Source organism: Ranitomeya variabilis, chromosome 3 (genome assembly GCF_051348905.1).
Source record: "Ranitomeya variabilis isolate aRanVar5 chromosome 3, aRanVar5.hap1, whole genome shotgun sequence".
Classification (NCBI taxonomy): domain Eukaryota; kingdom Metazoa; phylum Chordata; class Amphibia; order Anura; family Dendrobatidae; genus Ranitomeya; species Ranitomeya variabilis.
The window spans coordinates 6,460,011-6,748,368 of NC_135234.1; the positions used below are offsets into that span (position 1 = coordinate 6,460,011).

General features: G+C 45.4%; 1 protein-coding gene across 1 annotated transcript; it reads left to right on the plus strand.

Annotated features, from left to right (window-relative positions):
* The first annotated feature begins 59,927 nt into the window (after positions 1–59,927).
* On the plus strand, positions 59,928–206,266 carry LOC143817874 (uncharacterized). Its single transcript, XM_077299338.1, has 6 exons — positions 59,928–60,012; positions 114,660–114,746; positions 117,703–117,783; positions 157,196–157,345; positions 182,144–182,230; positions 205,441–206,266. The coding sequence occupies exons 2-6, from the start codon at positions 114,662–114,664 to the stop codon at positions 205,566–205,568; spliced, it is 531 nt and encodes a 176-aa protein (XP_077155453.1). The 5' UTR covers positions 59,928–60,012; positions 114,660–114,661; the 3' UTR covers positions 205,569–206,266.
* Positions 206,267–288,358: the final 82,092 nt, after the last annotated feature.

The window sequence follows — 288,358 nt, forward strand, 5'->3', positions numbered from 1 at the left end:
TTCCTAGATCTAGAGACCGTCCAAAAGGGTTCTGCCATCTATAGACTCGAGAAAGGTGTTTGTCTTGGGCATCTCGCTGGAATTTCTTAGCTTTGGTTGACTGAATGTCATTAGCCCATTTCTGGAGCTCGACGTCGACCTCATCATTCAATTTTTTGAGGGAATCTCCTGTCATGTCTTTATGTAAAATGGCCTGTAGACCATCAATCTCAGCCTCCATACATTCCAATGATTTCTGGTTCATTTGTTTAAGAAGGATCATAAAGCCCTTTGAACAATTATTGGTTAAATCCTCCCATTTCCCCTTAAACTCCTCATCCTCTATGGGGAATGAAGGGAAGACTTGTATGCGAAGTCCCCTTGGGATGAGGTCTTTTTGGATGTATTTATCCAGAAATTCATGGTTCCACCAAATGCGCGTTCTTTTGCGCAAGAGATCCTTAAAGCGTGCAATGGTCTCTTGTAACTCTCTGCTGGGCCCATCATTACCCCCTTCTATGTTATCATGGAACACCTCGTTAAGTTGTGCACGCCAGGTGCGGTCACGTGCACGGAAGTCCATAGTTGTAATGGGAGAAACTGTGAAACACACAGAAACAATTAATAATATTACAAATCCCAAAATCATATTAATAGTCTGGGAGAAAACACATGTGTGTTGTATGTAACCAGACACATCAAATCCGCTCCATAGAATGTGCATAAAAATAGGAGAACCCGGAGCATAATATAAACAACTTCTTTATTGATACAAAAATTGTAAAAACCATATATCAGTAATACATTAGGTGCATATATTCCAATGAATAACAAAGATAAGGGGGAAGCCCACCCCTCTATAGTCCCCATACTGAGCAATAACCATATAGAAAAGATGGAACAAGAGACCCTTCCATGTGATATATCCTAGTAATATGGCAAGCTGGTCAATGGTAAATAACAGTCATTGCATCCAAAGCAAAATATCACAGGCCAGCTTACCAGCACAGAGGGGAGACAGAGAAGGAGGGTCCCGCCGGAATTAAGACCCCGACGCGCGTTTCACGGCTTTGCCACGCCGCTTCTTCAAGGGAGTGTGAGAAAGGGGCGACCAGGACCTGCTGATAACCTTCCTGACCCCAGTCACATGTCCGTAGCCGGTCAATGATGGTGGCGCCAGCGGCGCATGCGCACGGCGATGGGAAGGTCCTCCATGGAGGCAGGGCGTCAGGCCCAGTGCGCACGCCCCGGGACATCTCCCGGAGTGATCGCACAGAGCGCACAGACACCCGCCCACATGAAGGAGCCGCTCATCAGCCGGGCGATGCGCATTTACGGAAGTAAATAACGAGGACACCAGGTTGCAGTCTCTTTACCTCTTTACTGAAGATCTCTGGGTCCTCAGTCCGGAATACGGTTAACCAGGCTGCGCAAGTCCTGCTGGTCCGATGGCACCTCCAGAGTTCTCTTTGCAGGTGGAAATCTGTGCCTACCTTCTAGCGCTTGTGTGTTGTGGTCCTTCCCTGCTGAGCACCACGGGATAGTCCTCACAATTGTTGTGTCTGTTTCTCGTGTTCCCTCACAACTGGATTCTGATGTTCTTCTTCGTCCCCCAGATGATATGGCTAGGACGCACCCGTATGACGGGTAGGCTCAGAGCTCTTCCAGGACCCTAGCGTCGCCCCTCTCCAAATGTTGCCCCCTATGTCTGCTTAGGTGATTTGGGTGAGACAGCCCGCCTATAACTGACTGTCCTGCCATAGGTTTTAAGTAAGGCCTGGAGCTCTATACTTCCTCGGCGTTCCAGCCACCGGCTACACGCCTCAGTAGGATGTTGCCTCGTCTTACAGCACGACTCCTACTGGTATTCTCCTTGTTGCGTTGATCTCGTTTCTCACTCAGCACAATAAACCTCGCTTCTTGTCCTTTCTTAGGGCACCGCCGCTATATCGTGCAGGCGCGGTCCCGTAACATTCTCTCTGGTTGCTAGGCCTCTGTCAGGATCTCACCCCTGACAGGGACCCCTCCGAATCTTCCCCTACAACACCCTCTGCCACAAGGTGTTGCCTGGTTCCAACCCAGTCAGCTTTCTGATCTCACTTCCTATCCAACCCCCAGTTTTACCAGACTGTGAGGAGTGGCCTAATACATAGCACCCTTAGCTCCCCCTGGAGGCCAGACCGTGAAATGTATTGGTGTCTGTGATACCTGGTCAGGTGAACTCCTTCAGTGCCATCAGACGTACCATAGCCCCCCCTTAGTGGCGGAGCAACGGTACTGCAACGACCAGGACTCTGGGGGGCTGCAAATAAACACCCCGGGCACGGCAAATAAGTAATAATCATAAGGGTCATAACAACCCAAATAAGGGAGAAGATGGCAGTATATAATTTCATACATTATGCAGAAAAGAAGGTATCTAAAATTCATATCATATTATCCATCAGTGCATATATGTATAAATACCATCTTACAAATATATACCGCGACACAGAACAGGTAAAAAATATATATACATTGGACAGGTCCGTTAATGATATGCAAATAGCAAGTAACCAGTTCCTGTTCACAAGGGCATCCGTGTCTCAAGAAGCGGCAGAGGTGGTGAGATGTTGAATCCAAATGACCAGGGGAAGAAGGAGACAGCCGCCAGTAGAAGGCCCACAGATAAGAACGATTACTGATGATAAAGGAGAAAAAAACAATGATTAAAAACAAAAATAAAATAAAAACAGAAAAATTAATCCGGAAGGCAAATGATGGGTACTGATATAAGCAGAGAACCGAGATAGTAGGTTGCTAGAGATAAGGAGCAAAGCTCAAGGATTCGGTGAGACATCTGGGGGTCATACAGTCCAACATGACAATCCATTTTGTTTCAATCTGTGCTAACCGTTTTTTGTTATCGCCACCCCTCACGCCCAGATGAAGTGCGTCGATCCCCCGAACAGAAAGTAGTTTTGAGTTACAATAGTGATGTAACCTAAAATGTCGGGGGAGCGTTTTTAAGTCAGTCACTGTGGGCACCGTCCTGGCCGCACCAATGTCCCGCACATGCTCCCGTACACGGACCCTAAGTTCACATGTAGTAAGACCCACGTAGATCCTCGGAGTAGTGCCGCACATTGTCATCAGTAGTAGTACCGCACATTGTCACCAGTAATAGTGCCGCGTATTGTCACCAATAGTAGTGCCGCACATTGTCACCAATAGTAGTGCCACACATTGTCACCAGTAGCAGTACCGCATATTGTCACCAGTAGTAGTGCCGCACATTGTCACCAGTAGTAGTACCGCACATTGTCACCAGTAGTAGTGCCGCACATTGTCACCAGTAGTAGTGCCGCACATTGTCACCAGTAGTAGTGCCGCACATTGTCACCAGTAGTAGTGCCGCACATTGTCACCAGTAGTACCGCACATTGTCACCAGTAGTAGTGCCGCACATTGTCACCAGTAGTAGCGCCGCACATTGTCACCAGTAGTAGTGCCGCACATTGTCACCAGTAGTAGTGCTGCACATTGTCATCACTAATAGTGCCGCACATTGTCACCAGTAGTAGTGCAGCACATTGTCACCAGTAGAAGTGCTGCACATTGTCACCAGTAGTAGTGCCGCACATTGTCCCCAGTAGTAGTGCCGCATATTGTCACAAGTAGTAGTACCGCACATTGTCACCAGTAGTAGTGCCGCACATTGTCACCAGTAGTAGTGCCGCACATTGTCACCAGTAGTAGTGCAGCACATTGTCACCAGTAGTAGTGCCGCACATTGTCACCAGTAGTAGTGCTGCACATTGTCACCAGTAGTAGTGCCGCACATTGTCACCAGTAGTAGTGCCGCACATTGTCACCAGTAGTAGTACCGCACATTGTCACCAGTAGTAGTACCGCACATTGTCACCAGTAGTAGTGCCGCACATTGTCACCAGTAGTAGTGCAGCACATTGTCACCAGTAGTAGTGCTGCACATTGTCACCAGTAGTAGTGCTGCACATTGTCCCCAGTAGTAGTGCCGCACATTGTCACCAGTAGTAGTATCGCACATTGTCACCAGTAGTAATGCTACACATGGTCACCAGTAGTAGTGCCGCACATTGTCCCCAGTAGTAGTGCCGCACATTGTCACCAGTAGTAGTATCGCACATTGTCACCAGTAGTAGTGCTACACATGGTCACCAGTAGTAGTGCCGCACATTGTCACCAGTAGTAGTACCGCACATTGTCACCAGTAGTAGTACCGCATATTGTCACCAGTAGCAGTGCCGCACATTGTCACCAGTAGTAGTATCGCATATTGTCACCAGTAGTAGTGCTACACATGGTCACCAGTAGTAGTGCCGCACATTGTCACCAGTAGTAGTACCGCACATTGTCACCAGTAGTAGTACCGCACATTGTCACCAGTAGTAGTACCGCACATTGTCACCAGTAGTAGTGCCGCATATTGTCACCAGTAGTAGTACCGCACATTGTCACCAGTAGTAGTGCCGCACATTGTCACCAGTAGTAGTGCCGCACATTGTCACCAGTAGTAGTGCAGCACATTGTCACCAGTAGTAGTGCCGCATATTGTCACCAGTAGTAGTGCTGCACATTGTCACCAGTAGTAGTGCCGCACATTGTCACCAGTAGTAGTGCCGCACATTGTCACCAGTAGTAGTACCGCACATTGTCACCAGTAGTAGTACCGCACATTGTCACCAGTAGTAGTGCCGCACATTGTCACCAGAAGTAGTGCTGCACATTGTCACCAGTAGTAGTGCTGCACATTGTCACCAGTAGTAGTGCCGCACATTGTCCCCAGTAGTAGTGCCGCACATTGTCACCAGTAGTAGTATCGCACATTGTCACCAGTAGTAGTGCTACACATGGTCACCAGTAGTAGTGCCGCACATTGTCCCCAGTAGTAGTGCCGCACATTGTCACCAGTAGTAGTATCGCACATTGTCACCAGTAGTAGTGCTACACATGGTCATCACCAGTAGTAGTGCCGCACATTGTCACCAGTAGTAGTACCGCACATTGTCACCAGTAGTAGTACCGCATATTGTCACCAGTAGCAGTGCCGCACATTGTCACCAGTAGTAGTATCGCATATTGTCACCAGTAGTAGTGCTACACATGGTCACCAGTAGTAGTGCCGCACATTGTCACCAGTAGTAGTACCGCACATTGTCACCAGTAGTAGTACCGCACATTGTCACCAGTAGTAGTACCGCACATTGTCACCAGTAGTAGTACCGCACATTGTCACCAGTAGTAGTACCGCACATTGTCACCAGTAGTAGTGCCGCACATTGTCACCAGTAGTAGTGCCGCAAATTGTCACCAGTAGTAGTGCCGCACATTGATACCAGTAGTAGTGCAGCACATTGTCACCAGTAGTAGTGCCGCACATTGTCACCAGTAGTAGTGCAGCACATTGTCACCAGTAGTAGTGCCGCACATTGTCACCAGTAGTAGCGCCGCACATTGTCACCAGTAGTAGTGCCGCATATTGTCACCAGTAGTAGTGCCACACATTGTCACCAGTAGTAGTACCGCACATTGTCACCAGTAGTAGTACCGCACATTGTCACCAGTAGTAGTACCGCACATTGTCACCAGTAGTAGTACCGCACATTGTCACCAGTAGTAGTACCGCACATTGTCACCAGTAGTAGTGCCGCACATTGTCACCAGTAGTAGTGCCGCAAATTGTCACCAGTAGTAGTGCCGCACATTGATACCAGTAGTAGTGCAGCACATTGTCACCAGTAGTAGTGCCGCACATTGTCACCAGTAGTAGTGCAGCACATTGTCACCAGTAGTAGTGCCGCACATTGTCACCAGTAGTAGCGCCGCACATTGTCACCAGTAGTAGTGCCGCATATTGTCACCAGTAGTAGTGCCACACATTGTCACCAGTAGTAGTGCCGCACATTGTCACCAGTAGTAGTACCGCACATTGTCACCAATAGTAGTATCGCACATTGTCACCAGTAGTAGTGCTGCACATTGTCACCAGTAGTGCAGCACATTGTCACCAGTAGTAGTAGTGCCGCACATTGTCACCAGTAGTAGTGCCGCACATTGTCACCAGTAGCAGTACTGCATATTGTCACCAGTAGTAGTACCGCATATTGTCACCAGTAGCAGTACTGCATATTGTCACCAGTAGTAGTGCTGCAAATTGTCACCAGTAGTAGTATCACATATTGTCACCAGTAGTAGTGCTACACATGGTCACCAGTAGTAGTGCCGCACATTGTCACCAGTAGTAGTGCTGCACATTGTCACCAGTAGTACCGCACATTGTCACCAGTAGTAGTACCGCACATTGTCACCAGTAATAGTGCCGCGTATTGTCAACAATAGTAGTGCCGCACATTGTCACCAATAGTAGTGCCGCACATTGTCACCAATAGTAGTGCCGCACATTGTCACCAGTAGTAGTACCGCACATTGTCACCAGTAGTAGTACCGCACATTGTCACCAGTAGTCGTGCCGCACATTGTCACCAGTAGTAGTGCCACACATTGTCACCAGTAGTAGTGCCGCAGATTGTCACCAGTAGTAGTGCAGCACATTGTCACCAGTAGTAGTACCGCACATTGTCACCAGTAGTAGTATCGCACACTGTCACCAGTAGTAGTGCTGCACATTGTCACCAGTAGTAGTGCCGCACATTGTCACCAGTAGTAGTGCCGCACATTGTCATCAGTAATAGTGCCGCATATTGTCACCAGTAGTAGTACCGCACATTGTCACCAGTAGTAGTATCGCACACTGTCACCAGTAGTAGTGCTGCACATTGTCACCAGTAGTAGTGCCGCACATTGTCACCAGTAGTAGTGCCGCACATTGTCATCAGTAATAGTGCCGCATATTGTCACCAGTAGTAGTGCCGCACATTGTCACCAGTAGTAGTACCGCACATTGTCACCAGTAGTAGTACCGCACATTGTCACCAGTAGTAGTATCGCACACTGTCACCAGTAGTAGTGCTGCACATTGTCACCAGTAGTAGTGCCGCACATTGTCACCAGTAGTAGTGCTGCACATTGTCATCAGTAATAGTGCCGCATATTGTCACCAGTAGTAGTGCCGCACATTGTCACCAGTAGTAGTACCGCACATTGTCACCAGTAGTAGTATCGCACATTGTCACCAGTAGTAGTGCTACACATGGTTACCAGTAGTAGTGCCGCACATTGTCACCAGTAGTAGTGCTGCACATTGTCACCAGTAGTACCGCACATTGTCACCAGTAGTAGTACCGCACATTGTCACAAGTAGTAGTACCGCACATTGTCACCAGTAGTAGTGCTGCACATTGTCATCAGTAATAATGCCGCGTATTGTCACCAATAGTAGTGCCGCACATTGTCACCAGTAGTAGCACCGCACATTGTCACCAGTAGTAGTGCCGCACATTGTCACCAGTAGCAGTACCGCATATTATCACCAGTAGTAGTGCCGCATTGTCACCAGTAGTAGTATCGCACATTGTCATCAGTAGTAGTGCCGCACATTGTCATCAGTAGTAGTTCCGCACATTGTCACCAGTAGTAGTGCCGCACATTGTCACCAGTAGTAGTACCGCACATTGTCACCAGTAGTAGTACCGCACATTGTCACCAGTAGTAGTATCGCACATTGTCACCAGTAGTAGTGCTACACATGGTCACCAGTAGTAGTGCCGCACATTGTCATCAGTAGTAGTGCCGCACATTGTCACCAGTAGTAGTACCGCACATTGTCACCAGTAGTAGTACCGCACATTGTCACCAGTAATAGTGCCGCGTATTGTCACCAATAGTAGTGCCGCACATTGTCACCAGTAGTAGTACCGCACATTGTCACCAGTAGTAGTACCGCACATTGTCACCAGTAGTAGTGCCGCACATTGTCACCAGTAGTAGTGCCACACATTGTCACCAGTAGTAGTGCCGCACATTGTCACCAGTAGTAGTGCAGCACATTGTTACCAGTAGTAGTACCGCACATTGTCACCAGTAGTAGTACCGCACATTGTCACCAGTAGTAGTGCCGCACATTGTCACCAGTAGTAGTGCTGCACATTGTCACCAGTAGTGCAGCACATTGTCACCAGTAGTAGTAGTGCCGCACATTGTCACCAGTAGTAGTGCCGCACATTGTCACCAGTAGCAGTACTGCATATTGTCACCAGTAGTAGTACCGCATATTGTCACCAGTAGCAGTACTGCATATTGTCACCAGTAGTAGTGCTGCAAATTGTCACCAGTAGTAGTATCACATATTGTCACCAGTAGTAGTGCTACACATGGTCACCAGTAGTAGTGCCGCACATTGTCACCAGTAGTAGTGCTGCACATTGTCACCAGTAGTACCGCACATTGTCACCAGTAGTAGTACCGCACATTGTCACCAGTAATAGTGCCGCGTATTGTCAACAATAGTAGTGCCGCACATTGTCACCAATAGTAGTGCCGCACATTGTCACCAATAGTAGTGCCGCACATTGTCACCAGTAGTAGTACCGCACATTGTCACCAGTAGTAGTACCGCACATTGTCACCAGTAGTCGTGCCGCACATTGTCACCAGTAGTAGTGCCACACATTGTCACCAGTAGTAGTGCCGCAGATTGTCACCAGTAGTAGTGCAGCACATTGTCACCAGTAGTAGTACCGCACATTGTCACCAGTAGTAGTATCGCACACTGTCACCAGTAGTAGTGCTGCACATTGTCACCAGTAGTAGTGCCGCACATTGTCACCAGTAGTAGTGCCGCACATTGTCATCAGTAATAGTGCCGCATATTGTCACCAGTAGTAGTACCGCACATTGTCACCAGTAGTAGTATCGCACACTGTCACCAGTAGTAGTGCTGCACATTGTCACCAGTAGTAGTGCCGCACATTGTCACCAGTAGTAGTGCCGCACATTGTCATCAGTAATAGTGCCGCATATTGTCACCAGTAGTAGTGCCGCACATTGTCACCAGTAGTAGTACCGCACATTGTCACCAGTAGTAGTACCGCACATTGTCACCAGTAGTAGTATCGCACACTGTCACCAGTAGTAGTGCTGCACATTGTCACCAGTAGTAGTGCCGCACATTGTCACCAGTAGTAGTGCTGCACATTGTCATCAGTAATAGTGCCGCATATTGTCACCAGTAGTAGTGCCGCACATTGTCACCAGTAGTAGTACCGCACATTGTCACCAGTAGTAGTATCGCACATTGTCACCAGTAGTAGTGCTACACATGGTTACCAGTAGTAGTGCCGCACATTGTCACCAGTAGTAGTGCTGCACATTGTCACCAGTAGTACCGCACATTGTCACCAGTAGTAGTACCGCACATTGTCACAAGTAGTAGTACCGCACATTGTCACCAGTAGTAGTGCTGCACATTGTCATCAGTAATAATGCCGCGTATTGTCACCAATAGTAGTGCCGCACATTGTCACCAGTAGTAGCACCGCACATTGTCACCAGTAGTAGTGCCGCACATTGTCACCAGTAGCAGTACCGCATATTATCACCAGTAGTAGTGCCGCATTGTCACCAGTAGTAGTATCGCACATTGTCATCAGTAGTAGTGCCGCACATTGTCATCAGTAGTAGTTCCGCACATTGTCACCAGTAGTAGTGCCGCACATTGTCACCAGTAGTAGTACCGCACATTGTCACCAGTAGTAGTACCGCACATTGTCACCAGTAGTAGTATCGCACATTGTCACCAGTAGTAGTGCTACACATGGTCACCAGTAGTAGTGCCGCACATTGTCATCAGTAGTAGTGCCGCACATTGTCACCAGTAGTAGTACCGCACATTGTCACCAGTAGTAGTACCGCACATTGTCACCAGTAATAGTGCCGCGTATTGTCACCAATAGTAGTGCCGCACATTGTCACCAGTAGTAGTACCGCACATTGTCACCAGTAGTAGTACCGCACATTGTCACCAGTAGTAGTGCCGCACATTGTCACCAGTAGTAGTGCCACACATTGTCACCAGTAGTAGTGCCGCACATTGTCACCAGTAGTAGTGCAGCACATTGTTACCAGTAGTAGTACCGCACATTGTCACCAGTAGTAGTACCGCACATTGTCACCAGTAGTAGTGCCGCACATTGTCACCAGTAGTAGTACCGCACATTGTCACTAGTAGTAGTGCCGCACATTGTCACCAGTAGTAGTGCCGCACATTGTCACCAGTAGTAGTGCTGCACATTGTCATCAGTAATAGTTCCGCATATTGTCACCAGTAGTAGTGCCGCACATTGTCACCAGTAGTAGTACCGCACATTGTCACCAGTAGTAGTATCGCACATTGTCACCAGTAGTAGTGCTGCACATTGTCACCAGTAGTAGTGCAGCACATTGTTACCAGTAGTAGTAGTGCCGCACATTGTCACCAGTAGTAGTGCCGCACATTGTCACCAGTAGCAGTACCGCATATTGTCACCAGTAGTAGTGCCACATTGTCACCAGTAGTAGTATCGCACATTGTCATCAGTAGTAGTACCGCACATTGTCACCAGTAGTAGTGCCGCACATTGTCACCAGTAGTAGTGCCGCACATTGTCACCAGTAGTAGTACCGCACATTGTCACCAGTAGTAGTACCGCACATTGTCACCAGTAGTAGTACCGCACATTGTCATCAGTAGTAGTGCCGCACATTGTCACCAGTAGTAGTGCTGCACATTGTCATCAGTAGTAGTGCCGCACATTGTCACCAGTAGTAGTACCATACATTGTCACCAGTAGTAGTATCGCACATTGTCACCAGTAGTAGTGCTGCACATTGTCACCAGTAGTAGTGCCGCACATTGTCACCAGTAGTAGTGCCGCACATTGTCACCAGTAGTATTATCGCACATTGTCACCAATAGTAGTGCTGCACATTGTCACCAATAGTAGTGCCGCACATTGTCACCAGTAGTAGTACCGCACATTGTCACCAGTAGTAGTACCGCACATTGTCACCAGTAGTAGTACCGCACATTGTCACCAGTAATAGTGCCGCGTATTGTCACCAATAGAGGTGCCACACATTGTCACCAATAGTAGTGCCGCACATTGTCACCAATAATAGTGCCGACCATTGTCACCAGTAGTAGTACCGCACATTGTCACCAGTAGTAGTGCTGCACATTGTCATCAGTAATAGTTCCGCATATTATCACCAGTAGTAGTGCAGCACATTGTCACCAGTAGTAGTACCGCACATTGTCACCAGTAGTAGTGCCGCACATTGTCACCAGTAGTAGTGCTGCACATTGTCATCAGTAATAGTGCCGCACATTGTCACCAGTAGTAGTGCCGCACATTGTCACCAGTAGTAGTATCTCACATTGTCACCAATAGTAGTGCTGCACATTGTCACCAATAGTAGTGCCGCACATTGTCACCAGTAGTAGTATCTCACATTGTCACCAATAGTAGTGCTGCACATTGTCACCAATAGTAGTGCTGCACATTGTCACCAATAGTAGTGCCGCACATTGTCACCAGTAGTAGTATCTCACATTGTCACCAGTAGTAGTGCTGCACATTGTCACCAATAGTAGTGCCGCACATTGTCACCAGTAGTAGTGCCGCACATTGTCACCAGTAGTTGTGCCGCACATTGTCACCAGTAGTAGTGCCGCACATTGTCACCAGCATTAGTGCCGCACATTGTCACCAGTAGTAGTATCGCAGATTGTCACCAGTAGTAGTGCCGCACATTGTCACCAGCATTAGTGCCGCACATTGTCACCAGTAGTAGTGCCGCACATTGTCACCAGTAGTAGTACCGCACACTGTCACCAGTAGTAGTGCCGCACATTGTCACCAGTAGTAGTATCGCACATTGTCACCAGTAGTAGTGCCGCACATTGTCACCAGTAGTAGTGCTGCACATTGTCACCAATAGTAGTGCCGCACATTGTCACCAGTAGTGGTGCCGCACATTGTCACCAGTAGTAGTGCCGCATATTGTCACCAGTAGTAGTACCACACATTGTCACCAGTAGTAGTGCCGCACATTGTCACCAGTAGTAGTGCCGCACATTGTCACCAGTAGTAGTGCCGCACATTGTCACCAGTAGTAGTGCCGCACATTGTCACCAGTAGTAGTATCGCACATTGTCACCAGTAGTAGTGCCGCACATTGTCACCAGTAGTAGTGCTGCACATTGTCACCAATAGTAGTGCCGCACATTGTCACCAGTAGTGGTGCCGCACATTGTCACCAGTAGTAGTGCCGCATATTGTCACCAGTAGTAGTACCACACATTGTCACCAGTAGTAGTGCCGCACATTGTCACCAGTAGTAGTGCCGCACATTGTCACCAGTAGTAGTGCCGCACATTGTCACCAGTAGTAGTGCCGCACATTGTCACCAATAGTAGTGCCGCACATTGTCACCAGTAGTAGTGCCGCATATTGTCACCAGTAGTAGTACCACACATTGTCACCAGTAGTAGTGCCGCACATTGTCACCAGTAGTAGTGCCGCACATTGTCACCAGTAGTAGTGCCGCACATTGTCACCAGTAGTAGTATCGCACATTGTCACCAGTAGTAGTGCCGCACATTGTCACCAGTAGTAGTGCTGCACATTGTCACCAATAGTAGTGCCGCACATTGTCACCAGTAGTGGTGCCGCACATTGTCACCAGTAGTAGTGCCGCATATTGTCACCAGTAGTAGTACCACACATTGTCACCAGTAGTAGTGCCGCACATTGTCACCAGTAGTAGTGCCGCACATTGTCACCAGTAGTAGTGCTGCACATTGTCACCAGGACAGAGGCAAATATGGTAGAATGGTTCCAATGTTATTACAGTAAAATAACACTAGATGGCAACATGGAGGTAAATACAATGCGAGAAGTGTAATAACAATATATGAGAATGTATCCAAGACGTATCGTTTCTCCTTGCGGACATTGACATGCTAAGCATGCCGAGATGAGCAGACTTAAAGCCGCAATGCTCCTCTGGGTAATATACTAATTATGCAAATTATCTCTTCAGAGAGGAAGAGGACTAGAACTATAGTGCCACCTATTGGAAGGTAGCAATCCTACAAGTCAATGTCGACCCTTAACCGAGCCTTATCACATGACTTAAGGTACCGTCACACTAAACGATATCGCTAGCGATCCGTGACGTTGCAGCGTCCTCGCTAGCGATATCGTTTAGTTTGACACGCAGCAGCGATCAGGATCCTGCTGTGATATCGCTGGTCGCTGAATAAAGTCCAGAACTTTATTTGGTCGTCCGATCGCCGTGTATCGTTGTGTTTGACACCAAAAGCAACGATACCAGCGATATATTACACTGGTAACCAGGGTAAACATCGGGTTACTAAGCGCAGGGCCGCGCTTAGTAACCCGATGTTTACCCTGGTTACCAGCGTAAAAGTAAAAAAAACAAACAGTACATGCTCACCTTCGCGTCCCCCGCCGTCTGCTTCCTGACACTTACTGAGCGCAGGCCCTAAAGTGAAAGTGAAAGCACAGCGGTGACGTCACTGCTCTGCTGTTAGGGCCGGAGCTCAGTCAGTGTCAGGAAGCAGACGCTGGGAGACGCGCAGGTGAGTATGTACTGTTTGGTTTTTTTACTTTTAAGCTGGTAACCAGGGTAAACATCGGGTTACTAAGTGCGGCCCTGCGCTTAGCAACCCGATGTTTACCCTGGTTACCCGGGACCTCGGCATCGTTGGTCGCTGGAGAGCGGTCTGTGTGACAGCTCTCCAGCGATCAAACAGCGACGCTGCAGCGATCGACATCGTTGTCGCTATCGCTGCAGCGTCGCTTCGTGTGAAGGTACCTTTAGGATAAGAGCCAAACCAGAATCTCAATTTGCAGACAGTGTGTGAATGTAGTAATGCTAGTTGGCCACAAGATGGCAGCAAAAATATAACTACATTGGGACAAATAACAGGAAAAAGAGGATAAATCTGGATCTATGTAGACCAGGTGGGATAGACATAAAACAGTGACAAAAGGGGGCAGTGAAACAAGTGGCCAATGTAAGACAATAATTGTAAACAAAACAATTGAACATTTTTAAATTAAAAATGAAAAATGAACGTAAAATTAAATAGTTCAAAATAATATACAATAATGAAAAATGCGGGAATAAAATATAACATTTCACAATGAAGGAAAAATGTGAGAGCGCATAATAATATAGAAATATATGAATCTACATCATTGCGTGTCAAGTAAGTGAATAAATGTGCAGTAATCAGATAAGGGGATGAACCAGAGGACGATATAACCCAGCATAATGTGAATGTACCGCTACAATGTATGGAGTGTAACGGAGAAGGTGCACAGAAAAGAAGAAAACACAAAATAGGGGAAAGACCAATGAAAAGGCAGAAATGAGGAGATGGTGAAGGATCTCCAACAAGTATTTGCTCCACTGCTGATTGTTTCACCCTGCAGAGAATGGAGGGTCTGTAATTGATATCGTAGGTACACGTCACCTGTGAGACACAGAATCTAACAATAAAATCCAGAAGATCACATTGTAGGATTGTTACGTAATTAATTTGCAGTTTGTTGTATACAATAGGAAAACAGAACTTAATATTTGGTCCAGAAACCTTTGTTTGTAATTACAGACGTTTCCTGTAGTTCTTGACCAAGTTTGTAGAGGGATTTTGGCCCCCTCCTTCATACAGATCTTCTCCAGATCTTTCACGTTTCGGGGCTGTCATTGGGCAACAATGAGTTTCAGCTCCTCCAAAGATTTTCTGTTGGGTTCAGTTCTGCAGACTGGCTAGGTCACTGCATGACCTTGAAATGCTTCTTATGAAGCCACTCCTTAGTTGCCCTGGCTGTGTGTTTCAGGTCATTATCATGCTAGAAGACCCAACCACGACCCATCTTCAATGCTCATACTGAGGGAAGGAGGTTGTTGGCCAAAATATAGCGATACAAGACCCCATTCATCCTCCCTTCAATACGGTGCAGTCATCCTGTCCCCTTCGCAGAAAAGCACCCCCAAAGTACGATGTTTCCCCCACCATGCTTCATGGTTGGGATGGTGTTCTTGGGGTTTTACTCATCCTTCTTCTTCCACTACGGCTAGTGGAGTTGATATCAAAAAGTTCTATTTTGGTCTCATCTGACCACATGACCTTCTCCCGTGCCTCCTCTGGATCATCCAAATGGTCATTGGTGAACTTCAAGCTGGCCTGGACATGTGCTGGTGTGAGCACAGGGACCTTGCATGCCCTGCAGGATTTTACTCCATGACGGCAGAGTGTGTTACTAACGGTAATGTCTGAGACTGTGGTCCCAGCTCTCTTCAGGTCATTGACCAGGTTCTCCCGTGTAGTTCTGGGCTGATTACTGACCTTTCTCCGAATCATCCTTACCCCATGAGGTGAGATCTTGCATGGAGCCCCAGACTGAGGAAGATTGACAGCATCTTGTGTTTCTTCCATCTTCTAATAATTGGGCCAAAAGTTGTCTTCTCACCAAGCTGCTTGCCTATCGCCCACCTCAGCCTTGTCCATGTCTAAAATTTTGTCCCTGGTATCCTTAGACACCTCTTTGGTCTTGGCCATGGAGGGAATGTTGTAGTGTGGTTGAGTGTGCAGACAGGTGTCTTTTATACAGGCAATGGATGGCCAGAGCAAGGTCCAAGGGCAGGCAGCAAGAAGATCCACAAGCAGAACACAAGGCAGAGACACAAACCACACAGAGCTGAATGTTTGTGTCATGGGTGTGAATCGAAGGTCCTCCATTTAGCGTGTGTGTTTTGTGTCCCATATTAAATGGATTTCAGTTCCTTTGGTGCTGAAGAAGTTAATGAACCTTTCTACGCTGGTTAGAAACATGCAGCTCTATCTCACAGCTGTTCCTGTCCTGGTCATTTCCTCTCTCTATCAAATCTGTCTTGACCTTCTCATCCTCGCTGGTGAAAGTTTACCTCCTGGTTTCCTGGAGTTGCTGTGCTGAGTTGGAGATCGTTTTTGCTGCTGTGGATTGTAATGTAAGCAGGTTGCGGGATGCAGTGACCCAAGAGAGGCAGAGCAATGGTCAACAAATTAACAATTTAATTGAAACAGTGAAGGAACTCCTCGCAGGGAGAAAACAGTTAAATTGAATAGAGAAAAAGATGACAATGTCACAAAAGTCCAATAACCCCTTTCTGACCTCGGACGGGATAGTACGTCTGAGGTCAGATACCCCGCTTTGATGCGGGCTCCGGCGGTGAGCCCGCATCAAAGCCAGGACATGTCAGCTGTTTTGAACAGCTGACATGTGCCCGCAATAGGCACTAGTTAAATGCCGCTGTCAAACGCAGACAGCGGCATTTAACTACTGCATCCGGCCGGGCGGCCGGAAATGACGTCATTGCCGACCCCCGTCACATGATCGGGGGTCAGCGATGCTTCAGAATAGTAACCATAGAGGTCCTTGAGACCTCTATGGTTACTGATCGCCGGTAGCTGTGAGCGCCACCCTGTGGTCGGCGCTCACAGCACACCTGATTTTCTGCTACATAGCAGTGAACAGCAGACCGCTGCTATGTAGCAGAGCCGATCATGCTGTGCCTGCTTCTAGCCTCCTATGGAGGCTATAGAAGCATGGCAAAAGTAAAAAAGAAAAGTAAAAAAAATGTGAAAAAAATAAAAAAAAATATAAAAGTTTAAATCACCCCCCTTTCACCCCAATCAAAATAAATCAATAAAAAAAAGTCAAACCTACACATATTTGGTATCGCCGCGCTCCGAATCGCCCGATCTATCAATAAAAAAAAGCATTAACCTGATCACTAAACGGTGTAACGAGAAAAAAATTTGAAACGCCAGAATTACGTTTTTTTGGTTGCCGCGACATTGCATTAAAATGCAATAACGGGTGATCAAAAGAATGTATCTGCACCAGAATGGTATCATTAAAAACACCAGCTTGGCATGCAAAAAATAAGCCCTCACCTGACCCCAGATCATGAAAAATGGAGACGCTAAGAGTATCGGAAAATGGCGCATTTTTATTTATTTTTTTTTTCAAAGTTTGGAATTTTTTTTCACCACTTAGGTGAAAAATAACCTAGACATGTTTGGTGTCTATGAACTTGTAATGACCTGGAGAATCATATCAGGTCAGTTTTAGCATTTAGTGAACCTAGCAAAAAAGCCAAACAAAAAACAAGTGTGGGACTGCCCTTTTGCAATTTCACCGCACATGGACTTTTTTTCCCGTTTTCTAGTGCAAGACATGGTAAAACCAATGATGTCGTTCAAAAGTCCAACTCGTCCCGCAAAAAATAAGCCCACACATGGCCATACTGACGGAAAAATAAAAAAGTTATGGCTCTGGGAAGGAGGGGAGCGAAAAACGAACACGGGAAAATGGAAAATCCCAAGGTCATGAAGGGGATAATCAAACTTATCGTGTTCTTAGGGTCCTCAGCCGCAGGTGATCTGTTGCAGGGTTGTAGTACCGGCAATGACCGGTGAAATGCCTGAGATGGGTTCCAGAGATTTCGGTCCAACTTCTGGCGGCAGCGGGCGGTCACACTGGTTTTACCTGCTGAGCCCCTAGTCCATAATCCTGTGCAGCTAAAGCATAGAGAGCTGCCGAAGTCCCGGTGTCAAGCATTGGCGGCTGCGCTCTGGCTGGCAGCGGGGATCGCAGCACAATGTCCTGCAGCCGTCTTTCGTTCCCTTGCACGAGCGCGGTCTTGCTTTCAGCCGGGCGCATGGTGCTCTCCAGTCTCACTGTCCTGCCTGAGTGTCCAGAGGGAGTCGGCCGCAGTACGTCACGGCGCGGATGTTCGGGGTGCGGAGCGTGCTGCTCACCCTCCTGCACTCTCTCAGCCGGCGGGAAACTAACTACTGCTTCACGCGCTTTCAGCTCTGCTTCCAGCTTAAACATGCCGCCTCTTCCCGGGTCATGGGACCTGTTCGGTACCCTATTTCTTCCCCCCGGCAACATGGGATGCAGCCTCGACAGTTCAGGTTCCGGCTCTGTACAGGTACCCGCAGCCCGATGCGCCTCCTTACACTTGCACCCTGCTTTTGGGTGTATGCGTTCCTGATTGTCCTATTCCCATTTGGTTCATACATTCCTGTCCTTCCCTATAAACCTCTTTTACTTTGGTGAGTGTTTTGTATGCCTTGTTGCTTTTTGTTTTCTATTTGCCTTATGTGTTTCTACACTAGTTTTTCTGTTCCAGGCCTCCTGAAGGATGGGGTGTGGACAGCTTAGGGTATAACAGGAAACCTCCTCACCATCAGCGATACCTTTGGCAGCAGGGATAGTTAGGTCCCCAGTCCTAGGGACAGTGCAGGGCCCCTTTCCCTAATTATGTACAGTCACAATGTGACAGTCTGGCACAGGTCTGGGACTAACAGCCCAGCTAAGAAGCTGGTCAATCACCTGGGACAATGAACACCTGGAGACAGCCCAGAACCTCCCAGTCTCCAATTGGACGACCGAGCTGTCAATCAAAACACTGACAACTCAGAATGCCCTTGCACTAGATTGAATGGCTGAGCTGTCAATAAAAGTACTGACAGCTTCACTAAGCCCCTGCAACAGTCTTGACAACTGAGCTGTCAGTAACAGCATCCCAGACAGATTGAGGGATGGAATTGTGACAGTACCCCCCTCTTCTAGGGGGCCACTGGATCTCCAGGTTTCCCAGGAAAACTCAGATGGAAGGCCTTGAGTAACCTCTCGACGTTCACATCTCGAACTGGATCTCTCCCCTGGTCCGTATCCCCTTCAGTGGATGAGGTATGGAGGGAATTTCAGACCCTATGAGAATCCACAGTTATCTGAGGAAGAATCGAGGATGGAGGTTCTGGAGAAGAAACCGAATCGAGATTGCGAGATAATGTGTCAGCTTTCACATTCTTAGACCTCGACCCGAATGTGATAGAGAAACTAAACCTAGGAAAAAAACAAGGACCATCTGGCCTGACTGGGGATGAATGGTTTAGTGGATTCTTGTGATCAGTTCTAAGGGTGTGGACTGTATTTCCCTGTCGACAGCAGTCGCATAATGTGTATAGTGTTGTGCGTTTTCATACATGTATTGTGAATTTCCATGTATTGTGTTATGGTAATGTCCAGTGTTTAAGTAATGTGATAGCTAACATACAATGTGTGCAGTGTATAGTGCAGAAGGTGCATAGGGTAAGCATAGGACTGGGACATAAGAATAGGCTAAGTACATTCTGTTATTGGATAATATCCGTAGTTAGCTCAAGTTACAGGTATAAGATACATTTCATGTTTGGGACGAGCCCACAGTGCGAGAGGGCAAGTGAAAAGCAGACACTTCCTGGTAGTGACTCAGTTAGGGAAGTACAGTGACAAGGTCAAGCTCAAGAACAGTGGGCTGCTAGGGCCAACATGTACCAATTGTTCCAGGTAGCGGGTGGGGACATTCTGGCAACGTCAGGAGCAGCTAATAGTGTTGAGCGATACCGTCCGATACTTGAAAGTATCGGAAAGTATCGGCCGATACCGGCAAAGTATCGGATCTAATCCGATACCGATACCCGATACCAATACAAGTCAATGGGACTCAAGTATCGGACGGTATCCCTGATGGTTCCCAGGGTCTGAAGGAGAGGAAACTCTCCTTCAGGCCCTGGGATCCATATTAATGTGTAAAATAAAGAATTAAAATAAAAAATATTGATATACTCACCTCTCCGACGCAGCCTGGACCTCACCGAGGGAACCGGCAGCCTTCTTTGCTTAAAATGCGCGCGTTTACTGCCTTCCGTGACGTCACGGCTTCTGATTGGTCGCGTGCCGCCCATGTGACCGTGACGCGACCAATCACAAGCCGTGACGTAATTTTCAGGTCCTGAATGCCTTGTCATGAATCCCCAATGGCTAGGGATAGCACAGGACAAGCAAAGTACAAATAAATAACGGACGAGCTCTAGGGTGATGGAACCTGGGCTGACCGCTGCCCTACGCCTGACAAACGCAACTAGAGATAGCCAGGGAGCGTGCCTACGTTGGTTCTAGACGCCACGCACCAGCCTAAGAGCTAACTAGTACTGCAGAGAAAATAAAGACCTCACTTGCCTCCAGAGGAATGAACCCCAAAAGATATAGTTGCCCCCTCACATGTATTGACGGTGAAATGAGAGGAAGGCACACACATAGAGATGATATATATAGTTTTAGCAAATTGAGGCCCGCTGTAAACTAGAAAGCAGAACGATACAAAAGGGGACTGAGCGGTCAGCAAAAAACCCTAATCAAAAAAACCATCCTGAGATTACAAGAACCCATGTGCCAACTCATGGCACATGGGGAGAACCTCAGTCCACTAGAGCTACCAGCTAGCATAGAGACATAATAAGCAAGCTGGACAAAAAACCAAACAACTGAAAATCAGCACTTCGCTTATCCTGAAAGATCTGGGAGCAGGTAGGCAGGAACCAAACAGAGCACATCTGAATACATTGCTAGCCGGCAAGGGAATGACAGAAAGGCCAGGTAAAATAGGAAACACCCAGCCTCTGATGGACAGGTGGAAACCAAAGGCCGCAACCCACCAAAGTCACCCAGTACCAGCAGTAACCACCAGAGGGAGCCCACAAACAGAATCCACAACATGCCTAGAATTAGCAGAACACAAGGCACAGAGAGACAAACCACGCAGAACTGAATGTTTGACAGAAATCTGGGACTGACAGCCCAGCTAAGTAGATGGGCTATCACCTTGGACAGGGAACATGTGAAGGAAGCCCAGAACCTCTCAGCCTCATATTGGTCAGCCGAGCTGTCAATCAAAGCATCGATAGCTCAACAATCCCCTCCCCTATATTGGATGGCTGAGCTGTCAATCAAAATGCTGACAGTTCAGCTTACCGCTGCACCAGATTAGACGGCTGAACTGTCAGTAACTACATCCCAGACACATTAAGGGGTAGAATCGTGACAATATCACACCTTTTATCTAGTACATTCTACATGCATCCTTTTTCTTGCTGTACATTGACCTCACCCTCTCATTCTTGATTGATGAATGTTACAATTTTAATAATTTTTCACGATTTGACTTTTGACTTTTTGCCTGTCTTTCCTGTTGGTTTGCCAATTCTAGAATCTGTGAATTGTTCTGACGGTGATGTACCTGCCACGATTCTGTTCTTAGATTAACCAGGGCCATGGGCTCCTTTCCTGTTCCTAATGCTATGGGTGCCCTAGCTATCCCTGCTCACCAGATTACTTCTGATGGTGAAGATGCCGGGTCCACCAACTTGCTGAACCCCTGAATCAGCAATATAGCTGTCCCCCTCCCACACCCAGATAAGTGGGGAGGAATAGTGTATGAATATGCACAAACTAGACAAACAAGGGAGGACATACAGGGATAAAGAAAAATCAATCATATAAATATGCACTCAGACAACAGAGAGGTAACCTTGGGAGAAAAGGGAGGGAAACTAAATAGGAGAGGTCGAGGGATTGTACACAGTCAAAACATCAAGCAACGGTCAAAGATAAACACTCCAAAGGACGCTACCAACAACCCTCACCAGGCAGCACAAGACATAACACTGACAATCCTGATTGCCAGAAGTATATATAGGAGAAGGGAGTGCTCAATACTGAAAAGCTGAGATCATCCAAGCATGAAGCTTCAGAGGCTGTAAGCTGAACAGTTTAACCCCTGCACTGCCAGCAGAACCCTGCACAGTTTATTATGAAGGTGAAGTGCTTCTAATCAGTGTAGCAGTACGAAGACTCAGATGCTGTGGTCTTCTGGCTCCTCTCTCGTGATATAACCGTGAGAGTACCAGTAATAGGAGCAGATCAAATGACTGGTATGGGGCCCATGAGTCAGGGGGCCCAGGCCAAAAAGAGTCACACACACCCCTGCCCAGCATCACAACGCCAACTGTATCTGCAGCCTGAGGAAGATTCACTTTGGGGGCATCAATATGGGTAAATGTCACTGAGGGGGGCATCATACTTTGTGTGGGGGATGTGCAGAAATTACCTGTGGGGCAGCATACTGTGTATATGGAGGGGCCATCATATTCTATGGGCAGCATGAAACGGGTGTTTTAGTGGGTGAGAACACTGAAGGGCTTCAGTGGGAGAAAACGACTGTAAGTGCCTTGATACAAGTCTAGCTCAATGTCTTTAAGAGTTGGGAGATTCGCTCTTTTGTGACCGCTCCTATGTGCCGTGACCATGCCCACTCTGCCACATATTTATGTTGTAGGGACTTCAGGTCCCCTTGATCTCGGTGTACGCCCCTGTTCTGATTGCTCAGGTATCTGTGTGTAAATGTCGGCTTACATTTCTTCCAATTAACTCCAAAATCAGAAGAAGAACCGAATCTGTGAGTGATATCAGATCTGGAGAAGCAGCCATGACCGAGAGAAGTAAGTAGAAGAAAGAATAATGCTGTAAAGACGCATAAAATACGACAAACATTCTGAACACTAAAGAATAAAACACTTTATTAAGTAATGACAGCGGAGGTTGGCACCCTGAAATCGCGATATGGCGCCCCCGCTCCGCTGTCTCTTCAATCCCTAGGCCTTCCTATAATCTAAATAAGACGACAGACAAAAACCACAATAGACTACAGACCAAGACTGAGCTATATCTCTTGTTGGCACCATAAGGGTATGTGTCCACGTTCAGGATTGCATCAGGATTTGGTCAGGATTTTTCATCAGTATTTGTAAGCCAAAACCAGGAGTGGAACAATTAGAGGAAAAGTATAACAGAAACATAAGCACCACTTCTGCATTTATCACCCACTCCTGGTTTTGGCTTACAAATACTGATGAAAAATCCTGACCAAATCCTGATGCAATTGTAGTGCCCCCACTGCCGCAGGGCCGAGGGGTACCCGGTACCGGGCCTCTGGGTCTCTGTTCTGGAGTTGTCACGGTGGCTAGACCCGGTCGGTGACCCTGCTGAGGGGCGTACAATGAAGGTGGAGGTATGGGATGTCGTTATGGTGCGGTGAAGCGCCGGTTGCGGTAAATAACGAGGACACCAGGTTGCAGTCTCTTTACCTCTTTACTGAAGGCTTCGGGATCCTCAATCTGGAATACGGTTAACCGGGCCGCGCAAGCCTGGCCGGTCCGATGGCACATCCAGAGCTCCCTTTGCAGGTGGAAATCTGTGCCTACCTTCTAGCGCTTGTGTGTTGTGGTCCTCCCCTGCTGTGCTTACGGCATAGTCCCCACAACTGTTGTGTCTGTTTCTCGTGTTCCCTCACAACTCGATTCTGATGTTCTTCCACGTCCCCCAGATCTTATGGTTAGGACGCACCCGTATGACGGGGAGGCTCTGAGCTCTTCCGGGACTCTAGCGTCGCCCCACTCCTGTTGTTACCCCCCTGTGTCTTCCTAGGTCAATTGAGTGAGACAGCCCGCCTATAACTGACTGTCCTGCCGTAGGTTTGAAGTTTGGCCTGGAGCTCTACACTTCCTCTGCGTTCCGGCCACCGGTTACGCGCCTCAGTAGGATGTTGCCTCGTCTTACAGCACGACTCCTACTGGTATTCTTGTTGCGTTGATCTCGTTTCTCACTCAGCACAATAAACCTCGCTTCTTGTCCTTTCTTGGGGTACCGCCGCTATATCGTGCAGGCGCAGTCCCGTAACGTTCTCTCTGGTTGCTAGGCCTCTGTCAGGATCCCACCCCTGACAGGGACCCCTCTGAATCTTCCCCTACAACACCCTCTGCCACAAGGTGTTGCCTGGTTCCAACCCAGTCAGCTTTCTGATCTAACTTCCTATCCAACCCCCAGTTTTACCAGACTGTGAGGAGTGGCCTAATGCATAGTGCCCTTAGCTCCCCCTGGAGGCCAGACTGTGAAATGTATTGGTGTCTGTGATACCTGGTCAGATGAACTCCTTCAGTGCCATCAGACATACCATAGCCCCCCTTAGTGGCGGAGCAACAGTACTGCAATGACCAGGACTCTGGGGCGCTGCACTCCCCCCCGGTTAAATCCAGTACTCCTGGACTGGGATGAAAACAACAATACATGTCAGCAAAAAGACATACAATTTTTGAAATGCAATAACAAGTAAACTTTAACAGAGCTTCCCTTTATGGGAGGTGAGGACACTTGAACGTTACAAACATGGTTAAATATTTAAGTAACATACTATAAATAACTTCTTTTACCCAACCGGGTATTCTACTAAGTGCAAATTTTTGAACAATAATTTAACTTTGCCTTTTAGGACGTACTCGCTGAATCCACTAAAGACCTTCTTATAAAACATTATAAGGCTAATCAACTTTTCTGCATTCTCCTTCTTTACATCTGCAGGACCGCCTGTCCTATCCTCTCCAGGCCTACTGCCTCTCCTTTCTGTTACAGGACCACCCCTTTCCGCCCGGGCCTACTCCCTTTCTACTTCTATACATGGTATAGAACTTATCATCCATCTTTCAGTTCAGGATTACTGAGCCATCTCTGTATGGCTCCTAGGAGGACTCACTGACTAACCCCGTACGGGTTCACTTTCTGTCCTCATTCTTCTATCAACATCATTAAACATTTCTCACAATCAACTAGTTAGCTACATTTAACTTCTTCTTTCAAGACATTATTGCCATTTAACCATCTTAAGGCAACACTGTTCATAAGTGCAATATGTGAACATGCCCTTTAAGAGGGGACCAAGTCTCTATGAGGTAGTGCAACTTCTCAAGCTGCAAGTCTGTTCGCAGTAAGGACTCCGGTGCTGGTTCCAAGACCAGTGTCTTCGCAAAGAGTCCTTTCCGTGTGTAAAACCAGTAGAGAGCACCTTTAAGAAGGTGCAAACTATGTACAAAAAGTTTGTAATCATGCATTGTTCATGATTCAGCAGTTCTTTCAATGATGAATAAACAGGAAACAAAAACAAAGAGCAGAAGAAGGGATCCCGGGTAAACAAAGGGATCCCTTTAAGAGTTAACCCTGATCGGGTTGTAGCAGCAAAAACATCAGAAGGACAAACAGTTAACTATATACATGTTCAGAAGATCAGGACATTTACTTGAACCAGTCAGGGGGCAGCACCGGCGGAGGCAACCCCTTTGGATATTGCCCGCCGCCTGGTACTGCGTAAGGGGGAGTACTGTCCCATCTGGGGGTCTGCGTACCCACTGTCTTCCGTTCTGGGGCAGCTGGAGCACCGACCACCTGGGAGGATGCCCCCTTGGCCACGACAGTGGTTGAGGTGACAATGTTGCAGGTCGTGGTTTTAATGACGGTGTACGTCGGAGTGACCTCGGTGGTCTTGGTGACGATCATGGGCTGACCACGAGGGGGCACCTTTGCCACGGGGGTCAGCTTCACTGGCACCTTAGTCGGGGGTGTCACGGGGCTCTGCTTCTTGTGGACATTCAGGGCGAACCACCCCTTTTCCCCAAAGTGCCTGGTGTAAATAACTTCGTCCCCCGGGTAGAGATCCCGGTCTGGGTGGCCCTCTCTGAGATGAGACTCCACATCCCGTCGGTTAACAAAGACTTCGGCGTACAGGTCCGGCTCTTTTATAAAGCCCCAGCCTCTGCGGAACTTGAAGGCGACAACGGTGCCCTGCCTGCGCGGGGCCTGGTGAGCGGTGGGGTCCTTGCGGGCCCGGTCCTTGACCCCCAAGTCCCTTTGGTGGTAGGCCTCCAGCCCGGCCTGGTACACCTTTTCCTCCTCCTCCCATTGCTGTTCCAGCCGGGCCTGGTATTCCTCCCAGCTCAGGGACTGCACCATCTCCCCTTCCTGTGTCTTCACCCCAGGGAATCCCATAAGGTCGGGCCCTGGATTCACCCAGCGGCACACTGTACGCTCCGCATGGACCTCACTCAGCGGGGTAATCGGTGGAATCGGGGCTTTCAAAACATGTTCCATACCCGTTGTCTCCTCCCACGGTAACAAGCGCTGGAGTCTATGGGTCCCAGGGAGAGGGGGTGCCGCGACGGGGCCTATCAACAGACCCTCAGCCAGTGGGACAGGGTCGGCGGACTCACCAGTCGGTGCGTGCTCCTCCTCCTCGATCGGCTCCGCTGGCGATATGGTCAGTGGGAGAGTCGGCTGGGGTTCCGGCAGCAACGTAAGGTCCGGCGTTAGAAGGTCCTCCGCTGGCGTCTCCATCCGTAGCTGGAGGAGTTGTTCGATCAGGCCCTCCATCTCCATTTGCAGGAGACCGGTCCCGATCACGGAGAGCTGGCCACTGTGCTTGTCCGGGTGGCTGGGGAAGTCTTCGGCTTCAACCCCGCATTCCTGGTCTGAGCGACTCGTCATGGCGTCCTCCGCATGGGTCGCTTCCTGGTCTTTTTCCCGCTCTCTCCTTCGTGGGCGGTTTCGTTTTCTCTGTCTCCGCCAACCATTGAGAATCAGGAGGCGGATCTCGGCTGCTGACGGACACGTCCTCACAGTGCAGAAATATTTAGACTGGGCGGCCATTGTCTTTCGCGCTCTTCAGCTGGTCCACGCCTACTCCACGCACTTCTTCTTCTCCTGCACTCTCCCTAGCGCTGTAATGGCGGCTGGTTTTGGCGGCAAATGGCAATCCACAGTCTTTGCAATAAGTCACAGTCCAAGTATAATAAATCACAGTTCCAAGGCACACATGACCTGATTCTTCAGGCTTAAGTAGATCCTGTTCGTGACGCCAGTTTGTAGCGCCCCCACTGCCGCAGGGCCGAGGGGTACCTGGTACCGGGCCTCTGAGTCTCTGCTCTGGGGTTGTCACAGTGGCTAGACCCGGTCCGTGACCCTGCTGAGGGGCGCCCAATGAAAGGTGTGGGTGGTGATGATGTTGTAGTGGTGCGGTGCAGGTCACAGTAAATAACAAGGACACCAGGTTGCAGTCTCTTTACCTCTTTACTGAAGGCTTCAGGATCCTCAGTCCAGAATACGGTTAACCGGGCTGCGCAAGTCCGGCCGGTCCGATGGCACCTCCAGAGTTCCCTTTGCAGGTGGAAATCTGTGCCTACCTTCTAGCGCTTGTGTGTTGTGGTCCTCCCCTGCTGTGCTTACGGGATAGTCCCCACAACTGTTGTGTCTGTTTCTGAAGTTCCCTCACAACTCGATTATGATGTTCTTCTTCGTCCCCCAGATGATATGGCTAGGACGCACCCGTATGATGGGTAGGCTCGGAGCTCTTCCGGGACCCTAGTGTCGCCCCTCTCCTGTTGTTGCCCCCTATGTCTTCTTAGGTGATTTGAGTGAGACAGCCCGCCTATAACTGACTGTCCTGCCGTAGGTTTGAAGTTAGGCCTGGAGCTCTATACTTCCTCGGCGTTCCGGCCACCGGCTGCGCGCCTCAGTAGGATGTTGCCTCGTCTTACAGCACGACTCCTACTGGTGTTTCTCCTTGTTGCGTTGATCTCGTTTCTCACTCAGCACAATAAACCTCGCTTCTTGTCCTTTCTTAGGGCACCGCCGCTATATCGTGCAGGCGCGGTCCCGTAACGTTCTCTCCGTTCGCTAGGTCTCTGTCAGGATCCCACCCCTGACAGGGACCCCCCTGAATCTTCCCCTGCAACACCCTCTGCCACAGGATGTTGCCTGGCTCCAACCCAGTCAGCTTCTCCCTAACTTCCTGTCTAACCCCCAGTTTTACCAGATTGTGAGGAGTGGCCTAATACATAGTACCCTTAGCTCCCCCTGGAGGCCAGACTGTGAAATGTATTGGTGTCTGTGATACCTGGTCAGGTGAACTCCTTCAGTGCCATCAGACGTACCATAGCCCCCCTTTCGCGGCGGAGCATCAGTACTGCAACGACCAGGACTCTGGGGCGCTGCAAAAGCACAAACTTTAATTACAGCAGGATTTTCCTCTACTTGTTCTTGGGGGATAAGAAGTTTAATGCTGGACGGGTGGTGGGGCCCCAGGAGCGCTAACTGCACAGGACAGAGGACTCAGAAAGACTTATCCCCAAGAGCTGCACGCTCCACCTCTAGGAGGGGCCCGCTCCCCCAAAACCATACACAAAAGGCCGCCCCACGGATGGCAATCTATCGATAATCCAGAGCCATTTACTAAATACTGCACCAGAAGTGAAATATATCAAAAGCTCAAGAAAATCCCCGACTCAACCAACGAGCAAACCCAACAATCAGATGCCAAGGGGAATCGATCCATAGAGGAGAAAACTGGAAAATGGTTCATGTAAATTACTTCTGCTACAATTACATATGAAAATGTTCGTGTCACAGAGGAAGAGACAAATAATCACATCCAGGAGCACAGGGATCCATGATGTTACTTGGTTCTGTCAGGTGCAGCTCTAAAACTGGCTCCACAGACAGGCCGAGTGCAAGCCATACTATTCACCAGATTCCAGGGGATTCTGTGATCTTCTCCCCTTAACTCCTGCACAGGGATCTGGACTTGTACAGGGGCCCTTAGGTTAGAGCCACAGAGTTAGCAGCTGACCGGTGAAGCAGGCTGGCAGGAGTGGTCAGGAGGACAGGGAGCCATGATGTTACTTGGCTGTGTCAGGGGCAGCTCTAAACATGGCTCCACAGGCCGAGTGCAAGTCACGCCAGTCACCAGATTCCAAGGGAATCTGTTACCTTCACCCCTTAACAGCTGGACTTATCCAGGCGCCCTTAGGTTGGGGCCACAGAGTTAGCTGCTGTCTGGTGAAGCAGGCTGGCAGGAGTGGTCAGGAGGACAGTACAACAGGGATGCAACAAAAACAAGAGGAGGTGCTGAGAGCACAAGACCGAACAGGAGAAGACAAAACCACATGGGCAGCTCCCCTCAAGAGTTTAGAAGGGTGCAGCAGGGAACGCCACCGCTCGCCAACTTTTGCCTATTTTGTTGGATCCGGGTGACAATGCGATGAAAATTACAAAAGTCGTCACACTCGTGCGCAAAATCAAATTGCACATAAATATGGGAAATTCAGAGATTTTCACTCCAGATAACTGGAATAAAAGCAGTGATGAGTCGCATCCTCAGTGTGTACAGGTATCTATCAGAGCGGCCGCGAGAACGATCTGATCTGAGCCCCTCATGTGTCACTAAGTCTGGAGAACACAATGAGCCGCAACAACAGGGGGACGATTCTTACAGACGGACAACACCAGGTGTGCACTGCTTCCTCTTTCTAAAAAATAAAACTGAAAATCACAAATCCCCGAAGAATTCACAAAACTGAGACGTTCTTACTGCCCTCATAACATCATCATCAACATGTAGAAATACAGTGAGCAGAATAGTGAGTGCAGCTCTGGAGCATAATAATACAGGATCAGTAATGTAATGTATATACACAGTGACTGCACCAGCAGAATAGTGAGTGCAGCTCTGGAGTATAATACAGGATGTAACATAGGATCAGTAATGTAATGTATATACACAGTGACTGCACCAGCAGAATAGTGAGTGCAGCTCTGGGGTATAATACAGGATGCAACTCAGAATCAGTAATGTAATGTATGTACACATTGACTGCACCAGCAGAATAGTGAGTGCAGCTCTGGAGTATAATACAGGATGTAACTCAGGATCAGTAATGTAATGTATGTAAACAGTGACTGCACCAGCAGAATAGTGAGTGCAGCTCTGGGGTATAATACAGGATGCAACTCAGAATCAGTAATGTAATGTATGTACACAGTGACTGCACCAGCAGAATAGTGAGTGCAGCTCTGGGGTATAATACAGGAGGTAACTCAGGATCAGTAATGTATGTACACAGTGACTGCACCAGCAGAATAGTGAGTGCAGCTCTGGGGTATAATACAGGATGTAACTCAGGATCAGTAATGTAATGTATGTACACAGTGACTGCACCAGCAGAATAGTGAGTGCAGCTCTGGGGTATAATACAGGATGTAACTCAGGATCAGTAATGTAATGTATGTACACAGTGACTGCACCAGCAGAATAGTAAGTGCAGCTCTGGAGTATAATACAGGATGTAACTCAGGATCAGAAATGTAATGTATGTACACAGTGACTGCACCAGCAGAATAGTAAGTGCAGCTCTGGAGTATAATACAGGATGTAACTCAGGATCAGTAATGTAATGTATGTACACAGTGACTGCACCAGCAGAATAGTGAGTGCAGCTCTGGAGGATAATACAGGATGTAACTCAGGATCAGTAATGTAATGTATGTACACAGTGACTGCACCAGCAGAATAGTGAGTGCAGCTCTGGGGTATAATACAGGATGTAATTCAGGATCAGTAATGTAATGTATGTACACAGTGAGTGTGTCAAGGTGAAAATATATTTTCTTATATACCTTTTGTACTTTTATATATCTTATACTGTGAAACAATAAGTTTTCCCTTGCTAATGCAAATGTAACTGTATTAAAGATGGCTGCCAGTGTTCATTCTTCACTTCAGTTTAGAATCTGAAAGGTTACGTTTAATTTCTTCTGAAATCGAAACTTGGAAATGTAAAGAAGAGGAGGAATCCACCAGAAGACGTCCGACGAATCAGAAAGGGATTGAACACTAGACGTATACTGCTTAAATCCCGCCTATTCCATTCCTTTTTAGTACCGTGTATTTGGAAAATAAAGTTCAGTTGCTATGACCGTGGCTGACACATATAGTCACATGAGCATGCACTGAGATTGAACCAGCTACCTGTCTGACTCATTCTTACTCGGTACCACATGCTTATAGTTTAATTTGGAATGACTGGTGAATGAGGGTATATTGTCGTTACGACCCCGACAAGTGCACCAGCAGAATAGTGAGTGCAGCTCTGGAGCATAATAATACAGGATCAGTAATGTAATGTATGTACACAGTGACTGCACCAGCAGAATAGTGAGTGCAGCTCTGGAGTATAATACAGAATGTAACTCAGGATCAGTAATGTAATGTACAGTATGTACACAGTGACTGCACCAGCAGAATAGTGAGTGCAGCTCTGGAGTATAATACAGGATGTAACTCGGGATCAGTAATGTAATGTATGTACACAGTGACTGCACCAGCAGACTAGTGAGTGCAGCTCTGGAGTATAATACAGGATGTAACTCAGGATCAGTAATGTAATGTATGTACACAGTGACTGCACCAGCAGAATAGTGAGTGCAGCTCTGGAGTATAATACAGGATATAACTCAGGATCAGTAATGTAATGTATGTACACAGTGACTGCACCAGCAGAATAGTGAGTGCAGCTCTGGAGTATAATACAGGATGTAACTCAGGATCAGTAATGTAATGTATGTACACAGTGACTGCACCAGCAGAATAGTGAGTGTAGCTCTGGAGTATAATACAGGATGTAACTCAGGATCAGTAATGTATGAACACAGTGACTGCACCAGCAGAATAGTGAGTGCAGCTCTGGGGTATAATACAGGATGTAACTCAGGATCAGTAATGTAATGTATGTACAGTGACTGCACCAGCAGAATAGTGAGTGCAGCTCTGGAGTATAATACAGGATGTAACTCAGGATCAGTAATGTAATGTATGTACACAGTGACTGCACCAGCAGAATAGTGAGTGCAGCTCTGGAGTATAATACAGGATGTAACTCAGGATCAGTAATGTAATGTATGTACACAGTGACTGCACCAGCAGAATAGTGAGTGCAGTTCTGGGGTATAATACAGGATGTAACTCAGGATCAGTAATGTATGAACACAGTGACTGCACCAGCAGAATAGTGAGTGCAGCTCTGGGGTATAATACAGGATGTAACTCAGGATCAGTAATGTAATGTATGTACAGTGACTGCACCAGCAGAATAGTGAGTGCAGCTCTGGAGTATAATACAGGATGTAACTCAGGATCAGTAATGTAATGTATGTACACAGTGACTGCACCAGCAGAATAGTGAGTGCAGCTCTGGGGTATAATACAGGAGGTAACTCAGGATCAGTAATGTAATGTATGTACACAGTGACTGCACCAGCAGAATAGTGAGTGCAGCTCTGGGGTATAATACAGGATGTAACTCAGGATCAGTAATGTAATGTATGTACAGTGACTGCACCAGCAGAATAGTGAGTGCAGCTCTGGAGTATAATACAGGATGTAACTCAGGATCAGTAATGTAAGGTATGTACACAGTGACTGCACCAGCAGAATAGTGAGTGCAGCTCTGGAGTATAATACAGGCTGTAACTCAGGATCAGTAATGTAATGTATGTACACAGTGACTGCACCAGCAGAATAGTGAGTGCAGCTCTGGAGTTTAATACAGGATGTAACTCAGGATCAGTAATGTATGAACACAGTGACTGCACCAGCAGAATAGTGAGTGCAGCTCAGGGTATAATACAGGATGTAACTCAGGATCAGTAATGTAATGTGTGTACACAGTGACTGCACCAGCAGAATAGTGAGTGTAGCTCTGGAATATAATACAGGATGTAACTCAGGATCAGTAATGTAATGTATGTACACAGTGACTGCACCAGCAGAATAGTGAGTGCAGCTCTGGAGTTTAATACAGGATGTAACTCAGGATCAGTAATGTATGTACACAGTGACTGCACCAGCAGAATAGTGAGTGCAGCTCTGGGGTATAATACAGGATGTAACTCAGGATCAGTAATGTAATGTATGTACACAGTGACTGCACCAGCAGAATAGTGAATGCAGCTCTGGAGTATAATACAGGATGTAACTCGGGATCAGTAATGTAATGTATGTACACAGTGACTGCACCAGCAGAATAGTGAGTGCAGCTCTGGAGTATAATACAGAATGTAACTCAGGATCAGTAATGTAATGTATGTACACAGTGACTGCACCAGCAGAATAGTGAGTGAAGCTCTGGAGTATAATACAGGATGTAACTCAGGATCAGTAATGTATGTACACAGTGACTGCACCAGCAGAATAGTGAGTGCAGCTCTGGAGTATAATACAGGATGTAACTCAGGATCTGTAATGTAATGTATGTACACAGTGACTGTACCAGCAGACGAGTGAGTGCAGCTCTGGAGCATAATGCAAGAGTTAATTGTGACACCCCAGGTTCCTGGTTGTTACAGTGGCATTGCTTTTCTCACAGGGAGCGTGATGTCACACTTGGAAGCGATGAAGGATTCCTTTTTATCAGGTAATCACAAGCATGCAACATTTTCACACTCCATGCCAGAAGGGGGAGCTCTGATCCAGCTTGTGGGTGTCTCCCCTATATATATATTCTGGTCTGGAGGGAAAGTCAGTTAGTTCCTGTCAGAGAGACAGAGGAGAAGGAAGCAGAGGGGCAGTGCAGCCACGAGAAAGTGCTGCAGCTCCTGGAAAGGGAAAGCAAAGCAGAACAGATTGTAGAGAACATGAAGAATAAACGAAGCACAGGCGAAGTGAAGACCTAGGGTTTAGCTGCGACTGAGCTTCTGCCCTACTGAGCGCATGAAACCGGTAGCTGGAAGACCGAGGTTGTGCAGTATTCTACATCTCACAGCAGAAACCTGTGGGACAGCTGATTGCAAGTTACCTGTCCGCCACACACCTGAAGACACAGTAACATATAGAGCCCGGGTCAGAATAGAGATCCTGTAAAAAGGCTTGAGTTACCTGTCATACAGGTATTGTCCTACCTAAATGGAGACAGAGACATAACGTGAGGACTTTGTGTGAGCCCTAAGGCAGCAAGGGACTACACCACAGCGCTAGAAGGAAGACATACGACTCCACCTGGTAAGGGGGATTCCAGATTCGCTTCCAAGCCGGCCGGACCGTCAACACCTGTGATTCGGTACCCTGGACTGTGGCTGCCTGAACTTTCAGTAAAAAAGTAAGGAGACTGCAACCCTGTGTCCTCCGTTTCTTTCTACACCACCCACTACCTGTCCCCACTACATCGGGAGCACGGGGGACCCAGCTTCACCTGTGGGAAGTCATACCATCATTGCTGCCAAAACATCACCCAAGAGGACCCCTTTAAGAAGCATCGGTCATCACTGACATCCCCTTTAAGTACTGGACCCGGTACGGAGCACCCCACGGCCCTGGCGGGCGTTCCATAAATCAGGATCAGCAATGTAATGTATGTACACAGTATACATGAAGACCCCTATGTATAATAGACCACTGCCCATCCTCATAACTTTTCTCGCCATCATCACTGAAGGAAAGCTTGCTTATCTTCTCTCCAAATCACACATCACTTGACTGCATCCCATCCCACCTCCTCCTCACCCTCACCACCTCACTTATCCCAGCACTAACCCATTTTTTCAACCTGTCGCTAACCTCTGGTATCTTCTCTTCTGCTTTCAAACATAGCACTATCACACCTATTCTAAAGAAGCCATCCCTTGATCCGACCTCTACATCCAGCTATCACCCCATATCGCTGCTCCCATTCACCTCCAAACTCTCTGAACAGCAAGTCCATGCTGAACTTTCTTCCCACCTCTCACTTACTGTAACTCACTCTTTGACGACCTACAGTCCGATTTCCATTCCCACCACTCCACCTAAACTGCCCCGACCAAAATTACTAAAGACTTACTTTCAGCCAAAGCTAACAGACAATTCTCTATACTCCTCCTTCTAGACCTGTCCTCTGCCTTCAACAGAGTTGACCACTGCCTCCTACTACAAATCCTCTCTTGCCTTAGGGTCAAAAACCCCGCCCTATCCTGGATCTCCTCATAACTTTCCAACAGCAAATTCAACATTTCCTACTCCCACACTAACTCCTCATCCCACCCTCTCTCTGTTGTCTCCCTCAAGGCTCTGTCCTGGGATTCCTACTCTTCTCGATCTATACTTTTGACCTGGAACAACTCATTTAGTGCCATGGCTTTTATCATCACCTTTGCGTTGATGGCACTCAGATTTATGTCTTGGCCCATACATCACCTCTCTGCTTTCCAGAATCCCAGAGTGTATATCAGCCTTAACCTTCTTCTCCTTTTGCTTCCTAAAACTTAGTGTGGTCAAAACTGAACTCATTATCTTTCCTCCATCTGACCTAACTCACCTACCCGATCACAATAAATGATATCACGCTTCCACCTCTTCCGGAAGCCCGCTGCCTCGGAGTAACTCTCAACTCTGCCCTGTCCTTAAAACTGCACATTCAAGCTCTCACCATTGCTGTGTTGCATAGTTTGGTAGCAGAAGAAATGTGTAAGAGTAGATTATATGAGGTAATTCATCTGTTATCTACATAGAACATGAGGTGCATGCATCAGCTTCTTAATACAGCATAACAGGACGTCTAAAAAGACCTTCAACCAGAGAGAAAGTGAAACCAAAGTACAACAAGTATATGCATTACATTCAACTAAGCATATAACAGTAACAACATCACCATCTACTGTCAGAAAAGTGTAAACTCCTCCTGCACACAAATAAGTCTGCATCTGTTGCATATCTGCCAACACCCTTTCTCAACAGTAAGGACTTATTCAGTGAAGCCTAATTTCTTCATTAGTCTCTGATGTCTTTCAGCATTCAATGCCTTTGTGAAAATATCTGCTGTCATATCTTCAGTTGGGCAGTACTCTAAATGTAGGATTCCTTGTTCCTGGTGATCTTCCAAGAAGTGAAACTTCACATCAATATGTTTAGTTCTTGGATTAACTCTTTCCATCTGAGCAAGAGCTAGACATCCTTGATTGTCCTCATACATCTTTGTTGGTCCCAATTATTGTCTTAAGTCTGTTAGCAGTTGTCTTAACCATAGAACTTCTTGACTGGCATGTGCTGTGGCGACATGTTCTGCTTCTGTCGACGACAGTGTTACTATGGATTGTTTATTACTAGTCCAACTAATTGGTCTGCCTGCGAGCAAGAAAAGAGCCACTGGTAGATCTCCTTCAAATTACTACAAAAATAAACTAATAAGGTCAATGAATCAAGAGGACTTGCAGAACAAATTAACCCTATATCACTTAAAAATATGTCAGATAAATTGTAACTTTTAATGAATTACTCTAAAAGAATTCAAGAACAGATTCAACCATCAATCACCGTACAAGCAACCGTGCTGGCAGTGTTCACCCTGCACCAATTAACCTGCATCCAAAGCCTACCTAACAGCGGAGGTTGGCACCCTAAGCAAATAAACGAGTGATGGCGCTCCTGCTCCTCGGCGGCTATCCCTTAATCTCCTAGATAACCATATGCTGGTGAATCATGCAACCATCTTTTGTACATGAAAGGAGCAGATAGGGAATGCGGTATAAGGATTAATAATGAAGGTAGACGGCAATAATAAAGATGTGCTAAAAAAAGGTGCACAACATCACACTGATAAAGTGACATGTGCATGAGAAATTGTGTGGTACCTCGCTATACTGTTCCCTACTGATTAAAGTCCTGCCTAACAGCGGAGGTAGGCACCCTACTTGTCAGCGGATATGGCGCCCCCGCTCAGCGGCCGCTGTCCCTAATGATAATTCAGCTAACCCAGAGGACAGCCTTATGATAAACAACATAGGCAGGTAACATGCAATTTTAGACGCAGAACAGATAGAAATTTAAAGGCACAAAATGTACATTTATCACCGTGATAACTATAAGTATAAGCATAAGAGGCACTTATGATTTTAGATGCTTCTCAGAGACCTCTACGCTTTTCACCGTAGTGGATTGTCAGGAGGTTGGATGTAAAGATGCTTGTTTACATTTGTCACTATATCTGAAAAATATTCCTTCAGTGGCTCTGTTTTGAAGTTTGGAGCATTTTTCTTCCGGAATAAACACAAAAATTTTGCAACCAAAAACTCTAATGCATTTATCAGAGCAGTGTATGACTCTGGTAAACTGCACAATAATATTGCTGCTATATGGCTTTCCTTAATGTCTTCACCGACTGATCTCAGCTGTGTTGCCACCTCCATCATGGAGTTTATATGCTCCTGCATGGCTTTCCTTGCACTTAATCTCATCTTGTAAAGTTTTCTTAGCAGGAATAGTTTGTGATTTAAGCTGGATCTTTCATGTAGCTTTCTCAATGCTTCCCACATTCCCTTTGATGTATTCTCATTCCTTATGTGGATTAACTGATCATCATCCACTAATAAGCTGATAGTAGCTCTTGCTTGTCTGTTTTTCTTAGCCCATGTCTGATTATTATCATTGGGTCTGTCTGTAGTGATTACCTCCCATAAATCCATAAATCATCTTTAGACAATAACATCTCCACTTTGAACTTCCATAACTGATAGTTCTCATTGTTCAGCTTAGCTACTGTGAGTCTCAGCTCTGAACTGCTGCTCATCTTTAACTTATTTGTCTGGTGTCACGGATTCACACCGTGACTGTCAACAGTACGTCACGATCGGGGTGACCTTAGGCCAGCCCACGGCTATCACATGTGCAGGGGGCTTATCTTAGTTATCCCTCCACTGCTCCAATGTGATGAAAACACAAACAAGACTATTGACCTCTTAATTTACTGCAGGGGCTTATTTTAGTTATCCCACTGCTCTGCAATATAACACGAACTGCAGGGATTTATGTATATCCCGCTTTACAGTTCCACTTGAAAACTTGCAGCTCTCTGGCACCCCATTACCCTCAGGTCAGATTAGGTACTGCACCTAGGGTAATTAGTCCCCAGAAAGGCTGCCTGCTATGTACTGGCTATTGGGCACGCTGCAGCGAGGCGATATAACTACTCCCACTCAGGCCGGAACAATAATTATCAACGCTGCTGTCGCTACAACGACTCCCAAAGGCACAGAACCAGGTATGCTGCCACCAGCTTCGATAAACGGGTCCGAAGCTAACCCAAAACAGTAGCGTTATTCCATTCAGAAGGCTTAGGGTACATTTTAGAGTGGGAGAACGAAAATAGTAGTTTAAATATTTTACTCCTTAAAAAAGAACAGGCAGTGTTTATAAAAAGGTATATAAAGATGTTACAATATGAGACAAAGTATAGTATGTACAAAGCAATTATAAAATAACATGGATTAATGAAGAAAGATAAAACTCACATGTGCTCAGATCATCTCAGGCAAAACCATGCTGGTAGGCGAAGACAAATATCCCTATTCATGAGATACTCTTTCTATAGTGAGATCCCAGGCAAAAACTGAAGGCTGGGTGAAGTGCAGGAACTTATAACAGCAGCCTGGTGACATCACTAAAGAGGCTGCTTTCCCTGGACCCTCCCCTCTCCTCAGACATACAGATTTCAACAGCAATTCTTATGACTCTCATATCTTCGCTCGAGAATCAGGCAGTCATAACTCACACCTCATCCATCTTGTATTAAAATTAGCTCTCCATTGATACTAAATTCGTCCTAGTTGTTCCACGTGGTTCCAGAGAAATCCGTACTTTTTACTTGTTGCGTTTAGCTGCTAGTGGTTACAGTGGCTGACAGATCTACCGATGGAAGTTAGCAATATATACTCATTATTTTTCTAGCCCAAATCGGTGGTCCAATATCTTACTATAACAGAACAAAGAACCACATGTCTTGAGAGGGATATCAGACCAGTTTCAGCTGGAGGGAGATTTGTGCCTCTACAAGCGCAATAAACATTCCTGGCATGGGGCAGGGCAGACCATTGAGAAGAATAGCTTCACATACACAGAAGCAGAGAGAAGGGGGAGTCAGAGCCCACATCATGCATGGTAACAGGGAAAATGAAAAATCCTACTCCATTTTATACATTATCGTGACATCTGGTTTGGAGAAAATTGCTCTGAAGTATTCTTTTGCATTCACCAAGTCCTTTGTGTCTTTTATGCTTGGCCCATAACCTGTTGCACAGTTTGGTCACAGAAAAAACCTGTGAGAGTAGATTATATGGGGTAATTAAACTTTTAGGAATCAAAAAGAGAAAAAATTGGAGCGCACTTACCCCGGTAAATTGATCACCACTTTATTAGGACATGCTATAAAAAACGAACAGCAGGGAGGGATGAGAACAGCTGCGGACCGCAGCTGTTCTCATCCCTCCCTGCTGTTCGTTTTTTATAGCATGTCCTAATAAAGTGGTGATCAATTTACCGGGGTAAGTGCGCTCCAATTTTTTCTCTTTTTGATTCCTTTGGATTATATGCACACTTATTGGATGCAGCACCCCTATGGTAATACTAGGACACACACAGCCACAGCAACCATAAAAGTGGAATGTGGAAAGTTTTGTGGGTCAGCACACACCAGCAGTGCGGAGGTGTTTTCTTTCTATTTTTTGGATAATTAAACTTTTATCTTCACAGAACATGAGGTACATGCATCATCTTCTTAATACAGCATAACAGGAAGGACCTCTTACCAGAGACAAAGTGAAGCCAAAGTACAACAAGTATATGAATTACATTCAACTAAGCATATAACAGTAACAACATCGCCATCTACTGTCAGATAAGATAGATAAGTCTGTATCTGTTGCATATCTGCCAACACACGGCCACCTCCAACTCAAAAATATTTCCAGTATTTGTCCTTTCCTAACCTTCAATTTACTAAAATTTTACTATTGCCCTCATAATCTCCCACCTCGACTACTGCAAAATCCTCCTCTGTGACCTCCCTGCTAACACTCTTGCACTTCTCCAGTCCATCTTTAACTCTGCTGACCAACTAATCATTCTCTCTCCTCGATACTCCTCCACGTCTCCCTGTGCAGATCTTCTCTTTGGTTCCCAATTACCCAATGTATCCAGTTCAAACTATTAAAGAGAACCTGTTATCCCCCCAGGGATGCACTATGGCTGCATTCTGTGAAGGTGGCTCTTATGTTTTTGCTCCTTAATAACGTTGAAATATTCAGTTTTATAAATTGTGCGCCATACTTGTATTGAGTCCAGGGGTTACGTTTTTTCCCCCTGACTCAACCGCCTCCCAGCCATCAATCATCCCCTCAGTGCACCGGGGGCCGCCTCCTCTGTTTTTCCTTTTGTCACCGGCGCCTGCGCTGTGCTCTCATTTTTCGGGCATGCGCCGTGCACGCTGCCCTGGAACTCACATCAGCTGATCTACTGATATCGCGCCTGCATGTAGTGGAATGCAGCCTTAGTGCTGCAGAAGGTGGCTCTTTTACTTAAAAACGCCCTAGGGGGAGACAGGTTCCCTTTAACATTGACCTACAAAGCCGTCCATAATCTGTCACCTCCCTACATCTCCAAACTAATCTCTCAATGTCTTCCCAGGTGTAATCTCCGGTCCTCATAAAACCTTCTATTCTCCTCCACACTTGTATGTTCCCCATCAAATCGCCTCCAAGATTTCTCCCAATCATCCCCCGCACACTGGAATTCTATGCTGCATTCAGGACTTTCAGGCTGAATTTGAAAATATATCTGTTCAAGAAAGCTATAGCCTGCATTGACCTTGCTGCCACCTTACCGCCACCGGAGCTGCCACCTCACCACCACATGTCCTGCCATCTCACAACCACAGGAACTGACACAATACCAAAACAGGAGCTGCCACCTCACCACCACAGGGGCTGCACTCTCACCAGCACCGGAGCTGCCATGTCACCACCACAGGGGCAGCCATCTCACTACCACAGCATCTGCCACCTCACCACCACTGGAGCTACCGCCTCACCAACATAAGAGTGCCTACCTCACAATTGCCAGAGCTGCCCCTCACCCCCACTGGAGCTGCCACCTTACCACCACCGGAGCTGCCACCTCACCACCAGCAGAGCGGCTACCTCACAATTACAATAGCTGCCCCTCACCACCACTGGAGCTGCCACCTAACCGCCATCAGAGCGGCTACCTCACAATTACCAGAGCTGCCGTTCAACATCACTAGAGTTGGCACCTCAACACCACCTTAGTTGCACTATCACCACCACTGGAGCTGCCACCTTACCACCACTGGAGCTGCCGCCTCACCACCATAAGAGCGGCTACCTCACAATTACCAGAGCTGCCACCTCACCACCACTGGAGCTGCCGCTCACCACCCCTGGACCTGCCACTTCACCACCATCAGAGCGGCTACCTCACAATTAGCAGAGCTGCGGCTCACCACCACTGGGGTTGGCACCTCAACACCACCTTATTTCCACTCTCATCACCACTGGAGCTGCCACCTCACCATCACAGGAGCTGCCGCCTCACCATCACCGGAGCTGCCGCCTCACAACTAGCAGAGCTGCCCCTCATCCCCACCAAAGCTGCCACCTCACCACCACCGGAGGTGCTCTCTCACCAGCACTGGAGCTGCCACCTGACAACCAATAGAATTGGCACCTCACTGCCACTGGAGCTGCCACCTCACAACTGCCAGAGCTGCGGCACAAAACCATTGGAGTTTGACCACACCACCACCTGAATTCCTCTCTCACAACCCCCTGGAACTCCCGATCACCACCACCGGAGCTCTCACCTTACCACCACCGGAGCTCCCGCCTTACCACCACTGGAGCTGCCCCTCACCACCACTGGAGATGCCCCTCACCACCACTGGAGATGCCCCTCACCACCACTGGAGCTGCCCCTCACCACCACTGGAGATGCCCCTCACCACCACTGGAGATGCCCCTCACCACCACTGGAGCTGCCCCTCACCACCACTGGAGCTGCCCCTCACCACCACTGGAGATGCCCCTCCCCACCACTGGAGATGCCCCTCCCCACCACTGGAGATGCCCCTCACCACCACTGGAGCTGCCCCTCACTACCACTGGAGCTGCCCCTCACCACCACTGGAGATGCCCCTCACCACCACTGGAGATGCCCCTCACCACCACTGGAGCTGCCCCTCACCACCACTGGAGATGCCCCTCACCACCACTGGAGATGCCCCTCACCACCACTGGAGATGCCCCTCACCACCACTGGAGCTGCCCCTCACCACCACTGGAGATGCCCCTCACCACCACTGGAGCTGCCCCTCGCCACCACTGGAGATGCCCCTCGCCACCACTGGAGATGCCCCTCACCACCACTGGAGATGCCCCTCACCACCACTGGAGCTGCCCCTCACCACCACTGGAGATGCCCCTCACCACCACTGGAGATGCCCCTCACCACCACTGGAGATGCCCCTCACCACCACTGGAGCTGCCCCTCACCACCACTGGAGCTGCCCCTCACCACCACTGGAGATGCCCCTCACCACCACTGGAGCTGCCCCTCACCACCACTGGAGCTGCCCCTCACCACCACTGGAGATGCCCCTCACCACCACTGGAGCTGCCCCTCACCACCACCGCAGCTGCCCCTCACTACCACTGGAATTGCCACCTTACTGCCACTGGAGATGATTTTACCACATGAGCAAATGCATACATAGAAAACACAAAATCGCTGTGTACATATTATTTGAATGCCAGTTTCTGCCGACTGTGGACACATAATGGCGTCACTCACCATTATCGGCGTTTCTAAGTTACTTAAAGTCTCAGATGTGACCCAGCTTTTGAATCCGTACAACTGGTATCTCATTTTCCACATGACAGATATATATCTTAAAGGGGATGTGTCCCTAGTGCTCTGCTCCCTAATCTGAGAGCAGCATGATATGAGGGCAGAAAGCCTGATTCCAGCAATGTGTCACTTACGGGGCTGCCTGCTGCAGTTTTGATAAAATCCCAGGCTAGCTGGCTGCAGATCTCCTAGTTCTCTGAATGCTGAGCCCTATATAATCCCGCACCCACCAGTGATTGGCAGCTTTCTCTGTATAACCCCGCCCACACCTCTGGCAGCTTTCCATGTGCACTGTGCATAGGCAAAAATCTGCCAATCAGTGGCGAGTGCGGGTTATACAGAGCACATGAATATGGAGGATATGTGGCAGCAGGGTTACTAGTCCTCAGTGATAAGCTGGTAAAACTACAGCAAGCAGCCTCATAAGTGACACATCTCTGGGAATGAAGATCTCTGCCCCCACATCATGCTGCTCTCAGATTAGGGGTGAAAAACTTGGTGACAGATTCCCTTGAATTGAGTTGTGCTCACACCAGCACTAGCTACATCCGATGTCATTTATATGAACGATTACTGTTTACTTACTACAGGGTAGTTGCTGATTTGGATTGTTTTCTTGGGTCTTGTCTGTGACATGGCCACAGTGTGAACGCGCTCTTACACATTGCACGGATGTCTACTTGCACTTCATCTGTTGTGGGATGCGCACACTACATGGAAATCCCCCCATGAGGAAGAGTGGGAATATCACAGAATAGGATGCGTGGAGCCAGGTGGCAAAATGATCCAGGAACCGAAGCGAGAAGCAACAGAGAGGTCTGACTATAAGTGAGGGTATCAGGGATAACCTAAAAATCACATTTTATTGAAAAGAGCAGACCAACATCTCCACTTTTCAGTTCTCTGGTCTGGGGGTATGTGAGAGTTGTAGCCCCCCATATGAGAGAGCAGCAGCCGCTGTGGTGTCCGACTGCGGTCCATGGTTCATTGATAGCCAGAAGGTCAAGAGAACTAGAATGGAAGAAGTCATGGATGTTGGGGAGTTTATTACACACTGACTGGGAGAACCAGAGGGCACAGTTACAGGAGACAGAAGAAGGCAGCACTGAATCTTAATGAGACTAGCAGGGATTCTATGTGCATCAGAGAATGAGATACATTTACTAGTGGAAGGAGGGCCGAGGTTAGGATAGATGTCACCAGTGACTAGGAGAATACAGCGAGTGAGCAGATGGTTCAATGATTTGTTGGAGCGTCTCTTGAGGTGTATGGTGGGAGAGGGTGGATTTGAGTGTTTTAAGATTGTGAGAAAAGTATGTGAGCCTCGTAAGTGACACATCGCTGGAATCAGGCTCTCTGTTCCTACATCATGGTGCTCTTAGACTACAGAGCAAAAACCTGGTTAAAAATTCCCTGTAAGACCGGAGGAGGCAATAAGATGCAAAGACAAACAATTTGCAGACCAAAATGGGGCATAAAGTCTTTGAGGTGAGTGATGTAGTATATCTAGACTTCAGCAAAGCATTTGACAAAGAATCTCACACCATCCTTACTGAAAAAATGACTAAGTATGGAATGGACAAGGCAACTGTTAGGTGGATTCCTAACTGGCTTAGTGATCGGACCCAAAGAGTGGTCGTAAATGGCTGCACATCCAGTTGGAAGAATGTCTCAAATGGGGTACCACAGGGTTCTGTCCTGGGCCCTGTAGTGTTCAACATCTTTATCAATGATTTAGATGAAGGAATTGAGGGTACACTGATTAAATTTGCTGATGACACAAAGCTAGGAGGGATAGCTAATACTAGAGAAGAGAGAGGATTCAGAAAGATATAAATAAACTGGAGCAGTGGGCAGCAACTAACAGAATGGTCTTTAACAAGGAAAAATGCAAAGTGCTATATCTGGGCAATAAAAATGAAAAAAGCATTTACAGAATGGGAGGAATAGGGCTTAGCAACAGCACGTGTGAAAAAGACTTGGTTATACTAATAGATCACAGAAGTCAACAGTGAGATGCTGCAGCAAAAAGGGCAAATGCAATTCTGGGATGTATTAATAGAAGCATACAGTCTAGATTACGTGAAGTCATTATTGCCCTCTACTCCTCTTTGGTCAGACCTCATCTGGAATACTGGGTCCAGTTTTGGGCACATTTTAAAAAAGACATCAACAAACTGGAGCAAGTTCAGAGAAGAGCGACCAGAATGGTGACCGGTCTGCAAACCATGTCCTATGAGGGACGGTTACAGGATCTTGGAATGTGTAGCTGCGAAAAAGAAGACTGAGAGGAGACTTAATAGCTGTCTACAAATATCTGAAGGGCTGTCACATTGTAGAAGGATCATCTTTATTCTCATTTGCACAAGGAAAGACTAGAAGCAATGGGAGGAAACTGGGAGGAGACAGACTAGATATTAGAAAAAACTTTTTGACAGTGAGGGTGATCAATGAGTGGAACAGGCGGCCACGAGAGGTGGTGAGTTCTCCTTCAATGGAAGTCTTCACACAGAGGCTGGACAGACATCTGTCTGGGATGATTTAGTAAATCCTTCTTTGAGCAGGGGGTTGGACCAGATGACCCAGGAGGTCCCTTCCACCTCTACCATTCTATGATTCTATCAATGTAATCATTGTATTTGTCCTTTGCACGTCATTGAATGCCCCATAACTTGCAGCCTTTTCTAGTGTGTGTGTGTATATATATATATATATATATATATATATATATATATATATATATATATATATATATATATATATATATACTAGATGGCAGCCCGATTCTAAAGAATCGGGAGTCTAGAATCCATATATACTTTATTTATTCAAATGTAAGAATAATACAATTAATAAATAATAGTAAGAAAGAACAAAAAATGGCTGCACTCACCAGCTCTTGACAATTCTTGTTATTTAAGGTACAGTTACACAGGATCCATGAACATGCTTATGAGGGGAGTGATGAAAGACATCAGACAACAACTTTGCGTGTTGTGGCAATTGCCACAACAACGGTTCTTTGCTTAAGAACAATAATGTAAATAATAAATAATATGTATCAATAACTATGTATATTGGTATGTTCTATGACATTTTAAAATATTTCATTATTATGTGGAAAAGCTCTTAGTACCCATACTGGCGCATACTTGTGTGCCCATCAGGTATTTTCACAGTAATTTTACATCTGATGGGTTGGTATGAAACGTTTTTAATCATCTCTTGGGCTTAGCTAAGCCTTCATTTTAAATAATTCTAATAAGTACAACAGAAATAAAAGCCTTTTTGTGTATCCAAATTTTTTGTGTTTATTTTTACAGAAGTGTAAAATTTAAGAAATCAACGTTCATAGTACACCGATGGGCTAATATAAGCATGCCCATCAACCACGTCACGGTAGCCTTTGAACTGATGGGTCCTAACTAACTGATTCCTATTTCTTAATACTCAAACCTCTTTCACATCTGCATGTTTCTGATATTTGCAGAAGTAATGTTAAAAACAATACAACTTCCACACTTGGCACCAAAGAACTGACCTACAACACACTTTCAGCAAGTGCCATGCAATGTAGATGAAGCTTGGAGTTAACTTGCAGTAAATGCGGCAAACGCGGCTTCGACAATTGCATTAAATGCAGCCACAACAAAAACACTGGTAAGTGGAGATTTTGTGGCGAAAACTGCAGAAACCACATGTGCCGCACCTGCCGCAAGTGAAGTATCATATCCTGAACAGTCAAGTTTTTTATGAACCGTTAAGGTTTTCTGGTTGAAGTAAAAAAAACTCTGAGTGTTTACAGTTTGAAACCATAAAATGTTGAAAAATTATGTCATTCTTGAGTATATCACTCAATGGTGCTCATAAACGTGTCAAATTTGATCTATAATATACTTTAATATACGTTACTTTAATCTTTAATATACTTAAGAACAGGGCCCCAGACATCACACAGGGGGTCTGAAACACCGCACAGTGGTCCAAAATATCGCTGTGCTCTGCCTGGGGCCCCATATGCTGCCTGGGGCCCCTGTGCTCTACCTGGGACCACTGTGCTCTGCCTGGGGTCCCATATGCTGCCTGGGGCCCCTGTGCTCTGCCTGGGGCCCCTGTGCTCTGCCTGGGACCACTGTGCTCTGTCTGGGGCCCCATATGCTGCCTGGGGCCCATGTGCTCTGCCTGGGGCCACTGTGCTCTGCCTGGGGCCCCATATGCTGCCTGGGGCCGCTGTGCTCTGCCTGGGGCCCCATATGCTGCCTGGGGCCCCTGTGCTCTGCCTGGGGCCACTGTGCTCTGCCTGGGGCCCCATATGCTGCCTGGGGCCCCTGTGCTCTGCCTGGAGCTCCATATGCTGCCTGGGGCCCCTGTGCTCTGCCTGGGGCCCCTGTGCTCTGCCTGGGGCCCCATGTTCTGCCTGGGGCCCCTGTGCTCTGCCTGGGGCCACTGTGCTCTGCCTGGGGCCCCATATGCTGCCTGGGGCCACTGTGCTCTGCCTGGGGCCCCATATGCTGCCTGGTGCCCCTGTGCTCTGCCTGGGGCCCCATATGCTGCCTGGGCCCCCTGTGCTCTGCCTGGGGCCCCATGTTCTGCCTGGGGACCCTGTGCTCTGCCTGGGGCCACTGTGCTCTGCCTGGGGCCCCATATGCTGCCTGGGGCCCCTGTGCTCTGCCTGGGGCCCCATATGCTGCCTGGGGCCCCTGTGCTCTGCCTGGGGCCCCTGTGCTCTGCCTGGGGCCCCATGTTCTGCCTGGGGCCACTGTGCTCTGCCTGGGGCCCCATAGGCTGCCTGGGGCCCCTGTGCTCTGCCTGGGACCACTGTGCTCTGCCTGGGGCCCCATATGCTGCCTGGGGCCCCTGTGCTCTGCCTGGGGCCACTGTGCTCTGCCTGGGGCCCCATATGCTGCCTGGGGCCCCTGTGCTCTGCCTGGGGCCCCATATGCTGCCTGGGGCCACTGTGCTCTGCCTGGGGCCCCATATGCTGCCTGGGGCCCCTGTGCTCTGCCTGGGGCCCCATATGCTGCCTGGGGCCCCTGTGCTCTGCCTGGGGCCCCATATGCTGCCTGGGGCCCCTGTGCTCTGCCTGGGGCCACTGTGCTCTGCCTGGGGCCCCATATGCTGCCTGGGGCCCCTGTGCTCTGCCTGGGGCCACTGTGCTTTGCCTGGGGCCCCATATGCTGCCTGGGGCCCCTGTGCTCTGCCTGGGGCCCCATATGCTGCCTGGGGCCCCTGTGCTCTGCCTGGGGCCCCTGTGCTCTGCCTGGGGCCCCATGTTCTGCCTGGGGCCACTGTGCTCTGCCTGGGGCCACTGTGCTCTGCCTGGGGCCCCATATGCTGCCTGGGGCCACTGTGCTCTGCCTGGGGCCCCATATGCTGCCTGGGGCCCCTGTGCTCTGCCTGGGGCCCCTGTGCTCTGCCTGGGGCCCCATGTTCTGCCTGGGGCCACTGTGCTCTGCCTGGGGCCCCATAGGCTGCCTGGGGCCCCTGTGCTCTGCCTGGGACCACTGTGCTCTGCCTGGGGCCCCATAGGCTGCCTGGGGCCCCTGTGCTCTGCCTGGGGCCACTGTGCTCTGCCTGGGGCCCCATATGCTGCCTGGGGCCCCTGTGCTCTGCCTGGGGCCCCTGTGCTCTGCCTGGGGCCCCATATGCTGCCTGGGGCCCCTGTGCTCTGCCTGGGGCCCCATATGCTGCCTGGGGCCCCTGTGCTCTGCCTGGGACCACTGTGCTCTGCCTGGGGCCCCATATGCTGCCTGGGGCCCCTGTGCTCTGCCTGGGGCCACTGTGCTCTGCCTGGGGCCCCATATGCTGCCTGGGGCCCCTGTGCTCTGCCTGGGGCCACTGTGCTCTGCCTGGGGCCCCATATGCTGCCTGGGGCCCCTGTGCTCTGCCTGGGGCCCCATATGCTGCCTGGGGCCCCTGTGCTCTGCCTGGGGCCCCTGTGCTCTGCCTGGGGCCCCATGTTCTGCCTGGGGCCCCTGTGCTCTGCCTGGGGCCACTGTGCTCTGCCTGGGGCCCCATATGCTGCCTGGGGCCCCTGTGCTCTGCCTGGGGCCCCATATGCTGCCTGGGGCCCTTGTGCTCTGCCTGGGGCCCCTGTGCTCTGCCTGGGGCCCCATGTTCTGCCTGGGGCCCCTGTGCTCTGCCTGGGACCACTGTGCTCTGCCTGGGGCCCCATATGCTGCCTGGGGCCCCTGTGCTCTGCCTGGGGCCCCATATGCTGCCTGGGGCCCCTGTGCTCTGCCTGTGCTCTGCCTGGGGCCCCATGTTCTGCCTGGGGCCCCTGTGCTCTGCCTGGGGCCACTGTGCTCTGCCTGGGGCCCCATATGCTGCCTGGGGCCCCTGTGCTCTGCCTGGGGCCCCATATGCTGCCTGGGGCCCCTGTGCTCTGCCTGGGGCCCCTGTGCTCTGCCTGGGGCCCCATGTTCTGCCTGGGGCCACTGTGCTCTGCCTGGGGCCCCATAGGCTGCCTGGGGCCCCTGTGCTCTGCCTGGGACCACTGTGCTCTGCCTGGGGCCCCATATGCTGCCTGGGGCCCCTGTGCTCTGCCTGGGGCCACTGTGCTCTGCCTGGGGCCCCATATGCTGCCTGGGGCCCCTGTGCTCTGCCTGGGGCCCCATATGCTGCCTGGGGCCCCTGTGCTCTGCCTGGGGCCCCATAGGCTGCCTGGGGCCCCTGTGCTCTACCTGGGACCACTGTGCTCTGCCTGGGGCCCCATATGCTGCCTGGGGCCCCTGTGCTCTGCCTGGGGCCACTGTGCTCTGCCTGGGGCCCCATATGCTGCCTGGGGCCCCTGTGCTCTGCCTGGGTGTAGGACACTGGTGACGTCACTTATCTCCGGACATTAGCTCCGGACATTATCTCCGGACATTAGCTCCGGACATAGCCACGGAAGTTGGCACAAATTGCAGGAAGTAGTATTCTAGGCAATTAATCTCCGGACATTAGCTCCGGACATTATCTCCGGACATTAGCTCCGGACATTATCTCCGAACATTAGCTCCGGACAAAGCCACGGAAGTTGGCACAAATTGCAGGAAGTAGTATTCTAGGCAATTATATATTAGATGTGGTGAAACGCTACCTGAGTGTGTTGGGGGACACTCACTTGGCATAGGATTTAACCACTCAGGCACGATTTTTCCACAAATTATGTCCGTACCGGTTTATTAAATGTCATAAACCATAACACAGACAGTTCATTATACCGCCATATCAGCATATCACATACGGTTTTACATTGCCTTCAGTGGTCACACTGGTATCTCTCTCCATTACAGTTCATTACATGCATCAACGGAACACATTAGCCATCGATAGTCTGTTCCAATGGCAGATACGTCTCTGCCGTATATCACAGGTTTTTCCCATACCAGGGATTACCTCACAGGAGCTCCGGCTCCATATACTGACTCCTGCCAGTGCTGGTTCACAGGGAAACTGCCTCACTGGGATCACCGTCCTTGTGACCAGGGCACCTCGGATAGTCCAGACCCACAGTAGGAACTGTAGCTTCCCCAACACAGAAACCGTCTCAGGCTCTGTAGATGCAGCCTTTCCATGCGCTTCCAGGAAGACCAATCACAGGCACTTCCAACACACAGGCCATCAGTCCATGATCTACCCAAGTGCTTACAGGACTCCAGTCCATCCGCGGACAATCCAACACTCTGACCATTCCAGGACTCACACTCTTACCAGGTGCTTGCAGGACTCCAGCCCATCCCAGGACAATCCAACACACGGGCTATTGCAGGACTCACACTCTTACCAGGTGCTTGCAGGACTCCAGCCCATACCAGGACAATCCAACACCTCAAGCATTCAGTCCACAGCCTCAGCAGTGCTTCCAGGACTCCAGTCCATCCCAGGACAATCCAACACTCTGACCATTCCAGGACTCACACTCTTACCAGGTGCTTGCAGGACTCCAGCCCATACCAGGACAATCCAACACTGACCGTACATCAGGTCCACGGTCTCAGGTGCTTGCAGGACTTCTCTAATACCAGGAGTCTCCAACACCGACCGTCCAGGACCTTGCACATGGACCAAACGGATCCATATGCAGGAACCACACAGGCACATGTGACCCACACCCTGGTCACATTACATACCTGTAACCACTCCCCTGGGTGGGAGTGTGGGTGTGTGTGGCTAGTCTGACCCTCCCATCTCTCATAACTAGCCCTGCCAATCTCCCATTAGCATTACACAACTACTTGTGGGACTACCGGTCCCAGCACACCAACCAAACTTCAGATTGACAGCACAGAGTGTCTTCCTCTGCAACACCATACCTCCCAACTTTTGAAGATGGGAAAGAGGGACAAAGTTTGCGGCGCGCTTTGCGCGCCGCGGCAAATTTTAGGCCACGCCTCTGACCACACCCATTCATAATTAGTCACACCCATATCCACATCCCAACCACACCCATTTAGCACTGCCGATCACACTGTTTCATATACAATAATTATAAACAAAAAAATATGGCCACACAGTGCCCCATACTGTATAATGGCCACACATGATGCTCCATACTGTATAATGACCGCACATGATGCTCCATACTGTATAATGACCCCACATGATGCTCCATACTGTATAATGAACACACATGATGCTCCATACTGTATAATGACCGCACATGATGCTCCATACTGTATGACCGCAAATGATGCTCCATACTGTATAATGACCGCACATGATGCTCCAGACTGTATAATGACCGCACATGATGCTCCATACTGTATAATGACCGCACATGATGCTCCATACTGTATAATGACCGCACATGATGCTCCATACTGTATGACCGCAAATGATGCTCCATACTGTATGACCGCAAATGATGCTCCATACTGTATAATGACCGCACATGATGCTCCAGACTGTATAATGACCGCACATGATGCTCCAGACTGTATAATGACCACACATGATGCTCCATACTGTATAATGACCGCACATGATGCTCCAGACTGTATAATGACCGCACATGATGCTCCAGACTGTATAATGACCGCACATGATGCTCCAGACTGTATAATGACCGCACATGATGCTCCAGACTGTATAATGACATACAGGCACGCAGCTCACACACAGGCACGCAGCTCACACGCACGCAGCTCACAAACACATGCAGCTTTGACACAAATGCATCACACACGCAGCCATCACACACACACGCAGCCATCACACACACACGCAGCCATCACACACACACGCAGCCATCACACACACACACGCAGCCATCACACACACACACGCAGCCATCACACACACACACACACACACACACGCAGCCATCACACACACACACACACACGCAGCCATCACACACACGCAGACATCACACACACACACACACACGCAGCCATCATTCACACACACACACACACACGCAGCCATCACACACACACAGCCATCACACACACACAGCCATCACACACACACAGCCATCACACACACGCAGCCATCACACACACGCAGCCATCACACACACGCAGCCATCACACACACGCAGCCATCACACACACGCAGCCATCACACACACGCAGCCATCACACACACACACACACAGCCATCACACACACACACGCAGCCATCACACACACGCAGCCATCACACACACGCAGCCATCACACACACGCAGCCATCACACACACACGCAGCCATCACACACACACACACGCAGCCATCACACACACACACGCAGCCATCACACACACACACACGCAGCCATCACACACATCACACACACACAATCTCCTCTGTGATGCAGGGGCGGCTGATGTCCATGTGCAGCTCTCTGCTGAAGTCTTCAGTCTCCTGCTCACAGCTCTGCACTATCCCGGCACCTCCCCCGTCTCTCCTTCTCTGCCGGGATAGCAGCTAAGAGCAGAAGCCGGAGCTCTGTGCACACACAGCCAGAGGTAGTGAATCGCTGACCTTTCTTCTTGATTGCTGCAGGCTCTCTCCTTCAGCGTGACAGCGCCGCACAGGGGGCGGGGGCGGGGGCGGGGGGTGTTGCGCGGGCGGTCAGGAGGCAGCTTTTATAAAAAAAAAAAAAAAAAACAGGCTGGCTCTCTCTACGTCCCGGAAGTGGGCGGGGCTTCACCGGCGGCCGCAAATTCGGGATTTTAAATGCCCGAAGCGGGACAGCGGGACCCCGGTGCCAAAGCGGGACTGTCCCGCTGAAATCGGGACGGTTGGGAGGTATGTGCAACACACACACCGGCCATTAACACTCCTGCCGGACTTAGTCTCATCACATTTATGCCTCCAAGCGCATCTTGAAGCACACACAGCGCCCCCTGGCTGTAACGTGGGTCACCGCACCACAATATATATATATATATATATATATATATATATATATATATATATATATATATACACACATACATTATATGCAAACACTGAAAACATTGAATCTAAACTGCATTATTATTCAGTAAGATCAACTTACAAAAATGAAGGATCTTAGCGCATAAATTGGCCAATCCATGTGCGCCCATCAACTCCCTCCCTCTGATGGTTCCGTATTCTGCTGTACATACCTCTCTTGAGCGATTAGCCTGTATATACTGTATATATATGTGTGTGTTTCTGTGTAACTCTAATCATTATTGTCCAGATGAAGGTCTTGGTGCGACACCAAAACGTGCTGACCTGATATTTATAAAGCATCACTTTATAGATAAAGGATCCCCTACTCATCAGTGCAGCATCTGTATTTTTTCTTGTCTCCTGTACACCATACAGGAAGTGCAGATTTTTAATTGTCTAATTGTTGCTTTCGAATTCTCTGATGAATCTATGAATGGGAAAACAACTATGGCTGTCAATCCTGTTGTCATGGGGAGCCATGGATTGTGGTTACGTACGATCACCTGCTGTCATACACAAGTCCTCTTCCCTGCAACTGTGCACAGGACTCCTCATACATGGCAGCTGCAGCCAATAGTACATAAAGGGTTAAAGGGAAGTGAGAGACTCTGCTGTGTGACATGTCCTCTAATTCCGCCTCGCTGCTTTCATTTCACTTCCCCTTCTATAAAACCAAAATTTCCTTTGAGTCAAGATATTTAAAAAAAATAAAAACTCAAAGATTAGGTACCGTCCCTGCACCTTCAGGTGTCCTGTCCCCTCTACTTATTCCATAACTTATCTCACAATGCTCCTATCCTCATCTCATACTGATTTTCTGCTCCATCACCTGTTCTCTTCTCATACCGATCCTGTGCTCAATCAACTGTCGTCATCTCATACCTATCCTCTCCTCCATCACCTGTCCTAATCTCATATCGATCCTCTGCTCCATCATCTATCCTCATCTCATACCTATCCTCTCCTCCATCACCTATCCTTATCTCATACCTATCCTCTGCTCCATCACCTGTCCTCATCTCATATCGATCCTCTGCTCCATCATCTATCCTCATCTCATACCTATCCTCTGCTCCTTCATCTGTCCTCATCTCATACCTATCCTCTCCTGCATCACCTGTCCTAATCTCATATCGATCCTCTGCTCCATCATCTATCCTCATCTCATACCTATCCTCTGCTCCTTCATCTGTCCTCATCTCATACCTATCCTCTCCTGCATCACCTGTCCTCATCTCATACCTATCCTCTGCTCCTTCATCTATCCTCATCTCATACCTATCCTCTGCTCCTTCATCTATCCTCATCTCATACCTATCCTCTGCTCCTTCATCTGTCCTCATCTCATACCTATCCTCTGCTCCTTCATCTATCCTCATCTCATACCTATCCTCTCCTGCATCACCTGTCCTAATCTCATATCGATCCTCTGCTCCATACGGGCAGCACGGTGGCGCAGTGGTTAGCACAGCAGCCTTGCAGCGCTGGAGTCCTGGGTTCTATTCCACCTTGGACAACATCTGCAAAGAGTTTGTATGTTCTCTCTGTGTTTGCGTGGGTTTCCTCCGGGCACTCCGGTTTCCTCCCACATTCCAAAGACATACTGATAGGGAATTTAGATTGTGAGCCCCATCGGGGACAGCGATGATAATGTGTACAAACTGTAAAGCGCTGCGTAATATGTTAGCGCTATATAAAAATAAAGATTATTATTTATTATCATCTATCCTCATCTCATACCTATCCTCTGCTCCTTCATCTATCCTCATCTCATACCTATCCTCTCCTGCATCACCTGTCCTAATCTCATATCGATCCTCTGCTACATCATATTTCCTCATCTCATACCAATCTTCTACTCCATCATCTATCCTCATCTCATGCCGATCTTCTGCTCTATCATCTGTTCTCTTCTCATATTGATCCTCTGTTCCATCACCTGTAGTAATCTAATACTGGTCCTCTGCTCCATCACTGGTCCTCCTCATACCGATCTTCTGCTTCACCGCCTCTCCTCATCTCATAGCGGTCCTCTGCTCCATTACCTGTCCTCATCTCATACCGATCCTCTGTTGCATCACTTCTCATCATCTTCAAGTTTGGGTTTCAGAAAGGCAGATTTTAATGGACTCAGAAAGAGGGTAGGAAAGGTCCAATGGCTGGATGTTCTAAAGAACAGAAATGTCCAAAAAGGATGGGAGATTTTTCTAAATGAAATTCTCACTGCACAATCAGTAACAATCCCGAAAAAAAAGGAAGAAGTAGAAGCATATAAGGAGCCCAGGATGGATGACTGCAGAACTTAAATGCAGCGCCCAAGAGTCCTGGTCGTTGCAGTACTGATGCTCCGCCGCTAAGGGGGGCTATGGTACGTCTGATGGCACTGAAGGGGTTCACCTGACCAGGTATCACAGACACCAATACACTTCACAGTCTGGCCTCCAGAGGGAGCTAAGGGTACTATGTATTAGGCCACTCCTCACAATCTGGTAAAACTGGGGGTTAGATAGGAAGTTAGAGAGAAGCTGACTGGGAATCGAACAGGTAACACCCTGTGGCAGAGGGTGTTGCGGGGAGAGACTCAGGGGGGTCCCTGTCAGGGGTGGGATCCTGACAGAGGCCTAGCGAACAGAGAGAACGTTACGGGACCGTGCCTGCACGAGATAGCGGCGGTGCCCTAAGAAAGGACAAGAAGCGAGGTCTATTGTGCTGAGTGAGAAACGAGATCAACGCAACAAGGAGAAATACCAGTAGGAGTCGTGCTGTAAGACGAGGCAACATCCTACTGAGGCGCGTAGCCGGTGGCCGGAACGCCGAGGAAGTACTGGGCTCCAAGCAATACTTCAAACCTATGGCAGGACAGTCAGCTATAGGCGGGCTGTCTCACACAAATGACCTACGAAGACACAGGGGGCAACAACAGGAGAAGGGCGACACTAGGGTCCAGGAAGAGCTCCGAGCCTACCCGTCATACGGGTGCATCCTAGCCATATCATCTGGGGGACGAAGAAGAACATCAGAATCGAGTTGTGAGGGAACACGAGAAACAGACACAACAGTTGTGGGGACTATCCCGTAAGCACAGCAGGGGAGGACCACAACACACAAGCGCTAGAAGGTAGGCGCAGATTTCCACCTGCAAAGGGAACTCTGGAGGTGCCATCGGACCGGCCGGACTTGCGCAGCCTGGTTAACCGTATTCCGGACTGAGGATCCTGAAGCCTTCAGTAAAGAGGTAAAGAGACTGCAACCTGGTGTCCTCGTTATTTACTGTGCCCAGCACTGCACCGCACTACCACCACCATCCACACCTTTCATTGGGCGCCCCTCAGCAGGGTCACGGACTGGGTCTAGCCACCGTGACAACCCCAGAGCAGAGAGCCAGAGGCCCGGTACCGGGTACCCCTCGGCCCTGCGGCAGTGGGGGCGCTATAACTTGGCATCACGAACAGGATCTACTTAAGCCTGAAGAATCAGGTCATGTGTGCCTTGGAACTGTGATTTGTTGTGCTTGGACTGTGACTTATTGCAAAGACTGTGCAGTGCCACTTGCCGTCAAAAACCGCCGCCATTACAGCACTGAGGAGAGCGCAGGAGAAGAAGAGGGGCGTGGAGTAGGCGTGGACAAGCTGAAGAGCGCGAAAGACAATGGCCGCCCAGTCTAAATATTTCTGCACCGTGAGGACGTGTCCGTCAGCAGCCGAGATCCGCCTCCTGATTCTCAATGGTGGGCGGAGACAGAGAAAACGAAACCGCCCACGAAGGAGAGAGCGGGAGATAGACCAGGAAGCGACCCATGCGGAGGACGCCATGACGAGTCGCTCAGACCAGGAATGCGGGGTTGAAGCCGAAGACTCCCCCAGCCACCCAAGTGAGCCAAGCGGCCAGCTCTCCGCGATTGGGGGCGGCCTCCTGCAAATGGAGATGGAGGGCCTGATCGAACAACTCCTCCAGCTGCAAACGGAGGCGCCAGCGGAGGACCTTCTAACGTCGGACCCTGCGTTGCTGCCAGAACCCCGGCCGACGCTCCCATTAACCATACCGCCAGAGGAGCCGACCGAGGAGGAGGGGCACGCACCGACTGGTGAGTCCGCTGACCCTGTACCGCTGGCTGAGGGTCTGTTGATAGGCCCCGTCGCAGCACCTCCTCTCCCTGGGACCCATAGACTCCAGCGCTTGTTACCGTGGGAGGAGACAACGGGTATGGAACACTTCTTGAAAGCCCCGATTTCACCAATTACCCCGCTGGGTGAGGTCCATGCGGAGTGTACAGTGTGCTGCTGGGTGAACCCAGGACCCGACCTCATGGGGTTCCCCGGGGTGAAGACACGGGAAGGGGAGATGGTGCAGGCCCTGAGCTGGGAGGAATACCAGGTCCAGCTGGAACAGCAGTGGGGGGAGAAGGAAAGGGCGTATCAGGCCGGGCTAGAGGCCTACCACCAAAAGGACTTGGCGGTCAAGGACCGGGCCCGCAAGGACCCCATCGCTCACCAGGCCCCGCGCAGGCAGGGCACCGTTGTCGCCTTCAAGCTCCGCAGAGGCTGGGGCTTTATAAAAGAGCCGGGCCTGTACACCGAAGTCTTTGTCAACCGGTGGGATGTGGAGTCTCATCTCAGAGAGGGCCACCCAGACCGGGATCTCTACCCGGGGGACGAAGTTACTTATACCAGGCACTTTGGGGAAAAGGGGTGGTTCGCCCTGAATGTCCATAAGAAGCAAAACCTCATGACACCCCCGATTAAGGTGCCAGTGAAGCTGACCCCCGTAGCAAAGGTGCCCCCTTGTGGTCAGCCCATGATCATCACCAAGACCACCGAGGTCACTCCGACGTACACCATCATCAAAACCACGACCTGCAACATTGTCACCTCAACCACTGTTGTTGCCAAGGGGGCGTCTTCTCAGGTGGTCAGTGCACCAGCTGCCCCAGAACGGAAGACGGTGGGTACGCAGACCCCCAGATGGGACAGCACTCCCCCTTACGCAGTACCAGGCGGCGGGCAATACCCAAAGGGGTTGCCTCCGCCGGTGCTGCCTCCTGAGTGGTTCAAGTAAATGTTCTCATCTTCCGAACATGTAAATAGTTAACTGTTTGTCCTCTTGCTGCTATGACCCGATCAGGTTAACTCTTAAAGGGATCCCTTTGTTTACCCGGGATCCCTTCTTCTGCTTTTTGTTTTTGTTTCCTGTTTTATCATTGTTGAAAGAACTGCTGGATCATGAACACTGCATGATTACAAACTCCTTGTAAATAGTTTGCACCTTCTTAAAGGTGCCCTCTACTGGTTTTATAAAAGAAAGGACTCTTTGCAAAGAAACTGTTCCCGGAAGCAGTACTGGAGTCCTTGCTGCACACGGACTTGCAGCTTGAGAAGTTGCACTACCTCATAGAGACTTAGTCCCCTTTTAAAGGGAACGTTCACCCATAGCACTTAAGGTATAATGATGCCTTAAGAGAAATAGTGATAATGCTTACATGTAAAGTTATATGTAGTCAGACAGTTGATAGTAAGAAATGTTTAATGATGTTGCTAGAAGAATGAAGACAGGAAGTGAACCCAGATGGGGTTAATCGGTGAGTCCTCCTAGGAGCCATACAGAGATGGCTCGGTGATCCTGAACTGAGAGGTGGAAGATAAGTTCTATACTGTGTATAGTAGCAGAAAGGCAGTAGGCCTGGGCGGAAAGGGGCGGTCCTGCAACAGAACGAGAGGCAGTAGGCCTGGGGCAGATAGACAGGCGGTCCTGCAGATGTAAGGATGGAAAATGAAGGAAAAGTTGATTAGCCTTAGTGTTTTATAAGAAGGTCTTTAGTGGATTTAGCGTGTACATCCTTAAAGGCAATGTTAAATTATTGTTAAAAAATTTGCACTTAGTAGAATACCCGGTTGGGTAAGAGAAATTATTTATAGTATGTTATTTAAAATATTTAACCATGTTTGTAACGTTCAAGTGTCCTCACCTCCCATAAAGGGAAGCTCTGTTCAAACTTACTTATTGTTATTGCATTTCAAAATTGTATGTCTTTTTGCTGACATGTATTGTTGTTTTCTTCCCAGTCCAGGAGTACTGGATTTAACCGGGGGGGAGTGCAGCGCCCCAGAGTCCTGGTCGTTGCAGTACTGATGCTCCGCCGCTAAGGGGGGCTATGGTACGTCTGATGGCACTGAAGGGGTTCACCTGACCAGGTATCACAGACACCAAAACACTTCACAGTCTGGCCTCCAGGGGGCGCTAAGGGTACTATGTATTAGGCCACTCCTCACAGTCTGGTAAAACTGGGGGTTAGATAGGAAGTTAGAGAGAAGCTGACTGGGAATCGAACAGGCAACACCCTGTGGCAGAGGGTGTTGTGGGGAGAGACTCAGGGGGGTCCCTGTCAGGGGTGGGATCCTGACAGAGGCCTAGCGAACAGAGAGAACGTTACGGGACCGCGCCTGCATGAGATAGCGGCGGTACCCCAAGAAAGGACAAGAAGCGAGGTCTATTGTGCTGAGTGAGAAACGAGATCAACGCAACAAGGAGAAATACCAGTAGGAGTCGTGCTGTAAGACGAGGCAACATCCTACTGAGGCGTGTAGCCGGTGGCCGGAACGCCGAGGAAGTACTAGGCTCCAAGCAATACTTCAAACCTACGGCAGGACAGTCAGCTATAGGCGGGCTGTCTCACACAAATCACCTACGAAGACACAGGGGGCAACAACAGGAGAAGGGCGACACTAGGGTCCAGGAAGAGCTCCGAGCCTACCCGTCATACGGGTGCGTCCTAGCCATATCATCTGGGGGACGAGGAAGAACATCAGAATCGAGTTGTGAGGGAACACGAGAAACAGACACAACAGTTGTGGGGACTATCCCATAAGCACAGCAGGGGAGGACCACAACACACAGCGCTAGAAGGAAGGCACAGATTTCCACCTGCAAAGGGAACTCTGGAGGTGCCATTGGACCGGCCGGACTTGCGCAGCCTGGTTAACCGTATTCCGGACTGAGGATCCTGAAGCCTTCAGTAAAGAGGTAAAGAGACTGCAACCTGGTGTCCTCGTTATTTACTGTGCCCAGCACTGGACCGCACTACCACCACCATCCACACCTTTCATTGGGCGCCCCTCAGCAGGGTCACGGACTGGGTCTAGCCACCGTGACAACCCCAGAGCAGAGACCCAGAGGCCCGGTACCGGGTACCCCTCGGCCCTGCGGCAGTGGGGGCGCTACATAAACACTTGCTAAAAAGAAAAAAAGAAACATATAGTAAATGGAAGAGGGAGGGGGTATGTCTAAAGAAGTATATAATGCTGACTGCAGGGAATGCAAGGCAAGAGTTTGAAGACCTAAAGCCAGTAATAGAGGAAGACTTGCAAGGGACACCAAAAGCAGCAAAAAAGGATTTTGCGGGTATGTCGAAAGCAAAAGAAAAGTACTTCTATACCAGGAAAGATCTTTGAACAAATAATTAAACTGCATGTACGTACAGTGGTGTTCAAAAGTCCTGCATAGGTATAGGATAAATTGATTTTTCAAGTTTTAAACGTTTTCTGTCGAATATCTTCGATGCTAATATGACATATTATATATGGTTTTGTTCAGAATACAATTTTGCATTCTCTCCCTGTAATATTTTTAGCTTTTGAAGCAGTTTTGCCTGATATTATTGCAACAATATGGGAATTGAAAGCACAACTAAATATTGTACAGCTTCAGATCCAAAATTAGCCAATCACAGATGAGGTTCTTGTGACCAATCATAACCTGGATATGGCAGCCAATCACATTACATCCCATCTGCTGCTTTGTTTGTTTGTTTTATCTGTTGGTCTATCTAGCTGAATCATACTGTAGAGTTTTATGATAGGAGCCTTCAGATTTTTGTCAGCGGAGGATCGTGTGCGAGTTGTGGTGCTACATGAAGAGGGTTATACTGGCCCCCAGATCGCAAGGAAGGTCGGCTGTAATCAGAGTATAGTCGTAAGAATTTTGCAGAAACATAAGCAGCTTGGAATTACCCAGGACAGGCCCAGATCTGGTCGGCCCAGAAAGTCAACTAAAAGGGAGGATAGAGTACTGATAAGAACATCCCTTGCCAATCGAAAACTCACCTCTCCTCAGCTTCTGCGAGAATGGCAAGAAAAGTGCAATATTGAGGTAGCAACATCAACTGTTAGGAAGAGATGTTTGGAAGCAGGATTGAGAGGGTGCAAGGCCCGAAAGAAGCCATTGATGACATCCATACAAAGACAAAGGCGAAAACTGTGGGCATTGAAATATTTAAAATGGAGGAAGGAGGAGTGGGAAAAAGTGCTATTTAGTGATGAAAGCACTTTTTGCATTTTAGGAAATGATGGCAAGTCTTATGTGAGAAGGTTCCCACATGAAGAGTACAAGCCAGAGTGTTTGAGCTTCTCTGTGAAACATCCGATGAAAGTAATGGTCTGGGGCTGTATGGCAGCCAATGGTGTTGGAAGGCTTCATATTGTGGAGGGTATGGTTAATGCAAAAAAATACATAGACATCCTTAATAAGAAAATGCTTCCTTCTGCTCAACACCTCTTTTCAGGGGATTACATCTTCCAGGATGATAATGCTCCTTGTCACAGAGCTAAGACATTAACGGAAAGGAAAAAAAAGAACAAGGTGGCTACTATTGACTGGCCAGCTCAGTCCCCAGACCTCAATCCAATTGAAAATTTGTGGCACAAGGTATCATTAGAGATATCTAGAAAACAGCCAAGGACCAAGAGTGAGTTGATTGAGGCTCTGATACAGGCCTGGAACCACATCATCACTCGTGAACATCTGCAGAAGCTTGTTCACTCAATGCCACAGAGATGCAAGCTGGTGCTCAAGAGCAAAGGCTGGCCAATAAAGTATTAGAAGCTAAAGATGCACTCAAAAGGCCCTTTTCAGGACTCTGAATTAAATAAAGAATAATAAATCTTAAAAAGTTAAATTTAAGTCTGAGTGAACTTGCATTGGAAGTTAATGAACTTAGAAACCTGTTCACCATTCTACACACTGTACTGATGTAGGTATGGTTATGCTGTAAAAAAAATTATCAAAAATGCGCTTACCATAACAATTTATACACTTGGGACATTCAAAAATGAGTATGGCATACGATGAGGGATTACAAAAACATATATGTCCCACCAGTTTCACTGTAGAGATGCAGAATGGCAGACGCGGTACTGAATAAGGTGCGCGTCTCTGACTGGGGAGCACACTGATAGAGCAGCATTGAAGGTTGTCAGTGCCAGTTCCCCCCTAGCATCACTCCCCTTTAGTGATGCACTAATTGGAAGACCCCCAGCCGGCCAGTGGTCACTGGAGGGGAGGGGTCCTACGGCCACTCCTAACGGCGCAGGAAGGTGAGCACTGGCTTCAGGCCCTCTTTACCGATATCAGGGCTCAGCTTCCTGCGCCCTCTCCCGACCCCCTGCTCTTAATCCCCTTATCTGGTCCTGCTGAGTCGTCCTCCCTTACTCCCGCTCCCCCGGGGCCCCTCGTGGCTGGCTCGCCTCCGACGCGGGCCAGCTCGCCGGCCGGGGGGCATTCCATGCTGCGTCCTTGTGGTCCGGAGGTTGGAGCAGTGCAGCCCCCCGGGCGGGAGCGGCGGTTCGTGGGTCTTCCAGCCGCAGGCGGTACGGTCGGTGAGGCAGCTTCCCGGGGGCGGCGAGGGGGGGACGGGCGCCGCACCCGCCGAAAAAACATCGGAGTCCCCCTAGGCGACGAAGCGTCGGGCCGCAGCAGGCAGCGGCCAGCGTCGCCTCTTCCCCCCGCTGCTACGGTTAACTGCGGTGAGCAGGCTCGCCGCCCCAGGCGCCGCGAGGCATCGCCCCCTCCCCTGACGGCTCCGGCGAATCTCCCATCGGCGCAGGGTGGGAGGAGGTCTGCCCGCCTACCCCGCGCCGCGGAGCGACTTCAAGTCGGGGAGGGGGCAGCCTCGCCGCCCCGCAGCTGCATGCATGCGCATTCGAGCTCGGTCCGGCGCTCTGAGAAGGCTCCGCCCTCCAACTTCCGGTCACCGCCCACCCACTTCCGGTCACCGCAGCTCTGCGCTGGAAACAGCGCTGGCCAGCCCTCCATTACCTTCCCTGCGGGCACATATATGCCGCCCGCAGGGGGTAACCTGGAGGCTGGCATCAACCCCTCACAGCCCCCAGTGCGCGCTGATCGGTCAAACCCGACCGAGCAGCGTGCTGATTTTCCACCACGCCTGATCTCCAGTCTACCCCCGGCAGACACAGCACTGATGCCTGCACGGGGGTATCAGGGGTCAGTCGGGACAGGTCACAGGGCAGCTGAAGAGCGCATTGTTCGGTCCAATAGGACCGATCAAGGCGCTCAACAGCTGTACAGCGGGAATCACTGCGAAAGATCAGTAAACGCACCAAACATAGACACTTTTACACCTCCCCCCACAGCCAAAATTCCTAATAAAAATTACCCGTTAAGTGTTGCCCCGCCACATCCCAGCAATGGAAAAGAATACAGTTACCTCCTTCCGCCCCCCCTTCTAAGTAGCACTACAGGACCGAATACTGCCAATAATCCCCCTCGTAATAATGTTTGCACCCCCCCCATTACACCGCTAAGTAACGGCGGACGAAGGCGTAGACGCCAAGCGTCCTCCCAATCCTCCTCTGATAACTCCCGTCGCCATTCGCGCTACCCCTCTAAACGCCCCTCCCGTCACCGTCGCAGACTCGGCTCCCATAGGAGCCGACGCAGATCCCGGGCCTCAGGATGGCTGTCTTCGGCATCATCTGAGGGGCCCGATGCATCGCTCAGCCCGGATAGGAGCCATCGTGCACGGGACAAATCCTCTAAATCTCGGGCACCATCTAGGGCTTTCAGCCGGGGAGAACAATCCCCCGCGGCTTCCAGCCACAACTACTGCCAGGCAGTCGCTGAAGACAGAGCCGTTAATCCGCCACTACGTGGTTGTAATCGGGCTCCAACGCACGATACTCAGTGCAACGGCCAGCACATCGGCCAGTCCCTCGCTGTAGCGGGAGCCAGAGTTTCCCCATCCTGCGACATCACCCCGTCAACATCTGCGGGGGTTCCTCCAGGATCGGAGTACACTCGTCCAGAGCCACACAGCGGTGAGTGTTCCAAGGGTAGCGAGGAAAGGTTACGCTACGGGGGTAATTTAAAGGAAATGGGGCTAACCTCAGCGGTAAAGGAGTTAATCCTACAACTATCACATTCGAGCAGAAAAATGGTGAACAATACAACTCCACAATCCGCTAATCTACACAAAGACGCCTTCTTCTGCGGGATCAGCCCGCTAGGCGCCCATATAGATCAGGAAACTAGACTGAAAATCTGGAGCAACGAGTATATTGACATATGGTCGCTGTTATCAGCGGATCAACAAACGGTGGATGAAGCTAACGATGGGGGTTTCGATAGGGGGGGACCAAAAATTGCACTAACAATGAATAATTGGCTCCAGGCCTTCGCAGTATTGGGCTGTATTATGGGCCAGAAACATCCGGAACGCTGCTCCGAACTGTTTATATATCAGGACATGATATATAGTTTGTACAAGTTGCACGGCGGGTCTGCCTGGTGTCAGTACGACGAGGAGTTCCGCAGACGTCTGGCCCTACAGCCCGATCTAGGCTGGGGGGTTAAAGCTACAGACGTGTGGTTGCGACTGATGCTGTCCCAAAAACAGCCCCCCCTCTTCAGCCACGACCACTAATTACTCCGCGGCCGCAGGTCAAAACTCAGTGGTCGTTATTCAACGAGGGCGCCTACACGGCAGAACCCCAGTGAGCATAGCCGCGATGGCCCTGGCTAAATCTCTACCCCAATAAGAAAGCGACTCCCTGGCTAAATCGCTACCCCAATAAGAAAGCGGCTCAGCAGCTGCAAGCGGGATTCTCCGACGGGTTTTTCATCCCTTTCAGGTTTACAAGAACGCCAACCCTGTCCGATAACCTAAAATCTGCTCGCGAATTCCCTAAAATTTTTAGACAAAAAATAGCTAAGGAGGTACAATTGGGGAGAATAGGAGGCCCCTTCCAGTCGCTCCCCTTTAGAATCACCGGTAGGCATCATACCAAAAAAAAAAAAAAAAAAAAAAAGGAACCCGGTAACCGTGCTCTCGGCACAATGTAAATTGTCGGGGCTAGCATTTTCTTTCAATTATTGGGTTGGGCGGACGTAACTAAGTCCTTCTGCATAAGACAAGCCATTAAAGGTTGGAAAAGGCTTCAGCCAAGCCAAGAATGTCGCCGCCCCATTCCTCTGAGACGATTGCAGGACCTGATTTCGATATCCCCGACAGTCTGCTCATCTCAATATCAGGTGGCCCTCATATCGGCAGCTTTTGCGACTGTCTTTTTCAGAGCACTGCGTACCAGTGAATTGCTTCCGCGGTCAAAAATGCGTCGGAAGGAGGCTTAATCAATGAGGACATAGTAATATGCTGCGACGCCCTGCGCATCAGGGTTAGAAAATCCAAATGCGATCCCACCAGTAGGGGCACATGGTGGTCAACTCTACAGATGGCCCAGCTTGCCTGCTAAAAATGGTTAAAAGATACGCCGTAATAAGACACGCTGGTATAATTTTCTTCAATCATACAGACCAATCAGGTGTTCAAGGAGATGGTTAGCAATCAGGTGTTCAAGGAGATGGTTGGCAAACAGGTGCTCAAGGAGATGGTGGGTGGCATAGCAAGGAAGACGGAACGTCCTGTGATAATGGTGTTACACGCGGGTGGCAATGACCTTGGCAAACAAAAGGTGGCCGAATTGTACAAATGGGTGACAACGGATATGGAACGGTTCAGCTGTCTGTTCAGGAACATAATACTGGTGTGGTCGGATATAACACCACGGGCCGTTTGGCGAGGAGCAAGAGATAAAAAAGCCATAGAGCGGACAAGGAGCAAATTCAACGCGCGGATAGGAAAATATGTGAGAAGAAGAGGCGGTATCGTGATTTGTCACCAATACCTACAAGGAGATAACACGCTACAATTAAGATCGGTCGAAGTTCACCTAAAGGACATTGGCCTCGATATTTTTCTGTCTGGTTTACAGGATGGGGTTGAACAGGCCTTAACATTGATGGGTGGGGTCGGAGTCCCGCGTAGGTAATACACGGGATCCTCCGTGGCGGAAGAAGCGGAGGAGGGCAAAGGTCGTAACCGCTCGTTGGTCCAATTCCCCTGTCGATCACGGACAGGAGCTCGGCGCGAGCCGCTCGTTACGATATGTAATTGCCTTTCTCTGCTTATTTAATGAATAAACTGTGACCGACCTGTTCAACCCACCTAGGACTGTGTGTGTTTCATTACGGGATTGATGGGAGGGGGGAAGGCACTGGTTACGACACCCAGGTCTCCACAGTCTGGCAGACGCGGTACTGAATAAGGTGCGCGTCTCTGACTGGGGAGCACACTGATAGAGCAGCATTGAAGGTTGCCAGTGCCAGATCCCCCCTAGCATCACTCCCCTTTAGTGATGCACTAATTGGAAGACCCCCAGCCGGCCAGTGGTCACTGGAGGGGAGGGGTCCTACGGCCACTCCTACAGGGGTTAAATCCAGGTGTCCGGCCGGGAACTTTCTCTTTTCCTCCCGGCGGACACCTGGAAGCTTTTGTCCCACCCTCCCTCCCTTTTAAAGGCTAATGAGGAGACTAACCTGCGTGACAATGTAAATTTTGTGAATGCTATTGTAATAAAATAAAAAAAAAAAATAAAAAAAAGTATTTACGTATGTGATATAACTAACCCTAGTAACCTTTATTAAGTCACAGCGGAAGAAGCGGAGGAGGGCAAAGGTCGTAACCGCTCGTTGGTCCAATTCCCCTGTCGATCACGGACAGGAGCTCGGCGCGAGCCGCTCGTTACGATATGTAATTGCCCTTCTCTGCTTATTTAATGAATAAACTGTGACCGACCTGTTCAACCCACCTAGGACTGTGTCTGTTTCATTACGGGATTGATGGGAGGGGGGAAGGCACTGGTTACGACACCCAGGTCTCCACAGTCGTATGAAACATATAGTTTTCTTCACGCCTATGCAGGACTTTTGAACACCATTGTAAGTACTTGGAAAAGAATACAGTAACTAACCAGAGCCAGCATGGGTTTGTAGAAAACAAGTCATGCCAGACTAATCTAATGTTCCTTCTATGATGGATCGAAGCTGCAACTCCAATTGGAAGAATGTTTCAAGTGGGGACCACAAGGCTCAGTCCTGGCCCCAGTGTTGTTCAAAATTTTTATAAATGATCTAGATAAGGGAACTGAGGGTAAACTGATCAAATTTGCAGACGATGCAAAGCTAGGATGGATAGCTAACACAAAAGAAGACAGAGAAAGGATTCAGAAGGATCTAGATAAGCTTGAAAAAAGGTCAGCAACTAATAGAATGTTATAGCCACTGCACCCCTGAATCCCATGTACTTCTCTCCCTCTGTTCTAACTGCTGGTACGTCTCCTACTCTGGATTAGCCACTGCACCCCTGAATCCCATGTACTTCTCTCCCTCTGTTCTAAGTGGTACGTTGCTTCTTTTTCCCTGACTTTAATTCCTGTATCATTCTGAAAACTTTTCTGACTGCATATTGACATCTCTGTGCTCCTCACACCTAGCCCCATCTTTTGATCTTATCCTGCCTCTGTCTTCATCTTTGGTAGTCAAATGTTGTCTTAACTGCAATCTGCTAATTGTCCTCTGCTGTGGACTTTCCTCCACCTCCTTCCTCCACCTCCTTCCTCCCCTCCCTGTGTCACCTGGCTTCATTTCTTGGTCATTAGAATGTTATAAGTTGCATGCAGCGGGTCAGATCTGACTGTAGTCAGATGTGATATAATTTCAAGTGACATATTTTAAGTGTATCTTCTGAAATATACCAGAAATAGTCCAGAAATCGGCCAGACAGTAAGACTAATCACTGTATTCTAACTTTACTTGCCTTCTTTTTCTCCCCTGCTCTTTAACCATGCTCACATTTCCCCCACTGTTTTTTGCTCCACTAATCCTCACTCTCCTCCACTAACCCCATACCCCTGCACCCTCAAACCACATAACTATCTCCTCTCTCTCTTACCCCCCCCCACCTCATTCATCACTAATCCTCCCCCTATCCTTCTCACACTATGAGAAACTATCGCAACCCCTCACACTTAAAACCTGTGCCACTGACCCCCACCACCCTGCTTCCCCTCTCTGGGGCACTTTGGAATGCCCGCTCTATATGCAACAAGCTCCACGTGATCCATGATCTCTTTACTTCCCGCAACCTTTCCTTCCTGGCCCTAACTGAGACCTGGCTGACTCCCGATGACACGGCCTCGCCTGCTGCACTGAGTTACGGTGGCCTCCAATTTACCCACGCTCCTCGCTCTGGCAACAGACATGGTGGAGGAGTGGGTATCCTTCTTTCTAAAAACTGTTTTTTTCAACCCTATCCAAACCCCACCCTCCCTTATCCTCCCTTCTTTTGAGGTTCACTCTGTCCGTATCTATGCTCCCTCCAATCTCCAAATAGCTGAATATACCGACCTGTTGTGAATTCTGCTCTTGGGTTCCCTCCAGTGGTTGTTGGTAGTAATGCAGTTGTCCCTGGGTTGCAATCCTGGGCAGGTGTCCCTGCTGATTGCAGCTCTGACTGGGATATTTAGGTTTGCAGGATTCATTAGCCCTTGCCAGTTGTCCATTGTTCTTGGAGGTTTTGCATCTCTGTCTGGTTCCTCCTGCCCTGCTGCCAAATCAGCAAAGATAACTGTCTGGTTTTGTTTCTACAGCACACATGCTGTGTGCTTTACAATTCAGTACTATTCAATGTTTTTTCTTGTCCAGCTTAGACTGTGTTTGGATATTTCCGTCAAGTTGGATTCTCAGGAGATGCAGATATACATTCATGTCTTTAGTTAGATGGTGGAATTTTTGCATTATCTGCTGTGGATATTTTTAGGGTTTTAATACTGACTGCTTAGTATTCTGTCCTATCCTTTCCTATTTAGCTAGTGTGGCCTCTTTTGCTAAATCCTGATTTCTGCCTGCGTGTGTCTTTCCTCTAATACTCACAGTCAATATTTGTGGGGGGCTGCCTATCCTTTGGGGTTCTGCTCTGAGGCAAGATAGAATTCCCATATCCATCTATAGGGGTATTTAGTCCTCCGGCTGTGTCAAGGTGTCTAGGATGTGTTAGGTACACCCCACGGCTACTTCTAGTTGCGGTGACAGTTTAGGGTTTGCGGTCAGTACAGGTACCACCTACTCCTGAGAAAGTCTCATGCGGCTCCGAGGTCACCGGATCATAACACCGACCACCGGGCTCAGCCACTGCCTTCATCGACCAATTCTCCACCTGGCTCCTTCACTTTCTCCGCTGACATCCCCACCATCATCATGGGTGACTTCAATATCCCTACTGACACCCGCCAGCCAGCAGCCTCCAAGCTACTGGCCCTTACTTCATCCTTTGGACTCACCCAGTGGTCCTCCACAGCCACCCACACAGACGGACATACACTAGACCTCATCTTCACCCGCCTCTGTTCCTTATCTAATCTTGCAACCTCTCCCTTCCCCCTATCTGACCACCATCTACTCACCTTATCATCCTTGTCCTCCTCACCCACCCCCCATGTCCAGCCATTACCACATCCACGCAGAAACCTCGCACATCTAGACATTCACAGTCTCTCAGACTCTCTCCTACCCCTGTCCTCCATATCTTCACTCCACGACACGGACAGCGCCTCCGCGTTCTATAACTACACTCTCACATCAGCCATAGACTCAGTCGCCCCTCTCATGTATGGCAAAGTGCGACGAACCAATAGGCAACCTTGGCATAACAATCTCACAAAAAACTTAGACAAGCACCCAGGGTTGCAGAGCGACGTTGGAAGAAAACACGCCTGCCAGACGACTTCACTGCTTTCAAACAAGCTACATTTGACTTCAAATTAGCCCTCACCTCCGCTAAACAGACCTATTTCACTAACCTTGTATCTTCACTATCCTACAACCCAAAACAACTGTTCAGCACATTTAACTCCCTCCTCCGCCCACCACTGCCACCCCCAACTCCCCTCATCTCTTCCGAGGACTTTGCCACCTACTTCAAAAACAAGATCGACCAAGCAAGGCAAACCCTAACTGCTCCACGTCCCCAACCACTCCATATACCAGACCTCTGCCCTTCCCTAATAACCTCCCTCTCCAACATCACTGAAGGAGAGCTTACTCGCCTCCTTTCCAAATCACACCTCACCACCTGTGCACTTGACCCCATCCCCTCCCACTTGCTCCCCAACCTCACTAACATGCTCATTCCAGCCCTAACCCATCTCTTCAACCTATCGCTATCTTCTGGTACCTTCCCCTCTGCCTTCAAACATGCCACCATCACACCCATCCTCAAAAAAACTAACCTTGACCCAACTGCTATGCCCAGCTACCGCCCCATATCACTGCTCCCGTTTGCTTCAAAACTCCTTGAGCAGCATGTCCACGCTCAAATTTCCTCCCACCTCTCATCTAACTCTCTCCTTGACAACCTCCAATCTGGCTTCCGCCCCAGCCACTCCACCGAAACTGCTCTGACAAAAATTACTAATGACTTACTCACAGCCAAAGCTAACAGACAGTTCTCCATCCTCCTCCTTCTTGACCTGTCCTCTGCTTTTGACACAGTCAATCACTGCCTACTGCTACAGATTCTTTCTTCCCTTGGCATCAAAGGCCTTGCCCTGTCCTGGATTGCCTCATACCTTTCCAACCGCACATTTAGCGTCTCCCACTCCCACACTACCTCCTCATCTCGCCCTCTCTCTGTTGGAGTCCCTCAAGGCTCTGTCCTAGGGCCCCTACTTTTTTCCATCTATACCCTTGGCCTAGGGTAACTCATAAAGTCCCATGGATTCCAGTACCATCTGTATGCGGACGACACTCAGATCTACCTCTCTGGCTCAGATGTTGCCTCTCTTCTGTCCAGAATCCCAGAGTTTCTGTCAGCCATATCCTCCTTCTTCACCTCTCGCTTCCTAAAACTCAATGTAGACAAAACCGAACTCATCATCTTTCCCCCATCTCACGCATCCCCCCTACCTGATCTATCTATTATGGTAAACGGCATCACGCTCTCTCCCGCACCTGAAATCCGCTGCCTCGGGGTAACTCTTGACTCTGCCTTGTCCTTCAAACCGCACGTTCAAACTCTTGCCACCTCTTGTCTCCTCCAACTCAAAAATATTGCCAGAATCCGTCCCTTCCTCACCCCACAATCTACTAAGACTCTTGTGCATGCCCTTATCATCTCCCACCTCGACTACTGCAACACCCTCCTCTGTGGCCTCCCCGCTAACTCTCTTGCACCACTCCAGTCTGTCCTCAACTCTGCTGCCCGGCTAATCCACCTTTCTCCTCGCTACTCCCCTGCTTCTCTCCTCTGCAAATCCCTCCACTGGCTCCCAATTCCCCAACGAATCCAGTTCAAACTACTAACACTGATCTACAAAGCTATCCACAACCTGTCCCCTCCCTATATCTCTGAACTAATCTCCCAATACCTTCCCTCACGTAATCTCCGATCCTCCCAAGACCTCCTACTCTCCACCACACTTATTCGGTACTCACACAACCGCCTCCAAGATTTCTCCCGAATATCCCCCATCCTCTGGAATTCCATGCCTCAACATGTCCAACTATCCATCACCCTCGGATCCTTCAGACGGAACCTGAAAACCCATCTCTTCAAGAAAGCCTACAGCCTGCAATAACCATTCTGCCGCCTCGCCAGAGCAGCCACCTCACCACCGCCAGAGCTGCTGCACCTCCGACCTTCTGTCTCTTCCCCACTATCCCATAAAATGTAAGTCCGCAAGGACAGGGTCTTCTCTCCCCTCTGTACCAGTCTGTCACTGTAAACGTGTTTACTGTAAACGATATTTATAACCCTGTATGTAACCCCTTTCTCATGTACAGTACCATGGAATTAATGGTGCTATATAAATAAATAATAATAATAATAATAATAAAATTTAACAGGGAGAAATGCAAGATTCTACATTTCAAGGAAAATGAAAATGACATCTACAGAATGGGAGGAATAGAACTAAGCAACAGCAAGAGTGAAAAAGGCTTGTGCATAATAATAGATCACAGACTGAACATGAGTCAACAGTGTGATGCAGCAGCAAAAAAGGCAAACACAGTTCTAGAACGTATTTTTCGGTGCCATAGGATGTAATTCATCTGGACCAGGAGATGTAAATTCATTCAAATTAGCTAACTGTTCCCTCACCATCTCTCTCTTTATAGATAGTGTGGATTATTTTATTCCATTGATGGCACAGTGAAGTAGACTTGATGTTTTCCTAACCTCCTTTCTTCTTGTTAATTCTATTTCTAAGAAATAAGTTGTAACCTTTCCTCATCTTATACTGATCACCTGCTTCCAAAGAAAGGAATGCTGAGCCAAGATTCTTTACATGGAGGATTCTCCCCACCCAGAAGAACCTGTGAAGATGAATATAAACCAGTGTGTGCATTAGGCCCCTTCACATGTCCTTTTTTGTGTCCGTATGTGATCCGTTTTAAGGGCCGCAAATACAGACACATGCACACCCATTGTTTTCAATAGTGGTGTGCCCAAGTGAGGTTTTTAACATGGACCGTGTGTCAGTGTGAAAAACCCGCAGACATATCAGTTTTTATCAGCAGCATGGACAAAACACACGTGCACAGTGATGACACATAGATGACATCCATGTGTTATCAGCTTGACACATACTGATGCCTGGGAACTAGCGGTACAGTTCGCACTGATCCAGGGCCGGCGTTAGGGGCAGGCAGACCATACAGCTGCCTAGAACCCCCACTACTCAAGGGGCCCCCAGCCAGTGACTGCTATGGGGCCCCTGAGTAAGAGGGGCCCAGCGCTGCCCCCTCCCCACATCGCACATTCATTTTATCGGCATCATAGATGCTGATAAAAGTTGAAAGCAGTGATGGAGGATAAAGCATCATGTGATGCTCCCTCTCCCCTCATTTCCCCTCTGCTAGGGTTGGCAGATTGCACTAAATAAAATATATAATAAAGTGCAATCGCAACCCGGGGTCCACCGTGCAGAGATGGAAAACTGCTGCTAGTGAATAATGACGGAATACACGGCGAGCGATTATCTGTACATAATGGGTTGAATGCCACTCTGTGAACAGCACGTGAACTGAACTCGCACACAGAAATGAAACAGATGCAACTGCAACTGAACCATGTCACTCGCACACAGAAACAAAAGAGCAGCTCTGCAACTGAGCTGTGTCACTCGCACACAGAAACAAAAGAGCAGCTCTGCAACTGAGCTGTGTCACTCGCACACAGAAACAAAAGAGCAGCTCTGCAACTGAGCTGTGTCACTCGCACACAGAAACAAAAGAGCAGCTCTGCAACTGAGCCATGTCACTCGCACACAGAAACAAAAGAGCAGCTCTGCAACTGAGCTGTGTCACTCGCACACAGAAACAAAAGAGCTGCTCGGAGCTTAATACCCTGACTAGGGTTGCGCTTGCTCTGGAACTCTACTGCTCACATGTAGGAACCAGATGCTAAGCCAACAGCTAATTGCCCCCACTGACGCTAGCTGCCTGCCTATGTGTACAGTCCCAAGCTAGAGAGACGCACAACACTTGCAGACAGAGTGGTAGAGACTCCTGTCATGATCTCCATGGCCAGAGAACTAGCATAAGCCTCAATAGGAACAAGCTCTTGGAAGATGTAACTGTACTGACCATGAACTAAACCTACCGCATCATCTAGAAGTAGCCAGGTAGCATGTCCTACTTTTTATCCCTATATGCCCAGCGCCGGCCGGAGAACTAAATAATGCTAGCAGAGGGAAATATAAGACCTGACTCACCTCTAGAGAAATGCCCAAAAAGGAGACAGAAGCCCCCCACATATATTGGCGGTGATATGAGATGAAACAACAAACGCAGCAGGAAAATAGTTTTAGCAAATTTGAGGTCCGCTTTCTAGATAGCAGAAGACAGAAAGCATACTTTCATGGTCAGTAGAAAACCCTAACAAAACACATCCAGAAATTACTTTAGGACTCTGGCATTAACTCATAATACCAGAGTGGCAATTCCTGATCAACAAGAGCTTTCCAGACACAGTAACGAAACTGCAGCTGTGAACTGGAACCAAAATACAAAAACAAAACATGGACGAATGTCCAACTTATCTAGTAGATGTCTGGGAGCAGGAACAAGCACAGAGAGGCTTCTGATAACATTGTTGACCGGCAAGCAACTAACAGAGAAGCCAGGTTATATAGCGACACCCAGATCTAATCAGAACAGGTGAACAGGGAAGATGATGTCACAAGTTCAATTCCACCAGTAGCCACCGGGGGAGCCCAGAATCCAAATTCACAACAGTACCCCCCCCTCAAGGAGGGGGCACCGAACCCTCACCAGAACCACCAGGGCGATCAGGATGGGCCCTATGAAAGGCACGAACCAGATCAGAGGCATGAACATCAGATGCAGTGACCGAAGAATTATCCTCCTGGCCGTATCCCTTCCACTTGACCAGATACTGGAGTCTCCGTCTGGAAACACGGGAGTCTAGGATTTTTTCCACAACGTACTCCAACTCACCCTCAACCAACACCGGAGCAGGAGGCTCAACGGAAGGCACAACCGGTGCCTCATACCTGCGCAATAACGACCGATGAAAAACGTTATGAATAGAAAAGGATGCAGGGAGGTCCAAACGGAAGGAAACAGGGTTAAGAATCTCCAATATTTTATACGGACCGATGAACCGAGGCTTAAACTTAGGAGATGAGACCCTCATAGGGACAAAACGAGAAGACAACCACACCAAATCTCCAACACAAAGCCGAGGACCAACACGACGGTGACGGTTGGCAAAAAGCTGAGTCTTCTCCTGGGACAACTTTAAATTGTCCATCACCTGCCCCCAGATATGATGCAATCTCTCCACCACCGCATCCACTCCAGGACAATCCGAGGATTCCATCTGACCGGAGGAAAATCGAGGGTGGAACCCCGAATTACAGAAAAACGGGGACACCAAAGTGGCAGAGCTGGCCCGATTATTGAGGGCGAACTCCGCCAATGGCAAAAAAGCAACCCAATCATCCTGGTCAGCAGACACAAAACACCTCAGATATGTCTCCAGGGTCTGATTAGTCCGCTCGGTCTGGCCATTAGTCTGAGGGTGAAAAGCAGACGAAAAAGACAAATCTATGCCCATCCTAGCACAGAATGCCCGCCAAAATCTAGACACAAATTGGGTTCCTCTGTCAGAAACGATATTCTCAGGAATACCATGCAAACGAACAACATTTTGAAAAAACAGGGGCACCAACTCGGAAGAAGAAGGCAATTTGGGCAGGGGAACCAAATGGACCATCTTAGAAAAACGGTCACACACCACCCAGATGACAGACATCTTCTGAGAAACAGGCAGATCTGAAATAAAATCCATCGAGATGTGTGTCCAAGGCCTCTTAGGAATAGGCAAGGGCAACAATAATCCACTAGCCCGAGAACAACAAGGCTTGGCCCGAGCACAAACGTCACAAGACTGCACAAAGCCTCGCACATCTCGTGACAGGGAAGGCCACCAGAAGGATCTTGCCACCAAATCCCTGGTACCAAAAATTCCAGGATGACCTGCCAATGCAGAAGAATGTACCTCAGAGATGACTCTACTGGTCCAATCATCAGGAACAAACAACCTATCAGGCGGACAACGATCCGGTCTATCCGCCTGAAACTCCTGCAAGGCCCGCCGCAGGTCTGGAGAAACGGCTGACAAGATAACTCCCTCCTTAAGAATACCTGTGGGGTCAGAGTTGCCGGGTGAATCAGGCTCAAAACTCCTAGAAAGGGCATCCGCCTTAACATTCTTAGAACCCGGTAGGTACGATACCACAAAATTAAACCGAGAGAAAAATAATGACCAGCGCGCCTGTCTAGGATTCAGGCGCCTGGCGGTCTCAAGATAGATCAAATTTTTGTGGTCAGTCAATACCACCACCTGATGTCTGGCCCCCTCGAGCCAATGGCGCCACTCCTCAAACGCCCACTTCATGGCCAAAAGCTCCCGATTCCCAACATCATAATTCCGCTCAGCGGGCGAAAATTTACGGGAAAAGAAGGCACAAGGCCTCATCACGGCGCAGTCAGAACTTTTCTGCGACAACACTGCCCCAGCCCCGATCTCAGAAGCGTCGACCTCAACCTGAAAAGGAAGAGTCACATCAGGCTGACGCAACACAGGGGCAGAAGAAAAACGGCGCTTAAGCTCCTGAAAGGCCTCCACAGCATCAGGGGACCAATTAGCAACATCAGCACCCTGTCTAGTCAAATCGGTCAATGGCTTAACGACATCCGAAAAACCAGAAATAAATCGACGATAAAAGTTGGCAAAGCCCAAAAATTTCTGAAGACTTTTAAGAGAAGAGGGCTGCGTCCAATCACAAATAGCTTGAACCTTGACAGGATCCATCTCAATGGAAGAGGGAGAAAAAATATATCCCAAAAAGGAAATTCTCTGAACCCCAAAAACGCACTTAGAACCCTTGACACACAGAGAATTAGACCGCAAAACCTGAAAAACCCTCTTAACTTGCCGGACATGAGAGTCCCAATCATCCGAAAAAATCAGAATATCATCCAGATACACTATCATAAATTTATCCAAAAAATCGCGGAAAATATCATGCATAAAGGACTGGAAGACTGAAGGGGCATTAGAAAGACCAAAAGGCATCACCAAATACTCAAAGTGGCCCTCGGGCGTATTAAATGCGGTTTTCCACTCATCCCCCTGCCTGATCCGCACCAAATTATACGCCCCACGGAGATCAATCTTAGAGAACCACTTGGCCCCCTTTATGCGAGCAAACAAATCAGTCAGCAACGGCAATGGGTATTGATATTTAACCGTGATTTTATTCAAAAGCCGATAATCAATACATGGTCTCAAAGAGCCGTCTTTTTTTGACACAAAGAAAAAACCGGCTCCTAAGGGAGATGACGATGGACGAATATGTCCCTTTTCCAAGGACTCCTTTATATATTCTCGCATAGCAGTATGTTCAGGCACAGACAGATTAAATAAACGACCCTTTGGGTATTTACTACCCGGGATTAAATCTATGGCACAATCGCACTCTCGGTGCGGAGGTAACGAACCAAGCTTGGATTCTTCAAAGACGTCACGATAATCAGACAGGAACTCAGGGATTTCAGAGGGAATAGATGATGAAATGGACACCAAAGGTACGTCCCCATGAGTCCCCTTACATCCCCAGCTCAACACAGACATAGCTCTCCAGTCAAGGACTGGGTTGTGAGACTGCAGCCATGGCAATCCCAGCACCAAATCCTCATGTAGATTATACAGCACTAGAAAACGAATAGTCTCCTGGTGATCCGGATTAATACACATAGTCACTTGTGTCCAGTATTGTGGTTTATTATTAGCCAATGGGGTGGAGTCAATCCCCTTCAGAGGAATAAGAGTCTCCAAAGGCTCTAAATCATACCCACAACGATTGGCAAAGGACCAATCCATAAGACTCAAAGCGGCGCCAGAGTCGATATAGGCGTCCGTAGTAATAGATGACAAAGAGCAAATCAGGGTCACAGACAAAATAAATTTAGACTGTAAAGTGCCAATGGGAACGGATTTATCAAGCTTTTTAGTACGCTTAGAGCATGCTGATATAACATGAGTAGAATCCCCACAATAGAAACACAACCCATTTTTCCGTCTAAAATTCTGCCGCTCGCTTCTGGACAGAATTCTATCACACTGCATGCTTTCTGGCGTCTTCTCAGTGGACACCGCCAGATGGTGCACAGGTTTGCGCTCCCGCAGACGCCTATCGATCTGAATGGCCATTGTCATGGACTCATTCAGACTTGCAGGCACAGGGAACCCCACCATAACATCCTTAATGGCATCAGAAAGACCCTCTCTGAAAGTAGCCGCCAAGGCACACTCATTCCACTGAGTAAGCACAGACCATTTACGGAATCTTTGGCAGTAAATTTCAGCTTCATCTTGCCCCTGCGATAGGGACATCAAAGTTTTTTCTGCCTGAAGTTCCAAATGAGGTTCCTCATAAAGCAAGCCCAAGGCCAGAAAAAACGCATCCACATTGCGCAACGCAGGATCCCCTGGTGCCAATGCAAAAGCCCAATCTTGAGGGTCGCCGCGGAGCAAGGAAATCACAATCCCAACCTGCTGTGCAGGGTCTCCAGCAGAACGAGATTTCAGGGACAAAAATAACTTACAATTATTTCTAAAATTCTGAAAGCTAGATCTATTCCCTGAGAAGAATTCCGGCAAAGGAATTCTCGGCTCTGATACCGGAGCATGAACAACAAAATCTTGCAAACTTTGTACTTTCGTGGCGAGATTATTCAAACCTGCAGTTACACTCTGTAGATCCATTATAGACAGGTGAACATAGAGCCATTCAAAGATTAGAAGGAGAGAGAAAAAAAAGAAAGACTGCAGCATAGACAGACTGGCAAGTGATCCAATTAAGAGCACACTAACTACTAGAGAAAAAAAAAAAAAAAAAAAAAAAAAAATTTTCAGCAGACTTCTTATTTCTCTCCTTTCTCAGCCAAGGATTTTAACCCTTTAGTGGTCCGGTCAAACTGTCATGATCTCCATGGCCAGAGAACTAGCATAAGCCTCAATAGGAACAAGCTCTTGGAAGATGTAACTGTACTGACCATGAACTAAACCTACCGCATCATCTAGAAGTAGCCAGGTAGCATGTCCTACTTTTTATCCCTATATGCCCAGCGCCGGCCGGAGAACTAAATAATGCTAGCAGAGGGAAATATAAGACCTGACTCACCTCTAGAGAAATGCCCAAAAAGGAGACAGAAGCCCCCCACATATATTGGCGGTGATATGAGATGAAACAACAAACGCAGCAGGAAAATAGTTTTAGCAAATTTGAGGTCCGCTTTCTAGATAGCAGAAGACAGAAAGCATACTTTCATGGTCAGTAGAAAACCCTAACAAAACACATCCAGAAATTACTTTAGGACTCTGGCATTAACTCATAATACCAGAGTGGCAATTCCTGATCAACAAGAGCTTTCCAGACACAGTAACGAAACTGCAGCTGTGAACTGGAACCAAAATACAAAAACAAAACATGGACGAATGTCCAACTTATCTAGTAGATGTCTGGGAGCAGGAACAAGCACAGAGAGGCTTCTGATAACATTGTTGACCGGCAAGCATCTAACAGAGAAGCCAGGTTATATAGCGACACCCAGATCTAATCAGAACAGGTGAACAGGGAAGATGATGTCACAAGTTCAATTCCACCAGTAGCCACCGGGGGAGCCCAGAATCCAAATTCACAACAGACTCCACACACATACACTCCACAGTACATAAAATGATACTAGCGCTCTGGCGCTACACTAGGTTCATGTCCAGCTAAACAGGACCTTGCCTGTGGACCAATCCAGCAATGCCACATCACCAGAGCAGCTGACATCCGACCACCAATGAGAAGACACCACGTCACAGACATGCTCAGTACGGTGATCTCCGGACTTAGACTCCAGAGTGCCGGAAAGTCCCAGAATAATACTGGTTACTAAGGGCTTGGCTGGAGAGCCAACAGTAACCAAGCGTACACCACAAGCCTGAGCAAGACGCTGGGCCCGACGTCTATGCTCAGCTGCTCCTGCAGCGACTGAACCTGAATGGGAGACCGCAGAGGCAAATGAGGCTTGGAATCCATCCCATGCAGCGGCAGAATCCCGATGCCTAACACCCTCTTCTTGTGACCCTGAGGGGGCTGCAGTATACTCTATGAGGGGGCTCAGTATACTCTAGGAAGGACCACGGGGAGTGCATTTTACTATATGGAACCTGCATTATACTGTATCGAGGACTATCTGTCCCAATCATTCTTCCTCAGCCGGAGTAATGGTATGTGCACACGGTCAGTAAACGAGGTGGGGTTGGATGCTGCGTACTTGTGCAGCGGCCAGATGTTACAGCTTAGTGGATGAGATTTCAAGAAATCCCATGCCCACTATGTGTGCACAGATTCCCGCAGCATACCTGCAGAGACGGACATACAGCGCGTCTTTCCAGACCGCGGCATGTCAATTTATCTTTGTCTCCGCAAGATAAATGTCACCCGTACAATGTATTGGACGCAGTGAATCTGCACGATTCAATGAACACATGTAGATTCACCTGCTTTCAATAGCCGGTAGAGCGGACATGTGCTGCGTCCAAAGTGCTGCCAATTACTGAACATGTGCACCTACCCTAAAGAGGCCGTGAAACAAACCTCGAGCGGGCTGAACTTAGCCCTTGCAAATACAACAGAAATGTTTCTGTGTGATGGCGCGATATGTTAGCATTTGGGGCCCCACTTTAAACTTTTGCCCAGGGCTCCATTTTGTCTAAAACCGGACCTACACTGATCCCAGGCCCCGGCAGCTCTCATTATTGTCGCCTGGTGTCCCTGAGTTCAGCGCGACCAGGCAAAAATGATGGGAGTTGTATTCAGCACCTGCTGTGTTCTGTGCAAATTTAAGACTTAAATAAAAAAAAACCCGTGGGCTCCCATGAAGTTCTCATACCCAGCAGAGGGAAAGCCCAAAGTTGGGGGCTGATGGTAATAATCTGGAACAAGGGAAAATACCCCATAAGGTTTACAGGATATTAATACCAGCTCACTGCTGTTTGCTTAGCCTTTTTTGGTGAATTTATAAGGGACCCCAGAAAAAAATGACTTAGGGTCCCCCTATAAATTCAAACTAGCAAAGGCTAAATGGACAGCTTTTAATAGCCTGGGAAGGTGCCAGAGATATTGCCCCCTAGGCTACCAACATTAGCCCTCAGCCACCCCAGAAATGGCGCATGCATAAGATGCTCCAAATGTGGTTCTTAGCCTCACTCTTCCCACTTGCCCTGTGGAGGTATCAAGTGAGGTAATAGAGTTGGGGTTGATGTCATCTTTGTATTGTCAGGTGACATCAAGCCCAGGGGATAGTAATAGAGAGGCGTCTATAGGACACCCCCATTACTAATCTCATAGCAAGTATCGAAATAAACACACAGCCAGAATAAAGTCCTTTATTTGAAATAAAACAAAACATCCTGTTTTACACATTTATTTAAAAATAAAAAACAAAGTCATACTCACTTTTACGCCTGTGAGGATCTGAGGTTGTGGGTTGTAATAATCACCTAAGCAGGTCAACAATGCAAGTATTTTTATTCCATACATCCATTGTCGTAAAACAAATCCAGGTAGATGGCCAACCTACAATGTCCTACTGCCCAGGTATCAGGCGATACTCACTGTCTCCCAATTTTTGGTTGTCCCACAAATTTTGTATCTCCCACCATTATAGTCTGTAGTCACAGTACAGGCTCCTCCAAACAAATATCACAACTAACATCCATGTATCAACAATCCTTAAGAAAATTTGTTAAATCCAGATGACAGATCCCTCAATAGAGCAGGAGGATCCAATCCAGCCGGCAACCGTTCTCCAAAACTCCATAGATCATCCATCCATCCCAGCTTGGAAACTCTCCCTTCGAAGTCACTCCACAACTGCCTGATTCAACCCTTGAGTCTTTTTCTTTCTCCCCCTTAAACATGTTCCTTTAGCTCACAGAATGAAGCATATTTCATCAACTGGGACTGTATGTGAGACCCCTTGTGGTGACGGCTCCCCTGGTTCTGCAATCCCTATCCACACAATGGGCCTAGTCTGGAAGAAAAATGGGTTGAGACCTTGAGATACAGAGGGGATTGATAGGATGATTGCTTTACATTCAGCTTAGGCCTCTTTCACACTTCCGTCGTTTGGCCTCCTTCCCAATGCGTCGTTTTGGGAAAAAAACGCATCCTGCAAATGTGCCCGCAGGATGCATTTTTTTCCCATAGACTCGTATTGCCGATGGATCGCGACGTATGGCCATATGTCGCGTCCATCATGCACTGGATGCGTCGCATTTTGGTGGACCGTCGTCACGAAAAAACTTTCAAGGGAACGTTTTTTCGTACGTCGGGTCCTGTATTTCCTACCGCGCATGCGCCGCCGGAACTCTGCCCCCTCCTCCCCTGGATTTTAGAATGGGCAGCGGATGCGTTGAAAAACTGCATCTGCTGCCCACGTTGTGCCGAATTTTCACAACGTCCGTCGGTACGTCGAGCCGACACTTAGCGACGGCCGCATACTGACGGAAATGTGAATGAAGCCTTACTGTCCCTGAATGGGAAACATTGATTCCTGAGGATGAACTGACGAGCAAGCAAATCACTAATATAACACAGCAAGAAAATATCTAATAATACTCAACAATACCAGTGCTCCATGTTGGAAAAAGTGTCTACCTAGTAGAGGTGTGGACTTCAATTACTAATCCATTGAAGCCCTGGTTCCCTGTAAAAAAAAACAAAAATAATAAACAACCATATCCCTCACCTGTCTGACGGGAAGATAATCCATACTGTCCCATGCCATAATCCATCTCTGCGACATCTGATTTTCAAAATGAACAGTGCCAGGCTGTGACCAATCACGCTGAAAACCGGGACAAAATGAGCTTCAGTGAGGAGCGGTGATGGCATAGAGATTATTGTGCCATCATTCATTTTGAAAACCAGATATCACAGAGATGGATTACAGGAGAAAATGGCTTCAATGGAATAGGTGTAAGGTGAGCATAACTTTATAACTTTAACACATTTATTTAAAAATAAAAGCAAACAAGGGGATTTTATTTTATTTCAAATAAAGGACTTTATTCTGACTTTTATTTCAATACTTACTATGGGGTTAGTAATGGAGGTGTCTTATAGAGGCCTCTCCATTACTAACCCTTCGGCTTGATGTCATCTGATAATATAAAGCTGACATCAACCTCAACCCTATTACACCACTTGCCACCTCCACAGGGCAAATGAGATGAGCGAGGCTAAGCGTCAAATTTTGTACATCTTATGGATGCGCCATTTCTGGAGCACCTGAGGGCTGATGTTGGTAGCCTGGTGAGGGAGGCAATAACCCTGACGCGTGTTTAGGATCATTCTCCATTTGTAGCAGCCATCCTTTTCACCTTCAGCTTTTTTACAGATGGTTTTAGGTTTGCATCAAGAATTTGTTGAAATTTCACTGAATCCATTCTTCCCTCATCCTGTGAAATTTTCCCATGCCATTGGCTGAAAGAGAACCCCAAAGCATGATTGCTCCACCCCCATACTTAATGGTCGTCGAGATGTTCTTTTCCTGAAATTCTGTGCCCTTTTTTTTCCACACATATGTTTGATCATTGTAGCCAGAGTTCTATTTTAACCTTATCTGTTCACTGGACTTTTTCCAAAATGCACCAGGCTTGTTTAGATGTTCTTTTGCACACTTTTGACACTGAATTTTATGGTGAGGACATAGGAGAGGTTTTCTTCTGATGTCTCTTCCATGAAGGCCATATTTGGGGAAATGTCTCTGAAGAGTAGAACAATGTACCACAATTGCAGAGTCTGCTAAATCTTTCTGAAGATCTTTTGCAGCCAAGAAGGGGTTCTGATTTACCTCTCTAGCAATCCTATGAGCAGCTCTCACTGAAATTTTGCATGCTCTTCTAGACCTTATCTTGACCTCCACTGTTCCTGGTAACTGCTATTTCTTAATTACATTTCAAACTGAGGAAAGGGCAATTTGAGAACGCTTTTCTGTCTCCTTCTGGCCTTCTTCTGCTTTGTGAACCTCCACCATAACATATCGCTGTATATAATAGGGCATGGGGGTGATTAATTTTCCAAGGGGCCAGATGACAGACCATGAATGTTGTGGAGACTCAACCAAAAGTCTGAAAATAATTCTCCTCAACAATAATATTGACATAATAATTATAATTATTTTTTATATTAATTGCATGACTTAATATTGAGCAGAACTAAATATCCTGACATATCTCTATATACAGTATGAGCCCCCGCATAGCCCCGGACATACAATATGAGCCCCCCACATAGCCCCCTACATATGAGCCCCCCACATAGCCCCCTACATATAATGAGCCCCCACAAAGCCCCCTACATATAATGAGCCCCCACATAGCTCCTACATACAATATGAGCCGCCACATAGCCTCCCTATATACAGTATGAGCCCTCACAAAACCCCCTACATACAATATAAGCCCCCACACAGACAGCCCCCTATATACAGTATGAGCCCAACATAGCATCCTTCATACAATAAAAGCCCCCACATAGCCAACTATATATAGTATGAGCCACCACATTTCTGTCTATATACAGCATGAAGCCCCCACATAGACTACTATATACAGTACGAGCCCTCACATAGACCATACATTCCATACACATATTAATAAAAAAGACCACATACTCACCCAGCTCCTTTTCCCCAGTGCTCTGCTCCGTTCCCCGAAGCTCCACTTGTACTTGCGGTGCGTACATGCTGGCGCGCACCGACTTATGTCGTCATCGCACTGCACGCTACAGCAGAGCTCCCTGGAGCTCCGCTGCTATTCTGAATTGTCTGTAGCAGAGCTCCAGGAAAGCCGCCTGCTGCGATATGTGCGCCACATTGGCGGAGCACAAAGCATAATATTGAAGGCAAGCTTGAGATGGACTCCTGGAGCCTTGGGCCCTGGTGGTAGCCCAGATTGCCCTCATTACAATCAGCCTATGATAGTGAACAAGCCATAACCCTAACAGGCTAATTAAGGTCTGAAACCTCTATCAAAGTTATCTGAGCACACAAATCTCCAAGGGTGCACTTTTGAATTGGCCCATTTTCCTTTTTTAATTTTTAAAATGAAAAAATTACTATATACACTGCCGTTCCAAATTTTAGGGTCACGTAGAAATGTCCTTATTTTTTAAAGAAAAGCACATTTTTTCCAATGAAGCTAACATTAGATGATTCAGAAATACACTCTATACATTGTTAATCTGGTAAATGACTATTCTAGCTGCAAACGTCTGGTTTGTAATGCAATATCTTCATAGGTGTTGTGATGCAGTGACCCCTGTAACAGGTAGGGGGCGCTGCATGGTCTCCCCGGTATGTGCACGGAGTCGTATTGAGGCCGTGAGAATCGACCTGCAGTGATGTCAGGATCACGTGACCAGCCCAGGTGATCCATTACTGTGGGTGTGCTTACGGGTACATAATGTGGCCAGGGTGTGGGTCACATGTTCCTGTGTGGTTCCAGTGTTTGGATCTGAATGGTCCAAGTGCAAGGTCCTGGAAGCCTGTGTTGGAAGACCTGGGAGGAGGCTTCCTGGAAAGCACATGGTTTGGACCTGATGGCCTGTGGTGTTGGACTAAGTCCTGAATAGCACCCAGACAGGCCACATGCCTCTGTGGTTGCACAGGTCCCAGGTGGGATGGACGTTCTGAAGACCACAGTGTGATCATGGTCCTGGACAGTCTGTGTTAGAAGCTCCTGTGAGTGGAGTCTTCTTGGAGCACCTGAGAGACTGTGGACCTGGATGATCGGTGTTGGGGAAGCTACCGGCCTTCGGTGGCTCTGTACTGACTGATGTGTGCCGGCCAGGCAAGTTGGTGAACCCCGTAAGGCAGTTTCCCCAGGAGAGAGGACTGACAAGGAGTCAGCAGATGGAGCAGGAGCTCCCATAAGGTACCTCCATAAACTGTTGGTGCTTGTAACATGAACTGTGTGGTAACCCATGGCAACTGGTCAGTGAGGACCAGCGTGTTTAGTTGCCACAGAAAAAGGGTCTGAACCAAAGAAGTGATGTCCTGGTTCAGTATGTAAATGGACTGCTCACGGTATGGTTTATGAGGCATAATAAACCGTATGGATTGTTTTATTTTTAAAAAACCCGTGCCCATGTGCTGAATATCGCGGCCAAGCAAGTCTCCCCCAATACACTCAGTAAGAGTAGTCTTACAGTGTATAGAGGCCCTTTTCCAACAACCATCACTCCAGTGTTCTTATGGTACTTTGTGCATGCTCACTGTGTAAGAAGGCTAATGGATGGTTAGAATACCCTTGAAAACCCGTGTGCAAGTATGATATCACAGCTGAAAACAGTCTGGCTGATTAGAGAACCTATAAACCTGACCTTCCGTTGAGCTAGTTGAGAATCTGGAGCATTACATTTGTTGGTTCCATTAAACTCTCAAAATGGCCAGAAAAAAAGAACTTTCATGAGAAACTTGACAGTCTATTCTTGTTCTTAGAAATGAAGGCTATTCCATACTAGAAATTACCAATAAACTGAAGATTTCCTACAACTGTCATGGTTCCCAATGGCAAGGGAACGTAAGAAACATATAAATAACGAACGAGCTCTCGGGTGATGGAAACTCGAGTTGACCGTGAGCTAAATCTACCACACAACTAACAGTAGCCAGGGAGCATACCTACGGCTTCCTAAATGCCACGCGCCAGCCGGAGGACTAACTAAGCCTGGTAGAGGAAGAAACAGACCTGGCTTACCTCTAGGGAAATACCCCCAAAAGATGATAGCAGCCCCCCACATGTAATAACGGTGAAATAAGAGGAAAAGACATACACAGTATGAAAGTAGATTTAGCAAAGAGAGGTCCACTTACTAGATAGCAGAAGGATACAAAAGAGGACTTCACGGACAACTGAAAACCCTTTCAAAAAACCATCCTGAAATTACTTTAAGACTCCTGTGTCAACTCATGACACAGGAGTGGCAATTTCAGCCCACAAGAGCTTCCAGCTACAGAGAATTACAAAAACTGCAAACTGGACTAAAGATACAAAACAAAAGGACAAAGTCCACTTAGCTGATCAGCAGACTAGTAGCAAGAACATGCAACCGAAGGCTCTGGTTACAATGATGACCGGCAAGGAAATGACTGGAGAGCAAGGCTAAATAGGAAACTCCCAAACGCTGATGGAAGCAGGTGAACAGAAGCAGCAAAGTGCAAACAAGTCACCAGTACCACCAGCAACCACCAGGGGAGCCCAAAAAGTGGATACACAACATACAACGGTGTGTACTACTCCCTTCAGAGCCGAGCACAAACAGGCTCTAACCAGAGTAGAAAGAGAAGTGGGAGGCCCCGCTGTACAACTGAGCAACAAGACAAGTACATTAGAGTCTGTAGTGTGAGAAATCGATGCTTCACAGGTCCTCAACTGACGCTTCATTAAATAGTACACGCAAAACACCAGTGTCAACGTCTACAGTGAAGAGGTGACTCTGGGATGCTGGCCTTCAGGGCAGAGTGGCAAAGAAAAAGCCGTATCTGAGACTGGCTAATAAAGGGAAAAGATCAATATGGGCAAAAGAACACAGACATTGGACAGAGGAAGATTGGAAAAAAGTGTTATGGACAGACGAATCCAAGTTTAAGGTGTTTGGATCACACAGAAGAACATTTGTGAGACGTAGAACAACCGAAAAGATGCTGGAAGAGTGTGACACCATCTGTCAAGCATGGTGGAGGTAATGTGATGGTCTGGGGTTGCTTTGGTGCTGGTAAAGTGGGAGATTTGTACAAGGTAAAAGGGATTTTGAATAAGGAAGGCTATCACTCCATTTTTCAGCGCCATGTCATACCCTGTGGACAGCGCTAGATTGGAGCCAATTTCATCCTACAACAGGACAATGAGCCAAAGCACACCTCCAAATTATACAGGAACTATTTAGGGAAGAAGCCGGCAGCTGGTATCTATCTGTAATGGAGCTGCCAGTGCAGTCACCAGATCTCAGCCCCATTGAGCTGTTGTGGGAGCAGCTGGACCGTATGGTGCAAAAAGTGCCCATCAAGCCAAACCAACTTGTGGAGGGGCTTCTGGAAACATGGGGTGAAATCTCTCCAGATGACCTCAGCAAATTAACTGCTAGAATGCCAAAGGTCTGCAATGCTGGAATTGCTGCAAGGGAGCAAAGATTGAAGGAGAAAATTATTATTTCAAATAAAAATCTTTTTTTCAAATCTTGTCAATGTCTGGATGAGATTTTACATTCATTTTGCAACTCATTGGATTAATAAAAGTATGAGTTTTCATGGAAAACACAAAATTGTCCGGGTGACCCTAAACTTTGGAACGGTAGTGTATACATATTGTTTTTTGCCTAAAATACAAAGGAAATGTGTCCTCTGTAACTTTAGGCCTTTTAGATAATTTCATCTTGCTGAACTGTTCACAATAACAGTAATTTTGACCAGGGGTGCACAAACTTTTACCTGCCACTGTATCCATTCCCTGAACGTTCCCTCTACACCTCCTATATCTTAACCCCAATCTTTATAGGATTGATATTATAATCTTTTAGTTCAGTGCAAATATCCATAAGCCGCCATAGAATGATGTTGCTCTTCACACCATGGTCTCCTTATTGTCGCTGTGGGTGGGTTCTCCAACATGCGGCCATGTCGGACATCTTTTGTTTCCTGAGTTCTGACCATGCAGATGTTGATCTGGTGTCTCCAGCTCAGGATATTTCTGTTGTGTTGTACAGCAGAGGATTCACATCTCCATCCATTATTAGTCAGATATGAATTGCAGAAGCACGGTGCGTATATTTAGGTGCACATATTGAACTTCTCAGCCACCGCAATGGTTTTGCATCTCTATATGAGCAATATTTTCTGTCGCTTATGGTAATTTTTGTGTCTTTATGCTTCACATGTCACAGCCCAGATCTGTGTTATTTTTATCCATGCGTAGAACAGCTGCACGCAGGGTGAGGTTTGAGGTGGTGACGGCTCATTGTGTGACCAGAAGCCTCCGGACCTGCACATAGTTCACTATCATCATGTCTCAATGCCTGGTGCTATGCCTCATCCTGATCCTCCAGCTGGTGGGAGGTAAGATGGATGGAATGATGGATGGATGGATGGCTGGATAAATGGATGAACAGATGGGACGATGGGAGATATTATGTGTTTTCCATTTATGTTTTTTGGGTTATGTTACTAGTGAAAGTGAAAGGGATTCTGGAGAACTTCACAGATGTTCTTTGTCACAAATTTCTTCTACATGGATAACCAGTATTCACAATTACTTCTTGGTCTAATATAGCCTCAGTTGTCCACATTGCTTACCATTAAACTCTTCTATAAGGCTGGAGGACTAGTTGTAAGTTGAAATCAACCTGGTCTACACTTGCAGAAGGTTTATTGAGGTCGGTATCTTACTTTTGGTTTGTGATGTGTTGTGTGAATCTTTGTACTTGAGAAGAAAAACGTACAATTAGAAAGAAGTGATGTAAGCAATAAGGTCTGACCTGAGTAGTTGAGCTGTATTATCAAGTGGTGGTGGACATGTAGTGGGAAGAGAGATGGTGGATGGAGATGTATTGGTGGAGATGTAGTGTAAAAGATGGTGGGACATGTATGAATAAGAGGTTGCGGACAATTAGTGGGAAGACCTGGTGTACTTTTAGTTGGAGGAGATACTGGACCTTTTTTAGGAAAAGTTAATTAATAAGTAGTGCGAAGTGATGATGAAAATGTAGAGCAAAAGATGGTGGATATGTAGAGAGAAGGTGTTGTGGACAGGTACTGAGAAGACGTGATGGACATGTAGCAAGAAGACAAGGTGGACATGTAGCAGGAAGACATAGTGGACATGTAGCAGGAAGATGTGGTGGACATGTAGCAGGAAGATGTGGTGGAGATGTAGTGAGATGAAATGATGAACATGTAGAGGAAAAGATGGTGGACATGCAGTGGGATGACATGGTAAACATTTAGAAGGTAGAGGTGGTGGACATGTCATTGACTAAGATAGTGGATGTGGTGGTAAAACTGAAGTAAGTTTTCTCTGTACCGAATGTCCAGATGAGAAGAGTATACATGTACTGTATGTTATAAAATTAAGTTGTGAAAGTCTCAGGGAATCATAGAATGTTAGAGTTGGAAGGGACCTCCAAGATCATCGTGTCCAACCCCCTGCTCAATGCAGGATTCACAAAACCATCTCAGACATATATCTGTCTAGGTTCTGTTTGAAGACTTCCATTGAAGGAGAACTCACCATAAGACATTGTTTGCAGACTGGAAACCATTCTGGTCACTGTTCTCTGAACTTTTTACATTTCTTTATGTCTTTTTTAACATGTGGTGCCCATAACTGTACACAGTATTCCATATGAGGTCTGACCAAGGAGGAGTAGAGGGCAATAATGGCTTCACGTGATCTAGATGGCGAATTCAGTCAAGGGGATCAAGAGAGGCCTGGATGTCTTCCTGGAGTGTAACAATATTGTATCTTACAGTTATTAGGATCTTTAGAAGGACTTAGATCTGGGGATTTATTCTGACAGAATATAGGCTGAACTGGATGGACACATTGCTTTTTTCGGCCTTGCTAACTAAGTTACTATGTATGTTACTATGTTAGACTCTATGCTTCTCTTAATACATCCCAGAATTGCATTTGCCCTTTTTGCTGCTGCATCACACTGTTGACTCATGTTCAGTCTGTAATCTATTATTATACCCAAGTCTTTTTCACACGCGCTGTTGCTTAGCCCTATTCCTCCCACGCTGTATAAGCTTTTTTCATTTTTATTGCCCAGATGTAGGACTTTGCATTCTCCCTGTTAAAAACCATTCTGTTAGTTGCTGCCCACTGCTCCAGTTTATTTATATCTTTTTGAATCCTCTCTCTCTCTTCTCTAGTATTAGCTATCCCTCCTAGCTTTGTGTCATCAGCAAATTTAATCAGTTTACCCTCAATTCCTTCATCTAAATCATTGACAAAGATGTTGAACAATACAGGGCCCAGGACAGAACCCTGTGGTACCCCACTTGAGTCATTCTTCCAACTGGATGTGCAGTCATTTACGACCACTCTTTGTGTCCGATCACTAAGCCAGTTATGAATCCACCTAACGGTTGCCTTGTCCATTCCATACTTAGTCATTTATATGAGGGGATTATGGAGAAGATGAGGAGGCTTTTGAGAACATTTTTGCATTGTAGAAGGGGAAGAGTGACAGTCTATGTGCAGTGATCATCTTATAAACCTTTATTATGGATCATGCTGGTAGTGCTGCGGCTATGAATCCAAGTGTGTATCACAAAGTAGTATGAGCACATGCACATATAGAGAGAACTGACATAAGCGTTAGGAATACAATGAAGAAACATCTCCAGGATTGAGGAGATCATCGGTGATGATGTCATGAGGATTACTGAGAATGGAAAATATCGTCCATTCTGTGCCGATTAATCCCACTTTCTTGACTGAAATAAGGGGACATTTTCAATGCAACTTTCTAACTATACATAAAACGGTATAAAAAGCAGAAACCCTGAGCCGTAGTAATCTGAGTTATGGATGTAATGTAGTGAAACAAATGGTTCATCATGAGCTTTCTACTCTCTGGATTATCAGCATCACTGGGGTGTAAGAGGAGTAATTCAGCATTGTTCACCTCAATAAGGGCGGTATAGGGCTCATATGATGGAAATTGGACCTCATGTGGAGTAGTTAACCAGAAAAATGGTGGAGGTACAAGGAAGATATTGCAAAGATTTGATGGAGAGATGTAGAGACATGACGGTCATCTGGGGAAGACATGACAGCGATGTGGAGAAGACATAACAACGATCAGGGGAACACATGATGGTGATATGGAGAAGACATGACAGCAATCTAGGGAAGACATGAGGGAGATGTGGAGAAGACATGACAGGGATCTGGGGAGCACATGATGGGAACCTGGGGAAAACATGCCGGCAATCTGGGGAAAACATGACAACGATCTGAGGAACACATGATGGTGATCTGGAGAAGACATGACGGGGATATGGGGAACACACGACGGCATTCTGGGGGACATAATGGAGATACAATGGAAATATATTGGACATTGACGCAGAGACTGGATTTATGGTTTAATAATGATTTACTGTTAGGTGAGATGAGGAATAATTGCATTAAACATACACAATAGAAGAAATACTGTAGCTGGTGTAAGTTTGAAGTCTCTAACGGTGCGGGTTCTCAACAGGGGCAATGGGCCACAGAGGCAATATCTCAGTCACTCTCTGACTATTTGCAGTCACATACAGTGGCCCCTGAGGCTCTAAGTCTTGCGGCTATGACCTCTGAGGGTGCTATGCTGTCATCCGGCACTGCAGCTGCCACATGTGCTCTTTATGGGGAAACCCCATTGGGCCTGCTGCTCCCCAGTTTTTAACATATTACAGCTTCAACAACAACTTTGTCAGACTTCCAAGTCTGCTGTACCTTGTAGTACGGAATGACAGTAAAACCTTTGTAACCATGCAAATGTCTTGGCTGGACCAAAATACCCATTCTTTCTGTGCACCCATTCAGCTGCTCTTCTTACTTCTCTCTTTGGGATTATGATCTTCCAGGTGAGTCCAAGCTGTAGCTTCCCTTTCCTATACAGCACTCTTCCATGAAGGGACAGACAGACTCTCTGTTGAAGCAGCTTTTTCTCAATTGAGCTCAGTTACTCTCTTTCTCTTTGGCCAGAGTAATATCTCCTCAGCATCCATCTTCACATCTGCTCTACTTCAACATCTGGACTTTGGTGCCATTCCTTAGTGGTGCACTGCACCCCACAGTCAGTTGCTGGCTCTTCTTATTGAAGAGGGTTGATCCCAAGTCATGTAAGCTAAGCCAGAATCTCTCTGAGAGGAGACTGCACAGTCACTGGTTGCTATGGACCAGCGTTCTGTTTTTTTTTACCAAACTGGGACTAGCTTAGCCATGTCTGAAGTGGACAGGGTCTTCATTGTTTAGTTAGCGCTTGTACAAGGCCAGGATTTTATGTTTATGATTTTGTTTTGGGTACTGTGTAACTAGTGGAAATAAACATTACTCCATCTTTTTTCTTCACTAGTACTATGGGTGACACCATAGACTCTTGCTCTGTTGAGTAATTATATGCTCATCTAGCATGAACTTTAAGAAGACATTAGCTTCCTAATACAAGGCTGGGAAGATGGCGGGGTGTTATCATTGTTGAATGTGTCTAGCATCTTCAGTGAAAATCTTGTGGCGCCCCTAGGGGTATTTGCCACAAAAATAGTTATTGACACCAAATACAAATACTAAAATAGCAAGACTGCACTACCATCTCCGGCCAGAAGGGGGAGCTCAAGAGACTCCCCTTGATCTATTCTGGTCTGAGAAAAGGACTGGCAGTTGGGCTAAGGAGCTAGGAGTGAAAGGTCATACAACTGATTTTCTAACAACCCTATGACGATTGATAAGTCAGGACCATCGACCTTAAGAGAAGGAGAATAGAGAGAAAGGACATTGTGAGAACCGGGTAGCATTAATTATTACCCAGAATAGGCGCAGAGACGGATACCGGATCCGTGGCTATATTCATTATATATAATACAGCAACCGGAAAGACGTGAGGTGATATCAGCCTCACTAGGGTCAGGCGCAGCAACAGACACAGAGTTCAGCGGTATTCCCAGAGGGGATAAACTGACAAAAAGGACTCGGGTTGCCTGTCGAACCAGGACCCAGGAGGGACAGATTGATTCGGCAGCCAGTTCACATACAGCAGCAGGGCCACATGGAAACTGCGCATAATAAGAGATAGAAATCTTGACAAGGTCAGAGTAATTCAGAGTGCTCATACAGACTCCGGTGACAGTACTGATTGCAAATCCCTTCATGTTGAAGTAAACTGGTTAAACGTTTCAACACCTCAGTCTTTCATTTGGACAATAATCATCTACTCAAGATCGGGATCATCACTACTGGGAGGATCTGCTGCTGATCAAGCAAGTGCCTGTTCCTTCACGATATCCCTTACACTGTGCACTGTCTGAGACCACAGCACTGGGTCAAGCCATTCGTGACATCCCCCTCAAGAGACAGATTTCATTGGTCTAGTGCTGGGTACCTCGGTCTCCCGGGCATTACAATCTCATGCCCCAATGTTTCAGTCAGTTCAAAGTCGGTTTCATTTCTGGGAAAGGCATTTGGATGTCTCCCCAGCATCTGAGCCAACTCCTGCACTAGCTTGTAAACAATGCAGCCCCTTCCATCTGTACTTCCCTCAGGATCTGTTGTCTAGAATTGTCTGTGGCTCCCAGAATACCAGTGTGGTAACTGTTCCCCCCTCCAGCTCTATATGCCTGTCAGACTTCTGAGTAACTTCACTTCCACAATAGGAAACACTTCCGCCATCAACTATCTTGGTGCGATAGTCACCTCATGCTTGCTAAGGTTAGCCAATCTCAACAACATCTGTCCAGCTTAAACTGTGTGCAGGTTTCAGGTCACAGCTAACCCTTCTTTTTATAATATTGCCTCTACTGGTACATTATTGCCTCTCAGTTCTTGGTTAGTGGCCATTGACAATGGGAACAACACTTAATGTTCAACAGGGATGGCTAAAGGTTTGAAAGTGGGCTCTCGAACACAGCCCACCTTCCCAGGTAAGTTCTGTAAACCGTTCGGGATCCAGGATTGTTTCAGATGTCTCTGAAAAGTAGTTTGTGGAGGTTAGCTTACTTGAAATATTTTCCAGTACATGGACCCCAACCTTGACCTTGCCATGGTGGTTACTTGAGGCCCGATGACCAGACAGGTTAACTATACCTCATTGAATTTCACCACCACCCCTGGACACTCTCCGACCAAGTCTCTGGTGTGGCAAGTCGGCTTACACAGCTGCTCCCTGAGGCAGACACAGGAACACATGGTATTTAAGCCTCTGGGTGGTTTATTGCTTCATAAACCACAAAGCAAAGTAATAACACAAAACAGCCTTTCTGGCACAAATGAAAATAAAAAGTTCATACAAAAAGTCCTTCCCAGCGTGGCTTCAGCCCTCTGGGACACAACACACTTCAGCTCCCACCGGAGCTTGAGTCTAAAGACTTTCTTCCTCCAAACATACAGAAGAGAAAAAAACCATAACAGCTGGACATTTAACCCTGCCAATTAGACCCTTGAGGTGGAGATATAGTGAGTAGGCGTCCCACCCATCTCTTACTTGCTCACAAAAACCTAGACCTTTTTTATGGCTGGTTAACCCCTTCTGTACATAGCATGCTGGAGAGAAACCATTAGTGATGAGCAGCTACATTCAGCACTATTTGTCACTCGCAGGAATAGTACGGTATTCGGGCTATTCGTTACTTAATTAGGTATTCACCTCAGTATATTAGAGGGACTCGCCCAGCATGTTTGGCACTTTATTTGCAGTCAATGAACATGCTGGGCTGGCGTGCCATCACAGTAATGCCAGCACCATCTTTGGTGTGCCAGTACTGAGATTGGCTGTCATTCCAACATCATAGGGACTATTTAAAGGCTGCCGGCGCCATCTTGCGCACATTGCATCCAGAAACAGCGTAGGGAGAGCATAGTTTCACCGTATAGAAAGTGAAAGTAGTGTAGGGAGAGTGATTGCAGTTTATACTACAGTTTAATAGCTGAAGATTTTGAAGAGATTACTTGTTTATTAGGTGTGGAATTAAGTAGGGAGAGATTTAATAGGAGGGAGAGTAAAAGGCAGGCACCTGGGTGTTCTCATCATTGCAAGTACATGCTGCAGATCTCTGCTATTTTCCACTGTGTTGTATAGTTGTTACTATTGTGAACAGACTGTGGGATTAGGAGGAAATAGGGAGGGTTTCATCCACCACCATAATATACAAATCAGCTAGTTTTAGAGGGAAATAATATTAAGTAGTATCAGCATATACAAAACAATTTTTTGTGAGCTACATAATATTCCTGTGTAGCAGCCTATAATTTTTTTTACCACAAAATAATATTCCTCAGTGCCAGTATATAGTAACATCCATTTTAAAATCTAATTGTGAAATAATATTCCTTGTCTATTGCTTAGAATACCTAATATTTATCTAGCAGTTGTGCGACTGGCGCAATCAAGGTAGAGATAATCTTACGTGACAATTTAGCAGGGGCAATAATCGTCATTACTCCAGATTTGAAGTGTGTCAGCAAGGCGATTGAAAGAAAACATAATGTAATATTGGTTTAAAAAATAGTGTATCTTTATCTAGCAGTTGTGCGACTGACGCAAAGCCTGCAGAGATACGCAAACGTGACTATTTACCTGTAATCTATGTCAGTCTGCTGTTGCCATGTATAATCAAGCTGTGATCTCCAAAAAAATAGCCACATATTGGTAGATAAAGTGAATTTTACATACGACCTTTGTGAGGGTACTTGTGAAAAATAAATCCAGTATTTTTTGGTTTCATAAGCATAATGCATTCAATATGAGAAAGGGTGACATTAAGGGATGTGGATGTGGTGGTGCCTGCCATGACCGTGTTATAGATCAGAAGGTGACTGTGTTAGGGGTCGAGATCCCGCCTTTACTCAGGGGGAATCTCGGGCCATCTCTGCTGCGGTCTCCCATTCTTCCCCTGCCGCAGTGGAGCCTGCCCAGTGGAGACGTCGGTCCCAGCGTCTCGCTCAGTCTGACTCTGTACAGAGAGTTACTGCTGCTTTTTCTGCTTCTGCCATTGAAGTCAGTGCTGGCCAGCGGCGATCAGACGCTTCTGGGACTAAGTCCTGCTTTTCTCGTTCTGAGCATGCCCAGAGTAAGATCTCTCAGTGGAGATCGAGGGTCACATGATCAAACACTGCAGCTAAGGTCCTGTACGTGCTCACGCTCTGTGGCAGCCTCTCATTGGTCCTTCTAGTGCTGCAACTATTTAAGGCTCGCATGGCCGCACGGCCATGCGCTAATATTGAATCAGTTTTGTGCATGCACCAGTGTGGTCACATTTATGTGTGTGTTCAGGGACTCGGCTGAAATAAGCCCCTAGAATGCCGGCACCTCCGGCGAGGAGATTGTGTGTGTGTGTGGATCTAGGGTCCCAGCTGAAATAAGCCCCTAGAATACCGGCTTCTCGGTGAGGAGATTGTATGTGTGTGTGACCACAGACTGCCTTCAGCTCGGCAGTTAGCTGTGTACTCCTGTGGCGTTAACAGGGCACAGCGTCTTGTTTCCGTGCGACTCTGTGAAGTAACAGAGTTCGCTTAAACCGCCATATAGTGCAGTCATTTGCTAGCAGCAGGTTCCTCCTGCACGGTGGACCCCGGGCTGCGAACGCACCAATAATAACATCTATATTTACTCAGTGAGTTCCGCTAGCCTTAACATAATACTAGCGCCAGGGTCTGGCTAGCAATAGCGGACAAACAGCAATCTTTGCAGTACATCCAGCAGCTGGAGGGTAGGTTGGCAGCTCTCGAGCGCACAACCTCAGCTGTGGATGTTACCGCAGTAGCTGTTCAGGCTGCTAGCGTGGCTGCAGCAACTTTGTCCACTGCCACTCCTGTTCCGACCCTATCTTGCCTCCCGCTGCCAGAAAAATTCTCTGGTGATGGCAAATCTTGTAGGGGTTTCGTGAGTCTGTGCTCAATACACCTCGAGCTTCTGGCTGCACGTTTCCCTACATAGCGGGCAAAGGTGGGATTCATTATGTCCCTCCTGACGGACAGGGCGTTGGAGTGGGCAACGCCGCTGTGAGAGCGTGGCGATCATGTGGTGCAGAGTAACATAGTTAGTAAGGCCGAAAAAAGACATTTGTCCATCCAGTTCAGCCTATATTCCTATATTCCATCATAATAAATCCCCAGATCTATATCCTTCTACAGAACCTAATAATTGTATGATACAATATTGTTCTGCTCCAGGAAGACATCCAGGCCTCTCTTGAACCCCTCGACTGAGTTCGCCATCACCACCTCCTCAGGCTCCGCTGTTTCTGAGCACTCTGAAACAGGTCTTTTTAGGACCTCGAGTCACCCATGATACGGCGTTCCAACTGTTGGCATTGACTCAGGGCTCGTCCTTGGTCAGCCATTTTGCTGTCCACTTCCGCACCTTGGCATCTGAGCTGGAGTGGTCGGATAAAGCCCTCATCCCTATATTTTGGAGGGGGCTGGCTGACCATGTTAAGGACGCTCTGGCCACTAGGGAGACTCCCGCCACACTGGAGGAGTTAATAACTGTATCTACTGGTATTGACCTCCATTTTCACGAGCGGAGGTTAGAGCGAGCCCAGTGTAGGCAGAGGTTTCGGCTGGCTCCCACCTTCGCCAAACCTTTGGAATCTCCGGTTCAGGCAATCGAGTCACATGAGGCCATGGAGTTGCCACGAGCGGGACCTAAGTCCCGGACCGCTCGTGCACTTAGGTCTGTCATGTTTGCCGGCAGTCAGGACATTTTCCCACCAGATGTCCTCAGCAACGGTCGGGGAAACGTCAGCGTCTAGTGGTAGTGGGTGGAGGTTCACTAGACACGGCGACGTTTGCCTCCAAATTGTCCTTTACGGGGACAATTACCATTGGCCCATCCACTCATTTGGTAGAGCTTTGCGTGGACTCCGGGGCGGAGGGCAATTTTATGTCTTCTGCCTTCGCCCAACGACACGCAATACCTCTGGTGATGCTCGCCCAACCAGTGACCGTACGAGTGGTGAATGGGTCGACACTGCCCTCAGAGATTACACACCAGACCATCCCATTTACGCTATCCATGTCGCCATCTCATCAGATAATATGTCTGCTCGTCATTCCAGAGGGAATTGATGAGGTCCTGTTAGGGATACCTTGGCTACGGTACCACTCTCCTCATATTGAGTGGTCCACTGGCAGGATTTTGGGATGGAGTAAATCTTGTGGGGGTAGATGTCAGAGGGAATGCGTTCAGGTTGCTACAACTGAGGTACCCGCAGATCTCTCCTCTCTCCCCAAGCAATATTGGCCCTATGCGGACGTGTTAACCAAAAGGGCTGCGGAGACTCTTCCGCCTCACCGCCCCTATGACTGTCCTATTGACCTCTTGCCTGGTGCTGAGCCTCCCCGGGGTCGAGTCTACCCATTGTCTCTCCCAGAGACGGAGGCCATGTCTCAGTACATCCAGGAGAATTTGGCAAGGGGATTCATTAGGAAGTCTGTGTCACCTGCAGGGGCTGGGTTCTCATTTGTGCAGAAGAAGAACGGAGAATTACGTCCATGCATTGATTACAGGGAACAAGTACCCTCTGCCCCTGGTATCTGAGCTTTTTTACAAGCTTCGGGGAGCAAGAGTGTTTACTAAACTAGATCTGCGGGGTGCTTACAACCTGATTCGCATCCATGAGGGGGACGAATGGACGACGGCTTTTAACACCAGCGATGGGCACTATGAATATCTGGTGATGCCCTTTGGGCTCTGTAATGCCCCAGCCATTTTCCAAGACTTTGTAAACGATATCTTCCGGGATATGCTCTCCACCTCGGTGGTAGTCTACCTGGATGATATTCTCATCTACTCTCCAGACATAGACTCCCACCGGAGAGATGTTTGCAAAGTCTTCAATCTCCTACGGGCAAATTCCCTCTATGCCAAGTTGGAGAAGTGTGCGTTTGAGCAGGAGTCTTTGCCTTTCCTGGGCTATATCATTTCGGCCCAAGGATTGGCTATGGATCCTGCCAAGCTACAGGCTGTGATGGACTGGCAGGAACCCCATTCTCTCAAAGCGGTGCAGCGCTTTATGGGGTTCATTAATTACTATTGCCAGTTCATTCCCCACTTCTAAACTTTGGTAGCTCCTTTGGTTGCCCTCACCAAAAATGGAGCAAATCCCAAATTGTGGTCAGAAGAGGTCTCCAAGGCCTTCCTCTCTATTATGTCCCACTTTGCTAGCGCTCCCATTCTACATCGCCCCGATGTAGATAAACCTTTCATAATGGAGGTGGATGCCTCATCTGTCGGTGCAGGTGCAGTCCTATTCCAAAAGGATGCTCAAGGTCAGAAGCATCCCTGCTTCTTTTTCTCCAAGACCTTCACACCAGCAGAGAGGAATTATTCCATCGGGGACAGGGAGTTGCTAGCTATGAAGTTGGCCTTCTCGGAGTGGAGACATCTCTTGGAGGGGGCTCGTTTTCCCTTCTAAGTTTTCACCGACCACAAGAATTTGGTCTACATTCAGACTGCCCAGCGGCTAAATTCTCGCCAGGCCAGATGGTCCCTGTTCTTCTCCCGGTTCCATTTCACTCTCCATTTTCTTTCTGGGGAGAAGAACATTCGTGCCGATGCTCTCTCCCGCTCCGTAGTGTCATCAGCGGAGGAGGAGGAACCTCGGCGTATTGCCCCTTCTGAGAGTCTGAGGACCGTGGCTCCGGTTTCGCTTGAGTCTGTGCCCCCGGGTAGGACTTTTGTGCCAGCAAATTTGCGACCGGAGGTTCTCTCTTGGCCTCATTCGTCCAGAGTGGGTGGGCACTTTGGGACTAAAAGGACATCTGAGCTGCTGGCGAGAACGTACTGGTGGCCACATATGGTCCGTGATGTCGGAGACTATATTCGGCCATGTGTCTCCTACGCCAAAAATAAGTCTTCTTGACAACGGCCAGCTGGGTTATTATATCCCCTGCCGGTGGCAGACAGGCCCTGGGAGATGGTCGGGATGGACTTTGTGGTAGGTTTGCCCAAATCTCGTGGCTGTACCATCATTTGGGTTATCACTGATCATTTTTCTAAGATGGTGCACTTGGTGCCGCTTCCCCGGCTACCTTCTGCACGGGCCTTGGCAGCGTTGTTTATTAAACACATCTTCCATCTACACGGTATGCCAGACAAAATTGTCAGTGACCGGGGTCCCCAGTTTGTGTCTCGGTTCTGGAGAGAGCTTTGTCATCTTCTCAGCATTGAGTTGAATCTCTCTTCTGCGTATCATCCCGTGACGAATGGGTTGGTAGAGAGGGCCAATCAGACCTTGGTCACATATCTGCAGCATTTTGTCTCAGCCAGGCAGGATGACTGGGCATCTTTGCTATCGTGGGCAGAGTTTGCACTGAACAACGCTGTAGCTGACTCCACTGGACAGACTCCATTCCTCCTTAACTATGGTCAGCATCCACGGGTACCTGTGCCCATGCCCGTGTCTTCCGCCGACTCCAGGGTGGCAGACTGGGCTGTGGAGGCACGGGACATTTGGGACCGCACTCAGGATGCCATTCGGGCCTCCAAGGAGAGAATGAGGTCCTCCGCCGATACACATCGGCGCCCCGCTCCGACCTTTGCTCCTGACGATTTAGTGTGGCTCTCCGCCCGTAACATCAGGCTGCGAGTTGAGTCCACTAAGTTTGCACCTCGCTACTTGGGTCCTTTCAAGATCCTCGAACAGGTTAACCCTGTGGTCTACTGTTTAGCCCTTCCGCCACGCCTGGGTATCACCGACACCTTTCATGTGTCCTTCTTGAAGCCCGTATTCATGTCCCGGTTTTCCGAGTCATCTGCCGGGACATCGGGTTCATCTTCGGATGCTTACGAGGTGAACGCTATCTTGGGGTGCAAGGTGGTACTTGGCAAAAAATTTTATTTGGTGGATTGGAGGGGTTATGGCCCAGAGGACAGGTCCTGGGAGCCTGTTGAGCATATTCGAGCTCCGCAGCTCATTGCTGCCTTCGAACGTAGCAAGGGGGGGCCCTAGGAGGGGGGTAATGTTAGGGGTCAAGATCCCGCCTTTGCACAGGGGGAATCTCGGGCCATCTCCGCTGCGGTCTCCCATTCTTCTCCTGCCGCAGTGGAGCCTGCTCAGCGGAGACGTCGGTCCCAGCGTCTCGCTCAGTCTGACTCTGTACAGAGAGTTACTGCTGCTTTTCCTGCTTCTGCCATTGAAGTCAGTGCTGGCCAGCGGCGACCAGACGCTTCTGGGACTAAGTCCTGCTTTTCTCATTCTGAGCATGCCCAGAGTAAGATCTCTCAGGAGAGATCGAGGGTCACATGATCAGACACTGCAGCTAAGGTCCTGTAGGTGCTCACGCTCTGTGGTAACCTCTCATTGGTCCTTCTAGGAAGGTCCTGTACGTGCTGCAACTATTTAAGGCTTGCATGGCCGCACGGCCATGCACTGTTATTGAATCAGTTTTGTGCATGCGCCTGTGTGGTCACATTTATGTGTGTGTTCAGGGACTCGGCTGAAATAAGCCCCTAGAATGCCGGCACCTCCGGCGAGGAGATTGTGTGTGTGTGTGTGTGTGTGTGGATCTAGGGCCCCGGCTGAAATAAGCCCCTAGAATACCGGCTTCTCCGGTGAGGAGATTGTATGTGTGTGTGACCACAGACTGCCTTCAGCTCGGCAGTTAGCTGTGTACTCCTGTGGCGTTAACAGGGCACAGCGTCTTGTTTCCGTGCGACTCTGTGAAGTAACAGAGTTTGCTTAAACCGCCATATAGTGCCGTCATTTGCTAGCGGCAGGTTCCTCCTGCACGGTGGACCCCGGGCTGCGAACGCACCAATAATAACATCTATATTTACTCGGTGAGTTCCGCTAGCCCTAACAGACTGAGTCTCATTCTAGGTTTCTGTCAAAATATGGTTAGCGCGCTACACCAGTAACAAACCAAGACAAGTGCGAGGATGTTGTGGGTTGGATGGCAGACAAAGGCTCCAGTGTGTTGACAATCAGCACCACAAAGTCTTCCATGCAGTCTAGTCTCAGTAGCTAAGAGGCTGGGCCTCTGAATCCTCAACCTGGTCCTCCATCCTCCTACCAACAAGAGTCCCAGGAGACATATGACCCCAACGCTGGCCACTCTGAGAAACTGTTTACGTTCCCTTGTAATTTGTCAGAAAATAGATGCTGTGAAGGAACACAAGTGACCGGCACAGCTGCACTTCTCCAGGATAATCAATTACCTCTGACTCCTGGGAATCACGGGTGTCATGCCAATGAAACTGACAAAAGAATCCAAATCCAATGTGCAAAGAGAGAAGGCAAGGCACTCACCGTCCCATTAAACATCCTTTATTATGGAATACATGAAAATAGCAGCAGAAGAACCCCGGGTGGAGCTACACTAGACGACGGCCGTTTCGCACAACACTGCGCTTCTACGAGTCCTATGGGTAATTTGTCAGACCTCTCAACATGCACCAGTAAAGAGGGTCATGAGGAGATTGAGTGCAGTGATACCCAAACATTTGAGCACCCATGGCCAGGAGAAAGCCACATTGGGGAAGGTCAATTCATGTCTGAAGAGGTGGAGGATTATCATGAGGCACAGTTGCCATAAGTTCAGCCTCAAATCGCAACTCACAAGGAGGATCAGATTGAGGAATTCTAAGACAACGTGGTCGATGATGAGGCCACCAATCCAACCTGCCACAGTGGCACGCCTAGTGAGCACAGCAGTATAGAGAGATAGATCCATACCAAGAAAACAGGCAAGAAGGGGTAGTGGTTTGCCCACAGGTAGAACTCGGTCAACTGTTCCTCAGAGCCCCCCCACTTGGCTAGATAACAGGCCAAAGGTGCATTGTTCCCCTGTGTTGTTTTCTGAAAGTCCTTCAGTTAAAACAACTGTAATTTGCAGCATCTGCCAAACCAAGCTAAGAAGAGGCAAAAGCACTGCCAACCTGGGCACCACCAGCATGCAGAAGCACATGGCAGCCAAGCACCCTAGTAGGTGGGCAGAATGCCTGGGTACAAAATATGTGTGTGACGGTGAAAGAACTAGCCCTTCCCCTGTGTTACGTCATTCCCACTCTGCTGTCCTGGAAGGAGGCGCTGATGCCTCCTGTCCACAACCTGTAGTTGTACAGACACGACAGTCAGCAGCCACGTCCAGTTCTTTGTCCCAGCGCAGTGTTCAGTTGTCGCTTGTCAGCATACATGTCTGTTCACAAATTGTTAGATAGGGCATACATATTCATTAGCACTTTATATTGTCCGGTGCTGGACAAACACCATTGCTGACTTTTCCAGGCTCCTAAATGAGACTTGTGTCTCTTTATTAAACTGTTGCTTCCTTACATTTTCTAAATTTGGGTCCTTGCAAAAAAATGGTGTGGGGTATTGGCCAGTTTCTCTAAGCAGGTCTAAGAAACTGGGTTAATACGCTCCACAAACTATTCAGACCACAGCTTTACACATATTGGAGCATGGTCATTGCCATGCTAAGGCCTTTAGCTGAGCTCTCTAGCACTGCCTGTCACCTGAGTAATACAGTCCACAGACCTCCGCACTCTCTGGGACAGATCCTGGAATTACTTCATTGCTGATTGGGGAGTTTCTAGAAGATCAAGAACGGCTACAGTGTTTTCATTTCAAAATTCTCTATTGATATACTCAGACGTACCCTAGTAAGAGTATAGCTTGGAGAATCTCCCTTAAATAATATATCTTTAAATTGAATAATATTAAAATAGATTACTCTGGACATAACAAAAAAGTGACCCAAAACTGCAAAAGACACATAAAGTGCTAGTGCTCAACCAATGCTCAATAAAAAAAAATGGTTTGCTCTCACCAGTATGTTGGAAAGTTCTGTGTAGCAGGTTCTGTTTAAAGTGAACCTTCTACACAGAACCTTCCAACATACTGGTGAGACCAAACCGTTTTCTTTTTTAATCGAGCACAGGTTGAGCACTAGCACTTTATCTATGTGTCTTTTGTAGTTTTGTGTCACTTTTTTATGTCCAGAGTAATCTATTTTAATATTATTCAATTAAGAGTTATATTTTATTTAAGGGAGACTCTTCAAGCTAGTTTCCAGAAGAAGTGCTCAGTCTTGTGCAGATTGGTCAATATGTATTCTACGATCTGGGTAACCAAATGTAGGAGTGAGAGCCCTCACAAATGTTAAAGGAAAAACCAAAGCCAAAATGCTCTGTGTGAACATATGCTAAAGGGGAGGTATAATTTTTTTTATTATTTTTATTTAGCATTATATACATTGTAAGATTGCACTTACTTACGGGTTGGGGAATACTCGCTTGGCAGCGATATAACACACAGCAAGACGTTTTCTTCAAAAGTTCAACTGGGTTTATTACTCCATAAACCCCAGTGGCAGAAAACACAAAACAACAATCTTCATAGCACGGCAAAACAAAGTAACAATATTCACAGCTTGACTCTGCTCCATCAGGACTGTGACCATACACTCTTGGTCGAGTCCGATATTCAGGCTCGCTCTGGAGCCAAACGCACAGTCTGGTATTACCTGCTGACTCCTTGTCAGTCCACTGGGAAAGCTGCCCACGGGGATCACCAACTTGCCTGGGTGGCACACATTAGTTAGTCCAGACCCACCGGAGGACGGTAGCTTCCCCAAGTTTCACTGTGCGCTGCTCAGGGATCCGGTCCTACTCCCGGGACCTCCCAACACCAGCATGTGCTTTCCAGGAACATACACCGGGACCCGTGACCCACACCCTGGTCACATTATGTACCTTGTAACCACACCCATAGGTGAGGTATATCACATGGGCTGATCATGTGATCATGACATCACTACAGGTCCTCATACTCCTGCAGGGAAAAAGGTACAGTGAGTGCCCTCACCCAGTGGTGAGGTATGTGGGTAGCCAGGACCTCCCATCTCTCATAGCTACCCGCAACCCGGACCCAGGTGCACTAAATGACATCTTCAGTGCTTACGTGCTCTAATGACAAGATACACCGGGTTGCATTGCAGGGAGCATCCATCCCTGTGACACATACCTCCCATTAACCACAATGCCGGACACTGTCTCACTACCACATCCATGCATACCCATGGCCTCAATATGCCTCCGTGCGTATGCTGGAGAGACCATGCAGCGTCCCCTACCTGTTACAGGGGTCACTGCATCACAACATGTAATTATGAAGGAAAGAATGTTTCTTAGCATTTTCCCTTTAAAAAAAATGTAGGTTTGGTTTGGTAGGTCTTCTTATAAATCCGTAAAACCGGCACAATAGTGTGACAACATTATTCCCACATATCATATGTGAGTCAGAAAGGCATGCCGGCATCCTCTCCATGCTGTTCCCATTTAGTTTTAGCTCTTTCCCATTTCTTTCCATTTCAGCTTCTTTCTCAGACTCTCAGACCTGTTTGTTGGGTCCAGCATAAAATATTAGACATTATTCGTGCCCATTTTCCCGAATCCGAATATTTCACTATTCGATCATCACTAGTCACCATCTGTCTCCAGCTCTGATACTGCTGGGGTGGTCTCCTTTCCTGTGTAGCCTCTTTTAGTATGCATGTCTCATTAAGGGAGAGGTTGAAGGCACAGGTGGAGGCCCTAGCGGAGGAGCCAGAAGAAGTGGAGGAACTTCTGGATACAGAGGTTTTTCTCACAAGCCTTGGTAGATACAAAGACTTGTGGAGCAGCCCCTTGACCACCTGTCCCCACAGCCACCAGAGTCACCCAGTGCCCAGTCAGTGAGATGTAACGCCCCTGCCCATGTTTGCTCATCCAGGTGTCAATGGCGAACTGCACCCTAGCAGACATAGATTGTTTCGGAACGGGTGATCTTGTCTGTGACATGCTGGCGTAGCGAAGCCAGAGCTTTCTTAGAGAAGTAATAGTGACTGGGCAACTGGTACTGGTGCACTGCAACGGCCATGAACTTTCTGAAACTTTCCACCAGGGGGAAAGGCAGCATTTCTGTGGCCAACAGATTGGAGATGGTGGAGTTTAACTTTAGCTTTGTCAAGTGTACGAGAAAACATTCTTTTATGTGACCACAACTGTGGGATCGAAGGCTTGCTGCTGTGCTGAGAGAGCGGACTACAGAGAACATGACAAACTGCTGGACTGTGAGTGATGTGCAGTCGGAGATGTTATGGTGGATTAAGAAAGATGTGTCGTGCTACGTGACACAAAAACAGCAGGCATGAACACAATCTTCAGAGCAGAAACCATATTCTTAATCCATCAAACCTTAAACCAAGTGGTGAGGGGGACTATAATAGCTCAGGACACTCTCACAATACATAGCCACACAAGGAGAAGAAAAAGAGCACAAAAAGTCTCAAATAAAATAGTATCATAATTTATTCAGAAAGCATGTCAAACAGAACAATATAAAATAATAGCAATCAAATTAAAGACAAAGGTGAATAGCTGATATAACAGGTGTAGCTCACAGGGTCCACCTTTATTTTAGTGGAAGGGAGGAGCAGAATATAGCAGCAGGTTAGAGAAAGTGCAAGTGCAGCAAATCAGTAAATATTCCCATGCAGAATAAAATCTGAATGAAGACAATAGCACTACATGTCTAACGCTCAATAATATGAAGTAAATATAAAAAATAACAAAACATGTAAGGGATGTTGAGCAATTAAGACAGTATGCGATACCGTCCACCCCAGAAAGTCAAATACAAGAAGTTTGAAACAAAGGGTGTATGTCTCTTTAAGGGAGTGAAAATATCTCTAAATGCGCCAAAGGTTGCCCTTACCCATGATCTCCACTTTAGGACCCAGTGTATTATGCACCAACGCGTGTTTCGCATGGGCTTCCTTGGGGGCTGTAACAAACTATGTGATGTCTTGTCATTAAATAAGGATCCCAATCATCTGCAGTTGTGTTGGCGCATGCGCAGTGTGCCGCGGACCCACGCATCCGGCCTCAGACTGGAGCAGTCAGGCGGGGAAAGTCCCCGTGAGGTCATTACCCAGACTGCACCAGAGTAAAAGACCTTCAGCAATGCGGCAAAAGACTGCTACACCGCGCATGCACACTAGCACAGATGGCGCCATTTTAGGCAAGGGCAGCTGCAATCGTGGACATATCAAGGGCACAAACCCAATTCATGCGAGGATGACATATAAAAGGGGTCATTCAAAAGTGTGGTAATTAACCCCTTTCTGTCATTGGACGTACTATTCCATCCATGTGGGGTGGGCCCTACTTCCCAAGGACGGAATAGTACGTCCAGCGCGATCGGCCGCGCTCATGGGGGGAGCGCGGCCAATCGCAGCCGGGTGTCAGCTGACTATCGCAGCTGACATCCGGCACTATGTGCCAGGAGTGGTCACGGACCGCCCCCAGCACATTAACCCCCGGCACACTGCGATCAAACATGATCGCAGTGTTCCGGCGGTACAGGGAAGCATCGCGCAGGGAGGGGGCTCCCTGCGGGCTTCCCTGAGACGATCGGTACAAGGCGATGTGCTCACCTTGTACCGAGCGTCTCCTCCCTGCAAGCCCCGGATCCAAAATGGCCGCGGGGCTGCATCCGGGTCCTGCAGGGAGGTGGCTTCACTGCGCCTGCTCAGAGCAGGCGCCGGGAAGCCTCCCTTCTGTGCATGTTAGATCGCCGATCTGACACAGTGCACAGCAAAGTGTCAGATCAGCGATCTGTCACTTTAATGTGATGCCCCCCTGGGGCAAAGTAAAAATGTTAAAAAAAAAAATTACATGTGTAAAAAAAAAAAAAAAAAATTCCTAAATATATAATAATAAAAAAAATATATATTGTTCCAATAAATATTTTCCTTTAGCTAAATAAAAAAAAACAACCAATAAAAGTACACATATTTAGTATCGCCGCATCCGCAACGACCCGACCTATAAAACTGGCCGACTAGTTAACCCCTTCAGTGAACACCGTAACAAAAAACGAGGCAAAAAACGCTTTATTATCATACCGCCGAACAAAAAGTGGAATAGCACGCGATCAAACAGACGGAAATTAATAACCATGGTACTGCTGAAAACGTCATCTTGTCCCGCAAAAAACGAGCTGCCATACAGCATCATCAGCAAAAAAATAAAAAAGTTATAGTCCTCAGAATAAAGCGATGCAAAAATAATTATTTCTTCTATAAATTAGTTTTTATCGTATAAAAGCGCCAAAACATAAAAAAATGATATAAATGAGGTATCACTGTAATCATACTGACCCGACGAATAAAACTGCTTTATCAAGTTTACCAAACGCGGAACGGTATAAACGCCTCCCCCAAAAGAAATTCATGAATAGCTGGTTTTTGGTCATTCTGCCTCACAAAAATCGGAATAAAAAGCGATCAAAAAATGTCACGTGCCCGAAAATGTTACTAATAAAAACGTCAACTCGTCCCGCAAAAAACAAGACCTTACATGACTCTGTGGACCAAAATATGGAAAAATTATAGCACTCAAAATGTGGTAACGCAAAAAACATTTTTTGCAATAAAAAGCGTCTTTTAGTATGTGACGGCTGCCAATCAAAATTCCGCTAGAAAACGCGCTATAAATAGTGAATCAAACCCCCCTTCATCACCCCCTTAGTTACGAAAAATAAAAAAATTTAAAAAATGTATTTATTTCCATTTTCCCATTAGGGTTAGGGCTAGGGTTAGGGCTAGGGTTAGGGCTAGGGCTAGGGTTAGGGCTAGGGTTAGGGTTGGGGCTAGGGTTAGGGCTACAGTTAGAGTTAGGGCTAGTGTTGAGCGATACCTTCCGATACTTGAAAGTATCGGTATCGGATAGTATCGGCCGATATCCGAAAAATATCGGATATCGCCGATACCGATACCCGATACCAATACAAGTCAATGGGACACAAGTAGCGGAAGCTATCCTGGATGGTTCCCAGGGTCTGAAGGAGAGGAAACTCTCCTTCAGGCCCTGGGATCCATATTCATGTAAAAAATAAAGAATTAAAATAAAAAATATGGATATACTCACCCCTCCGGCGGCCCCTGGCTGTCACCGCTGCAAGCATCTGCCTCCGTTCCTAAGAATGAGGAGTTTAGGACCTTCGATGACGTCGCGGCTTGTGATTGGTCGCGTGACCGCTCATGTGACCGCTCACGCGACCAATCACAAGTCGCGACGTCATCACAGGTCCTAAACTCCTCATTCTTAGGAACGGAGGCTCCCGGTTACATCGGTAAGGTCCAGGGGCCGCCGGAGGGGTGAGTATATCCATATTTTTTATTTTAATTCTTTATTTTTTACATGAATATGGATCCCAGGGCCTGAAGGAGAGTCTCCTCTCCTCCAGACCCTGGGAACCATACACTGGAAACTTCCGATTCCGATTTCCGATATCACAAAAATATCGGAACTCGGTATCGGAATTCCGATACTGCAAATATCGGCCGATACCCGATACTTGCGGTATCGGAATGCTCAACACTAGTTAGGGCTACAGTTAGGGTTAGGGTTGGGGCTAAAGTTAGGGTTGGGGCTAACGTTAGGGTTAGGGTTTGGATCACATTTACGGTTGGGAATAGGGTTGGGATTAGGGTTAGGGGTGTGTCAGGGTTAGGGGTGTGGTTAGGGTTACAGTTGAGATTAGGGTTAGGTGTGTGTTTGGATTAGGGTTTCAGTTATAATTGGGGGTTTCCACTGTTTAGGCACATCAGGGGCTCTCCAAATGCGACATTGCGTCCGATCTCAATTCCAGCCAATTCTGCGTTGAAAAGTCAAATGGCGCTCCTTCGCTTCCGAGCTCTGTCATGCGCCCAAACAGTGGTTTACCCCCACATATGGGGTATCAGCGTACTCAGGACAAATTGTACAACAACTTTTGGGGTCCATTTTCTCCTGTTACCCTTGGTAAAATAAAACAAATTGGAGCTGAAGTAAATTTTTTGTATAAAAAAGTTAAATGTTCCTTTTTTTTTTAAACATTCCAAAAATTCCTGTGAAACACCTGAAGGGTTAATAAACTTCTTGAATGTGGTTTTGAGCACCTTGAGGGGTGCAGTTTTTAGAATGGTGTCACACTTGGGTATTTTCTATCATATAGACCCCTCAAAATGACTTCAAAGGTGATGTGGTCCCTAAAAAAAACATGGTGTTGTAAAAATGAGAAATTGCTGGTCAACTTTTAACCCTTATAACTCCCTAACAAAAAAAAATTTTGGTTCCAAAATTGTGCTGATGTAAAGTAGACATGTGGGAAATGTTACTTATTAAGTATTTTGTGTGACATATCTCTGTGATTTAATTGTATAAAAATTCAAATTTGGAAAATTGCTAAATTTGCGCCAAATTTCCATTTTTTTCACAAATAAGGCAGGTAATATCAAAGAAATTTTACCACTATCATGAAGTACAATATGTCACGAGAAAACATTGTCAGAATTGCCAAGATCCATTGAAATTGGCCAGGTCATTAACGTGCAAACCACCCTTGGGGGTAAAGGGGTTAATGTCAATCTCTCAGCATGAGCACTAGCTTAAATGGCAGATACTTAAAGGGAACCTGTCACCCCAAAAATCGAAGATGAGCTGCGCCCAAAAGCATCAGGGGAAACAAGGGGATAGCGGGCACCGCACGTATATACACCACAGGGATCAACCACGTGCATATAACATAGTCAAAAAACAAAAAAAGAAAAGCATCAGGGGCTTATTCTGTAATGCATTCTGGAATGCTGTAGATAAGCCCCCGATGTATCCTGAAAGATGAGAAAAACAGGTTATATTATACTCACCCAGGGGCGGTCCCGCTGCGGTCCGGGGCCGCCCATCTTCTTACGATGACGTCCTCTTCTTGTCTTCATGCTGCGGCTCCGGCGCAGGCGTACTGCAGTGCACGGGTGCTGGGCCTCTCTGACCTTTCCCTGCGCCTGCACACTGCCCTCAACAGGACAGACAAAGTACGCCTGTGCCGGAGCTGTGGCATGAAGACAAGAAGAGGACATCATCGTAAGAAGATGGGAGGCCCCGGACCGCGACACTTAACGGACCTGGACCTGAGATGAACCTGCAAACCCCAATACAACATGTGAGCATACCTATAGACAGATCCTATATTAAAAACAATATTACAGAAAAATGAAATGGATTACAGTAAGACTCATATACACAAGACAACGATTTCATAACATGTAAGAGCAAATAGATAAACGAAAACCAAAGTCTCCTAATATAAAAAGAAAAAATATTCCTATATTGAATTAATATAATAGAATAGAATAGAGGTTTAGAAAAACTACAAAATGCAACAAACCATTACTTTTAGAAAATGAGAAACAAAATAAATAATAGCAAGAAAAAGTAAATAATAATGCATAAAAAGACCTAATCAATTCTCTGAACAGATTCAAGCAAATATATATAGGAAGATACATGCAGTGAAATGTGATGGATGAAGGTTATTACAGTGCCATAAAAGAACAGTAAAGAAATACAACCAGATTCTCTAACCAGAAATGTCAGATTGTATGTCAAAACGATGTTCCAAGGATTATTGTTTAACTCTCCAATGAAGGCATGACATTCATCAATGGTTCCAGTCCAAAGCAGCATAATATCGATGAACCTGTACTAACGAAAAGCATGTTTGCTAAAGGCCTGTAAATGACAGACCATTGTCACCTTCCACCAGTCTAAAAATAGGATGGCATATGAGGGGGCACAACATGCCCCCATCGCAGTGCCAGATACTTGCCTGTATAATTTTCTGTCAAAAACAAAAAAATTCTTGGCAAAAATGAAAAAGAGGAGGTCAAGAAGAAATGTGTCATGCGCCCTCTCACCAGTCGGGCTCACGTTAAAAAATATGCAACTGCCTGGATTTCAAGTTTGTGACTGATAGGAATACAGAGACTTAAAGTCAAGTGTAATCAGAAATGTGTTTGGTGGCACCTCAAGTTCATACAATAGTTGTATAAGATGTGCTGAATCACGGATGTAGGAACCTAATGGCGAGACCAGGGGTTGAAGAAAAAAAATCCACATAGATACAAGGTTGTTCAAAGAGACCCTCAATGCCAGAGCCGATCGGCCTACCTGGAGGGTCCACTAGTGTTCTGGGCACTTGGGGTAGCATGTAGAATGTAGGGACCCTGGGATGATGAAAAAAAGTGGGAAAAAAAGCGCGCTGCACCTGTAACCTCTGCACACCCCCTTCCCTAGTCATACAGCACCACTATCCTAGCCAAAGTAATGACAAAAGCATTATGACTTACCGAACTGTGACCGACTTTTCCCGACTGAGTGAAAGCGAACACAAATCCGAATGTGCTAAGTTTGTGCCAAATTTGAGATTGGTGAACGTTTTACAAACAAGGTCGCTCATCTCTAGTAATGTGCAGTCTCTTTCTCTGCCTTGCAGCCGCCTCCTAGGAGCAGTCACTGTCTGTCTCTGGCTCTGATACTGTTGAGATGGTTGTTGTCCTGTGCAGTCTCTTTCTCTGTCTGGTATCCACCTCCTAGGAGCAATCACTGTCTCCGGCTCTGATACTGCTGGGGTGGCTGTTGTCCTGTGCAGACTCTTTCTCTGCCTTGCAGCCGCCTCCTAGGAGCAGTCACTGTCTGTCTCTGGCTCTGATACTGTTGAGATGGCTGTTGTCCTGTGCAGTCTCTTTCTCTGTCTGGTATCCACCTCCTAGGAGCAATCACTGTCTCCGGCTCTGATACTGCTGGGGTGGCTGTTGTCCTGTGCAGACTCTTTCTCTGTCTGGTATCCACCTCCTAGGAGCAGTCACTGTCTGTCTCTGATACTGTTGAGATGGTTGTTGTCCTGTGCAGACTCTTTCTCTGTTTGGTAGCCGCTTCCTAGGAGCAGTCACTGTCTCTGGCGCTGATACTGCTGGGGTGGCTGTTGTCCTGTGCAGACTCTTTCTCTGTCTGGTATCCACCTCCTAGGAGCAGTCACTGTCTGTCTCTGATACTGTTGAGATGGTTGTTGTCCTGTGCAGACTCTTTCTCTGTTTGGTAGCCGCTTCCTAGGAGCAGTCACTGTCTCTGGCGCTGATACTGCTGGGGTGGCTGTTGTCCTGTGCAGACTCTTTCTCTGTCTGGTATCCACCTCCTAGGAGCAGTCACTGTCTGTCTCTGATACTGTTGAGATGGTTGTTGTCCTGTGCAGACTCTTTCTCTGTCTGGTAGCCGCCTCCTAGGAGTAGTCACTGTCTGTCTCTGATACTGCTGGGGTGGCTGTTGTCCTGTGCAGACTCTTTGTCTGGTAGCCGCCTCCTAGGAGCAGTCACTGTCTGTCTCTGATACTGCTGGGGTGGCTGTTGTCCTGTGCAGACTCTTTCTCTTTATTCTGCCTCCTAGGAGCAATAACTGTCTGGTTCTGATACTGTTCGGACGGTTGCTGTCCTTTGCAGCCTCTTTGTCTGGTAGCCACCTACTAGGAGGGATCACTGTCTCTGGTTCTGATACTGTTGAGACAGTTGTCTCTTTCTCTGTCTGGTAGCTGCCTCCTAGGAGTAGTCACTGTCTGTCTCTGACTCTGATACTGTTGGGATGGTTGTTGTCCTGTGCAGCCTCTTTGTCTGGTAGCCGCCTCCTAGGAGCAGTCACTGTCCATCTCTGGCTCTGATACTGCTGGGGTGGCTGTTGTCCTGTGCAGCTGCTTTCTCTTTATTCTGCCTCATAGGAGCAATAACTGTCTGTCTCTGATACTGTTGAGATGGTTGTTGTCCTTTGCAGTCTCTTTCTCTGTCTGGTATCCACCTCCTAGGAGCAGTCACTGTCTGTCTCTGGCTCTGATACTGCTGGGGTGGCTGTTGTCCTGTACAGTCTATTTCTCTTTATTCTGCCTTCTAGGAGGAATCACTGTCTGGTTCTGATACTGTTGGGACGGTTGTTGTCCTGTGCAGCCTCTTTCTCTGTCTGGTATCCACCTCCTAGGAGCAGTCGCTTGTCTCTGACTCTGATACTGTTGGGACGGTTGCTGTCCTGTGCAGCCTCTTTGTCTGGTAGCCGCCTCCTAGGAGCAGTCACTGTCCATCTCTGGCTCTGATGCTGTTGGGACGGTTGCTGTCCCCACCAGTTGCTGTGATTCCTCCTCCTCTTCTCTTTCCTCTGTCTGCTCTCCAGGACACACTCTTTGACTTGTGCGCCTTACAAAGTCTTCCCTTACTGTATGCAGATGGAAAGTTCCTGGGTTCTTTACTGGGCAGTACAGAGAGGATTTGGCTCCATCTACTGGTGGATGCAGGAACATCTTTCTTGCATATTCTGTTATCTCTGGATATTGCAGCACCTTCACCAGGTGTTACAGAGATGAGTTGTAATGGCGGTATGATAGAGAATGATAGATATGATAGAGAAATGGTGGAGTTATCATGGAGATATGACAGAGACATGATAAAGATGTGATGTTGGTGACTTAAGCTTAACTCCAAAATGCCCTGATCCTCAGTGAACAGATGATTTTTCTAATGAGGATGTCCCCTGTGATGGTGGTGCAGGTGGTGGCGCAATCAGGAGGTCTGGTCTGATAGGATCATGGCGGAGATACGAGGAACCGTCCTGCTCTGCTGCTGACAAATAACCTGATATTCATTACTCTCCGAACAGGCATGGCCTCATCTGTAGGAAGCGTCTCCAGCACCATCAGCACCGAAGACCCATCCACTGCCAGCACTGAGCTACCAGGAAAGTCAGGTGAGAGCTTCACACAAGACCACAGATGATGGGGACATGGAATCGAAAGCAATGAGGGAACAAATGGGGCGAGAACACTGGTGTGACACTAACACCACTACATGTACTTCTGATATAAACAAGAGGAGGACACTGGGAATTAGAATAGTATATATTGTGATGCAGTGTCCCCCGTTACAGCTAGGGGGCGCTGCATGTGCTCCTCAGGATATGCATGGAGGCTTATCTGTGGTTACAATGGTTGAACTAGCCACCTCCCACCTATGGGAGTGGCTACAAGTATATAATGTGACCATGTGGGTCACATGTGATAAGATGGATGGACCTGAGTGGTCTGTGTCCCAGGTCCTGGAGGGCCTCTGTGATGGGAGGTCCTGGGAGTAGGACTAGATCCCTGAAGAGCACATGGGGGAGGCCTTGGACCTGGGGGCCTGTGTGTTGGACGGTCCCAGATGGGGATGGACGTCCTGAATAGCGCAGAGAGGACGCGTGTGCAGAGTCCGTGATGGCACTGCGTTTGGGGAAGCTACAGCCCATCTGAGGATCTGGACTGTCAGGTGGCCTGGTAAGCAAGGCATTGCCCGGGACGGTGATGCCAGGTCGGCAGCTTCCCTGAGAGAGAGGACTGACAGGAGTCAGCGTGTGGAGCAGGAGCTCCTGGAAGGTAACCCAGTGTATGGGGTGCTGTGCAGTCACCCATGGCAACTGGTCAGATAAGGATCAGCATGTTTAGAGACCGCGACCCAATGTCATGTGTGCTATATGACTAGGAACATTGATGAACTGTTCGGTGTACGGACACCCATGGGAACTGGACGAAGTGAGAGGTCCAGCATATTTAGTGTCTGTGAGATAAAGCCGAATATGAAGTGTCTAAGATAAAGCTGCAAGTTAATGTCACCGGTTGGTGCCTATTGTGTTCTATGAAGTGTATATGATGAACTGTGCATAACCCGGTTTATGATGCCATAATAAACCGTGTGGACTGTTTAAGAAGAAAAACCGTGCCTGAGTGCTTGAATCCCGTGCCAAGCGAGTGTCCCCCAATACACTCAGTAAGTGCAATCTTACAATATCAAAGAACGCAATACACATCTACTATATAATTGTCTAAGGGGTACTTCCGTCTGTCTGTCTGTCCTTCTGTCTTTCTGTCACGGATATTCATTGGTTGCGGCCTCTTTCTGTCATGGAATCCAAGTCGCTGATTGGTCTCGCCAGCTGCCTGTCATGGCTGCCGCGACCAATCAGCGACGGCCACAGTCCGATTAGTCCCTCCCTACTCCCCTGCAGACAGTGCCCGGCGCCCTAGTGGTGGCTGTAAAAATCTGTATGTTGTATGCTCCCTCTAGTGGTGACTGTATAAATCTGTATGTAGTGAGCTCCCCCTAGTGGTGACTGTATAAATCTGTATGTACTGAGCTCCCCCTAGTGGTGACGGAATAAATCTGTATGTAGTGAGCTCCCCCTAGTGGTGACTGTATAAATCTATATGTAGTGAGCTTCCCTTAGAGGTGGTTGTATAATATGTATGTACTGGGCTCCTCCTAGTGATGACTGTATAAATCTGTATGTAGTGAGCTCCCCCTAGTGGTGGCTGTATAAATCTGTATGTAGTGAGCTCCCTCTAGTGGTGACTGTATAAATCTGTATGTAGTGAGCTTCCCCTAGTGGTGGCTGTATAAATCTGTATGTAGTGAGCTCCCCCTAGTGGTGACTGTATAAATCTGTATGTAGTGAGCTCCTCCTAGTGGTGGCTGTATAAATCTGTATGTAGTGAGCTCCTCCTAGTGGTGGCTGTATAAATCTGTATGTAGTGAGCTTCCCCTAGTGGTGGCTGTATAAATCTGTATGTAGTGAGCTCCCCCTAGTGGTGACTGTATAAATCTGTATGTAGTGAGCTCCTCCTAGTGGTGGCTGTATAAATCTGTATGTAGTGGGCTCCTCCTAGTGGTGACTGTATAAAACTGTAAGTACTGAGCTCCCCCTAGTGGTGACTGTATAAATCTGTATGTAGTGAGCTCCCCCTAGTGGTGGTTGTATAAATCTGTATGTAGTGAGCTCCCCCTAGTGGTGACTGTATAAATCTGTATGTAGTGAGCTCCTCCTAGTGGTGACTGTATAAATCTGTATGTAGTGAGCTCCCCCTAGTGGTGGCTGTAGAAATCTGTATGTAGTGAGCTCCTCCTAGTGGTGGCTGTATAAATCTGTATGTAGTGAGCTCCCTCTAGTGGTGGCTGTATAAATCTGTATGTAGTGAGCTCCCCCTAGTGGTGACTGTATAAATCTGTATGTAGTGAGCTCCCTCTAGTGGTGGCTGTATAAATCTGTATGTAGTGAGCTCCCCTAGTGGTGACTGTATAAATCTGTATGTAGTGAGCTCCTCCTAGTGGTGACTGTATAAATCTGTATGTAGTGAGCTCCCCCTAGTGGTGACTGTATAAATCTGTATGTAGTGAGCTCCTCCTAGTGGTGGCTGTATAAATCTGTATGTAGTGAGCTCCTCCTAGTGGTGGCTGTATAAATCTGTATGTAGTGAGCTCCCCCTTGTGGTGACTGTATAAATCTGTATGTACTGGGCTCCTCCTAGTGGTGACTGTATAAACCTGTATGTAGTGAGCTCCCCCTAGTGGTGACTGTATAAATCTGTATGTAGTGAGCTCCTCCTAGTGGTGACTGTATAAATCTGTATGTAGTGAGCTCCCCCTAGTGGTGACTGTATAAATCTGTATGTAGTGAGCTCCCTCTAGTGGTGACTGTATAAATCTGTATGTAGTGAGCTCCCCCTAGTGGTGGCTGTAGAAATCTGTATGTAGTGAGCTCCCCCTAGTGGTGACAGTATAAATCTGTATGTACTGGGCTCCTCCTAGTGGTGACTGTACAAAGCTTCCCTTAGTGGTGGCTGTATACATCTGTATGTAGTGAGCTTCAACAACACAGTCTCACTCTGTTTCAGGTGAAACACCCTGGACGAAATCAGCAAAAATTTCCATCACAGAAAGAAGCGAAGAAACACAAGACCAACAAGGTCAATGCGGTGAGTGCCATTGAACAATATGTGGCAGTTGTCTTCTATGTGAACCACATCTGTAGGAGTTGGCCTAAGAATTGTGTATAGCATACAGATAGTACAGGGCCTGGGGCCACTCATTAAGATTCATGTGGCCTCCATTACTACTGGAGTCCGATTCTATGCTTCCTTGTGGTCGCATCTGTCACGAGGTTACTGCAAAGGAGTGGATCCAGGTGACCACAGCATCTGCTTACTCCTACTCCGCCGTTGAGAAGAAGCACCTCTCCGGTTTATTAAATGTGTTTATTTCGTACAGCAGAACAGGGGTTAATCGGCCATTTTGGAATTCCGTGTGTGAATATTTTGTGTGTGCACAGGTTTCAGTCTTTGATGCCCTGTTTGTCGCGTTGATGTACTGCTTTGCACAGTAGCGCCCCCTCTTCCCTGGGTGGGGGAAGGGACAGGTGAAAGGCTAACTTAGGAGATAAGGCAAGGGTGGCGGCTCTGGCGTCTTCACCATCTGAAGTATCCTGGGGAACAGGGAGAGCTTATCAAGCCTAAGCCTGCTGTACGGATTGTGTGACTGTGCTGGACATCGCTGATAGACTGTCTCAGGGGAGAAGAAGGCAGACCATGCAGATTCCACCACTGCTACCAATTTGTCAAGGAACAACACTCCACTGCTCCAGTCTTCAGGAAAATTACACAATAGGCTAACTAGTGATGGATGAGGCCACGGCTCTTTTCACTGCTAAGCCGCTTATTCGGGGACTCACAGTAAGCATATGGTACAAACACCTCAGGAATATATGTTTATATGGTGGTACAGTCACTGGCTGCTCCATAATAACAATAGGATTTAACTGCCGCCACCAATCATTTATACAAGCCGATTGGACACCATTACACACAGCAAATTACTTAAAGGGTGCGGTTCATAGAGCAAGAGGAACAGAGCTAATATATTTTATATACAGTGCTTAAACCATGAAGTAGGCAGTGTTTATAAAAATATACAAAGCTGTTACAATATACAATACAAAACAATACAGTATATACTGCAAAATTACATAAAATAAAAGGATAAATAGAAGAAATGTACTAAACCTGATGTCGCACTATTGGCTCTGACTTTTATGAAGGGGAACTCTTCATTTTTGGAAACGGACAGCACTGCAGTGCACTGTGTCTCCCAGGACTGACAATAATTATTGTTTGTATATACTTTTATTTACACATACCCGCGGTGACCTATAACAGGGCTGGTCATGGGATGTGGCTTCTTCGCCCTTTGAGGTCCCAGGTGGGAGATATTAACCCCAGAATTCCTATCACGATTCTATCTTTCTGTAGAGAGGAAACGTGGCATGGATATTGTCATCCATCTGCTCGATGTGAATTTTTAGGTGTTGCCGCAACTGCTCAGTGACTCAAGACAATGCGTCACATTTGCAACTTCACGGCATTAAAAATATGTCTCTCATATCTGTCTTATCTATGTCGTTCATAAAACCCCAATATTCATAATTTGGAAAGGAGGACAAAGAAGCCCAGAGTGGCCTGCTTGCCATTCTGGTCACCGTGAGGCCAAGGGTCTTCTCCGCCGGCCATAAATCTGTCGTCTAGTAAATCCCTCTGTCAGCCTTGCCGTCTGCAGTCCATCAGATAACTAACTTTAATACCTTCGCAGCAGTGGAGAACACAGGCCACGTGGTGCTCATAGAGCTTATGAGAACTAGGAGATGGCTTTATAGGTTTTGCAATTACATCTACAACAAAGTGAATACAAGAGGTTCGGGGGTACAGGTGTCCCCGTGTGTTGCTCCACAGGAGTGAAGCAGGAGTGGATTTCTACAGCAATGATGGATCTCTCAGGTTTATATCAATGACAGGCAGCAGCGATCTGAGGTCTATACAACTACAGAAAATGCTAAACTTTACACACCTCTGCTGCCAACTAGTGGTAATCTTACTCAATCACAACTACAAATGACCGAACCTTTCAAGGTTTGGTTTGGCGAATGTCCTGATGTTCGCTAAACATGTTTGCTGAATGGTTCGCCGAACATACCCGAACCCCATTGATTTCAATGGGAGGCAAAACCAAACGTATATACAATACCTTAAGTGGGAACAAATTAGGGGCAGACACCATGAAAAGTGGCATCAATTGATCCAGAGTACAAATAGTATAACTGCGCAGCATGGATGCACGGGACAATACATGGGACGGGGCTTGGACCAGCATTTCTAGCTGAAACATTGATCAGTAACAGATGGATGAGTGACCGGTTAGGCTTGGTGCTCTGAGAGGTCTGCCAAATTCAGGCAATACACATGAAGGAGACCCAACTTGGAGTCCAAACATTTCTAAAATTTAGGAGCAGACACCAGGAAAAGTGGCATCAATTGACCCACAGTAGAACATTTTATAATTTCACAGCAGCAGTCAGCCATGGGCCATGCATGAGGTATCAGGGTCTGGCCAGCATTTACAGGTTTTACTTGAAGCCGAGGGTGAGTATATACCTAATAGGAATATACTCACCCTCGGACGCGCCCTGCTTCTTTCCGGGAGGCTTTCTTCCTAAGAATCAGCGCGTGAAGGACCTTAAGATGACGTCACGGCTTTGTGATTGGTCGCGACGGCCCATGTGACAGCCACGCTACCAATCACAAGCCGCGGACGTCATTCTCAGGTCCTAAATTCCTAGAATTTAGAATTCTAGGAATTTAGGACCTGAGAATGACGTCCGCGGCTTGTGATTGGTCGCGTGGCGGTCACATGGGCCGTCGCGACCAATCACAAAGCCGTGACGTCACGGAAGGCCCTGGACGCGCTCATTTTAACCAAAGCAGGCCGCCGGTTCCCTCGGTAAGTTGCAGGGGGCGCCGGACAGGTGAGTATATCAATATTTTTTATTTTAATTCTTTATTTTACACTTAAATATGGATCCCAGGGCCTGAAGGAGAGCTTCCTCTCCTTCAGACCCTGGGAACCATAGTATCCCATTGCAGTGCATTGGGTTTCGTGTTTCGGCCGACCCCGACCCCGACTTTTTTATACTATCGGCCGATTTCACTCGACCCGACTTTTGAGAAAGTCGGGTTTCGTGAAACCCGACCCGATCCTATAAAAGTTAAGGTCGCTCAACCCTAATGCCCACGTGTCTCTAAATCCTGACACTTTGTATCCATAAATTAAGACATCCTGCAGGTGGCAATGCTGTTGCTGTGTATTTCTGATGGACAAAGGCCAGAGTCCGTACACTCCAGGAGGGGTATCTATGGTGCCGTGGTGGGTGGTCCACTCTGGTGGGGGTGGTGGTAGCTCTTCCTCAGGCAGGATGGAGTGCACAAGATGCACTGGACGAGGTGGGGCTACGTGGGGCTCCCTCCGAATCCTTGAGGGACAGCCAGACTGCAAATGTCCAGGTTGCCCACACCCATAACATCTCCTCTCTGTGATACCCCCAGGTCGTGGTCAGAACTCTTGGGGCCCAGGATTGTGAGCTGTGATTGTCATCGGCCTGCAGCTGGGTGGAGGGGCTGATATAATCGGAGGGGGACGGGGCACGGACAAAGGCTGTGGTTCATTGTCCAGAAGCCTCCTCCATTGAGGTCGGATAGTAAGGGCTTCATCGGCCAGAGCTGCAGCTCTATCCACGGTGCACAGCGTGCATTCCCGTACCTCTGCTGGGCACTTGGCAAGAAATTGTTCTATAAGGAACGCCTGTATAACATCTTCCACAGTAAAGGCGTTTTCTGCTTCCAGCCATCTCTGACATGCCTGGGACATCTTATGTGCATACATCCTGTTATGATCCTTAGTGGCTGAGGATCACGAATAGACCAGCAAGTGAATAAACTAAGGACAAGCTCTAGGGAGATGGTAACTGGACTGATCGCAAATCTGAACCTATCCAACACAACTAGAGGTAGCCGGTGAACGTGCCTAAAAAATTCCTGGACATCTCGAGCCAGCCTGAGGAACTAGCTACCCCTAAAGAGAAAGAAAGACCTCGCTTGCCTCCAGAGAAATAATCCCCAAAGATATAGAAGCCCCCAACAGATATTAACGGTGAAGTAAGAAGAAGGCACATACGTAGGGATGAAATCAGATTCAGCAAAAGAGGCCCACTAGTACTAGAAAGCAGAAAATAGAGCAGGGGTCTAAGCGATCAATAAAAAACCCTTACAAAATATCCATCCTGAGATTACAAGAACCCACACACCAACTAATGGTGTGTGGGGAGAAACTCAGTCCACTAGAGCATCCAGCAGGCGAGGGAATCACATTTTAGCAAGCTGGACAAGAAAACATGATAAACACTGCTGATCAAAAAATGAGCAAACAAAACTTAGCTTGTCCTGGATGGACTGGGAGCGAGGTAGTCAGAAGGAATCTGAGTAGCACTGATTACATCGACAGCCGGCAACAAGTGGCAGTGAAACAGAGCTATATAGGAACCTCCCAGAGGATAACAAACCAGCTGATAGCCAGAGACCAGCAGGATAACAAACAAAGCCACCAGGGGGAGCCCAAAGCAAAAGTCACACCATACCACCAGTGACCACAAGAGGGAGCCTGAAAACAGAGTTCACAACAGTACCCCCCCTTAAGGAGGGGTCACCGAACCCTCATGAAAACCCCCAGGGCGATCAGGATGAGCCACATGGAAGGCACGAACCAAATCGGCCGCATGAACATCAGAGGCGACAACCCAAGAATTATCCTCCTGACCATAGCCCTTCCACTTGACCAAATACTGGAGCCTCCGTCTAGAAATACGAGAATCCAAGATCTTCTCCACCACGTATTCCAATTCTCCCTCAACCAGCACTGGGGCAGGAGGCTCAACCGGAGGAACCACAGGTACCACATACCTCCGCAACAACGAGCGATGGAACACATTATGAATAGCAAATGATGCCGGGAGGTCCAGACGGAATGACACAGGGCCAAGGACTTCCAGAATCTTATAAGGACCGATAAACCGAGGCTTGAACTTAGGAGAGGAGACCTTCATAGGAACGAAGCGAGAAGACAACCACACCAAGTCCCCAACGCGAAGTCGGGGACCCACACTGCGATGGCGGTTGGCAAAGAGCTGAGCCTTCTCTTGTGACAGCTTCAAATTGTCCACCACATGATTCCAAATCTGATGCAACCTATCCACCACAACATCCACTCCAGGACAGTCAGAAGGCTCCACCTGACCCGAGGAAAAACGAGGATGAAACCCCGAATTACAAAAAAAAGGAGAAACCAAAGTAGCAGAACTAGCCCGATTATTAAGGGCAAACTCGGCCAATGGCAAAAAAGTAACCCAGTAGTCCTGGTCAGCAGAAACAAAACATCTTAAATAAGTCTCCAAGGTTTGATTAGTTCGTTCGGTTTGGCCATTCGTCTGAGGATGGAAGGCCGACGAAAAAGACAATTCAATGCCCAACTTAGCACAAAAGGTCCGCCAAAATCTAGACACAAACTGGGATCCTCTGTCAGAAACAATGTTCTCAGGAATCCCGTGCAAACGAACCACATTTTGAAAAAACAGTGGAACCAACTCGGAGGAGGAAGGCAACTTAGGCAAGGGCACCAAATGGACCATCTTAGAAAAACGATCACACACCACCCAGATGACAGACATTCTCTGAGAGACAGGGAGATCTGAAATAAAATCCATGGAAATGTGCGTCCAAGGCCTCTTCGGGACAGGCAAAGGTAACAGCAAACCACTGGCATGAGAACAGCAAGGCTTAGCCCGAGCACAAATTCCACAAGACTGCACAAAGGAACGCACATCCCGCGACAAGGAAGGCCACCAAAAAGACCTGGCCACCAAGTCTCTGGTACCAAATATTCCAGGATGGCCCGCCAACACCGAAGAATGAACCTCGGAGATGACTCTGTTGGTCCATCTATCCGGGACAAACAGTCTCTCCGGTGGACAGTTGTCAGGTCTATCCGCCTGAAACTCTTGCAGCACACGTCGCAAATCTGGGGAGATGGCAGACAAAATCACCCCTTCTCTAAGGATACCAGCCGGCTCTGAATCTCCAGGAGAGTCAGGCACAAAACTCCTAGAAAGAGCATCAGCCTTCACATTCTTCGAACCCGGCAGGTACGAGACCATGAAATCAAAACGAGAGAAAAACAACGACCAACGAGCCTGTCTGGGATTCAGCCGTTTGGCCGACTCAAGATAAATCAAATTCTTGTGATCAGTCAAGACCACCACACGATGTTTAGCTCCCTTGAGCCAATGTCGCCACTCCTCAAATGCCCACTTCATAGCCAACAGCTCCCGATTACCGACATCATAATTCCGCTCGGCAGGCGAAAACTTTCTTGAAAAGAAAGCACATGGCTTCATCACAGAGCCATCGGGGCTTCTCTGCGACAAAACAGCCCCCGCTCCAATCTTGGAAGCATCAACCTCCACCTGGAAGGGAAGTGAGACATCTGGCTGACATAAGACCGGAGCCGAAGAAAACCGACGCTTCAGCTCCCGAAAGGCCTCCACAGCCGCAGAAGACCAATTAGTAACATCAGAACCCTTCTTGGTCAAATCTGTCAAAGGCTTAACAACGCCAGAAAAATTAGCTATGAAGCGACGGTAAAAATTAGCAAAACCCAAGAACTTCTGAAGACTCTTAGCAGATGTAGGCTGCGTCCAGTCATGAATAGCCTGAACCTTGACTGGGTCCATCTCAATAGTAGAAGGAGAAAAAATGAAACCCAAAAAAGAAATCTTCTGGACTCCAAAAAGACATTTTGAGCCCTTCACAAATAAAGCATTGTCACGCAGGACCTGAAAGACCATCCTGACCTGCTTAACATGAGACTCCCAATCATCCGAAAAAAACAGAATATCATCCAGATACACAATCATAAACTTATCCAGATATTCACGGAAGATGTCATGCATAAAGGACTGAAAGACTGAAGGAGCATTAGAAAGTCCAAAAGGCATCACCAAGTACTCAAAATGGCCTTCAGGCGTATTAAATGCAGTTTTCCATTCATCACCCTGTTTTATACGCACAAGGTTATACACACCACGAAGATCTATCTTGGTGAACCAACTAGACCCCCTAATGCGAGCAAACAAATCAGTTAACAATGGCAAAGGATACTGAAATTTGACCGTGATTTTATTCAAAAGGCGATAATCAATACAGGGTCTCAGGGAACCATCCTTTTTAGCCACAAAAAAGAATCCTGCACCAAGAGGGGATGAGGACGGGCGAATATGTCCCTTCTCTAAAGACTCCTTTATATAACTCCGCATGGCAGCATGCTCCGGCACAGATAAATTGAAAAGTCGTCCCTTAGGAAACTTACTACCAGGAATCAAATTTATAGCACAATCACAGTCCCTATGAAGAGGTAGAGAATTGAGTTTGGGCTCCTCAAATACATCCTGGTAGTCTGACAAAAACGTAGGGACTTCAGAAGGAGTGGACGAAGCAATTGGCACCACAGGAGCGTCACCATGAATTCCCTGACAACCCCAACTTGACACCGACATAGCTTTCCAATCCAGGACTGGATTATGAGTCTGCAACCATGGTAGACCCAACACGACGACATCATGCAAATTATGCAGTACAAGAAAGCGAATCACCTCCTGATGAACAGGAGTCATGCACATGGTCACTTGTGTCCAGTACTGAGGTCTATTCGTAGCCAATGGTGTAGAATCAATTCCCCTTAGTGGAATAGGGAATTTTAACGGCTCCAAATCAAAACCACAGCGCCTGGCAAATGACCAATCCATAAGACTCAGGGCGGCACCTGAATCTACAAAAGCATTAACCGGGTAAGATGACAGGGAACAAATCAGGGTAACAGACAAAATGAACTTAGGCTGTAAAGTACCAATGGTGACAGATTTATCAACCTTTTTTTTGCGCTTAGAGCATGCTGAGATAACATGAGCTGAGTCACCACAGTAAAAGCACAACCCATTTTGCCGTCTATAATTTTGCCGTTCACTTCTGGTCAGAATTCTGTCACATTGCATAGATTCAGGTGTCTGTTCAGAAGACACCGCCAAATGGTGCACAGGTTTGCGCTCCCGCAAACGCCGATCAATCTGAATGGCCACAGTCATTGACTCATTCAGACCTGCAGGCGTAGGGAACCCCACCATGACATTCTTAATGGCTTCAGAAAGACCTTCTCTGAAATTTGCAGCCAGGGCACACTCATTCCACTGAGTAAGCAGCGACCATTTCCGAAATTTCTGGCAGTACACCTCTGCTTCATCTTGCCCCTGCGAGAGGGCCAATAACGTTTTTTCAGCCTGGTTCTCAAGATTAGGTTCCTCATAGAGCAATCCAAGGGCTAGAAAAAACGCATCTACACTAAGCAATGCAGGATCCCCTGGCGCCAATGCGAAGGCCCAATCTTGAGGGTCACCACGCAAAAAGGAAATGATAATCTTAACTTGCTGAACGGCATCACCAGAGGAACGAGGTTTCAAAGAAAGAAACAACTTACAATTGTTCCTAAAATTCAGGAACCTAGATCTATCTCCAGAAAACAACTCCGGAATAGGTATTCTAGGCTCTGACATAGGACTTTGAACAACACAATCCAGAATACTTTGAACCCTAGCAGCAAGATGATCCAGACTGGAAGCCAAGCTCTGGAAATCCATGTCAGCAGCTGAACTCAGAGCCACACCAAGATTAAGAGGAGGAGAGAAGCTAGCCACAGCAGCTAGACACACGGCAACAACAACAAAAAAAAAAAATTTCTCAAGGCTTCTTTTCTCCTGCTTCTGCCATGCAATTAACACTTTACAGGCCGGCTGTACTGTTATGATCCTTAGTGGCTGAGGATCACGAATAGACCAGCAAGTGAATAAACTAAGGACAAGCTCTAGGGAGATGGTAACTGGACTGATCGCAAATCTGAACCTATCCAACACAACTAGAGGTAGCCGGTGAACGTGCCTAAAAAATTCCTGGACGTCTCGAGCCAGCCTGAGGAACTAGCTACCCCTAAAGAGAAAGAAAGACCTCGCTTGCCTCCAGAGAAATAATCCCCAAAGATATAGAAGCCCCCAACAAATATTAACGGTGAAGTAAGAAGAAGGCACATACGTAGGGATGAAATCAGATTCAGCAAAAGAGGCCCACTAGTACTAGAAAGCAGAAAATAGAGCAGGGGTCTAAGCGATCAATAAAAAACCCTTACAAAATATCCATCCTGAGATTACAAGAACCCACACACCAACTAATGGTGTGTGGGGAGAAACTCAGTCCACTAGAGCATCCAACAGGCGAGGGAATCACATTTTAGCAAGCTGGACAAGAAAACATGATAAACACTGCTGATCAAAAAATGAGCAAACAAAACTTAGCTTGTCCTGGATGGACTGGGAGCGAGGTAGTCAGAAGGAATCTGAGTAGCACTGAGTGATTACATCGACAGCCGGCAACAAGTGGCAGTGAAACAGAGCTATATAGGAACCTCCCAGAGGATATCGAACCAGCTGATAGCCAGAGACCAGCAGGATAACAAACAAAGCCACCAGGGGGAGCCCAAAGCAAAAGTCACACCATACCACCAGTGACCACAAGAGGGAGCCTGAAAACAGAGTTCACAACAACATCCTAAACGATCCCCCCGAAGTGCATGGGAGGTCTCGGAACTTGGCCCTATATGAGTCTGGGATGATAGCATGGTAATCCAGGATAGTCTGCTTTACAATGTTATAATCCCGATTCCGCTGTGAGTCAATGGTTCGGTAAGCCTCCGCCAGGCTACCGTTCAGGAGTCCCACTAACAAACGCATCCAGCCAGAGTGGGGCACCTCCATCACAGCACACTGCTGCTCAAAGTCCTTGAAGAACCCCTCCACATCTCCGGAAGCCTCATCAAATGGCTTAAACTCTGTCCGGGTGATCCGGACAGGCTCCCGGATCGTTGGGTTTACATTCCACATTGCGTTACTCCCTCTTCCAAGCTCCATTGCTTCTTGTCTCCACTGTGCCCGGCGGGCAGCCTCCTCCTTGTACTCCTGAGAGACGCCTGGGCCCAGAACCGCCATCTCTTCTTCGTACCACACCACCCACTGGCTTTTTGGGGTGGGGGTCCTCATCTCCAGTGCTCGTCCTTCAGACATATGGAACTAGGTGGTCTGGCTAGCACCCACCAGTAGATCAATTAAGGCCTCTTTAGTCAGTCCCTGGTAGTTCAGGCCCAGGTCTCTGGCTCTCTCCTGTAAACTGGATACAGTCCAGTTTCTGTACTCACTCTGTGGGTGGTTCTCCATTAGGTTACGCTCTGTTGATCCCGCTGCTTGTCACCAATTGTCACAGGTTCCTTCTCCGGTATCACACAATCAACAGAGCCAGCGAAGAGTGAACAATCCCAAGACCTTTATTTAGGCAAAAGTACGAAAGGTCCATATATACGATCCATCACACAAAGGATTAAATATTCCAGAACACGAATGCATTTCAGTAACGGGATTAAAGTCCAACAATCCAGCACAGAGGATAACAGTCCATATTTCCTTATTTCTCTCTCTGAAGTGCTGTCTTCACCTCATGGGTCCACACAGGATCTGGATTCCCCCAGCTCCTGTCCTCCCCTTATGTCCAGGAGTAGTGTTGAGCGATACCGTCCGATACTTGAAAGTATCGGTATCGGAAAGTATCGGCCGATACCGGCAAAGTATCGGATCTAATCCGATACCGATACCCGATACCAATACAAGTCAATGGGACTCAAGTATCGGACGGTATCCCTGATGGTTCCCAGGGTCTGAAGGAGAGGAAACTCTCCTTCAGGCCCTGGGATCCATATTAATGTGTAAAATAAAGAATTAAAATAAAAAATATTGCTATACTCACCTCTCCGACGCAGCCTGGACCTTACCGAGGGAACCAGCAGCGTTGTTTGCTTAAAATGCGCGCTTTTACTTCCTTCCGTGACGTCACGGCTTGTGATTGGTCGCGTGCCGCCCATGTGGCCGCGACGCGACCAATCACAGCAAGCCGTGATGTAATTTTCAGGTCCTCAATGCCTAATTCTAGGCATTCATGATTTTAAAATTACGTTCCGGCTTGTGATTGGTCGCGTCGCGGTCACATGGGCGACGCGACCAATCACAAGCCGTGACGTCACGGGAGGCAGGAGACGCGCACATTTTTAAAATTACGTCACGGCTTGTGATTGGTTGCGTGCCGCCCATGTGACCGCGACGCGACCAATCACAGCAAGCCGTGACGTAATTTCAGGTCCTGAATGCAGAAATAGGCATCAGGACCTGAAATTACGTCACGGCTTGCTGTGATTGGTCGCGTCGCCCATGTGACCGCGACGCGACCAATCACAAGCCGGAACGTAATTTTAAAATCATGAATGCCTAGAATTAGGCATTGAGGACCTGAAAATTACGTCACGGCTTGCTGTGATTGGTCGCGTCGCGGCCACATGGGCGGCACGCGACCAATCACAAGCCGTGACGTCACGGAAGGAAGTAAAAGCGCGCATTTTAAGCAAACAACGCTGCCGGTTCCCTCGGTGAGGTCCAGGCTGCGTCGGAGAGGTGAGTATAGCAATATTTTTTATTTTAATTCTTTATTTTACACATTAATGTTGTTTCGATACCGATACCCGATACCACAAAAGTATCGGATCGGGGTATCGGAATTCCGATACCCGCAAATACTTCCGTAACAGCTGACCGCCTTTCACTCACCCCAACTGTAGAGGGTAAGCAAGGGCAGTTTCTGCGGATGGAGACCAGTGTCAGAACAGTTGGCACAGTGATGCCAGAGGAAGATGCAGCAGATGCGGTTGATGGCATGGTCGGTGGTTGGTAATGCTCGCTAGTCCACATTTTAGCACAGTGTGATTCCCAGACTAAGGCATGTTGATCGCGCATGTGCGGGTTCATGCACATGGCTGTCAAACGATTGCAATTTTTGCCTCTTCTGAGTCTTTTTTGCAGAGTTGGCAGATAACATGAGTTGGGCTGGTCTCAAAAAAGACCCAGGCTAGGCAACCCTTGCCGCCCCTATGAACTGCAGACTCGTGACCGGTGCTGGCCATAGCCACAGCTTTGGCTGAGGATGCAGTGCTTTTCGTGGTTGTATCACTTCCTGTCTGTGCGGCAAGCTGCAATGCAACCTACTTGTCTTCCTCCTCCTCCACCTCCTCTGCTGAGCTACTCAGCTGCATGCCTCTGGGTCCTCACCAAGTGGGATCTACAACCTCATCATCATCCTCTCTGTTCTCACACTCCTCACCCTTAGAGTCACCCTTCTCTTCCTGCTGACAGCGCAGTACAGTCCGCACTCGGCTGTGGTATTTGAGTCTAATCGGGATCAACTCCACCCCCGAGGGTTGACGTCTGCTGACGAGGATCTGGATTCTACTAGAATCCTATTTCTCACAACCCAAGAACCAACAGGAAAACATTTGGGGCATCGGTGCAGATGCTTTCCTCCTCTAGATTCTGTGAATCTTTGGAGCAGACATCTGATGCCCATGGAATAGGATGTGTGAACAGCTCTGCAGAATAGCCCATCTGTGGTTCCCCACAGAGAGTTGGGTAGTTGGAAAGTTGTGACACAGGGGTGCCACCTCTGAGGACTGTACTGTGTGTGATGTTAAGGTGGAGGAAGAGGAGCAGAGGCCACTTGATTCAGTGCTTGTAATCCACCGGAGCACATGCTCTTTCTGAGCCTCATCTACAAGGCTTACCGCTGTGCGTCAGCCAAAGAAAGGGAGTGGAGTAGCCCGGTCAGTAACGGATGTTGTCAGTGGTCTTTGGACAGGACGAGACGATGTTTGTTCAGTGGAGCTTTCACTAACATTAACACCTAACCCACGTACACGTCAAACACCAAGCCTATTCCCTTTCCACCACAAACTTGATTTTTCCCACTCATGTTGTATGTAGCCTTCCCCTCTTGTAACCTGCTGATTCACAACCTTAGGCCCACAGCTGTCAGTCATCTGTCACTAAACGAACAATCACTATTTATTTTCTTAGATAGTGTGCCTGAACATCACTGTTATACCGAACGAATTTTAAGTGGAATCTAGCCTTCTAATTTATCTCTGAAACACAGTTTTATCACAAATAATTTGGAGTAGCTAATGGAGCTTCTGTAGACGGCCGCACAGTTTTTGCACAATCTACTTTTGGCCTGGAAGATCAATTTCACACAGGACAGAATCCTATCTAGCTAACTGACAAGTTCACTTTCAGCACCAGCACCAGCGCATGAGCGACCTCTGCACTGTGACACTGAGGAAACGGCGCCAGCAAAACAAGATGTCCGCTTTATATATGGACAAGGACATGTGAATTCTGCAGCCAATCACAGAAGATCTTGTGTCACAACCTTGTGGATGGTTTCTGAGCCCTGATTGGCTGCCAGAATCAACACACATAGTTATTAAAAAAAAAAAATTACACTCCACGGCTCCTCTAACCGCTCCACACCCCTCTCTTCATCAAATACGTCCTCCCATCCCCCGCTCATCATACAGCACCACTATCCAGCCAAAGTCATAACAAAGCAAAGGCATTAGTGGAAACAATGATTTACCAAAGTGTGACAGAATTTTACCGAATTTGAGTAAAAATGCTCGAGAAAGCGAACCAGTAATGTAATGTATGTACACAGTGAGTGCACCAGCAGAAGAGTGAGTGCAGCTCTGGAGTATAATACAGGATGTAACTCAGGATCAGTAATGTAATGTATGTACACAGTGACTGCACCAGCAGAATAGTGAGCGCAGCTCTGGAGTATAATGCAGGATGTAACTCAGGATCAGTAATGTAATGTATGTACACAGTGACTGCACCAGCAGAATAGTGAGTGCAGCTCTGGAGTATAATACAGGATGTAACTCAGGATCAGTAATGTAATGTATGTACACAGTGACTGCACCAGCAGAATAGTGAGCGCAGCTCTGGAGTATAATGCAGGATGTAACTCAGGATCAGTAATGTAATGTATGTACACAGTGACTGCACCAGCAGAATAGTGAGTGCAGCTCTGGAGTATAATACAGGATGTAACTCAGGAGCAGTAATGTAATGTATGTACACAGTGACTGCACCAGCAGAATAGTGAGTGCAGCTCTGGAGTATAATACAGGATGTAACTCAGGATCAGTAATGTAATGTATGTACACAGTGACTGCACCAGCAGAATAGTGAGCGCAGCTCTGGAGTATAATGCAGGATGTAACTCAGGATCAGTAATGTAATGTATGTACACAGTGACTGCACCAGCAGAATAGTGAGTGCAGCTCTGGAGTATAATACAGGATGTAACTCAGGAGCAGTAATGTAATGTATGTACACAGTGACTGCACCAGCAGAATAGTGAGTGCAGCTCTGGAGTATAATACAGGATGTAACTCAGGATCAGTAATGTAATGTATGTACACAGTGACTGCACCAGCAGAATAGTGAGTGCAGCTCTGGGGTATAATACAGGATGTAACTCAGGATCAGTAATGTAATGTATGTACACAGTGACTGCACCAGCAGAATAGTGAGTGCAGCTCTGGGGTATAATACAGGATGTAACTCAGGATCAGTAATGTAATGTATGTACACAATGACTGCACCAGCAGAATAGTGAGTGCAGCTCTGGAGTATAATACAGAATGTAACTCAGGATCAGTAATGTAATGTATGTACACAGTGAGTGCACCAGCAGAAGAGTGAGTGCAGCTCTGGAGTATAATACAGGATGTAACTCAGGATCAGTAATGTAATGTATGTACACAGTGACTGCACCAGCAGAATAGTGAGCGCAGCTCTGGAGTATAATGCAGGATGTAACTCAGGATCAGTAATGTAATGTATGTACACAGTGACTGCACCAGCAGAATAGTGAGTGCAGCTCTGGAGTATAATACAGGATGTAACTCAGGAGCAGTAATGTAATGTATGTACACAGTGACTGCACCAGCAGAATAGTGAGTGCAGCTCTGGAGTATAATACAGGATGTAACTCAGGATCAGTAATGTAATGTATGTACACAGTGACTGCACCAGCAGAATAGTGAGTGCAGCTCTGGGGTATAATACAGGATGTAACTCAGGATCAGTAATGTAATGTATGTACACAGTGACTGCACCAGCAGAATAGTGAGTGCAGCTCTGGGGTATAATACAGGATGTAACTCAGGATCAGTAATGTAATGTATGTACACAGTGACTGCACCAGCAGAATAGTGAGTGCAGCTCTGGGGTATAATACAGGATGTAACTCAGGATCAGTAATGTAATGTATGTACACAGTGACTGCACCAGCAGAATAGTGAGTGCAGCTCTGGAGTATAATACAGGAGGTAACTCAGGATCAGTAATGTAATGTATGTACACAGTGACTGCCCCAGCAGAATAGTGAGTGCAGCTCTGGAGTATAATACAGGAGGTAACTCAGGATCAGTAATGTAATGTATATACACAGTGACTGCACCAGCAGAATAGTGAGTGCAGCTCTGGGGTATAATACAGGATGTAACTCAGGATCAGTAATGTAATGTATGTACACAGTGACTGCACCAGCAGAATAGTGAGTGCAGCTCTGGAGTATAATACAGGACGTAACTCAGGATCAGTAATGTAATGTATGTGCACAGTGACTGCACCAGCAGAATAGTGAGTGCAGCTCTGGAGTATAATACAGGAGGTAACTCAGGATCAGTAATGTAATGTATGTACACAGTGACTGCACCAGCAGAATAGTGAGTGCAGCTCTGGAGTATAATACAGGATGTAACTCAGGAGCAGTAATGTAATGTATGTACACAGTGACTGCACCAGCAGAATAGTGAGTGCAGCTCTGGAGTATAATACCGGAGGTAACTCAGGAGCAGTAATGTAATGTATGTACACAGTGACTGCACCAGCAGAATAGTGAGTGCAGCTCTGGGGTATAGTACAGGATGTAACTCAGGATCAGTAATGTATGTACACGGTGACTGCACCAGCAGAATAGTGAGTGCAGCTCTGGGGTATAGTACAGGATGTAACTCAGGATCAGTAATGTATGTACACGGTGACTGCACCAGCAGAATAGTGAGTGCAGCTCTGGGGTATAGTACAGGATGTAAATCAGGATCAGTAATGTATGTACACAGTGACTGCACCTTCAGAGTAGTGAGTGCAGCTCTGGGGTATAGTACAGGATGTAACTCAGGATCAGTAATGTATGTACACAGTGACTGCACCTTCAGAGTAGTGAGTGCAGCTCTGGGGTATAGTACAGGATGTAACTCAGGATCAGTAATGTATGTACACGGTGACTGCACCAGCAGAATAGTGAGTGCAGCTCTGGGGTATAGTACAGGATGTAACTCAGGATCAGTAATTTATCTACACAGTGACTGCACCAGCAGAATAGTGAGTGCAGCTCTGGGGTATAGTACAGGATGTAACTCAGGATCAGTAATGTATGTACACGGTGACTGCACCAGCAGAATAGTGAGTGCAGCTCTGGGGTATAGTACAGGATGTAACTCAGGATCAGTAATGTATGTACACAGTGACTGCACCTTCAGAGTAGTGAGTGCAGCTCAGCTGCTACTCACTGTGCTGATTGTGGGTGCAGTCGCTGCTGAACCTGCTGTGTGCTCCTGAGCTCCTGGGAACCACCACCTCTCCACCCGGGGACCTGCTCTCTCTCTTACCCAGGGAGGGAGTGGGTTTCCTGGGATGAGTGAAGGAGCCAAGTCCCAGGCTTCTGCTTCCCAGACCAGGCTGGCGGGGGGCAGAAGGAACCAGCAACCAGCCTGCACATCAGAGGATTTGGGGGTGAGATGCTCCACCAGGAGTCGCAGCAATGTGGCTCCTACTCCCCCCAGGTCTGCAGAGACCCAGAGAAGCCGCAAGGCTTCCATGGAGGAAAAGCCTGCTAGTGTGCAAGATGGCGGTCCTTCTGGAGGAAAGCTGAGTGCTCACGGAGGTGAGGCCGACCTCACTGAGGAAGGTTGGGCGCTGCAGAGTCCCCGGGAGTCTGTGTCCACCTATGCCTCCCGGGTCATGAGCCACCTCCGTGAGGATGAAGAGGCAAGCAAGACCAACAGGAGGCTCCGAGAGGAGCTGCGCTGCACAAGCAACAAAGCTGCAGGTTCCTCCAAACCGAGGAAGAATCAGCTCCAGGCGGAGGTAAGGAGACTGAAAGTTGACATCAATGAGCTTGAAGTCAGAAAAGCTTTCATCAGAGAAAAAAGTGGACCGTTTAAGGAAAAGCTTATTAATGAAGATCGATTCAGAGAAATGGCTGATAACAGAGAGCAAAGACAGATGGGGCTGCAGCCTGAGAGCCAGGTGGATGATGATGATGATGAGGAGGATGATGACCAGCAGAAAGCCCCACCTGGCAGCCCGCTTAGTCACTCACAGGCCACGTGCAGCGAGGTCCCTGCAGGACAGGCGACAATGACATCTCGTCGCAGTTCTGCTGGCTCTGGGGAGGACAGTGACATCGGCCAGGGAGGGGCGCTAATGGCAGAAGAAAAAGGCAAAGAAAACGACCAGGCCAAAGCTGCATGAAGCGCTAAGCTATGTATATGCCCCCCTCCCTGTACCCTCTGAGTCGGCTGCAGGGTCAGCTCGCTGTATAAGCCCCGTTGCCCAGCCCAGCCCGGGTTCTGCTGTGGATCCAGTGCAAAGGCGCGGGGAGATTACAAAGCACGGTAGTGAGGCGCAGAGCTCCGTCTCTGCTTGCAGTAGCGGGGACGTAGCAGCAGGTGCATCAGCCGACAGGCTGGACAGTGAGGGCGGCCCGGCGGCGGGCGAAAAGTCAGGCCACGATACTGTGGTGCGCTCCCCAGTGGGAGGGGGGAGCAGCCCGGTGTCAGGGGCAGCTCCGGTAGCCTCGGTGCCCCTGAATGCTGTTGCCGCTGATCACTTAGTTGAGAAGCGCCGGCAGTGTGAGGGGGTTACCGGGGCTGGGCGTTCCGGTCCTCCCACCAAAGTCCTGTTCTGTGTTGGCGCCGCTGGTCAACAAGATGCTGATATAAAGGATCAGCGGCGCCCCACAGTGGCGAAAGATCAGCGGCGCCTGGTATCAGCAGTAAAGCAGTGGAAAATATCATCTGATGATGCGGAGGGCACACGTAAGACCAGGGGTGAGGTCGCCTCCAGTTCTGTGGAGGAGACTCAGCCCCTTGTGCCTGATGATGCGGAGGTCAAAATGTCACCCCCTGTTGTCACTGGTCCAGCAGGAGTGAATGAGGTGGTGGGTATGGATGAGGAAAAGTTTTTGTCTAGTGGTGTGGTTGCTGGTTTGGTAGAGGGTGAGGGGGTTATGGAGGTGGGTAATGGTGATGCTGTTGGTGTGGATGTGGTCACTGGTCCGGTTGCCCCCCCGGTGGTGGCTGCACCTGTCAGAAGTTTTGCCACTGTCACCTCCGGGGGAAATAGGGAATCCTCCTCGTCTCCGGGCTCTGGGGACGGCATGTTGCAACGGCGTCTCCTGGAGGCTCTAAAGAAGGGAGGGAGATCACTAATGGTAGAGGGTCGAGAGATTGATCTATCCTTCTGGATAGAGAGGCATGGCCTCGGGGCCTTCCGAGAGCAAAGAGGGGGGGATACAGTGTGGTCCCTCCCAACAGCTGGGCCAGGTAGTGTGCGTAGGAATGTGGTCCATCTTCGGTGGAGGGGCAGTGATGCGTGTCCTCCAAGGTCTAAAGTTGTGGAGCTCCTGCTGAGGATGGGCTTCAAGGCGATTGACATCTATGCCTTGATACATCCCTATTCCACACCTGAGTTTGATGTCAGCTTTGTTCGGCCGGAGGGGCTTGAGCTCTTCTGGTCGAACTATGAGTTGGCAAAAAATGAGCCTGGCTGGCGAGACTTTATCGTTCAGGTGGTGTCTCGCCAAAACCAAGTCAAGAAAGTGACCGTGATGACTTGTAACGAGTCGCTTTCTTGTTATGACATCATGACGTGGCTTGGCCGGTATGGAGAGGTGGTAGAAATGCCAAAGAAAAACCGTGACGAGTTTGGTATCTGGTCAGGGGCCTGGACGTTTATGGTAAAACTTAAGCGTTCAGGTGGTACGGTTGCCCACATACCATCATCTGCCTTCCTGGGTAGGGATCGTATCCTGGTCTTCTACCAGGGGCAACCGAAGCTCTGTCACACGTGCGGCGACCCCGCACGGGATATTGGCCATCTTGCTGCATCTTGTGTGGAGATTAGGTGCCACCTGTGTGGTGAGTTAGGTCACCCATTCAGCCGTTGTCCTCGCTTCTTCGCTAACGCAGTCGTGACCCCAGTGAGCCGTGAGGCTGATTCTGCTGGGGAAGGGACTAGCAGGGGTGAGGGAGCTGAGGGGCCAAGGAAGAAAAGCAATAAAAAGACGCCTGCCCAGCTAAGGCGTCTAGACAAGCGCAGACAGGATAGGGAGCTGGGCGAGCCTCGGGCTACTGGGGCGGCTCCTGTCCTGGATGCCAGTCTTGCTGCTGAGGCCTCGAGGGATGATGAGTTGGATGAGGAGGTCAGGAGGATACATAGGGAGGAAAGTGCCACTGCCTCAGAGTCCTCCCATTATGAAAGTATGGATGAGGATAATAGGCAGTGGCTAGAGGACAAGCGTAAGCTCGGCACCAAAAAGAAGAGAAAGAAGGGAGATAAAAAATCTCCCGCTCTGACCAAGGTACCTAAGGAAGGAAAAACCGACTCCCCTCTGGTTGGTCTTTCTATCCGGTTCCAAGCCCTTGAAAACATCTCTTCCTCTGAGGAGGAAGCTGAGGGTGAGGTTCTGGCTTTGGCGGGGCTCACAGGGGACGCCGAGTCTCCTTCTTCTGGGAATGTAAGATCCTTGGAGGGAGGGACTGGCCCAGAGTTCGGAGACGAGGACGATAAAAATAAAAAACACGTGGGAATGGATACCTCATTGTCATTAAAGAGGGGGAAGGATTCCTCCTCTGAGGCAGAGGATAAGGGGAGTGGGAAAAAGAAAGCCATCTAACTCAATCACCAATGATGGCGGAACCCACTCCGTTGACGCTGGCGTCCATTAATGTCGCCAGCATAAAGTCAAATACAGCTAGATTTGCGGCCTTTGATTTTCTCAGCTGGGTTGAAGCTGACATTTTCTTTTTGCAAGAGACCAGGCTGCCAAACATGGCAGATATGTTTAAAGCTAAGAAGGAGTGGAGGCCCTCCTATTGGTCTCTTGCGGCCGAGCCGTATAGCGGAGTGGCGGTCCTTTTTACCGCACCGGTGGAATGCCGACGGGTTTTTGAGTTAGAAATGGGGAGGTGCCTGATCTTAGATGTTCTCATGAAGGGACAAGAGCTACGGCTCATCAACATCTATGGTCCCCAATCTAAGTGGGACCGGAAGTGTCTCTTAATGAGGATCAAGCCCTACCTTTTTACAAGTCGGCAGGTTGTCTTTGGAGGGGATTTCAATGCTGTCACGAGGCCCCGAGATAGAGGAGGTTCCAGAGACAAGCTGACTTATGATAGCGTCGCCCTTAATAGTATAGCTAGTGAGGCTCGCCTGGTGGATGTCCACATTCGGCACACCCCAGGCCACGAGGGGTTCACCTATCATAGAGGTAACTGTAGGTCCAGAATAGATAGGTTTTATTTAAAGGAGGAAGCTGTCTCTTCAGCAGTATCTGTTGTTGAGGTGGAGTTCTCCGACCACTGTTTAATTTTGTTTTCTCTGAATGTTACAGAGACCCTCCGGATGGGAAGAGGCTTTTGGAGGCTCAATTCGTCTCTCTTGGAAGAAGTGGAGATAAGACAGTCCTTTGAGGATTTTCTTCAGAGCCAGGTACCCTTACTGGATCTTTGTAGTAGTAAGTCAGAGTGGTGGGAGATGTTCAAGGAAAGGGTGGCGAGATTCTTCCGCCAGCTCTCGAGCCTCAGGAGTCTGAGCAGGTACCGCCTGTATCAAGGTCTGAGGAGGAAACTCGAACATCTTGTCTCAACTGGAGGTAGCCGCGAGGAGATCTCCAGAGTGAAATCTTTACTTATGAGGTGTCAGTACGATAGACACGCATCTTTGGTTTTTGAGAGGGATTACGGGAAGTACCGCTCGCCCGACCCTTACAGAAACTGCAAGATGTCAGTGAATAGTAAAGTAGTTACAGGACTGGTCGACACTACGGGGTCCCTGAGGCGATCCAGATCAGGGATCCTGGAGGTTGTCAGATCCTTCTACTCGCACCTCTTGGGGAAGAGGGATCTTGATTGGGATGAGATGTCGGTTTTCCTGGCTGAAGCCATCCCCGAACCAGGGGTAGACCCCTCTCTTGACGTTTTGACAGGAATGATCAGGGAAGAGGAAGTTCAGTTGGCGATTGAAGGGCTTGCCACAAAAAAATCGCCTGGTCCAGATGGCTTAACATCTGAATTCTATAAGACCTTTAAGGACGTTTTGGTTCCCCTCTTGACTGAGGTATTCAATGAGTGTCTTTCCTCGGGCACTCTGCCGAAGTCAATGAGGAGGTCTGCTCTGATCATCCTGTCAAAGGGTAAGGACCTATCTTGCATTGAGAATTGGCGTCCCATAGCGCTTCTCAATGCAGACAGGAAGGTTCTGGCAAAAGTGCTGTTTAATCGGCTGGTGAAATTTGCACCCCGACTCCTTTCGGAGGCCCAGCATTGCTCTGTTCCAGGCCACAGCGCATTTAGTGCTGTGCTCAGTGTTCGGGAGGCAGTGGAGCAGGGTAGGGCTGGTCACTGGAAGGGGTACATGCTGTCACTGGACCAGGCAAAAGCATTTGATCGGGTTAATCACGAGTACCTCTGGTCCATCCTTCTGAGATATGGCCTGCCGGGGGGTTTTGTTGATTGGCTTAAGACCTTGTACAGTGGGGCAGAGAGATTCCCGCTTGTGAATGGTTGGATTGGCAGCTCTTTTGAGGTTGGGTCCGGTGTTCGCCAGGGTTGTCCCTTGAGCCCGCTGCTGTACGTGTTTGCGATTGACCCTCTTGTTAGGAGGGTGGAGCGTGGACCGTTGGCCGGGATCGGGATGGACCAGGCAGCACCGGAAGCCACTCTGAGGGTGGTGGCGTATGCCGATGATGTCACTGTGTTTGTTTCCTCTCACGAGGAGGCAGGGTGGCTGATGTCAGAGGTAGATCGCTACTCGGAGGCATCCGGGTCCAAGATCAACCGGGATAAGTGTGGGAGTCTCTGGCTGGGAGGAGGAGATCCTGGTTTTGATCTCCCGGACACCCTTCCAGGACCCAAAGTCTCTGCAAAAGTGCTTGGCATCGAATTTGGCCAGGGGGATTACCCCAAACAAAATTGGGACAGCAGGCTAGAGATCTCCACTCAGAAGGTGAACCAATGGAAGGGTTGGTCTTTGACCCTAAGGGAAAGGGTAAACCTGATCAAAACTTACCTGCTCCCTTTACTGATTTATCTGGGCAGTGTGTGCATCTTGCCGGAATCTCTCTGGACTCGGGTCTACAGTTTGTTCTTCCAACTGTTATGGGGGAATAGATTGAACCTGGTCAAGAGGGAGGTTACTTACCGTACGAGGAGACTAGGAGGGTTGGGTATGGTCAACCCTGTGGTATTCCTTGTGGATACCTTCATTAAGATCAATATTGCAAACCTCTGGAAAGAGAGGGCTCCTCCGTGGGTATTCTCCTGTAGGGGATGGTTTCAGCCTTTCTTCCAGGAATGGGAGACAGGAGGGCAAGTGAAGGATCTTCGCACACCGCATGGACATCTTCCGGCTTACGCTACCTTGGTTCTGAAGGTAATTCGTCGGTGGAGTCTGGGAATGTGGGAGATCAGGACTCTGCCGAGGAAACTCCTTGACAATAGGGTTCTGTTGACACATTTCCAGAGGCCTCTGCCACTCAGGGACTGCCCAAGTCGGGATCTTGGGGTGGGTTTGCATCTTTTGAATTCTATCAGGATCCCCTCGAAGTTCTGGGACTTGGCTTGGCGCTGCTTCCATGGGAAACTGTGTGTGAGGGACAATCTGAAGTGTAGGAGCTCTGAGGACAGGAATTGTCCTCGGGAGCATTGTGGTACCTTGCTGGAAAGCATGGACCACTTCCTGCTTCATTGTCCCTTCAACACAGAGGTGTACAACAGGGTGGGCGCCTTCATTGGCTGGTCTCGGCTGGCCGGTCTCTCCTATGCGGAATGGGCCTATGGAGCATTCGGAGACCTTGGTGGTCGGGACCGCTGCACCTTATTTCTAGTTAGCGCAGTGGTTAGGTATCACACGTGGAACGCACGGTGCTTAGTATCGACGCAACGAAAAATCCTCCCAGTGGACGATGTGTTTAGGACCATACTCGGTGACCTGGTGAAGGTGCGCTCTCTGGAGTATGGGAGACTGGGCGCACGGAGGGCCGCTCTCCTCTGGAGGGGCTTTTCTTTTAGTGTGCCCTAGTCTGGTCATCTCCTTTCCTGGTGGTGGGCTGCTGCTGACACTGTAGATTTTTGTTTTGTTTGATCATTATACAGTGATGTAGGGCTGCAGGCGCCGAACTTGGGCTTCGTGAGTTGTGATTATTGTGGTGTGTGCTGCTGTATATATTGTATATATTGTATATGGGGATATAGATTTGGGTGTAGGTGTTAGGTTGGGTGGTGGGAAAAGGGGGGTGGTGGGTTTATCTTGTGGGACTATGGGACACTGGGTTGTTTGGGGGAAAAACTGGCACTGCCTGATCTGGCCTATGGACGTTGGACATGGACTGAGGCATGAGACGCAGGACCAGCTCTCAGGTCAGTGCGGGGGGTTGGGAATGGTGTGCTTGAGTGTGGGGTGGTGGTTAGCTTAGTATTGTATATATTTGCATAGTTTGTGGTTATTTTATTTATAAAAAAAAATAAAATAAAAAAAAAATAAAAAAAAAATTTAAATTAAAAAAATAATAAAAATAATAATAATAATGATTAAAAAAAAAAAAAAATATATATATATATATATATATATATATATATATATATATATATATATATATATATATATATATATATACTAGATTGTGGCCCGATTCTAACGCATCGGGTATTCTAGAATATGCATGTCCCCGTAGTATATGGACAATGATGATTCCAGAATTCGCGGCAGACTGTGCCCGGCACTGATTGGTCGAGGCAACCTTTATGACATCAACGTCGCCATGGCAACCATTATGACATCTATGTCGATACTGTGCCCGTCGCTGATTGGTCGAGGCCGCCAGGCGTCAGAGACGCGGGATTTCCATTATGACATCATCGTCGCCATGCTGTGCCCGTCGCTGATTGGTCGAGGACTGGCGGCCTCGATCAATCAGAGACGCAGGATTTCCAGGACAGACAGACAGACAGAAAGACAGACAGACAGACAGACGGAAAAACCCTTAGACAATTATATATATAGATATATATATATATACACACATATACACTCACCGGCCACTTTATTAGGTACACCTGTCCAACTTCTTGTTAACACTTAATTTCTAATCAGCCAATCACATGGCGGCAACTCAGTGCATTTAGGCATGTAGACATGGTCAAGACAATCTCCTGCAGTTCAAACCGAGCATCAGTATGGGGAAGAAAGGTGATTTGAGTGCCTTTGAACGTGGCATGGTTGTTGGTGCCAGAAGGGCTGGTCTGAGTATTTCAGAAACTGCTGATCTACTGGGATTTTCACGCACAACCATCTCTAGGGTTTACAGAGAATGGTCCGAAAAAGAAAAAAAATCCAGTGAGCGGCAGTTCTGTGGGCGGAAATGCCTTGTTGATGCCAGAGGTCAGAGGAGAATGGGCAGACTGGTTCGAGCTGATAGAAAGGCAACAGTGACTCAAATTGCCACCCGTTACAACCAAGGTAGGCCTAAGAGCATCTCTGAACGCACAGTGCGTCGAACTTTGAGGCAGATGGGCTACAGCAGCAGAAGACCACACCGGGTACCACTCCTTTCAGCTAAGAACAGGAAACTGAGGCTACAATTTGTACAAGCTCATCGAAATTGGACAGTAGAAGATTGGAAAAACGTTGCTTGGTCTGATGAGTCTCGATTTCTGCTGCGACATTCGGATGGTAGGGTCAGAATTTGGCGTAAACAACATGAAAGCATGGATCCATCCTGCCTTGTATGGAGCATCTTTGGGATGTGCAGCCGACAAATCTGCGGCAACTGTGTGATGCCATCATGTCAATATGGACCAAAATCTCTGAGGAATGCTTCCAGCACCTTGTTGAATCTATGCCACGAAGAATTGAGGCAGTTCTGAAGGCAAAAGGGGTCCAACCCGTTACTAGCATGGTGTACCTAATAAAGTGGCCGGTGAGTGTATATATGTATGTATGTGTATATAGCCTTTGTTTGCTATTGTTTATTTTATTTGTTTTTGTGTGCTATTGTTTATATTGTTTGCTATTATTTAGTTTGGTGACCGGACCAGAAGGTGTAAGTAATGTTAGTTATTATTAGTTATTATTCTGTATATACTGTATAATATGTGTGAGAGGAGAGGAAGAGCGGCTGGACCAGTGTTCATTATACTGATTATTTTCTGGCTAATATTTTTGTTATGTTTTCTGCTATTATTATTATGTTTTTCATTTTTATAATAAAAGATCTACAGGAGGTAACTCAGGATCAGTAATGTAATGTATGTACACAGTGACTGCACCAGCAGAATAGTGAGTGCAGCTCTGGGGTATAATACAGGATGTAACTCAGGATCAGTAATGTAATGTATGTACACAGTGACTGCACCAGCAGAATAGTGAGTGCAGCTCTGGGGTATAATACAGGATGTAACTCAGGATCAGTAATGTAATGTATGTACACAGCGACTGCACCAGCAGAATAGTGAGTGCAGCTCTGGGGTATAATACAGGGTGTAACTCAGGATCAGTAATGTAATGTATGTACACAGTGACTGCACCAGCAGAATAGTGAGTGCAGCTCTGGGGTATAATTCAGGAGGTAACTCAGGATCAGTAATGTAATGTATGTACACAGTGACTGCACCAGCAGAATAGTGAGTGCAGCTCTGGGGTATAATACAGGAGGTAACTCAGGATCAGTAATGTAATGTATGTACACAGTGACTGCACCAGCAGAATAGTGAGTGCAGCTCTGGGGTATAATACAGGAGGTAACTCAGGATCAGTAATGTAATGTATGTACACAGTGACTGCACCAGCAGAATTGTGAGTGCAGCTCTGGAGTGTCATACAGGAAGAGGTGGAGCCTGCTTGCCGTGTGCTCTGTGTGCTGCCTAGAGAGAGCTCCTGGGAAGGGAGGTAAAGTTTTTCATCCAGGACTTTTTGTCTGCCCCCTTCCCAGGAAAGAAGGCTCATTTTGGGTCTGGCCTCTGGGGCTGGGCCCCCGGCTCCCACCTCCCGGTCCATGCCGGCGGGGCGTGGGAGGACTCCAACTCTGGCTAGGGTCACAAGATCTGGCCAAGAATCAGGCAAGGGATCCAGCATGAAGACCCGTAGGACCCCTGAGGCCGCGGCGGCTCCTTCCCCCGGAGGTAGGCCTAGTGCGAGCAGGGGTGCTGCAGCGGTGCCCCTTGGTTGGGGTACTAAGGCGGCTAGAGAATCCACCGTGGGCTATGGTTCACGCATCCATGCGCACCTCTGCGAGTATGAGGACGCCTCAAGGAAGCTAAAATCCCTCTGGGGGGAGTTGAGGGTAGCTAAGGAGAGGTCTGACAGGGCCTCCGGCAATAAGAAGGCCGAGCTATCCGCCGCGGTCAAGAAGATAAAACAATCCATACAAGACCTGGAAAGCCGGAGGTGTGAGATCCTGGATGGCAGCGGGTCCTTCTGTGAAAAGCTGGAGAACGACGACCGGTTCAGAGCCATGACCGGTGGGGCTCCGGAGGGGTCACGGAGCTCCGGCCAGGTGGTGGAGGAGGATGATGAGGAATGCGAGGAGGAGGTCGCGCCCTACCCACCGCCTGGTGGCCTAGTAAGAGATCTCCAGGCGTCGCATAGCGGGATAGCCCCCGAGCAGGTGGCTCTCCCGTCAGTTTCTGGCCCTTCAGGGGACAGCGGGAGCGAGGGGGAGGATGAGGATGGTGGTAGTAGTAGCAGCGAGGGGGGCTGCCTCGTCATGCAGCAGATCCGGCAGATCGAGTCCCCGGTCCATTTTAACCAGCTGAGGTTCGGGGATGAGATCTGTGAGGACGAGGCAACCAGGAGGGGGATGAAGAGAAAGGCAAAGAAAAGTAAGAAGAAGAAAACATCTACTGTGGAGAAATTTGTGTATGTCCCCCTCTCTGGGGCCCCCCGATCCCGCTGTGCGGCACCCGCTACCCACCCCGGCTCGGCCTCTGTTGTGGGTCCGCAGCGAGGGAGCGGGGAGATTACAGGCCATGACACGCAGGGCGCTGCCTCTGTTTGTGGTAACGGAGGGGGTAGTGATGTGTCTGATATGGAGCATGGTGTGGAAGGTGGCCCAGCGGTGGGCAAGAGAGTGGCAGCCGGGACCGCATCTCCGGCGGTGAGCGCTGGGGTGTCCGGGTCCCCCACTTACGGATCTGCTAAAACTGGATCACTTCTGGGGACCCAGGCACCTAGTAAAGTAAAGGGGGAGGGGCCTGCGGCTCCGGCAGAACCGGCTCATAAAAAGAAAATGGTGGGGGCTCCCCTGGCGGGGTCTGCGGTGAAGTTGGGGTCTCCTGCATTGGGGGCACCGCCGCTGGTGGATTCTGAGGGGGAGTGGCCTAGCCTGGGGCCGGCTGCTGGAGTTGCTGTGGCCAGGCTGTTTGTGGCCCAGGGTGTGGTGGTGGGGGGCGCTGTGTCCCAGGGGACTGGTACCGCCGGGGGGATTCCTGGGGGTGGATCCAGCTCTGGGTCGGCTCTGGGGGTCCCGCTGCGACCGGTCTCAGGGGGCGTGGCCTCCTCGGCACCCGCTGCCCATGTAGGAGCAGCTTTGGATAGCTCTGCTGTGCGGCTGGAGGCTGGGGGCGTGGCTTCCCAAGGAAAGGAAAAAAAAATGGTCTTAGCCAGCAATGGAGCAGGGACTGCAGCTACAGCAGACAGCAGCAAGGGCGCCTGCCTGGCGGGGTCCCCTGAGTCTGGGGGCTTACCTGCGGTGGGGGCTCCGGTGACAAGGCAGGATGGAGCTGGAGGCGGGTCTGCACCTGGCTTCCTACCTGCCAGTGAGGGAGGAGACTCTGTGCCTGCTGTGGTGGAAAGTCAGGCTGTGCTGCTTAAGTCCCATGGCAGCAGGACTCTTAAAGGGACAGCAGCGCTGTGTGTGCCAAACCCCCCAGCAGGGAAGATGCCACCAGTAGGTGGCGGTAGCAGAGGGGAAACAAAACCTGTAAATACCCAAAAGGTGAGGCAAAATAATACTGACCCCAGTGTGCATGTGAGTGAGAGTGGGGTGACTGATGGAGTGGATGAGGAGGGTGCAGGTATGGAAGAGTCTATGGTTGAGGATGCGAGTGGCAGTGCGTCTAAGGTGGCAAGTGTGAGTACGGTGTCTGATGGTAGTGGGAGAAGGGGGGAGGGGGCCGGTCCATCTGCCCCCCCAGCCACAGGTTCTCTGACTTATTCAGGGGTGGTGGCTGGAGCCTCGGGGTCAAGTCAGGGGGTTTCCTCGCCTCTGGACCTCAGGGATAGCGTCTTGCGGCGCCGTTTCCTGGAGGCCCTCAAAAAGGGAGAACGGACGATCGAAGTAGAGGGAAGAGTGGTGGACTTGGCCTTTTGGCTGGATAGACATGGCCAGGCTGCCTTCCAAGATAAAAGGGAAGGGGAAATGGTTTGGTCCCTCCCGACAGCCGGGCAGGGGGTGGCCAGGCGGAATGTGGTCCGTCTTCGGTGGAGGGGCAGTGAAGCATGCCCGGCGAGGGTTGTGGAGCTCCTTCTGAAGATGGACTTCAGGGCGACGGACATCTTTGCCCTGATTCATCCGTTTGGCACCTCCTTCTTCGATGTCAGTTTTATTCGGCCAGAGGGCTTGGAGCTTTTCTGGTCGAATTTCGAACTGGCAAAGGGGGAGCCCAGCTGGCGAGACTTTGCCGTGCAGGCGGTGTCTCGCCAAAATAGTGTAAAGAGGGTGACCGTTCTGACAAGTAACGAGTCACTCTCTGGGGTCGACATAATGACGTGGCTTTCCCGTTATGGGGAAGTCACCGAGGTCCCTAAAAAAAAATAGGGACGAGTTTGGCATTGGGTCAGGGGGCTGGACCTTCATGGTAAAGTTGAAGGTTTCAGGAGGTATGGTCACCCACATCCCCTCCTCAGCATTTCTGGGGAGGGACAGAATCCAGATCTTCTACCAGGGGCAACCAAAGGTCTGCCACAGGTGCTGTGATCCCCGCCACTTCAGCGCAGGCTGCAAGGTGCAGAAATGTGCCTTGTGTGGCGGGGTAGGCCATCTTGCCACGGCCTGTGGTGACATTAGGTGTCACCTGTGTGGTGACCTAGGTCACCCGTATAGCCGCTGCCCCTGTTCCTTTTCCAGCACTATCTCTGGCCCGGCAGGGGGGAGCCAAGGGGGGTCCCCGGTGGTGCAACTTCTGCTGGGGCTGAGGGTGGAGGCATGAGGGGAGCTGAGGGGTCAGTGAGGAAAGGCGAGGCTGGTACATCTGCCCACCAGTGGCAACAGGTGAGGAGCCGTAAGGGCAGGGGGCAGGATAAGCCTCAGGCAACTGGGGTGATGACTGCCCCCACCCTGGAGGCGGCAGCCAAAGCCTCTGAGGCCCTGGGGGAAAAGGCGGTGAGCGAGGAGATCCGGAGGATGGAGAGGGAGGAGTTGGCTGCTTCTGATAACTCTTCCCAGTATGAAAGTCTGGATGAAGAGGTGGTGGAGCAGCCTAAAAAAACAGGTGACAATCGTACCGGTAAGAGTCGGAAGAAGAGGAAAAACAAGGCTAAAAAATCTAAGCCCCCCCTGGCCACTAGGGTGCCTACGGAAGGGCTCACCGACTCCCCTCTAATCCCCCTCTCCAATAGGTTCCAAGCCCTCGATGACTCTGCTGTGTCGGAGGTCGGGGGTGAGGGGCCGGACACAACATCTGGGGTGCCTTCGGGGAGTGGTGAGGTCTGTCCTCCGGGGGATTCACACTCCTCTGGAGGGGGGACTACCTCGGGGTCCAGGGGCGAGGAATCTATTTCTGGGAAGTCCAGTGCTTTAAAGGAGGATATGGACACCTCGGTGTCTTTTAAAGAGGAGGGGTGAGTCGGGCTCCTCCTCAGAGGGGGAGAGGAAATCAGGGGGTATGGTTAAAAAACAGGCCATCTAACTCAATCACCCATGATGGCGGAACCTAACCCGCTGACTCTGGAGTCGATTACTGTTGCCAGCATAAAGTCAGATACGGCTAGATTCACGGCCTTTGATTTTTTCACCCGGGTTGAGGCTGATATTTTATTTTTGCAGGAGACCAGACTAACGGACCTGGGGTCCATCTACAAAGCAAAGAGGGAATGGAGGAGTGGGCCCTCATACTGGTCTCTTGCAGCCGAGCCGTATAGCGGGGTAGCGGTCCTTTTTAAGACCGCGGAGGGGGAATGCAGACGGGTGATCGAGGTAGAAATGGGGAGATGTTTGGTCCTTGACGTCTTCATGAAGGGACAGGAGCTTCGGCTCATCAATATCTATGGCCCGCAATCTAAGTGGGACCGTAAATGTCTCTTCCTGAGGATCAAGCCCTATCTTTTTACGAGCCGGCAGGTGGTCTTCGGTGGGGATTTTAATACTGTAACCAGACTCCGTGATAGGCGAGGCCCCGGAGACCGGCTGGCTTATGATAGCGTAGCCTTGAATAGCATAGTAAGCGAAGCGTGCCTGGTGGATGTCAACATCCGGCACACCCCAGGTCACGGGGGTTTCACCTTTTTTAGGGGAAGCAGTAGGTCTAGGATAGATAGGTTTTTTTTAAAGGAGGAAGCCGTCTCTTCTGCAGTGTCCTCTGTTAAGGTGGAGTTCTCCGATCACTATTTCATTTTCTTTACTTTGAATGTTACAGAGACCCCCCGGATGGGGAGAGGCCTATGGAAGCTGAATTCGTCCCTTCTGGAAGAGGCGGAAGACAGTCCTTTGAGGAATTTCTTCAGAGCCAGGTACCTCTCTTGGGTCTTTGTAGCAGTAAGTCTGAGTGGTGGGAGATCTTCAAAAGAAGGGTCGCAAGGTCCTTCCGTCAGCTCTCGAGCCTCAGGGGCTTGAACAGGTACCGCCTGTATCGGGAGCTGGGGAGGAAACTCGAGCAGCTCGTCTCGACTGGAGGGGACCGAGAGGAAATCTCCAGGGTGAAGACCTTGCTCAAGGGGTGCCAGTATGATAGGCACACATCCTTGGTTTTTGAGAGGGATTTCGGGAGGTACCGCTCGCCCAACCCTTACAGAAACTGCAGGTTTTCAGTGAATTGTAAGATGGTGAGAGGACTGATTGACAGTACGGGGTCCCTGAACAGATCCAAATCAGGGATCCTGGAGGTGGTCAGATCCTTCTACTTGCACCTCTTGGGGAGGAGGGATCCTGATCGGGATGAGATGTCGGCTTTCCTGACTGAAACCATCCCTGAGCCAGGGGATGACCCCTCTCTTCATGTTTTGGCAGAAGCAATCAGGGAAGAGGAAGTGAGACGGGCGATTGATGGGCTCCGGCCCAAAAAGTCACCTTAACATCCGAGTTCTACAAGACTTTTAGGGACTCTTTGGTCCCCCTCTTGACTGAGGTGTTTAATGAGTGCCTCTCCTCGGACATTCTGCCCAGTTCAATGAGGAAGTCAGCCCTGATTATCCTGTCAAAGGGTAAAGACTCGTCCCGTATTGAGAATTGGCGTCCCATAGCGCTTCTCAATACGGACCGAAAGGTTCTGGCAAAGGTACTTTTTAATCGGTTGGTGCAGTTTGCGCCCCGGCTCCTTTCGGGGGCCCAGCACTGCTCTGTTCCAGGCCGCAGTACATTTAGTGCTGTGCTCGGTGTCCGGGAGGCAGTGGAGCAGGGCAGGGCAGGTCACTGGAAGGGGTACTTGCTGTCCTTAGACCAGGCGAAAGCCTTTGACCAGGTTAACCATGAGTACCTCTGGTCCGTCCTTCTGAGGTATGGTCTGCCTGGGAGGTTTGTTGATTGGTTGAGAGTTTTATACAATGGGGCAGAGACTTTTCCGCTCGTGAACGGTTGGGTCGGACACCCTTTTGAGGTGAGGTCTGGTGTCCGCCAGGGCTGTCCTCTGAGCCCACTGTTATACGTGTTTGCGATCGACCCCTTTTTAAGGAAGGTGGAGCGTGGACCGTTGGTGGGAGTCAGGATGGACCAGGTGGAGCCAGAGGCTGCCTTGAGGGTATTGGCGTACGCTGACGATGTTTCCCTTTTTGTATCCTCGAGAGAGGAGGCAGATTGGGTGATGTCTGAGGTTGAACGCTACTCGGTGGCATCCGGGTCCATGATCAACCGGGACAAGTGTGAGAGTCTCTGGCTGGGAGGGGGAGATCCAAGTTTTGATCTCCCGGACACCCTTCCAGGGCCTCAGGCCACAGCAAAAATATTAGGCATCAGTTTTGGCCCGGGGGACTATCCCCAGCAAAACTGGGAGGGCAGACTTAAGATTGTCGCCCAGAAGGTGGATCAGTGGAAGGGTTGGTCTTTGACCCTAAGGGAAAGGGTTAGTCTTGCCAAGGGCTATTTGCTTCCTTTGCTAATATATTTGGGCAGCGTTTGCATCTTGCCAGAGCCTCTTTGGACACAGGTCTACAGCCTGTTTTTCCAATTATTATAGGGAAATAGGCTGAACCTAATCAAGAGGGAGGTCACGTACCGCACGAGGAGACTAGGAGGGTTGGGTATGGTCAACCCAGTGGTGTTTCTAGTAAACACCTTTCTTAAGGCAAACATCGCCAACCTCTGGTTAGAGAGGGCTCCTCTGTGGGTATTCTCCTGTAGGGGGTGGTTTCCGCCTTTCTTCCAGGAATGGGAGACAGGAGGGCAGGTAAAGGACCTTCGTACACCTCAAGGGCATCTTCCGGCTTATGCTACCCCGGTTCTGAAGGTGATCCGTCGGTGGGGTCTGGGAGTGTGGGAGATCAGGACCATGTCGAGAAGGTTTCTTGACAATAGGGTCCTGTTGACCCACTTTCAGAAGCCCCTGGCGCTCAGGGATTGCCCAAGCCGGGATCTGGAGGTGGGGCTTGGGTTATTGAACTCTAAGCGGATCCCCTTGAAGTTTTGGGACTTGGCGCTGCTTCCATGGGAAGCTGTATGTGAGGGACAACCTGAAGTGCAGATGCTCTGATGACCGGGATTGTCCCCGCGAGGAGTGTGGCGGTATGCTTGAAAGCATGGAGCATTTCCTGCTTTGGTGTCCCTTTAATACAGAGGTCTACAGCAGGGTAGGTGCTTCCATCGGCTGGCCCAGGCTGGCAGGCCTTTCCTATGCGGAGTGGGCCTATGGGGCATTCAGGTCCCTTGGTGGCCGAGATCGGGGCACTGTTTTCTTAGTTAGTTTAGTAACTAGGTTCCACACGTGGAATGCACGGTGTCTAGTGTCTACTCAGCGGAAAGTCCTCCCCAGGGAAGAGGTGATTAGGAACATCCTGGGTGACCTGGCAAAAGTGTGCTTGCTGGAGTTTGAGAGGCTGGGTGCAGGGAGGGCCTCTCTTCTTTGGAGGGGTTTCTCCTTTAATGTGCCCTAGGGAGAGTTAGGTTCTGTGTGCCTGTAATAGGGTTGAGTTAGTCTTATTTATCTTTTCATCTTTATTTTGTAGGGTCAGATAGATGTGTAGGGACAGGGAGGGACAGATAGGGACAGTCTTTAGGGACAGGTAGTTAGTATTAGGTTGGTAGTGAGGGTCAGTGAGGGACAGGTAGGGGCAGGTAGGGAGAGATTGGTAGGGCTATAGGGACAGGATTTTCTCTTTTGTGTTGTTAGGGAGGGTCAGGGTGATGTGCGGTAGATTAGGGTGAGAGCCTCTATGGTCTCCAGTTCCTGGTGGTGGGCTGTAACCCTCACTTATAGATTTTTGTTTTGTAATTGGTAACCCGGGTATAGGGCTTGCAAGCATTGAACTTGGGCCTGTTCTTTGGTCATGGTTAAGGTGTGTACTGGTTATTATGTTATTATTGATTATATGTTATTATAAGGTTGTATACATGTTACATGTGTACTATGATGCGTGTAGGGGGGATTTAGTTTAGGTGGGGTGGGGGGTTTCTTGGGGGGTGGGGGGATGGGTTTTGGAGAATGGACGTCCGGCGGGATGCCAAGAGAAAAAAAAAAAAAGGCCATAAACTTTTATGGACCTTGCTGTGTAGGAAAGGCCACAAACTTTCGTGGGACCTGGTGTGATAGGCCACAAACTTTCGTGGGACCTTTGGGGGAATGGTGGTGGTTTAGTTTGGGAGGAAAAATAAATAAAAAAAAATAATACAAAAAATTAAAACTATAAAATAAAAAATATATATAAAAATATATGATTAAGTTTCGGCCAGGTGGCCTATTTACTTTGTTTAGGGCAGTTGGCCGACTTTTGTTTATTTTTCTCGGGGTGAATGCATGGGTATGTGTGTATGAGGGGAAAAAGGAACAAAGGAAGGGGAAAAAAAGGATATAGGTTGAGGTCTCTTCCTTTGCTGGGGGGTATTAATGAAATGGAGGAACATTTTGGTTGTATAAATCTGCTGGACATTGGACTTTTGGGGACTGTAAATAATTTGTTTTGTTATTGAGTTTGTCTGTAAGGCTATGTTCACACGTTCAGGATTTCCATCCTTTTTTTTTCCTGACTGAAACTGCAGGTCTCTGCAGAAAACGCAGGTGCGTTTTTTGGTGCGTTTTGGTGCGTTTTTGGTGCGTTTTTTGGTGCGTTTTTTAGTGCGTTTTTTAGTGCGTTTTTTGATGCAGTTTTGTCTGCAGATTGTCTGTGTTTGACAGAAATAAAGTTTACTGCAGTGGGGGGGAAAAAAAAAAAAAAAGAAATGATGTCATTTCCTTGTCCAACCCTTTTCTTCTTCCATCCTCCATTTTGGGACTAAACACCAAAATGAGTGGACGTGTTTTGAATGACAGCGCTCCGCGTTTTGCGCCGCATGCGTCACTGCAGCGCACGCATCCGGGCGCAGAGGACGCAGCAAGTTGCATTTTTGCTGCGTCCAAAATCAATCAAAAAAAGGACGCATGCGGTGCAAAACGCAGCGTTGTGCATGCGTTTTGCTGCGTTTTACTTTGCGTTGTGTGTTGCGGCGCCGACGCTGCGGCGCACAACGCAAATGTGAACATAGCCTAAGTGCCACGTGCCACGTATTTCAGTGCCACGTGCCACGTATTTCAGTGCCACGTATTTAAGTGCCACGTGCCACGTATTTAAGTGCCACGTGCCACGTATTTAAGTGCCACGTGCCACGTATTTCAGTGCCACGTGCCACGTATTTCAGTGCCACGTGCCACGTATTTCAGTGCCACGTGCCACGTATTTCAGTGCCACGTGCCACGTATTTCAGTGCCACGTGCCACGTATTTAAGTGCCACGTGCCACGTATTTAAGTGCCACGTGCCACGTATTTAAGTGCCACGTATTTAAGTGCCACGTGCCACGTATTTAAGTGCCACGTGCCACGTATTTAAGTGCCACGTATTTCAGTGCCACGTGCCACGTATTTCAGTGCCACGTGCCACGTATTTCAGTGCCACGTGCCACGTATTTCAGTGCCACGTGCCACGTATTTCAGTGCCACGTGCCACGTATTTCAGTGCCACGTGCCACGTATTTCAGTGCCACGTGCCACGTATTTCAGTGCCACGTGCCACGTATTTCAGTGCCACGTGCCACGTATTTAAGTGCCACGTGCCACGTATTTAAGTGCCACGTATTTAAGTGCCACGTGCCACGTATTTAAGTGCCACGTGCCACGTATTTAAGTGCCACGTATTTCAGTGCCACGTGCCACGTATTTCAGTGCCACGTGCCACGTATTTCAGTGCCACGTGCCACGTATTTCAGTGCCACGTGCCACGTATTTCAGTGCCACGTGCCACAATTTAAGTGCCACGTGCCACGTATTTCAGTGCCACGTATTTCAGTGCCACGTATCACGTATAAGTGACACGTGCCACGTATTTAAGTGACACGTATCACGTATAAGTGACACGTGTCACGTATTTAAGTGCCACGTATTTAAGTGCCACGTATCCCACGAAGATTTTCCATGGAGAACAGACACATCCAGAGATATGTCTGCTCTCCACGGATGCAGCAACACACTGACAGGAGCCATAGTTCCTGTCGGTGTGTCACTGCGCATGCGCGAGCGAGTTTACCGGCGGTCATTGACCCCGGCACTCTCGCTTAACGGCAGTGCTGCGTGGGAAAGTTCAACGCAGCTGTACTGCCGTTAACCGAGACGCCGGAGTCATTGAACTCCGGAACAGTACGCGATACACTGCTAGGAGCTTCGCTCCTGGCAGTGTATCGCCAGAGAGCAGCCGATCGGCGTGGGACACTCGTTTTATGGATTCTGCGGACAGGGAGTATGAATTTGGTTTATTATTTTGCGATTTTTTCCTGGAGGATCGAGGGCTTCGCCTACAAGTGTGCTGTTGGTGAGTATATACTCTGTGTTATATGTTGTATGTACTGTACTGTGTGTCATGTATGTGTATTGTGTGTAGGTGTTTGGTGTAACTTTACCATTGTGCTAAGTCGCCGGACACAGGGACAACTCTCCCATCCTAATACCGGATGGGAGTAGTAGTCCCATACGGCGACTTAGCACAATGGAGGCACTATCGTCGCATGGGGACACGCACACACACACGCATACACACACACATACACATACACACACACAGACACACACACACGCATACAGACACACACACACACACAGACACACATACCAAATCAATCAAACGGCCGACACGATCCCCATGCGCCGGTATGCCTCCATGTCTCTCCGCCCACGCACTTCCGGCCCCGCACTTCCGCCGGCTTCCCCGCACTTCCGGCTGCAGCGGTTCTGCACAACAAACCGCAGTAAAACCCGCAGATATATTTTTGATCTGCGGGTTTTACTGCGATTTTGACCTCACAATGGAGGTCTATGGGTGCAGAACCGCTGCGGTTCAGGAAGAAGAATTGACATGCTCCTTCTTTTTTCCGGGAGCTATTCAGCACGGCTTTTTTTTTAAATTTCCGGACCATGTGCACAGTGTGTCCTGTTTTCCATAGGGTACAGTGTACTGTACCCTGCATGGAAAACAGCTGCGGAACCGCAGCGGCAAAACCGCCGCGGTTCCGCGGTAAAAAACGCACTGTGTGAACATGGCCTAAGCCGTGCCTGTAAGTTTTGTTTTGTACTTTTATAATAAAAAAGAGATACAGGATGTAACTCAGGATCAGTAATGTAATGTATGTACACAGTGACTGCACCAGCAGAATAGTGAGTGCAGCTCTGGAGTATAATACATGATGTAACTCAGGATCAGTAATGTAATGTATGTACACAGTGACTGCACCAGCAGAATAGTGAGTGCAGCTCTGGGGTATAATACAGGATGTAACTCAGGATCAGTAATGTAATGTATGTACACAGTGACTGCACCAGCAGAATAGTGAGGGCAGCTCTGGAGTATAATACAGGAGGTAACTCAGGATCAGTAATGTAATGTATGTACACAGTGACTGCACCAGCAGAATAGTGAGTGCAGCTCTGGGGTATAATACAGGATGTAACTCAGGATCAGTAATGTAATGTATGTACACAGTGACTGCACCAGCAGAATAGTGAGGGCAGCTCTGGGGTATAATATAGGATATAACTCAGGATCAGTAATGTAATGTATGTTCCCAGTGACTGCACCAGCAGAATAGTGAGCGCAGCTCTGGAGTATAATACAGGATGTAACTCCGGGTCAGTAATGTAATGTATGTACACAGTGACTGCACCAGCAGAATAGTGAGTGCAGCTCTGGAGTATAATACAGGATGTAACTCAGGATCAGTAATGTAATGTATGTACACAGTGACTGCACCAGCAGAATAGTGAGTGCAGCTCTGGGGTATAATACAGGATGTAACTCAGGATCAGTAATGTAATGTATGTACACAGTGACTGCACCAGCAGAATAGTGAGTGCAGCTCTGGAGTATAATACAGGATGTAACTCAGGATCAGTAATGTAATGTATGTACACGGTGACTGCACCAGCAGAATAGTGAGGGCAGCTCTGGGGTATAATACAGGAGGTAACTCAGGATCAGTAATGTAATGTATGTACACAGTGACTGCACCAGCAGAATAGTGAGTGCAGCTCTGGAGTACAATAGAGGATATAACTCAGGATCAGTAATGTAATGTATGTACACAGTGACTGCACCAGCAGAATAGTGAGTGCATCTCTGGAGTATAATACAGGATGTAACTCAGGATCAGTAATGTAATGTATGTACACAGTGACTGCACCAGCAGAATAGTGAGTGCAGCTCTGGGGTATAATACAGGATGTAACTCAGGATCAGTAATGTAATATATGTACACAGCATCTGCACCAGCAGAATAGTGAGTGCAGCTCTGGGGTATAATACAGGATGTAACTCAGGATCAGTAATGTAATGTATGTACACAGTGACTGCACCAGCAGAATAGTGAGTGCAGCTCTGGGGTATAATACAGGATGTAACTCAGGATCAGTGATGTAATTTATGTACACAGTGACTGCACCAGCAGAATAGTGAGTGCAGCTCTGGAGTATAATACAGGATGTAACTCAGGATCAGTGATGTAATGTATGTACACAGTGACTGCACCAGCAGAATAGTGAGTGCAGCTCTGGAGTATAATACAGGATGTAACTCAGGATCAGTGATGTAATGTATGTACACAGTGTCTGCACCAGCAGAATAGTGAGTGCAGCTCTGGGGTATAATACAGGATGTAACTCAGGATCAGTAATGTAATGTATGTACACAGTGACTGCACCAGCAGAATAGTGAGTGGTGCTCTGGAGTATAATACAGGATATAACTCAGGATCAGTAATGTAATGTATGTACACTGTGACTGCACCAGCAGAATAGTGAGTGCAGCTCTGGAGTATAATACAGGATGTAACTCAGGATCAGTAATGTAATGTATGTACACAGTGACTGCACCAGCAGAATAGTGAGTGCAGCTCTGGGGTATAATACAGGATGTAACTCAGGATCAGTAATGTAATGTATGTACACAGTGACTGCACCAGCAGAATAGTGAGTGGTGCTCTGGAGTATAATACAGGAGGTAACTCAGGATCAGTAATGTAATATATGTACACAGTGACTGCACCAGCAGAATAGTGAGTGCAGCTCTGGGGTATAATACAGGAGGTAACTCAGGATCAGTAATGTAATGTGTGTATACAGGACATAAGTTAAGACCATTACATGATAATATGTAGGATTCCTAGTGTCAGGATTATTACATTCTGGAATAGTGGTGTGTACCGCCTGTACTTTGTTTATGGTCATTGATCACACATGGTCTTATGTATTTCAGCTTGGTGGTGTAATGAACTTTTTGGGATTATCTCGCTTGCAGCAGCAGGAACCATTCTCTTCTTCACCATAATTCTGTGCATTTTCAGCTACTGTCTGTGGAAGAAGATCACTTGTGCAAAAAAAGAAAGTTTGATAAGTAATAATACAGGTAAGAGGTATAATAACACAGGGGAGAGGTGTAATAATAATCATCATTTTATTTCTATAGCAGCGACATATTCCGCATCACTTTACATTAAAGAGGGGACTTGTACAGACAATAGACATTACAGCATAACAGAAATCACAGTTCAAAACAGATACCAGGAGGAGTGAGGGCCCTGCTGCTCGCAGCTACAGTCTATGAGGAAAAGCGGAGACACGAGAGGTGGATGGTAACAATTGCTTTCGTTGTTCGGACCAGCCATAGTGTAAGGATCGGGTGTTCATGTAAAGCTGCATGAACCAGTTATCAGCCTAAGTATGTAACAGTACAGAGACAAAGGGCTATTAACTGCATAAAGTGTATGAGAACATGATGAGAGGAACCAGGGTATGGTGAAAATTTTGAATGGGCCACACAGGGATAGTCAAGTCAATGCGTTGAGGCGATAGGTCAGTCTGAAGAAATGTGTTTTTAGGGCATGCTTAGAACTGTGGGGATTAATCGAATTAACCTGGGTAGTGCATTCCAAAGAATCGGCGCAGCACGTGAGAAGTCTCGGAGACGGGAGTGGGAGGTTCTGGTTATTGAGGATGCTAACCTCAGGTTATTAGCAGAATGGAGGGCATGGGTAGCGTGGTATACTGAGACCAGGGAGGAGATGTAGGGTAGTGCTGAGCTGTGGAGGGCACAGTTAGGGTGGTAGGCTGAGACCAGGGAGTAGTTGTAGAGCGGTGCTGAGCCATTGAGAGCATGGGTAGGGTGGTAGACTGAGACCAGGGAGGAGATGTAGGGTGGTGTTGAGCCATGGAGAGCTCGGGTAGGGTGGTAGACTGAGACCAGGGAGGAGATGTAGGGCGGTGCTGAGCCATGGAGGGCACGGGTAGGGTGGTAGGCTGAGACCAGAGAGGAGATGTTGGGTGGTGCTGAGCCATGGAGCGCTTTGTGGATGAGGGTAATAAGTTTGTACTGGATTCTGGAGTGGATGGGTAGCCAGTGTAATGACTGGCACAAGGTAGAGGCATCGGTGTAACGGTTGGTAAGGAATATGATCCTGGCTGCAGCATTCAGGACAGATTGGAGCGGGGAGATTTTGGTAAGAGGGAGGTCGATTAGTAGAGAGTTACAATAGTCCAGACGAGAAAGAATAAGAGAGACAGTTAGAGTTTTTGCAGAGTCTAAACTTAGTAAGAAAGGGTCAAATTCTAGACATGTTTTTGAGATGCAGATTAGAAGAGCGAGCCAGTGACCGGATGTGGGGGGTGAATGAAACCTCGGAATCAAGTGTGACCCCAAGACAGCGGGCATGTTGCTTTGGAGTAATGGTGGAACCACACATGGAGATGGCAATGTCAGGGAAAGATAGGTTAGTAGAGGGAGAGAACATGAGGAGTTCACTTTTTGACAGGTTCCGTTTCAGATAGAGGGAGGACATGATGTTAGAGACAGCGGTAAGACAATCACTGGGGTTTTCTAAAATGGCAGGCAAGATATCAGGAGAAGTAGTGTATAATTGGGTGTCGTCAGCATAGAGATGGTACTGGAACCCAAATCTACTGATTGTTTGTCCAATAGGGGCAGTATACAAAGAGAAGAGGAGGGGGCCTAGGACTGATCTGAGAGATAGCGGATAAGACGGGACTGGACCAGGGGTTCGAGGAGTGTAGAGATGAAGGGAAGATTAGAGACAGGTCTACAGTTAACGGCACAGTTTTGGTTGAGGGATGGTTTTTTAAGTAATGGATGTATGATGGCATGCATAAATGAGGAGGGAAAGATACTGGAAGAGAGAGAGGTTGAATATTTTTGTTAGGTGAGCGGTGACAGCAGGGGAAAGGAACTGGAGGAGATGTGAAGGAATAGGGTCACTGGTGCAAGTGGTCGGGTGAGAAGATGCAAGGAGCCTTATCATTTCTTATTTTGTGACTGGTTCAAAGTCAGAGAGTGTGCTAGATACAGTGGGGGGAGGGAGGACAGTGCATGGTATGAAGGGATTGGGAGATAATATCCTGTCGGATATGATCAATTTTTTCTTTTAAATAATTGGCCAGATTCTCATCGCGGAGATCCGTGGTTGGGTGTTATGGACTGGTAATTTAGGAGCGACATGCGACTAGCTCTGAGCAGGTGGTAACTATACTGACCGCAGTTCCTGATCTTAACACAACACTAGCAGTAGCCGTGGGATGTTCCTGTCACTCCCTGGACACCTCGTCACAGCCAGAGAACTAGCTACCCCTAAAGGTAGAAACAGGAAAGCTATCTTGCCTCAGAGAAAATCCCCAAAGGACAGATAGCCCCCCACAAATAATGACTGTGAGTGGAGAAGGAAATGACACACGTAGAATGAAACAGGATTTAGCAAAGGAGGCCACTTCTAGCTAGATAGACAGTACAGGAAAGAACACTGTGCGGTCAGTAATAAAAACTAGAAAAAGTCCACCGCAGAGAAATGCAAAAATCTCCACACCTGACTAAAGGTGTGGAGGGCAAAATCTGCTGCCCAGAGCTTCCAGCTTAGCTGAATAGATCCATACTGATAAGCTGGACAAATGAGCAAAACATAGAATGTGCTGAACAATAAAGTCCACAACAAGAGTACTGCAAAAGGACAAGCAAGGACTTATCTTTGCTGAACAGGTCAGAGTGTCCGGGAAATCCAAAAGAGCAGTGACTCCAAGCAGGAACAATTGACAACTGGCATTGATTGAGGGATAAGGCCAGACTAAAATAGCTGAGCCAGAAAGACGATCAGTGGAAGCAGCTGCTGATGCTAAATCCAAGAAGCAGCCATACCACTCAAAACCACCGGAGGGAGCCCAAGAGCGGAATTCACAACAGTTGGGGCCTGCACTGTTGGGCTGAGAAGGGAATGAAAAGTGTCAAAGAGATATTTCGGGTTATTGGATAATGAGGTGATGAAGGTGTTGAAATAGGTTTGTTTGGAGAGGTGAAGGTCAGAGTTGTATGTTTTTAGCATGAACTTATAATGGATGAAATCTTCGGGCAGATTGGATTTTCTCCACAGACGTTCGGCACACCTGGAGCACCGCTGCAGGAAACGTGTTTGCAGCGTATGACAGGGTTGTCGCCTTCTGTGCCGAGTTGTTCTATGTATAGGAGGTGCAGCTTCATCCAGGGCACTTTGCAGGGTTTCATTGTAATGCTTCAGAGCAGAATCAGGACATGAGATTGGGGCCAATGATGACTGCAAATTATATTAACACGCAGGAGAGGTGTAATAACACATGAGAGCAGTAATAACTCAAGGGAGAGGTGTAATAACACTAGCAAGAAGTATAACAACACAAGCAAGAAGTATAATAACACACGAGAGGTGTAATAACACATGCAAGATGTATAATAACACAAGAAAGAAATATAATAACACACAGGAGAGGTGTAATAACACATACAAAAGGTGTAATAACAAGGTAAAAATGTACTGACACAAGCGAGAGATGTACTGAAACAAGCATGAGGTGTAATAACACAGTCGAGAGGTGTAATTAATCAGTTGAGAGGTGTAATAACACAGGCCAGAAGTGTAATAACACACATGAGAGGCGTAAAATAACACAGATGAGAGATGTGATAACACACGGGAGAGGTATAATAATACAGATGACATTTGTAATAATACACATGAGAGGCGTAATAACACAGGCGAGAGGTGTAATATCACACGAGTGACAACACCAAATTTATTCTGAAATATCCAGATGTATTATTTCACTAGGCCCAAGGACATGAGCTATTATTCGTATCAGACTAAATGTTGACCGTTATTGTTATTGAATCATTGTTCACTGGCTGCCATTTGTTGACTGCCTGCTGATTACAAAGACACAATGTCTGAATGTTTGTTAATATGTTGATGACCCACTGGTGCTCTGCAATATGAAGGACAATCTATGCATGTTGTTTGCACACTCCAGCAGTGAGGGATGGCCTCCTTCCACTTTCCCCCAAGCATGTGGTGGAATGGCTGAATGAGAAGTTGTGACCTATAAAAAGGAGGATCTGCCTGTGTTCAGAGAGAGATTACCTTACAGAAGTCATGACATTATCGCTCCAACTAAAGAAATACAGAGCTGCCTCATTGACCATCAGTGAACACTCAAGGATGTTTAGAGAATCCAGGTTGAGACAATCAAGTCACCTGGTCTCGTACATCAATGGACTGTCAGCTTCCTAAGCTTGTCGTTACCTCCTCTCTGTGGGGTCCCATCAAAAGTTGAGTGCCACTGGTGGGGGTAGTTGGCCCTGGAAGCCCCAAAGTTGTAGCTACTCTTATCCTGGTGAGTCGGTGAGAAGGTGCAATACCACACTGTTTTACTCTTACCCTGTGATGTCTGAGTAGCATTATACCCACAGTAAAAGGAGAGCGGGCGTTCAAGGGGGATGATCCCTGGGGTCTTGGCTAGTGGACTTGGGCACTTGCTGACCCCGTGTCTCCACAACAAGGGAGATGTATAATAACACAGGCAAGATGTGTAAAAACACACGGAAGATAGAATCATAGAATGAGTGTTGGAAAGAACCTTCTGGGTCCTCCTGTACAACCCCCTGCTCAATGCAGGATTCACTAAACCACCTCAGACAGGTGTCTGTTCAGCGTCTGAAGACTTCCATTGAATGAGAACTCACCACCTCTTGTGGCCGCCTGTTCCACTCATTGATCACCCTCACTGTCAAAAAGTTTTTTCTAATATCTAATCTGTACCTTCTCCCTTTCAGTTTCATTCCATTGCACCTTGTGTTTCCATGTACAAATAAAAATAATGATGATCCCTCTACAATGTGACAGCCCTTCAGATATTTGTAGACAGCTATTAAGTCACCTCTTAGCCTTCTTTTTTGCAAGATAAACATTCCCAGATCCTTTAAACGTTTCTCATAGGACATACTTTGTAGTCCGCTCACCATCCTGGTAGCTCTTCTCTGAACTTGCTTGTTTTTCAATATCTTTTATATAATGTGGCCCCCAGAACTGGACACAGTATTCCAGATGAGGCCTGACCAAGAAGGAGTAGAGCGGGATAATTACTTCACGTGATCTAGACTCTATGCTTCTCTTAATACATCTTAGAACTGTGTTTGCCTTTTTTGCTGCTGCACCACACTGTTGACTCATGTGCAGTGTGATCTATTAGTATACCCAAGTCTTTTTCACATGTGCTATTTCTTGGTTCTATTACTCCCATTCTGTAGATGTAATTTTCGTTTTTCTTGCCCAGATGTAGAATCTTTCATTTCTCCCTGTTAGGCTGGTTTCACACTTGCGTTTTTGTCTGCAGCGTTTTTTGCACAAAAAACGCATGCGGTTTTTTTTCCTATATTTAACATTGAAAACGCATGCGTTTTTTTGCACATGCGTTTGGTCGCGTTTTCAAACGCATGCGTTTTTTGACTGCATGCGTTCATTTTCAAAAATGCTACCTGCAGTATTTTCTTGCGCGTTTTTTTGCCGCGAAAAAACGCATGCGTTTTTTCGCGGCAAAAAAATGCATTGCTGTCTATGTAAACGCATGCGTTTTTAAGCACATGCGTTTGTTTGCGCTACAAACGCATGCGTTTTTATAGAAAAAAAACAGAAAACACACTGAAAAGTCACCCACCACCATCAAGGTGATAAAGGGATCCAAACCCTAACCCTAACTCTACCCCTAAGGCTACGTTCACATTTGCGTTGTGCGCCGCAGCGTCGGCGCCGCAGCGCACAACGCAAACAAAAACGCGGCAAAACGCACGCTAAAACGCTGCGTTTTGCGCCGCATGCGTCCTTTTTGGCCGAAAGTTGGACGCAAAAAAAATGCAACTTGAAGCGTTTCTTGCGTCCAACGCTTGCGGCCATGCGGCGCAAAACGCAGCACAACGCATGTCCATGCGCCCCCATGTTAAATATAGGGGCGCATGACGCATGCGGCGCCGCTGCGGCGCCCGACGCTGCGGCGCTGACCGCAAATGTGAACGTAGCCTAACCTCACCCCTAACCGTTTAATGAACATTTTCTGACAGTCATATTGCCACGTATTTAAGTGCCACGTATCACGTATTTCAGTGCCACGTATGCCACGTGCCACGTATTTAAGTGCCACGTGCCACATATATAAGTGCCACGTGCCACATATATAAGTGCCACGTGCCACGTATTTAAGTGCCACGTGCCACGTATTAAAGTGCCACGTGCCACGTATTTAAGTGCCACGTGCCACGTATTAAAGTGCCACGTGCCACGTATTTAAGTGCCACGTGCCACGTATTAAAGTGCCACGTGCCACGTATTAAAGTGCCACGTATTTAAGTACCACGTATTTCAGTTGCACGTATTTCAGTGCCACGTATTTCAGTCACGTTTAGGGTTAGGGTTAGGGGTAGGGTTAGGGTTTTCTTGTTTTTTCTTGTGTTTTCTTGTGTTTTCTTGTGTTTTTCTATAAAAACGCATGCGTCTAAAAAACGCATGCGTTTTACCGCGTTTACATGCGTTTTTCACACATGCGTTTTTTTTAAAAACGCATGCAGACAAAAACGCAAGTGTGAAACTAGCCTTAAACATCATTCTACTAGTCGCTACCCATTGTTCAAGCTTATCTAGATCCTTCTGAATCCTTTCTCTGTCTGGTCTAGTGTTAAGGTACCGTTACATTAAGCGACGCTGCAGCGATATAGACAAAGATGCCGATCGCTGCAGCGTCGCTGTTTCGTTGTTGTGTGGTCGCTGGAGAGCTGTCACACAGACCGCTCTCCAGCGACCAACGATGCCGAAGGCCCCGGGTAACCAGGGTAAACATCGGGTTACTAAGCGCAGGGCCGCACTTAGTAACCCAATGTTTACCCTGGTTACCAGTGTAAATGTAAAAAAAACCAAACACTACATACTTACATTCCGGTGTCTGTCGCGTCCCCCGGCGTCCGCTTCCCTGCACTGTGTAAGCGCCGGCCGTAAAGCACAGCGGTGACGTCACCGCTGTGCTCTGCTTTACGGTCGGCCGGCGCTGACACAGTGCAGGGAAGCGGACGCCGGGGGACGCGACAGACACCGGAATGTAAGTATGTAGTGTTTTTTTTTTTTACATTTACAATGGTAACCAGGGTAAATATCGGGTTACTAAGCGCGGCCCTGCGCTTAGTAACCCGATGTTTACCCTGGTTACCAGTGAAGACATCGCTGAATCCGTGTCACACACACCGATCCAGCGATGTCAGCGGGTGAGCCAGCGATGAAATAAGGTGCTGGCCTTCTAGCTCCGACCAACGATGGCACAGCAGGATCCTGATCGCTGCTGCGTGTCAAACACAACGATATCGCTATCCAGGACGCTGCAACATCACGGATCGCTATCGTTATCGTTGTTCAGTGTGAAGGTACCTTTAGCGATCCCTCCTAGCTTTGCATTGTTTGCAAATTTGATTAGTTCACCTTCAGTTCCCTCAGCTAGATCATTTATAAAAATGTTGAACAACACTGAGGCCAGGACAAAGCCTTGTGATACCCCACTTGAAATACTTCCTATTGGACGTGCAAACATTTATCACCACTCTTTGGGTATGATCACTGAGGCTGGTTTCACATTTGTGTTTTTTGCGGCTGCGTTTTACCGCAAAAAAACGCATGCGTTTTTTTCCTATATTTAAAATTAAAAACGCATGCGTTTTTTGGTATGCGTTTTGCCGTGTTTGACGACGCATGCGTCTTTTCTATGCTTGCGTTTTGTTGCAGAAATGCAACATGTAGTAATTTCTAGAGGCTTTTTTTGCTGCAAAAAAACGTATTGCTGTCTATGTAAATGCATGCGTTTTTAAGCACATGCGTTTGGTTGCGTTTTAAACGCATGCGTTTCAATAGAAAAAAAACAAGAATACACACTGATAAGCCACCCCCCACCATCAAGGTGATAAAGGGATCCAAACCCTAACCCTAAAGCCGGAAATTCAATTGGCAATCCAGATGTGTCTTTTCTGGGGTGGCTGGGGGCAGATGTTTGTAGCCAGGGGGGCCAATAACCATGGACCCTCTCCTGGCTATTAATATCTGCCCTCAGTCACTGGATTTACCACTCTGGCGGAGAAAATTGCGCGGGAGCCCACGCCAATTTTTTCCGCGATTTAACCCTTAAATTTAGTAGCTACAGCGCCGAAATTTTGCACATACACACTACTAACATTAGTAGTGTGGAATATGCAAAAAAAAGGGGATATGAGATGGTTTACTGTATGTAATCATGTCTCATATCCTGTCGGGTTTAGGCAGGAGAAATGAAAAGCCGGCAATTGGCTTTTCTGCTATATCGCGCTGAAGTAAATATAAATATATATATATATGTGTGTGTCTCAATGACACCGCATGAGAAAACGCATGCGTCTAATAAACGCAGCGTTTGCATGCGTTTACATTTTTCACCACCTGCGTTTGCGTTTTAAACGCTGCGTTTTTAAACGCAAATGTGAAACTAGCCTGAGACCGTTATGAGTCCACCTAACCAAAGAACACAAGAGAAAAGTGAAGGTCATACAAATGGGGATCACCACATCAAGGATTCAGCTAGGATATAAACAATATTTATTAGTACACTACAATACACATGAAAACAGGTAATAAAGTGAACACACACTTAAAAACAATTAAAAAAGGCAACATTCTTGTCCCTTGAAAATTCAGCCCAAAATAGGGCTAAAGGCCCCGTCTCACTAAGCGATTTACCAACGATCACGACCAGCGATATGACCTGGCCGTGATCGTTGGTAAGTCGCTGTGTGGTCGCTGGGGAGCTGTCACACAGACAGCTCTCCCCAGCGACCAACGATCAGGGGAACGACTTCGGCATCGTTGAAACTGTCTTCAACGATGCCGAAGTCCCCCTGCAGCACCCGGGTAACCAGGGTAAACATCGGGTTACTAAGCGCAGGGCCGCGCTTAGTAACCCGATGTTTACCCTGGTTACCAAAAAAAACAAACACTACATACTCGCCTTTCGGTGTCCAGGTCCCTTGCCGTCTGCTTCCTGCTCTGACTGAGCCGCCGTACAGTGAGAGCACAGCACAGCAGTGACGTCACTGCTGTGCTCTCACTTCTCACTGTACGGCCGGCAGTCAGTGAGAGCAGGAAGCAGACGGCAAGGGACACCGAAAGGCGAGTATGTAGTGTTTGTTTTTTTTGGTAACCAGGGTAAACATCGGGTTACTAAGCGCGGCCCTGCGCTTAGTAACCCGATGTTTACCCTGGTTACCAGTGAAGACATCGCTGGATCGGTGTCACACACACCGATTCAGCGATGTCAGCGGGGCCTCAACGACCAAAAAAAGGTCCAGGCCATTCTGACACGACCAGCGATCTCGCAGCAGGGGCCTGATCGCTGGTACGTGTCACACATAGCGAGATCGCTATGGAGGTCGCTGTTGCGTCACAAAACTTGTGACTCAGCAGCGATCTCGCTAGCGATCTCGCTATGTGAGACGGGGCCTTAACACCTGCGCCATAGACCATAGGTCAATACCTAATGGGGCAATACCTATATGGACATCACCAAAAAAATATACACACAGTTCAATAAAACAAGCTTATTATATGTATGACAGAAGACAGAGTAAAGGGCAATTTAACCAAATTATGACATAATACAATAAATACAGTCACTAATGCAGCCGTAAAAGACTGCCCCTTAATAAAGACAAATCCCTGTCCGGCATAGCACAAAAGCAATAATGCTAACTTGCATCACCACAAGGGGTTAAATGCAAGTAAAATACCACGGAGCCCCATACACAGCCCTGCAAATACAATACCATGAGCTAGAAGTGTGTGACATGGTCAAAAAAGTGGCGCAGGTGAAGCGGAGACCCAACGCGTGTCGCCCCACTCAGGAGGCTTCGTCAGGGGTGCCTACCGCAGTGTGAGCTTTACCTTTACAAGTTTCATGATGTCTATCCTGGTCGCAGCTGTGTGCAGACTGCCGCATTACCTAACCGCAGCCTTGTCAATTCCATACTTGGTCATTTTTTCAATAAGGATAGTATGAGATACTTTATGAAATGCTTTGCTAAAGTCGAAATATACTATATTTACTGCATTTCCTTCATCCACCCAGTCAGTGATTCCATCATAGAAGGAAATTAGATGAATCTGGCATGACTTGTTTGCTACAAACCGATGCTGGCATTTGTTAATTACTGTATTCTTATCCAAGTACTTACATTCCTGCTGTTTAATAATTTGTTCACAGATCTTTCCTGGTACAGATGTAAGGCTCACTGGCCTGTAATTTCCTGGCTCCATCTTTCCTTTTTTGAAGATAGGGACAACATTTGCCCTTCTCCAATCTTCTGGGACTTCTCCTGTTCTCCAGTATTTTTCATAGATTTTGGCTAGTGGTTCTGCAGTTTCTTCGGCTAACTCTTGCAATACCCTAGGATATCCAAGAAGTATCATTTCTCCTTGTGGAGATTGACATGCTAAGCATGCCGAGATGAGGAGACTTAAAGGGAATCTGTCACCCCATTCTTTGTCTATAAGCTGCGGCCACTGCCATCAGGGGCTTATCTACAGCATCCTGTAATGCTGTAGATAAGCCCCCGATGTAACCTGAAAGATAGAAAGAAATATCTTTCAGGTTACATCGGGGGCTTATCTACAACATTACAGAAGAGAACTAGAACTATAGTGCCACCTATTGAAAGTAGCAATCCTACAAGTTGATGCCGACCCTTTAACGAGCCTTCTCACATGACTCAGGATAATAGCCAAACCAGAATTTCAATTTGGAGACACTGTACTGATGAGGGGCAGTACTCCGAAACACAAAGTGGAGATCTGGTTTGGCTGTGTGAGAGGCATCCGACCGATATCCAAGAAGTATAATTTCTCCTTGCAGAGATTGACATGCTAAGCATGCCGAGATGATGAGACTTTATGTAATTCATCTGGACCAGGAGATGTAAATTAGCTAAGTGTTCCCTCCCCATCTCTCTGTTTATATATAGTGTGGATTCTTTTATTCATTCAAGATCAGTTGATGTTACATTTGCTTTCTTGGAGAACACAGAAACAAAATAGGAATGTAAAAGTTCGGCTTCTCAACATCATTTCTGACCCCTTCACCCGTTTCATCATGTAAAAATCCTATGGAATCTTTGACTTTTCTTTTGCTTATGACAAGCCCCCAACATTCTTTTTTGTTGCTTTTGGTCTCCCTTACAAGCCTCACTTCATTACTGGCTTTTACTCTTCTATCTCTTGCCTTGCATTCCCTGCAGATAGCATTATATTATTCTTTAGATATGCCCCCTCTTTCCATTTAATATACATTTCATTTTTCCTTTTAACAAGTGATTAAGTTCTGTGTTCATCCGTCCTGGTCTCTTTAAATGCTTCTAATTCTCCATTCTTTTAGGGACTGTTACCGATTGTGCAGTGAGAATTTAATTTAGCAAAATCTCCCATCCTTCTTGGACATTTCTGTCCTTTAGAACATCCGGCCATTGGACCTTTCTTATCCTCTTTCTGAGTCCATTAAAATTTTATCTTTCTGAAGTCCAAACTTAAAGTCTGAGTCCTCACTGGTCTTCCTCCTCTTGTAATCCAAAATTCGAGGACAGCATGATCTCTGCCTCCTAAATTCCCAGCCACCTTTACTTCCTCAACTATTTCCTCCCTGTTGGTAAGAATTAGGTCCAAGATTTCAGTGATGCCTATGACATCATATCTCTCTTCTTGTGTTAGCAGCTCCAATTCTCCTTGTTTCTCGTGCTCTGTGCATTTGTATAGACACATTTTAGTTGTAGTCGGTTTCTCTTGCTCCTCTGTTTTTATTCAGAGTTTGTTATTTTTGTTCTTTATTTTCACTGCTAATAGCAGGGTTCTCGAAAGAATTCATTAGCTGCATATTTGTTCCTGGCCGTATATTTCCCATTCCATATTGCGCTAGTATAAAGCTCTCCTGCTTAGTGTAGCAAGGCATCTACCAAGTACGTGTTTTCCTGTTTTTGTAAGGTGCAGCCCATCTCTAGCAAGGAGTCCATCATACAGGTAATTCACTCCATGGACAAGAAACCCAAGACATTGCTCATGGCACCATCGATGTAGCCAGTTGTTCACCTGTAGAATCCTTTTCAATCTCCTTGATCCATGTCCAACCACTGGGAGGATGAATGAAAAGACTACTTGTGCTCCCAGTTCCTTCACTTTTTGGTCTAGGTTTTCAAGTTTCTTCATATAGTTTCCAGGTCCTTTCTTGCTATGTCATTTGTTCCTACGTGTATTAATAGACATGTGTGATTGTCTTTAGCACTGAAAAGCCCTGATACCCTATCAGACATCTTTGATTTGGGCACCTGGACGACAGCACACTTCTCATGAGGTAATGTTCATTTGGCAGATTGAGACTTCTGTTCCTCTCAGTAGCGAATACCCACGACCACCACTCTCCCTTCTAGAGGCTTCTGATTTCTTACTGGGATTTTCTTTATGGGTAAAGCACTTTTTTTATGTACATCTTCATAGTTCTCCTGTGTGAGATCCTGGTAGTGGTTCTTCAGCAGTATGGATGCTGACTGCCTCCTCATCCGCTTGCTTTTTGGGTCACACGCTTCCATTTTTCTTCTTCTGCAGGTAGATAGATGCTTCTCTTCCAACATTCTGAAGTTATTTCGACTCTGTCATTATCTTCTGCAGAAAGATGAAAAGTTCTTCTCTTGGAACATTCTGAAGAGATTCTTCTGCTCTGTGAGGAAATCCTCATCTTCTGTGATGAGCCTCAGTGTAGATCTTCTCTTCTGAAGACTTTACACCTTTTCCTCTAGCAGAGTCACAATCTACGTTCCTGGCAGTAGAGTTCCTTTCCCTCTGACAGGTCTGTAGACATACAGCGCACACTGCAGCACCATGTGGGTGATCGCCTTCTCCATGCTGACCAAAACCAATTTATGTGGAATCACCATAAAGATTTGTGCCCCTGACAGCACAGGGTTTGATGATTTCCTAATGATCCTCAGACTCGCGGTGAGTCTTCACTCTTCCCAGAATGCACCAGCAATATGCAAATTATCTCCCTGGAGCTTCAATTTCTAGTTTAGATGTTTAAAGGGAATCTGTCACCTAATTTTTCGTATATAAGCTTTGGCCACCGCCATTAGGGGCTTATTTTCAGCATTCTGTAATGCATTCTGTAATGCTGTAGATAAGCCCCCGATGTAACCTGAAAGATAAGAAAAACAAGTTAGATTATACTCACCTGGGGGGCGGTCCGGTCCGATGGGCATCGTGGTCCGGCGCCTCCCATCTTCATGCGATGATGTCTTCCTTGCTTCCTGTCGCGGCTCCTGCGCAGGCGTACTTTATCTGCACTGTTGAGGGCAGAGCAAAGTGCTGCAGTGCGCAGGCGCCGGGAAAGGTCCGAGAAGCCCAGCGCCTGCGCACTGCAGTACTTTACACTGCCCTCAACAGGGAAGATAAAGTACGCCTGCGCAGGAGCCGCAACAGAAGCAAGGAAGAGGACGTCATCACATGAAGATGGGAGGCGCCGGACCTGGACCTGCGACACCCATCGGACCGGACCGCATTGGACCGCCCCCCCAGATGATTATAATCTAGCTTGTTTTTCTTATCTTTCAGGTTACATCGGGGGCTTATCTACAGCATTACAGAATGTGGAGCGCCCCCAGACCCAGTGCCGCGGGGTACTCGGTACCGGGCCTCTCTGTCTTGGTCCTGGGGTTGTCACGGTGGCTAGACCCGGTCCGTGACCCTGCTAAGGGGCGTCCAATGAAAGGTGTTATGATGGTGTGCGGTGCAAGGTGCGATGAATAACGAGGACACAGGGTTGCAGTCTCTTTACCTGTTTACTGAAGGCTTCAGGATCCGCAATCCAGAGCACTGCTAACAGGGCTGGCTGAGACCGGCCGGTCCGAAGGCACATCCAGAGTTTCCTTTGCAGGTGGAAATCAGTGCCTACCTTCTAGCGCCTGTGTGTTGTAGTACCTCCCTGCTGAGCACCACGGGATAGTCCTCACAACTGTTGTGTCTGTTTCTGATGTTCCTTCTCTCTCTGTCCCCCAGATGATATGGCTAGGACGCACCCGTATGATGGGGTAGGCCTGGAGTTATTCTGGGACCCTAGAGACGCCCCTCTCCCACAATTGCCTCCTTTGTCTTCGTTAGGTGATTTTGGTGAGACAGACAACCTATAATTAACTGTCCTGCCGCTGTTTAAAGTAATACTTAGAGTCTCTTACTTCCTCGGTGCTCCGGCCACCGGCTACACGCCTCAGAAGGATGTTGCCACGGTCTTAAGGGCACGACTCCTTCTGGTTCTCTCGCCTCTGTGCTAAGATCTCACTTCTCTGCAATATACTCCGCTTCGTGTCCTTCTTAGGAGCCTGCCGCTATACCTTACAGGCACAGCTCCGTAACGATCTGTCCTTTTCGCTAGGCCTCTGTCAGGATCCCACCCCTGACAGGTCCTCTCCCGAACTCTCTCGGGCTGCTTTTCTTCCTAACTTCCTGTCCAACCCCCAGTTTTACCAGAGTGTGAGGAGTGGCCTAATAGATAGAACCACCCCCCCCTGGTGGCCAGAGTGTGGAGTGTAGTGTGTGTCTGTGATACCTGGTCAGGTGAACTCCTTTAGTGCAGTCAGACGTAACATCACTCCCCTTAGTAGCAGAGCCACATTACTGCAACGACCAGGACTCTGGGGCGCTGCACTCCCCCACGGTTAAATCCAGTACTCCCGGACTGGGAAAAAAAAAAAAGAACAACATTACATGTTATTAGAAAACACACAACATTTTGAAATACTATAAACAAGTAAATGCTATGAACAAGTAAATATATAACAGTGCTTCCCTTTATGGGAGGTGAGGACGCTTGAACGTTGCAAAAGTTTGGTCATGCACAGTTCATGACCCCCAGTTCAGTAGGTGCAACCTTGAACAGCAGGGACCCCGGGTAAACAAAGGGGTCCCCGTGAAAGTTTTCGAGCAATTCACAGTCCATCACTCCATTGTCCATTTTTTTAAACCTGTAACAAAGAGATTTACACAAACATTTTCAACCAAATAACAGCTTAGTATCTCCAAGTTTTATAGCGAAGTGGAGTTTGATTCCTGGTACTGCGTGTAGACCTCCGCAGTGCAGGGGTTGCTATTGGCCTAACAGGACCCGCCATACTTGCTACCGCTGGTGTAGTGCACTGTCTTCTAGCTACACTTCTAGTGAGTCTGGGTAGCACTGGTAGACTGGAGCTCTCAGGGCTGCTGATACTACCGATGGGTATGGCAGATTCACCGATAGCAGAGGGAGGGCTTGCCGGTTCAACGGTTGGCATGGCATCCTCCGGTGGGATTCCAGGTGGTTGCTGGTCCGGATGACCTGGCTCCACATCTAGTTCTGGCGGTGTCAGTTGGCGAAACGTTAGGTCAGGTACCACAATGGCCTGGTTTATTTGAGTCCAAGACTGGGGAAAATCGCCAAGAACAGTGTGTATCATCTTCTCCTCTTCCATGGGCGGGGACGTCCCGGGGTCTGTCTCCCCATCTCTCAACTTGTCAGGGCATATCTTAAGGTGGTCTCTGGATATTGCCGTTGAGGTTTCCCCTCCATCTTTACTGATGAGGCAGACCTTTGTATTGTCGAAATCAGATGGCAGGATGGTATATGGTTCCGCTTCCCATTGATCATCAAGCTTGTGTAGTCTTCGCTTCCGTTTGAGTACCTGCTTCCCGGGTGACAAGGGAGTTACAGGAGCATGCTGGTTGTAATCCCTTTCTTGTTTTTGTCAGGCTTGGGCGAGACTTCTTTCCACACATTCTTGTACTTTGCGGTACCTTTGCTGCCTCTCTGTATCCCAGTCCACTTCTGGCGAGATATCTTCGGGGGTCAGGACCCCCATGTCCAGATCAACAGGTAACTTGCTAGACCTCCCTCGCATCAGGTACGCTGGAGTGCAGTTGGTGGAGTTTACTGGGATGTGGTTGTACATATCCACCAAGTCTGGTAACTTTGTGGGCCACAAGTTCCGTTCCTCCACAGGTAAGGTCTTCAGCAAGTCAATCACCACCTGGTTCATCTTGTCGCACATTCCGTTGGTTTGCGGATGGTATGGCGTGGTTCTGATCTTCTTACATCCATACAGATTGCAGAACTCCTGAAACACTTCTGCTTCAAATGCTGGCCCCTGATCAGTCAGTACCTTCTCCGGGTACACATGGGGTCGACAGAAGTACTGCTGGAAGGTCTTGGTCCGTTCTAGCCGTTAGATCTTTGACCGGCACGACTACCAGGAATCTGGAGTAGTGGTCCACGATGGTGAGAGCGTAGATATAGCCTGACCGGCTGGGTGTTAGCTTCACGTGATCCAGCGCGACCAACTCGAGCGGCCGTTTGGTGATGATGGGCTGCAAGGGAGCCCGCTGGCTGTCACGATCCTTCCGGCGTAGGCTACATGGGCCACACTCTCGGCACCACTTCTCGATGGCTTTCTTCATACCAATCCAGTAGAACCTTCCTCGGAGCAGGCTCTCCAGCTTCCTCCATCCGAAGTGTCCTGCCCCATCGTGGTACGCTCCCAGGACCATTGGCACATCTTGTCTTGGGACCACGATCTGCCATACCAATTCATGAGTGCGTGGGTCAATGCTCCTCCGGCACAGCTTACCATCGTGAACAAACAGTCTGCCCCTCTCCTTCCACAATTGTAGGGCCTCTGGTGGATCATCCGGGTCGGGATGCAAACCTGCCTGCGTCAGGAGCTCTTTCACCCGACGGACCGCAGGTTCACCATCCTGGTTCTCTGCCCACCCATGATGGGGCAGGGGATTCAATGGGGCACCCTGTTTATTCTTGCGCCTGTTCTCCACCTGATGGGAACACTGGGTGGCTTTGGGGCGATGGAAAGCGGGCAGCTCGACCTCTTCAAATGCTTCTGGATCTTCCTCCGTTTCGGGCAAATGAGGCATTCGGGACAATGCATCGGCATTCGCATTCTTGTGCCCTGCCCGATACTTGATGGTGAAGTCGTAGTTGGACAGCCGGGCCATCCACCGCTGCTCCAAGGCGCCGAGTTTTGCTGTGTCCAAGTGCGTTAGTGGATTATTATCCGTGAAGACGGTGAATTTTGCTGAGGCCAGGTAGTGCTTGAACCTCTCCGTCACGGCCCAAACGACGGCGAGGAACTCCAGCTTAAAGGAACTGTAGTTGTCAGGGTTCCTTTCAGTGGGGCGAAGTTTCCTGCTGGCATAAGCGATTACTCTTTCCTTGCCTTTCTGGACCTGGGACAGCACGGCTCCCAGCCCCACGTTGCTGGCATCCATATACAATTCAAACGGTTGGTCGTATTCAGGGTAGGTCAGTACCTCTTCTCCCGTCAGCGCCGACTTTAAGCATGTGAACGATCCTTCCAGTCCGTCGTTCCAATCAAATGGGGTATTCTTACCCCTGGGTTTCTTGGATTGGCCCACCAACAGGTCCTGCAACGGCGCCGCCTTCTTGGTAAAGTCCTTGATAAACCTCCGGTAGTAGCCCACCAACCCGAGGAACTGTCGGACTTCATGGAGGTTACCGGGCTTCGGCCAGTCCTTGATCACCGTGACCTTGTCGGGGTCCGGGGCCACTCCTTCGGCACTTACCACATGGCCCAGGTACTGCACTTTGGGTTTTAGTAGATGGCATTTGGATGGTTTCACCTTTAAGCCAAAGTTGGACAGAGCTTCAAACAACTCGGCCAGGTGCTTCAAATGGTCTTCAGAGGTCTTAGAGAAGACAATGACATCGTCCAGATATAGCAGCACGGTTTCAAAGTTCTTGTGTCCCAGACAGCACTCCATCATCCTCTGAAACGTCCCCGGGGCATTACACAATCCGAAGGGCATGTAGTTGAATTCGCAGAGTCCCATCGGTGTCGTGAAGGCCGTCTTCTCCTTGTCCGCCTCTGCCACGGGAACCTGCCAGTACCCACTGGTGAGATCCAAGGTAGAGAAGTAGTTAGCAGACTTTAAAGCAGCCAAGGACTCTTCTATCCTGGGCAGGGGGTATACATCCTTATGTGTAATGCGGTTTAGTTGCCTGTAATCCACACACATCCTCATGGTGCCATCTTTCTTCCTAACGAGGACCAATTGAGCTGCCCAGGGGCTACAACTGTCTCTCACTACCCCAGCCTCCTTCATCTCTCGCATCATGTCCTTGGCACACTGATAATGAGCTGGGGGTACAGGACGGTATCTCCCTTTTTTATGGGTGGGTGATCTCCCGTGGGGATATGATGCTGAATCCCTTTTACCTGCCCGAAATCTAGGGGGTGCTTACTGAATACCCGCTCATACTCATGAACCACCCTGTAGGCCCCCTGTGTCTGGTGAGATGGGGTAGAATCAGTGCCCACATGTAATTCCCTACACCAATCTTTCGATTGCCCTGCAGAGCCGTTGTTCTCCGCTGGATTGGACGGGACCAAGGGCCCGGGTGCCTGTATCACACTATTATTAACAGTAAATAGCTTGGCAAGGGTGACATATTTGGTTAGGTGGACTTCTTCCTCCCCACAGTTAAGAACTCGTACTGGCACCCTCCCTTTGCGGACGTCGACCACCCCTCTGGCTGTCAGGAGGGTAGGCCTATTATCTGAGTACACAGGTTCTACCAGGGCCTGATAGTCTTTACCCCTGAGGCCTATGACTGCCCGACACCATATTAACATTTCACTCCTGGGGGGTATCGCAATGGGGTTCGCATAACTCACTGTGACCCGGCCAATCTCACCACCAGTCAGCTCTACCTGCTGTCTCTGCATCATAGCTCTGATTTCTTTTTGCAAGGCACGTTGTTCACTGTAACCAGCTGTTTCGGCTACCTGCTGCAACAAGACAATAACTTCTGCAAGACAATTTTCTATGACATTAGTGCCGATGGTCATCATGGGGTTACATTCACGTCGGTCAATATCAACAATGACAATTCCCTGGGCCTCCAATTCTACCCGCCCCACCTTAATGGTGACCTCTTTATACCCCATTACTAGCTATTATGGTGAAATCATCATCGGGGCCACGGGTAATGTCGTTGTCCTCCCAATAACGTTTATAAAGGATGTAAGGCATAGTCGTCACCCGAGAACCGGTGTCCAACAGCGCGTTCATGGGGATACCGTCGATCACAATGGGGAGGACCGGTCGCCCTCCGATGTACTTGGCTCTCCAATTTTGCGGGCCTGACCGTCCTACTCCTGGGGGTTGGCCCTCTGCCCTAGGGGTTGCTTCTTTTAAATGACAGTACCTTGCAAGATGGCCCACCTGGTGGCAGCGGCGGCAGATAGGTCGTCCATCCCGATGAAAGCGATCGTCGTCTCTGCCTCTGGTCGATGGAACCCTCCTCTGTCGCTGCCAGGGGACATCCTCCGGTCTGGAAGCCAGCTGGATCTTCTCCTTGGGGGCCTCTTGTAGGGACTGGACGGTCCGGGCTAGGGCGGCAACGCTCTTGGTCAGCTCCTGCATCTGGAGGCGCAGTCCTGCAGGGGAATAATCTTCCAGGGTCTGGGCATCGGCCTCAGCGGAGACGGTTGCTTCCGGTGTCACCTCCTGGTGGTACGTGAGGGCTTGACGCCTGGGAAGTACGGCACGGCTGGGCTGTCGCTCTGGCAGCGCCTGGATGGCTTTATCTTTGAATTGCGCAAAAGTCAGGTCTGGATTCTGCATGGCCAGGAAGTGTAGCTGGGCCCTTTGGTTACTGCACAGGAGCCCCTCGATGAACTGCTCTTTCAGGAGTTTATCTTCATCTTGCATGCTGCTTGGGTCACTCTGCTTGATGGCCCGCAGTGCCTCCTGAAGATTAAGGGCATAGTCCCGTAAGCTATCCTGCGGCCTCTGCTTGCACCCATAGAACGTCAATTTAATTTCTGTAGCGGTGTGGGTGTCAAAGGTGGTTTTAAGCTTTGCAAAGACCTGTTGTGCAGTTCTCTTATCTGCGGCGGGCCATGATTTCACTTCTCTCAAAGCCGCTCCAAAGAGTTGGCCTATTATCATATGAACTTTCTGAGGCTCTGTCAAGGGATAAAACTCGAGCAGGCTACAAATTCCCTCTTTAAAGTCAGTTAACGTATGGGATTCTCCAGAGTATCGCGGGAGCCAGGCGGCTCCGGGTAGATATGGCATAGAGAAGGGCATTATGGCTGTCGTAGCTGCGGCAGTGTCCGGCTGGCTAATGGGAGCGGCAAGCCCTGCGGCATCCGGCGGTGATACAAGGCCCGCGGCTGCGTCGACTGCGGGGTCTGGAAGTGCCCCCGTGTCTGCGGCTGCGACCGCCGCCTCCGCTCCTCTGGTGTCCGACATGGCCGTCCCTCTTCCGGGATCGGCACCTCACCGTGTCTTCTCGCTCCTCGCTCTTTGTGGCCGGCTCCGCCCACGAAGCTCTGGCTGCTCTCCTCTAGCTCCACACGGCGTGGCGATGGCGGATTTTGGCGGCAAGTGGCAATACACAGTCTTTGCAATAAGTTACAGTTCAAGCACAATTCAGACACAGTTCCAAGGCACACATGACCTGATTCTTCAGGCTTAAGTAAATCCTGTTCGTGACGCCAAGTTTGGAGCGCCCCCAGACGCAGGGCTGCGGGGTACTCGGTACCGGGCCTCTCTGTCTTGGTCCTGGGGTTGTCACGGTGGCTAGACCCGGTCCGTGACCCTGCTAAGGGGCGTCCAATGAAAGGTGTGGTAATGGTGTGCGGTGCAAGGTGCGATGAATAACGAGGACACAGGGTTGCAGTCTCTTTACCTCTTTACTGAAGGCTTCAGGATCCTCAATCCAGAGTACTGCTAACAGGGCTGGCTGAGTCCGGCCGGTCCGAAGGCACATCCAGAGTTCCCTTTGCAGGTGGAAATCAGTGCCTTCCTTCTAGCGCCTGTGTGTTGTAGTACCTCCCTGCTGAGCACCACGGGATAGTCCTCACAACTGTTGTATCTGTTTCTGATGTTCCTTCTCTCTCTGTCCCCCAGATGATATGGATAGGACGCACCCGTATGACAGGGTAGGCCTGGAGTTATTCTGGGACCCTAGAGATGCCCCTCTCCCACAATTGCCTCCTTTGTCTTCGTTAGGTGATTTTGGTGAGACAGACAACCTATAATTAACTGTCCTGCCGCTGTTTAAAGTAATACTTAGAGTCTCTTACTTCCTCGGTGCTCCGGCCACCGGCTACACGCCTCAGAAGGATATTGCCACGGTCTTAAGGGCACGACTCCTTCTGGTTCTCTCGCCTCTGTGCTAAGATCTCGCTTCTCACATCTCCGCAATATACTCCGCTTCATGTCCTTCTTAGGAGCCTGCCGCTATACCTTACAGGCACAGCTCCGTAACGATCTGTCCTTTTCGCTAGGCCTCTGTCAGGATCCCACCCCTGACAGGTCCTCTCCCGAACTCTCTCGGGCTGCTTTTCTTCCTAACTTCCTGTCCAACCCCCAGTTTTACCAGAGTGTGAGGAGTGGCCTAATAGATAGAACCACCCCCCTGGTGGCCGGGGTGTGGAGTGTAGTGTGTGACTGTGATACCTGGTCAGGTGAACTCCTTTAGTGCAGTCAGACGTAACATCACTCCCCTTAGTGGCAGAGCGACATTACTGCAACAACCAGGACTCTGGGGCGCTGCAAATGCATTACAGAATGCTGTAGATAAGCCCCTGATGGCGGTGGCCGCAGCTTATATACGAAATAGTAAGTGACAGATTCCCTTTAATAACACAGACAGGATGTGTAATAACACAGGGGAGAGGCATAATAACACAAGCAAGAGGTGTTGTAACACATGGGAGAGGTGCAATAACACATGCGTGAGGTGTAATAACACATGAATGAAGTGTAATAACACAGGGGAGCTGTGTAATAATACAAGTTATTGTAATTTAATAGAACATTCCTTACACAATGCGGACGCCACTTTATATAACACCACAATAGCTGCAGCTCTGGAATCGGTTGCCCCTCTCACACATACCAAAGCTCGCAAAATCAACAGACAGCCCTGGCACACCAGCCTGATCAAAGAACTGAGACGGACAAACAGGGCTGCTGAGCGGAGATGGAAAAGATCACACTCCAACGAGCACTTCATCGCATTCAAACAGTCCATCACTACTTTCAAGACCACACTTGCTGCAGCAAAACCTACTTCTCATCTCTCATATCCTCCCTGTCTCACAACCCTAAACAGCTACTCAATGTCTTCAATTCTCTCCTCCGTCCCCAGTACCTCCTCCCTCCCCACTTATCTCAGCTGAAGACTTTGCCTCATTTTTCAAGCAGAAGATTGATAACATCAGATACAGTTTTTGTCGACAACCCCCAGAGCCCTTCCTCCTAACTGCTCAGCCCTCCTCCTCCAAAACCAAATTTTCCACCATTACAGATCGACTCTCCACTCTACTCTCAAGATCGCATCTCACCACCTGTGCACTTGACCCGATCCCTTCCCACTTCATCCCAAACCTCGCCACAGTCTTCATCCCAACCCTAACCCATCTCTTCAACCTATCACTAACCACTGGTGTTCTCCCCTCAAGCTTTAAACATGCCTCCATCACACCTATCCTCATAAAGCCCTCTCTTGACCCATCCTCTGTATTTAACTATCGCCCTATATCACTTCTCCTCTATGCCTCAAAATTACTGGAATAACACGTTCATCTTGAACTGCCTGCCCACCTCTCTTCTTGCTCCTTCTTCGACCGCTTACAATCTGGCTTCTGCCCACATCACTCCAATGAAACTGCCCTAACTAAAGTCACCAATAACCTACTGACTGCCAAATCCAAGGAACACTACTCTGTCTCCTCCTCCTGGACCTGTCCTCTGCCTTTGACACAGTGGACCATTCCCTATTATTACAGATCCTCTCATCCCTTGGCATCACAGACTTGGCCCTACCCTGGATCTCATCATACCTAACAGACCGGACATTCAGCGTCTCCCACTCACACACCACCTCCTCACCTCACCCCCTATCTGTCGGAGTCCCACAAGGTTCAGTCCTTGGGCCCCTGCTCTTCTCCATTTACACTTTTGGCCTGGGACAGCTCATAGATTCTCATGGCTTTCAGTATCACCTCTATGCTGATGACACACAGATCTACATCTCTGGACCAGATATCACCTCCCTACTAACCAGAATCCCACAATGTCTGTCCACTATTTCATCCTTCTTCTCCGCTAGATTTCTGAAACTTAACATGGACAAAACAGAATTCATCATCTTTCCCCCATCTCACTCAACCCCAATAGAAATATCCATTAAAGAAAATGGTTTCTTACTCTCCCCAGTCCCACTAGCTCGTTGCCTCAGGATAATCTTTGACACTGATCTCTCTTTCAAACCACATATCCAAGCCCTTTCTACTTCCTGCCAACTTCAACTCAAAAATATTTCCCGGATCCGTACATTCTTAAATCTAGAATCTGCAAAAACTCTAGTCCATGCCCTCAACATCACCCGCCTGGCTATTTTAGCCAAGAAAAGTTGCGACTCTCACTACTTTTATCTCTCTGGGTTCTGATTCAGTTGAGTATTCATGTCATTATGTTTTAGTCGCTGACTCCTCAGGAGCCCTGTTTTTTTATCTCATGAGTGGTTCTTTCAGCTAATCCTGCATGCTTTTTTATATTTTATGACATGTTTCTGCATTACCATCTTGCATGCACCTCTGCATAGGTGGCTTAGGGATTAACTCTATCCCACCAGTGAGGTCTTTATCTCACCAGGACTCCATTGTTCTACCATTTAGGATCTACTGAGCCACGTTACTTATAACATTTATGCATGGGAGCCTGTTTTCATATTGCTCTGGCAGACATATTATGTTTATATAGGGGTGTTCTACACATGATTGTGGTATTTTAAGTGTTTTTATGTTTTTTGTGGTGTTTAATAAAGTTTGTTACTTTTCTATATTTGGTGGTGTGCAAGCCGTTATTAGTCCATTCTTTCTCTTCCTTTTTGGCTAATACAATATTGGACTAGGCATTGCACCCCCATATTTATTTAACCTACAGCCAGGGTGCACCTCTTTTTGTTTTCATTGTGTCAGTAGTCAGCTCAACATCACCCGCCTTGACTACTGCAACCTCCTGCTTTGTGGCCTCCCCTCTAACACTCTCGCACCCCTCCAATCTATTCTAAACTCTGCTGCTTGACTGATCCACCTGTCCCCCCGCTATTCCCCTCTGTCAATCCCTTCACTGGCTCCCCATTGCCCAGAGACTCCAGTACAAAACCCTAACCATGACGTACAAAGCCATCCACAACCTGTCTCCTCCGTACATCTGTGACCTCATCTCCCGGTACTTTCCTACACGCAACCTCCGATCCTCACAAGATCTCCTTCTCTACTCCCCACTTATCTCCTCTTCCCACAATCGTATACAAGATTTCTCTCGCACATCCCCCATACTCTGGAACCCTCTACCACAACACATCAGACTCTCGCCTACCGTGGAAACCTTCAAAAGGAATCTGAACACTCACCTCTTCCGACAAGCCTATAACCTGCAGTAACCACCAATTGACCAAACCACTGAACTACCAGCTCTACCCTCACCCATCCCTTGTAGATTGTGAGCCCTCGAGGGCACGGTCCTCTCTCCTCCTGTACCAGTTATGACTTGTATTAAGATTACTGTACTTGGTTTTATTATTTATACCCCTCCTCACATGTAAAGTGCCATGGAATAAATGGCACTATAATAATAAATAATAATAATAACATTCTCTGCTTCTTCTCTGGTCGATATATTACATTTGTCATTCTCTAACCTAGTTATCCTCTTACTTACAGACATGAAGGAAAGGGAGATGGACATGTTGGGCCCCCAAGCTCCTCTGGATGGAACAATCCTCCCATTTCCAGATGTTGGGCCCTCTGGTAAGTCCTCCTCATAAGTCTATTATATGAGACTTCCTTCAATGACACTGAGCTACCAACCTGCAATGAAAACACTGTAGCCAAACTGGTGTGTAGGTTTGTAGATGTTCCTCAGGAAGAGTACAACAGTGTGAGATATGGCACATGATTTTTATGCTGGGGATCCTGTAACAGACTTTTCATTTGAGCCCAGGATTCTAAAGAATCCTTTCTGGGGTGAACATGCACCAGATATACCAATATTCTAGATATCAGACAACCGTACGTAAAACCCATAAATCCAATGTGAGGCCAAATATCTGTGAACTCTTTTCTCTGCTTTAGAGGAATTGCTAGCTTCGACAAATTTTCCCAAAAATTTGATTCCCAGTGAATCAATTCATATGTTAATTGCCCTTAAAAGATGTGGATAACATTCTAACCCCCATTCAATAACAGCACACTGATCGTCTTTTCATATTTTATAAAAATATGAAATTGTCCAAAAACTCTCCAAGTAATTTGTGATCAGTGAGACTCTTCTGTGCAGAACACTGACTTAAACAGATGGTGTCACTGTCAGAGGTAACATCACTTCACTCTTCTTGAGACCAGTGATGTTTTTTTATTCCAAAATGCCATCCACTTCCTCCCCACTAATATGCATTACTGTAATGCTAGTCACTACTCACAGATAAGCCGTGAGGATGGGAAGTCAAAAGTTTGTGGGTTTGTTGACTACAACATCATCAGTGTAGCCCAGTTCCCATTTTGAGCACAATGGCATTTTTTGATACTTCCCTTCATGTAAGGCTGTCTGGCATTCCTTTTTTTAAATTTATTATGTATAATCTTTATGTGGGAAAATATAGGGCATATATTACTGCTCGTTCATGATACTAATACTGCCCCCTTCTGAAACTGGCTATAGCAGCTTCTACTATGGTGGAGTCCCCCTCCAACATTCAGATGCATATTTTGATGCTCCAAGACATTCTTTCCATTTGAGGAATGCAAAATAGCTGACAAATAACATTTCCCACATGTCTACTTTACATTAGCACAATTTTGGAAACATCGGGGGTTTTTAGGAAGTTATAAGGTTAAAAAGCTGACCAGCGATTTCTTATTTTTCCAACAAAATTTACAAAACCATTTTTTTAGGGACCACCTCACATTGCATGAAGTTTATTAACCCTTCAGGTGCTTCACAGGAATTAATGGAACGTGGAACGAAAAAATGAACATTTCACTTTTTTCACAAAAATGTTATTTTAGACCCAATTTTTTTACTTTTGCAAGGGTGACATGAAAAAATGGACCACAAAAGTTGTTGTGCAATTTCTCCCGAGTACGCAGATACCCCATATGTGGAGGAATCTACTGTTTGGGTGCACGGCAGAGCTCGGAAGGGAAGGAGAGACATTTGACTTCTTGAATGTAAAATTTGCTGGAATAATTAGCAGACGCCATGTCGCGTTTGGAGACCCCCTGATGTGCCTAAACTGTGGAAACTCTCCACAAGTCACCCCATCTTGGAAACTAGACCCCTCAGGGAACTTATCTAGATGTGTATTGAGCACCTTGAACCCCCAGGTACTTCACAGAAGTTTATAACGTTGAGCCGTGAAAATAAAAATAAAAAAAATCACATTTTTGCACCTCAATTTTTTTATTTTCACAAGGGTAACAGGAGAAATTGGACCCCAAAATTTGTTGTGCAATTTCTCCTGAGTGCGCAGATACCCCATAGGTGGGAAAAACGACTGTTTCCAAAAAGCATTTTTGCCATTTTGTATTTTTTTCACAGACGGTGTTACCTGTGCTCGCTGGATAATGTTCTTTACTACAGTGGACTTTTACAGATGTGGCAATATCACATTTTGTATTTCATTTTTTTATCTGCTGGAAGTTTCTGTTTGAAATCCGCAGTAGAAGAAAAATTCAGCTGTGAATCAGGTCAATGTTATACTGCGGAATGAAGGGGGAGATTTCCGCACCAAAACCCCAAATAAATCTGCACCGAATGTGGCGAATTTTGCTCCTGGATTTTCAACATACCTTGAATGGGTAGGGCCTGGGTCAATAGTCTAAGTGAAGGGGTTAATAAAAAATGGTGGTCTGTAGCAGAAAAAGGGTTAATGTGCCCAGCCACAGTTGTGTAGGATGATGAGGGGTTAATGGGGTCTATATTGTTGTGGTTCTAGGGCAGGAAAATCTTATCTTCGATTCTACGGAACGTAGCCGAACCCCATTAGATTCAATGGGAGGCCAAACCAATCGTGTACACAACACCTTAAGGCGTGGCAAAAAGCTTCCAAAACAGCTAAAATTAGGGGTGGACACAAGGAAAAGTGGCATAAATTGACCCACAGTAGAACTTTGCCAAGGGCACAGCAGCAGTCAGCCATGGGTCATGCGTAAGATGCCCAAGCGAGGTAGTCGGGGCGAGATTCTGTCCACACTCACTTTGGCATCCTACAGACAATTGTGGGTCCTGGCTGGGTGTTAGTGCTGTGAGGGCCTTGTGCCCATGCAGGCTGCCAGTAGCCGATGGTATTGGCTGACCAGGACCACGACTTCCACCGATTAGTAAATTAGACTTCTGTTCAAACATGGGAACTTTACTGAACTTGAGAAGGGGGTTATACCCAAGGGATAGTGAGTACATGGTCTTAAGAACTTTTCATTCACAGCAAGAAGCCTTTTTACTGACATCATCCTCCCACTACAGTCTGCTCCAGGGCTGGTGTTGGAGCCAACATGGACAGTTTATGTATCATAAGAGCAAGGAACATTCCCTTAACTCTACATAACAGCTAAAACCTACATCAAAGGAATTGACCATTAGCTGTGACAGGTGGTCACACAAGTTCCTGGGGTGTGAAGTCCTCTGTTCTTTTAATAGAATAAAGAGAATCTACATTGTAGATGGACATTGTGTCTCCAACCTCTTGGAGGATACATAACCCCTGTGGTGTTAGGAGTATAAGCTATTGTTCCTGAACTGAACATCTTATCTTTGACACACATTCCATGTGGATGTGAATTACAAGACATTGTTCTTCAGTTGGACATCCAGTCTCCAGCCTAAACGGAATGCCCTCAAGCCTTTTGACACCAGGACTTTATCTTAAATCCAAGGACGCCATCCAAAGGAAGGTGATGATTACTGCAGCCAATGACAGTGTTCACATTGCCAGAAGACGATTGGACATTTGCCACAGAAGATACCGGAAGCAAGGGTGGAGTCATGGCTTGTATGTGGGTGTGGATGTGTATTGGTTTAATATATATGTAAGGATCAGTTATGCATCTTCTCCTTCCCCACATCCCAGTTTCCTCTACCCTCTCCTACTACCCCTTCCCTTTAATTTACCCTTGTCCCTTAGTTAGACTTCCCTTATGTATGTCATTGTAAATACTGTACCTTGTTTGTAATAAACCCCCTTTTAAAGATCCAGTAGTTCTTGTTAATTAGTATTAACTGGCACCCCCAAAACTTAGCAAATTCTACAGCCGGTATAGCACACTGCTTTGCCCTACTTCATCACAGCCTAGCTTGTCACCACGGTACAGTTTAGCGAGCTTTTCGATACCTGCTCAGCGGCTTTGCATCCTATCACTATGGACACCCTGGATCTACCGCTCGGGACCCTCACTAGTTCCAGTCTCAGTCCTCTGTGTTTATCGAGCTCTGGGTTTCTAATGACAGTTCGTCCTATCGAAGGACCCCTTTAAGGTAGAAGGCCACTCTGCCTCTTCTGTCAGTTCCTAGTCACGCTACCTCATTGTCTCATCGTCTCCTTTGCTGTAGTTCACCCAAATGGCAGCACTCCACATTTGTCATTTCTTCAGACTCTAACTCTTCTCTGACTAAGGGCTCATTTCCACTTGCGAGAAACACGTCCGTGTCTCGCATGTGGAAACCAAGCTGTGGCACCGGCACTTTGGAGCGGAGCGTGCAGCTCCACGTGTTCCGCTCTGGGGTGCCGGCACCAGAGCTTGGTTTCCACATGTGAGACACGGACGTGTTTCTCGCAAGTGGAAATGAGCCCTAACTTCAGGAAGCAGGTCTCTTGTCCTAGCACTAAGCCCTCCCCTGTGTCTGTTGCTGGGGCAATGTACCTTTTCAACTGCATTCTATACAAACACTACCTTGTTTCCTAAAACCTAACCTATGTCTTTCATAATTCACATCATTATACATTATAATACTTTACATTATCACATTACATTAGCAAACATCTTACACTTCACATTGTACACAACAGTGATGTCTTCAAGGGGGAGCAGTGCAATATGTCCATCTTCTTCTTACATTGCCCCCAACTTTAATTATGGTCATGCTCGACCATCCAAAACACCTGGAAAACACCAATGCACTAACCACACATATCATAACATTTTAACCAACATGACGTCTTCATCCTTCTTTCTTCCCGAGTGACGTGGAACTGGTCCTACTCAGTAAGGATCCTGGAACTACAACTGCAACTGCTCAAGTCTCTTTAATCAGGCAACAATCCCTCGGGTTAACATTGGTCCTGGTTTTGCAAGGGACCACAAGCCAATAAATCATCCCCAACAATTCATAGGTACAGTCCATTCACCTTCAACCCGGTTAGATCATCGGATAGTCCACTTGTCTCCATGGGTCCGCATGACCCTGGTCTCACCAATTTGGAGACCCGGACACCGCCTGTGTAAGTTCCTTTTAATCATAACACAGCAACAGCTCCAGTAGTTCTGGAGCACAGTCCATACAGTCCCTCATCTGTCTTTTAAGATAAGTGTGCAATTAACACAGTCCTGACCCGACTCGATCCTCAGGCTGTCCATTTTCATTCTTCCCCTCTCCTTTTGTGAACAGCAGTCCCTTTAATTTGCACAGTCTATAGGGACAGAAAAGGGTTTCCGTTCCTTTTAGAGTTCGCAGTCCCGCCATCCAGCAGGGCGGTATGCAACGTGCGTAAAACAAACTAGATCACAGATATATGGAGGACACAGGTTGTGGATGGCTTTGAATGCCATGTTTATGGTTTTGAACTTGAGTCTCTGAGTAATTGGGAGCCAGTGAAGGGATTGACAAAGAGGAGAGGCCGGGGAATAGCAGGAGGATAGGTGGATTAGTCGGGCAGCAGAATTTAGAATAGAATGGAAGGGTGCGAGACTGTTAGAAGGGAGGCTACAAAGCAGGAGGTTGGAGTACACGAGGCAGGAGATGAGTGCATGGCTAGGGTTTTTTCAGATTCTTGATTAAGGAATCTATGTATCTGGGAAATATTTTTGAGTTGTAGTCGTCAGGAAGTGGAAATGACATGGATATGTGTTCTGAAGGTGAGATTAGAGTCCAGTGTTACCCCCGAGGCAGAGAGCTTGCAGGACACCCTCATCTACGCCTTGTAGTTGCAGGCCAGAAAGAACATGTGCTCCAGTGGATGGCAAGTGCTGCAGCAAGTGGCCTCTCCTTCCTCCACCGTAACATCACACACAGTACAGTCATCATAGGTGGCACCCCAATTACCACAGATGTGCAAGCCTGCAGAGCTGTTCACACATTCTGTTCCATGGGCAACAGAGGTCTGCTCCAAAGAGTCACAGATTCAAGAGGAAAAAAGCATCTGTACCGGAGGCCATCATTTTTACCAGTTGGATTCGGGGTCGGACAAAGTAGGATCCAAGCAGAATCCAGACCCTCATTACCGGACATTAACCCCCAGGGATGGAGGTCATCCTGATGAGTCAGATACCTGAGGCGCACGCGGACTGTACTTTTGTGTCAGGGCAGGAAGAGAAGGAGGGAGACCCTCAGTGTGAGGAGTCTGAGAACAGAGAGGATAGTAAGGTTGTAGATCCCACTTGGTGTGAACCCAGAAGCACACAGCTGAGTAGCTCAGCAGAGGAGGTCGACGACGAGGAAGAAGAGGAGGTTATGTCCCTCAGTTGTGATCACATAAAATGTTTCCTCCCACACATGGCAAAGCTAAGAGCTTGAACTTCACCATCTCCAATCTGTAGGCCACAGAAATGCTGCATTTCCGCCTGGTGTATACAGACTCTGATGAATGTCGCAGTCCCCCAGTATCAGTTGCTCAGTCGCCTTTACTTATTTAAAAACCTGTGGCTGCGCTCCACCGGCATGTCGCAGACAACATCACCTATTCCTTGAAATGATCAATGTCTGCCAGGCTACTTTTCACCACTGACACATGGACGAGCAAACATGGGCAGGGGTGTTACATCTCACTGATTGGGTGAATGTGGGGGCAGGCGGTCACGGGGCTGCTCAACAAGTCTTGCAGGGCAGTTGGGGATGGAGAACTAAACCACTAAACACCATAAGAAGGAGAATTAAACTACTAAACACCTAGGGCTGGAGAACTAAACTATTATACACCAGGGGATGGAGAACTAAACCACTAGACACCAAGGTGTCACTATACACCAAGTCTTAAAATCTCCAAAGCTTGTGGGACAAAACTCTGTATCTAACACTTCCTCCACTGCTTCTGCCTCCTCCACCTCCTCTAGGGCCTCCACCAAAGCCCTCAACCTCTCCCTTAATGAGACACGCGTTCCAACAGTGCAGCAGCCAGGGCTCACCGTAATCAGGCAGTGTTTAAATTAATTTGCCTTAGAGATCGCAGTCACACAGCTGAAGAGTTGTGGACGGCTATCCAGATTGAGTTTGAGCAATGACTGTCCCCACAGAACCTGGATGCAGGGTGTTATGATCTGGTGGCCTAAGAGCAGCATGAGACGTACTCTGGAGAAGGTGGTACCTGTACTGACCGCAGACCCTGAACTTAACACCGCAACTAGAAGTAGCCGTGGAATGTACCTAGCACTCCCTGGACATCTCGACAAGCCGGAGGACTAATTACCCCTAGAGATAGAAAAGGGAAAACTATCTTGCCTCAGAGAAAATTCCCAAAGGACAGACAGCCCCCCACAAATATTGACTGTGAGAGGAGAGGGAAAAAACATACACAGACTGAAATCAGAATTTAGCAAAGGAGGCCACTTCTAGCTAAATAGAAAGGATAGGACAGAGTACTATGCGGTCAGTATTAAAAACTAGAAAATATCCACCACAGAAAATACAAAAACTCCACAGCTAACTAAAGATATGGAGGGTATATCTGCATCTCTAGAGATACCAGCTTGGCTAAACAAATCCTTATACAGACCAAGCTGGACAAGACAAAAAAAAACATGGAAAAAAACTGAACAATAAGGCCACAGAATGTGGACAGCAAAAAAATCAAGGCCAGAACTTATCTTTGTTGAAAAGAACTGCAAAGCAGGAGAGACCAGGCTCATGGTGCAAGACAAACTGTTAGTGAAGGTGCAGGAACCGAGGAACAAATGGAGGAGGGTGATGAGGAAGAGGTGATGGGCATGCAACAATTTGGAGATGAAGAGGATAATGATCCCGTCTCTGTTGTCCATTGTTGGCAGGAGGGGACGTACGAAGCAAGCTTAATTGTTACCCTGCCACCAGGACACCATAGACTTGGACCTCATGGAAGCGCCACACACGAGCGCCTTTTTGCGGCACTATCTGCAACATGATGCCTGTATTGTTAGGATTAGAAATAATGCTGACTAACGGGTTGCCACTGTGTTAGATCCATTGCACAAGAGCACATTTTGACAGTTGCTTCCCCCCTGTAAAGGGACGCACACATACTGGAGTATTGAAACACGCTTGTACACAATCTTAAGAGTGATTTTCCCCCAAGACAGCAGTAAGGCACACAGCATGCATCGCAGTTTTAGGCTTCGAACCCTGGAAACGTTCAGTCGTCAATGCAAGAACATTAGCAGCAGCAGTGTAGGTGGCATAACCAATTTGAGTCGTTTTACACATTTTTTAGACCAGCCCGTGCACCAGCAGAACAGAGTACAAGTCTGACACATTGTGAATGACTGGAGAGGATGGTGCAGAAGTATCTTGAGCTCAATATCAATGCCATCAGGGGGAATTTGGACAGTTTTGCATTTTGGTCTTCAAAAATGGATGAGTGGCCTGAGCTCACCTCACATGCCTTAGAGGTTTTATTGTGCCCACAGCCAGCGTTCTCTCAGAACGTGTCTTCGGCACTGTTGCTGTTATCCTGATGGATAAGTGCATCTGCCTATCCTCTGAAAATGTAGACCACCTAACTTTCATGAAGATGAACAATTCATGAATCTCCAATGGGAAGACTAGGCAATGATGTAGTTTTTAGTATGCTGCACTGATCTCGCATTATTGCAGTATGTGACACCTTTGTCATGGCTTCTGCATCTGATTTTGCTACTGCTGCTGATGTTACTAACAATTTTTGGAAATGTGGAGACTCCAAGCTATGTCTCCTTCTGGTGGCTTGCCTGTAGTGGAAGTCGTGTCAGTGCCACATTATACTATTTCTACTCTGGGGAAATTGATGACATTTTTGTGGTGTCTGCCCCTAATTTTTTGAAATGTTTGGACTCCAAGTTCGGTCTCCTTCATGTGTGTTGTCTGAATTTGGCAGACCTCTCAGAAAATCAGGCCTACACCTGTCACTCATCCACCTGTTACTGATCAATGTTTAAGCTAGAAATGCTGGTCCAAGCCCCGTCCCAGGCCCTGCCCCATGCATCCATGCTGCGCATTTATACAATTTGTATTCTGGATGAGTTGGGCGATTGTAGAGTTGTGACGCGGAGAGAAACAAGGTTAATTGGGGTGCCACCTCTTTGGACTCTACTGTGTGTGATATTAAGGTGGAGGAAGAGTAGGAGAGGCCACATGATGTAGCGCTTGCCATTGATTGGAGCACATTATCTTTCTGGCCCTCACCTACAAGGCATACCGATGTGTGGCTGCCAAAGAAAGGGAGTCGAGTAGCCCATCCAGTAACACAAATTTTCAGAAGTCTTTGGATAGGACTAGCCAGTGTTTGTTCAGTAGAGCTTTCAGTAACATTACCACTTACCCCACACACCTCGAACTCCAAGCCTATTACCCCTTCCACCACAACCTTGCTTTTCCCCACTCATGTTAGATGTGCTCTTCCTGTCTTTTAACCAGCTGTTTCACAACCCTAGGCCTGCAACACATTATTAGCACAAAGGATTTATATTATGAAATGAGGCCTGGTGCCTTCACCAGAGTATTATCCCAAACTATTTTAATTAGGAAATGTGGACTCCTGCATGCACACCAATATTAGCCCAAACAATTTTAATTAGTAAATGTAACCTCTTGAGTCCTGACTGCGACACAGTGTTAGTCCAAACGATTTGGATTAGGAAATGGGGCCTGGTGCATGCACTGTTATGACCCCAATGGCAGAGGGTCTCAGAAATAATTACTAAGTCTGCAAACACAAAAAACCAGCTCATAGGGCAGTGGTAACTGAGCTGACCATATATAGGTTCAGACATAGGACTACTGGTAACAAAATCTTGTATGCCCTGCACACGAGCAGCAAGCTGGTCTACACTTGTAATCAAGGTCAGGACATTCATGTCTGCAGCAAGCACAAGCCACTCAGAGGTAAAGGGGAGGAAGAGAGGAAAAAAAAAAAAAAAACTCAGAATTTCCTTTCTTATAATCCCACTTCTGCAATACATTAAACATTCAATGTTGGCCTGGTATACTGTTATGACCCCAATGGCAGAGGGTCTCAGAAATAATTACTAAGTCTGCAAACACAAAAAACCAGCTCATAGGGCAGTGGTAACTGAGCTGACCATATATCTAATCCTAGCACCACAAATAGCAGCAGCCGGGGAACGTGCCTACGTTGGTTCTAGACGTCTCGCGCCAGCCGGAGAACTAACTAACCCTAGAAGGGAAAAGAAATACCTTTCTTGCCTCCAGAGAAAAGACCCCAAAAGTTGGATACAAGCCCCCAACAAATAATAACGGTGAGGTAAGAGGAAAAGACAAACGCAAGAATGAGCTAGGTATTTAGCAAAGAAAGGCCCACTAGCTAATAGCAGAATATAGTAAGATGACTTATATGGTCAGCAAAAACCCTATCAAAATATCCACGCTGGATATTCAAGAACCCCCGAACCGTCTAACGGCCCGGGGGGAGAACACCAGCCCCCTAGAGCTTCCAGCAAGGTCAGGAATCACATTTAGTACAAGCTGGACAAAAATGAGAGCAAGCAAATAACCAAAAAACAAAGAAGCAGGACTTAACTTAATTTTGCACGAACCACGACCAGCAGACAGGAGCAAACAGAAAGGATCTGATTACAACGATGCCAGGCACTGGACTAAGGATCCAGGAAGCTTATATAGCAACACCCCTGGACTAACGACCCAGGTGGGTGCCAAACTGAGGAAAGACAATCCCAGAGTCATATCACTAGTAACCACAAGAGGGAGCTAAAAAGTCTAATTCACAACAATGCACCCCAATATCTGCTCAAACAATTTGGATTAAAAATAGGGTCTCTGTTGTGAATTTGCTTTTTGCTCCCTCTAGTGGTTACTAGTTTTTTGACTCTGGTTTTTCTGTCATTCCTTTTATCCGCACCTGGGTCGTTAGTTAGGGGTGTTGCTATATAAGCTCCCTGGACCTTCAGTTCTATGCCTGGCAACGTAGTTATCAGAGCTAGTCTGCTGTGCTCTTGTCTACTGATCCTGGTTCCAGTTATATCAGCTAAGTCTGCCTTTTGCTTTTTGCTATTTGTTTTGGTTTTGTATTTTTGTCCAGCTTGTTCCAAATCTATATCCTGACCTTTGCTGGAAGCTCTAGGGGGCTGGTGTTCTCCCCCCGGACCGTTAGACGGTTCGGGGGTTCTTGAATTTCCAGTGTGGATTTTGATAGGGTTTTTGTTGACCATATAAGTTACCTTTCTTTATTCTGCTATTAGTAAGCGGGCCTCTCTGTGCTAAACCTGGTTCATTTCTGTGTTTGTCATTTCCTCTTACCTCACCGTCATTATTTGTGGGGGGCTTCTATCCAGCTTTGGGGTCCCCTTCTCTGGAGGCAAGAAAGGTCTTTGTTTTCCTCTACTAGGGGTAGCTAGATTCTCCGGCTGGCGCGTGTCATCTAGAATCAACGTAGGAATGATCCCCGGCTACTTCTAGTGTTGGCGTTAGGAGTAGATATATGGTCAACCCAGTTACCACTGCCCTAGGAGCTGGATTTTTGTATTCTGCAGACTTCCACGTTCCTCTGAGACCCTCGCCATTGGGGTCATAACAGTTTGCCAGGCCAGTATTAAATGTTTAATGCATTGCAGAAGAGGGATTATAAGAAAGAAGATTCTGAGTTTTTTTTTTTTTTTTCTTCTTCCCCTTTACCTCAGAGTGGCTATGCTTGCTGCAGACATGAATGTCCAGACCTTGATTACAAGTGTGGACCAGCTGGCTACTCGTGTGCAGGGCATACAAGATTATGTTATCAGAAATCCTAGGTCAGAACCTAAAATACCGATTCCTGAACTGTTTTCCGGAGACAGGTTTAAGTTTAGGAATTTCGTGAATAATTGTAAATTGTTTTTGTCCCTGAGACCCTGTTCATCTGGAGATTCTGCTCAGCAAGTAAAAATTGTTATTTCGTTCTTACGGGGCGACCCTCAGGATTGGGCTTTTTCGCTGGCGCCAGGAGATCCGGCATTGGCTGATCTTGATGCGTTTTTTCTGGCGCTCGGTTTACTTTATGAGGAACCCAATCTTGAGATTCAGGCAGAAAAGGCCTTGCTGGCTATGTCTCAGGGGCAGGACGAGGCTGAAGTGTATTGCCAAAAATTTCGGAAATGGTCCGTGCTGACACATTGGAACGAGTGTGCACTGGCCGCTAATTTTAGAAATGGCCTTTCTGAAGCCATTAAGAATGTTATGGTGGGTTTTCCCATTCCCACAGGTCTGAATGATACTATGGCACTGGCTATTCAAATTGACCGGCGGTTGCGGGAGCGCAAAACCGCAAATTCCCTCATGGTGTTGTCTGAACAGACACCTAATTCGGTGCAATGTGATAGAAAAACCGCAAATTCCCTCATGGTGTTGTCTGAACAGACACCTGATTTAATGCAATGTGATAGAATCCTGACTAGAAATGAGCGGAAAATTCATAGACGCCGGAATGGCTTGTGCTACTACTGTGGTGATTCTACACATGTTATCTCAGCATGCTCTAAACGTATAGCTAAGGTTGTTAGTCCTGTCACCGTTGGTAATTTGCAACCTAAATTTATTCTGTCTGTAACTTTGATTTGCTCACTGTCATCTTATCCTGTCATGGCGTTTGTAGATTCAGGTGCTGCCCTGAGTCTCATGGATCTCTCATTTGCTAAGCGCTGTGGTTTTACTCTTGAACCATTAGAAAATCCTATCCCTCTTAGGGGTATTGATGCTACACCATTGGCAGCAAATAAACCGCAGTATTGGACACAGGTTACCATGTGCATGACTCCTGAACACCGCGAGGTGATACGTTTTCTGGTTTTACATAAAATGCATGATTTGGTTGTTTTAGGGCTGCCATGGTTACAGACCCATAATCCAGTCCTGGACTGGAAGGCTATGTCAGTCTCAAGTTGAGGCTGTCGTGGTATTCATGGGGATTCCCTGCCTGTGTCTATTGCTTCTTCTACGCCTTCGGAAGTTCCGGAGTATTTGTCTGATTATCAGGATGTCTTCAGTGAGTCTGAGTCCAGTGCACTGCCTCCTCATAGGGACTGTGACTGTGCTATAGATTTGATCCCAGGCAGTAAATTTCCTAAGGGAAGACTGTTTAATCTGTCGGTACCTGAACATACCGCTATGCGTTCATATATCAAGGAGTCTCTGGAGAAAGGACATATTCGTCCGTCTTCTTCCCCTCTTGGTGCGGGATTCTTTTTTGTGGCAAAAAAGGACGGATCTTTGAGACCTTGTATTGATTATCGGCTTTTAAATAAGATCACTGTCAAATTTCAGTATCCTTTACCGCTGTTGTCTGACTTGTTTGCCCGGATTAAGGGTGCCAAGTGGTTTACCAAGATAGACCTTCGTGGTGCGTACAACCTTGTGCGCATTAAGCAAGGTGATGAATGGAAAACCGCATTCAATACGCCCGAAGGTCATTTTGAGTACTTGGTGATGCCTTTTGGGCTCTCCAATGCGCCTTCAGTTTTTCAGTCCTTTATGCATGACATTTTCCGGAAGTATCTGGATAAATTTTTGATTGTTTATCTGGATGATATTTTGGTTTTTTCTGATAATTGGGATTCGCATGTGGAGCAGGTCAGGTTGGTCTTTAAAATTTTGCGTGAAAATTCTTTGTTTGTCAAGGGCTCAAAGTGTCTCTTTGGTGTACAGAAGGTTCCCTTTTTGGGGTTCATTTTTTCCCCTTCTGCTGTGGAGATGGACCCAGTCAAGGTCCGAGCTATTCTTGATTGGACTCAGCCCTCGTCAGTTAAGAGTCTTCAGAAGTTCTTGGGCTTCGCTAACTTCTACCGTCGTTTTATCGCTAATTTTTCTAGCATTGTGAAACCTTTGACGGATATGACCAAGAAGGGCTCCGATGTAGCTAACTGGGCTCCTGCTGCCGTGGAGGCTTTCCAGGAGTTGAAACGCCGGTTTACTTCGGCGCCTGTTTTGTGCCAGCCTGACGTCTCACTTCCCTTTCAGGTTGAGGTGGATGCTTCGGAGATTGGGGCAGGGGCCGTTTTGTCGCAGAGAGGCCCTGGTTGCTCTGTTATGAAACCTTGTGCCTTTTTCTCTAGGAAGTTTTCGCCTGCCGAGCGAAATTATGATGTGGGCAATCGGGAGTTGTTGGCCATGAAATGGGCATTTGAGGAGTGGCGTCATTGGCTCGAGGGTGCTAAGCATCGTGTGGTGGTCTTGACTGATCACAAAAATCTGATGTATCTCGAGTCTGCTAAACGCCTTAATCCGAGACAGGCCCGCTGGTCATTGTTTTTCTCCCGCTTTGATTTTGTTGTCTCGTATTTACCAGGTTCAAAGAATGTGAAGGCCGATGCTCTTTCTAGGAGCTTTGTGCCTGATGCTCCTGGAGTCGCTGATCCTGTTGGTATTCTTAAAGATGGAGTTATCTTGTCAGCTATTTCTCCGGATCTGTGACGTGTGTTGCAGAGATTTCAGGCTGATAGGCCTGAGTCTTGTCCACCTGACAGACTGTTTGTCCCGGATAAGTGGACCAGCAGAGTCATTTCCGAGGTTCATTCCTCGGTGTTGGCAGGTCACCCGGGAATTTTTGGCACCAGAGATCTGGTGGCCAGGTCCTTTTGGTGGCCTTCCTTGTCAAGGGATGTGCGGTCATTTGTGCAGTCCTGTGGGACTTGTGCTCGAGCTAAGCCTTGCTGTTCTCGTGCCAGCGGTTTGCTCTTGCCCTTGCCTGTCCCGAAGAGACCTTGGACACATATCTCCATGGATTTCATTTCTGATCTTCCGCTATCTCAGGGCATGTCCGTTATCTGGGTGATATGTGATCGCTTCTCCAAGATGGTCCATTTGGTTCCTTTGCCTAAGCTGCCTTCCTCTTCCGATCTGGTTCCTGTGTTTTTCCAGAACGTGGTTCGTTTGCACGGCATCCCTGAGAATATTGTGTCAGACAGAGGATCCCAGTTCGTTTCCAGGTTCTGGCGATCCTTTTGTAGTAGGATGGGCATTGATTTGTCGTTTTCGTCTGCTTTCCATCCTCAGACTAATGGACAGACGGAGCGAACCAATCAGACTTTGGAGGCTTATTTGAGGTGTTTTGTCTCTGCTGATCAGGACGATTGGGTGACATTCTTGCCGTTGGCTGAGTTTGCCCTTAATAATCGGGCTAGTTCCGCCACCTTGGTTTCGCCTTTTTTCTGCAACTCTGGTTTCCATCCTCGCTTTTCTTCGGGTCATGTGGAGCCTTCTGACTGTCCTGGGGTGGATTCTGTGGTGGATAGGTTGCAGCAGATCTGGAATCATGTGGTGGACAACTTGAAGTTGTCACAGGAGAAGGCTCAGCGCTTTGCCAACCGCCGCCGCGGTGTGGGTCCCCGACTACGCGTTGGGGATTTGGTATGGCTTTCTTCCCGCTTTGTTCCTATGAAGGTCTCCTCTCCCAAATTTAAACCTCGTTTTATTGGGCCTTACAAGATATTGGAAATCCTTAATCCTGTATCTTTTCGTCTGGATCTTCCTGTGTCGTTTGCTATTCACAATGTATTTCATAGGTCCTTGTTGCGGCGGTACATTGTGCCTGTAGTTCCTTCTGCTGAGCCTCCTGCTCCGGTGTTGGTTGAGGGCGAGTTGGAGTACGTGGTGGAGAAGATCTTGGATTCTCGCCTCTCCAGGCGGAGGCTTCAGTACCTGGTCAAGTGGAAGGGCTATGGTCAGGAGGATAATTCCTGGGTGGTCGCCTCTGATGTTCATGCGGCCGATTTAGTTCGTGCCTTTCATGCCGCTCATCCTGATCGTCCTGGTGTTCGTGGTGAGGGTTCGGTGACCCCTCACTAAGGGGGGGGTACTGTTGTGAATTTGCTTTTTGCTCCCTCTAGTGGTTACTAGTTTTTTGACTCTGGTTTTTCTGTCATTCCTTTTATCCGCACCTGGGTCGTTAGTTAGGGGTGTTGCTATATAAGCTCCCTGGACCTTCAGTTCTATGCCTGGCAACGTAGTTATCAGAGCTAGTCTGCTGTGCTCTTGTCTACTGATCCTGGTTCCAGTTATATCAGCTAAGTCTGCCTTTTGCTTTTTGCTATTTGTTTTGGTTTTGTATTTTTGTCCAGCTTGTTCCAAATCTATATCCTGACCTTTGCTGGAAGCTCTAGGGGGCTGGTGTTCTCCCCCCGGACCGTTAGACGGTTCGGGGGTTCTTGAATTTCCAGTGTGGATTTTGATAGGGTTTTTGTTGACCATATAAGTTACCTTTCTTTATTCTGCTATTAGTAAGCGGGCCTCTCTGTGCTAAACCTGGTTCATTTCTGTGTTTGTCATTTCCTCTTACCTCACCGTCATTATTTGTGGGGGGCTTCTATCCAGCTTTGGGGTCCCCTTCTCTGGAGGCAAGAAAGGTCTTTGTTTTCCTTTACTAGGGGTAGCTAGATTCTCCGGCTGGCGCGTGTCATCTAGAATCAACGTAGGAATGATCCCCGGCTACTTCTAGTGTTGGCGTTAGGAGTAGATATATGGTCAACCCAGTTACCACTGCCCTAGGAGCTGGATTTTTGTATTCTGCAGACTTCCACGTTCCTCTGAGACCCTCGCCATTGGGGTCATAACAGGTCTCCTGGCTGCACCTCAATATTAGACGTAACCATTTTTAAGAGGAAATGTGACCTCCAGATTCCTCACTGCAACACACTTTTATCCCAAACTATTTGGATTGGCAAATAGGGCCAATCCTCACTACAACACAGTATTTGAACAAACAGTTTTGATTAGCAAACTTATTGACTTGAGTATAAGCCGGGTATGCATTGTCCTCTCATCCCTATCCTGGTATGCATGGTTCCTCATCCCCATCCTTGTCTGCATGGCTCCTTATTCCCACCCTTGTCTTCATGGCTCCTTATTCACATCCTTGTCTGCATGGCTCCTTATTCCCACCCTTGTCTTCATGGCTCCTTATTCACATCCTTGTCTGCATGGCTCCTTATTCCCACCCTTGTCTTCATGGCTCCTTATTCACATCCTTGTCTGCATGGCTCCTTATTCTCATCCTTGTCTGCATGGCTCCTTAATCCCATCTTTGTCTGCATGGCTCCTTATCCCCATCCTTGACTGCATTGCTCCTTAATCCCATCCTTGTCTGCATGGCTCCTTATCCCCATCCTTGACTGCATGGCTTCTTAATCCCATCCTTGTCTGCATGGCTCCTTATCCCCATCCTTGACTGCATTGCTCCTTAATCCCATCCTTGTCTGCATGGCTCCTTATCCCCATCCTTGACTGCATGGCTCCTTAATCCCATCCTTGTCTGCATGGCTCCTTATCCCCATCCTTGACGGCATGGCTCCTTATTCCCATCCTTGTCTGCATGTCTCCTTATTCCCATCCTTGTCTGCATGGCTCCTTGGGCACAGGCTTTAGCCGCAGCCACTGGCTCCTGCCTCATGTGACCCCCTGCTCCGCCGCTCCCCCACAGTCTTCTGGGACAATGACTCGTGTATAAGCCGAGGGGGGCGTGTTCAGCACACAAAAAATGTGCTGAAAAACTCGGCTTATACACGATAAATACGGTACTTAGATGCTGGAAGATCGATTTCACACAGGACAGGATCTTATCCAGATAACTGACAAGTTCACTTTCAGCAGCAGCACAGGAGCTCAGGAGTCACATTAGGATTGGTTCCCAGCAATGAAGATCACCTTGTCGTTGACTACTGGGCAAGTATGAATTGGTTAAATTATGTGCTAAGTATCTTCATTTTTTCTATTTTTTGAGCAGTAATGAAATTCAAATTTCATATTGTTCATGTTTACATGTTTTAGTGTTTAAAAAAATACAGAGTGCAATTTATTTGTTAGTTATATATGGACATGGCTACATGCACCTGTTCAGACCAGTCTTCTATTTGGAAGTAACAATCAGTCTTTTGTTATCTCTTTAATAAATGTGACACGGTCCTATGGCTGCAGGGTGCCCTGGAAAACCAGGAACCCAGCGTTCAATTAACCTCTGTCCCCAGTTTCGGTCTCTCGGATAAAGCAGTACCCCCAGCTGAGGTTAAAAAACTAAACTATGCCGCAGGTCATCCGGCTGGCAACCACTTCTTTTGGACAACGACCCCCGCAATCCACCTAACCTCTTTAGTGGTTGGGGCCTCCTCCTCCTCATCCATCACTGGTAGGGGCTTTGGAGCAGGGGGTTACGGTGAACTCACTGGCCTTGCCACTACCGGCGCCTTCAGCTTCTCTCTGCGGTTGTTAGGCCTTGACCACTGACGCACGCCTGAATCCACCAGGTATTCAGGTTCTGATTCCAGCATTTTTGATGTAACCTCTGCCTTGAGATCCGATTCCAGGTCTTTGGCCTCCGCTGGGGCCTCAGCAATCTTCAAATCATTGGCCGCATCTCTTGTTCCACCTGCGCCACCGTGCGCTTCCTCTCGGCCCATCCTGGCCCACCTCAAAATTCGTTGACGTAACACCTGCCTTCACTTTTTAGCGGAATTACATAGCCCTCCATCAACACGTCTTTCCACTCACTCACCTTCTCCAATAATGGCGCTGCTCTGTTCTCCTCAGGGTGTACTCTTCCGAGACTCTGCCCTTCCCTGGGTGGGATTACTTGCGGCTCTACCACTCATTTTGCACAAGTCCCCACCCATTCTCCAGTGACTTGCAATGGATGGGTTTTCTTCTTTCACCGCTCCCATCTGGGGCAGGCACCACTCACGATGGAATGTCTTCTCCATACAGACCACCTCTTGGGCATCTTTTTGCAACTCTGAAGCCCACGACGGGCGGGGCCTCCTCTGTTTTTCACACCTTCGTCTGCCATCTTGGGTCCCCCTACAGTCGCCTTCTAAGTTTCTACTAAAATCTTCACTGCATCTTTCACATGTTCACGATGCATGATTTTGTGCTGTCAACTGAGCCAAGTTCTAAGGTGCCAAGGATGGTAGCAGTTGTTGAGCTGCTGCTTCTTCACCCTCTGGCACTTTACAAACAGTGTCCACTAGTGTTGTTCTCTGTACATTGCAGTTTACTCAGTTGCAGGCCAGAGGCCTTCACGGTCTCCACGTCCTCAGTTTTATGACCAGCCACATACACATTAGGGGACACCCGGTTCATTTTAACAAGTTCAACTTTACTGGACAGTTCAAGGAAATCAGTCTTTAACATGCAGTAACGGGCACAGCACCCTCCGGTTCCAGTTCCATTGACAGAGTACATTTCAAGTTTTGCATGCGTTCAGCTCAGACTGTCCCTTCTTTAACCGCTTCCCTTAGCTCTATGCACTTCCAATCCGGCACTACAGCATCCCCAAGATCCATTATGTTTCCCTCATAAATTTCCCTGTCTGGCTTCTTTTGTATGGAAGGGATTAAAGCACACTCCTCAGTGCCTAGTTCAGGCCACAGGCCCCGGACGTTGCTGGAAGATTTGCAGGAAATTTGGTAAGACCTCATCCTGCCAGAACGATATATTCTCCACAAGCTTCCAGCCCACTGCCACTTGAACTTGACCTTTTCTCTCATGGAAATTTTCACTATCTCCACCTAACTGTGTACAAACAGGAAGTAGTTGCCGTTTTCTACTTGCCCTAGCTCCTCACACTTTGGGCTATGCCCCAAACATTAACTGTATCTTGTCCCATTTTACCTATCCATTTCTGTCCTAAGCACTAATGTACGTCCTATGCTTTCCTTACCCTTGAACTGAGTGTACAAGGGTTACCTTAGGCATTTCCTTGCAGCACCCACACCGCAGCATCAACACCTCTAACACTCTGCATTAGTTACATTACACGCTATACACTTTAGATTTCACTTCTTACCATAAAACGCAATAAAAACGCATGACAGTATTCACACTATGCAGTTAGTTGTCTTCAGGGGCAGAAACACGACAGTCTCTGTGAAGCCTTTACACGCACACCTCATGATCAAAGCTTGTTAAATAGCAAGGTAATCACTCTGGAGAAGAGACACATTGGTGATGCCCCGGCACGACCTGCTCCTGATTGGATGGCTAAACTGTCACTCCAGACACGGACAGCTTATCACGCCCCTGCATCTGATTGAACGGCTGAGCTGTCCATCACAATACTGACAGCTTCTGTCCTAGATTGGACGGCAGAACTGTCATTCCCTGTGTCCAGATACCCTGATAGGAGGAATCGTGACACTTACATATGTCAGGAATCCCACCGTATGTCAGGGATCCCACCAATATCAATATATAGAAAAAAAAACCTCGGCGCACAACCATATGTATTTATGAAACAAATAGGGGTGCAATGTCAGCAGTTAATAACAATATGCAAAAAAAAAAGGGGAGAAAAAGCACTGCTGCAATATATGCACACCACACAAGTATGAACAAGGTAACATACAAAAATATTTATTCCGAACGTGAACACATCACAACAATATGTCTCGGTTCATGGGGAGGATACATTTATCATCCCCACCACTCACACCAATTTGTCATGAACTGGGGTTGTTTGGCTGCTCCTGATTCTTTCTGAAGGGGATATATTTATATCCCACTTCCCAGTTCCGGTTTGGAACTTGCAGCTCTCTGGCGCCCCCCCTTACCCTCAGGTCAGACCGGGTACTGCACCTAGGATAATTAGTCGCCAGAAAGGCTGCCTTACTTTGTACTGGCTAATGGGCACACTGCAGTGAGGGCGATATAACTACTCCCACTCAGGCGAGAATAATAATTATCAACACCGTCGTCGCTACAAAGACTCCCAATCGCACAGGACAAATCCACTGCCACCAGCTCCGATTTTTTAATTATTAACGGGTCCAGAGTCAACCCAGATTAGTAGCGCAATTCACCTCAGAGGACGTGACGGTTCATTATAGAGCAAGGAGAGACAAGCTAGTAGTTTTATATTTTACTCCAAAAAAGGTAGGCAGTGTTTACAAAGTATAAAAAGATATTATATAGAAGACAAATATCATATGTACAATAAAATTACTGTACAAATAATATAGTATTAACGTTGAAAAATCACTTACATTTCGTTATGTCATCTTATCTGATGGCCGACTGTGCTGTGGGGGAAGGACGAGCATATATCCAGATGCATCACCCCTCTCTCTCAGCAGGACCTCAGACAAAGACACGTGAAGACTCCTGCTTCACTCAGTTATTTCCTAGCCTAAAACCAAAGCCCTCCCCCTGTGGTGACCTCACTTAGAGGCTGGATACTCCCTTGTCTTAGCATTATGAAAACCCATCATCCCACATATCTTGGCGTAGGAACCTCTTATATGAAAGACACAATGATCAAGATGTGCACCACGTCGGGGCGGTTCTTTTAAGTGTAAACACAGTGTGGTTACATGACCCACTTATGGAGAAACCCACTCTTTGCACTCATTGGGTTTAGCTTCTAGCGGTTTCAGTGAGTTATAGATCCCTCGATGGATGTCTGGAATATATAGTCCTTATATCTCTAGCCCTGATCGGTGCCACTATACATAACCTTAAAAGAACAATAGAAGCTCATGGTTACTATACCAGTTTGAACCAGTACCAGGTGGGAGGGGGAATGAGTAGGGTAGGGAGACTTGTCTGCCCGCGGCATAGAGCCATAAACTACTCAGTGGGGGCTGCTACACATTGATATCACGTTGCGCAGCGTGTGTCTGACATAGGGCTTTGTTTTAGTATCAGCGAATGCAGTGGGGGAGAAAGGGGGGTCGAATCTGCAGCGTGTGTCTGTGCCATGGTACCTTCTAGAACTAAACTCACAATATGGCATTTTTACATTATCATGACAACATATGATAATAATAGCGCTTTGTCAGACAGGTCCTATTTAAGCGATTTCTTGATTGAAAATAGGTGTGACAGTAATCAGGCTTGTGTGGCGAGGGAATGTGAACTCAGCTTCCCAAAGATGTGATAAACAACAGTTAAGGCTACTTTCACACTAGCGTTAACTGCAATCCGCCACAATGCGTCGTTTTGCCGAAAAAACGCATCCTGCAAAAGTGCTTGCAGGATGCGTTTTTTCCCCATAGACTAACATTAAGCGTCGTATTGCCACGGATTGACACACGTCGCAACCGTCGTGCGACGGTTGCGCCGTGTTGTGGCGGACCGTCGGGACCAAAAAACGCTACATGTAACGTTTTTTGCTCACGACGGTCCGCTTTTTCCGACCGCGCATGCGCGGCCGGAACTCCGCCCCCACCTCCCCGCACTTCCCCGCACCTCACAATGGGACGGCGGATGCGCTGGAAAAATGCATCCGCTGCCCCCGTTGTGCGGCGGAGACAACGCTAGTGTCGGGAACCTCGGCCAGACGCACCGCGACGGGCCGAGCCCGACGCTAGTGTGAAAGTAGCCTAATTTATGTTTTAAGGAAGGGCGTGGGGGGTGGGAGGCAATCACTTTTTCACACAGGGCCCTGTAGGTTTGGATTTCTTTTTCCCTTAATAATAAAGACCTTCATTTAAAAAAGTGCATTTTGTGATTACTTCTGTTATCTTTGACTAATAATTACTATTGTTTGGTGATCGGAAACATTTAAGTGTGACAAACGGGAAAGAATACGAAATCAAAAGGGGGACAAAATCTTTTTCATTCAACTCTACATGATAATGAGATAATACCCTTAGTGCTTTTGGCCCGTACTCCAAAGTCTAATAGCCCATTGGATGAAATAGTGAGATCCGATATACTTTCCTGAGTTCTTATTGCATGACGTAGTTGTAAATAACTAAATAATTCCGAATTGCTCAGACTAAACTCTCAAATGGTCAAATGACCAAAAATTGCCATCAGGGTACAGTTGATACATTTTTCAACCCCTGTCTTTTCCATTCACCAAACCCTTCTAAATGTATTCATTCCCTCATGCAGAGATTAAAAATAATTATTCCCCCTCGCAAAATGACACCCATTTCATTTTTTTTCTTAGGCTGCCTTGCTGCTGCTTTCTTGTGCATGAAGAAAAAAAAAAGTGCAATTGTAACTTAAATGTAGCAAGAGAAATACAGCTCCACCTCGTCACTGATCAATCATAGGAAGTCAGCCCCTGCCACTGGCTCCACTCTTATCGGACCCTCTATCATTTGAGTTGTGTTACTCCCAAACTACTACTCTCATCATCTTCACTGCTCCAGTTATACAAAACAATACTGGTGTAGTATTCCAATGTTCTATGGCTTTCACTCCCCATATTTGTGTGCTGTGACAACCTCTCAGTATCCAGATTGCCTATAAAAATGACTGCTGCATTCCCTGCCTTGGCTTTTATACAGGCTATGATAGATCCTCTAAATTGGCAGTGCTATACCGTGTTACGTGATAGCTATAAGGTATTATGGGGAAGCCTGAGGTCATGTGATCCCTATGTCGGATGCAATGTTCTGCAGTGTGTAAAATGGCAGCCGGCATTATTTTGTCATTTGCGCAAATCGAATTGCAAACTCTACAAACTCGCTGGGACCTGCAAAATTCATAAAAAGCAACATGAGTTTGATACATAGAATACATAGAAGGATTGATTCAAAAAACTTTTCCTAAAATGCCCCTTGATAAAGTGGACCTCCACTCTGTAACGTCCATGGTATCCCTGTCATTGAGAGTAACTCAAAATGTTCTGTCTCTACAGATGCCGAAAACTGCACTGTGAACGCAGAACTTTCAAAGAAGGAGACCCCACAAGAACCAGAAGATCAGCCCACTGATGAAGCCCCCATGATTAATCCACCTCCAGAAGACATCCCAATGTTACCTTGATCCAGTGTAGAAGATTCCGCCGGCTCACCTTGAGATGGCTCCTTCTCTTCCTGATAATGGAGCGCCATGGCTGGAACCAGTACAACCTTCTACTTTCCCATGGATGGTAATTCAGCCATAACTTCTTCATTTATGTCGTGTATATGGTAATGAGAAGCATCCATGACTCGGACCATTCATGGCAACCCTCAGAAAAAAACAGACGGAAAACATCTCATCTGGGTCATCTGGGAATGCAGGGGACCACTCAATGTTCTGCTTCACCATCTCCATGAGCCAAGGGCCACCACATATATCACATGGCCACTCAGAGGCTCCAGAAGTCTCATGTGCCCACAATGAGCATTCACTTTCCCACCCTCTTTCCCTACCCCGCAATCCGCAACCTAAAACTCGCTGCCACTGACAAGGAGACAAAGCATTCCCTGATCTTTGTCCCCCGCTATGTAACCTATGGAGGAGCAGCCTGGACACATCCATGAGGGGCAAGAAAGTCACCGTTCCCAGCATGGAACGTCCAAAATGAAGGTGGAAGAGTCCTTTATTTAAAAAAAAATAATAATCTTGATGATATGTTATAAGTAACTTGTAGATTTTGCTGCTTTGTGTCTTTACCTTTCTCTCTGCATCCTGCATTCAATTGTGTCAACATTCTCTGCTGGTTACTGTAGTGTTATTAATAAAGAAGTAAAACTTCCCGTACAGAGTGACATACGGATCACACATCAGGGCGGCGCTACAGCAGACTCTGCGGTCACAACGGATAGCAACATCTCCAACCAATCTGAGGAAGAATCAACAGCAACCAGGGCTCAGCAGAACACGAGAGTATCACCAAGAGTCACACAAGCAGCATTATAGTAGTTATATTCTTGTACATAGGGGCAGTATTATAGTAGTTATATTCTTGTACATAGGAGCAGTATTATAGTAGTTATATTCCTGCACATAGGGGCAGTATTATAGTAGTTATATTCTTGTACATAGGAGCAGTATTATAGTAGTTATATTCTTGTACATAGGGGCAGTATTATAGTAGTTATATTCTTGTACATAGGAGCAGTATTATAGTAGTTATATTCTTGTACATAGGAGCAGTATTATAGTAGTTATATTCTTGTACATAGGGGCAGTATTATAGTAGTTATATTCTTGTATATAGGAGCAGTATTATAGTAGTTGTATTCTTGTACATAGGGAGCAGTATTATAGTAGTTATATTCCTGTACATAGGGGGCAGTATTATAGTAGTTATATTCTTGTACATAGGGGCAGTATTATAGTAGTTATATTCTTGTATATAGGGGGCAGTATTATAGTAGTTATATTCTTGTACATAGGAGCAGTATTATAGTAGTTATATTCTTGTACATAGGAGCAGTATTATAGTAGTTATATTCTTGTACATAGGGGCAGTATTATAGTAGTTATATTCTTGTATATAGGGGGCAGTATTATAGTAGTTATATTCTTGTACATAGGAGCAGTATTATAGTAGTTATATTCTTGTACATAGGGGCAGTATTATAGTAGTTATATTCCTGCACATAGGGGCAGTATTATAGTAGTTATATTCTTGTACATAGGAGCAGTATTATAGTAGTTATATTCTTGTACATAGGGGCAGTATTATAGTAGTTATATTCTAGTACATAGGAGCAGTATTATAGTAGTTATATTCTTGTACATAGGGGCAGTATTATAGTAGTTATATTCTTGTACATAGGGGCAGTATTATAGTAGTTATATTCTTGTATATAGGGGCAGTATTATAGTAGTTATATTCTTGTACATAGGGGCAGTATTATAGTAGTTATATTCCTGTATATAGGGAGCAGTATTATAGTAGTTATATTCTTGTACATAGGAGCAGTATTATAGTAGTTATATTCTTGTACATAGGAGCAGTATTATAGTAGTTATATTCTTGTACATAGGGGCAGTATTATAGCAGTTATATTCTTGTACATAGGAGCAGTATTATAGTAGTTATATTCTTGTACATAGGAGCAGTATTATAGTAGTTATATTCTTGTACATAGGAGCAGTATTATAGTAGTTATACTCTTGTACATAGGAGCAGTATTATAGTAGTTATACTCTTGTACATAGGAGCAGTATTATAGTAGTTATATTCTTGTACATAGGGGCAGTATTATAGCAGTTATATTCTTGTACATAGGAGCAGTATTATAGTAGTTATATTCTTGTACATAGGGGCAGTATTATAGTAGTTATATTCTTGTATATAGGGGGCAGTATTATAGTAGTTATATTCTTGTACATAGGAGCAGTATTATAGTAGTTATATTCTTGTACATAGGAGCAGTATTATAGTAGTTATATTCTTGTACATAGGGGCAGTATTATAGTAGTTATATTCTTGTATATAGGAGCAGTATTATAGTAGTTGTATTCTTGTACATAGGGAGCAGTATTATAGTAGTTATATTCCTGTACATAGGGGGCAGTATTATAGTAGTTATATTCTTGTACATAGGGGCAGTATTATAGTAGTTATATTCTTGTATATAGGGGGCAGTATTATAGTAGTTATATTCTTGTACATAGGAGCAGTATTATAGTAGTTATATTCTTGTACATAGGAGCAGTATTATAGTAGTTATATTCTTGTACATAGGGGCAGTATTATAGTAGTTATATTCTTGTATATAGGGGGCAGTATTATAGTAGTTATATTCTTGTACATAGGAGCAGTATTATAGTAGTTATATTCTTGTACATAGGGGCAGTATTATAGTAGTTATATTCCTGCACATAGGGGCAGTATTATAGTAGTTATATTCTTGTACATAGGAGCAGTATTATAGTAGTTATATTCTTGTACATAGGGGCAGTATTATAGTAGTTATATTCTTGTACATAGGAGCAGTATTATAGTAGTTATATTCTTGTACATAGGGGCAGTATTATAGTAGTTATATTCTTGTACATAGGGGCAGTATTATAGTAGTTATATTCTTGTATATAGGGGCAGTATTATAGTAGTTATATTCTTGTACATAGGGGCAGTATTATAGTAGTTATATTCCTGTATATAGGGAGCAGTATTATAGTAGTTATATTCTTGTACATAGGAGCAGTATTATAGTAGATATATTCTTGTACATAGGAGCAGTATTATAGTAGTTATATTCTTGTACATAGGGGCAGTATTATAGCAGTTATATTCTTGTACATAGGAGCAGTATTATAGTAGTTATATTCTTGTACATAGGAGCAGTATTATAGTAGTTATATTCTTGTACATAGGAGCAGTATTATAGTAGTTATACTCTTGTACATAGGAGCAGTATTATAGTAGTTATACTCTTGTACATAGGAGCAGTATTATAGTAGTTATATTCTTGTACATAGGGGCAGTATTATAGCAGTTATATTCTTGTACATAGGAGCAGTATTATAGTAGTTATATTCTTGTACATAGGGGCAGTATTATAGTAGTTATATTCTTGTATATAGGGGGCAGTATTATAGTAGTTATATTCTTGTACATAGGAGCAGTATTATAGTAGTTATATTCTTGTACATAGGAGCAGTATTATAGTAGTTATATTCTTGTACATAGGGGCAGTATTATAGTAGTTATATTCTTGTATATAGGGGGCAGTATTATAGTAGTTATATTCTTGTACATAGGAGCAGTATGATAGTAGTTATATTCTTGTACATAGGGGCAGTATTATAGTAGTTATATTCCTGCACATAGGGGCAGTATTATAGTAGTTATATTCTTGTACATAGGAGCAGTATTATAGTAGTTATATTCTTGTACATAGGGGCAGTATTATAGTAGTTATATTCTTGTACATAGGAGCAGTATTATAGTAGTTATATTCTTGTACATAGGGGCAGTATTATAGTAGTTATATTCTTGTACATAGGGGCAGTATTATAGTAGTTATATTCTTGTATATAGGGGCAGTATTATAGTAGTTATATTCTTGTACATAGGGGCAGTATTATAGTAGTTATATTCCTGTATATAGGGAGCAGTATTATAGTAGTTATATTCTTGTACATAGGAGCAGTATTATAGTAGTTATATTCTTGTACATAGGAGCAGTATTATAGTAGTTATATTCTTGTACATAGGGGCAGTATTATAGCAGTTATATTCTTGTACATAGGAGCAGTATTATAGCAGTCATATTCTTGTACATAGGAGCAGTATTATAGTAGTTATATTCTTGTACATAGGAGCAGTATTATAGTAGTTATACTCTTGTACATAGGAGCAGTATTATAGTAGTTATACTCTTGTACATAGGAGCAGTATTATAGTAGTTATATTCTTGTACATAGGGGCAGTATTATAGCAGTTATATTCTTGTACATAGGAGCAGTATTATAGTAGTTATATTCTTGTACATAGGGGGCAGTATTATAGTAGTTATACTCTTGTACATAGGAGCAGTATTATAGTAGTTATACTCTTGTACATAGGAGCAGTATTATAGTAGTTATACTCTTGTACATAGGAGCAGTATTATAGTAGTTATATTCTTGTACATAGGGGCAGTATTATAGCAGTTATATTCTTGTACATAGGAGCAGTATTATAGTAGTTATATTCTTGTACATAGGGGGCAGTATTATAGTAGTTATATTCTTGTACATAGGAGCAGTATTATAGTAGTTATACTCTTGTACATAGGAGCAGTATTATAGTAGTTATATTCTTGTACATAGGAGCAGTATTATAGTAGTTATACTCTTGTACATAGGAGCAGTATTATAGTAGTTATATTCTTGTACATAGGAGCAGTATTATAGTAGTTATATTCTTATACATAGGGGCAGTATTATAGTAGTTATATTCTTGTACATAGGAGCAGTATTATAGTAGTTATACTCTTGTACATAGGAGCAGTATTATAGTAGTTATATTCTTGTACATAGGGGCAGTATTATAGCAGTTATATTCTTGTGCATAGGAGCAGTATTATAGTAGTTATATTCTTGTACATAGGGGGCAGTATTATAGTAGTTATATTCTTGTACATAGGAGCAGTATTATAGTAGTTATACTCTTGTACATAGGAGCAGTATTATAGTAGTTATATTCTTGTACATAGGAGCAGTATTATAGTAGTTATACTCTTGTACATAGGGGGCAGTATTATAGCAGTTATATTCTTGTACATAGGGGCAGTATTATAGCAGTTATATTCTTGTACATAGGAGCAGTATTATAGTAGTTATATTCTTGTACATAGGGGCAGTATTATAGTAGTTATATTCTTGTACATAGGGGCAGTATTATAGTAGTTATATTCTTGTACATAGGGGGCAGTATTATAGTAGTTATATTCTTGTACATAGGGGCAGTATTATAGTAGTTATATACTTGTACATAGGGGCAGTATTATAGTAGTTATATTCTTGTACATAGGAGCAGTATTATAGTAGTTATATTCTTGTACATAGGAGCAGTATTATAGTAGTTATATTCTTGTACATAGGGAGCAGTATTATAGTAGTTATATTCTTGTACATAGGGGCAGTATTATAGTAGTTATATTCTTGTACATAGGAGCAGTATTATAGTAGTTATATTCTTGTACATAGGGAGCAGTATTATAGTAGTTATATTCTTATACATAGGGGCAGTATTATAGCAGTTATATTCTTGTGCATAGGAGCAGTATTATAGTAGTTATATTCTTGTACATAGGGGGCAGTATTATAGTAGTTATATTCTTGTACATAGGAGCAGTATTATAGTAGTTATACTCTTGTACATAGGAGCAGTATTATAGTAGTTATATTCTTGTACATAGGAGCAGTATTATAGTAGTTATACTCTTGTACATAGGGGGCAGTATTATAGCAGTTATATTCTTCTACATAGGGGCAGTATTATAGCAGTTATATTCTTGTACATAGGAGCAGTATTATAGTAGTTATATTCTTGTACATAGGGGCAGTATTATAGTAGTTATATTCTTGTACATAGGGGCAGTATTATAGTAGTTATATTCTTGTACATAGGGGGCAGTATTATAGTAGTTATATTCTTGTACATAGGGGCAGTATTATAGTAGTTATATACTTGTACATAGGGGCAGTATTATAGTAGTTATATTCTTGTACATAGGAGCAGTATTATAGTAGTTATATTCTTGTACATAGGAGCAGTATTATAGTAGTTATATTCTTGTACATAGGGAGCAGTATTATAGTAGTTATATTCTTGTACATAGGGGCAGTATTATAGTAGTTATATTCTTGTACATAGGAGCAGTATTATAGTAGTTATATTCTTGTACATAGGGAGCAGTATTATAGTAGTTATATTCTTATACATAGGGGCAGTATTATAGTAGTTATATTCTTGTACATAGGAGCAGTATTGTAGTAGTTATATTCTTGTACATAGGAGCAGTATTATAGTAGTTATATTCTTGTACATAGGAGCAGTATTATAGTAGTTATATTCTTGTATATAGGGACAGTATTATAGTAGTTATATTCTTGTACATAGGAGCAGTATTATAGTAATTATAGTCTTGTACATAGGGGCAGTATTATAGTAGTTATATTCTTGTACATAGGTGCAGTATTATAGTAGTTATATTCCTGTACATAGGAGCACTATTATAGTAGTTATATTCTTGTACATAGGGGCAGTATTGTAGTAGTTATATTCTTGTACATAGGGGCAGTATTATAGTAGTTATATTCTTGTACATAGGAGCAGTATTACAGTAGTTCTATTATTGTACATAGGAGCAGTATTATAGTAGTTATATTCTTGTACATAGGGGCAGTATTATAGTAGTTATATTCTTGTACATAGGGGCAGCATTATAGTAGTTACATTCTTGTATATAGGGAGCAGTATTATAGTAGTTATATTCTTCTACATAGGGGGCAGTATTATAGTAGTTATATTCTTGTACATAGGGGTAGTATTATAGTAGTTATATTCTTGTACATAGGATCAGTATTATAGCCATTATATTCTTGTACATAGGGGCAGTATTATAGTAGTTATATTCTTGTACATAGGGGCAGTATTATAGTAGTTATATTCTTGTACATAGGAGCAGTATTATAGTAGTTATATTCTTGTACATAGGAGAAGTATTATAGTAGTTATATTCTTATACATAGGAGCAATATTATAGTAATTATATTTTTGTGCATAGGGGCAGTATTATAGTAGTTATATTCTTGTACATAGGGACAGTATTATAGTAGTTATATTCTTGTACATATGGGCAGTATTATAGTAGATATATTCTTGTACATAGGGGCAGTATTATAGAAGTTATATTCTTTTATATAGGGGGCAGTATTAGAGCAGTTATATTCTTGTACATAGGAGCAGTATTATAGTACTTATATTCTTGTACATAGGATCAGTATTATAGCAGTTATATTCTTGTACATAGGAGCAGTATTATAGTAGTTATATTCTTGCACATAGCAGCAGTATTATAGTAGCTATATTCTTGTATATAGGAGCAGTATTATAGTAGCTATATTCTTGTACATAGGGGCAGTATTATAGTAGTTATATTCTTGTACATAGGGGCAGTATTATAGTAGTTATATTCTTGTACATAGGGGCAGTATTATAGTAGTTATATTCTTGTATATAGGGGCAGCATTATAGTAGTTATATTCTTGTATATAGAAGCAGTGTTATAGTAGTTATATTCTTGTACATAAGAGCAGTATTATAGTAGTTATATTCTTGTATATAGAGGCAGTGTTATAGTAGTTATATTCTTGTACATAGGGGCAGTATTATAGTAGTTATATTCTTGTATATAGGGGCAGTTTTATAGTAGTTATATTCTTGTATATAGAGGCAGTGTTATAGTAGTTATATTCTTGTACATAGGAGCAGTATTATAGTAGTTATATTCTTGTACATAGGAGCAGTATTATAGTAGTTATATTCTTGTACATAGGAGCAGTATTATAGTAGTTATTTTCTTGTACATAGGGGGCAGTATTATAGTAGTTATATTCTTGTACATAGGGGGCAGTATTATAGTAGTCATATTCTTGTACATAGGAGGCAGTATTATAGTAGTTATATTCTTATACATAAGAGCAGTATTATAGTAGTTATATTCTTGTATATAGGAGCAGTATTATAGTAGTTATATTCTTGTACATAGGAGCAGTATTATAGTAGCTATATTCTTGTATATAGGAGCAGTATTATAGTAGTCATATTCTTGTACATAGGAGGCAGTATTATAGTAGTTATATTCTTATACATAAGAGCAGTATTACAGTACTTATATTCTTGTATATAGGAGCAGTATTATAGTAGTTATATTCTTGTACATAGGAGCAGTATTATAGTAGCTATATTCTTGTATATAGGAGCAGTATTATAGTAGCTATATTCTTGTACATAGGGGCAGTATTATAGTAGTTATATTCTTGTATATAGAAGCAGTATTATAGTAGTTATATTCTTGTACATAGAGGCAGTGTTATAGTAGTTATATTCTTGTACATAGGAGCAGTATTATAGTAGCTATATTCTTGTATATAGGAGCAGTATTATAGTAGCTATATTCTTGTACATAGGGGCAGTATTATAGTAGTTATATTCTTGTATATAGGAGCAGAATTATAGTAGTTATATTCTTGTATATAGAGGCAGTGTTATAGTAGTTATATTCTTGTACATAAGAGCAGTATTATAGTAGTTATATTCTTGTACATAGGAGCAGTATTATAGTAGTTATATTCTTGTACATAGGAGCAGTATTATAGTAGTTATATTCTTGTACATAGGGGCAGTATTATAGTAGTTATATTCTTGTATATAGGGGCAGTATTATAGTAGTTATATTCTTGTATATAGAGGCAGTGTTATAGTAGTAATATTCTTGTACATAGGGGCAGTATTATAGTAGTTATATTCTTGTACATAGGAGCAGTATTATAGTAGTTATATTCTTGTACATAGGGGCAGTATTATAGTAGTTATATTCTTGTACATAGGGGCAGTATTATAGTAGTTATATTCTTGTATATAGGGGGAGTATTTTAGTAGTTATATTCTTGTATATAGAGGCAGTATTATAGTAGTTATATTGTACATAGGGGCAGTATTATAGTAGCTATATTCTTGCATATAGGAGCAGTATTATAGTAGCTATATTCTTGTACATAGGGGCAGTATTATAGTAGTTATATTCTTGTATATAGGAGCAGTATTATAGTAGTTATATTCTTGTATATAGAGGCAGTGTTATAGTAGTTATATTCTTGTACATAGGAGCAGTATTATAGTAGTTATAGTCTTGTACACGTCAGTATTATAGTAGTTATATTCTTGTACATAGGAGCAGTATTATAGTAGTTATATTCTTGTACATAGGAGCAGTATTATAGTAGTTATAGTCTTGTACACGGCAGTATTATAGTAGTTATATTCTTGTACATAGGAGCAGTATTATAGTAGTTATATTCTTGTATATAGGGGCAGTATTATAGTAGTTATATTCCTGTACATAGGGGCAGTATTATAGTAGTTATGTTCTTGTACATAGGAGCAGTATTATAGTAGTTATATTCTTGTACATAGGAGCAGTATTATAGTAGTTATATTCTTGTACATAGGGGCAGTATTATAGTAGTTATATTCTTGTACATAGGAGCAGTATTATAGTAGTTATAGTCTTGTACACGGCAGTATTATAGTAGTTATATTCTTGTACATAGGAGCAGTATTATAGTAGTTATATTCTTGTACATAGGGCAAGTATTATAGTAGTTATATTCTTGTATATAGGGGCAGTATTATAGTAGTTATATTCCTGTACATAGGGGCAGTATTATAGTAGTTATGTTCTTGTACATAGGAGCAGTATTATAGTAGTTATATTCTTGTACATAGGAGCAGTATTATAGTTGTTATGTTCTTGTACATAGGGGGCAGTATTATAGTAGTTATAGTCTTGTACATAGGAGCAGTATTACAGTAGTTATTTTCTTGTATATAGGGAGCAGTATTATAGTAGTTATATTCTCATACATAGGGGCAGTATTATAGTAGTTATATTCTTGTACATAGGGGCAGTATTATAGTAGTTATATTCTTGTACATAGGGGCAGTATTATAGTAGTTATATTCTTGTACATAGGGGCAGTATTATAGAAGTTATATTCTTGTACATAGGGGGAGTATTATAGTAGTTATATTCTTGTACATAGGAGCAGTATTACAGTAGTTCTATTATTGTACATAGGAGCAGTATTATAGTAGTTATATTCTTGTACATAGGGGCAGTATTATAGTAGTTATATTCTTGTACATAGCGGCAGTATTATAGTAGTTATATTCTTGTACATAGGAGCAGTATTATAGTAGTTCTATTATTGTACATAGGAGCAGCATTATAGTAGTTATATTCTTGTACATAGGGGCAGTATTATAGTAGTTATATTCTTGTACATAGCGGCAGTATTATAGTAGTTATATTCTTGTACATAGGAGCAGTATTATAGTAGTTCTATTATTGTACATAGGAGCAGCATTATAGTAGTTATATTCTTGTACATAGGAGCAATAATATAGTAGTTATATTCTTGTACATAGGGGCAGCATTAAAGTAGTTACATTCTTGTACATAGAGGCAGTGTTATAGTAGTTATATTCTTGTACATAGGAGCAGTATTATAGTAGCTATATTCTTGTATATAGGAGCAGTATTATAGTAGCTATATTCTTGTACATAGGGGCAGTATTATAGTAGTTATATTCTTGTATATAGGAGCAGTATTATAGTAGTTATATTCTTGTATATAGAGGCAGTGTTATAGTAGTTATATTCTTGTACATAAGAGCAGTATTATAGTAGTTATATTCTTGTACATAGGAGCAGTATTATAGTAGTAATATTCTTGTACATAGGAGCAGTATTATAGTAGCTATATTCTTGTACATAGGGGCAGTATTATAGTAGTTATAGTCTTGTACATAGGAGCAGTATTACAGTAGTTATTTTCTTGTACATAGGGGGCAGTATTATAGTAGTTATATTCTTGTACATAGGGGGCAGTATTATAGTAGTCATATTCTTGTACATAGGAGGCAGTATTATAGTAGTTATATTGTTATACATAAGAGCAGTATTATAGTAGTTATATTCTTGTATATAGGAGCAGTATTATAGTAGTTATATTCTTGTACATAGGAGCAGTATTATAGTAGTTATATTCTTGTACATAGGGGCAGTATTATAGTAGTTATATTCTTGTATATAGGGGCAGTATTATAGTAGTTATATTCTTGTATATAGAGGCAGTGTTATAGTAGTTATATTCTTGTACATAGGGGCAGTATTATAGTAGTTATATTCTTGTACATAGGAGCAGTATTATAGTAGTTATATTCTTGTACATAGGGGCAGTATTATAGTAGTTATATTCTTGTACATAGGGGCAGTATTATAGTAGTTATATTCTTGTACATAGGGGCAGTATTATAGAAGTTATATTCTTGTACATAGGGGCAGTATTATAGTAGTTATATTCTTGTACATAGGAGCAGTATTACAGTAGTTCTATTATTGTAGATAGGAGCAGTATTACAGTAGTTATATTCTTGTACATAGGGGCAGTATTATAGTAGTTATATTCTTGTACATAGCGGCAGTATTATAGTAGTTATATTCTTGTACATAGGAGCAGTATTATAGTAGTTCTATTATTGTACATAGGAGCAGCATTATAGTAGTTATATTCTTGTACATAGGAGCAGTATTATAGTAGTTATATTCTTGTACATAGGAGCAATAATATAGTAGTTATATTCTTGTACATAGGGGCAGCATTATAGTAGTTACATTCTTGTATATAGGGAGCAGTATTATAGTAGTTATATTCTTGTACATAGGAGCAGTATTATAGTAGTTATATTCTTGTACATAGGAGCAGTATTATAGTAGTTATATTCTTATACATAGGGGGCAGTATTATAGTAGTTATATTCTTGTACATAGGGGCAGTATTATAGTAGTTATATTCTTGTACATAGGGGCAGTATTATAGTAGTTATATTCTTGTACATAGGAGCAGTATTATAGTAGTTATATTCTTGTACATAGGAGAAGTATTATAGTAGTTATATTCTTATACATAGGAGCAATATTATAGTAATTATATTCTTGTGCATAGGGGCAGTATTATAGTAGTTATATTCTTGTACATAGGGACAGTATTATAGTAGTTATATTCTTGTACATAGGGGGCAGTATTATAGTAGTTATATTCTTGTACATATGGGCAGTATTATAGTAGATATATTCTTGTACATAGGGGCAGTATTATAGAAGTTATATTCTTTTATATAGGGGGCAGTATTAGAGCAGTTATATTCTTGTACATAGGAGCAGTATTATAGTACTTATATTCTTGTACATAGGATCAGTATTATAGCAGTTATATTCTTGTACATAGGAGCAGTATTATAGTAGTTATATTCTTGCACATAGCAGCAGTATTATAGTAGCTATATTCTTGTATATAGGAGCAGTATTATAGTAGCTATATTCTTGTCCATAGGGGCAGTATTATAGTAGTTATATTCTTGTACATAGGGGCAGTATTATAGTAGTTATATTCTTGTATATAGGGGCAGTATTATAGTAGTTATATTCTTGTATATAGAGGCAGTGTTATAGTAGTTATATTCTTGTACATAAGAGCAGTATTATAGTAGTTATATTCTTGTATATAGGGGCAGTATTATATTAGTTATATTCTTGTATATAGAGGCAGTGTTATAGTAGTTATATTCTTGTACATAGGGGCAGTATTATAGTAGTTATATTCTTGTATATAGGAGCAGTATTATAGTAGTTATATTCTTGTATATAGAGGCAGTGTTATAGTAGTTATATTCTTGTACATAAGAGCAGTATTATAGTAGTTATATTCTTGTACATAGGAGCAGTATTATAGTAGTTATATTCTTGTACATAGGAGCAGTATTATAGTAGTTATATTCTTGTACATAGGGGCAGTATTATAGTAGTTATAGTCTTGTACATAGGAGCAGTATTACAGTAGTTATTTTCCTGTACATAGGGGGCAGTATTATAGTAGTTATATTCTTGTACATAGGGGGCAGTATTATAGTAGTCATATTCTTGTACATAGGAGGCAGTATTATAGTAGTTATATTCTTATACAAAAGAGCAGTATTATAGTAGTTATATTATTGTATATAGGAGCAGTATTATAGTAGTTATATTCTTGTACATAGGGGCAGTATTATAGTAGTTATATTCTTGTATATAGGGGCAGTATTATAGTAGTTATATTCTTGTATATAGAGGCAGTGTTATACTAGTTATATTCTTGTACATAGGGGCAGTATTATAGTAGTTATATTCTTGTATATAGGGGCAGTATTATAGTAGTTATATTCTTGTATATAGAGGCAGTATTATAGTAGTTATATTGTACATAGGGGCAGTATTATAGTAGCTATATTCTTGCATATAGGAGCAGTATTATAGTAGCTATATTCTTGTACATAGGGGCAGTATTATAGTAGTTATATTCTTGTATATAGGAGCAGTATTATAGTAGTTATATTCTTGTATATAGAGGCAGTGTTATAGTAGTTATATTCTTGTACATAGGAGCAGTATTATAGTAGTTATATTCTTGTACATAGGGGCAGTATTAGAGTAGTTATATTCTTGTACATAGGAGAAGTATTATAGTAGTTATAGTCTTGTACACGGCAGTATTATAGTAGTTATATTCTTGTACATAGGAGCAGTATTATAGTAGTTATATTCTTGTACATAGGAGCAGTATTATAGTAGTTATATTCTTGTATAAAGGGGCAGTATTATAGTAGTTATATTCCTGTACATAGGGTCAGTATTATAGTAGTTATGTTCTTGTACATAGGAGCAGTATTATAGTAGTTATATTCTTGTACATAGGAGCAGTATTATAGTTGTTATGTTCTTGTACATAGGGGGCAGTATTATAGTAGTTATAGTCTTGTACATAGGAGCAGTATTACAGTAGTTATTTTCTTGTATATAGGGGGCAGTATTATAGTAGTTATATTCTTGTACATATGGGCAGTATTATAGTAGATATATTCTTGTACATGGGGCAGTATTATAGAAGTTATATTCTTTTATATAGGGGGCAGTATTAGAGCAGTTATATTCTTGTACATAGGAGCAGTATTATAGTACTTATATTCTTGTACATAGGATCAGTAATATAGCAGTTATATTCTTGTACATAGGAGCAGTATTATAGTAGTTATATTCTTGCACATAGCAGCAGTATTATAGTAGCTATATTCTTGTATATAGGAGCAGTATTATAGTAGCTATATTCTTGTACATAGGGGCAGTATTATAGTAGTTATATTCTTGTACATAGGGGCAGTATTATAGTAGTTATATTCTTGTACATAGGGGCAGTATTATAGTAGTTATATTCTTGTATATAGGGGCAGTATTATAGTAGTTATATTCTTGTATATAGAGGCAGTGTTATAGTAGTTATATTCTTGTACATAAGAGCAGTATTATAGTAGTTATATTCTTGTATATTGGGGCAGTATTATATTAGTTATATTCTTGTATATAGAGGCAGTGTTATAATAGTTATATTCTTGTACATAGGGGCAGTATTATAGTAGTTATATTCTTGTATATAGGGGCAGTATTATAGTAGTTATATTCTTGTATATAGAGGCAGTGTTATAGTAGTTATATTCTTGTACATAGGAGCAGTATTATAGTAGTTATATTCTTGTACATAGGAGCAATATTATAGTAGTTATATTCTTGTACATAGGAGCAGTATTATAGTAGTTATTTTCTTGTACATAGGGGGCAGTATTATAGTAGTTATATTCTTGTACATAGGGGGCAGTATTATAGTAGTCATATTCTTGTACATAGGAGGCAGTAGTTATATTCTTATACATAAGAGCAGTATTATAGTAGTTATATTCTTGTATATAGGAGCAGTATTATAGTAGTTATATTCTTGTACATAGGAGCAGTATTATAGTAGCTATATTCTTGTATATAGGAGCAGTATTATAGTAGTCATATTCTTGTACATAGGAGGCAGTATTATAGTAGTTATATTCTTATACATAAGAGCAGTATTACAGTAGTTATATTCTTGTATATAGGAGCAGTATTATAGTAGTTATATTCTTGTACATAGGAGCAGACTTATAGTAGCTATATTCTTGTACATAGGAGCAGTATTATAGTAGTTATATTCTTGTATATAGGAGCAGTATTATAGTAGTTATATTCTTGTATATAGGAGCAGTATTATAGTAGCTATATTCTTGTACATAGGAGCAGTATTATAGTAGTTATATTCTTGTACATAGGAGCAGTATTATAGTAGTTATATTCTTGTACATAGGAGCAGTATTATAGTAGCTATATTCTTGTATATAGGAGCAGTATTATAGTAGCTATATTCTTGTACATAGGGGCAGTATTATAGTAGTTATATTCTTGTATATAGGAGCAGTATTATAGTAGTTATATTCTTGTATATAGAGGCAGTGTTATAGTAGTTATATTCTTGTACATAAGAGCAGTATTATAGTAATTATATTCTTGTACATAGGAGCAGTATTATAGTAGTTATATTCTTGTACATAGGAGCAGTATTATAGTAGTTATATTCTTGTACATAGGGGCAGTATTATAGTAGTTATAGTCTTGTACATAGGAGCAGTATTACAGTAGTTATTTTCTTGTACATAGGGGGCAGTATTATAGTAGTTATATTCTTGTACATAGGGGCAGTATTATAGTAGTTATATTCTTGTATATAGGGGCAGTATTATAGAAGTTATATTCTTGTATATAGAGGCAGTGTTATAGTAGTTATATTCTTGTATATAGAGGCAGTGTTATAGTAGTTATATTCTTGTACATAGGGGTAGTATTATAGTAGTTATATTCTTGTACATAGGAGCAGTATTATAGTAGTTATATTCTTGTATATAGGAGCAGTATTATAGTAGTTATATTCTTGTACATAGGAGCAGTATTATAGTAGTTATATTCTTGTACATAGGGGCAGTATTATAGTAGTTATATTCTTGTACATAGGGGCAGTATTATAGTAGTTATATTCTTGTATATAGGGGCAGTATTATAGTAGTTATATTCTTGTATATAGAGGCAGTATTATAGTAGTTATATTGTACATAGGGGCAGTATTATAGTAGCTATATTCTTGCATATAGGAGCAGTATTATAGTAGCTATATTCTTGTACATAGGGGCAGTATTATAGTAGTTATATTCTTGTATATAGGAGCAGTATTATAGTAGTTATATTCTTGTATATAGAGGCAGTGTTATAGTAGTTATATTCTTGTACATAGGAGCAGTATTATAGTAGTTATATTCTTGTACATAGGGGCAGTATTATAGTAGTTATATTCTTGTACATAGGAGCAGTATTATAGTAGTTATAGTCTTGTACACGGCAGTATTATAGTAGTTATATTCTTGTACATAGGAGCAGTATTATAGTAGTTATATTCTTGTACATAGGAGCAGTATTATAGTAGTTATATTCTTGTATATAGGGGCAGTATTATAGTAGTTATATTCCTGTACATAGGGGCAGTATTATAGTAGTTATGTTCTTGTACATAGGAGCAGTATTATAGTAGTTTTATTCTTGTACATAGGAGCAATATTATAGTAGTTATATACTTGTACATAGGAGCAGTATTACAGTAGTTATTTTCTTGTATATAGGGGGCAGTATTATAGTAGTTATATTCTTGTACATAGGGGGCAGTATTATAGTAGTCATATTCTTGTACATAGGGAGCAGTATTATAGTATTTATATTCTTGTACATAGGAGGCAGTATTATAGTAGTTATATTCTTATACATAAGAGCAGTATTATAGTAGTTCTATTCTTGTACATAGGAGCAGTATTATAGTAGTTATATTCTTGTACATAGGATCAGTATTATAGTGGTTATATTCTTGCACATAGGAGCAGTATTATAGTAGTTATATTCTTGTATATAGGAGCAGTATTATAATAGTTATATTCTTGTTCATAGGAGCAGTATTATAGTAGTTATATTCTTGTACATAGGGGCAGTATTATAGTAGTTATATTCTTGTACATAGGAGTAGTATTATAGTAGTTATATTCTTGTACATAGGGGCAGTATTATAGTAGTTATATTCTTGTACATAGGAGCAGTATTATAGTAGTTATATTCCTGTACATAGGGGGCAGTATTATAGTAGTTATATTCTTGTACATAGGAGGCAGTATTATAGTAGTTATATTCTTGTACATAGGGGGCAGTATTATAGTAGTTATATTCTTGTACATAGGTGGTAGTATTATAGTAGTTATATTCTTGCACATAGGGGCAGTATTATGGTAGTTATATTCTTGTACATAGGAGCAGTATTATAGTTGTTATGTTCTTGTACATAGGGGGCAGTATTATAGTAGTTATAGTCTTGTACATAGGAGCAGTATTACAGTAGTTATTTTCTTGTATATAGGAGCAGTATTATAGTAGTTATATTCCTGTACATAGGGGGCAGTATTATAGTAGTTATATTCTTGTACATAGGGGGCAGTATTATAGTAGTTATATTCTTGTACATAGGGGGCAGTATTATAGTAGTTATATTCTTGTACATAGGTGGTAGTATTATAGTAGTTATATTCTTGCACATAGGGGCAGTATTATAGTAGTTATATTCTTGTACATAGGAGCAGTATTATAGCAGTTATATTCTTGGACATAGGGGCAGTATTATAGTAGTTATATTCTTGTACAAAGGGGGCAGTATTATAGTAGTTATATTCTTGTACATAGGGGCAGTATTGTAGTAGTTATATTCTTGTACATAGGGGCAGTATTATAGTAGTTATATTCTTGTACATAGGAAGCAGTATTATAGTAGTTATATTCTTGTATATAGGAGCAGTATTATAGTAGTTATATTCTTGTTCATAGGAGCAGTATTATAGTAGTTATATTCTTGTACATAGGGGCAAAATTATAGTAGTTATATTCTTGTACATAGGAGTAGTATTATAGTAGTTATATTCTTGTACATAGGGGCAGTATTATAGTAGTTATATTCTTGTACATAGGAGCAGTATTATAGTAGTTATATTCCTGTACATAGGCGGCAGTATTATAGTAGTTATATTCTTGTACATAGGGGGCAGTATTATAGTAGTTATATTCTTGTATATAGGGGCAGTATTATAGAAGTTATATTCTTGTATATAGAGGCAGTGTTATAGTAGTTATATTCTTGTATATAGAGGCAGTGTTATAGTAGTTATATTCTTGTACATAGGGGTAGTATTATAGTAGTTATATTCTTGTACATAGGAGCAGTATTATAGTAGTTATATTCTTGTATATAGGAGCAGTATTATAGTAGTTATATTCTTGTACATAGGAGCAGTATTATAGTAGTTATATTCTTGTACATAGGGGCAGTATTATAGTAGTTATATTCTTGTACATAGGGGCAGTATTATAGTAGTTATATTCTTGTATATAGGGGCAGTATTATAGTAGTTATATTCTTGTATATAGAGGCAGTATTATAGTAGTTATATTGTACATAGGGGCAGTATTATAGTAGCTATATTCTTGCATATAGGAGCAGTATTATAGTAGCTATATTCTTGTACATAGGGGCAGTATTATAGTAGTTATATTCTTGTATATAGGAGCAGTATTATAGTAGTTATATTCTTGTATATAGAGGCAGTGTTATAGTAGTTATATTCTTGTACATAGGAGCAGTATTATAGTAGTTATATTCTTGTACATAGGGGCAGTATTATAGTAGTTATATTCTTGTACATAGGAGCAGTATTATAGTAGTTATAGTCTTGTACACGGCAGTATTATAGTAGTTATATTCTTGTACATAGGAGCAGTATTATAGTAGTTATATTCTTGTACATAGGAGCAGTATTATAGTAGTTATATTCTTGTATATAGGGGCAGTATTATAGTAGTTATATTCCTGTACATAGGGGCAGTATTATAGTAGTTATGTTCTTGTACATAGGAGCAGTATTATAGTAGTTTTATTCTTGTACATAGGAGCAGTATTATAGTAGTTATATACTTGTACATAGGAGCAGTATTACAGTAGTTATTTTCTTGTATATAGGGGGCAGTATTATAGTAGTTATATTCTTGTACATAGGGGGCAGTATTATAGTAGTCATATTCTTGTACATAGGGAGCAGTATTATAGTATTTATATTCTTGTACATAGGAGGCAGTATTATAGTAGTTATATTCTTATACATAAGAGCAGTATTATAGTAGTTCTATTCTTGTACATAGGAGCAGTATTATAGTAGTTATATTCTTGTACATAGGATCAGTATTATAGTGGTTATATTCTTGCACATAGGAGCAGTATTATAGTAGTTATATTCTTGTATATAGGAGCAGTATTATAATAGTTATATTCTTGTTCATAGGAGCAGTATTATAGTAGTTATATTCTTGTACATAGGGGCAGTATTATAGTAGTTATATTCTTGTACATAGGAGTAGTATTATAGTAGTTATATTCTTGTACATAGGGGCAGTATTATAGTAGTTATATTCTTGTACATAGGAGCAGTATTATAGTAGTTATATTCCTGTACATAGGGGGCAGTATTATAGTAGTTATATTCTTGTACATAGGAGGCAGTATTATAGTAGTTATATTCTTGTACATAGGGGGCAGTATTATAGTAGTTATATTCTTGTACATAGGTGGTAGTATTATAGTAGTTATATTCTTGCACATAGGGGCAGTATTATGGTAGTTATATTCTTGTACATAGGAGCAGTATTATAGTTGTTATGTTCTTGTACATAGGGGGCAGTATTATAGTAGTTATAGTCTTGTACATAGGAGCAGTATTACAGTAGTTATTTTCTTGTATATAGGAGCAGTATTATAGTAGTTATATTCCTGTACATAGGGGGCAGTATTATAGTAGTTATATTCTTGTACATAGGGGGCAGTATTATAGTAGTTATATTCTTGTACATAGGGGGCAGTATTATAGTAGTTATATTCTTGTACATAGGTGGTAGTATTATAGTAGTTATATTCTTGCACATAGGGGCAGTATTATAGTAGTTATATTCTTGTACATAGGAGCAGTATTATAGCAGTTATATTCTTGGACATAGGGGCAGTATTATAGTAGTTATATTCTTGTACAAAGGGGGCAGTATTATAGTAGTTATATTCTTGTACATAGGGGCAGTATTGTAGTAGTTATATTCTTGTACATAGGGGCAGTATTATAGTAGTTATATTCTTGTACATAGGAAGCAGTATTATAGTAGTTATATTCTTGTATATAGGAGCAGTATTATAGTAGTTATATTCTTGTTCATAGGAGCAGTATTATAATAGTTATATTCTTGTACATAGGGGCAAAATTATAGTAGTTATATTCTTGTACATAGGAGTAGTATTATAGTAGTTATATTCTTGTACATAGGGGCAGTATTATAGTAGTTATATTCTTGTACATAGGAGCAGTATTATAGTAGTTATATTCCTGTACATAGGGGGCAGTATTATAGTAGTTATATTCTTGTACATAGGGGGCAGTATTATAGTAGTTATATTCTTGTACATAGGGGGCAGTATTATAGTAGTTATATTCTTGTACATAGGTGGTAGTATTATAGTAGTTATATTCTTGCACATTGGGGCAGTATTATAGTAGTTATATTCTTGTACATAGGAGCAGTATTATAGTTGTTATGTTCTTGTACATAGGGGGCAGTATTATAGTAGTTATAGTCTTGTACATAGGAGCAGTATTACAGTAGTTATTTTCTTGTATATAGGGGGCAGTATTATAGTAGTTATATTCTTGTACATAGGGGGCAGTATTATAGTAGTCATATTCTTGTACATAGGGAGCAGTATTATAGTATTTATATTCTTGTACATAGGAGGCAGTATTATAGTAGTTATATTCTTATACATAAGAGCAGTATTATAGTAGTTCTATTCTTGTACATAGGAGCAGTATTATAATAGTTATATTCTTGTACATAGGATCAGTATTATAGTGGTTATATTCTTGCACATAGGAGCAGTATTATAGTAGTTATATTCTTGTATATAGGAGCAGTATTATAGTAGTTATATTCTTGTTCATAGGAGCAGTATTATAGTAGTTATATTCTTGTACATAGGGGCAGTATTATAGTAGTTATATTCTTGTACATAGGAGTAGTATTATAGTAGTTATATTCTTGTACATAGGGGCAGTATTATACTAGTTATATTCTTGTACATAGGAGCAGTATTATAGTAGTTATATTCCTGTACATAGGGGGCAGTATTATAGCAGTTATATTCTTGTACATAGGGGGCAGTATTATAGTAGTTATATTCTTGTACATAGGGGGCAGTATTATAGTAGTTATATTCTTGTACATAGGTGGTAGTATTATAGTAGTTATATTCTTGCACATAGGGGCAGTATTATAGTAGTTATATTCTTGTACATAGGAGCAGTATTATAGCAGTTATATTCTTGGACATAGGGGCAGTATTATAGTAGTTATATTCTTGTACAAAGGGGGCAGTATTATAGTAGTTATATTCTTGTACATAGGGGCAGTATTGTAGTAGTTATATTCTTGTACATAGGGGCAGTATTATAGTAGTTATATTCTTGTACATAGGAAGCAGTATTATAGTAGTTATATTCTTGTATATAGGAGCAGTATTATAGTAGTTATATTCTTGTACATAGCGGTCAGTATTACAGTAGTTTTATTCTTGTACATAGGAGCAGTATTATAGTAGTTATATTCTTGTACATAGTGACAGTATTATAGTAGTGATATTCTTGTTCATAGGGGCAGTATTATAGTATTTATATTCTTGTACATAGGAGCAGTATTATAGTAGTTATATTCTTCTACATAGGGGGCAGTATTATAGTAGTTATATTCTTGTACATAGGAGCAGTATTATAGTAGTTATATTCTTGTATATAGGGACAGTATTATAGTAGTTATATTCTTGTACATAGGAGCAGTATTATAGTAGTTATATTCTTGTACATAGGGGCAGTATTATAGTAGTTATATTCTTCTACATAGGTGCAGTATTATAGTAGTTATATTCCTGTACATAGGAGCACTATTATAGTAGTTATATTCCTGTACATAGGTGCAGTATTATAGTAGTTATATTCTTGTACATAGGGGCAGTATTATAGTAGTTATATTCTTGTACATAGGGGCAGTATTATAGTAGTTATATTCTTGTACATAGGGGCAGTATTATAGTAGTTATATTCTTGTACATAGGGGCAGTATTATAGAAGTTATATTCGTGTACATAGGGGCAGTATTATAGTAGTTATATTCTTGTACATAGGAGCAGTATTACAGTAGTTCTATTATTGTACATATGAGCAGTATTATAGTAGTTATATTCTTGTACATAGGGGCAGTATTATAGTAGTTATATTCTTGTACATAGCGGCAGTATTATAGTAGTTATATTCTTGTACATAGGAGCAGTATTATAGTAGTTCTATTATTGTACATAGGAGCAGCATTATAGTAGTTATATTCTTGTACATAGGAGCAGTATTATAGTAGTTATATTCTTGTACATAGGAGCAATAATATAGTAGTTATATTCTTGTACACAGGGGCAGCATTATAGTAGTTACATTCTTGTATATAGGGAGCAGTATTATAGTAGTTATATTCTTGTACAAAGGGGGCAGTATTATAGTAGTTATATTCTTGTACATAGGAGCAGTATTATAGTAGTTATATTCTTGTACATAGGGGCAGTATTATAGTAGTTATATTCTTGTACATAGGAGCAGTATTATAGTAGTTATAGTCTTGTACACGGCAGTATTATAGTAGTTATATTCTTGTACATAGGAGCAGTATTATAGTAGTTATATTCTTGTACATAGGAGCAGTATTATAGTAGTTATATTCTTGTATATAGGGGCAGTATTATAGTAGTTATATTCCTGTACATAGGGGCAGTATTATAGTAGTTATGTTCTTGTACATAGGAGCAGTATTATAGTAGTTTTATTCTTGTACATAGGAGCAGTATTATAGTTGTTATGTTCTTGTACATAGGGGGCAGTATTATAGTAGTTATAGTCTTGTACATAGGAGCAGTATTACAGTAGTTATTTTCTTGTATATAGGGGGCAGTATTATAGTAGTTATATTCTTGTACATAGGGGGCAGTATTATAGTAGTCATATTCTTGTACATAGGGAGCAGTATTATAGTATTTATATTCTTGTACATAGGAGGCAGTATTATAGTAGTTATATTCTTATACATAAGAGCAGTATTATAGTAGTTCTATTCTTGTACATAGGAGCAGTATTATAGTAGTTATATTCTTGTACATAGGATCAGTATTATAGTGGTTATATTCTTGCACATAGGAGCAGTATTATAGTAGTTATATTCTTGTATATAGGAGCAGTATTATAATAGTTATATTCTTGTTCATAGGAGCAGTATTATAGTAGTTATATTCTTGTACATAGGGGCAGTATTATAGTAGTTATATTCTTGTACATAGGAGTAGTATTATAGTAGTTATATTCTTGTACATAGGGGCAGTATTATAGTAGTTATATTCTTGTACATAGGAGCAGTATTATAGTAGTTATATTCCTGTACATAGGGGGCAGTATTATAGTAGTTATATTCTTGTACATAGGAGGCAGTATTATAGTAGTTATATTCTTGTACATAGGGGGCAGTATTATAGTAGTTATATTCTTGTACATAGGTGGTAGTATTATAGTAGTTATATTCTTGCACATAGGGGCAGTATTATAGTAGTTATATTCTTGTACATAGGAGCAGTATTATAGTTGTTATGTTCTTGTACATAGGGGGCAGTATTATAGTAGTTATAGTCTTGTACATAGGAGCAGTATTACAGTAGTTATTTTCTTGTATATAGGAGCAGTATTATAGTAGTTATATTCCTGTACATAGGGGGCAGTATTATAGTAGTTATATTCTTGTACATAGGGGGCAGTATTATAGTAGTTATATTCTTGTACATAGGGGGCAGTATTATAGTAGTTATATTCTTGTACATAGGTGGTAGTATTATAGTAGTTATATTCTTGCACATAGGGGCAGTATTATAGTAGTTATATTCTTGTACATAGGAGCAGTATTATAGCAGTTATATTCTTGGACATAGGGGCAGTATTATAGTAGTTATATTCTTGTACAAAGGGGGCAGTATTATAGTAGTTATATTCTTGTACATAGGGGCAGTATTGTAGTAGTTATATTCTTGTACATAGGGGCAGTATTATAGTAGTTATATTCTTGTACATAGGAAGCAGTATTATAGTAGTTATATTCTTGTATATAGGAGCAGTATTATAGTAGTTATATTCTTGTTCATAGGAGCAGTATTATAGTAGTTATATTCTTGTACATAGGGGCAAAATTATAGTAGTTATATTCTTGTACATAGTAGTATTATAGTAGTTATATTCTTGTACATAGGGGCAGTATTATAGTAGTTATATTCTTGTACATAGGAGCAGTATTATAGTAGTTATATTCCTGTACATAGGGGGCAGTATTATAGTAGTTATATTCTTGTACATAGGGGGCAGTATTATAGTAGTTATATTCTTGTACATAGGGGGCAGTATTATAGTAGTTATATTCTTGTACATAGGTGGTAGTATTATAGTAGTTATATTCTTGCACATAGGGGCAGTATTATAGTAGTTATATTCTTGTACATAGGAGCAGTATTATAGTTGTTATGTTCTTGTACATAGGGGGCAGTATTATAGTAGTTATAGTCTTGTACATAGGAGCAGTATTACAGTAGTTATTTTCTTGTATATAGGGGGCAGTATTATAGTAGTTATATTCTTGTACATAGGGGGCAGTATTATAGTAGTCATATTCTTGTACATAGGGAGCAGTATTATAGTATTTATATTCTTGTACATAGGAGGCAGTATTATAGTAGTTATATTCTTATACATAAGAGCAGTATTATAGTAGTTCTATTCTTGTACATAGGAGCAGTATTATAATAGTTATATTCTTGTACATAGGATCAGTATTATAGTGGTTATATTCTTGCACATAGGAGCAGTATTATAGTAGTTATATTCTTGTATATAGGAGCAGTATTATAGTAGTTATATTCTTGTTCATAGGAGCAGTATTATAGTAGTTATATTCTTGTACATAGGGGCAGTATTATAGTAGTTATATTCTTGTACATAGGAGTAGTATTATAGTAGTTATATTCTTGTACATAGGGGCAGTATTATACTAGTTATATTCTTGTACATAGGAGCAGTATTATAGTAGTTATATTCCTGTACATAGGGGGCAGTATTATAGCAGTTATATTCTTGTACATAGGGGGCAGTATTATAGTAGTTATATTCTTGTACATAGGGGGCAGTATTATAGTAGTTATATTCTTGTACATAGGTGGTAGTATTATAGTAGTTATATTCTTGCACATAGGGGCAGTATTATAGTAGTTATATTCTTGTACATAGGAGCAGTATTATAGCAGTTATATTCTTGGACATAGGGGCAGTATTATAGTAGTTATATTCTTGTACAAAGGGGGCAGTATTATAGTAGTTATATTCTTGTACATAGGGGCAGTATTATAGTAGTTATATTCTTGTACATAGGGGCAGTATTATAGTAGTTATATTCTTGTACATAGGAAGCAGTATTATAGTAGTTATATTCTTGTATATAGGAGCAGTATTATAGTAGTTATATTCTTGTACATAGCGGTCAGTATTACAGTAGTTTTATTCTTGTACATAGGAGCAGTATTATAGTAGTTATATTCTTGTACATAGTGACAGTATTATAGTAGTGATATTCTTGTTCATAGGGGCAGTATTATAGTAGTTATATTCTTGTACATAGGAGCAGTATTATAGTAGTTATATTCTTCTACATAGGGGGCAGTATTATAGTAGTTATATTCTTGTACATAGGAGCAGTATTATAGTAGTTATATTCTTGTATATAGGGACAGTATTATAGTAGTTATATTCTTGTACATAGGAGCAGTATTATAGTAGTTATATTCTTGTACATAGGGGCAGTATTATAGTAGTTATATTCTTGTACATAGGTGCAGTATTATAGTAGTTATATTCCTGTACATAGGAGCACTATTATAGTAGTTATATTCCTGTACATAGGTGCAGTATTATAGTAGTTATATTCTTGTACATAGGGGCAGTATTATAGTAGTTATATTCTTGTACATAGGGGCAGTATTATAGTAGTTATATTCTTGTACATAGGGGCAGTATTATAGTAGTTATATTCTTGTACATAGGGGCAGTATTATAGAAGTTATATTCGTGTACATAGGGGCAGTATTATAGTAGTTATATTCTTGTACATAGGAGCAGTATTACAGTAGTTCTATTATTGTACATATGAGCAGTATTATAGTAGTTATATTCTTGTACATAGGGGCAGTATTATAGTAGTTATATTCTTGTACATAGCGGCAGTATTATAGTAGTTATATTCTTGTACATAGGAGCAGTATTATAGTAGTTCTATTATTGTACATAGGAGCAGCATTATAGTAGTTATATTCTTGTACATAGGAGCAGTATTATAGTAGTTATATTCTTGTACATAGGAGCAATAATATAGTAGTTATATTCTTGTACACAGGGGCAGCATTATAGTAGTTACATTCTTGTATATAGGGAGCAGTATTATAGTAGTTATATTCTTGTACAAAGGGGGCAGTATTATAGTAGTTATATTCTTGTACATAGGAGCAGTATTATAGTAGTTATATTCTTGTACATAGGGGCAGTATTATAGTAGTTATATTCTTGTACATAGGAGCAGTATTATAGTAGTTATAGTCTTGTACACGGCAGTATTATAGTAGTTATATTCTTGTACATAGGAGCAGTATTATAGTAGTTATATTCTTGTACATAGGAGCAGTATTATAGTAGTTATATTCTTGTATATAGGGGCAGTATTATAGTAGTTATATTCCTGTACATAGGGGCAGTATTATAGTAGTTATGTTCTTGTACATAGGAGCAGTATTATAGTAGTTTTATTCTTGTACATAGGAGCAGTATTATAGTTGTTATGTTCTTGTACATAGGGGGCAGTATTATAGTAGTTATAGTCTTGTACATAGGAGCAGTATTACAGTAGTTATTTTCTTGTATATAGGGGGCAGTATTATAGTAGTTATATTCTTGTACATAGGGGGCAGTATTATAGTAGTCATATTCTTGTACATAGGGAGCAGTATTATAGTATTTATATTCTTGTACATAGGAGGCAGTATTATAGTAGTTATATTCTTATACATAAGAGCAGTATTATAGTAGTTCTATTCTTGTACATAGGAGCAGTATTATAGTAGTTATATTCTTGTACATAGGATCAGTATTATAGTGGTTATATTCTTGCACATAGGAGCAGTATTATAGTAGTTATATTCTTGTATATAGGAGCAGTATTATAATAGTTATATTCTTGTTCATAGGAGCAGTATTATAGTAGTTATATTCTTGTACATAGGGGCAGTATTATAGTAGTTATATTCTTGTACATAGGAGTAGTATTATAGTAGTTATATTCTTGTACATAGGGGCAGTATTATAGTAGTTATATTCTTGTACATAGGAGCAGTATTATAGTAGTTATATTCCTGTACATAGGGGGCAGTATTATAGTAGTTATATTCTTGTACATAGGAGGCAGTATTATAGTAGTTATATTCTTGTACATAGGGGGCAGTATTATAGTAGTTATATTCTTGTACATAGGTGGTAGTATTATAGTAGTTATATTCTTGCACATAGGGGCAGTATTATAGTAGTTATATTCTTGTACATAGGAGCAGTATTATAGTTGTTATGTTCTTGTACATAGGGGGCAGTATTATAGTAGTTATAGTCTTGTACATAGGAGCAGTATTACAGTAGTTATTTTCTTGTATATAGGAGCAGTATTATAGTAGTTATATTCCTGTACATAGGGGGCAGTATTATAGTAGTTATATTCTTGTACATAGGGGGCAGTATTATAGTAGTTATATTCTTGTACATAGGGGGCAGTATTATAGTAGTTATATTCTTGTACATAGGTGGTAGTATTATAGTAGTTATATTCTTGCACATAGGGGCAGTATTATAGTAGTTATATTCTTGTACATAGGAGCAGTATTATAGCAGTTATATTCTTGGACATAGGGGCAGTATTATAGTAGTTATATTCTTGTACAAAGGGGGCAGTATTATAGTAGTTATATTCTTGTACATAGGGGCAGTATTGTAGTAGTTATATTCTTGTACATAGGGGCAGTATTATAGTAGTTATATTCTTGTACATAGGAAGCAGTATTATAGTAGTTATATTCTTGTATATAGGAGCAGTATTATAGTAGTTATATTCTTGTTCATAGGAGCAGTATTATAGTAGTTATATTCTTGTACATAGGGGCAAAATTATAGTAGTTATATTCTTGTACATAGGAGTAGTATTATAGTAGTTATATTCTTGTACATAGGGGCAGTATTATAGTAGTTATATTCTTGTACATAGGAGCAGTATTATAGTAGTTATATTCCTGTACATAGGGGGCAGTATTATAGTAGTTATATTCTTGTACATAGGGGGCAGTATTATAGTAGTTATATTCTTGTACATAGGGGGCAGTATTATAGTAGTTATATTCTTGTACATAGGTGGTAGTATTATAGTAGTTATATTCTTGCACATAGGGGCAGTATTATAGTAGTTATATTCTTGTACATAGGAGCAGTATTATAGTTGTTATGTTCTTGTACATAGGGGGCAGTATTATAGTAGTTATAGTCTTGTACATAGGAGCAGTATTACAGTAGTTATTTTCTTGTATATAGGGGGCAGTATTATAGTAGTTATATTCTTGTACATAGGGGGCAGTATTATAGTAGTCATATTCTTGTACATAGGGAGCAGTATTATAGTATTTATATTCTTGTACATAGGAGGCAGTATTATAGTAGTTATATTCTTATACATAAGAGCAGTATTATAGTAGTTCTATTCTTGTACATAGGAGCAGTATTATAATAGTTATATTCTTGTACATAGGATCAGTATTATAGTGGTTATATTCTTGCACATAGGAGCAGTATTATAGTAGTTATATTCTTGTATATAGGAGCAGTATTATAGTAGTTATATTCTTGTTCATAGGAGCAGTATTATAGTAGTTATATTCTTGTACATAGGGGCAGTATTATAGTAGTTATATTCTTGTACATAGGAGTAGTATTATAGTAGTTATATTCTTGTACATAGGGGCAGTATTATACTAGTTATATTCTTGTACATAGGAGCAGTATTATAGTAGTTATATTCCTGTACATAGGGGGCAGTATTATAGCAGTTATATTCTTGTACATAGGGGGCAGTATTATAGTAGTTATATTCTTGTACATAGGGGGCAGTATTATAGTAGTTATATTCTTGTACATAGGTGGTAGTATTATAGTAGTTATATTCTTGCACATAGGGGCAGTATTATAGTAGTTATATTCTTGTACATAGGAGCAGTATTATAGCAGTTATATTCTTGGACATAGGGGCAGTATTATAGTAGTTATATTCTTGTACAAAGGGGGCAGTATTATAGTAGTTATATTCTTGTACATAGGGGCAGTATTGTAGTAGTTATATTCTTGTACATAGGGGCAGTATTATAGTAGTTATATTCTTGTACATAGGAAGCAGTATTATAGTAGTTATATTCTTGTATATAGGAGCAGTATTATAGTAGTTATATTCTTGTACATAGCGGTCAGTATTACAGTAGTTTTATTCTTGTACATAGGAGCAGTATTATAGTAGTTATATTCTTGTACATAGTGACAGTATTATAGTAGTGATATTCTTGTTCATAGGGGCAGTATTATAGTAGTTATATTCTTGTACATAGGAGCAGTATTATAGTAGTTATATTCTTCTACATAGGGGGCAGTATTATAGTAGTTATATTCTTGTACATAGGAGCAGTATTATAGTAGTTATATTCTTGTATATAGGGACAGTATTATAGTAGTTATATTCTTGTACATAGGAGCAGTATTATAGTAGTTATATTCTTGTACATAGGGGCAGTATTATAGTAGTTATATTCTTGTACATAGGTGCAGTATTATAGTAGTTATATTCCTGTACATAGGAGCACTATTATAGTAGTTATATTCCTGTACATAGGTGCAGTATTATAGTAGTTATATTCTTGTACATAGGGGCAGTATTATAGTAGTTATATTCTTGTACATAGGGGCAGTATTATAGTAGTTATATTCTTGTACATAGGGGCAGTATTATAGTAGTTATATTCTTGTACATAGGGGCAGTATTATAGAAGTTATATTCGTGTACATAGGGGCAGTATTATAGTAGTTATATTCTTGTACATAGGAGCAGTATTACAGTAGTTCTATTATTGTACATATGAGCAGTATTATAGTAGTTATATTCTTGTACATAGGGGCAGTATTATAGTAGTTATATTCTTGTACATAGCGGCAGTATTATAGTAGTTATATTCTTGTACATAGGAGCAGTATTATAGTAGTTCTATTATTGTACATAGGAGCAGCATTATAGTAGTTATATTCTTGTACATAGGAGCAGTATTATAGTAGTTATATTCTTGTACATAGGAGCAATAATATAGTAGTTATATTCTTGTACACAGGGGCAGCATTATAGTAGTTACATTCTTGTATATAGGGAGCAGTATTATAGTAGTTATATTCTTGTACAAAGGGGGCAGTATTATAGTAGTTATATTCTTGTACATAGGGGCAGTATTATAGTAGTTATATTCTTGTACATAGGAAGCAGTATTATAGTAGTTATATTCTTGTATATAGGAGCATGTTATGGTTCTCAATGGCAAGAGAACATAGCCCAGCATACATATGAACTAGCTCTTGGAAGGATGGAAACTTAAACTGACCATGAACTAAACCTGCCGCACAACTAACAGTAGCCGGGTAGCGTAGCCTGCGTTTTATCCCTAGACGCCCAGCGCCGGCCGGAGGACTAACTAATCCTGGCAGAGGAAAATATAGTCCTGGCTCACCTCTAGAGAAATTTCCCCGAAAGGCAGACAGAGGCCCCCACATATATTGGCGGTGATTTAAGATGAAAATGACAAACGTAGTATGAAAATAGGTTTAGCAAAATCGAGGTCCGCTTACTAGATAGCAGGAAGACAGAAAGGGTACTTTCATGGTCAGCTGAAAACCCTATCAATACACCATCCTGAAATTACTTTAAGACTCTAGTATTAACTCATAACATCAGAGTGGCAATTTCAGATCACAAGAGCTTTCCAGACACAGAAACGAAACTGCAGCTGTGAACTGGAACAAAATGCAAAAAACAAACAAGGACAAAAGTCCGACTTAGCTGGAAGTTGTCTGGTAGCAGGAACATGCACAGAAAGGCTTCTGATTACAATGTTGACCGGCATGGAAGTGACAGAGGAGCAAGGTTAAATAGCGACTCCCACATCCTGATGGGAACAGGTGAACAGAGGGGATAATGCACACAAGTTCAATTCCACCAGTGGCCACCGGGGGAGCCCAAAATCCAATTTCACAACAGTACCCCCCCCTCAAGGAGGGGGCACCGAACCCTCACCAGAACCACCAGGGCGATCAGGATGAGCCCTATGAAAGGCACGGACCAGATCGGAGGCATGAACATCAGAGGCAGTCACCCAAGAATTATCCTCCTGACCGTATCCCTTCCATTTGACCAGATACTGGAGTTTCCGTCTGGAAACACGGGAGTCCAAGATTTTTTCCACAACGTACTCCAACTCGCCCTCAACCAACACCGGAGCAGGAGGCTCAACGGAAGGCACAACCGGTACCTCATACCTGCGCAACAATGACCGATGAAAAACATTATGAATAGAAAAAGATGCAGGGAGGTCCAAACGGAAGGACACAGGGTTAAGAATCTCCAATATCTTGTACGGGCCGATGAACCGAGGCTTAAACTTAGGAGAAGAAACCCTCATAGGGACAAAACGAGAAGACAACCACACCAAGTCCCCGACACAAAGCCGAGGACCAACCCGACGCCGGCGGTTGGCAAAAAGCTGAGTCTTCTCCTGGGACAACTTCAAATTGTCCACCACCTGCCCCCAAATCTGATGCAACCTCTCCACCACAGCATCCACTCCAGGACAATCCGAAGATTCCACCTGACCGGAGGAAAATCGAGGATGAAACCCCGAATTACAGAAAAAAGGAGACACCAAGGTGGCAGAGCTGGCCCGATTATTGAGGGCAAACTCCGCTAAAGGCAAAAAAGCAACCCAATCATCCTGATCTGCAGACACAAAACACCTCAAATATGTCTCCAAAGTCTGATTCGTCCGCTCGGTCTGGCCATTAGTCTGAGGATGGAAAGCAGACGAGAAAGACAAATCTATGCCCATCCTAGCACAGAATGCCCGCCAAAATCTAGACACGAATTGGGTTCCTCTGTCAGAAACGATATTCTCCGGAATACCATGCAAACGAACCACATTTTGAAAAAACAGAGGAACCAACTCGGAAGAAGAAGGCAACTTAGGCAGGGGAACCAAATGGACCATCTTAGAGAAACGGTCACACACCACCCAGATGACAGACATCTTCTGAGAAACAGGAAGATCCGAAATAAAATCCATCGAGATGTGCGTCCAAGGCCTCTTCGGGATAGGCAAGGGCAACAACAATCCACTAGCCCGAGAACAACAAGGCTTGGCCCGAGCACAAACGTCACAAGACTGCACAAAGCCTCGTACATCTCGTGACAGGGAAGGCCACCAGAAGGACCTTGCCACCAAATCCCTGGTACCAAAGATTCCAGGATGACCTGCCAACGCATAAGAATGAACCTCAGAAATGACTTTACTGGTCCAATCATCAGGAACAAACAGTCTACCAGGTGGGCAACGATCAGGTCTATCCGCCTGAAAATCCTGCAAGGCCCGCCGCAGGTCTGGAGAAACGGCAGACAATATCACTCCATCCTTAAGGATACCTGTAGGTTCAGAATTACCAGGGGAGTCAGGCTCAAAACTCCTAGAAAGGGCATCCGCCTTAACATTCTTAGAACCCGGTAGGTATGACACCACAAAATTAAACCGAGAGAAAAACAACGACCAGCGCGCCTGTCTAGGATTCAGGCGTCTGGCGGACTCAAGATAAATTAAATTTTTGTGGTCGGTCAATACCACCACCTGATGTCTAGCCCCCTCAAGCCAATGACGCCACTCCTCAAAAGCCCACTTCATGGCCAAAAGCTCCCGATTCCCAATATCATAATTCCGCTCGGCGGGCGAAAATTTACGAGAAAAAAAAGCACAAGGTTTCATCACGGAGCAGTCGGAACTTCTTTGCGACAAAACCGCCCCAGCTCCGATTTCAGAAGCGTCGACCTCAACCTGAAAAGGAAGAGCAACATCAGGCTGACGCAACACAGGGGCGGAAGAAAAGCGGCGCTTAAGCTCCCGAAAGGCCTCCACAGCAGCAGGGGACCAATCAGCAACATCAGCACCCTTCTTAGTCAAATCAGTCAATGGTTTAACAACATCAGAAAAACCAGCAATAAATCGACGATAAAAGTTAGCAAAGCCCAAAAATTTCTGAAGACTCTTAAGAGAAGAGGGTTGCGTCCAATCACAAATAGCCCGAACCTTGACAGGATCCATCTCGATGGAAGAGGGGGAAAAAATGTATCCCAAGAAGGAAATCTTTTGAACCCCAAAAACGCACTTAGAACCCTTCACACACAAGGAATTAGACCGCAAAACCTGAAAAACCCTCCTGACCTGCTGGACATGAGAGTCCCAGTCATCCGAAAAAATCAGAATATCATCCAGATACACGATCATAAATTTATCCAAATAATCACGGAAAATGTCATGCATAAAGGACTGAAAGACTGAAGGGGCATTTGAAAGGCCAAAAGGCATCACCAAATACTCAAAGTGGCCCTCGGGCGTATTAAATGCGGTTTTCCACTCATCCCCTTGCTTAATGCGCACAAGGTTGTACGCACCACGAAGGTCTATCTTGGAGAACCACTTGGCCCCCTTTATGCGAGCAAACAAATCAGTCAGCAGTGGCAACGGATATTGATATTTAACCGTGATTTTATTCAAAAGCCGATAATCAATACACGGCCTCAAAGAGCCATCTTTCTTAGACACAAAGAAAAAACCGGCTCCTAAGGGAGATGACGAAGGACGAATATGTCCCTTTTCCAAGGACTCCTTTATATATTCTCGCATAGCAGCATGTTCAGGCACAGACAGATTAAATAAACGACCCTTAGGGTATTTACTACCCGGAATCAAATCTATGGCACAATCGCACTCCCGGTGCGGAGGTAATGAACCAAGCTTAGGTTCTTCAAAAACGTCACGATAGTCAGACAAGAATTCAGGAATCTCAGAGGGAATAGATGACGAAATGGAAACCAAAGGTACGTCCCCATGCATCCCCTTACATCCCCAGCTTAACACAGACATAGCGTTCCAGTCGAGGACTGGGTTATGAGATTGCAGCCATGGCAATCCAAGCACCAACACATCATGTAGATTATACAGCACAAGAAAGCGAATAATCTCCTGATGATCCGGATTAATTCGCATAGTTACTTGTGTCCAGTATTGTGGTTTATTACTAGCCAATGGGGTGGAGTCAATCCCCTTCAGAGGTATAGGAGTTTCAAGAGGCTCTAAATCATACCCACAGCGTTTGGCAAAGGACCAATCCATAAGACTCAAAGCGGCGCCAGAGTCGACATAGGCATCCGCGGTAATAGATGATAAAGAACAAATCAGGGTCACAGATAGAATAAACTTAGACTGAAAAGTGCCAATTGAAACTGACTTATCAAGCTTCTTAGTACGCTTAGAGCATGCTGATATAACATGAGTTGAATCACCACAATAAAAGCACAACCCATTTTTTCGTCTAAAATTCTGCCGTTCGCTTCTGGACAGAATTCTATCACATTGCATATTCTCTGGCGTCTTCTCAGTAGACACCGCCAAATGGTGCACAGGTTTGCGCTCCCGCAGACGTCTATCGATCTGGATAGCCATTGTCATGGACTCATTCAGACCCGCAGGCACAGGGAACCCCACCATAACATCCTTAACGGCATCAGAGAGACCCTCTCTGAAATTCGCCGCCAGGGCGCACTCATTCCACTGAGTAAGCACATACCATTTACGGAATTTTTGGCAGTATATTTCAACTTCATCTTGCCCCTGAGATAGGGACATCAAGGCTTTTTCCGCCTGAAGCTCTAAATGAGGTTCCTCATAAAGCAACCCCAAGGCCAGAAAAAAACGCATCCACATTGAGCAACGCAGGATCCCCTGGAGCCAATGCAAAAGCCCAATCTTGAGGGTCGCCCCGGAGCAAGGAAATCACAATCCTGACCTGCTGAGCAGGATCTCCAGCAGAGCGAGATTTCAGGGACAAAAACAACTTGCAATTATTTTTGAAATTTTGAAAGCAAGATCTATTCCCCGAGAAAAATTCAGGCAAAGGAATTCTAGGTTCAGATATAGGAACATGAACAACAAAATCTTGTAAATTTTGAACTTTCGTGGTGAGATTATTCAAACCTGCAGCTAAACTCTGAATATCCATTTTAAACAGGTGAACCCAGAGCCATTCCAGGATTAGAAGGAGAGAGAGAGAGGAAGGCTGCAATATAGGCAGACTTGCAAGTGATTCAATTGAAAGCACACTCAGAACTGAAGAAAAAAAAAAAAAAAAAAAAATTTTTTTCAGCAGACTTCTTTTTTCTCTCCTTTCTCTGCCAATTAATTTAACCCTTTGTGGGCCGGTCAAACTGTTATGGTTCTCAATGGCAAGAGAACATAGCCCAGCATACATAGGAACTAGCTCTTGGAAGGATGGAAACTTAAACTGACCATGAACTAAACCTGCCGCACAACTAACAGTAGCCGGGTAGCGTAGCCTGCGTTTTATCCCTAGACGCCCAGCGCCGGCCGGAGGACTAACTAATCCTGGCAGAGGAAAATATAGTCCTGGCTCACCTCTAGAGAAATTTCCCCGAAAGGCAGACAGAGGCCCCCACATATATTGGCGGTGATTTAAGATGAAAATGACAAACGTAGTATGAAAATAGGTTTAGCAAAATCGAGGTCCGCTTACTAGATAGCAGGAAGACAGAAAGGGTACTTTCATGGTCAGCTGAAAACCCTATCAATACACCATCCTGAAATTACTTTAAGATTCTAGTATTAACTCATAACATCAGAGTGGCAATTTCAGATCACAAGAGCTTTCCAGACACAGAAACGAAACTGCAGCTGTGAACTGGAACAAAATGCAAAAAACAAACAAGGACAAAAGTCCGACTTAGCTGGAAGTTGTCTGGTAGCAGGAACATGCACAGAAAGGCTTCTGATTACAATGTTGACCGGCATGGAAGTGACAGAGGAGCAAGGTTAAATAGCGACTCCCACATCCTGATGGGAACAGGTGAACAGAGGGGATAATGCACACAAGTTCAATTCCACCAGTGGCCACCGGGGGAGCCCAAAATCCAATTTCACAACAGGAGCAGTATTATAGTAGTTATATTCTTGTACATAGCGGTCAGTATTACAGTAGTTTTATTCTTGTACATAGGAGCAGTATTATAGTAGTTATATTCTTGTACATAGTGACAGTATTATAGTAGTGATATTCTTGTTCATAGGCGCAGTATTATAGTAGTTATATTCTTGTACATAGGAGCAGTATTATAGCAGTTATATTCTTCTACATAGGGGGCAGTATTATAGTAGTTATATTCTTGTACATAGGAGCAGTATTATAGTAGTTATATTCTTGTATATAGGGACAGTATTATAGTAGTTATATTCTTGTACATAGGAGCAGTATTATAGTAGTTATATTCTTGTACATAGGGGCAGTATTATAGTAGTTATATTCTTGTACATAGGTGCAGTATTATAGTAGTTATATTCCTGTATATAGGAGCACTATTATAGTAGTTATATTCCTGTACATAGGAGCAGTATTATAGTAGTTATATTCTTGTACATAGGGGCAGTATTATAGTAGTTATATTCTTGTACATAGGGGCAGTATTATAGTAGTTATATTCTTGTACATAGGGGGCAGTATTATAGTAGTTATATTCTTGTACATATGGGCAGTATTATAGTAGTTATATTCTTGTACATAGGGGCAGTATTATAGAAGTTATATTCTTTTATATAGGGGGCAGTATTATAGTAGTTATATTCTTGTACATATGGGCAGTATTATAATAGATATATTCTTGTACATAGGGGCAGTATTATAGAAGTTATATTCTTTTATATAGGGGGCAGTATTAGAGCAGTTATATTCTTGTACATAGGAGCAGTATTATAGTACTTATATTCTTGTACATAGGATCAGTATTATAGCAGTTATATTCTTGTACATAGGAGCAGTATTATAGTAGTTATATTCTTGCACATAGCAGCAGTATTATAGTAGTTATATTCTTGTATATAGGAGCAGTATTATAGTAGCTATATTCTTGTCCATAGGGGCAGTATTATAGTAGTTATATTCTTGTACATAGAGGCAGTATTATAGTAGTTATATTCTTGTACATAGGGGCAGTATTATAGTAGTTATATTCTTGTATATAGGGGCAGTATTATAGTAGTTATATTCTTGTATATAGAGGCAGTGTTATAGTAGTTATATTCTTGTACATAAGAGTAGTATTATAGTAGTTATATTCTTGTATATAGGGGCAGTATTATATTAGTTATATTCTTGTATATAGAGGCAGTGTTATAGTAGTTATATTCTTGTACATAGGGGCAGTATTATAGTAGTTATATTCTTGTATATAGGAGCAGTATTATAGTAGTTATATTCTTTTACATAGGGGCAGTATTATAGTAGTGATATTCTTGTTCATAGGGGCAGTATTATAGTAGTTATATTCTTCTACATAGGGGGCAGTATTATAGTAGTTATATTCTTGTACATAGGAGCAGTATTATAGTAGTTATATTCTTGTATATAGGGACAGTATTATAGTAGTTATATTCTTGTACATAGGTGCAGTATTATAGTAGTTACATTCTTGTACATAGGAGCACTATTATAGTAGTTATATTCCTGTACATAGGAGCACTATTATAGTAGTTATATTCTTGTACATAGGGGCAGTATTATAGTAGTTATATTCTTGTACATAGGGGCAGTATTATAGTAGTTATATTCTTGTACATGGGGGCAGTATTATAGTAGTTATATTCTTGTACATAGGGGCAGTATTATAGAAGTTATATTCTTGTACATAGGGGCAGTATTATAGTAGTTATATTCTTGTACATAGGAGCAGCATTATAGTAGTTATATTCTTGTACATAGGAGCAGTATTATAGTAGTTATATTCTTGTACATAGGAGCAATAATATAGTAGTTATATTCTTGTACACAGGGGCAGCATTATAGTAGTTACATTCTTGTATATAGGGAGCAGTATTATAGTAGTTATATGCTTCTACATAGGGGGCAGTATTATAGTAGTTATATTCTTGTACATAGGGGCAGTATTATAGTAGTTATATTCTTGTACATAGGATCAGTATTATAGCCATTAAATTCTTGTACATAGGGGCAGTATTATAGTAGTTATATTCTTGTACATAGGGGCAGTATTATAGTAGTTATATTCTTATACATAGGAGCAATATTATAGTAATTATATTCTTGTGCATAGGGGCAGTATTATAGTAGTTATATTCTTGTACATAGGGACAGTATTATAGTAGTTATATTCTTGTACATAGGGGGCAGTATTATAGTAGTTATATTCTTGTACATAGGGGGCAGTATTATAGTAGTTATATTCTTGTACATATGGGCAGTATTATAGTAGATATATTCTTGTACATAGGGGCAGTATTATAGAAGTTATATTCTTGTACATAGGAGCAGTATTATAGTACTTATATTCTTGTACATAGGATCAGTATTATAGCACTTATATTCTTGTACATAGGATCAGTATTATAGCAGTTATATTCTTGTACATAGGAGCAGTATTATAGTAGTTATATTCTTGCACATAGCAGCAGTATTATAGTAGCTATATTCTTGTATATAGGAGCAGTATTATAGTAGCTATATTCTTGTATATAGGGGCAGTATTATAGTAGTTATATTCTTGTACATAGGGGCAGTATTATAGTAGTTATATTCTTGTACATAGGGGCAGTATTATAGTAGTTATATTCTTGTATATAGGGGCAGTATTATAGTAGTTATATTCTTGTATATAGAGGCAGTGTTATAGTAGTTATATTCTTGTACATAAGAGCAGTATTATAGTAGTTATATTCTTGTACATAGGGGCAGTATTATAGTAGTTATATTCTTGTATATAGGGGCAGTATTATAGTAGTTATATTCTTGTATATAGAGGCAGTGTTATAGTAGTTATATTCTTGTACATAAGAGCAGTATTATAGTAGTTATATTCTTGTACATAGGAGCAGTATTATAGTAGTTATCTTCTTGTACATAGGAGCAGTATTATAGTAGTTATATTCTTGTACATAGGGGCAGTATTATAGTAGTTATAGTCTTGTACATAGGAGCAGTATTACAGTAGTTATTTTCTTGTATATAGGGGGCAGTATTATAGTAGTTATATTCTTGTACATAGGGGGCAGTATTATAGTAGTCATATTCTTGTACATAGGAGGCAGTATTATAGTAGTTATATTCTTATACATAAGAGCAGTATTATAGTAGTTATATTATTGTATATAGGAGCAGTATTATAGTAGTTATATTCTTGTACATAGGGGCAGTATTATAGTAGTTATATTCTTGTATATAGGGGCAGTATTATAGTAGTTATATTCTTGTATATAGAGGCAGTGTTATAGTAGTTATATTCTTGTACATAGGGGCAGTATTATAGTAGTTATATTCTTGTATATAGGGGCAGTATTATAGTAGTTATATTCTTGTATATAGAGGCAGTATTATAGTAGTTATATTGTACATAGGGGCAGTATTATAGTAGCTATATTCTTGCATATAGGTGCAGTATTATAGTAGCTATATTCTTGTACATAGGGGCAGTATTATAGTAGTTATATTCTTGTATATAGGAGCAGTATTATAGTAGTTATATTCTTGTATATAGAGGCAGTGTTATAGTAGTTATATTCTTGTACATAGGAGCAGTATTATAGTAGTTATATTCTTGTACATAGGGGCAGTATTAGAGTAGTTATATTCTTGTACATAGGAGAAGTATTATAGTAGTTATAGTCTTGTACACGGCAGTATTATAGTAGTTATATTCTTATACATAAGAGCAGTATTATAGTAGTTCTATTCTTGTACATAGGAGCAGTATTATAGTAGTTATATTCTTGTATATAGGAGCAGTATTATAGTAGTTATATTCTTGTTCATAGGAGCAGTATTATAGTAGTTATATTCTTGTACATAGGGGCAGTATTATAGTAGTTATAGTCTTGTACATAGGAGTAGTATTATAGTAGTTATATTCTTGTACATAGGGGCAGTATTATAGTAGTTATATTCTTGTACATAGGAGCAGTATTATAGTAGTTATATTCCTGTACATAGGGGGCAGTATTATAGTAGTTATATTCTTGTACATAGGGGGCAGTATTATAGTAGTTATATTCTTGTACATAGGGGGCAGTATTATAGTAGTTATATTCTTGTACATAGGTGGTAGTATTATAGTAGTTATATTCTTGCACATAGGGGCAGTATTATAGTAGTTATATTCTTGTACATAGGAGCAGTATTATAGCAGTTATATTCTTGGACATAGGGGCAGTATTATAGTAGTTATATTCTTGTACAAAGGGGGCAGTATTATAGTAGTTATATTCTTGTACATAGGGGCAGTATTGTAGTAGTTATATTCTTGTACATAGGGGCAGTATTATAGTAGTTATATTCTTGTACATAGGAAGCAGTATTATAGTAGTTATATTCTTGTATATAGGAGCAGTATTATAGTAGTTATATTCTTGTACATAGGGGCAGTATTGTAGTAGTTTTATTCTTGTACATAGGAGCAGTATTATAGTAGTTATATTCTTGTACATAGTGACAGTATTATAGTAGTGATATTCTTGTTCATAGGGGCAGTATTATAGTAGTTATATTCTTGTACATAGGAGCAGTATTATAGTAGTTATATTCCTGTACATAGGGGGCAGTATTATAGTAGTTATATTCTTGTACATAGAGGGCAGTATTATAGTAGTTATATTCTTGTACATAGGTGGTAGTATTATAGTAGTTATATTCTTGCACATAGGGGCAGTATTATAGTAGTTATATTCTTGTACATAGGAGCAGTATTATAGCAGTTATATTCTTGGACATAGGGGCAGTATTATAGTAGTTATATTCTTGTACATAGGGGGCAGTGTTATAGTAGTTATATTCTTGTACATAGGGGCAATATTATAGTAGTTATATTCTTGTACATGGGGGCAGTATTATAGTAGTTATATTCTTGTACATAGGGGCAGTATTATAGTAGTTATATTCTTGTACATAGGGGCAGTATTATAGTAGTTATATTCTTGTACATAGGAGCAGTATTATAGTAGTTATATTCTTGTACATAGGAGCAGTATTATAGTAGTTATATTCTTGTACATAGGAGCAGTATTATAGTAGTTATATTCTTGTACATAGGGGCAGTATTATAGTAGTTATATTCTTGTCCATAGGGGCAGTATTATAGTAGTTATATTCTTGTACATAGGAGCAGTATTATAGTAGATATATTCTTGTACATAGGGGGCAGTATTATAGCAGTTATATTCTTGTACATAGGGGGCAGTATTATAGCAGTTATATTCTTATACATAGGGGCAGTATTATAGCAGTAATATTCTTGTACATAGGAGCAGTATTATAGCAGTTATATTCTGGTACATAGGGGCAGTATTATAGTAGTTATATTCTGGTACATAGGGGCAGTATTATAGTAGTTATATTCTTGTACATAGGGAGCATTATTACAGTAGTTATATTCTTGTACAAAAGAGCAGTATTATAGTAGGTATATTCTTGTACATAGGGGCAGTATTATAGTAGTTACCGTATATTCTTGTACATAGGAGCAGTATTATAGTAGTTATATTCTTGTACATAGGGACAGTATTATAGTATTCATATTCTTGTACATAGGAGGCAGTATTATAGTAGTTATATTCATGTACATAGGAGCAGTATTATAGTAGTTATATTCTTGTACATAGGAGCAGTATTATAGTAGTTATATTCTTGTACATAGGGGCAGTATTATAGTAGTTATATTCTTGTACATAGGGGCAGTATTATAGTAGTTATATTCTTGTACATAGGAGCAGTATTATAGCAGTTATATTCTTGCACATAGGGGCAGTATTACAGTAGTTATATTCTGGTACATAGGGGCAGTATTATAGTAGTTATATTTTTGTACATAGGGAGCAGTATTACAGTAGTTATATTCTTGTACAAAAGTGCAGTATTATAGTAGTTATATTCTTGTACATAGGGGCAGTATTATAGTAGTTATATTCTTGTACAAAAGAGCAGTATTATAGTAGTTATATTCTTGTACATAGGGGCAGTATTATAGTAGTTATATTCTTGTACAAAAGAGCAGTATTATAGTAGTTATATTCTTGTACATAGGGGCAGTATTATAGTAGTTATATTCTTGCACATAGGAGGCAGTATTATAGTAGTTATATTCTTGTACATAGGGGAAGTATTATAGTAGTTATATTCTTGTACATAGGGGCAGTATTACAGTAGTTATATTCTTGTACATAAGGGACAGTTTTATAGTAGCTATATTCTTGTGCACAGGAGCAGTATTACAGTAGTTATATTCTTGTACATAGGAGCAGTATTATAGTAGTTATATTCTTGTACAAAAGAGCAGTATTATAGTAGTTATATTCTTGTACATAGGGGCAGTATTATAGTAGTTATATTCTTGTACAAAAGAGCAGTATTATAGTAGTTATATTCTTGTACATAGGGGCAGTATTATAGTAGTTATATTCTTGCACATAGGAGGCAGTATTATAGTAGTTATATTCTTGTACATAGGGGAAGTATTATAGTAGTTATATTCTTGTACATAGGGGCAGTATTACAGTAGTTATATTCTTGTACATAAGGGACTGTTTTATAGTAGTTATATTCTTGTACATAGGGGCAGTATTATAGTAGTTATATTCTTGTACATAGGGGCAGTATTATAGTAGTTATATTCTTGTACATAAGGGCAGTATTATAGTAGTTATTTTCTTGTACACAGGGGGGCAGTATTATAGTAGTTATATTCTTGTACATAGGAGCAGTATTATAGTAGTTATATTCTTGTACATAGGAGCAGTATTATAGTAGTTATATTCTTGTACATAGGAGCAGTATTATAGTAGTTATATTCTTGTACATAGGAGCAGTATTATAGTAGTTATATTCTTGTGCATAGGGGCAGTATTACAGTAGTCATATTCTTGTACATAGGGGCAGTATTATAGTAGTTATATTCTTGTACATAAGGGCAGTATTATAGTAGTTATTTTCTTGTACACAGGGGGGCAGTATTATAGTAGTTATATTCTTGTACATAGGAGCAGTATTATAGTAGTTATATTCTTGTATATAGGAGCAGTATTATAGTAGTTATATTCTTGTACATAGGGGCAGTATTATAGTAATTATATTCTTGTACATAGGAGCAGTATTATAGTAGTTATATTCTTGTACATAGGGGCAGTATTATAGTATATATTCTTGTATATAGGGGCAGTATTACAGTAGTTATGTTCTTGTACATAGGAGCAGTATTATAGTAGTTATATTCTTGTACATAGGGGGCAGTATTATAGTAGTTATATTCTTGTACATAGGGGCAGTATTATAGTATATATTCTTGTATATAGGGGCAGTATTACAGTAGTTATATTCTTGTACATAGGAGCAGTATTATAGTAGTTATATTCTTGTACATAGGAGCAGTATTACAGTAGTTATATTCTTGTACATAGGGGCAGTATTATAGTAGTTATATTCTTGTACATATGGGGCAGTACTAGGGTATGTGCACACGTCAGGATTTCTTGCAGAAATTTCCTGAAGAAAAATGGAAATTTTCTGGAAGAAATCCGCATGGTTTTTTTCCCGTTTTTTTCGCCTTTTTTTAGCATTTTGCAAGCGTAATTAGCTTGCAGAATGCTAAAGCTTTCCAAGTGATGCTACAGATCTGTTTGACTGCTGATTGACAGGTTGGTCACACTTGTCAAACATAGTGTTTGACAAGTGTGACCAACTTTTTACTATAGATGCTGCCTATGCAGCATCAATAGTAAAAAGAAATAATGTTAAAAATAATAATAATTTAAAAAAAATGGTTATACTCACCTTCTGCAGACAGCCGATCTGCTCAGCGGCGTCCGTTCCTATAGATGGTGTGTGTGCAGGACCTTCGATGACGTCGCGGTCACATGACCTCGACGTCATTGCGGTCATGTGACCGCGACGTCATCGCAGGTCCTTCACACACACCATCTATAGGAATGGAAGCGGCAGCATGCACCGCTGAGAGGCGGGAAGACTCCGGGGGACATCAAAGGTGAGTATATCACGATTTTTTATTTAAATTCTTTTTTTTACCAATTATATGGTGCCCAGTCCGTGTAGGAAAGTCTCCTCTCCTCCACCCTAGGTACTAACCGCACATCATCTGCTTACTTCCGGCATGGTGGGCATAGCCCCAATGCATTCCTAGGTGTGCGGAATCCTTGCAATTCCGCAAATTTAATGAACATGTTGCTTTTTTTTCTCCGCGATGCGATTTTTTCGCGGAAAAAAATGCAACATTTGCTCAAGAAATGCTGAATACACTGAAAATAATGGGAGGCATATGTAAGCGTTTTTTTTCGCGTTTTTATCACGTTTTTATAGCGAAAAAACGCGAAAAAAACGCAATAAATACTGAACGTGTGCACATGGCCTTATAGTAGTTCTATTCTTGTCCATAGGAGAGGATAGATGTGTGTTTGTGAGCTCCCAGCAGGGCAGAGGTCTCGGCTTCTGTCCCAGGAGGAGGGGAGGTAAGCTGGGCTGATGATCCAGGGAAAGCTCCCAGCCTGAAGTGTGACCCGCAGCATGCACCTGATGATAATGGAAACCTGGAAGTGCTGGCTGGTGAGTCTCCTAAACCTGCTTGTTATGTTGCTGGATTAAGTGCTTGCACAAGAGAATGGTGTAACCAGACTTCTGCCACACTCTTTCTACCTGGGTTCATAGAGAGGGATATGCTACTACCCCGGGTAGCCACGTCTGTGCCATAGATGTGGGGGCAGGCACCTCCCCATGAACTGCTCTCGTATCATGTGCTCATTGGGTGGATTTTTCAGGCATACAAAGGACAAATGCACAGGACCTGTCATCTGTAACCTGTACTCAGGGCCCGGGCATACGTTCTGGAATTTCCCATATGCAGAACATAATAAATATTATGGCCAGACCTCCTTGAAAATTATTAAAAAAGATGTCACCAGAGGTGCAGATGTTGTCCAAGAAGACGGCACTGATGAGTTAATAAGTCATAGTAACAGTGAACCTGCCCCAGAGTCTGAGTTACTACTAGCGGATACTGCACTACTAGGACCACCAACCACTGAAGAAATGCCTAAAGAACTACCAGTCACTGAAGAAACACCTGAAGTGCCAGCAGAAAGGGCTAAACCACCATCAACCATTAAAGTAAGATCTAAGCAATGGTCAGCCACAAAAGTAGGGCCTAAAATGCCAGTCACTAAAGAGAGACCTAAGGTGTCCAGAAAACCTTTTGCCAAACTGTTCAAGCTTCAGCCCAGTACAGCTGTAGAAGCAGATAAACTGTCCGCAGTGTCCACTGTGGATGAGGAAGGTTTTGTGACCATAAAAAGAAAAAAAGCCTTTGTGGATTCCTCCAGAAAAGTCGAAACAGTCCAGAAAACCTCTGAGCCTCCAGTGCTTGTGAAAAGTCCCGGATGTTACAATGTACTGGGAGAAGAAGACAAAGAAGAAGAGGCACAAATGGAGCAAGGTCCTTCACACACCATAGAAAATGTCTCTGAGGTGGATCCTGACCCTCCTGTGTCCACGAAGAGATGGGGCACCGCAGGTGACAGCAATGGAAGGAGGATGAATACCAGAAAGTCTAAGTAATCATGACCGCGTATGCCGAGTACGTTTTTTCTTCGAGCATTAACCTAAATACCGCCAAACCCCGACATGCTGTCCCAACCCATTTCTTGAACAAAAAACACAACCATTTATATTCTTTGGATATTTTGGCCACAGCGGCCAACTTTTATTAACAAAATTATCATAAACAGTAATACAATCAGTATATAACTTCGAGGGGAGGGTTCTTGGAGCTAAAAAGATGTGGCAAAACCCCAAAATGAAGATCGACCACCATGTTACCCTCACCCGTACATCACCAGCTCGAGGGCACCGTACATCCCGTTCCAGGAAGAGAAATTAACTCTCTAACTGGCCGCACCCCCAAATCATTCCCAACCATATGCACCACCAAAATGTCAGGCTATCTATCCAAATGAACTGCCCTGGAGAATTCAGAAAGAACCCTACTCCAAATGATCCCTCTAAATCCCAACCATCGAATGACGACTTGCTGCCTGTTAAAACTCAGTTGCCTACCGTCCGGCCTCACATCAGCACGCAGCACCCCCCAATGCACAAACGAATGTCCAAAAATCCAGGCTAAATAGGGAGAATCACCTGCAACAAAATACATAAAACAATCAACGTCAACACAATATCCTGACCTACTAACCAATAATTTAATGACGCACATAAGTTAAGTAACGGTCCGAAGTCCACCTACCAATTCTCCTTATTACATCCGCACCCAAGCCCAGACTATCTGCCTCCGATGCAGCCCCGATCCTAAAAGAGTGCGACCCGAACATATCCGTGGGGAGGCCCAACTCCTGCAAACTCCTTTTCAATACCGCAATAAACTGAAAACGAGACAGAAATGCCCCCCCAGCGCGACACAATAAAGGGCCTACTCTGCCTGACCACAAGTGCCAATACGTTTCCAGACACCCTCTCGGGCACATCAACGACCCGTTAACACTCCCCAAAACCACCCGTTTACCTCTTCTAAATTGATCAGTCTTCGAACGCCGAATCCAGAAAACAATACCCCCAGTCCAAAATTCCACATCCTCTGCCAGCAAACCGCCTGCCCTCGCCCTGGAGCCTGACACCAGCTCACCAACTCGCATGGCCCCCAAGAAGGCTAAAGAAAAAGCAAGTCGAAACAACGCCAACTCAAAATTGGAACAACAAATCGTCTCCAAAACTCTGCCCAACCATTCAAAAAGGCTGAAAGAAATCGGACGACGCCTATCAAGCGTCTGATTGCCTCTTCTAAAACCCCTAAGTGCCTGTCTAACCAAAAAATGTTTTGTAACATCCGCCAACCCCTGCAACTTAAAAGCAAAAGCAAGTCCAGCCACAAATTTATTAACTTTAGAAATCGACCAACCTACCCCGGCCGCCTTGCCAATCAAGAATAACACCGCCAACATCGTATCTTCCTCGGACACCAAATCGCCCCAACAAGACACCCAACTTTGCCATACCCGCCACGAGGCTTCGTATGATGCCCAGGTCTGGCTTGTAACCGACTCCTGAATCAACCGTCCTGCTCGTCCATAATCACGTTCCATAGATGCAAAGGGCATTCCTCTCCCGAGATCTCCGCGTCCGGTGCCAATTCCCGAAAACGCTCCCACTGAAAATGAGATAATGCGTCCGCTATTGAATTCTGAACACCTGGCACATGAACCGCAGAAATACAAGCATTCAGCTCCAAGCACCTGAGAACCAGCTCCCTCACCAACTTTATCACAGGGGGAGACGAAGCCGATAAACTGTTAATCACCGACACCACGCTCATATTGTCACAATGAAAACAAATCCTCCTGTTAGCGAACATTTCCCCCCAAATGGAAACCGCCACGACAATAGGAAACAATTCCAACAAAGCCATGTTTTTCGTAAGGCCCAACTTCCTCCAAGGCTCCGGCCATCGCCCCGCATACCACCTTCCCTTGCAATAGGCCCCATAACCAGCTGCACCAGCTGCGTCCGTGTATATCTCACAGTCAAAATTGGTTAATATCTCCTGTTGAATCAATGACCGCCCATTGTAGTTCTCCAAAAAACGTTGCCACACTATAAAATTGTCCCTATGCTCCTTATTCAAACGAATGAAATGGTGAGGCACCTTCACCCCTGCTGTCGCGACCGACAACCTGCGACAAAATATCCTGCCCATGGGCATGATCCTGCATGCGAAATTCAACCTACCCAACCAAGACTGCAACTCTTTCAAAGTCAACTTCTGCACCTTCCTAGCTCTATCCACCTCTTGTTGCAGCAGGGCCAGCTTATCGTCTGGCAACTGACACTCCATTCTCTCCGAATCAATTAGAATACCCAAAAAATTCAAAACTGTTCTAGGACCTTCCGTCTTTTCCTTCGCTAATGGAACCCTGAAACGTTCAGCAACCCAAAACATGGCCGTTAACGCATTCCTGCACACTGGTGAATCAGGCGGACCAATAAACAAAAAATCATCCAGATAATGAATAATTGACTGAATTCCCGCAACATCCCTAACCACCCACTCCAAGAAAGTACTGAACATCTCAAACAAGGAACAAGAAATTGCACAACCCATTGACAAACATCTCTCCAAGTATGTAGTAGCTATTGGATATGCTAAAAATTAGCCTTTATTGGTATATTTAAAACTAATTAATGTAGAAAAATAATGAAAAGGGGGAGGGGAAAACCCTGGTGTACTCAGTGCCCTATTACCAACACAGAATGGGGAACAAGAACAAGACAAACAAATAATTACAGACTTTGGTAAAAAACTGACAGTGCTGATTATAACCAAACTGAATACTCGTATGAACTCATCCAGGTTCTATCACTTAAATTTGTCTTATTATTTATACCTGAAATGCAGATTCAGATTTTTTTGTATGTTGGAGTGATAGTTCCAAAAGATTTTTTTAAAACCTATATGCCAAATGTCAAAAGAACAGCCTCCTTTACCATGACATCTATCGAGAAGATGATTCAACTGTCTGCATTAGTACATAGAGTATCAATGTTCCATTCCTTATATTACCAGCACATACTCCTAAAGAGTCTGCACTACTTATGCAAATACTGTCAGTATCACACAGCAGCACCTCCATAGAGCTTCAACATCATAGAACCACAAAATGTATTCATCCACATGTTTATGGGACCCAGCTTCCTCATTCAATTATTATGAGCGTCCCTTGTGGATTCTTTTTATGTGGCAACAATAGCCATCTATAACAAGCATCCTGCTTAGGGGCTAGTATATGTGAACCAGTATATTTAGACGAACCCACATGGGTGGGTGGATCTCACCCAAGCTGCCGATCTCCAGTCATTGTCCTGTCTCTAACCGCTTTAGCCCAAGATGAAGTGTGAAGCTTTGTGCTGTGGACAAGCTTGTCCACAGCACAAAGCTTCACACTTCATCTTGGGCTAAAGCTTCACACTTCATCTTGGGCTTCATCTTGGGCGGTTAGAGACAGGACAATGACTGGAGATCGCCAGTTTGGGTGAGATAAACATGTGGATGAATATACTTTGTGGTTCTATGATGTTGAAGCTCTATGGAGGTGCTGCTGTGTGATACTGACAGTATTTGCATAAGTAGTGCAGACTCTTTAGGAGTATGTGCTGGTAATATAAGGAATGGAACATTGATACTCTATGTACTAATGCAGACAGTTGAATCATCTTCTCGATAGATGTCATGGTAAAGGAGGCTGTTCTTTTGACATTTGGCATATAGGTTTTTAAAAAAATCTTTTGGAACTATCACTCCAACATACAAAAAAATCTGAATCTGCATTTCAGGTATAAATAATACGACAAATTTAAGTGATAGAACCTGGATGAGTTCATACGAGTATTCAGTTTGGTTATAATCAGCACTGTCAGTTTTTTACCAAAGTCTGTAATTGTTTGTTTGTCTTGTTCTTGTTCCCCATTCTGTGTTGGTAATAGGGCACTGAGTACACCAGGGTTTTCCCCTCCCCCTTTTCATTATTTTTCTACATTAATTAGTTTTAAATATACCAATAAAGGCTAATTTTTAGTATATCCAACAGCTACTACATACTTGATTTCTTTTGGATAAACGCGCCACGCTTCAGATACATCTATCCAAATAGTAACCACCATTCCAAAAACAACCTAACAACGGAACACTATCCGGGTGTACCGGAAGCAAGCGGAAAGCCGATTCAATATCCGTTTTAGCTAACAAAGCTCCAGGGCCGTGCCTCCTCACCCACTGTACCGCCGCAACAAACGAAGTATATTCCACAGAGCACAACTCCTGGGTGATGCCGTCGTTCACCGACAGGCCTTTTGGGTATGACAAATGCTGAATTAACCGAAATTTATTCGGCTCTTTTTTGGGCACTACCCCCAAAGGGGAAACAACTATTCCTTCAGTCTGCGGATGCAAAAACGGACCTGCCATCCTACCCAGCTCCACTTCTTTTTTAAGCTTAACATCAACGACCTCGGCATGCAACATTGCCGACCGCAAATTCTTGATCAAAAAAGGAACCTCGTGACACGGAGCGGGAATCCTAAAACCGTCCGCAAAACCATGAAAAATAACACCATCTTTCACTTGATCCGGGTACCTATTTAGAAAGGGGGACATCTCTTGAAGCCTCACCGGGCTCTCCCCCTTGACCGGCACCCAGCGATGGCTTTCCTTTACCTTTTTTGAAACATTTTGAGACCCCATGGGAGCTTCCGTTACAATGGGAACACACATGCTTAAACTTACAGGTATGCCCGTATTTACACTGGCTGTCATTAAACTGCCAGCATGTTCCGGATTTTTCCTTTGATCCCTGTGCCCCCTGACTAGCGCTTCCGTGTCCCGCCTGTTGGTTGCCACTACCTCCACCCCAGTGAAAGGACTGCCCATGCCTAGCCGGGACCATAACCTTCAACCAGAGCCCTATATCCTTCTGATCCCACCTAATTTCCAGCCTCACCGACTTCCTCTGCCTAAACTGCTCATCATACCGCAGCCATGTCTGACCACCATAGGTACGATGCGCTTCCCCAATCGAGTCCATTCCTCCTCCTCCTTTTTGCTATTGCAGCGCCCCAGAGTCCTGGTCGTTGCAGTACTGCGGCTCCGCCACTATGGGGAGCCATGGTGCGTTCGATGGCACTGAAGGAGTTCATCTGATCAGGTATCACAGTCACCAATACATTTCACCGCAGGGCCTCCGGGGGGAGCTAAGGGTTCTATTCATTAGGCCACTCCCCACCATAGTGGGTAAACTGGGGGTCAGGCAGGAAGTTAGTGGAGAAAGCTGACTGGATTGAACGAAGCAACACCTAGTGGCAGAGGGTGTTGTGGAGTAAGAGACAGTAGGGCCTCTGTCAGGGGTGAGATCCTGACGGAGGCTTGGCAACGAGACAGAACGTAAAGGGACCGCGCCTGCTCCGGGTAGCGGCGGTGCCCAAGAAAGGACTAGAAGCGAGATAGATTGTGCTGAGTGAGAAACGAGATCAAGCGATAGGAGAATACCAGTAGGGGTCGTGCTGTAAGACCGGAGCAACATCCTACTGAGGCGCAATACCGGTGGCCGGAACGCCGAGGGAGTGGAACAGCATACAGCTTCAAGCCATACTCCAAACAGCGGCAGGGCAGTCAGTCTCAGGCGGGCTGCCTAACTCAAATCACCTATGAAGTCTTGGGGGGCAATTGCGGGAGAGGGGCGACTCTAGGGTCCCGGAAGAACTCCAGGCCTACCTGACAAACGGGTGCCGTTCTAACCAGAAATAAGGAAGGGACGGAAGATTAGAAGAACATCATTTAATACAGTTGTGAGGGAACTTAAGAAACAGACACAACGGTTGTGGGGACTTTCCGTGAGCACAGCAGGGGAGGACCGCAACACATAGCGCTAGAAGGAAGGCACCGATCTCCACCTGTGAAGTGAACTCTGGAGGTGCCATTGGACCGGCCGGACTTGCGCAGCCTGGTGAACCGTATTCTGGACTGAGGACCCAGAGATCTTCAGTAACATAGTAACATAGTAACATAGTAACATAGTTAGTAAGGCCGAAAAAAGACATTTGTCCATCCAGTTCAGCCTATATTCCTATATTCCATCATAATAAATCCCCTGATCTACATCCTTCTACAGAACCTAATAATTGTATGATACAATATTGTTCTGCTCCAGGAAGACATCCAGGCCTCTCTTGAACCCCTCGACTGAGTTCGCCATCACCACCTCCTCAGGCAAGCAATTCCAGATTCTCACTGCCCTAACCGTAAAGAATCCTCTTCTATGTTGGTGGAAAAACCTTCTCTCCTCCAGACGCAAAGAATGCCCCCTTGTGCCCGTCACCTTCCTTGGTATAAACAGATCCTCAGCGAGATATTTGTATTGTCCCCTTATATACTTATACATGGTTATTAGATCGCCCCTCAGTCGTCTTTTTTCTAGACTAAATAATCCTAATTTCGCTAATCTATCTGGGTATTGTAGTTCTCCCATCCCCTTTATTAACTTTGTTGCCCTCCTTTGAACTCTCTCTAGTTCCATTATATCCTTCCTGAGCACCGGTGCCCAAAACTGGACACAGTACTCCATGTGCGGTCTAACTAGGGATTTGTACAGAGGCAGTATAATGCTCTCATCATGTGTATCCAGACCTCTTTTAATGCACCCCATGATCCTGTTTGCCTTGGCAGCTGCTGCTTGGCACTGGCTGCTCCAGGTAAGTTTATCATTAACTAGGATCCCCAAGTCCTTCTCCCTGTCAGATTTACCCAGTGGTTTCCCGTTCAGTGTGTAATGGTGATATTGATTCCTTCTTCCCATGTGTATAACCTTACATTTATCATTGTTAAACCTCATCTGCCACCTTTCAGCCCAAGTTTCCAACTTATCCAGATCCATCTGTAGCAGAATACTATCTTCTCTTGTATTAACGTATTAAGTAAAGAGGTAACGTACTTAACGTATTAAGTAAAGAGGTAAAGAGACTGCAACCTGGTGTCCTCGTTATTTACCGCGACCTGCACCCCACCACTGCACCGTTACAACACCACTATTTGCACCGGACGTCCCCCACTGACAGACAGGGCCACGGACCGGGTCTAGCCACCGTGACAACCCCAGGACTGAGACTTAGAGGCCCGGCTCCAGGTACCCCTCGGCCCTGCGGCGGTGTGGGGGCGCTCCAAACTTGGCGTCACGAACAGGATCTACTTAAGCCTGAAGAATCAGGTCATGTGTGCCTTGGAACTGTGATTTATTGTGCTTGGACTGTACTTTATTGAAAAGACTGTACTGCGCCAGTTGCCGCCAAAATCCGCCGCCATTGCAGCGCTGAGGAGAGCGCAGGAGAAGAAGAGGGGCGTGGAGTGGGCGTAGACAAGCTGGAGAGCGCGAACCACAATGGCCGCCCAATCTAAATATTTCTGCACCATGAGGACGTGTCCATCAGCAGCAGAGATCCGCCTCCTGATCCTTAATGGAGGGCGGAGACCGAGAAGACGACACCGCCCACGAAGGAAAGAGCGGGAAACAGACCAGGAAGTGACCCATGTGGAGGACGCCACGGCCAGCAGCTCTGAGGCCGAAAGCGGGGTGGAAGCAGATGTCTCCCCTGACTACCCGGATGAGCGTGCCGGCCGGTTCTCCATGGACAACACCAGATTCCTGAGGACCGAAATGGAAGACTTATATAACCAGCTTCTCCAATTGAATGTGAGGGTCCAGGCTCCGCACCCGGTGGTGCCGGTAGAGGGTTCCCGGACATCGGAGTTCTCACCGGAAGAACCCGCGGGACCTGTCGCGGAAAGTGAACTCGTACCGGTTGGTGAGTCCGCCGATCCTGCCCCGCCAGCAGAGGGTGTGTTAGTGGGTCCCGTAGCAGCCCCACCTCTCCCGGGAACCCATAGACTCCAGCGCCTGCTACCATGGGAGGAAGCCACGGGCATGGAACATCGTATGCGAGCCCCAATCACCCCTACTCCCTTGCTGTGTGAGGTCCACGCGGAGCGCACGGTGTGTCGCTGGGTGAACCCCGGATCCAATCTTATGGGGTTCCCCGGGGTGGAGACCCAGAAGGGGGAGATGGTACAGGCCCTAAGCTGGGAGGAATACCGGGTCCAGCTAGAGCAACGGTGGAAGGAGGAGGAGAAAGCACATCAGGCCGGGCGAGAGGCCTACCATCAAAAGGATTTGGCGGTCAAGGACCGGGCCCGCAAGGACCCCACCACTCACCAGGCCCCGCGCAGGCAGGGCATCATCACCACCTTTAAGCTCCGAGGAGGCTGGGGCTTTATTAAAGAACCGGGGCTATACGCGGAGGTCTTTGTCAACCGACGGGATGTCGAGTCACACCTCAGAGAGGGCCACCCCGATCGAGACCTCTACCCGGGAGACAGCGTCATCTATACCAGACATTTTGGGGAGAAGGGGTGGTTTGCTCTGAATGTGTACAAGAAGAAGCTAATGGAACCCCCGCCCAAAGTGCCGGAAAAGCCGGCCCCTGTAGCCAAGGTGCCACCGTGTGACCGATCTGTGACTACCCTGGTCACCCCCACCTGTACGCTGATGGAAACTGTGACCCGCAGTCTGGTCACCACCACCACTGTAGCGGCCAAGGAGGTGTTACCTCAAGCAACCGGCGTCCCTGCTGTACCAGCACAGAGAGAGGTGGGGACACAGACCCTCATCACCGCACACGATCTGGTTGTGCAACAGACCCGGACCCATGGGGTGTACCTGGCAGCGGGAGTGGACCTGGAATCCGAACTACCTGTACTGCAGGGGTTCACCCGCCAGGTGGCGCCTCGTGGGGGATTCTGAAAATGAATGCTTTGCAAATGTATATAGTTACTGTTTTCCTGTTTGTTGACTGTTTGCTGCTAAACCCGTCCTGGGTTAACCCTTTATGGATCCCTCTGCTGACCCGGGATCCTTGTTGTTTTGTTTATCTTTTCTAAGTTGCACAAAAGTTGAAAGAACTGCAGTAATCATGGACCGTGCATGATACAAACTTTTCCCTTGTAAATAGTTTGCACCTTATTAAAGGCGCTTCCTACTGGTTTTACTTAAACAGAGACTCTTTGCGAAGATACCGTACCGGAGCCTTTGCTGAGTATGGACTGGTAGCTAGAAAAGACGCGCTACCTCAAAGAGACCTGGCCCCTCTTAAAGGGGATGTTCATTTGTTGATAATGCTTTAAGGCCAATAGCTATAACGCTGATAAAGAAAAGTGATGATAACATTTACATGTAAAAGTTATGTGTATGCAATTAGTTAAATGTAAAGGAATGCTGATAATGTTTTCGGAAAGTAGATAGTTAATAATGTTGGTAAGAAAAAGAAGGGGGGGATAGAAGGTAGACCCTGCGTTCCCCATCGAAAGTTAATAATGTGTTACTAAGGACAGAAAGTGAACCCGTAGGGGTTAGTGAGTGAGTCCTTCTAGGAGCCAAGTAAAGCCGGCTCAGTGTTCTCAAACTGAAAGAAAAGTTATGTTCTATACTGTGTATAGTAGTTGAAAAGGCAGAAGGCCCTGGCTGAACGGGGCGGTCCTGTCATAGAAAGGAGAGGCAGTAGGTCTGGTGCAGATAGGACAGGCGGTCCTGCAGATCCAAAGTAGGAGAATGAAAAAGTTAAAGTGCCTTATAATGTGATTATAGGAAGGTCTTTAGTGGATTTAGAGTGTGAGTCCTTAAGGGCAATGTTAAATTATTGTTCAACAATTTTACACTTAGTAGAATACCCGGTTGGGTAACAGGAGTTATTTATAGCCTGTAATTTATAATGTTAACCATGTTTGTAACGTTTAAGTGTCCTCACCTCCCATAAAGGGAAGCCTGTTCAAGAATACTTATTGTTTTGCACTCAACAAAAATTGTATGTCTTTTTGCTAACTTGTATTGTTGTTTTCTTCCCAGTCCCGGAGTACTGTGTTTAACCAGGGGGGAGTGCAGCGCCCCAGAGTCCTGGTCGTTGCAGTACTGTGGCTCCGCCACTATGTGGAGCCATGGTGCGTTCGATGGCACTGAAGGAGTTCATCTGATCAGGTATCACAGACACCAATACATTTCACCGCAGGGCCTCCGGGGGGAGCTAAGGGTTCTATTCATTAGGCCACTCCCCACCATAGTGGGTAAACTGGGGTCAGGCAGGAAGTTAGTGGAGAAAGCTGACTGGATTGAACGAAGCAACACCTAGTGGCAGAGGGTGTTGTGGAGGAAGAGACAGTAGGGTCTCTGTCAGGGGTGGGATCCTGACGGAGGCTTGGCAACGAGACAGAACGTAAAGGGACCGCGCCTGCTCCGGGTAGCGGCGGTGCCCAAGAAAGGACTAGAAGCGAGATAGATTGTGCTGAGTGAGAAACGAGATCAAGCGATAGGAGAATACCAGTAGGGGTCGTGCTGTAAGACCGGAGCAACATCCTACTGAGGCGCAATACCGGTGGCCGGAACGCCGAGGGAGTGGAACAGCATACAGCTTCAAGCCATACTCCAAACAGCGGCAGGGTAGTCAGTCTCAGGCGGGCTGCCTAACTCAAATCACCTATGAAGTCTTGGGGGGCAATTGCGGGAGAGGGGCGTCTCTAGGGTCCCGGAAGAACTCCAGGCCTACCTGACAAACGGGTGCCGTTCTAACCAGAAATAAGGAAGGGACGGAAGATTAGAAGAACATCATTTAATACAGTTGTGAGGGAACTTAAGAAACAGACACAACGGTTGTGGGGACTTTCCGTGAGCACAGCAGGGGAGGACCGCAACACATAGCGCTAGAAGGAAGGCACCGATTTCCACCTGTGAAGTGAACTCTGGAGGTGCCATTGGACCGGCCGGACTTGCGCAGCCTGGTGAACCGTATTCTGGACTGAGGACCCAGAGATCTTCAGTAAAGAGGTAAAGAGACTGCAACCTGGTGTCCTCGTTATTTACCGCGACCTGCACCCCACCACTGCACCGTTACAACACCACTATTTGCACCAGACGTCCCCCACTGACAGACAGGGCCACGGACCGGGTCTAGCCACCGTGACAACCCCAGGACTGAGACTTAGAGGCCCGGCTCCGGGTACCCCTCGGCCCTGCGGCGGTGTGGGGGCGCTCCACTATCATCTTTCTTCCCTTTATCTAAATTAAACTTTTCCAAAGAAAGAAGGGAAAAAATCTCCACATACTCATCCCGCCAAATCTTCTCTTTTACCTCCTTCTTTAAATGAGCTCCCAAAGGCCGTTCGAAGCAAACGTAAACTTCCCCTTTTGCTCTGTCATCTAATTTAATCGCATCCCCTTTTTCCTTTTCCGTCTGAACCGAAACCGATACACCTGAGGATGCGACCTCTGCTACCCGACCAGGACTCAACAATAAACTTCCCGACTGGGGCTCTCCCCTCTGCCCTGCCATCCATGCCCCCCTGGCAACGTAACGGCCCCAGGTGCCGCCCCGCCATCTAACCTCCGCAGAATTTTCGACATACTATGCAAGATGTCCTGCAGGCCTGACACCTCCTCCACAATAGGCCCGCCCCGCTGCCGCTCCTCACTCCCTACCATCTGGCCCCCCTAGCCTCCTGCAAACTGGCCCCTGCGGGCAACAAACAAGACATGGAATCATACTGACTCAGCTGCGCGGGTGCTGTGTCCCTGCCAGCCGAACCTCCGGATCCCCGTTGCTCCGTCCCTCCGCGATGATTGCTGCCAGCCGCCAACTCCTCCTCGTTCCGCTGCTGCCCCAGGCCCACGCCCCTGGCCTCCTCGTCACCAGGGGGGACCTGAGCGTGCTGGGACCGCTGCACCGCCAAACCTCTCTGCCCCAGTGTTGGAATAAGTTTAAATGCAACAACTCCATTCCTGTTGTAGTCTGCATTGAATGTCTATGAGTGTTCATTTGTCAGCTATGCTGTGATTGTTAAAGTTTGTACAAAAAAAAAAAAAAGTCAGAGGACACTCACTGATTGCATCATTCTGCTGCTGTTTCCTTCACAGAGAGACATGTGTTACATGGACTAGATTATATCGGTAGTTACTGTCAAAGCTTTCTTATTTTGTTCCAGTTCAAGCTGCATATATTAAACACAGTTTGCCTTACGTTGGATTCTGCTGCTTATATGAAGTAACACGCGCTGCTGTGGTAATACTCCGGCTAACAGGTTATGGGCCCAGCCACCGGAAAGTAAATGGTAAAAAGCCCAGTCACCGGAATAAGCAGCGAGCCAAGCGCAGACAGCACAGAGGAACCCCCGGAATACAAGGACACCGGAACGCAAAGGTACCGCAGTGTACAGAGCACCGGACAGCGCAGCTTAAAGGGCCAGTAACAAACAAAAAAAAAAAAGAGGTACAAGAGACAAGAATGTCTACAGAAAGGAATGCAGTGAAGTACACAGTGCCAAGTCTCACAAATCACAATTACAGCTCCTGGAAATTCAAGGTAAAGATGTTACTTATAAGAGAGGGTACATGGAAATGTATTGAACAGCCTGTGCCTGACCCAGTACCGGGTGATTGGCTAGAGACTGATCAGAAAGCACAAAGCACTATTTCCCTCAGCATAGATGATAACCAGATTGTACATGTATGCAAATGTGATACTGCAAAGAAAATGTGGGAAGAATTACAGAAAGTGCATGAAAGGTCAAATCTCAGCAATAAGCTATATCTTATGAGAAAGCTGTATCAGTCTAAATTAAGTGATGGCCAGCATATGCAGGACTATATCAGAAACACCCTAGAGATTGTGGAGCGCCTAAGGGGTATTGGTGAAGAAATTAAAGATTTTCATGTTGCTGCATTACTATTAAGTGGTCTTCCAGAAAGTTATGACACGCTTGTGACTGCATTAGATGCCAGACCAGATGATGAACTCACACTAGAATATGTGAAAGGGAAACTTGCAGATGAATACAAGAGAAAGTCAGAGACTATTAGCAATAATATATGCAAAGCAGAAACAGCATTAAAGACACAGTACTTTTCTAAAGCTCAGAGTCATTTAAAGGAAACTCGTGAATGTTTTGTCTGTAAAAAGCCTGGTCACCTTAAAGCAGACTGCAGAGTGTGGAAAGCAAGAATGAATCAGTTTAAAAAGCAGGACAGTCATCAAAAGGTTAAAACAGCTGTAAAGAAGGAAGATGCATGTATTGCGACTGCATTTGGGGTCAGCACAAGCCCATATGCAAACCATGTTTGGTGTATTGACTCTGGAGCGACTGCTCACATGACACGTGATAAGGATTTCTTCATTAATCTAGATGAAAGCAAGTCTGAAAAGGTAATTTTAGCTAATGGTCACTATATGACATCAGAAGGAATAGGAGATGGTTATTTCCATTGTCAAGTTCAATCCTCAGCACAAGTCAGAAAAATCCCAGTTAAAGACGTGCTGTATGTTCCCAAACTTGAAAGTAACCTTTTATCTGTAAAGAAGCTTGCACAACAAGGAAATATAGTTACATTTAAGGATGACAGATGCATCATTTCAAAGAAGGGTCATACCCTTGCCGAAGGAAAAATCAAAGATGAACTTTATCAGCTGAAATGCAATGAAACTGTTTACAGTGCTAGACAAGATTTTCATAAGGACTGTATTCATGTGTGGCACAGACGCCTAGGCCACAGAGATCCAGAAGCAGTAAAGAAACTAGCTCAACTTGCAAATGGTATTGCAATCAACCAGTGTAATCAAACAATGAAGTGCACAAGTTGCCTAAAAGGGAAAATGTCCAGAAAATCGTTTCCTAAAGTAAGCACTACTAAATCTGCACAGATACTGGATTTGATACATACAGATGTGTGTGGTCCAATGAGTGTTCTTACTCCCAGCAAGAAGAGATATTTTCTCACATTCATTGATGACTATTCCAGATATACTGTTACTTACCTACTTCAAAGTAAAGATGAAGTTCCACAGAAACTTGAAGAATATCTTGCTGCAGTTCTTAACAAATTTGGAAGAATACCAAAGGTACTGCGAGCAGATAATGGAACTGAATATACAAGTGGTAAAGTGCAAACCATCCTGAAAAAGAATGGAATCGTGTTCCAGACAACCGTTCCATACAACCCAGAGCAGAATGGCACAGCAGAGAGAAAGAACCGAACTCTTTGTGAAAGTGGAAGAAGTATGCTATTTGATGGAAACCTACCTACAACATATTGGGGAGAAGCCATCATGACTGCTACCTATCTTCAAAATCGACTGCCAAGTAAAGCTACAAGTAAAACTCCGTATGAGCTATGGAACTGTGAGAAGCCCAACCTGAAGCATCTCAGGATATTCGGAAGCAAAACTTTTGTGCATGTTCCCAAAGAAAAACGTTCTAAGTGGGAATCTCATGCAAAGGAAGGAGTTCTTGTGGGGTACAGTGAAACTCAGAAAGGATACAGAATCCTGCATCCACAGACCAACACAGTAACAATCAGCAGAGATGTAGTGATTGATGAAAACTCAGTATCGCTCAAATTTCATGAGGTTACGCAAATAATTCAACCTAAGGAACAAGAATTTCAGTCAGTGATTCCAGACATTGAAGAGAATCTCAAAGAAAATACTGAAGTCTGGATATGCTCTGAAAGTACTGAAAAAGAAACAGAAGAACCAAGCCAACCTCAGGAGATCAGAAGATCAGAAAGATCAAATAAAGGAATTCCAGCTAAACGCCTTTCTTATATGGTCAGATCAATTCCAGAAGAAGAGCCACAGTCATGGCAGGAAATGCAAAAACTGCCTATTCATAAGAAGCAAAAATGGATAAAAGCTGCTGATGAAGAAATGGAATCCCTTCATAAGCTCAAAACATGGGAGCTCACAGAGCTACCTCAAGGCAAGAAAGCAATTGGATGTAAGTGGGTCTTTAAGAACAAATATGACTCCGAAGGTAATATTCACCGTTTTAAAGCAAGATTGGTCGCAAAAAGATATTCACAAAAATATGGTGAAGATTATGATGCTACTTTTGCTCCAGTTGCCAAGCAAACTACATTCAGAACTTTATTATCCATAGCTGCTGTTCAGCAGATGAAAGTAAGACATTTTGACATCAAAACAGCCTTTCTACATGGAGACATTGAAGAAGAGCTGTACATGACTCAACCAGAAGGCTATGTTAAAAGGGGTAAAGAGAACCTTGTTTGCAGAATGCAAAAATCTCTCTACGGCCTTAAGCAATCAGCAAGAGCATGGAACACTAAGATGAACAAAGTGTTAATCGACGAAGGATTTAAAAGGTCTCAAGCGGATCCATGTTTGTATACAAAAGGTGTATCACAAGATTGGATGTATGTTATTCTATATGTGGATGATGTAATAATAGCGCATCAAGAAGAGAGAGAAATTTCAAAACTAGGTCAAATTCTGAACAAGCATTTCGAGACCAAGGACCTTGGAGATGTGACATACTATTTGGGAATCCAAATCCAGAGAGAGGAAGATGGAAGTTTTCTTCTTAATCAAAATTCTAAAATCTCCACAGTTCTAAACCAGTTTGGAATGTCAGAAGCCAAAGGCATATCAACTCCAATGGATCCATCTTACCTAAAATTGGAAGGAGAAGAAGATCTGCTACCCACAAATGACAGTTACAGACAAGCAGTGGGGGCACTTCTATACATAGCAACCACAACCCGTCCAGATATCTCAGCCACAGTGGGAATTCTCTGCCGACGTGTAAGCAAGCCACGCCAAAGAGATTGGAATGCAATTAAGAGACTTCTTCAGTATCTTAAGGCAACCCAAGAGTTAAGTCTAAAGATTTCTGCATCAGGAGATCTAATTCTCAGAGGATATGTAGATGCAGATTGGGCTGGAGACTCAAGTGATCGAAGATCAACAAGTGGTTACTTGTTCAAGTTAGGACACACTTCAATCTCATGGTCGAGTAGAAAACAAGTGTCAGTTGCATTGTCTTCTACAGAAGCAGAATATACATCAGCTGCTCATGCAAGTCAAGAGTTAATTTGGTTGAAGCAACTTTTGGAAGAATTCGGCAAACCACTAGCTGAACCAACTGTTATCTATGAGGACAACCAAGGATGTATCAAGCTCGCCAGCAGTGAAAGGATAAGTGCAAGAACAAAGCACATTGATGTTAAACATCATCACTTGCGTGACTTAGTAGAGCGTGAAGTTCTAAAGTTTGTTTACTGTGAATCTGACAAGATGTTAGCAGATGTTTTGACAAAGCCATTGTCAAGAGCCAAGTTTGAAGAATTCAGAACTGCAATGGGACTAACAGGATAAGCAGTTGTTGAGTGGGGGTGTTGGAATAAGTTTAAATGCAACAACTCCATTCCTGTTGTAGTCTGCATTGAATGTCTATGAGTGTTCATTTGTCAGCTATGCTGTGATTGTTAAAGTTTGTACAAAAAAAAAAAAAAGTCAGAGGACACTCACTGATTGCATCATTCTGCTGCTGTTTCCTTCACAGAGAGACATGTGTTACATGGACTAGATTATATCGGTAGTTACTGTCAAAGCTTTCTTATTTTGTTCCAGTTCAAGCTGCATATATTAAACACAGTTTGCCTTACGTTGGATTCTGCTGCTTATATGAAGTAACACGCGCTGCTGTGGTAATACTCCGGCTAACACCCAGGCCCGCGCCTCTGGCCTCCTCGTCACCAGGGGGGACCCGAGCGTGTTGATACTGCTGGACTGACGCACTTCCCCGACCACGGCCAGTGCCCCCGACGTCCTCATCGCCAGAGGAGGTCCAGGTGCGTGTAGATCTCCGCACTGCAGACCTCACAGGTGACCTGGACCGGTCTTGACGAGCAGACCCGGACAGGCCAGCCCGGTCGTAAACTCTCCCTCGCTGACCGGCAGGCAGATCGACACTCCTGCCCGCCTCTCCAACATCCCTACACTGATTGCCGCATTGAGGCAGCAATGAGGATCCCTGCTGCTGCATGCCTGCAGCTTGTCTGTGCCTGGTGCTATACACAGCAGGCCCACTGGGGGGAGTGCCGCTGGAGGTGCCTGCCGTAGGTGATGTCTCCGGACTCCAGCTTGCCGCTGCTGCCTGTACTGGCTGTGTCCCTCCTCGTGCAGCTGCCGACCTCCCCCTGCGCGCCGTGGACCGAGGGGATTCAGTGAGGACGCTGGATGCTTGCTGCCTGGCTTGCTGAGGCCGCACTTCCGGTCCAGCTCCCACTGGAGGAGCAGCACTGTCAGGAGCTCGCCGACGGGCGCATGCAGGCCGAGTGAGTGGATTCCTGCTGGAGCGGGCATGGCGGGGGGGCCGTGCCGCCGCACTCACCGCCCACAGGGTCCCTGGAGGGGCTGCTACGCGCCGCCACCTCAGGAGACAGTCGTTCCAGGGGCCTGGTCCTCCTGCCCCTTGCGCTCACTCCAGAGCGCCCTGCCGTGCCAAGAATGGAGGAAAGCTGGGCTTCAAGCCAACCTTCCCTCCTGGACTGAGCCACCTCCAGCAGCTGGGCCATCAATGCTTCCGCCGACTCCATAAGGTACGCGTCTGGTTCCCTCTGGTATATGGGATGGAATGGTGGTTTTCCCGCACTTTTCCTCCCCAGATCCCCCCTTCTTATAGCTCCTCCCCCCGCTACAATCCACCTATCAAAACCCCTTAGCATTATTCAAAACCTCCCGGCCAAATGCAGTCATGGGGGGCCTCCATCTAGATGTGGCTGAGAATAAGCTCTATTAATGTGAACAGTGGTGGGACTGGTCGCCAGTGGTAGGTGATTTACCAGCGTTTGTCTGACGAGAGATCAGATGTCTTCTTTTTACAGGAGACGTATCTGAAGTGCAATACCCAGGTGTATGCAGCCAAGAGAGACTGGAGATTGGGTCCTTCATTCTGGTCCTTCGGGCTAGAGAGAAATGACGGTGTGGGGATCCTTTTTACTACCATGGATGTCCAGGTAGACAGAGTTCTGGAGATTTGTCCGGGCCGCTGTCTGATGCTGGACTTTACATTGGACTCCATCCATTATAGAGCAATAAACATGTATACTCCGCAGACCAGGAAAGAGAGGAGGGAACTGTTTGATCACATGAAACCATATTGCTTTACCTCAAAAGTGTTTATATTGTGTGAGGATTTTAATAATCTATCTTGTAATGTGATTAGATCCAGCAGTCACAAGAACCTGCGATATGATAAGACGTTTCTTAATAATATAGTCCAGCAGGCCCATTTAGTAGACCCCTATGTTTCCAATCATACCAGTAAGATGTACACACACCATTAAGGGGGTAATGCCAGCAGAATAGACCCGGTGTATATAAAGAGAGAGGTGAGATGTTCTCAGTACAGGATCAGCCCTCTGGAGTTCTCTGACCATTGTATGGTGAACGTGACGCTTGATCTGGCCCAAGCTATTGTCTGTGGAAGAAGGTACTTGTATCTATTGCCTCCAACCCCAGAGTGCTGACCACCAGATAGTGGCATGATCATTTGGCGGCCTGATAATTTGTGCTCTCTGGGGACAATAAATATCTGGGCTGACCAGGGTGATTGTAGACCCAGTGTCCTGAAGTCCCTTGGCCTCCTCCCTGATGTCATGTTCCTCCCCCAGGTCTCTTCTTGTCCCGCAATAGTCATAGCACGGTGGTGCAGTGGATAGCACAGCAGCCTTGCAGCGTTGGAGTCCTGGGTTCAAGACCCACTAAGGACAACATCTGCAAAGAGTTTGTATGTTCTCTCTGTGTTTGCGTGGGTTTCCTCCGGGTTCTCTGGTTTCCTCCCACATTCCAAAGACATACTGATAGGGAATCTAGATTGTGAGCCCCAATGGGGACTGCAACGATAATGTGTGCAAACTGTAAAGTGCTGTGGAATATGTTAGCGCTATATAAAATAAAAAAAAATAAAAAATTGCATTTTGTGCATTATTCACCACTGGCGGGAGTTAGTCGTCATGTTGACGTACTGGGAACCGGTCCTTGGCTTCGGGTTATGACATTGGCCCAGTGGCACACCAATCTTGCTCCTAGGTTGTGATGTGGGCAGCGGGCTAGAATGTTCCTGGAATTCCCTCGCAAAGTGTCCCATATGTCCACACTTATTTCAGCTTAACTTTCCTCGCCCCAACATGGGCTATACTTGGGGCTTGGAAAACCTACTCTTCTTTGATAACTCCAAAATTCCAGTAATACCTCATCTTGCCAGTCCATGGGTCTCTCTGGTCTCCCTGTAAGCTCCTGTTCCTGACATGCTGGGGCTGTACTTTCATGTAGCCTGGGTCGATTAGCAGAACAATCATCTACCAATCTTGCAGCCTCAGTGGTTTTCTATCTGCCACCCATTCTTTTAAGTAACCTGGGAGCTTGGACATAAATTGTTCCAGCATGAATATATCCAAGACATGTTCTGCTTCCCGAGCCGCCAGTCCTTCTCTCCACTGAGTGCATGCAGTACGTATTGAGTTGCCAAACTCCCGATGCATGTGTGCCCCAGGCTTATCAGTCTCCCGAAACCTCCTGTGGTAGGTGTCAGGCAAGACAGCATACTTCTCTAGTAATGCGCTGTGAATGGTATAGTAACATCCCTGATCCCCAGAAGACAAGTTATTAAAAGCTTCTATTGCTTTTCCAGTCAGGCCAACGCTCAGAAATCAGGACCAGTCACTGACTGACACCTCATGCAACAGGCAGAGGTCCTCTAATAACCGGAGATGTTCATCAATATCCAATATGTTCTCATTGAAGAGTGGTATACAGTATCCCAGTACCTTGAAGATGTGGGCCCCTCTCTCCTGTTATCTACTGTCGACATCATGTATGCCCAGAATGCCCTCTTCCATCTCTGAACTGACCCCCTCCTGTTGGTTGTCCATGGATCCAGTTGGCCAAACATTGTATTATATTATTATAGGCAACCACTCTAGCTCTCTCTCTCAGAGCAAATGGCTTTCAGCTCCTTCTTCTTGAGCTTCTTGTAGATGAAGTCTGCCACTGCTTAGTAATTTTCCCTGGTATTCTGTTCAGATATAGGTCATCCCACCCGCTGCCACCAGGCGATACTCACTGTTTATCAACTTTTGCAACAGATTTTGCATCTCCCTCCAGTATAGTCTGTAGTCACAGTCCATGTTCCCTCAGATGACAGGTAACACAACCATAACACATGTATCCAGCAGCAACAGTCCTTAAGAAAGTTCCTGAAATCCAGACAACATATCCCTCAATAGTAACAGGTGTGTCCATGCCAGCTGGCATCAGATCTCCAAACTCCATATGCCATCCATACATGTGCTCCAAGATTACATCCTAGATCCTTTCCCTTTGATGTCACTCTCTCCCACCATTCCCTGACTAAACATGTGGCTTCTTCCTCTCTCCCTGGGATCAGCCCCCTGAAAGGGCAGAAGTGTTCACACCCTCCCCCTTAACCATTTGCTTTTAGCTCAAAGAATGAAGTATATTCCATTAGCCCATCACCTGGGACTGCATTTGAGACCCCCTGTAGCATACCTTTACCAACTTTTGAGGAAGGGAAAGAGGGACAAAGCTAGCGGCGCACGCAGCACGCCGCGGCAAATTTTAGGCCACACCTCTGACCACACCCATTTCGAAACTAGTCACGCCCCAACCACACCCATTTAGCACTTCTGATCACAATGTTTCGTAAACAATAATTATAAACAAAAAAAATGGCCACAATGCTCCATGCTGTATAATGGCCACACATGATGCTCCATACTGTATAAAGGCCACACATGATGCTCCATACTGTATAACGGCCACACATGATGCTCCATCTATATATATAATTGTCTAAGGGTTTTTCCGTCTGTCTGTCTGTCTGTCCCGTTTATTCATTCGCTGATTGGTCGAGGCTGCCTGGGCCTCGACCAATCAGCGACGGGCACAGCATGGCGACGATGATGTCATAATGGAAATCCCACGTCTCTGATTGGTCGAGGCCGCCAGGCCTCGACCAATCAGCGACGGGCACAGTATCGACGTAGATGTCATAATGGTTGCCATGGCGACGATGTCAAAAAGGTTGCCTCGACCAATCAGCGACGGGCACAGTCGGAATCATCATTGTCCATATACTACAGGGACATGCATATTCTAGAATACCCGATGCGTTAGAATCGGGCCACAATCTAGTACTGTATAATGGCCCCACATGATGCTCCATACTGTATAATGGCCACACATGATGCTCCATACTGTATAACGGCCACACATGATGCTCCATACTGTATAACGGCCACACATGATGCTCCATACTGTATAAAGGCCATTGGCCACACATGATGCTCCATACTGTATAACGGCCACACATGATGCTCCATACTGTATAACGGCCACACATGACGCTCCATACTGTATAATGGTCACACATGACGCTCCATACTGTATAATGGCCACACATGACGCTACATACTGTATAATGGCCACACATGTCGCTCCATACTGTATAATGGCCACACATGACGCTCCATACTGTATAATGACCGCACATGATGCTCCATACTGTATAATGACCACACATGACGCTCCATACTGTATAATGGCCACACATGATGCTCCATACTGTATAATGGCCACACATGACGCTCCATACTGTATAATGGCCACACATGACGCTCCATACTGTATAATGGCCACACATGATGCTCCATACTGTATAAAGGCCATTGGCCACACATGATGCTCCATACTGTATAACGGCCACACATGATGCTCCATACTGTATAATGGCCACACATGACGCTCCATACTGTATAATGGCCACACATGACGCTACATACTGTATAATGGTCACACATGACGCTCCATACTGTATAATGGCCACACATGACGCTCCATACTGTATAATGACCGCACATGACGCTCCATACTGTATAATGACCGCACATGATGCTCCATACTGTATAATGGCCACACATAATGCTCCATACTGTATAATGGCCACACATGATGCTCCATACTGTATAATGGCCACACATGACGCTCCATACTGTATAATGGCCACACATGACGCTCCATACTGTATAATGGCCACACATGATGCTCCATACTGTATAATGGCCACACATGATGCTCCATACTGTATAATGGCCACACATGATGCTCCATACTGTATAATGGCCACATTATGCTCCATACTGTATAATAGCCCCACATGATGCTTCGTACTGTATAATGGCCACACATGATGCTGCATACTGTATAATGGCCACACATGATGCTCCATACTGTATAATGGCCACATTATGCTCCATACTGTATAATGGCCCCACATGATGCTGCGTACAGTATACTTGCCCCACGTGATGGTCCATAAAGTATAAGGCTCCACATGATGCTTTGTACAGTATAATGGCCCCACACGATGCTGGGTACAGTATAATGGCCTCACATGGTTACCCCACCCCCATCATTGCCTTCTCCATCACTACACACACACACCTTTCACCGCGCACCCTCGCAGCAGGCGGCAGCTTCCACTCCCACGGCGCTGAATGGTGTCATCCAGCTGCGCCGCTGACTGCTCACGTTGCTGCAGCTGTGATACGCCATTGATAAAGACTTCTCCGTGTCTCCTGTGCCAGTCAGTGTCAGAGCGAGGAGCAATATCTGCTCCGATCCACCACAGCCAGCGTCCGCTCCGTACACCTTGTACACATGCGACTCCGCTCCATACATCTCGTACACACACGACTCCGCTCCATACACCTCAAACACACACGGCTCCGCTCCATACACCTCAAACACACACGACTCCGCTCCATACACCTCGTACACACACGGCTCCGCTCCATACACCTTATACACACACGGCTCAGCTCCATACACCTTATACACACGGCTCTGCTCCGTACACCTTGTACACACGGCTCCGCTCCGTACACCTCGTACACACACGGCTCCGCTCCGTACACCTCATACACACACGGCTCCGCTCCATACACATTGCACACGCTGCTCCACTCCGTATACCTTGCACACACACGGCTCCGCTCCGTACACCTCATACACACATGGCTCCGCTCCATACATCTTGTACACACACGGCTCCACTCCATGCACATTACACACGATGCTCCGCTCCGTACACCTCATACACACACGGCTCCGCTCCGTACACATTGCACACGCTGCTCCGCTCCGTATACCTTGCACACACACGGCTCCGCTCTGTACACCTCATACACATGTGGCTCCGCTCCGCACACCTCATACACACACGGCTCCGCTCTGTACACCTCGTACACACACGGCTCCGCTCCATACACATTGCACATGCTGCTCCGCTCTGTATACCTTGCACACACACGGCTCCGCTCCATACACCTCATAGACATGTGGCTCCGCTCCGCACACCTCTAACACACACGACTCCGCTCCATACACCTTTCACACTCTGCTCCGCTCTGTACACCTCGTACACACACGACTCTGCTACATCCACACTGTAAACACCTCCTGACCTCACACATATGCTTACCTTCCAGCGTCATGACAACCAGCAGAGTCCTGTACAGGAGGTCCACCCGGTCATGTGACCCCCTGACTCCTCCCATCCTGTGACTTCATCACAGGTCCTGTGTGCACAGAGCAGCCAATATGCTGCTCTGCGGGTGCAGGGGCTCAGGGAGCTGACCGGGTGATATACACACCTCCCAACCAGTGCGGGACAACTAATGTCCCGCTTGGGATCGCGGGCTGACTGTCAAAATTGGGACAGTCCCGGGAGGTATGCCTGTAGTAATGGCTCCATTGGGTCTACAATCCCCATCCATAAAATGGGCCTAGGGCTGGGAGCACAATGGCTGGAGGCTCCTGAGATACAGATGAGATTAATAGAATGATTGCTTACATTTACCTTTGGCAATCACCTGTCTGGCCTTAAGTATACATATGATCCAGCCTGCTCGTCTTCCTCTGCTTGCTGTCAATGGAAACACTGATTCCTGAGGATGAACTGACGAGCAGCCAAATCACTAATAAAACACAACAAGCAAATATCTAAGAAAACACAACAATAATATTGATGTAACCGGTGCTCCGTGCTGGAAAAAGTCTGCAGTCTCCACTCTATGTGCATTCGTCCATTAGTCTTTAGTAAGTGGCCAGCTCCTCACACAGGGCGTTTTATGTCGTCACCAATTCCGTCTCTGCGTGTGCCGCCATATGTGCCTGAATGCATTAGCATGCCGAGTCTCCCCGTCAGCCGGGCCTCACACTGCCTTCTGCACATCACGGTGTTGGACCTCGACTCTACACCACAAAGCTTTTTCCACTGCATGGTTTTCTTCATTACCAGGAATCGTGGCTGATTCAGCAGAAGTGAGAATGACAGGAAGTCCGCGCAGCCTGCAGGCGTGAAGTATCACTGTCTGTGAGCTGTTTACTCGCATCTGTGACTTACTGACAGCCTTTAATACAAATAATAATCTAATTGAGAGAGAGAGCACAATAAAGCTCACGAGAGAGCCCAAAAGAGCAAGAGTGCACAAGAGAGCAAGAGAGAACACGAGAGAAAACTCGCAAGAGAGCGCAAAGAGGCTGAGAGATAGTTCAAGAGCGAAGAAAGTGTGAGAGAGCGCGAGAGAGAAACCACGAGAGAGGGTGCGCTAGAGAGCGTGAGAGAGCACAAGAGAGCGCGAGAGAGAAACCACAAGAGAGAGGGTGCGCTAGAGAGCGCGAGAGAGCACAAGAGAGCATGAGAGAGAAACCACAAGAGAGAGGGTGCGCTAAAGAGCGTGAGAGAGGTAGTTCAAGAGAGATCACAAGAGGGAGACTTTTTCATTTTCGTGAAGGGCATAGTCGCAGCAAAATGAACCTTATTTTCCCTGCCAGCATTTGGCTTCTGTTATGGGGATGGGAGCGCCGCGGGCTCAGTCACCGCTCTAAGTATATGGAGCGGCAGCAGTAACTGCGCCACCGGCATTGACAGACGCTACTTTGAGGCCACTGTCAGTCAGGGGGTGGTTTCAGCCGCTGCTCTGTGTACTCAGAGTGGTGACTATCCCTGCTGCGCTTCCATGACTGAGCCCGTGGCTCTCCCATGACTGAGCCTATGGCATCCCATGACTGAGCCCGTGGTGCCCCCATGACTCAGCCTGCAGTGCCCCCATGTCTGAGAAAGTGGTGCTCCCATGACTGAGCCCACGGCGCTCCCATGACTGAGCCCGCGGCGCTCCCATAACTGAGCCTGCAGTGTCCCATGACTGAGCCCGCGGTGCCCCCACGACTGAGCCTGTGGCGACCCCATGACTGAAATAGGGGCGCTGCTGAGGAGAATAAAGATCATTTTCTCTTTTCTCCCCTCTGCATTCAACTGTGTGCAGGCGCCAGACCCCATAATAACTCTGGTAACCTGCACATTAACTCCATATCTGCAGGTCACCAGCATTATTCTTGGTGACAGGTTCCGCTTAACATGTGTGAGATAGTGAGGGGGATCATATATGAGGGTTGATATGTATCTCCCCAGGATGCGGACGGAGTCATATTAAACCCACTGGAGTGCCTTGTGTTTACAGCAGAATGCCTGTGAATCACAAGGCACAACAAAATGATGTGTGGATTGGGTCCAAGTAGTTGACCCAGTCATTTTTAGGGCAACTCGATGAGGGCTTTTATTCTAAGAGGGATTTTCAGGTTAGGTAGTGGGGCGAATCCTTCTTTCCACTCCGGGTTTTGGGAGTGGCTCTACGGCCACGATTCCATTTAATATCTCAGTTTGGCTTTGGGTGGGTCAGTTTGGAGTCTTGCAAGCTGCAGAGCAGGAGGCTCTGCGCAACCTAGGCCTGTGTGAAGCCAACATAGAGCCAGGGACTTCCCTACGGCTGAAACACCCAGGAGTTGCAGCGGTGCCATTGCCCACAGCAACAGGTTGGAACAAGGACTTTTTGTGGAAACCTGGCTGCGAACCAGAGGATTTCACTTCTGTTTATGTGAGTCTGAAAATAAAGACATTGTATGTTGATCTTTCTGTGGTCCCTGCCTATATCTTGCACTGTATAGAATGCTGTAGATAAGGGCTGAAAAGCAGTGGCCGCATCTTATATTGGCCAAAACAGCTGACAGGTTCCCTTTAAGCCTGCGACGCTACAGCCCAAGCCTGCCTGTAAAATGGAGGAAATACTGAAACAGCTGGACCTCACTGAGCGGCAGCAGCAGGAGCAGCAACATCAGCACAATCAACAACAGCAGCTGCTGTTCTAGCAGCAGCAGAAGACGATCTCATTCTGCAACAGATTGCAGCTCTGCGAGAGGTGCCCCCACCAGTGAGCCCGGTCCTTTCTGAGGCCCGGGACAAAGTCCGGTCAGCGTTGAGGAAGATGGGTCCTGACGACAACATGGAAGCTTTCCTCACCATGTTTGAGCGCACAGCAGAGCGGGAGAGCTTGCCATTTTCCCAGTGGACTGAAGTGGTGGCCCCCTTCCTGATGGGAGATGCCCAGAACGCTTACTTTGACCTCAGTTGGGATGATGACCTGGACTATAGGAAATTGAAAGGTGAGATCCTTGCCCGACTAGGAGTTAACATGTATGTACGGGCACAACGGGTATTCCAATGGTCCTTTGTGGAGGCCCGACCCGCCAGGTCTCAGGCATTTGATTTGCTGCAGCTAGTAAAAAAATGGTTTTGGCCTCAGACCTTAACCCCTTCCTAGATGCTAGAGAGAGTGGTGGTCGATTGGCTGGTGAGAACTCTGCCAGCCGCTATTCAGCGTTTAGTGGGCCAAGGGGATCCAGGCACCCTAGACCAGGTGGTCAGCCTGATTGAGCAGAATACAGCCACTCAGGACTTCATATGGGACTATGGCCCACTATGGCTATCACGCCCCGCCAGCCCAGGAGCCTAGGAAAGAGACACGACTCTCTACTGGGGCCAGTCAGGACCAAGCCGCTACTGAGGGGGTACACCGGAGTGAGAGTTGCAAGGGACCCATTTCCCCTAAACCGGTCCACAGTCCAGTCATGCTGCAGCTATTAGGTGTGTTATGGACCTGGTGGTTAGGAGCACCTGGAATGACCTGATGAGTAAACTCAAAAAACGGAACTAGCTCTGGGGAAGTGGGAACTCTGCTGACCGCAAACTCTACTCCTATCGCACACACTAGAAATAGCCGTGGAGCGTACCTAACTCTCCCTAGACACCTCTTCACAGCCTAAGAGCTAACTACCCCTAAAGATAGAAATAGAAGCCTAACCTTGCCTCAGAGAAATTCCCCAAAGATAAAGGCAGCCCCCCACATATACTGACTGTGAGTTAAGAGGAAAGTCACAAACACAGGAATGAAACAGGTTTTAGCATAGGAGGCCAGACTTACTAAATAGTCAGAGGTAGAAAAGAATACTATGCGGTCAGCATAAAAAAAACTACAAAACCACGCAGAGTATGCAAAAAGACCCCCGCACCGACTCACGGTGTGGAGGTGCAACACTGCACCCCAGAGCTTCCAGCTAGCAAGGAAACATCATGATAGCAAACTAGACTAGAATTAAGCAGTGCTAAGAAATATATTCAGGCAGCAGTAACAACAAATGAACTAGCAGGGACTTAGCTTCTGCTGGAGTAGACAGGTCCTCAGAGAAGTCCAAGAGAGATCTGAACCAATTCTGATACATTGACAGCTGGCATCAGGTAACGATCTGAGTGGAGTTAAATAGGGAAGCAGCATAGCAACATAACGAGAGCAGCTGATAAAGCCAACCTAGTGATCAGCAGTTCCGCTCGAAGCCACCAGAGGGAGCCCAAGAGCAGAACTAACCAAAGTACCATTCATGATCACAGGAGGGAGTCCGAGAACGGAATTCACAACAGTACCCCTCCCTTGAGGAGGGGTCACCGAACCCTCACCAGGGCCCCCAGGCCGATCAGGACGAGCCAAATGAAAGGCACAAACTAAATCGGCAGCATGGACATCGGAGGCAACAACCCAGGAATTATCCTCCTGACCATAGCCCTTCCACTTAACCAGGTACTGAAGCTTCCGTCTCGAAATACGAGAATCCAAAATCTTTTCCACCACATACTCCAACTCCCCCTCAACCAACACCGGAGCAGGAGGATCAACGGAGGGAACCATAGGCGCCACGTACCTCCGCAACAACGACCTATGGAACACATTATGGATGGCAAAAGAAGCTGGAAGGACCAAAATATCATCCAAATATACAATCATGAATCTATCCAGATACTTTCGGAAGATGTCATGCATAAAGGACTGAAACACATATGGAGCATTTGAAAGCCCGAATGGCATTACCAGGTACTCAAAATGGCCCTCGGGCGTATTAAATGCTGTTTTCCATTCATCGCCCTGTTTAATACGCACAAGATTATACGCCCCTCGAAGATCTATCTTGGTAAACCAACTAGCCCCCTTAATCCGAGCAAACAAATCAGACAGCAGAGGCAAAGGGTACTGAAATTTGACCGTGATTTTATTGAGAAGGCGGTAATCTATACAGGGTCTCAGAGAACCATCCTTCTTGGCCACAAAAAAGAACCCTGCTCCCAACGGTTACGAAGACGGGCGAATATGCCCTTTCTCCAAGGACTCCTTCACATAAGTCCGCATAGCGGCGTGCTCTGGCACGGATAAATTGAAAAGTCGGCCCTTAGGAAACTTACTACCAGGAATCAAATTAATAGCACAATCACAATCCCTATGAGGGGGTAGGACACTGGATTTGGGCTCATCAAATACATCCTGGTAATCCGACAGAAACTCAGGGACTTCAGAAGGAGTGGAAGCAGAAATTGACACCAATGGAACATCGCCATGTACCCCTTGACAACCCCAACTAGACACAGACATTGATTTCCAATCCAATACTCGATTATGAACCTGTAGCCATGGCAAACCCAACACGACCACATCATGCAAATTATGCAACACCAAAAAGCGAACATCTTCCCGATGTGCAGGAGCCATGCACATGGTCAACTGAGTCCAGCACTGAGGTTTATTCTTGGCCAACGGCGTGGCATCAATTCCCCTTAATGGAATAGGATACTGCAAAGGCTCCAAGAAAAAACCACAGCGCCTGGCAAACTCCAGGTCCATCAAATTCAGGGCAGCGCCTGAATCCACAAATGCCATAACCAAGTAGGATGACAAAGAGCAAATCAAAGTAACAGACAAAAGAAATGTAGGCTGTACAGTACCAATGGTCACAGACCTAGCGAACCGCTTAGTGCGCTTGGGACAATCAGAGATAGCATGAGTGGGGTCACCACAGTAAAAACACAGCCCATTCTGACGTCTGTGTTCTTGTCGTTCAGTTCTGGTCAAAGTTCTATCACATTGCATAAGCTCAGGCCTCTGCTCAGAGGACACCGCCAAACTGTGCACAATTTTGCGCTCGCGCAAACGCCGATCAATTTGGATGGCCAAGGACATTGACTCATTCAGACCAGCAGGCGTGGGGAACCCCACCATAACATCCTTAAGGGCTTCAGAAAGACCCTTTCTAAAAATTGCTGCCAGGGCACACTCATTCCATTGAGTAAGCACAGACCATTTTCTAAACTTCTGACAATATATCTCCGCTTCATCCTGACCCTGACACAAAGCTAGCAAAATTTTCTCTGCCTGATCCACTGAATTCGGTTCGTCATAAAGCAATCCAAGCGCCAGAAAAAACGCATCTACATTAAGCAATGCAGGATCTCCTGGCGCAAGGGAGAATGCCCAGTCTTGAGGGTCACCACGCAACAAAGAAATAATAATTTTTACTTGCTGAATGGGGTCACCAGAGGAGCGGGGTTTCAAAGCAAGAAACAGTTTACAATTATTTTTGAAATTCAGAAACTTAGATCTATCCCCAGAAAACAACTCTGGAATTGGAATTCTAGGCTCTAACATCGGATTCTGAACTACATAATCTTGAATGCTTTGTACCCTTGCAGTGAGATGATCCACACAAGAGGACAGACCTTGAATATCCATATCTACACCTGTGTCCTGAACCACCCAGGGGTTAAAGGGAAAAGAGAGACAAAACACACTGCAAAGAAAAGAAAATGGGTTCAGAACTTCTCTTATCCCTCTTTTGAGATGCATTAACACTTTATGGGCCAGCTGTACTGTTATGGACCTGGTGGTTAGGAGCACCTGGAATGACCTGATGAGTAAACTCAAAATACGGAACTAGCTCTGGGGAATTGGGAACTCTGCTGACCGCAAACCCTACTCCTATCACACACACTAGAAATAGCCGTGGAGCGTACCTAACTCTCCCTAGACGCCTCTTCACAGCCTAAGAGCTAACTACCCCTAAAGATAGAAATGGAAGCCTAACCTTGCCTCAGAGAAATTCCCCAAAGATAAAGGCAGCCCCCCACATATATTGACTGTGAGTTAAGAGGAAAGTCACAAACACAGGAATGAAACAGGTTTTAGCATAGGAGGCCAGACTTCACTAAATAGTCAGAGGATAGAAAAGAATACTATGCGGTCAGCATAAAAAAACTACAAAACCACGCAGAGTATGCAAAAAGACCCCCGCACCGACTCACGGTGTGGAGGTGCAACACTGCACACCAGAGCTTGCAGCTAGCAAGGAAACATCATGATAGCAAACTGGACTAGAATTTAGCAGTGCTAAGAAATATATTCAGGCAGCAGTAACATCAAATGAACTAGCAGGGACTTAGCTTCTGCTGGAGTAGACAGGTCCTCAGAGAAGTCCAAGAGAGATCTGAACCAATTCTGATACATTGACAGCTGGCATCAGGTAACGATCTGAGTGGAGTTAAATAGGGAAGCAGCATAGCAACATAACGAGAGCAGCTGATAAAGCCAACCTAGTGATCAGCAGTTCCGCTCGAAGCCACCAGAGGGAGCCCAAGAGCAGAACTAACCAAAGTACCATTCATGACCACAGGAGGGAGTCCGAGAACGGAATTCACAACATAGGTGTTGGCAGTGCCAAGGGCCAGGACATGTGGCTGTCAACTGCACCCTGACAACTGAACCCATGGACTGTGGGTTTACCCGCCATAAGTCAATGTATGCCCAGGCCGTCTTCACCTCGGATCCATTCGTCGCAACGGGTGAGCCACATCTGTGTGAGGTGCGTGTCAACGGACACCAGGCTGAGGCTCTCCTGTACTAAGGGAGCCTAGTGACACTTGTGCATGGGTCATTAATCTCGGGCTTAGAACTCACTGGGAAAAAGGTGGGTGGCGTGTGTATTCATGGTGAACTCCGTGAGTATCCGACAGTGGAGGATACATTTTCTACTCCATGCGGCGAGGTCAAGCATCTGGTGGCGGTAGTGAAGACCCTTCCTTATGGGGCTGTCCTGGGAAGGGATTGCCCCTGTTCTGGTCCCTATGGAAGAATAAAATTAACCCTTTCTGAGCAAATATTTTTCAGGGCACAGAGCCCAAAGATTCCAAAACAGGGATACCTGCCATAGGCGTCGCCCCCATAGGAAAAGTGTGTACCCGATAGGTTTCCTCTAGAGGTGATCGCAGGAGAGGTCAACGAGACCCCGAAAATTCCAAAACTTTTGGGACAGCCCAGCTACAGAATCCCACTCTGACCCGAGCATGGGAAAGAGTGATAGAGGTAAATGGGGTGGCTCGGCAACCGGGAGCTGAGACGGTGTTCCCATGCATGGCGGTCAACCAGGAGTTACTTTATAGGGTTGATAAAATCTGGGACAAAGCAGTAGAACAGCTGGTAGTGCCCCAATCTTACCGTAGGGCGGTGCTTGAAATGGCTCACACCCACATGCTGGGGGGGCACTTAGGAGTTAAAAAGAAACAGGAACATATTTTACAAGGGATCTTTTGGCCTGGGGTTTAAGCCGAGATATAGAGCTTTTGTAAATCGTGTCCTAAGTGTCAACTGACCTCACCCACTGCCAACTTCCAGAGTCCATTGGTACCTCTAGCCATTATAGAGGTACCTTTTGAGGGGATTGCTATGGATCTGGTGGGGCCAATAGTAAAATACGCCCGTGGCCATCAACATATATTAGTGGTAGTAGACTATGCCACTTGGTACCCGGAGGCAATTCCACTGCATCACACCCGAGGCCTGGAGACAAGCCATTGCGAGTGAGGTAAAACAAATGCACCAACTGGGAGTAATTGAGGAGTTGCGGAGTGAGAGGGCTAGCCCCATTGTGCTGATATTGAAGCCAAATGGATCATTACGGTTATGTGATGATTTCCGTAAGCTGAATGAGGTATCGAAATTCGACCTTTATCCAATGCCATGGGTGGACGAGCTGATTGAGTGACTGGGTCAGGCCCAGCACTTTACCACGCTTGATGTGACCAAGGGTTATTAGCAGGTGCCTCTTACGGAGTCAGTGAAAGAAAAGACTGCATTTATAATGCTGGAGTGTCTGTAACACTATTTCGCCTTGCATTTTAGACTACATGGGGCCCCAGCCACGTTCCAGAGGTTGATGGACCTAGTGCTGGAATCCCATTGGACGTGTGCATCAGCGTACTTGGATAACGTCATCATCTTTAGCACTGACTGGCATACCCACTTGTTCCGGGTACAAGCGGTAGTGAATTTGCTCAGAGCGGAGGGCTTGACAACGAATCCCAAAAATATGTGCGATAGGGCTCGAGGAAGCCAAGTACTTAGGATACATGATTGGCTGTGGGTTTATTAAACCCCAAATAAATAAAATCGAGGTCAATCAGAACTGGCCCCGGCCTGTTTTTACTAAACAGGTAGGAGTGTTCCTCGGCATCATTAGGTGTTATCGACGGCTCATACCTAATTTTGCTTGCACCCATGACCAATCTCTTAAAGGCCGTCTCACCAAAAAACTAATACCATGAAAATAATTTTTATTAAACTGCTTTTTAAAAAAAAATATAACCAATGACCTAAAAACAAACCACACCAAGCAATAATTAATCAACTATACTAGACAACACTCGCAGGTGGGCATGGGGGATGGGTATCCTGTTACACCCTAATAATCCCTATCTCTACCCTACCTGTCTGCGGAGGTTGGCACCCTCTTGGACGCAATGTGGCGCCCCCGCTCCTCGGCGGCTTGCCCTTATCTCCCTAGCAAATCCCTTGTATGTACACCAATAGGGGATTCACGAACAATGCCACTACACGGGGATACAGCACACAATGACTTTTCTTGATTATAACCAAAAAAAAGGGGAGTAGGACAGCAATATACAAAACCAACCAAAAAAAAAAAAAGTGCAGTGAATAAAACCAATCTGATATTCTGGGAGCATAAATATAGATATAAGGATATCTTGCCTACCAGGTCCCTAGAGTAATCCCTGCCTGTCAGCGGAGGTTGGCACCCTCTTGGACGCAAAATGGCGCCCCCGCTCCTCGGCGGCTCTCCCTCGTGTCCCTAAAAGTCTCCTGGGTTATAGATACTAAAAAATATACACCAGAAACTGGGCACTCATTAAGCCATCAATCTTCTGCATTCAAAGTTAGAGACAATCTCTTAAAGGGTAAGCTGTCGGTCATGGTCACTGTGCGGACAGCCCATCCTCACTAGCCCCAAATTCAAGAAATACTTCATCGTGCAAACGGATGCCTCTAGCGTCTTGCTAGGAGCAGTCCTGTCACAGGAGATGAACAGAGAAGAACATCCGGTCACCTACCCGAGTAGGAAACTGACCCCAGCGGAGAAAAATGATAGCTTAGCGGAGAAGGAGTGCCTGGCCATTAAGTGGGCCTTGGAGTCCCTACGCTATTATCTGCTCAGGCGACAGTTTCGCTTGGTGACAGATCATTCACGGTCGGATGTCAGGCAGGGAAGGCACAAGGGAAATGCAGATGCCCTGTCACAGGCACCCTGTATGGTGACAAGTGTTCAACCCCACAAGTTTGAACAGAGGGAGGGGATATGTGAGGCAGTGAGGGGGATCATATACGAGGATCAATGTGTCCCCAGGATGCGGACGGAGTCATATTAAACCCGCCTTGTGTTTACAGCAGAATGTCTGTGAGTCACAAGGCAAAATAAGGATGTGGGAATTGGGTCCAAGTAGTTGACCCAGTCATATTTTTAGGAAAACCCGATGAGGGCTTTTATTTTTAGAGGGATTTGCAGGTTTGGTAGTGGGGTGAATCCCTCTCTCCACTCCAGGTTTTGGAAGTGACTCTACGGCCACAATTCCATTTAATATCTCAGTTTGGCTTTGGGTGGGTCAGTTTGGAGTATTGCAAGCTGCAGAGCAGGAGGCTCTGTACATCCTAGGCCTGTGTGAAGCCACCACAGAGCCAGGAACTTCCCAGCAGCTGACGCACCCAGGAGTTGCAGCGGTGCCATTGGAACAAGGACTATTTGTGGACACCCAGCTGTGAACCAAAGGATATCGCTTCTGTTTATGTGAGTCTGAAAATAAAGACATTTTTATGCTGAACTTTCTGTGGTCCCTGCCTGTCTTTCACACTGCACCAACCCCGCTGCACTACACATGGCACACAAATGTACTAATAACAATGCTCAACACCCTGGCGTAGAGTGGGGTCAATAGCTATTTATTGTATAAGGGAGAAAGTGTCGGCATCATATTAATGTGGGGGGGGGGTGACATGGGACACAATATGATATGGGGCATATACAGCTCTGGCAAAAATTAAGAGACCACTGCAACAAAACTCTGTCATGGCCAGCCCGTTCTCCAGACCTGAACCCCATTGAATATAATCAAGATATTGGATCATCACAAGCCATCAAGCAAAGAACTGCTGACATTATTGTACCAGGAGTGGCATAAGGTCACCCAGGAGCAGTGTGAGAGACTGGTGGAAAGCTGCCAAGACGCAGGAAATCATGGTTATTCCACACAATATTGGTTTCTGAACTCTTCCTGAGGTAAAACATTAATATTGTTGTTTTTTTGTATTATTTTAGGTCTGCAATGCATTTTTTGTTATTTTGACCATTTCTCATTTTCAGAAAATAAATACAAAATTTCTTGCTTGGAACTTCGGAGACATGTTGTCAGTAGTTTATAGAATAAAAGAACAATTTACATTTCACTCAAAAATATAAAGAGAAAAATCAGACAAACTGAACATTTTGCAGTGGTCTCTTAATTTTTGCCAGAGCCGTATGTATATGTTAGGGGACATTAGAGGGGCTTAATATGGGGGATAATTCATGTGTGTGTACATATATATGTTGGTCTTCCCGCTACACTAGACCTCAAAATAGCAAAGGATACGAGATGTCCCAGGAATCTCACAGAACCGGAGGAATTCTCCAAGGAAGAATGGAGGAATATTTGTTGGATATAGTGACAATTGCAAAGGATACAGAATCCTAGATCCCAAGACAGACAGAATCACAGTGAGTAACAGCGTAACAATCATTGAAGATGTAAATGATGACGAAAAATGAGAGAAATGACAGTGACATAACTGCAGAAACATCTGATGAGAAAGAAGTGGAAATCAATGAAAATCAAAAAAACTGAAAGTCAAGAGATACAGCTCCATACAGACACAGAACCAAGACGCTCAATAAGAGAAAACAAGGGAAGACCACCTCAACGTCTTTCATAGAAGGCAAGTACAAATAAAATGTATGAACCTACATCTTGGGAGGACATAGCTCAACTTTCAGTAGAAGAGGCCAACAAATGGATAAAATAGCAAACACTTGTAACGCGGTCACTAGGGAGTGCAGAGAAGTCAGACTGTCTAAAAGTTAGAAACAAACGAGGGATCCACCGCAGCTCCAGCTGTTTACCTCCAATGGAGGATGGGTAAATTGCTGCAATATACAAAGAGTCAGCGGAGCGCTAGGAACAACAAGACACGGGTGTATTTGATAAGTCCACAACGCATTTCGACGGTGACCCCGTCTTCTTCAGGTGGAAGTTTATTATTAGCATACAGGAAAGGGTATTTAAACAAAGTTTAACCAATCAGGACCTAGGTACAATCATCAAGTCACATGACAGATTGAAATCACCATGTTTAAAATGTCATATTTACCGCAATACAATGAAATGCTTAATAAAAACAAAACAGAATAAAAAACAAAGCAATAAATGTCACCAATATATATAAAAAACTAAAAATAAAAAAATAATGAATAAAAAACATAAATTATCTGCTAACTTTTTCAATTGTGAGATTTAATCCCTCAGGGGCCAATGTGCCCAGCTTGAATATCGAAAAACTTTCTCTATTGATTAACTTGCTGTAGCGATCTGAAACGGTATCAAGTATAAAGTCAATAATCGTTAGTCTCAATGAATTCAAATTCTTTTGATGTACAGTTAAAAAATGCTTTGATTAGGTCTTGAATCATGTGATTTTGATTAAGAAGGAAACTCCCGTCTTCTTCTCTTTCTATCCGTATTCCAAGGTTCTGTTTAACAGTTAAAAAATGTTTAGATAAATTAAATTAATTAATAGATAAATTAAATTGATTAAATGTA

Bases quoted from the DNA above. Each gene is read 5' to 3' on its own strand.
- LOC143817874 (XM_077299338.1), top strand. From the start codon at position 114,662: ATGGCCTCATCTGTAGGAAGCGTCTCCAGCACCATCAGCACCGAAGAC. The intron at 117,784-157,195 runs GTGAGTGCCATT...TATGTATTTCAG, and splicing joins AGACCAACAAGGTCAATGCG to CTTGGTGGTGTAATGAACTT. The intron at 157,346-182,143 runs GTAAGAGGTATA...TCTTACTTACAG, and splicing joins TTTGATAAGTAATAATACAG to ACATGAAGGAAAGGGAGATG.